Here is a 288358-nt window from a genome sequence, read left to right on the forward strand (position 1 = left end):
CGTTAGCGCATGCGCGGCCGTGGGGGCGGAGAGGCGCCTCTTCCGCTCGCGGAGCTTCCGTTGGCGCACACCGGCGCGCGGCTCTGGTTGTCATGGCAACGGGCCGTCTTGGTCGCGGGTGCGCCTGCCCGGCCCTGCGCGCCCTCGTCGTCGTCTCTAGAGCTGCTGAGGAAGAGGTCTTTCTGGCGGCTTCGGCGCCGGAGAGGTTTGTGTTTTACGTGGAAGACCTCTCCGAAGGGACTCGGACTCGTAGCCTTTAAAAGACCACACCAGGGGAGCTTGAGCCTGGTGGGATTAGCAGTATTCGCTTGGGTTATAAACCGTGACTTTCTCTAATTAAAGTAAGTAAACTTCCACTCAACGTGCAGTTATAAACACTAAGTGAGATGTGTGATGGGTCACCCTTTTGTCCTAAAGTCAGGAATAAATCACAGGACTTGGTTAACCCTATTATCTTGCCTCTGTTGAACTTAAACAAATAGCCAGTTATTACTCCAGCAAAAATGTGTTCCTTCAGAATCAGCAAAGAATTGCAACAGGGCGTCTGCAACATGGTACGCCAGCTGCCATTCCCCCAGCAGCAAGGGAGAAAAAAACTCTTTTACAGAGGGGAAGAGGAAGTTGGCAGGGCTGTTGTAAACAGAGTGGCAGGAGGAATTGAGAGTTCATGTGTAGTGGCTTTCAATGGCTGAGCTTCTCGCCGGTGGGGAGGCTCTGCTATCAATGTTGGGTGTGAGAGCTCCCCCTCTTGGCTTCCCAACTCCAATTTAATGAGGGTTTTGTTTGTTAATTTGACATTTTCCCATTTTGATCAAGATCTTTCTGTAAAAGCATTGGTGATCGAGGATCAGGTTTTTCTGGTTTCAGCAACATTTTGCCTTCCATGCCAGGAAGGGCTTTTCCCCCATGTCATATCTGAGGGAAAGTGCACAGATTGGAAACCTGTTGAGGCCACACTTGAGTAACAGGAAGAATAGAAGGGAGAACTTTCAGATGTTTGTCTTTTCTAAAGTCCGTATACTTTCAAGATCACAGGCACTGGAGGTCATCTGAAGCATTATGTCATCATCAAAGGTTTGGCAGACAAACTTCCAGTGGGCCTGGTCTGGACATCTTGGGAAAGCTGTCTCATCAGATGTCATCTGCCTCAATTCCAAGAAGTCTTTATTTTAAGGTCACCAGGTGATGTGCAGGTCCAGTCAGGGTTTGGTGCTTTCTTTAGATGTGTCACATGAATCCAAGAGTCTATTCCCTTGTGGCACAAGGGTTAGTTAACAGTACCTAATGGCCTTTCCAGAAAGGTTGAAGAGAGCCCTTCTGGAGTCATCTTTTCCAACAGACAAAATCTCCAGATTGCAAGGTATGATGCTCAAGGTCGTCGTCTCCCTGGATCACACCGTGAAAAGATTGCTCTACCAAAACGTGGTTAATGTTAATAGAACAGTTAGGCCTTCACAATATTGGAGTGTTATCTCCTTTTATCAGCTGTGGGTCAAAAGAGGCAGGACACACTGGGTGTCCTGTGATGGTGTCAAAGAGTGAGAGTTTGTGAGTTCCAAAGCGGGTAGATCTGAAATTTAGAGGGATGAATGGCAATGCTTTTGGTCAAGGTATTTAGAAGGTTTCTACAAACTTTGCCAACTGAGTCTTAATAATACCATTAGTGTGTTCAACTAACTTAGAGGATTGAGGGTGGTAGGCACAAAGTGAGTGTTGTAAAACTGGCCAAACGGCACAGACTTGTTGAGGTACCTGACCAGTAAAGTGAGTTCCTCAATCACTGTGAAGCTTGAGTGGAATTCCTCAGGTAGGGCTAATTCTTTTTAAAAGGACTTTAGCCACAGAAAAGGCTGTGGCCTATCTGCAAGGAAAGGCTTCAGTCCAGTGAGAAAACATACAAACCACAACTAAACCATTTATATCTGCAAGACAGGGGAAGCTGTATGAAATCCATTTGCCAAACCTTGAATGGTCCATTAGGCAGTTTAAAATATCCAGGAACAGTATGAACAGGCTTCCCTAGGTTATATTTTGGACAAGTGGGACTTTTTACAGACTTGTTCATATTTCCCCACCAATATTGATTCATGAATCTTATCATTTTGTCAGTAGACCAATGGTTTGATACATGTACAGTGACAGTGGTTAGGAGTAGGAATTTTAGTCTCCAGTAGGCCTGGATTGTTATGTGATAGGAACCAGAGCTTTCTCTTTTAATAAAACCAACAATTGTTGAATTTCTAATTTTATTTTTCCTTTGCTGAGACCAATTGTTGGACTTCTTTAGTCAGTTTTTCGCAGTTGTTATTTGGGGAAATATCCCTTTGGACCATGACAGAGGTTTGGCTGCTGTTGGTTCCTTCAAGGGCTGCATTCTTGCAGAAATTTCAGCCAAGTAATTTCCTTTACCTTCCAGAGAGTCAAGTTGAGAATGTTCCAGGATCTTAATAATAGCTAAAGTGGCAAGTAAAAGTACAGCATCCAGGGGCTGGCCCCCGGCCGAGTGGTTAAATTTGCATGCTTCAGTGGCCCAGGGTTTCTCCGGTTCAGATCCTGGGCGCAGACATGGCATCACTCATCAGGCCATGCTGAGGCGGTGTCCCACATAGCACACAGAGGCACTCACAACTAGAATCTACAACTATGTGCTGCGGTCTTTGGGGAGAAAAAGGAAAAAAAAAATGCATAGCATCCAATAATTCCTGATTGCTTCCACAACATTCCAAAATTATGAGCTACTCTGAAAGCACATCTACTATCAGTATAACTATTGGCACTTTTGCCTTGTCTAAAGTACAGGCCCATGTAAGAGCATATAATTCAGACTGTTGGGCCAAAGTAGCCATAGGTAAAGGTGCTGCCTCAACAATATCAAAAGAAGTTGCAATAGTATACCCAGCACAATATTTGCCATTGTCAACTTTTAAATAAGAACCATCAGTATACCATGAGAAGTCGGTGTTACCCACAGGAGTTTCATGAGGAGTGAGGACTTGATCTGTCAGTGCTAAGCAGTTGTGAGGGACTTCATCAGTAATGGAGGGGAGAAAAGTAGCAGGGTTAAGGTTATTACAGTGTAAAAAGAATTATGTGGGGAGCAGTTAACAAAAGGATTTCATAGATGAGGCAGCTGGCTGAACTAGGTTGACTGTCTTCAAAATTCAGGAGGGCTTCTACTGCATGAGGTACAAAAATGAAGGGGATCCTACAACCGTTTTCTCAGTGGCCTTAACTAAAAGGGCAGTGGTGATAGTGGCTCTAAGGCAAGGGGGGGTATCCTCGTGCCACAGGATGACATTGCTGGCTGTAATATCCTATGTCTGAATGACTATATTAAATTCCTCAGCAAATCTGTGAGGATCTTTGGTTACTTTGGGAAAATCTTTGACTATGGCTCAAAGTTCAGCTTTAGTCCAGAGAATATAAGGAATTAAGGGTTTAGCCTCTGGATCTTCAGAAGGCTTAATTTTAAAGGGACAGGTTCTGATAGGTTTTAAGAAAATTCAGTTTTAAGAAAAGTAAGCTTAAGGAGTTCAAAAGTTCCCCATAACGGCCATTGATATTCTAATTTACTTTTGGTTAAGTCAGTCCATTTAGTGGAAAAAATGCACGTGAGAAATGACTGTGGTTTTTAAACTTAAAATCAGCCAGGGCCTCTGTAGGGGGAGGGCACTCTAAAAATATTCCAATAACTGAGATTCTATTTCTTAGAGGATTTCCTCTAGAGCTGAGGAATAATTCTCAAACACCTTAAACACTTTGTTGCTTAAACAGCTTGAACAGCTCAAATACCCTGCAGGCTTAATACCAGCCAGTCCCAACAGAGCAGTCCCAATTCAGTAAGATGGACCAAAGATCAAATCAATGCAGTGTCAAGGAACACCGTTAATCCCCAAGTACGGTTCAATCCCTAAGGGAATCAAACCAAAGCTAATCAATACTGTTCCAAGGGACAGTCTGCTCCCAAGAAAGTCAATCCAAAGGCTGATAACACAGTTCCAATGAACAATCCAAAAGTCGGATGGAAGGCTAACCACTTCCAAGTATGGGACTAGTCCAGTTCCAAAAGGAATCAGATCAAAGACTAGCACAGTTCAGAGGAATAGCCTGATTCACAGAATCAAGCCAAAGTTCTACCTGAGTGCTCACAGACAAATATGCCCTTAACCAGAAAAGGACAAAGAGTTGAAATAGATCTTGAATACAGCCTGGAGAGCCTCCAATAGGTTGGAAGTTTGGATCCAGGAGAAAAGACTTTACCCTCAAATCCGGGGCTGATGAGAAAAGCTGTGAGCTCAATGGGGTCTGTTGTTGGTACCACAGCGGTTTGCTCACCAGCCTTGGAGTTGTTGCGGGGGGTCTCCCCTGGATTCCCATGTGGGACACCAAAATGTTGACCTTAAACAAATAGGCAGTTATTTCTGCAGCAAAAATGGGTTTATTTGGGATCGACAAAGAGTCGCAATTGGGGGTCTGAAACCATGGTGAGCCACATGCAAGTCCCCCAGCAGCAAGGGAGGAAAAACTCTTTTACAGAGGGGAAGAGGAAGTTGGGAGGGCTATTGTAAACAGAGTCCACTGGAGGAATTGAGAGCTTGATTTGTAGTGACTTTTCATTGGCTGAGTTGAGACAATCTCTCATTGGCTGAGCTTCTTGACTGGCAGTTCAAGAAGAGGAAGTATTTCTTCTTCCTGTTGGGCTCTGCTATTGACGTATGGTGTGAGAGCTCTGCCTTTTGGCCTCCCAACTCCAATTTAGTGAGCTTTCTGAAAGTTTATTAACTTGACATCTCTAATTGAGCTAGTCTCACTTATTTTTCCTCCATTAACAGTCTTCACATTACTCTTTACCTTCTTTTTCAGTGTCCAAATTTCCCTTTTGCACATTGATTTAAGAAGCCTATTGTAATAAGCTGTAGCTCTTTATTTTACTCTTGGTAATCAAAATACCTCAACAAATTATGGCATTACTATAAAATAAGACACTATGCAGACGCTTTAAAACCACCAAGTGTTTAATGACCTGAGGAAATACTCCTGATGTAAAAAGTGACTAAGTCATAATACCAAGGTACTATAGGTATATGGTATAAAGCCCAACTGAAAAATAAATAGTGATAACTTCTGTTGACCAGATGGAGAATGTTTTTTCTCTACTTCTTTGGACTTTTCTGTATTTTCCAAAATTTATGCATAAGCATATATTTGTAAAAAATTTTTTTAATTATATACAATCCACATTATATTGGTGTCTTTGAAATCCAGACCAGAGAATAAGTCACATGTTCTGAAAACAAATACCCAAACTTTATTTTCTTTACGTCTTTATCTACAGTTATTCCATTTGGAAGGTAAACCAAGGAAAGGGAAACAAAAAGAGTATTTGGGTCTCATAATTTACAACTAAATATGTTTGTTAAGTGACTGCAAGTCTCAAGATGTGAACCAGTCACATATTTATCTGACAGATAACTGGCTTGCTTGGTTTTGCTCTTAAATGATATCTATTCCTCTCGGATTCTTAGCACTGGCAACATAGGTAAGTCTGTATTTGTTGTGATCTATATAAGTTTACTTTCAACCTCAGGCTCCAATGAAAAACATTCATCTATCACAGTTAATGGAGAGGGCATTGAGTTCCTTTATTTTGCTAAGTTCTATTGGTAGGTCAAAATGTATATAACAATATTGGGCATAATGCAAAAGTATAAAGCATAAGGCAAGTTTTTCTCCCCATTTCTACATATATCATCACACCCACCAGATGTGTTCCTTAAGAGATTCCAGCTTCTGTGTAAATGGTCAATTATCTTGCCTTCAGGTTTTTTTTTCCTAGTGATATAAATGATCTTGATGTATTTATCTGCCTCCTTTTTCTTTTCTCTTTTTTTTTTTTTATGGAAGATTAGCCCTGAGCTAACTACTGCCAGTCCTCCTCTTTTTTTCTGAGGAAGCCTGGACCTGAGCTAACATCCATGCCCATCTTCCTCTACTTTATACGTGGGATGCCCACCACAGCATGGCATGCCAAGTGGTGCCCTGTCCACACCCAAGATCTGAACCAGCGAACCCTGGGCCAGCAAGAAGCGGAATGTGCAAACTTAACTGCTGCACCACCAGGCCAGCCCTGCCTCCTTCTTCTTTAATTTTGTTTATTCATAGGAAAGATTGTTTAACTCCTTGTCTCTTTTCTTTATTAGAAATTCCATTTTAACCGAAATATAGACTTGTAGAACTGAAAGCTTCCTTAGATTATTATCTAAAACTTACATTTTCAGATGAGGGGTAAATGGATGAAATGACTTTTCCAGATCTCTTGATGATATTCTCCCAGTTCCTTTTCCTCTGCCATACTCTGCAATCAGAATATACTTCTTTGCCCAGCTAATTTTCTTCCACATCATTATCTTAGGGAACTCAGAATTTTATGAATTCCTTTCTCATACATTGTTTTATGATAGTCCTCACTAGGTGTATTTTCATTTAATTTGATCAAGTAGGATTTTTTAAAAGAAAATGTTCAGCATTTCTGGGGTGACAAACAATGTGCATTTTTAAACTGTGATTGCTAGGAGTGACGTGTGTGTGTGTGTGTGTATTAATACATTAGATAACATTTGCATTGTTCAAATGATTGTTCATTTGCTGATTCCTGGTAAAAGTAGAATTTATGTAGCTAGATGACAATAATTAACGCTGACTCCCATGTCAACATAGTAAGCATGCAATGAATGCATGAGCCCAAATACAAAAGTAAATCCAGAGGAGTAACATCAGCATCATGGCAGAGTGAACTGTTCTCCTAGGCCATCCCTGCTAAGATACAATGAAAAGGACCTTCATTAGCCCACAGAGGACATTCACACAACACAGTACACATCTGAGAGATCCATGCAGCCATGTATCTGAAGGTGGGGGTGCTGGATCTGTGGAAGGCAGTGGAAGGAGGTAAGTGGATCTCCTCCCCCTCCCCAAGTGGCAGCATCTAGGGCATGAGACTCACACAGCAGCTAGTGTGCAACTCTGAGAGGAGAACAGGGGAAAGGCAGCCCTCTGCTGGAACAATTTCAGTCTCGCAGTTGCTTCCCACCCCTCTGGAATGCTCAATACCAAGGCAACAAAACCACCACAGAGGCGTCCTCACCGAGCTGAGCAGCCAAGGTAGGGAACCAGGGAGTGCAGAGTGGGAGGATGGGTGGGAAAGAAGGTTCCCCCTCTGTCCCATCCTGCCGGATGCATCAGCTTAGCCAGTCAGCTAGGGAAGGGGATCCCCACCAGAGCACCTGCTCTATGTGTGGGAAGCAGCAGCAGTCAGATGCAGAGAGCCCTATTGGCATAACTTCCAACGGATGGATACAACTTCCAGGAATTGCGACAGACTCAGAAAACACAGCCCCTACCTCCCTCCCAGTGGTAGCAGGTGGAATCTGTGACCAGATGCTACCACTATGTGATAGCCAAGATCTACCCCATGAAACAGCATTAAGAAATATATTAGTACTCCAGACCAGAAGGAAAATGACAAGCATCCAGAAACCAATCCTGAAGTCACAGAAACTTACAATCTAAATGACAGAGTATTCAAAATAGTCATAAAGAAACTCAATGAGTTACAAGAAAACTCAGAAAGACAATTCAATTAATTCAGGAATAAAATTAATGAGCAGAGGGAATTCTTCACAAAAGAGATTGAAACTATTTTAAAAAAGAACCCCAACAAGAAATGTTGGAGATGAAGGACACAATGAGTGAGATTGAAAAAAATAATAATCTGGAATCCTTAAAAAAAATAGAGCTGATATTATGAAGAGCAGAATTAGTAATTTAGAGAACAGAAATATAGAATGCTTCAGGTAGAGGAGGAGAGAAAACTAAGACTGAAAAAAAATGAATAAATTCTCCAAGAAATATCCAACTCAATTAGTAAATGCAACATAAAGATTAGAGATATTCCAGAGGGAAAAGAGAGGAAGAAAGGAGCAGAGAGGTTGTTCAAAGAAATAGTAGCTGAGAACTTCCCAAACGTGGAGAAGGAGCTAGAATTACATGTAATTGAAGTTAATAGAACTCCTAATTACATCAATGTGAAAAGACCTCCAAGGCATATATTAGTAAAACTCACAAGTCAATGACAAAGAAAAAACATGAAAGTAGGCAAGACAGAAGAAAATAACCTACAAAGGAACCCCTATCAAGCTTTCAGTAGATTTCTCAGCAGAAAACTTAAGGCTAGGAGAGAGTGGATAGATTCAAAATTGTGAATTTTGAATGATATATTCAAAATTCTGAAAGACAAAAACATTCAGCCAAGAATACTCTATCCAGCAAAACTATCCTTTAGATAGAATAGAGAAATAAAAACTTCCAGATAAATAAAAGCTGAGGGAGTTCAAAGCCACAAGACTGCCTCCTACAAGAAATCCTCAGGAAGGTCCTCATACCTGAAAAGAAAAATAAAGGGTTTATGAAGTCTTAATCAAGGAGATGAATAGACAGACAAAATTAAAAAATTGCAGCTTTCTATCAGAACAGGTTAGCAAACAATTGTGACATTAAAGATAAAGGGAAGGAAAGCATCAAAAATAACTATAATCAGTTCATTTTAATCACAAACTCACAACACAAAACAGAGTAAGTTGTGACAACAATAACTTAGATGGTGAAGAGGATAGGGATGGAACATGCTTAGACTAAGGAAATAAGAGCTTATCAGAAAATGCACTATCTCATCTACAATATCTTTTATACAAACCTCATGGTAGCCACTAAAAAAATCAAAACAGAGACAAAAGGACAAATAAAGAGAAAACTGAGAAAACCATCATAGAGAAACACCAAACTGAACTGGCAGTCAGAAATACACAGGATGAGAAACAAGGGAAATACAGAACAACCAGAAAGCAAGTGATAAAATGGCAGTATTAAGCCCACATATATCAGTAAGTATTCTAAATGTAAACAGATCGAATTCTCCAATCAAAAGACACAGACTGGCAGCATAAATTAAAAAACAAGACCTAACAATATGCTGCCTCCAGGACACAGCTCTAAAGACAAACACAGGCTTAGAGTGAAGGGATGGAAGGTGAAACTCCAAGCTAATGGAAGAAAAAAAACGCAGGTGTTGCCATACTTATATCAAAGTAGAGTTCAAGATAAAAAGGCAATGAGAGACAAAGAGGAGCACTATATAATGATAAAAGGGACAGTCTACCAAGAGGACATAACACTTATAAATATTTATGCATCTAACACCACAGCACCAAGGTACATAAAGCAACTAATAATAGACCTAAAAGAGGAAATTAACAGCAACACAATAATGGTAGAGGACCTCAACACCCCACTTACATCAATGGATAGATCATCCAAACATCCAAACAGAAATTCAACAAGAAAATATTGGAATTAAATGAAAAACTAGACCAGATGGAATTAATAGATATGTATAGAACACTCCATCCAAAATCAGCAGAATATGCATTCTTCTCAAGTGCACATAGAACACTCTCAAAGATACACCATCTGTTGGGAAACAACACAAGCCTCAATAAATTTAAGAAGAGTGAAATCATATCAAACATCTTTTCTAACCACAAAGCTATGAAACTAGAAATCAACTACAAGAAAAAAGCTGGAAAAGAGACAAACATGTGGAGACTAAACAACATGCTACTGAACAACCAATGGATCAATGAAGAAATTAGAGGAGAAATCAAAAAATATCTGGAGACAAATGAAAAGACACCATACCAACTTATACGGGATGCAGCGAAAGTGATCCTAAGAGGGAAATTCATAGCAATACAGGCCCATCTTAACAAACAAGAAAATCTCAAATAAGTACTCTTAAACTACACCTAAGAAAACTATAAAAAGAAGAAGAAACAGAGCCCCAAATTAGCAGAAGGGGAAAATAATAAAAATTACATTAGAAATAAGTGAAATAGAAACCAAAAAAAAAAAAAAAAAGCCACTAGAAAGGATAGATGAAAAAGAGGTGGTTCTTGAGAAGATAAACAAAATTGATAAGCCCTTAACCAGACTCACTAAGAAAACAGAGAGAAGGCTTGAATAAATAAAATTAGAAATGAAAGAGGAGAAATTACAACAGATACCACAGAAATACAAAGAATTATAAGAGAATGCTATGAAAAACTATATGCCAACAAATTGGATTGCCTAGAAAAAATGGATAAATTCTTAGACTCATACAACCTCCCAAAACTGAATCAAGAAGAAATAGGGATCTGAGTAGACCAAACACAAGTAAAGAGATTGAAACAGTAATCAAAAACCTCCCAAAAAATAAAAGTCCAGGACCAGATGGCTTTTCTGGAGAATTCTACCAAACATTCCAAGAAGATTTAATACCTATCCTTCTCAAAGTATTCCAGAAAATTGAAGACTATGGCACACTTCCTAACTCATTCTATGAGGCCAACATCACCCTGACCCCCAAGCCAGACAAGGACAACACACAGAAGGAAAATCACAGGCCAATATCACTGATGAACATCAATGCAAAAATCCTCAACAAAATACTGGCAAACTGAATACAGCAATACATTAGAAGGATCACATACCATGATCAAGTGGGATTTATACTAGGGACACAAGGATGGTTCAAATCAATCAATGTGATACACCACATTAACAAAATGGGGAATGAAAACCACATGATCATCTCAATAGATGCAGAGAAAGTATTTGACAAGATCCAACATTCACTTATGATAAAAACTCTCAATAAAATGGGTATTGAAGGAAAGTACCCCAACATAATAAAGACCATATGTGACAAACCCACAGCCAACATCATTCTTAATGGAGAAAAACTGAAAGCCATCCCTCTGAGGACAGGACAAGAGTACCCACTCTCACCACTCATATTCAGCATACTACTGGAGGTTTTGGCCAGAGCAATTAGGCAAGAAAAAGAAATAAAAGGAATCCAAATAGGCAATGAAGAAGTGAAACTCACTGCAGATGACATTATTTTTTATATAAAAAACCCCCAAAAAGTCCATTGGAAAGTTATTAGAAATAATCAACAACTAAAGCAAAGTTGCAGGGTACAAAATCAACTTAGAAAAATCAGTTGCATTTCCATAATCTAATAACAGAAAGAGAACGAATACGATCCCATTTACAATCACAACAAAAAGAATAAAATTTCTAGGAATAAACTTAACCAAGAAGGTGAAAGATCTATACAATGAAAATCATAAGACATTGAAAGAAATTGATAATGACATAAAGAAATAATGATATTCCATGCACATGGATTGGAAGAATAAACATAATTAAAACGTGCATCCTATGTAAAGCAATCTACAGATTCAATGCAATCCCAATCAGAATCCCAATGACATTCTTCATGGAAATGGAACAAAGAATCCAGAATTTATATGGGGCAACACAAGACCCTGAATAGCTAAAGCAGTCCTGAGAGAAAAGAGCAAAGCTGGCAGCATCACAATCCCTGACTTCAAAATATACCACAAAGTTATAGTAATCAAGACAGCGTGGTACTGGCAAAAACACACACACACACACACACACACACACACACACACACACACACAGATCAATGGAACAGAATTGAAAGCCCAGATATAAAATCACACATCTACGGACAGTTAATCTTCAACAGAGGAGCTAAGAACATACAATGGAGAAAGGAAAGTCTCTTCAATAATTGGTTTTGGGAAAACTGGACAGCCACATGCAAAAGAATCAAAGTAGACCATTATCTTTTACCATATACAATAATTAACTCAAAATGGATCAAAGACTTGAAGGTAAAACCTGAAACCACAAAATTCCTAGAAGAAGATATAGAGAGTACTCTCTTTGACATGGGTCTTAGGAGGATCTTCTCAAATACCATGTCTACTCAGGCAAGAGGAACAAAGGAAAAAATAAACAAATGGGACTACATCAGACTAAAGAGCTTCTGCAAGGCAAAGGAAACCAGGAACAAAACAAAATGACAACCCACCAACTGGGAGAAAATATTTTCAAATCACATATCCAATAAGGGGTTAATTTCCAAAATATGTAAAGAACTCATACTACTCAACAACAAAAAAACCAAACAACCCAATCAAAAAATGGACAGAGGATATGAGCAGACATTTTTCCAAAGAAGATATACAGATGGCCAACAGGCACATGAAAAGATGTTCAACATCACTAATCATTAGGGGAATGCAAATCAAAACTACAATGAGATATCACCTTACACCTGTTAGAATGGCTATAATTACCAAGACTAAAAATAACAAATGTTGGAGAGGATGTGGAGAAAAGGGAACACTCATACCCTGCTGTAGGAATGCAAACTGGTGCAGCCACTATGGAAAACAGTATGCAGATTTCTCAAAAAATTAAAAATAGAAATACCATATGACCCAGCTATCTTACTACTTGATATTTATCCAAAGAACTTGAAATTAACAATTCAAAGAGACTTATGCACCCCTATGTTCATTGCAGCATTATTCACAATAGCCAAGAAGTGGAGGTAACCCAAGTGCCCAGTGACTGATGAATGGATAAAGAAGATGTGGTATATATATGTACAGTGGAATATTACTCAGCCATAAAAAATACAAAATCAGGGGCCAGCCCCATGACCAAGTGGTTGAGTTCACTTTAGCAGCCCAGGGTTTTGTGAGGTTGCATCCTGGGCATGGACCTAGGACTGCTCATGAGGCCATGCTGAGGTGGTGTCTCACGTGCCACAACCAGAAGGACCCACAAGTAAAACATACAACTATGACTGGGGGGCTTTGGGGATAAGAAGGAAATTTTTTTAAAGAAAAGTCTTTAAAATAAAAAAAAATTAAATTAAAAAGAGCAAAATTATCCCATTTGCAACAACATGGATAGGCCTTGAGGGTATGATCTTAAATAAAATAAGCCAGATGGATAAAGACAAATGCCACGTGATTTCACTCATATGTAGAAGATAAACACATAGACAAAGAGAATGTTTCGTGGTTACCAGAGGGAAAAGGCATTAAGGTGAGCATAAGGGTTAAAGGGGTACATGTCTATGGTAACTGACAAATAATAATATACACCTGAAATTTCACAATGTTATAAACTATTATGTCCTCAATAAAATAATAATTTAAAAACACAAGTAAATCCAAAATGGTGGAGCAGGTGCAAACCCAACCATCTGAAAGGTGTATATAAATAGCTTTTGGAGGGGAATTTTTGTAGGAAATTTTCATTTTTTAGTTCAATTGCTGTGTTCAAGCCAGTGATCTAGGTAACCAGAAACATTGAAGGAAAAAATATTGAATAACTATTAAGTAACTGAAAAAATTAAGAAGATGAAACTGAAACTGGTCTGTTTAGTGTTTCGCTAAAACGTGGCACAGATTTGCTTGGGAGACTTCTTTGAGTATTTGCCAGTGCCTTAGCTCTCTAGCTTCTAACCACATTCAAACCATTCCATTCACATGCATAGCTCAACAATGTTTAGGAAAGCTGAAGACAGCTGAGAAATGTGCCACAGTTTTTACTAGCATGAATGTCAGAGAAATTTCTTAGGGACTGGAAAGAGTTTGAATTGTTTTCAGTGACTGGATGGTATTTTTGCTTGTTTATGTTTGGAGGGAAAAAATCTTTTTTTCCTATTCAGTTAATCATGGCAGCTTACTTTTGAGAATTTTAATGGGACTAAATAATATTCACTTTTAAGTATTTGGGAAGATTTTCAGGAAAAGATTGATGTAGAATCTGTATAATAAATTTAATTTCTTATATTCATTGCATCAATAGCTGATGCAATAAATAAATGTATAAATAAATAAATATAGTGTATTTATTAAACTTTTTCAGTTAGGCATTTATGAAAATCCTTTTGTTCTCACTCTGAGAGATTGTCTGATTAGCCTGAAGTTATCGGTGTTGTGATGAAAGATTTTGCAAGTTCATGAATAATCTTAGTAATCAGAAATACAAGTCAAACAAGATATTTTAATGGTTACTCGCATTAGAGGAATGAGCAATGACACCAAAATTCCTTAGCAGACAGCCTAAGAACTTTGTTTTGGGAAGGAAATAAGGTTTCATTCTTATAATTCCACACTTTCTTTAAATGAAAGAGAAAGAGACCTCAGACTTCATGACTTCCACTGTATAAAATCTCTCAGTTGATTACATTCCATGGAGTGTATTTTTATGATAGGTGCCATAAATTATAGTGTGGGGGATCAGAATTTGCTACTCCCGAAAGTTGTCTCTTTGGCTTGATTATTCATAAGAACAAAAGACTGAGAAAGAAACTTTGACCTTCCCCCTAACTACCTAAAAGAACTTAAGATGGAAAGTCCTGTCCCAGGAAAGAGCTATCACCATAAGATAGCTATAGTATAATATAAACTAGATGTGGTAGACAGGAACCTATCAAGGGCCATCTAATCACAGTTCCCCCCCCCCCCCCATGTCCCATTGTCTCTGCGAGGCATGGTAAACATTCATTTACCAAACATTTGCTTTTTCATCTCTATGTAAACTGCCTTCCTCCCCTTTGAAGTCCCAAACTACTACCCCCAACATCCTTTTTTGTCTTTAGCTGAAGATGGTATTTAAGCAGGTAGCTTTGGCCATTTTGGTGAGTTACCTAGTTTTCTTGGGTCTCTTCTATGTATATGTGTTATTAAATTTGTTTGATTTTCTCCTGTTGTTCTGTCTCATGTCAATTTAATTCTTAGACCAGCCAGAAGGACCTAGAGGGTAGAGAAGTATTCTTCCTTCCCTACAAGGAGAACACTTTTTTTAGTCAATGGAACTAAATATTTATGACAACAAAGACCAAGACCTCCAAGGACTTCCCTCTGAGCTAGGAGATCAACATGCTGTTCCTCAATATCATTTTTATTGTCACAGAATCTTCTGTGAAGAATAATCTGCACTCACTGTCTTTGATTGCTAAACCAGTCACTCAGCAATCCACTGCTCCTCCACCTCAAACCCCACCTCCACTGAAACTGCCTTGCTGGCTCATTCCTACTCATCTTTCAAGATTCAAATCAGTAGCCAATTTGAAGAAGCTTTCTTTGTCCCTTGGACTGAGCTTAAAGCTGCTCTCTGAGCTCGAGGCAACTTATCCTGACCTCTAGACTTGCATTTACCATAATATTGAAAAATATCCTGTTTACATCTATCTTTCCTACTAGAGAAAAGCTTCTCAAGGTCAGAGACTGCTTTTATTCATTTCTATATCTCCAACACCTGACAAAGTGCCTAGGACATAAAAGATATTCAATAAATCTTGTTTAACTAATCTGACCTACTCTCAGTGAACTCACATTTTAGTGGGAGAGATAACTTGCCAACAAACAATTGAAATATAATGAGGTCGGTCCTATATAAGATGTGTGCACAAGACATTATAGGAGGTCTGAGGAGGCACCACACCTCATCCCCTCTATGATGTCAAGAGCTAAACCATGAGGAAATGGGTGTTAAAGTCTGAGTGTATGATACTGTGATTGTGGGGAATCAGAATTTGCCACCCCAAAATGTATCTCTTGGGCTTGATTATTTTTAAGAACAAAAGACTCAGAAAGAAACTTTGACCTTCCCCCTAACTGCTAGAAGAATTTAAGATAGAAGGCCTATCCCAGGAAGGAGCTATCACCACAGATAACTCCAGGTGTGGTAGACAGGAAGGCACCTAGCAAGGCCTATTTTATCAAAGTTCTCCTTCAGGTCCCATTGTCTATAGATGGCCCAGCAAACATTTGTTTACCAAACACTTGCTTTTCCATCTCCATGTTAATTGGCTGCCTCCCCTTTGCAGTCCCAAACCACCACCCTCAACATCCTCTTTTGTCTTTAGCTGAAAATGGTGTTTAAGGTGGTGGCCTTGGCCATTTTGGAGAACTCCCCAGTTTTTCTGGGTTTGTCTGGTGTATACATGTTATTAAACTTGTTTGATTTTCTCCTGTTATTTTGTCTGATGTCAATTTAATCCTTAGGCCGCCCAGAAGAACCTGCAGGATAGAGGGATAGTTCTTCCTCCAGCACGTGAGTTACAATAAGGAATACACACAGTCATCTCTCCATAGCCAGGGGTTCCACACCGTTGGATTCAACCAACACAGATCAAAAGGCCTGTGATGGCTGTGTCTGTACTGAACATGTACAGACTTTTTTTCTTGTCGTTATTCCCTAAACACCTCCGTATAACAACTATTTACATAGCATTCACATTGTGTTAGGTATTATAAGTAATCTAGAGATGATTTAAAGTATACAAGAGGATGTGCATAGGTATACACAAATACTGTGCCATTTTATATAAGGGACTTGAGTATCCATGAATTTTGGTATCAGAGGGGAGTCCTGGAACCAATCCCCCGAGAATACCAAGGGATGACTCTATTTGGTCTTGGTCTCCCTTTCCAGCACAGAGCTCCTAAAACCCTTGGAATTTCCTAAGTGATGAGAGCAGTAAGGGTGTCTTGTTATATTAATGAGGTGACATTTGGAAAACACCTAAGAATGGGGCCGGTTGCCAGTGGAGCCAACATGTGATTAGAGGGTTGGCACTTTCAGTCGCACCCCTCAACCTCTGAGAAGGGGAGAGGGGCTGGAGGTTGAAACAATCACCAATGACCAGTGATTTAGTCAGTCATGACTATGTAATGAAGCCTCCATAAAAACCCTAGAGGGGAGGGTTTGGAGAGTTTCCAGGTTGGTGAACACATGGAAAGTTTGGGAACGTGGTGCACTGGGAGAGAGCAGAGAAGCTCCATGCCCTTTCCCCATATCTTGCCTATGCATCTCTTCTATCTGCATGTTCCTGAGCTATATCCTTTCATAATAAACTGGTAATCTAGTAAGTAAAATGTTTCAATGAGGGGCTGGCCCCGTGGCCGAGTGGTTAAGTTCACGCGTAGTCCAGTGTTTCGTTGGTTCGAGTCCTGGGCGCGGACATGGCACTGCTCATCGAACCACGCTGAGGCAGCGTCCCACATGCCGCAACTAGAGGGACCCACAACGAAGAATATACAACTATGTACCGGGGGGCTTTAGGGAGAAAAAGGAAAAAAATAAAATCTTAAAAAAAAAATGTTTCAATGAGTTCTGTGAGCCATTCTAGCAATTAACCAAACCCAAGGAGCGGGTAGCGGGAACCTGATTTATAGCCAGTTGGTCAGAAGTACAGGTAACAACTTGGACTTGCAATTGGCATCTGAGGGGAAGGGCGGGCGAGAGGCAGTCCTGTAGGACTGAGCCCGCAAACTGTGGAGTCTGATGCTATCTCCAGGTAGTGTCAGAATTGAATTGAACTCTCTGACACTCTGCTGGTATCCAAGAATTGCTTGGTTGTATGGGTGAGGACTCCCCTCCCCACACATTGGAATTGGTCTCAGAACACCAAGAAAAGATTGATATTATAGTCTCCACCCAGGAAAGAATGGGATCAAAAATAAAGGAACAATGAGAAAGTTGAACCTTGTACTACACTTATTATTAATGATTTACAAGACCCTGGCTAATCATGTTCTTTTTCTCAAGCAAGATCTTAGATCGTTGCCCAGGAAACAGAGATCTTGTACCCTCCATTTCTCAGAGGTAATCCATTTGTTAGCTTATATAGTCCATTTGTCCCACAGCCTACTTGCACCAATGCTCTATGTAGGAAACAATGCTTGGCCTCTTTGTGAATCAAAAATGACTGAACACACTTCTCTTGTTGGGGTAGCATAGACCATCTGGTGGTCTGATATAATGAGGGCCTTTTGTCTTTGCAGAGAGCGTATCTTCCCTTCGAATCAGTGATTATTGAGAGTCTTGTCTTGTTTAATCCAGATATTCTGCATCTGAAACCTTCATTGGGCAGAGGTTTCCACAAGGGAAGAATCAATTAGAGGAAGATCTAGCACAGAATACCCCGGCTCAGCTAGTATTCCTAAAGGAGCAACCTTTGGGGTTAGGAGTCAATAATCAGGTGCCTACAAAATACCCTGCCATTTTGACTAAACATATGCCTTGCTCCCAAAGAGAAGAAAGAAGTGCCCACGGCGTGTGAGAAAGGCCAAAAATGAGAATGTGGTTATGGTCATGGAAAATGTCTGTGAAGACTGGGGGAAAGGAGATAAGACAGCTGGAAGGAGAATGGGAAAAGGCCTCTCCCTAGAAGGAATTATATTGCCCTTTGCTAACATTTATCCAGTACCTTGCAAGTCCTGCCTTTAAGAAGCTTACAGGCAAACTGGGGAAGACAGCTTTCTACACCGGTGCAGTCAATGTAAGGCAGAATGGGACAAATGGACTCCTGCAGGGAAAGAAAAGGATTTTCTCTTTAGAGATGCTTATCTCTGAAAGAAATGCTGGAAATAATGCCAGGAGAAGCTAAAGGAGGACTGATTATCTTTACAGACAAATTATCTGGGAGCTCCAGGGATCTTGGTTGCAACTGTTATCTGTGGATCAGGTCGCTATGTCTGGAACCACATAGTCAGTGAGGGCTGCCCCAGTTGAAGGGAGGCCTCAGTGCTTGACCTCTCTCATAGGTTCCTTGAGGTGTCATTAAATACAAATTTCAAAAGTAGATTTTAATGACATTCAAAAAAAACAAAGAAAAGAGTATGGCGCAATGTGCCCTGTCGCCAAGAAGCATGGGGCCAGGGAAGTTACTCCAATTTCTCTACACAAGGGAAAAGCCTGGTGCTCATTAAAGGGGGACTCCAGCCCAGGGCTCAAGGTGAACAAATCCATTTGAGCAAATATGGTGGAAATCCCGAGACCCCTTCCCCTTCGTGGGAAGTCATGAAATGAACAGACAATGACTTTTAGCCAGTGCTGTTAAACCAGGGGCACCAAAGGGGTCCACTTCTCCAAGAGAGGCCACAGAGCTGTGCTGTGGATGAGACATCTACAACTTTCCTGTGGATTCTTTGTTTAAATATCATCCTTGCCTGTTTTTTTGATATGTATATCTTTAAATAATAAACAGGAGAAACCCATTCCTTTGTCCCAAATAAGGCAAAGGTAAGTTAGGATTGGCTATGGCTATGACCACCATTATTGGTACAAGGCTAATAAATAGGAGGTCAGAGCACAGGCTCACTATCATCCTCATCCCACTTTGCTGAGACCATCACCCCACTGCCTCTGCAGGAGCCTGGCTGTGAACTGCTGGCAAACCTCGGGAGTGTTTGCCCTAGCGAGTAATCTGCTTCTAGATTGACAGCAGAAGGGAGTGGAGTGAGTGAGTGACAGTGCATTCGGTGAGGATCAAGGGGTGAGGAAAACCCTGTAACCAGTTTCCATCTTGATGTCTTGTGGTTTTCATCTTACTAAAGAATCAAACTATGATGTAACTCAGAGGAAAAGCATCTCTCATTTTGGCAGATCTGCTGTACCTCTTTTGCTTGTTCTCAGTGACAAACACTAACACCATATTTTTAAGAAAATATGAAATGCAGAAGTGAAAACTATTTTAAAGCAAACAATTTCAAATAAAAAGAAGGTTGGCTACTCATTTTAAATTATTTTAATTTTATGACTATTATGTTCCAACTCAAAGAAGAATATTGCACAATGCTTTTATATCACAATGGTTATTTTTCTCTGGTGAGATTTTCATAAACATAGTTGACTTTGGAAATAACACAGAGAATGTCTTAATTGGTTAAATAATTTCAATAACCTGTGAAGAACTGAAAGCAGGATATTACATTCGTATAAAAGACAAGTACACATCCATGAATTCACTTGGCTGTAGTGAAAATAATAAACTTCTCATGTACTTAATAAAACTTAAAGAAGGCAAAATTGAGAATGCTGTGAAAATAGAATGTAACTCCATAATTTTTCAGTGCACTTTTTTTGCTTTTGAAAATCCATTAAACCTGCAAGACTTTTAAGAATATCTGATCACAATGTAAGCCTCTTATATTGGAGAAGCTAACATCTGATGATTTAAAGCAAAATCTAGATTACATAAATACAAATCTGCACTGTTGAAATAACAAAATCTGTGAATGGTAAGGTAAAATTACCCAAATAACATAAACAAAAAGCAATCCCAGAAAATAAATGTATCATGTCGTGACACCTATAAACATTTCTGTTCAAATTTACGAATCTGCAGCATTCTCCTTAGGTAACACAGTTGTCATCATCAAGTTATGGAGTAAATGCTGAATATTTAAGAAAATAAAATACTAATGGGCACTAAGCAAAGTTAATTCCATGAAACTCAACAATTTTTGTTGTTGTTCCTCTTTACCCTCTAATCAGTATTTTTAGCAGAGGTGTAGCACTGGAGTCCAGGGGGGAATATATGTGTCAGGTGCCAGTTACATTTTTTTAAACTTCTATTTTGCATTTTGTTATTTTTAGAATTGTTGCTTCTCACATTCATGAACACAGCCTACTTTTGCTATGTTTTTTATTTCCAGGAAGAGTCAACCACAGCATAAAGAGAAAGCATGCAAACATATTTACATCATCTAACACCTCATTTACTCTTGCTCTGTCACTGATTTTTAGAAGCTGTGAATTATTTCAATTGTGTTGGTGTGTCTGTTAATGCTTAAGCTAGATATTCCACAACATGAATTTTTTTTTATAGTTTTCCTAAGATACAATTAATTCTTCACATTTTGTGAACATTCTAGGCATCTAATATCTGGAATATTTACTGTATCCGCTATGTTCACCAAACTCTAATATTTCATGAAATACTGGGGAAAAAAATCTGTGCAGAAGATACCCTCAAAAAACTCTCTAATCAAAAAGAAAAGAGTAAAATAATGGATTAGTTCAATTTTTGTGCCTTAAGCTGGAAACACTGATTATGATTATATTTCCAAAAACAAAATTATTCCATTCAAAACTAATTCTCCTTCATATTGATGATTGGAGAGTTACTTACAATAAAAGATATAGAAATACTATGAGCCTAGGATGGTGCGAAGATTGCATGTGGAGGCAAATTTTTCAACTGGAGTGGATATTGGGATATGACCATTTGTGATCTCGTTTGTTTATTCATTGGATAAGGATATGACTATTTGGTGTTTTCTATTTTCTGTTAATTTTTAATATCCTATTTTATTTTAAAACAATTTTCAATTAATTTTACTCATCTGTCACTCAGGTTCCATTTGAGTTTAAGCAGAGGACTTAATCAAAGCATAGGCAGAGAAAAGCTCAGCATCCATCCAAGTGATTCCTATTGAACCATCGTTCTCACTCCGCATTGCAAGGAACAAATTTCATTATAAATCCGGGAGAAATAAAAACTTTAGATCCAAATATACATAAATTACTTGCAATATGTTAAAGTCAAGAAGTCAAATCTCTTCATAGCCTTTTCACTATTAGTGTAATAAAATTCCCACAAGTTGAGAAGAAGTTATTTGCTTCAAGTGCTAATCTGTGATGTATCAGAATATTTTTGCCATCAGAAGTATAAACATTAGCAAATAGGGATCTTAACTGTGAATCAAAATATATAAGAATACTAAATAAACCCCTTTTCTAATTGAAAATGTCATTACTGTTCAGAAACACTTTCAGAAAACAAAACCAATAACAATTTGTTAAATCTTCACACATACACGCTCTAGTTTTCTTAATCAGTAATTGAAAGCCCTGCAGGTTATGTGATGTGTTCATAATCATTCAAGCTAGGACAAACCTACTGTAGCATTTCTTGTACTTAGAAAAATCAAAATAATTTTACATAAAATATAGTTATTTAATTTATAATACCTACTGAATATGATTTGCTAATTCCACAAGGTATACCTTAACACCTTCCAGAATTACATAGGGGAGGAAATGCAAAATTAATTTTTCTATTCTGAAATTCAGTGTGGACTCCCCTTTATGGGCATATAAACCTGGGTGCACCCTCTGGACTGGAGAAATGGGCCAAGAGTATTACATGTCCTCATAACATTCAGAAGCATTCCTTCTTTCATCTCAGTGAAGTTACATGAGCTTTATAAAGACCTTCTTGAAAACATGTCCACATTAACAAAGGCTTTGAAAAACTATGTTACGAGGGTTTCAGGTACACTTTTTCACTTAAAACTAAGTTCAACAGCAGCTCCAACATCGAGTTTTGAGTAATGCGTGTTGTGCTTTTGATCTCTAAAGAACGTATTCTCCAGCCTATATGTGATTATGAAAACCTGTCCAAATCCTATGAATCAAGAAAAAAAGAGTTATTTATCTGGAGACTTCTCTCACCATTTTTTTAAAAGACACTGATATTATCTAGGTCAGTTTTTATTTTCAGGCTTTCTTTTGGGTAGATTGTGAGAAATATCTTGATATCACAGTCCTTATGATAAGTCCTGTACATGTAAGTAAATAAGCAAACAGAAGTATAACTGAACTGCCAGTGGAAGCCGTTTTTATAGCCCTCACTGGTTAAACTCATACATTTCCTTTTATTAATTTGTTCCATATGAAAATCAGTTCATCCAGGGATTTGGGCACAGAAAACTACAAAGAGCAGCTTTAAAAACTGGCTTTAAGTATTTCAAATTAAACTCTTAAATCAGAGCATTATTTGCTAGTGTTGAACCATGATCAGAACCACGGCATTGTGTGAGCACTAATACAACTTCTTCCAGAACCTCTTGCTTCTGTTTACCTCTTCAGTTCACCCCGGGAAATATAGAGAATGTTGTACTTTCTTTTCTTCAGAAAGAACAAATTGATAAAAGAAAATAATTATAGGTTACTGGGTTGAATGCACCAATACCAATATTTTGAAGAACTGATAGTGTATTCTACAGATATATGTGCCTTAGACTATGAAAAAGGAGACACTTTAGGAAAAAAAATCACATTACAAAGTGTATTATAAAAATAAATTACATAGCATGTGCCCATGGACCTGAAAGCTTTCAAAAGGAGCAGAAATTACTTTTGACACAAAGATTGAGTTGCTCTTGCTACCTGTTTTCATATTATCAGCAACACCATTTTCAGCTTTTACATTATATCCTCAAAAAAAATTCACTGGAAGAAGAAAAATATTTCCAGTAGTGATCAGTAGCATAGAGGACCTTAGTGACGACGAAGGGTTGTAGAGATACTATCCGTTCAACAGGGATTCAGAGGAGGTGCACACGCAGTGTGTGCTTGGTTTACCATTTCATCTGGAGTTCATACGTAACTGGTGAATGATGATGCTTTCTATAAAGAGAAGAAAGATAACGGCATTTTCAATTAAACTGGAACTCAAATCAGTAGTTTATGTGAGGATCAATACCACATCATTTCACTAAAAGACCATGGACGTTAAACAACAAAACAAAAGCAGATACATGAGCCCAACAGCTTCTCCTGCAGTTCTTTACTATTCCTGATAACTTCTTTATATATATGGCATATGTGCTTTTCCCTCAAAATTCTTAAAGCCTTTTAGAAACTGTGATATTCTGACAATATTAGATCGATTTTACACAAGGAAAGATCTGAACACAAAGACAGTAAGTACTTTATGTAAGTCCCATAGTGGGAATCAAACTAATTCCTAGAAGGAACTCTTGTTTTTCCAGCCTCACTCTTTCTGTTCTGAACAATATTCACATACTTTTAATTTCTTTATGTGTGTGGATTTGAGTTTTAATAAGGAAATATTCATTTTTTATTCCTAAGAAGTCACTAAACACAGGTGACTCACTTTTGTCTCTGACTGCTTCTTTTTGCATAATTCTCTATGTGCTTTTAAATCTAGATTCATTCTTATAACAGTAAATAAATACATTGAGATAGTAATTGGAACAGTAGCAGCCATATTATGAGTGTGTAATATTTATATTTACTTGATCAATTTCACTTTTTATACTAACCTTTATGCCTTCGTGAACCTTTGCCATCATTTTTTTCATTCTATCGTTCAAGGACTATTTACTGAGGCCCCACTACGTGCCCCCATCACTGTGCTAGGCATGGAAATACATTAGTTAGCAAAATGGGACAGAGTCCTGCCATGACTGAGCTCATAAAGACCAGAGAAAAGAAACGAGTGAGCCTCAGTTTCTCCACCTGGAAGACATGTTACCTCCCTGTCAACATTTGGCAGTGTTCTAAGTATAGAAACTAATGTCAAGGTTTATCAAGAACATGAGGAAACTGCCATCTATTATTTTCACTTTAATTGCAAACACTTACTATTTACATTTTATTTTCACTTAGGTAACTAACATCTAAGTAAATGTTAATTAAAGCACATTATGTCATAGACTTATAGGTTCGCACTAATTATGTACAGTGGATGATCCTCTGTCAAAAAGAAAATGTTTTCTTAATTTGGTTTCATTAACTTTACTTCATGCTGACCACTAGGTGGAGATATTTCCATTCCTTCCCTCAACCTCTCAAATTGAATTTGGGGTAAAACAGATATGAAAGCAGAGTAAAATGAAATATATAAATTTTTTATATACTTAATAATATTTAGCTATCAAGGTCTTGTAAAGCTTTTAAGACATACATATGATTTTTCACTATCCCAGAAACCCTTAAAAATCGTTCTCGTTTCTTCCACTGGAAAATTGTAGCTTCAAATGCTTTCAACACCTAAAAATTAACATATCAAAATCTTCAGGCAAAAACTAAAAACACTAATTAAAATGTTAAGTAGTTAAAAATCAAGGTCTAAGAATTAAAATGTTATTTCTCATTCAACACTTTTTATAATTTCTGTAGTAGGTTTCAAGGAATGAAAAAGACTAGGTCTCAAATCTCCTTTGTAGAATTAAAGTATCTTCCCCATTTTCCTCCCTTAAGAAAGCATAGAAAACATAGAATTAAAAGAGTGGATCCAGAGTTGTTCTTATTGTGGATGTAAGCAGAATGCGGAGCCTTTGTTTCCTCCTGCAGAAGGAGGCTGTAGGAGATCAGCTGGGGGCTAACATTGTGTGTTGCTACAGTACCTGCTTCTCTCACCTCTAGGGTGCAGACCTCACATCCTGGAGTTGCCTTCTCTTAATCCTAGCGCTTGTAATCTCCATAATAATAGCAGCTTTTCAGAATTAGTAGTTGGTGAAAATACATATGGAAAAAGAGTCCATACATAGAAGAAACAACGTCTTGGACCATCATATTTTATTATTATATTTAAATTAACAAACTGATAATCCATGCATGGTATATATACTAACGCTATTAAGCAGATTATGACATTAAAAAGAATGTCTCAAGAATACTTGACAATGCCAAATAACAGAATTTATCTTATTTAATTCTACTTTATAAAAAAGGATGGTATTTAATATTTATGCACATAAACTTTATTTAAAAGAAGACAATTAAGCCCAAGTTATTTTGTTTTAAATACAGGGAGATATATTTCATCTTGTTTCTAGGGATAGTAAGACAAGATTTATATAATAGTGGCTCTATTAATTGAAACATATCTATACTTTCCCCAAATCTGTAAACTGACTCAGATGAGAATCGCCCAGCCAATATACAAAATTGTGAGAAATAAAAAATGTTGTTTTAAGCCATTAAATTTTGAGGTGACTCATTACATAGCAAAACTATCTGATACATGTGAAGTTCACGATTGCCAGCAAAAAAAAGAAAAACAGCTTTGGGAACTAATGCCATTATTTATGTTAAAAAGAAAAAAAAGGCCGTATTCCCAAGTCTCTTCATGTCTTTTTATGATTTAGTACAATATAATATTATGAATTTTATTGAAGTTACAAAGTCAGTGAGCAAATCTTATTCCATCCTCTACTCTGTCTTAATTTCATCTCAGAATAAAACCCAAATATAGGTCATTTGAGGCTTCTCAAATGACTTCAATAAAATCAAGGATAATTCTGCAATAATTTTTCTCTTTTTACAGATACTATTTTTTTGACATTAGTAATTTGTAGAGTATATAACAGGCAGATTGAGACCAAAGGCTGGCCGTAGTTAATTACCACCTCTGTCAGCAAACTCAAAATAGCAAAGCATTTAAATTTGGGGTCCTCTGAGGTGCAGACATTTAATAATATAATTTCTTTTTTTCTAATTGGAAGAAGAAAAAAAGCTTCTAAATCTTAATCAACATATACACATGGGGACACTGGATTTTTAAGTATTTTTGACATTAGTAGTTTACCAAAATGCGCTTACAGACATTTTCCTCTATGTCTTCCTCTCAAATGTTATCTTGATGTTTTTTCCTTAAGAAACTTCAGGTAACACATTAAATACATAGTTGTATTTATGATCCTATTGCGAAATGATGTGGTTTATGAATTCATTCTTTTATTCCACTAGCTATTAGATAACTTCCATGGAAAGAAAGTTCAACATATTATCGATTCCTAATTACACTTGACTTCTGACCTTACTAACTATCCATCCTCCTTGGGTGGTATCTCAAAACTCTTGGCCAGCCAGATGACTTGAGAGCCAAAGCTGTATACACAAGATGGGATTGAGGGAGAAATTGTGGGGAAGACTGTCTCTTGAGTGCTAGAACGGGACAACCTGCCAACAAATTGGAATTCTGATTCCTCCCCGGAGAACTCCTTGGCTTTAGAGGAGGAAAGATGTACTCCCTGGAAGTCAATGCCTTCCTCCCAAGCAATGCAAATGGTTATTCTCTGCCAAACTCTCTGCAAGGGAACGCTTGAGCTCTGAATTTTGAAAATCTACTCTAGTAGGTGAGACCAAATCACTTTAATAGGTAACCTCAAAGTTCACACACCAAAGACGAAAAATAGTAGAAGTTCAGTTTATAGCAGGACTTTGCATCAGCTAACGGGGCTGCTTCATCCACAGGAAACTGCACCAACTCACAGAAAACATTTCCTCCTGGATTTTGCATCAGTTTTGCTGCCTGATGGCCTGCTTCCCAGGTTCCACTGCTGCCTGCCTCCCAGGACCTCTTCCTCGGGGGTTCTTCCTCTCCACCAGCTACCAAACCCCAGCTTTGAACTTCCTGCCCGCAGGGTGATTGATCCACCTGCAAAAATGTCCTACATTCTGTGCACCTTTTAGAGTGGAAATGCCTGGATATTATTGACTTTTCATAAACTGCTGTTATTATCACATTCAGAAATTAATCAGAGTTCTCATAAAACATCTGTTTTAAATAGGAAGTCCAATAAACTTCCTCTGTTGACTTGGACTTGTATTCTTTCTTTTGGATTCAGCTCAGCTAATTAAAAATATTTCTGCTAATCAGTTCTGTCATTTGCTTGAGGAAACTTTTGAACCAAATGATACAAACTCTCTCGGGTGTTTCTCTACCACCTAATAGTTTATTTGCTTCCTTCCAAAACATTTCCCACTCCATCATCAGCCCAAATCATATCCTTACTCCCCAGGTTGCAGGAGTTACCAATAATCACAGTTTTGACTGGTAACTTCTCTTTCAGGCAAGCTAACCCTTATCTCTCACACAGATTACCGTTTCCCAGATGCAAGCAAACTGAAACTAGTTCTCCCACATATAACACTAATTGTGAATGAAAACTGAACGGTGGGAAATAGGTACGTATTGAGCCAAGCATGCTCAGGTTCTACCTGTGTGGACACAGATTCTAAATGCCGGGTTGAGCTAAGTCTAGGCTGGTCACAGAATAGCATGGAAAATAACATTATGTGTGAATATTGAGAAGGGCATTGTGCTTTTCAGGTAAAGACAATAGTATTCATCAAAGCACCGTTAAGAGAACTTTTACACATATAGTTTCTGTGTAGATATCTCAATATCTCAAAATCCTTTGGCAATATTATTTTGGCCCAGTGAGTGTGTGTGTTAATTTAGTCTATGTATGAATATGCACTTTGCTCATTTGAAGTAGTTTCATCATATGAAATAGCGAATAATGTACTGGGAGAAACTGAAGACTGACATATTGATCCAAATCAAAGATTAGAGATGTCTAATCTTAGGTTAGACATCGCTAAACCTCAGGGCTTTTCTTGTTTTGTTTTTGTTTTTCATTGTTAATCATAGAGATAATTATCTTCTTGACCTCTAAAGTTCAGCTCTAACCAGCACTTGACTTCCAATTCTGTCCATCACACATACATAATATTAGCATAAGTAGAGAAGCCAAAACTACTTTTGCTAGATAAGCAATTAATCATTAGTTCTTAGGAAAAGCGTTATGAGAGAATCTTTTAAGTTGCTTGCTAAACAATAGTGAAGCGTATCATATTATGACTATAAGGAGGAACACCAGAATCATAAAAGATTTTAGCTAAATGCTAAACCAAAAGCCAGGGTAAGGTGATCTGCCAAAGGGTACGTAACCTCACCCTGGTCTCCTGGTTTTCAGTTCTATCTCAGGTTTCTAGTTCATTGTTCAGCAATCCACCTTCTCTGGATGTTCACCTTGATATCAATCCTAAATCCAAATCCTGCTTATTGGCGATGTTGTTTGGTCCTTTATTTATTTATTTATTTTTTAAAGATTGGCACCTGAGCTAACAACTGTGGCCAATCTTTTTTTTTTTTTTTTTTTTCTGCTTTATCTCCCCAAATCCCCACCCCGGTACATGGTTGTATATCTTAGTTGCAGGTCCTTCTAGTTGTGGCATATGGGACGCCGCCTCAACATGGCCTCACAAGTGGTGCCATGTCTGCGCCCAAGATCCGGCCCCTGGGCTGCTGCAGCGGAGCACGCGAACTTAACCACTCGGCGACGGGGCTGGCCCCTGTTTGGTCCTTTAAACTGAGAGCCTCTCTGACCTGTTTTAGAGGGTCCTTCATGAACCTGAAGAGAATGACAAATCACCTGAAACTTTCTCTTTCCTGGAGTGCCCGCCATGCTTCTCTGGGGAATCAGAGAGGTTGAGGAAGGGGCCATTTGTAATTCATTCAAGAATGTTTATACTTCATAGAAAGCTCTAGGGCCCCCTCGTTCTCCATAAGTGTGATGGCTTCAGAGGCAAGAACTCCCCAGTCCAGGACTTCTAGCTGTTTTGCATCCATTACCTGCCATGGTGCCTTTGGAAGGAAATAGAAGTAACTTGCACTATCCAGAATGACAGTACCTGGATTTCCTCTAATTCCATCTAATTACCTCCATATTCTCACATATTTGTCAGTTCCTTCCACGTCATTCCCACAGGTTTGCATTGAAGACAAAGGGAGGAAGTAAGAACACCTTTCTTCCCCAACTTCCAGCCATCCTTCAACTGCTGGGGGTTTTTTCTCTACAGTAAGTGCCAAGTTTTTTACAGCAATGAACAGGCTTTACACCCCAGGTTAGATTCTGAAATCAGGGTTCATCTTCCCAGTGGATGCAAGGTTTTAAAAGAGATTTTGAACAGAGAAGGGCACAAGAACCAGAAAGAAAAGTACAGGAAAGGGCAATCCAGGGAGAAGGAGCAAGTTGAGCAAGTCAAGAAGAGGTGGGCTGGCCTGCTATGCAAGCCATTCTGTGGGCCTGGGGGCAAGAGTCCAGACATCGGAAAGGGAGGGATGCTCAGAGGAGTAGGGTAGAGAGCCAGGCCAGAGAAAGCCTCGAGTGCCAACCCAAGGAGTTGGCATTGTATTCTGTAGGTAACAAGGAACCTTTGGAGGGTTTTCAGATAGAGGAGTGGTATGATGACCTTGCATTTTGGAAAACAAAATGAAAAATGAATCAGAGAGTTTGAGGCTGGAGATTACGAGACCAGTTAGCAGAATTTCAGAGTAATGCAGATGAGGAGTAATTAAAACCTCAACTCAGGCAGCAGCAGGACATATGAAGATGTGAGTTCAGCTGCTAGAGGAGTTAGGGGTTAGAATATGCGAGATTTGATGGGTGAGGGAGAAGGAGGAGCCTAAAACAGCTACCAGGTTTCTAGCTTTGGTGACTGAGTGGGTCAGGATACCCCTGCTGAGGTGGGGAATAATAAGAGGAGGAGAGGACTGGGAAGAGGGAGGCAGGAGGTGTTGCGAATGGCTTTTAAACAAGGTAAGTTACAGACATACAGGACAGAGTTGGATGCACATTTGGAGATAGAGGTTTGGTAGTCATCAACATTTGGGGGATAAATTGAAGACATGGGAGTGCATAAAATAACCAGAACGAGCATGTAGTGTAGGAAGATGGCTTTTGATAGAGATGAGGGGAACTACAACCCTTAAGATGTATGCATAAAATAAGGAGCCAGCAAGGGAGATTGAGGTGATACAGAGAGGTCAGAGGAAAACCAAAGGACATTAGATGTCTTGGTCACGGAGGGAGAAGAGCATAACCTCAGACTATGTTGACCCTTACCAGAGACCTGAGATTTACTTTCTGAAAAAACTAAGTTCTGGACCTTGGTAGAAGAACGAACAGCATAGACTGAATGCAGGAGAATGAAAAAGTTTACACACTGAACTGTGGGATTCTCCATCTCACCTACCCTGGCCTGTTCCCTGGATGCAGGTAGCCTGCCTCAAGGAGCTTACTGGAGGATTTTTCTTCTCTGTAGAAACTACTGGAAGATGTACTTCAAAAGACAGACAGATAGGTAGATAGATAGGTAAACAGAAAGGCAGACAGACAGGTGGGTAAGCAAAAGAAGTAGAAGAAGATAGGAAATCCAGGAAACAGGATTGAACACAGGCAGCAGGACAACAGCTGAGCAGCAGCCTGGAGGCCAGCAATCCAGACTAAGTAGGGAAGCAGAAGGCTGGATCGGGAGGCCTCCAGGGAAAAATGAGAAACCGATGTGTCTCAGCATTTGGAAAATTACGAATAGGCGTTTGGCAGATCTATTGGAGCATTTGGAAAAAATAAAAATAGATACATAGAAAACCAAGCAGGTGAAAAATTAAAGTGATTATTCTGTTGAAGGGGGGAAAAGCGGTAACAGGCAGGAAACATAATCATAGTACACTACTTGGCTCAGCAAGGAACAATGTTTAAATGTACACTGTAAACATACAAATATATGAACATGCAAATACAGACTGCTGATTTATCAAAAACTGTGTTACGTAATCATACTGGTAAGTTGGGGAAAAGAGAAGAGGGGGCACAAGAAAGTACTAAATCTTCAACAATCGAAACAACAATGGGAAGACAGAAGATATCTAAAATTGATAAATAAAAAGTCAGAGTACAAGCATATTATTTAGCAAGATGGAAGAAAGTATCAGAATAGCTAAGAGTTAGAAATTATTTTCTCCAGGCAGCAAAACTGTATTTTCATTGTCTTTTAGCACTGGTTGATATTTTAACTATGAATACAAATTACTTTAACAAAATAAAAAGTAATTAAAGAATAAATCGGAAGCGTGGAAGTGGAAGCAGCAAAGGTTGAGTGTTCTTGTCATCGGCTTAACCGGGCAGGAAGGAGACAGGGCAGCAGCTATGGAGGATTGCACAGCTGAAGCAAGAACTGTGCTCAAATGGAAGAGGCCAGAGCACCCTCATGCCCTGTGTGGAGGTAACAGGGGAAAAGGAGAAGTTGAAAGAGCAGGAGATGAGGAGGTAACCACTGACGACTCCCTGGAGGAGGAGGTAGGAGGGAAACACTGAACTTCATCTGGGTTGGGGAAATTTTGGAATCCTATGCTCTGGTTTACTGGGGAACCCTCTCTGTGCCCATCTTGTTACTTCTTCCCTCTCTGCCTCCAGCCTCCCATATGAACATGCTCTTCTTATCTGATGTCCCTGGAGTGTTGCCAGTCAGGAAAGTTTTACTCTTTCCCCAGTATTCTGAATCTATGAGGGAATGAGAAATTCAAATATTTGTATATCTTACATTTTTGGACATGTTTTCATTTCCCTGAAATTATACTCTTCCCACACTACACATCAAAGCTATTTCTTGACTTCTTTCTTGAAGACATTCAAGTAAGCGATCCGGTAACACCCTACCTTAATGAATACACCAAAATTTCTAGAGAGCTCCATTGCCACCCATTAATCTGTCCTCACTGAAAATATAAGAAAAATGCCAGTAGAAACTAAATGACTTTGTTTAAGCAGGTGACTTAGACAGGAAGGTCATTTTCAAGAAATGCTAAATACCCTTAGGGCCGTGTCCCAAACGGGAACGTTTCTGGTGCTATGACTGCTAAACGGCCACCATTGTAGTGTGCTGCGATAGTCAACACAGGAAGATCATTCTCAGGTGGGGAGACCAAGGTGTCGCCTGTGGCGGCCGACTGTGCGCTGCACATGCCCAGGGGGCGCCATCACAGTGAAATCTGTGGAACGGCACCCCCGCCACTCCCCAGGGTGGGACCTGAGCAGCAGCTGTACACAGCAGCCCCGGTGAGACCCCTTTTATTTTCCTACACAACACTCTGTTCCAGGATAGGGAAAAGGCTCAGTTTTTAATCCCACTCATTCTTATAAAAGCACATGAAACTGCATCTTACAAACATTGTACTCACAACTGGAAGCTGGAGCTGGAGTGCATTTAACCCTCCACCTCCTATCCCCAGTGGATTTCATTTCTAATACGTGGTTTAAAAAAAAACTATCCAAGAAATGTAGAGTTGGTTCTAAAACTACAAAGAAAAGCCGCCATGGCGATTGCTCTTTATCTTTTCTGAAAAGGGAACATGTGTTGTTCTGACAAGTTTTCTGAGCAGTTGTGTTTTGCAGTGGCTCCGTTCCAAGATCCAGATGCATGAACATCCTGTACATGCACCATTAAGCCTTTCGGAGGCTCTCCCTGCAGACGGTACGGACTTCTAGGCAGAAACAACGTAAGCACGGGGTGAGCAGGTGAGAACGAGAACAGCGGCGGTGACAGGAGGACCATGGTACACATCGCTGCAGGACAGCCAGCAGAGCCAGAAGGAGCGCAGTGCTTCCGTCTTCTGACACCTTCATCTGCTCCATTACAGTATCTTTTGGTACAGTAACACTAAACCCTCACTGCCAAGGAGGCAATCGAGAAACAGTGAATATCCTTGTTTTTCAAAGGGATGGCTGTCCATGTTACAAAAGGGGAAAAAATTCCCTTTTAAAAAAATACAGGTCAGTATTCGAAATAGCACGATCTCCTGTTTAAACTTGTTCAAATTCATATTTCATAGTCTTTTTTTTCTTAGTGCCTTTCTCCTACCTTGAAATCCCATTTTTTTTATTGTTTGGTTTTTTTTAAAGATTGGCCCTGAGCTAACATCTGTTGCCAATCTTCTTTTTTTTCTTCTTTTTCTCCCCAAAGCCCCCCAGTACCTAGTTGTGTATTCTAGTTGTAGGTCCTTCTGGTTGTGCTCTGTGGGACACCACCTCAGCGTGGCCTGATGGGTGGTGCTAGATTCATGCCCAGGATCCGAACTGGCAAAACCCTGGGCTGCTGAAGCTGAGCGTGTGAACTCAACCATTCGGCCACAGGGCCAGCCCTGAAATCCCATTATTATGGTGCGTCTGCCGTGGTTGTTCAACAATTTTTCATACATATCTACTGAGAACTGATGGCCTGCAGGCACAGAGGTCTCCTTGAAGTGACGGAGTACAGGAGGCCACCCCCACGGCTGGAGTTGAAGCCCCAGCTCGGCAGGGACAGGAAGCTGGCACAGAGAGAGCTCAGAGAGGCCTCTTTACCATGAAGCAGATGATTCGCAGGCGAAAAACCAATCATATCTCTTTGTAAAAACTCTGCCTTTTCCCAAATATCAAGAGCAGTGACTATCAAATAATTTCGGTGCCCTCACAATTCAGAAGTGAAAAAAATAACCTGTACTTTTGTAGTTGTTCTATTTTTGGAAAGTTCACCCAATTGGCTGAAAAATTTCCACAAAGGTGCTGCCTCTGTGAGCCCTCAGATGCTAAGCTGCAGGTTATTGGCCCTGGGCTCACTGTGGTTGTGTGACTACGCAGCAGTGTCCACTTCAACACGTTAATCTTACAAAGACACCTGCCATTTTGCATTCACACACTGTTTCATGCTTATTAAAACATGCTTAAAATTAATGAAAATGATAAACACACAAGTAAAACTGACAGGAATAATAATAATTCACTTCTCCACACCACACACACAATCATGAACTGGTTCTATATTTGCAAGTAAAGTCCACATTTAACTGAGGGAAATATTTGAATTCAATTAAGCTATGCATGCTGTCATTTTTCTCTCTTGGCATTAAGGTCTCAGAACTTACTTTCCTCCATTTTCTATCCATCACAGCCTCTGTGGTGCTATAAGGGCCATCAGCAGCTCTGCTCAAGCTGCTCCCCAGGCTCAGTCAACTGCACACTGGCATGGGTACGAGTCTGGCAGGGACGGTGCCAAAGTCACTGTCTGTGGAATTCTGGGAATATTTTGGCGATGGCCAAAACCTCTACAGTACACACAGACACACACAAATAAGTAAAACTCTGTTTTTAGGATTCCATATTTCATTTCCATTTTATTTTACATTCAGATCACCTCCTGAAATTGTCTCAGGGGCTTTCATTTTTGCAACACTTTAGAGGTCCAGGCTCTGTGATAGCTCAGAGATTTTTTTTCCAGCACATGAAGCAAATTCAGGATTTGATAGAGGTAAATGAAAATTGCTAAACTATTTCCTATTTCATAATAGAATTTTTGAAAAAACAATTATTGTGGAACAAGGGCTATTAAATTTGATTTACAATTAGGAAATATGGGGGCTGGCTTTAGGATATGCTCCAGCCCCCATATCTTACTGACAAAGAAACTGGGGCTCTGATGGGTTAACTGATGGCTCCACTTTCTAGATGCAAAACTGGGACTAGAAGTCAGGCCCTGCCTCAGGCCCAGCAACCTCAGCAAAGCACACAGCAAACAGTAGTTTTGCTAGTTAGTTCTGTTCCCCAGCGTCCAAACAAATTCACAAAATAGGAAAGACACATGGCTGTTAGTTGATTATTTTATAAACAAAATATTTAAAACTTCAGTTAGTACATGTAAAGAGTTGGCACGAACAGACGAGGTTTCGTCTTCACGGCACCAGTAGCATCCGCACAACATACCCCCTCCGCCACTGCCCTCAGCCCTTCCCCCCTCCAAGAGAGGTAGCGCTGCCGGCTGCAGATTTCTTCAGCTCTATTTTCATAGACTGAGTCTCAGCTCGAGGCTCGAATTTGGTCAGATTTCCTGCTCCTGGGGCTGCCACTACTGGCTTTCCTGCTTTCATACCTTTTGACATAGGAATGCGGGTGGGTGTAGGCCGCTGGGATGACCCGTCTTGTCCTGACTGTAGAAGAGAAAATACAGAGAAACAGGGAGATCTGGGTGAGTTTCCCCTGGATAGCCATCAGTCTGAACAGCAGCAGGACGCTTGCCACACAGGAGCCCCCAGAGACAGCCCCTCTCCAGACAAAATTAGCGTCAGAAGCTTGGAGTCGGTGTCTAGTCCACTGTGACGCCTCCCTTTTCCCTCTCCTGAAACATCTGTGCCAAACTTCTCTCTTTTCTCAAGGCCCTAACCCACCTCCGCCACCCTGACTGAAGAGGACCTCAACTCCTGTTTCACAGAGAAAAGAGAGGCCGCCTGGCATCGACTCAGGCAACTTGACTCCTACCGTCCTCCAAACTACCTCCACTTTTCATCAGTTGAGGCCGCCCTCCGCTCTCCCTTCACCTCCTGACCATGCCAGATTCTCCTCACTTTTTATTGTTCCTGCTGATGACACCCTCCTTCCTGAAGCGCTCCTAAGACTCTTCTCCTGTGGTATCTTACCTGAGTCTCACCCGTTCACCTCCTGTCTCTGACGGCTCCTCTTCGGTCTCTCCATAGCTCCTCGTTCTAGCTTGCCTGCCCTCTAAATGTGGGTGTCACCATGCTCCATCCTCAGCCCTCTTTTAATTTTTGACATTCACCCTGAGAATCACCTCAGTTATCACTCATGTGTTGATGAGCCTTAGGACCTGGAGTCTTCAGTGCTCTCTGGTAATACAGATCTGTATTTCCAACGACTTGCTAGACATTTCCAGTGTCCCTCGGGCATCTCAAATATAACATGCCTCAGACATGACTTATCTTCTCCCCTGAACAGTAGTCCCCCTATGTTCCTCATTCTGTGCACCCATACAGCCTAGCCAGAAACTTCAGAGCCACCATCTATACCCAATTTGTCATGGAACCTACAATTCTATCTTCAATATATCTCTGTCCTCATTTTCACTACAATAGTTCAAGCCTACACTATCTCTGGCCTAGAGAATTGCAACAGCGTCCCTGTCCTTAGCCTCTGTACCCTCCAATTTATCTTTTGAACTGTTTTATAGACATTTCTTTCTAAAACATAATGTAATTTTTAAATCATTCATTACCCTTTCAATGGCTCCCTTTGTCTGTTTATGACATGAAATGTCAGTTTCATAATAAAACACGCGCGTCTCTTCACTACCTGGCCCTGGTTTGCCTCTCCATTTTGTCTCCACGCCCAGCTGCTGCAGCACAACGTGTCTGCTCACCATTCCCCCATGCCAGGCTCCTTCACACTGCCGGACCTTTGCACACGCTGTTCTCTCTACATACCCCTTCCCTTTCCCTTCTCGAAAACCTCTCCTTATCTATGAAAATCTCCTCTGTGAAACCTCTCTGATGGTTCCTTTGTACATACCTCTATCATAGATCCAAAAGTAGGTTCCACTCCTGCCCCCACTAAGCAGAGAACTTCCACTGGTCCTCTTTGTACTGGCACCTAACCCAGTACCTAAAGGGTAGCTAATAATAAGTGTTGATGAATAAATGCTCAAATGAACTAGCCTCATTATCCAGTTTCTAAGGTGTCCTAAAGGGTTTTTTTGTCCTTGATTTTATGGAATCTGATATACCTGAAATAAGGCGGCCATTGTTCAGGCCTCAGAAATCTTAGAGAGTTGTTCTGAAATCCTAATTCCTAGGGAGTTTAATCGGTAGTCCAAAATGTTGCTATAGAAGATCAAGAACGTTGTCTTGATCTGACCCTTAAATAGGAAATAAGATGTTCCAGCAGAAACTCTGCTCTGAGTTACAACTTACACCTCCACTGTCTTTTTAGAAAAATCATCAGAGAGAAGCAACCCTGCAAGACTAAGCTGGGCTCCGTGTTGCCTAAAAAGCAAGACTGAACCATTTGAGCAGGGTGAGCAGTTCTGAATGCTATTCGGCTCTGATAGAGCCACTAACAAAAAGCTTTACCGGCAAAGCAATTAGTAATTCACACTTTGAAGTCTGTCTTGAGTCTATGTTGATACACAGAGAATTAAAACAAATTATAGTGAAGATATGGGAAAATAAGCCACAGTTTCTATACTTAAATAATAAGCTTCCTGTCTTTCTTAAGAGTTTCCAAAATATGCTGTAGTATTTGTTCGGAGTCTAGGAATCATAAATTCTAGTCTATTAGTTTAAATTAATATCTAAATAGTGCATGCTCTTCTATAACCGCGCCGCGGAGCCTGCGGCACTCACCACTGACTGGGTTCCTCGGGTGGGTGCGGTGGTGGCCGGCGTGATGGTGATAGTGCTCGTCACTTTGCTCGCGCCAGGGCGGGACGAGAGATGGTTCCTGGGGGAGCGAAGGACGGTACCAGTGGAAACCTCCTTTTCAGCTGTCACGTTGACAGGTCGGACGGTAATAACTGGACTTGCTCCGTCAGCTGAAGTCCCAGGGGATCGTTTAAACTGCGAACCTAAGTGAATGTGAATTTTGTTGTCTTCCGTAGTTATGATATTGGCATTGGAGTTGTATTTCCGCACTGGAGTCGGAACAGTCTGTTTCTCTGGGGTGACTTTGAGGACAGTCCTTCCCATGGGCATGTCCTGGGCTTCGGGAGAGACAGCAATCTCAGCTGGAGCTGCTGATGTAGACACTGTCATTATCTGAATGGGGGATGTGGGCCTGTCGGCAAACGCGCCTCTTCCACTTTCTGGCGTCTTCTCTCTGGAAAACGTCGTAATTGTGACTGGGGACATGGCTCGTTCTGTGCCAAGAGTAGTGTCTCCACTTTTTGGTTTTTGAGACATAACATTTGGTGACGGAATAATGGTTATTCTTGGTTTCTGATTCCCTAAGGTAGGAATGACAGTGGTACTAGAAAAAAATTCTTCGGATGTCGGGCTCGTTATCTCCAAAGTCGCGGTACTGTTCTCGTGGTCTGGGGTCACTCGGATATGCAGGGGCTGGCCCTGCTTTGGCGAAAGAACCAGCTCTCCTGGGTGTCCTGGACTGGAGTTTGTTCGAGGCCCTTTCTCTTGAGACATCGGGGGCCCGTTTTCCCTTTTTCTCATCCATGGAATCCAAGACTTTCTCATAGTGAGCTCATTTGCTGCTGGAGGATACCTGTCTAGAACGGAGGATCGTTCCATAGGTTTCTTCAATCCCACCTGGCGAAGATTACTCATGATATGATTCTCTTCTTGAAAGGATTTCCGTATAAATACTGCTGGCGTTTCTTCCTCCGCCACCTCACTGCTGACAGCATCAGTCTGAACTCCAGTCGACGTCACAGGAATGTCCACCATTCTTCTTCCATTCACACTGGGTCGAAGAGCTCTGCTGTAACGCTTCGAAAGCTCCAACTCTTTGGTCAGATTGAGGACTTCCTGCCCCATGTTCTTGTTCTTATTTTCTTCTTCCATAAATCTTTGTTGAAGCACCGAATAATCCACTTGGAGCTGAGAAAGCTGATCTTCTTTGTTCATTAATTCATGAATCTTCTCTTTAAGAGCTTGCACTTCCGCTTTCAAGTCTCGACTTTTAGCTTCTTCCAACCTAAATCTGTGTCTCAGCTCAGCTTCCTGACTCACAGCCTCGCCCTTCTCTATTGCTTTATTCTTGGCAATTTGGTGCTTTATCTCCTCCAGTTGTTGAGAGAGGAAGTTAGCCTTATCCTGCTCAGTTCTAAATTTCTGCTCCAGCTGATCATACTCATCCTCTGTCTTCATCAAATCCCCTTCGACCACCTCCAACTGCTGGAGACGTTTCTTCAGTCTCTCAATTTCAAGGGTTAGTTCCTTAATCTTGTTATCTTCTGGGCAGATAAGCTCAGGTCCTTTTCGAGACCTTCCTCTGGTTATTTCTCTTTCGACTTCCCCTAGCCCATCAAGTCTCTTCTTTAATAAGTCAACACTGCAGCTTAATTCAGAGGATTTTTCTTCTTCACTTTTCAGCTTGCCTATTAACTCATCTCTCTCTTTTGTCAAATTGTATACCTTTTCCTCCATTTCGGATTTCAGTTTTAAAAGCTTCTTGCTTTCTTCAATTAATTTTTCAGTTACATCCATAACCTTTCCTTGTTCTACCTTAAAATTTTTATTGAGTCCATCCACTTTTCTCTCTTCTTGCTTTATTTTTTCCATCATATTTTTCCTTTCATCAACCAGCATCACGGTAAATGACTTCAACTTTGTAAGATCATCTTTTAGGCTTAATTCAGCTTTTTCCAATCTACTTTCAGAACATTCCAGTTCTTTAACTCGACTCTTGACCACCTCCAATTCATTTAGCAGGTCTTTGGTTAAGTTCTTTTCTTTCTCCAGATTTAAATGTAGCTGGGTGCATTCAGATTTACTCTTGCTAAATGCTTCTTCCAATTTTTCCAGTTCAGACATTCTCTTCTGTAACTTCTCAACTTCAAGTTTGAGCTCCCGACTGTGGTGTTCTTCTTCTTGCAGCTTCTTCCTCAGTTCCCTGCACTGGGACTCAGTTTTAGTGATCTCCTCATCTTTACCCTCCATTTCAAGCACGCGCTTGCGGAGATTTTCCACTTCTGCCATGAGGCTGGAGTTGCCGCATTCCCCTTTGGCAATTTTCTCTCTTAATTCCTGAAGTTCTTCCTCTGCCTTTTGAAGATTTTTGTTGGTCTCTTCCAGCTCCTCGATTCTCTGAGTTAAGCCGACCAGCTTGAGTCTGAGCTGCCTATTGTGAGACTCTTGGTTAGCCAGCTTCGCGTTCATCTCTTCATGCTCCTGGGAAAACCTCGAAGCCTTGTGTTCAAAGTCCGCTTCTAACCGGAGCAGCCTCTGCCTGTCTTCCTTGGATTTGGAAGTAACGGCCTTGAGCTTCTCTTCTTCTTCCCTCAGTTTCTGGGTAAGATCCTGGACTTTCTGGCTTTGCAGACCAAGTTGCTCAATATGCATTTGCCTTTCATCCACCAGCATGAGTGCAAAGGACTTGAGTTTCACAAGCTCATCTCTTAGTTTATTGAGCCGCTTGGCATTTTCCTTTTCTTTACGGGCTTGGTAAGCCTTTTCTTGTTCAAGGAGTTTTTTCAACCTAGAAAACAAAATATATTAAAATATTATGATTTATTCTTATATATTATACTTTATATGTTATATATTGTATTTATATGTATTTTATTCATTATTACAAATATTAAAAGATTAATCAGCAAATAGGTTTGTCTTAGATATTAAATAAAAAATGAAATCCTATTACAATAAATCCCTTGTCAGTTGCTACAATATCAAAGTGTAACAAATAGCCATTAACAAAACTAATCCGAGTCAGGATCCTGGTTACTCTTACGGAGGGATATGCCTAGAAGGTGTAACGAGGGCTTTTGAGGTACTAGTTTCTGTGTCATGACTCATGTGCTGATTACACAGGATTGTTCAGCTTATGACATTTCACTAAGCTGAAAACTTATGATACAAGTACATTTATGCATAGGTATATAATACTTCAGTAACATAACCATTGAATAAAACTTAGGTTGTGCAATAATGATGACTATTTACAAAGTGTTTTCTGTATTCTAGGCACTAGTACTTATTTGATCCTTATGGCAATCCTATAAGACATGTACTGCTCCTATCATCCTCATGAGGCGAATAAGACACTGCACCTGCCACAGGTCACACAGTCAGGAAGTAGCAAGGCCAGGATTCAAACCCAGGCAGTAGGGCTCCAGAATCCTTGCTCCTGGCCTCTGCATCAAATGACTTCGAAAGAGAAATTTACCTTAAATGAAAGGGAAGGCTCAGAAAAGAAGGACCTTCAGGTTTTCTCATTTTGTATGCAACTATCACCTGAAGGGGACAAGGCAAGACAAGCTTTCTGATAGAAATCTGATCTACATAAACTGATTTTAGTTAACACCAGAAATGGCACAGGATTTTGTCTGTTTTCTGATTTAAACAATTTTTTAAATAGAGAACTAGGTAGGGAGGAGATCTGAATTACTATCAATACAAAAATGTGGCAGCCACAGGAATGACGATGCATCACATGTATAAAATGCATCTTCTCTATTGTGTTTACGTATCGCTTTAAAAAATAGGAATATAAATCTGCTAGAGTAACTGTTTACCATCCTTGTGTTGGTCAGTTACTTTGCCCCAATTTTTTTTTTTAAAGATTGGCACCTGAGCTAACATCTGCTACCAATCTTCTCCCTCTCTTTTTTTCTTCTTCTTCTCCTCAAAGCCCCCCAGTACTTAGCTGTATATTCTAGTTGTGAGTGCCTCTGGTTGTGCTATGTGGGACGCCGCCTCAGTGTGGCCTGATGAGCGGTGCCGTGTCCGCGCCCAGGATCCGAACCAGCAAAACCCTGGGCTGCTGAAGCAGAGCATGCAAACTTAACTACTCGGCCATCAGGCCAGCCCCAACTCCAATTTTTAATAGTTATTTTCAATAACCCATAAAAACAAAGTTAAAATAATAATCTTTACCATATGTAGTGTAAGAATGCATTTTAGTAATTTAAATTTATAGAAGTAAGTTATAAACAACCACTAACATGTATTAAGTATATTTTTCTTTCACTATATTTTGCACCTTATTTATTCTGAATGATTTATTTTATATGTATGACTAGATTAATTGTTAACCAAGTAAACAGAAGTTAATAGCCTCAGAGTGCACTGCGCAAGAAATGATTGGACATACACATAGAAGCTATTTATAATCAAATCCAGTGTCAGATAATTACTAGAGAAATGGCTCTGATGATATCATTAAGATTTTTAAAATAGAATTTATTTTTATAAAAATACCCTGTGTGTAAGCATCTATTAACTAAATACATGACTTCTAAACCCCATTTTGACTTTATTCCTAAAATGGGAGAGAAAGATTATTTTCAAATCCTACGGACTCACATGAGCAATACTGTAATGGCTTCACTAAATTGGTTCTCCCATGGATAAAAGGGCATTTATATCGATCTTCTTCTTTTTTGACTTGGAGTCAAAACAACTGAAAAATGTCACAGAACTATAGAGAAGGAGAGACTTAGGGGGATATTTTCAAATTCCTTGACCTTAACTAGACTGTCAGAGACCAATTCATTGAAAACATCACTGCTTTCAACTCTAAGCTTAAAATGTTAAAACTTCTAAAGATATTTGTTTAAGCATCCTGCGCCTCTCTGCTGTTAGAGGCACAGGTTGGAGCAACCAACACGTAGACTCTGGGGTCAGCCGCAGCTGAACTGAATTCTGGCTCAGCCATTTTCCAGCTGTGTGACCTCTGGCCAGATAGTCAATCTATCTGACCCTCAGTGTTCTCAGCTGTAAAGGAAGGAGCGAGGGACATTAACACTTCCCTCACAGGAGTGTTCTGAAGACTGAGACAGCAGAAGTAAAGTGACCGACACACAGACTCAATACATTGATGTAATAAAACACAAAAAGAAATATAAGAACTAGACAGTGTACTCTTCCTTCCATCTGAAAAGCCTGTCCAATGCTTTTTGTGTTTAATCCTAAGTATTTTTATGTCATTATCCTGTCTTTGACAGTAAAACTGAGGCACTGATGTTTCAGCCTGAGAAAAATGGGCAGCTTTCTAATCAGTAGGAGAGCCTGTGAGCTACAGCATGGCCATGGCAGGAACGTGGCTTCCAGGAGACCACACTTTTCAGGTCCTCCTAGCTGTGATTTCTCTTTTTCTAGCCCCGTTAAACTCTCTCCTTCCCTCGTCTATCACATCTTAAACCATCTTCATCTTTTAGTTAAAGTGGACCTAACAGCCATACATGGCCCATTCTCTGTGTGCTCCCCAAATCCAGTTTCCCAGTTGGAGTAGCTGAGGTTAGAGCCAGGACCAAGTGAAGTTGCGGTACTCAGTAGGGACAGCCTGCCAGTAGTCTTCCGTGCAAACAGACCTGCGTTCAAATGTCTACAGGCACTGGGGATGGGAAGGATGGGACGAACGGTGAAGACTTTGCAAAAGGTAACTGGCATGGGCTTTGTGACTGCTCACTCACTGGGAGGAAGGAAGAGAGAGAGAGAAAATTACTTCAATGCTTTGGGTCTGAATAATTGCAAATAGTAATAATACCTTTAACAGGAATAGGAAAAACAGGTGAGAAAGGATATTGGTAGAAAATTGAAGCAACAGCGAGACAGTCAAGTTGAAAAGTATACCAGGTAATAGTTAACAATGCTGTATTACATACTTAAAAATTTTTAGAAGGGTAAATCTCAAGTTAAGTGTTCTTTCCATAATAAAATTAATTAATTAATTTAAAGGTATACCGATAATTAGAAATGTAGTGCTTTGGAGAAAAGTCCTATACATTTTGCAGCTCATATATATTTTAACCCATTACCCTAATGCCCCCCATTGTCTTTACTCCAGTCCAAGCTCTGAGCATCTTCTGCTGATAATTCTGCAACAGCCTCCTACCTGGGCTCCTCACCATCTCAGCTCTCCACTTGTTAGCTGTATGATCTTGCACATGTTATAGAATCCATCTGTACACGTTTCCTCACTTATAAATTTGCCGTCAAAATAGTACCTGACTCATAGGGTTTGTGTGAGGTGCCTATCAGATAATATCCGGAAAGCACTTACAACAGTGCCTGGCCCAAAGTGTAGCTTTAGCTGTCTTTATATTATTATTATTATTACTTCTTACTCTCACCCAAGTTCAAATGTAATCACATCCCTCCCTGACGTTCCACGGCTTCCTGCTGCTCTTAGAGTAGAGAGTGAAATCCATAACATGGCCCAGCATGATTTGATCCTTGACCACCTTGGCAGGTTATCTAAGCTCCTAACATTCCTTGAATATGCTGGGCCCTCTGCATAGTATTTCCTCCCTGCTCCTCCTTTCACTCTGACACACAGACATGAACATACCTGGCTGACTGTTTATCCTTCAAGTCTCTCTTAAATGTCACTTCCTTCAGGAAGCCTTCCCTGACCAACCTGATTACATTAGATCTTCTTATAGACTCCCATAATACCCTGAGTCTTCCTTTATAATGCTTATCAACTTATAATTTTTTTAAAGATTGGCACCTGAGCTAACAACTGTTGCCAATCTTTTTTTTTTTTTTCCTGCTTTTTCTCCCCAAATTCCCCCAGTACATAGTCGCATATTTTAGTTGTGGGTCCTTCTAGGTGTGGCATGTGGGACACCGCCTCAGCATGGCCTGACGAGCATGCCATGTCCGCACCCAGGATCCAATCCGGCAAAACCCTGGGCCGCCGAAGTGCAGCGCGCGAACTTAACCACTCAGCCACGGGGCTGGCCCTCAACTTATCATTTTTTGATGTCTGCCCACCTCTTTTAATGCAAGTTCCATGAGGGTAGGTGCCATATCTGTCTTGTTCACCCCCCAGCACAATGCTTAACAGGAAGTGCTTGACAGGAAGTGCTGAGGAAATATTGACTGAATGGATAAACAAAAGAAAGAACAAATAAATAAGCTTAAGCTAGGAATATAGCTCAAGTCACTACGGAGATGTGTGAACTAGAGTCCCGCATAATCCTGAGCTGAGTAAATTTCTGTTGAGTGTATATTGTGGTTGTTACTAGGCCAGTAATTTGACATTAATAGTGGCTATTAGAGGGGCTGGCCCTGTGGCCGAGTGGTTAAGTTCGCGCGCTCCGCTGCAGGCGGCCCAGTGTTTCGTTGGTTCGAATCCTGGGCGCGGATATGGCACCTCTCATCAAGCCACGCTGAGGCGGCGTCCCACATGCCACAACTAGAGGGATCCACAACGAAGAATGTGCAACTATGTACCGGGGGGCTTTGGGGAGAAAAAGGAAAAAAATAAAATCTTTAAAAAAAAAAAAATAGTGGCTATTAGACAACAAGTGTCTCTGATCTAGTGAGCGATGGCCTCTCTCAAGGAATGTGGTCATTCTAGGAGTCATTCTCCCAGAGAAGAGGTACGTCTCTCAAGTGGGAAGCCTCAAATGAGAGAGGGAGTCCTCTCTACGTGGACTGGCAAGATACCGCTTCCTATGAGTCTATTTTTAATCCTGGAGCATGAGCCACCTCTAGATAACCTATAAATGCTCACGGGAATATTAGAACCCTAAACAATATTTTGTAGACCAGGCTGAATTAAAGGCTTTCGTGTCTCTCTCATAGGTTTTAGTGTTCTTTTTGTTTGCTTATTTTAGTTCTTTTTTAAAAAATCGCTATAAACTCCCCTACAGAGAAAGGCTTTTCCTCAAGAGAAAGGCTTTTATCCACAGTTGGGCCAGAACTCTAATGCTGGAGCAGCACACCTCTGGGGCCTAGTGGGAGGGACAGTGGTAATTGACGTGACGGAAGTCCCAGGAGGAAGGAAGTCATGGGACGTCCCGGAGCTATTTTGTAAGCCATCCCTCTCTACATGGAAACGCTTCCAAGTGCTAGACCCTGGGTGATCCTTGGATTGCTATTTCAGAAAGGGTGGTGATACTTCCTTAGACACGGAAGTAAGTGTGATCTCCAAAGGAGAAATTATGTAGAGAGAGAAAAAGGAAAGAATGGGAAAAAAGACTTTGGGAAATTCCCCAAAATAAGGGGAAAAAGAATGAGGAGCTATTGAAGGCCTGTCAAAAGAGACAAGAGGAGGGAGAGAGATGAAGAGAGACCCATGGAGCGACCCGGGAGGGCCAAAGGAGAAGGCGCTGGGCTCCATTATCTACCTCCCAGTCACTAGCGTTCTACTTACAGGTGGTGTTTTTAATGCGCCCATAGCTAGAAATGCTCATTTTTACATTAAACAAGCATTCAGAAGCATTATCATGTAACTACTCACAAAACATAATGACTTTAACATATTGTCTCTTTTTCAAACAACTTCCTTTTGTGCTTTCCTTTTTGTGCTTCAAACAAATAATTTGCTCTGCCGTCCATGAAATGAGCTATTTAAGGAGCAGAATAAGAGGGTTTTGCTGTTGCTTGTGCCGACCGATCTTATTACCACCTCTTCACTCTCCTTCCTGCCCATCTTGCCGTTCTTCAACCACACCCTGATTCTAAACACATTAGCATAAAAGGAAACAACCCAGAAGACCAAGACTAAGAAGACGAATTAGTACCCTGATTCTCAGCAGCAGTTACAGGCAGAGCCCTAAGTATCCTGAAATCAACTTTATTCTTGGCAAGTTCTTACTTTTCTGTAAGCACTTTATCTTGTTTAGAGGACAAAAGGAAGACAAGTATATGATCTAATAGATTTTTCAGAATACTCTTACTTTTCTTAATAACTGTTCTTAAATGTATTCACTTCTCTTTTCATACTGATTAAAACTATATGTTTTTAACTTACAAATTTGTCATTTATAAACATGCTCAGAAATTCAATTATTTTCAACTAGATGACTTTGAAAGTGTAGGTTCAAAAGTCCTTGTTGTTTATAGTGTGTCCATCTGTCAAGACTCATCAAATTGTGTAATTACAAGTGGTGAATTTTATCATATGTAAATTATAGCTCAATAAAAATATAGTGAGAAAAGTAATATAAAAAGCCCTGGAAAGTGTTCCAAGATGTCAGGCAAAGGAAGAAAAGTTGTAAACAAATATTATAAGAGAGTGACTTAAAGTATGATAGAAAACATAAAATAGGTTATTAATCTTAAGGCAGAAAAAGGTGAAAGCAGAAGTCAGAAAAAAAGAGGGCTAACATTTTCAGGTGGAGTTGGAGGCTGGCTCGTTCTGGGGAGATAATATTTCACGTACTACAAAACCTCTAGTCCCAATATCAAGAGGCCTTGTAAAAGCCCACCCCAAACTCCAAGTTTTGCTAATACCTAATTTTTTAAAAAATGAAGGATAGAAAAATGGTCTTTGATGATAGAACATCTTACTTACCAACTACCTCTTACATCCTAGATGGGGCATTAAGGACTTGATTATTCTGTTATCTTCATAACATCCCTTTGAGCAAGGCCTGAATCAAGGGAACAGGACTAAGAAGGGGCAGGTTGGGATTTTGAACCAGATCTGTTTCACCACGATGAGCTTTTAACAACAAATAGATATTGCTTCAACCGCTCAAATTTGCAAGGCTCTGTGTTTGTTTAGGTTAACTTCGTCTTGCTTGATTTGGCCTATCCTTCTGGAATTGTCAAGATCCTCCTTGGACTCTGTTTTGTCACCCAGTATATCAGCTTATATCTAGCATTGTGTCAATGGCAAAATGACCCCAACGTTAATAAAAAGACAGGTCAATGCACAGAGCCCTTCAAACACTCAAGATCTCCCTCCTGCTGACATCAATCTATTCAGTAGCACGGACCTTGTCATTCAATTAGCTAAGAGCCCACTGGGCTGTTATTCGCTATCTCTTCTGAGCTCCCAGTCCTCCCTTACGGACCTGTTCCAACCACATCCTTCTTGTGTCTGTCAACTACAACCAAATTCTTCCAGATGCTTGAGCCCCAGATCTAGAGTCAGCCTTGCGTCCCCTCTTTCTCTTACATCCCCACATTCAATTGTTCAGCAAATCTTGTTAAGTCTACCTTCAAAATATATCCCAACTCCAGTTACTTCTCACGTCCTCCATGGTTCTCACCCTGCCCAAGCCACCGTCATCTTTTATCTGGATTATTGCAATAGCCACCCAATCTGACTCCCAGCTTCCACTCGTTCACCCTTAGTCTGTTCTCTGCCCAGAAGCCAGAAGCCCTTCTGCTCCAAGCCCTCCAAGAGCTTCCTCTTTGAATCTGAGTAGAGCCCAATCATCACAGTGGCCGGAAAGGCTCTACAGTATGATGCCTTCCCCTTACCTCTCTGACTTCATCTCTGAGAAGTCTCTCCCATCCTTCATATAATCTAGTATGACTACCTGATTTCCTTCAGATCTTTTCACAGACATCCCCTTCTCAGGGAGGCCTTCTTTGCCCACCCTCTTTGATCTTGTGCCTTTCATGGTAGAACTTCCATTTCCTTTTCCTGCTTTCTTTTTCTCCACGGCACTTATTATCATCCGATACACTATACATTTTACTTACTCTTTTTTTTAATTGACTGTCTCTCTTCTCTAAAATGTAAGCACTTCGAAAGGAGGAGCTCTGTATATTTTATTCACTGCTGTGGCCCTAGCACCCAGACCATAGCCCATGGTGAGCTCTTGCCCTGTTTGTTGAAGGCTGTCACAAAAGGTCTTCTCAGAAGCCTTGCTGAAATTCAAGTGCACTTGGCCAAATTCCTCACCTTTTTTGTGCCTCAGCTTCCTCATATTTCAAATGGAGGAAATGAAACCGTTTCCTCATGGGGCTGTTGTGAACTGAGTGAAATGACCCAGAAAGGTGCTCAGACAGCGACCAGCCCGCGGACACACACAGGCAGTGCCAGCCGTCAGTACTGTCAGAGGCACCCAGCAGCGCACCTCTTCTTGTTTACTCACTAAACAGTCATTTACTATTTACACCATGTGTGTTTACAGCACACAGTGTGTGTTACAAGCGTGTTTACAGCACACTTTCCGTGTGCTGGGCCCTCTGCTAGGCATATAGAGAAAAAAAAAAATGGACACAGGTCTTACCCCTAAGGCATTTGCTCTCTAAAGAAGAGGACAATTAAACCAACCATGATAGAAAGACCTGCACAGGGAGCATATAACTCTGTGGTGGCACAAAGGAAGGCAGCTAAGTCACACCAGGAGGAGGAAGCCAGGGAGGCTTCCAGGAGGAGGGGACTCCTAACCTGAGTCTGAAGGGCTAAGTAGGAGGTAGGGAAGTGGAGAATGCAAGGAAAAGACCCTCTAGACTGGGGGTAGTATACTGTTGTCTGGGACCAAATCGAGATCCAGGCCAGCACTTGTACAGCCCTCAAGCTAAAAGTGGTGCTTACAGTTCCTTTTTTTGGTGAGGAAGATTGGCCCTGGGCTAACATCTGTTGCCAACCTTCCTCTTTTTGCTTGAGGAAGATTGTCCCTGAGCTAACACCTGGGCCAGTCTTCCTCTATTCTATCTAGGACACCACCACAGCGGGGCTTGATGAGCGGTGCTAAGTCCACGCGGGATCCTGTGATCCCCAGGCACCAAAGCAGAGTGTTCAAACTTAACGCTTCGCCACCAGCCCGGCCTGCTGACGCTTACATTCTTAAGGGTTGTAAAACATAACAAAGGAGAGCACACAGCAGCCTGGAGGCGGCCCTCAAAGCTCAGACGGGAGCTGGCAGGAGCCGCGGAGAAAGCAGAGAGCTGCAGAGACCAGCTTTTCAGGGCGCGGCATGCGGCCCGACTGGAGGGAAGGGCAGCGGGGCAGGGGGGAGAGCGCGGCCCGGGAGGCCCAGCGAGCACGGCAGCCCGTGGGCTGAGAGGACGGATGTAAACTTCGGGCTGGGAATGTGAGGAAACGCAGCAGCTGTGGAGGGGGCGGGGCAATGCGGCGGGGAGCCAGATCAGTCAGGAAGCTACAGAAGTGGGAGGTGAGAAACGAAGTGCAGTGTGAGCCCAGATCGTGTCACTGGATGAGGAGAGAGGGGCGCACGTGGCGATCTGGGAGACAGAAGTGGCCGCGTTTGCCGCCAGAGGCCGCGAGGATGGAGAGGAAGTTGGGCCTGGCTCGCCAGCTTCTGCGGGGGTGTTGCTTTGCTGTCGGTGCTTACCACATACAGGGTGATCTAAAGGGAGACACGGACTTGGAGGGGAAGACCGTGACGCTCCAAAAAGACACATTGACCTTGAGGTTCCTGAGAACTTCCAAGTGAAATGCTGAGTGGTAGGCCTGGAGTTCGGGAAATACAGGCAGGGGGCCTCCAGCGGCTGGTGCGACCTACAGCCATGAGAGGACGAGAGGAGGAGGTAGACACCAGGAGAAAAAGCAGTAAGGACAGAAAAAAGACACTGAGATGAGAAAGGAACTTCATGAGGGAGCCTAAGCAGGGATGGCCGGGGTCGGGGGGAATCTCGGCAACATTCCTGGGACTCGCGGACGCGAGAGAGCAGAGAAGCGCAAGGAACGGGCCCAGTGCATAGTGCAAATACTTGGAGAGATCAGATGAGAGAACATGAAAATGTGCACCATTTTTATTCAGATTCAAATTTAAAACTTTTTCATTGGATATGTCAATATGGACATCATCAGTACTTCATCTGACCAGTTTTAATAGAGTTAGGAAACAGAATACAGATTACAGTTTAGCTGAAGAAAAACCAAGAGAAAAAAATGGAGACAAGTGTCTGACACTAATTATCTGAGATCTTGATTCTCAAAGGAAGGAGAAACAGGGAAGCAGACATAGGAAACAGGTAGGGCAGCATCAACATTTTAACCTTTTAAAAATATATGTATTTTTTATATAAATATAAGAGAGATTAGCATATTCCCACTTAACTTTAAAGCTCTTGTTTTTGTTTATAGAAATATTCCAGTTAATAAATAAATGATAGAATGCCACTATTAATGAATAAAGAAGTACTTATAAAATACCACCATTTTGCAATCCCCAGTGTAATAATGAGCTTATCAATGTGTCCCACAAGAGACAGCCAGACACTGTGTACATATGTGCATACTTCCACCCAAGAAATATTCTTAGCAAGAAAATTAAACCTGAATCAGAGCAAACTCCTGTAACTAATTGCTAGTTTACAGGAAAGATACAGGCAGGAAACATACTAAATGACGTTGTGATCATCAGAAAAATCCAAAATGTAGGGGACTAAGCAGGATAAAAAACCAGTTTCTTCAATAAATAAATTTCAAAAAAAAAAATTGGAGGAGGGGAAATTATAAAGACATATCAACCATCTGTGATCTATTTGGATTCTTACCCAGACTTGTGTGTGTGTGTGTGTGTGTGAGGAAGATTGGCCCTAAGCTAACGTCTGTTGCCAATCTTTCTCTTTTGCCTGAGCAAAATTGTTGCTGAGCTAACATCTGTGTCCATCTTCCTCTGTTTTATGTGGGACACTGCCACAGAGTGGCTTGGTGAGCGGTGTGTAGGTCAGCACCCGGGACCCGCGAACCCCCGGCCGCTGAAGCAGAGTGTGCAAACTTAACCACTACACCACCAGGCTGGTCCCCCGAACTATTTTTAAAAATGAGACAATTGGAAAAATTCTGTTGCTAAGGAATTATTATTAAATGTTAGATGTGATAAAGAATTTTGGTAAGATTTTTAAAAGAATCCTCATCTTTTAGAAATAAACATTGAAATATTTGTGAATGAAATATGTCTGGAATTTACATAAAAATAATCCGTGGGAGTGGGGATGTATGAAACCAGACTAGACGTGAGTGGATAAATTGTTAAAGCTAAGTGATAGGTATAGGGGGTTCATTATACTATTCTCTTTATTTCTGTAAATGTCTGAAATTCTCCATAATAAAGTTTTTAACCCCCTTTGTAATGTTTAGCTTCCCTCCCCACCCCCACCCCCAGCTCCTTTGGTGTCTGGACATATTTTCACTTTCCTTACAGCGCCCTGTTAAATCTCCTATGTGCCCGTGACTGTGGGTGATTCTTTCATTCCTTTCCATGTTTATAAAATTAAGCTTGTTTGAGACTTTTACTTTTTCTTCCTCATTGGGATCCATTTGATGCTTAGTCAAACTTATGCTAAAAAAAAGCATCCTCACTCTGTTCTGTTCCACAGATGTTTGCTAATTTATCTTTCCTTTTAGAGTATAAGGACACATTTTTTTGTGGGGAGAAAGGGGAGGTGAGAGATTTTTTTAACCTTATCATAGTTATTCGTCCTTGAGATAAACACCTTCCCTGGAACAGGTGTCAGTTTGTGCTCCTAAAGACTTGGGCCACACCTACGATAGCCACTGTCACTTCCCTTCCTTGGAAAGAAACCACGTAAGATTTCACAGGTTCTTTCCTCCGATTTTCTTGACACTCCCTCTTCTTCAATCATTTCTCCAAATTCATCAGCATTAGCCCCAGAGCAGCAATTCTCTCTTTGCTTTCTTCAGATGTTGTTACTTGTCACCATCTTAGTCCATCAGACCTCCTTTTGAAGCATCAGTGTCACCCCTTAAAAGTCACCTAGGTTTGTTTCTCAGCCAGGCCATGCTAATTTCCCTTCTCACTATTTCCTTTCCCTTTCACCATGTTTATTCTTCAACTCTCCCTGCATGTATGCCACTCTGTCTTTCAAGAGAAAAGGCAGCAAGGGCTTGATTGGAATTAAAGAGGAATGACCCTCAAAAGAGCCAAGCATGCACGTGGCTAGAAGTCTTTAATCACACACCTTTTTTCCCAACCAGAACGTGGTACAGAGCTGAGCAGCACAGCAACACGCTAGGACGCGGTTTCACCAAATGACTCAGGAAGAGGTGTTACTTTTTAATGAGTCACCTCAGTTTCTCAGGATGGTTACTATTATAATAATTATCCAGGATTAATCTAATGTCCCCCATACACTCTGGAGGGCTGGAGCCGGGGTGAGGTCAATGAGGCTGGGTCCTGCAACTGCAGAGTCGGATCCTGTCCTAATTTGACATTTTGATATTTTTGTTCATCCTGGATGTTTTTGCATTAATTTTGGTATTTTAAAATGCAGTAAAATATTGCGTATCTCGATGAATGAGTTTTTTGGCATTCCTTTAAATTGTATGCCCAAGGCGAGAGCCCCATGTGCCTCACCTTCATCCCAGCCCTGAGCGTTGAGTGCTGCAGAATCGTTTATATATATGTATAAAGAAATGGTGGATCCTTCATAATAGGACACAAAGTTTTGAGCTTTGTTTTTTGTTTTGCATTTCTTAGTAGTGGGGAAGAGTTTACAAAGCCCTTGTGCACTTCTTCTTTTCCCCTCTTGTGAAGACCAGCAGTACTGTGGAGCCTCTGATCTCAAACTTTTTGACCCTGGCCCCGTGTAGTGGGCCAGAGGCCTACTTCACCTATCCTCACAACACAAAAGAACCTGGTGCTAAAAAACTGACAGAGAAGAAAGTAAAATCAGTAAACTCATTGCTAGCATCTTTTCTGAACGTCGCAAGAGAAGATCCTGAAGTTATACACATGATTTTATATTATAAAATTATTTCCTATAAATTAAAAAATAATCTAGTAATCTTACTACATTTACTTTGATAGTATACTCCAAGTAATTCAAATAGCACATACACACCCTCCAGGCAGATTATCACAAATGATCATCTCATTTTACTCTCCATCAGATTTTGAGAGGAATAGTACGATTCTGCCCTAGAATGGGCACAGTGATGACGTGCCTTGAAGTCTAGTTGTTGAAAATTGTAAACCAAGGAAATGCAGTATGGACCCTCTATGGGTTACCTCAACAACCTATGACAAACTAAGCTGATGAGGATGTGTAACCTTTAAAAGGCATAGGTGACAGCAACTGAAAACTAGGACAAGCTTATGACTGATAAATTACTCTTCATGAAGATTATGGGGTTTCCTACTACCAGGTGACCACATGCTGAGTAAGTGTTTGACAACATTTGGTGGCAGCCAGACCACGCTGTAAAATACTGATTTAGTCTTTAAGAAAATCTACTAACATGCTAATTTAAATTTACAAATGTTATATTTTAAAATAAATCACTTAGTATAATTGCTAGTAAATAGCTCTTAGTCGTAGTAGTAATTAAGGTCTAGGGGATTGTTTGTCATTTGCTTATAAAAACCATAGAAATGACTGTTTTTTTCTGACAATTCGCTGCCTATGAGGAGACCCATATTTGAGAATCGCTGTTTGAGAAGCTCTCTGATCACACACTCTAGTATGAAGCTCCGCGACTCACACAGGGATGTAACCACGATTCATTAATTTACTCAGTAATTCAGCAAAGATGGGCTGAACGCCCTACCATTGTCGGATAGCGTATTAGGTGCTCAGAATAAAAATAAATTGCACTGCTATGTAAAAAGTGCCATTTATGCTTTAAATATAGGCTGCTGAGGGACACCCAGGGATGGGGATGTGACTGCAGGAAGTAGTTGCTCAAGGCTTTTGCAACTGTTGTTCCCAATACTGTTCTCCTGCTATCAGGGCTGCAGCCCACATGGCCCTTTGGGATAACTAGATAAGGGTCCTCCTCCTCTCTAGGGAGGCAGTCCCGTGCTGGGGTGCCTGGCTTGATAGGATGAATGAGAACTGGACTTCAGCCCCCATTCTTTCATTGGGTAGGTGCTCCTGTAAACTGCAACCTGAACGACCATACGCAATAGCCCTATGAGCTCTTCTTTCTCGTCCTTCAGGTTTCAGTTGACATGTCCCCTCCCCAGAGAGGCAGTCTCTGACCAAATTATTGAAAATGGTTTGTTCACCCGCTCTCTATCATATCACCCTATTTATTTCTTTCACTATCTGAAATCATCTGGTTCATTTATTAGTTTACTTAGATGTTGTCTGTCTTCCCACCTCTCCACAGAGCAAAAGCTCCATTAGAGCAGGGTCCAAAAGCTGAACACCAGCCCCTAACACAGTGCCGGACACATAGCAGGTGTCCAATCAATGTTTGTTCAATGAATGAACAAACGAGGGTTATCCAGAAGAAGCAGGGGGAAATGATGCACCACGTAAAGGGGAAAAAGCATGCAAATGCAAGAAAACAGAGCCTCATTCAGAACAGCACAGAGTCAATGTCAGAGAGCACAGTCAGAGGTGGGAAAGTGTCAAGAGATAAGACTCCAATGGAAGGTAGAGGTCAGATCATCAAGCAGTTTGTATGTCATCCTAAGGAGACGGGCTCCATCGTGAGCATTATACAGAGTTCTTGAAGGACTCTAAGAACAGTGATAATATCAAATAAGGATATTAGAACATTCTGAAGACAATGTGGCTGGCTGTACGGATTACAGAGGGGGAAACTAGAGGCATGGAGACCAGTTATGAAAGTGTTGGAATTTTCCAAGCCAAAAAAAGGACTAGACTAAGATCACAACTGTAATACAAAAAAAGGAGATTATAAGAATACTTAGGATGTAGAATTGTCTGGTTTTGGTGACTGATTGAATGTGAAGATTAACGTAGAAAGAATTATAAAGGATTATTCCTACATTTTGACACGGGTGACTACATGAATGATGTTGCCACTCGTTGACCATACTGGCAGCCCCATCAGCATCACAATCTAGCCAACTGGTCTAAGTGGTACCATGTCGAATCTTAGGGAGATGGTTACGATCGCCCAAATTTTCCTCAAGGCTCTACTGACTTGAGCAGAGGGCCAAACTATCTTTTTTAAAAACTCAACTCAGTTGAGCCAGCATGGGAAAGATAAATTTCTAGGTCTTCTCTAGAATATCACTTTTTGAAATGTTCTCTTTAGATCTCAATTTTAGTCATCTTTGAAAAATAAGTATAGTTTTATAAACCTGTGAGGGAAGCAAATCAGGACTCAGAAGCTCTTGGTGGGAAGTGTTTTTGAATGAGAACATCAACTCAATTTATGAAATAAATGTTATATGCAGCTGTAGAAAAAAAGTGTTATTAAGTTAGTAAATTACCAAGCTATTAATTTGTATATTGTATCATTTAATAACAAAATTCTATACTTCTAATTATTATCCTTTGCATTACATGTTTTCCATTTACCTCTCCTGTTCCACTCTCCACATTCTCAATCCTGCTATGTGCTCGGGAGGCTGACATTTAGGCATTGTATTAACAAGCTCTTTCTAGTTTCCATCTGTTTTGGTTTAGTCAGTAGGAGGCAGTGACAGGAGATTGGAGAATGGGGTATTAATTCCCTCCTGAGTCTTGGATATTTGGCTTCATTCTCCTACTAAGGGCCACAGTCCCTGTTAGACAGCTTTCTCCTATAGATACAGTTACTCTTGAGGGTTCTGGTAACTACTCCCTCCTCCAAGTTAATGGGTAGTAAGAAGTACACACTCCTGCACTCCCCCATCCCCCAAATTCCTAGCCCTAGGGAACTGCAGTTTCCCTTACTAGCCTCCCTACACTCTACCCACACTTGTATAACCTTGTCAAATTACCCCATTGGAGTCACCTGGGTTTTTGCTATAACCCTGAACAGATCATACAACATGTAAATTTCAGGGCTCAGGATTACCTCCCTTCTCTACACCCAACACGCACTTTATATGCATCATAATTTCTCCTGATACAGATTTGGAGGTTGGGATAATAGGACAAATCCAAGAAGAGAGAAGACACAGATAGTAGTGGTTGAGAGAGGGTCAGTGAAGAGTTGAGGAAAAAGAAAGAATAACACGTTTACAGACACATAGACATATTGTAATGCTGGGGAGCAGGAACAAGAACAACAGTGAAGGTGAAGACAGAAGAGGGGAGGCAGAGTGGTGCTCCTGCTCTCCCTCAGACTAGACACGGAGGGGCCCGTCTGTCCCCACTCAAGGCCAAGCAGTAGGGAAGGGCCTTGCCTTGGACCCAACAACAGGCCCGAAGCCTGGCTTTCTATCTGTTTCATTCTGTACTGTAGGTTCTTTAGAGCTGGAAAATTTCTGGATGATAAAGGAGAAAGACCACAAATAATGAAAGATGATTGGGAATATTCAGGAGGAAAAAAAATGACTAGCCGCTGATAGAAGACCAAATATGAAAATATATGTAGTAATTTGTATAGAAAACTAATCTCTATGAAACTCAATCATGCCAATAATGTTCATTGTCAGAAAATATCTGTATATCTTTTTGATACTTGTCATCTCAAAGCCAATCATCAGCACTCAGGGTAGTAGCTCAGAGTGTGTGCTCTAGAGCCAGACCATATGGTTGGAGCCTGGCTCTGCCCCCACTCACTTGGACAAGTTTCTTAATTTCTCTCTTCCTCAGTTTCCTCCTCTATAAGAGGGAAGTGATAGTATCTATTCACAGGGTTGCTGTCAGAGTCACATGAATTATTACTGGAAAGGGCTAAGTACTCAGTAAATGGTAGATACTATTAGTAATAATGCTAAACTGGAACTTACTGCCAATTTGTATCTTTCTCCTCCAATGAGAATGAATTCTTCAAAGCCAATGGAGAGGGAGGTGCATCTACTGGTGCAATGGAAAACATAATTTCATTCTTGAGACTTGAAAATGTTGTTGTTTATCTCATGGGCATGAATGAGTAATTCTACCCACAATAATATGTCTTCATTTGTGTTTTCATATTCCTAAATTGTTCAAAGTACTTTTCAAACACCCTCAGAATGATCAGAGGAAATATTTTTAAAACAGTGAAAAGAAGATCTTCTTCTTCTTCTTCTCTTTTTTTTTTTTTTTGATGTTGTTTATAAAGAATCAGCCAGGTGGATAAATTTACTTAACAATTTTCATAAGGAACAGAAAAAGTCATGAACCATAGAAGTTTGCCACCTAAATGTGTGGCCCTGGGCTCTTTCTTCCAAGTAGCCCCTCATCTTCCCTCACTCTGACCCAAAGAGACCTTTCCTCACCCATTCCCAAAGAACGTGTCACCCAGTTCATCACACCTGATTATCGGACTCTCCAGTTAGGTAACATCTGCGCGCCATCACCAAAACTCTCTCCCTCAGAAAATAAGCTAACTGGAGGGAGCTTACCTAGGGAAGTGAGAGAGTGGGAGGATATTTTGAGGCATGTGGGTTTTTAGGTCCCTGCAACCGCAGTGTGAGGGTGTCCTCCCAGCGCTTAAGGAGAGAGACCTCTCCTCCATGGGCTGTCCTCGTCGTCACAGAACGTGAGGGGAGGAGCTGGGAGCATGAACCAGATTCCTAAGACTATTCAAACGAGGTGAGGACAGTCCACAAAGGTACAAATCTACCTCATTCTACTCCATATATGCACTTATAGAGCGCTGGGCAAAAGCCAGGTTTTAATCTTATACATTATGGCTTTAAGCTTATACAATCTGGGAGCTTCCCATATAAAAACATTTCCTTTTGTAAAGCCTTTCATTAAGATACTATTAAGCTAATTCATCTCTTGGGTAAATCTATTTTCATAAATAAGATTTGTTTAAAATAATATAGACAGGAAATAAGTAGCAAATTAAATTAAATACATAAATCACTGGTATTAGTGCATTCCCATGCATTTATTTACTCAGAAAAATAACCCTTTCCCTCCTGGAAATGGCAATAGAATTTTATTGCCATTGCATCTAAAGGTCTTAAAAATAACTTTTAAATGTAAGCATACATGAAATTTCACTAAATTTCACTATCTAATAATGATTTTATCCAGTTTTGGAACTGGAACTTTAAAGCTAATGCAAAAAATAAAAAGTCAAAACAATAAACAAAATTCCAAAACCCTAGATTCAATTTTGCATGGATCCTGACTATTAGTCTAGAGAAGTGTGAGCGCCCTTCTGCTGCGCAGAGGATGTGTCGTTCGACACGGAAACAGTTCGCCTGGCCCGGTGGAGGTGAGGACCCAGCAGGTCAGCACAGGGCGCCCAAGGTTTTCATCCCAGCTGAGCTGAAGATTGTCGTTGCTTTAAACACACAGACAAAACGTCATGAACAGTCAGTGTGATAAAGAATTAAATCTACACAAATGAAAACCGTACCGTCTGCCCTTACGCTAGAATTTCTATTAAACAGGTCATGTGCTGCAATCACACTGTAAAAGCCTGGCTTGGGCCAAGCGCAGTTGTCTCGTGAAACACTGACTACCCTCCAGCCCTACTGAGCGCTAATGCGAGCTGTTTATTTTGATATACTCTGCTGGACTCAGACAATGTTTCTTTGGCATTTTGAAAAATTACTAAAGTTGAACTTTTTACACAATTGTTTAACATAGTCCTTTAATCCCATTCCCACTTTGAAATCAAACCTCCTATCTGCTATATTATTCTTATTATCACTGCCACACTGACTGTTTCAGAACAAACAGCTCTCTGGATCACTGTGCATTCTAATTCATTACCAACTTTTACAAGGCTTCTCTACGTGTGCAAAGAAAGAGCTGCAGAAAATCCAGATAACAACAACAAAAAACTTTGAAAATAATATTTTTACCTCAAATTAGTTTTTTGCTCATCAAGAAATCCTAAGTTAGGAGATGCATTTACAATACATGGAAGGGCTGTCTGTTAAAAGCCTTCAGAGCACATGAGAAAGACTGACAGCAGCAAGATGGGAGACTTCCCGTCTTATACAAACTCCCCAAGTTTCTGCAGGACAAGACTATTTTCCCTCCACAGAAAAACAGGAGCACGCCTCATACCACAACAAAGTGCATCTCCACCAGTTCCTGTCAAGGATTCTGAAGTATGAAGAAAAGTCACAATAAGCTGGGCATTTTCAAGGGTTCTCACCGTGCACACTCAGTAAAACCTGTAGCCGAAAGCTGAAAGGTTGTGAGCTCTGTCAGCCCTTGTCAGATTGGTCGAGGCTCTACAAATGTCCAAACCCAGCTTCCAAGATGCTCTTTGCAACAACACTTAGAAATGAGTTTACTGCCAACTCGGCCTGTTAACAAATGAAATGCCCCTGGACTACAGCAACAATGTTGCTTAAATCAAAACAGATCTTGACTTCCTTACCTTAATACTAGGAAGCATGGGAGCTTTTGGTTTTGTTTTTGTTTTTTCTAAGGGAGTACTGGTTTGCTCAACAGCAGCAGGCCCTGCTCAGCCCCTCCTCCATAGGGAATTAACCGTCCCACTCCAGCCCTGCCATCAGAACAGTGAAAGGTGAATGTTGTGCAGAACAGCTTGGGACCACGAACGATGATGTCATTCCTCCCTTAGACCTTTATTATTGTGCAGATTTACTTTGTCTGTGGAAAGGGGTGGAGCTGCCCAGGACTGGGGGAGAAAGCACCTCTTAAGAAGCAAAGCAAGTGAAACGGAATTATGTTCTGGCACTGGGGAGGGGAAAGCTGGGGAGGAAGAATGAGATAAAGAAAAGATATGCATAAAATGCCGCATGGGCCTCACGCCTGATTTTTCAAACTAGCTGAGCTCTATACAGTTCTATCTCACATGCGCTGGCGTTAACCAGGGACCCCCTAGAGACTCATCTCTGAGTCGACCCACAGGAGGGACTCACGTTTCAACCAAAGTGCAGGTTAGTTTATGTTATCTACACGAACACACCACAGTGCGGGCTATAAAATGCCAACTACCCTTTAGTTTAAGGATTATTGTGCCTTAAAAGTTTTTTTTTTTTACCTAAATTTATTTCTTTCCTGAAAGTGTTTTGAAATGGCAAAAAAGTGCTGTCCACACAAAGCGGTGAATGCACTCAGCCAAATTTCAAGGAGCATCTGTATCATCATTCATACAAATGTTCTCAAAATCTGCCACTTTCAAACTAGTTTTCTCTCTTTTCTCTTTCTTTTCCTTGTTTCCTTCCTTCTTCCTTTCTTGAATGGGTCTGTGAGTGAGTGAGTGATAATTCAATCAAAAAAGCCAGTAGGTAATTTAAAAGTTTCAGCATAATTTTTTCTAACCCATATACCTAGAATATGTATATCATTTATGTTAAGAAATTCCATTTTAATTACAGAATAAAAGCATAATATCAGATAAATTAGTCAAATTAACTTTAAAGTTAACAGAATCAAATGTTCGGAGAGTATTTTTAAGTCTTGAGATATCTTTCATGTTATATAAATACAAGGCACTATGTTATGACATAGAAAAGAATGTGAAGGAAAAATAAGTTAAAGATAATTGCTTTCCTACATCCGTAACGTTCACTCAGGCCTTCTGCTTTAAGAACACGTCTGTCTTTTTTAATGCTTGAACTTAGTTGCAGTTCTGCATAAATGTGTTTGATTATTGAGTTATTGTGGTAGAAGTTACGTAAAGCAGCATTCATGGTTGAGGTAAGATTACAGATACTGAACCAATTAGTTGTTGTTTTTGGTTCTTTGGAGGGGTTCTTTTTGCAGCTATTTTAATATGGACGGAAAAACTGAAATTCAAGAAAAAACTGCTGCTGCCACCTGCTGTGTGCGAGGCTGCACTGGTCTGGGGAAAAGGGACTTCTGGGCAATTAACAGACCCAAGATTGAATCTTGGCTTGGCACCTACTGGGTAGATAACCAAGAGGATGGCTTTTGTTGTTGTTTTTTTTTGTTGTTGTTTTGTTTTTTTCTGCTTTATTTCCCAAAACCCCTGGTACATAGTTGTATATCTTAGTTGCAGGTCCTTCCAGCTGTGGGATGTGGGACGCCGCCTCAACGTGGCCTGACGAGCGGTGCCATGTCCGCGCCCAGGAACCCTGGGCTGCCGCAGAGGAGCGCGCGAACTTAACCACTCAGCCACGGAGCCGGCCCCCAAGAGGACGTTTTATAACTCCTCTGGTCTCAATTTACTCAGCTGTATAATAAGGATATGGATTTTAACTTGCAGGGTTGTTAGAAGAAATTAAGTAGGATGAGTCAAGGCCACAGAATCTGACACATAGTGGACACACAATAAATAATATGTTTATGCACAGTTTACTCATTTTGACGATGGTAGGCACTTTTCAAAAATAGAGATTTGTGGTCTAATTTTGACACAGACAATATAAACCCATATTGAAAGGGAGAATCAAGGGGTCAGAACTGATCGTCTAGTTAAGTGGCGTCTTGCACTCAGTCTGCTGCTGGTGATTCAAGCAAAAGTTATAGTCTCAGGGAGCATTACATTCAAAATCACATCAAACCAATATCCAGACACTAATGATAATAGCAAGAGGAAATGGTTTATTACCTTTGAAAAATCTTTAAAACAAACACCATAAATGTCAATCACAGACATGTTTTTTCCTTCCTTGCTTAAAAAAAAAGACACATTCAAAATTAACTTAAAGTCCTGCTATTAAAACTCATTTAAAATAGCTGTATTTATCATAATTAATTAAGATTCATTGGCTAAATGACATACTTATTAGGAGCCTCTTGGAACCTAGAGGAGATGTTTAAATGGGTGATGGAGCCATCCTTAAAGTCACAGTAGCTATAATTATCCTGCTGTTAGATCCTGAAGGGCAAGGACCACATCTTTCTGTCTCCAGCAAGGATCTTGTATTCACTCATTCTTTTTTCTTAATTTCAGCTTTATTGAGGTATAATCAACCAAAAATTGTAAGATATTTAAAATGTACATGGTAGTGATTTGATATACATATACATTGTGACAGAATTCCCCCCTCTAGTTAATTAACACATTTATCACCTCACTTTTTTTTTTTTTTTTTTGGTGAGAACATTTAAGTTCTACTCTTTTAGCAAATTTCCATTATACAGTTCAGTGTTATCAACCATAGTCACCATGTTTCACATCAGCTTCTCAGACTTATTCGTCTTACAGCTGGAAGTTTGTACCCTTTTACCAACCTCTCCCTATTTACCTTACCCCCCACCCCCAGCCCCTGACAACCACTTTTCTACACTGTGTTTCTATAAGTTTGACATTTTTTTTTTTGGTGAGGAAGAATGACCCTGAGCTAATCTCTGTTGCCAATCTTCCTCTCTTTGCTTGAGGAAGATTTGCCCTGAGCTAACGCTTGTGCTAATCTTCCTCAATTTTTTGTGTGTGGGATGCTGCCACAGCATGGCTTGATGAGCGGTATGTATGTCCATGCCCAGAATCCAAACCTGTAAACCCCAGGCTGCGAAGTGGAGCACACAAACTTAACCAACACACCACCAGGCTGGCCCCATTGACTTATTTTTTTCCCACATATAAGTGATACCATGCAGTATTTGTCCTTCTCTGTCTGGCTTATCTCACTAAGCCTAATGCCTTCAAGGTCCATCCATGCTGCCCCAAATGGCAAGATTTCCTTCTTTCTCTTGGCTGAATAATATTCCATTGTATATATACACCACACCTTCTTTATTCATTCATCTGTTGGTGGACATTTAGGTTGTTTCCATATCTTGACTATTGTGGATAATGCTGCAATGAATGTAGGAGTGCAGATATCTCTTTGATATCCTGTTTTTATTTCCTTTGGGTATATACCCAGAAGTGAGATTGCTAAATGATATTGTAGTTCTATTTTTAACTTCTTGAGGAGCCTCCGTACTGTTTTCCATAGAGGCTGCACCAACTTCCATTCCCACCAGCAGTGCACAAGTGTTCCCTTTCCTCCACATCCTGGTCAACAGTTATTATCTCTTATATTTTTTATTATAACCAATCTAACAGGTGTGAGGTGACATCTCATGGTGGTTTTGATTTGCATTTCCCTGATGATTACTGTATTCACTCATTCTTAATTGGTTGCCCACCAAAGACCAGGCATTGTATTAGGCTTTAGGAATATGGTGTGAACAGGATAGACGAGGTCCATATACTGATGGAGCTCCCACTCCAGCTAGAAGTGCCCTGAGGAAAGAGCAGGGTGTTTTCAAGGGAGGTGACTGAGGGCAGGGTCCCTGCTCTATGAAGGCTTTCTCTAAGCTAGTGACATTTGAAGCTGAAGGATCAAAAGCAGCAGCCCTGCAAAGAGCAGGGGCAGGGGCCGCAGGGGCAAGCACTCTGCAGTGGGGATGAGTATGGGAGGTTCCAGGTCCAGAAAGAAGGCCAGTGTGACCAGAGCATGGAGAGCAGAGGAAGGAGCCATTCGAATGGCTGGAAGGGGTAATTGGTTAACATTTTGAAGTATCCTTATCAGGAGCATGTGCTCCGGAGGCAGCGCTGACAAGATACAAGGGCTTCAACGTGCACGAGAAGAGTTTCTAATTAGCATAAGGAACATCAGAAATTATTTTATTCATAAAATGAGTGATTCAAGACATGTGGCACCTCCATCCTTGTATACATGAGACACAAGAGCCTGGTGAGCCAGCAGCCTGGTGTCCTGAGGAGTGTGGCTCTAGACCCAGGCCTCCACTGGGTTCTTTGTCCCCCCAACACAGCAGAGGATTCCATCACCTGATTTAACCAGAAGATCAGCTGATCCTGCAGCTAGAATGTTGTTGCGTCTGCCTGATTGAACTTTGCACACCGGGAGCTTGTTGGCATGTCTAAAGGACAACGGGCCGAAACTTCACCAAGCTTACTAGTACTTCTTACTAATAGCTGTATGTGCAGCAAGATTCAGTTGGAGACTTGTTTTCATCGTGACATATCATTTGTCATGAGTTACCAATATTTTCCAATAAGATCTGACAATCAGAAAAAAACAAATTGACTTCTCCCAATTTGCCACGTCTTGGTAAGGCATTGGGTTTTATTTGAAGAATCTGATTATATGACTTAATACATAGAGAGCGTACTTGAGGGCAGGAAGGACAAGAATGGAAACAAGATGTCTAAAGGAAGCTGTTGTCGTAGCCCAGACAAGCAATGTGATGGTAGCTTGGTGAGACTTTATCTTGGGTGGCAAGGGTTCTGGAGGAAAATGTACAAATTCCAGATATAATTTGGAAGCAGAATCAATACAACTTTCTGGTGGTTACATTTAGAAGGTTGAGAGAGAGAAGGATTAAGGATGAATGCTAGCATTTTAGTTTGAGGGAGTAGACGGAAGTACTGTTAACTGAAATAGACACAACTGGGAGGAACAGATTTTCAGGAAGTAACCAAGGGTTCCCATTTTGGACATATTAGCTTGAGAAGCCTATTAAACATCCAAATAGGCTGGTCAAGTATGGACATTCACTCAATTATCATTTACTCAATGAATTAAACAACCATTTTCATTTAAAAAGGATTAGTAATTTTCCTTTCCATGAGTGACAAGAGAGGCTCTCCCTCTCAAACTTTTTGGCATGTATTCACTGAAATGTGTACTCCAATGTAATATAATGCACAGAGAAAGTATCATTGTGATTATTGGTCCCCAGGTCATGTCCTAAGTCCACTGTGGGTGGAGATCTTCTAAGATCGTAACTTCCTAGAGCCCTGGATCCTAGATACAGATTACCAGGCTCCCGTCATGCCTTAAGAAGCTAGTTGCCACTGAGCATCATGACCTGAATAAGCGGCTCTTAAAACCAAGTCTTCTCACAATTGCTCCTTATTCAAATTGACATGAAAAGAAGAGATAAAGAGGACATGTTTCCTGATCATTTCTGAGAAAGATCTAGCTTAGCAAATGGCAAGTGGGAAGTTGCTCGATGTGTGGGCAATCATTTGACTTGCCAATTCAACGTGCTTTCATCTCAGGAGACATTTTTTGCAGTAGAGGAGGTTGTGCTCCAGAACTCTGAGAAATGGATGCAGTAGGGGCTGGAGTGGGCAGGCGAGAGGAAGAAAGTCATAGGATACGCTAGAAGCCCTGCACTTGCATTCCTCAGCTGGGGCGAAAGAACATTCTTCCAGGATCTCTCCCTGGAGGTTTGGTAATGGTGTATTAAGTCTGGGCAGTAGTTCTGCACACAGTTATGCCTCCTTCCTTGGGAGAAACGTAATCCAAAACTTCTCAAATGTTACAGATTCCAGAAGTCAGAGAAATCTGTGAGCAATAGAAAGCTGAGCAAATCAGAAAGCAGTGGAGGGAGGGATGGTGGGCGTAGATAAGTGGGTAAAGTAAGAATATTTCCATGATTAGGACACAGGATTTGGTGACATTGTAATAAATGACAAAGACTAGGGAGACCAAAGCATTTTTTGCTTCTAAGAGCACACTGGATGTGGAGCAGTCATAGCCCACCACTTCCAGTTTCCTTCACATTTCAGATCAGACACATGTACTTCCTTAAGCATTTAAGAATAAAATAAATAAAAGTAATTCTCAGTGAATTCCCATAAGACATTGGGAGCAATGCAGAAAATATAGAGAAAATCCTTAAGGTATAGCATTTCTAAACTTAAGAGGAAGGAGTTAAGATTCAATGAAGTTGACTTCTAGTTTGTTTGCAGTTGAAGCTCACATTTAGCACCTGAATACTATTTGAATAGTTTCTTGGTTAAGAGTTCACATGCCAGAGCTGAATACGTTACGCACTGAGCATGAAAGACCAAACCTTTGATTTATCTTTTCTTTTTTTTTTTTTTAAAGATTGACACCTGAGCTAACATCTGTTGCCAATCTTTTTTTTTTCTTCTTCTCCCGAAAGCCCCCCAGTACATAGCTGTATATTCTAGTTGTAGGTCCTTCTGGTTGTGGCATGTGGGACACCGCCTCAGCATGCCCTGATGAGCAGCGCCATGTCCACACCCAGGATCCGAACCAGTGAAAGCCTGGGCCGCCAAAGCAGAGCGTGCGAACTTAACCACTCGGCCACGGGGCCGGCCCCTGATTAATCTTTTCTGTTCCAGCTTTTCACCAGCGTGAAGTACTTTCCAGACACAGGCATTCTTGGGAAAAAAGTGCACACTCAGTCAAGGAGCCAGAAAGGAGCAGACTCCAAACACTGAAAACACCACATTCCGCAGTTCCAGCTCCCTCTCTGGAGTCCAGGGTTTGTAATGCTAATCCGAGCATCTTCTTCCATCTTGGAAAAAAAGGAAAAATGTCACAGTAATGGAGTTATTCACTGTGGTGCTAAGAGACAACACATTTTCCAGCACTTTCCTTCTTAATTCTTTCTTGACATATGAATTTGTGCAAAAACATTTGCTTGGTATTTATTGTGGTGACAAACAGCTGGCAATTTAGGGCAGCATTCCCAAACTTTTTCATTCCAAAAGACTAATTTCACTTATTACTTTTCAATACCTGATTTTGTCCATGATGTTGGAAGAAACCATCAGCTCAATTAAAAACTCAATCCAACTACTTTGGAATTGGGGGACCAAAAATCCCCCCATTAGTTGTTGGAAATTTTCACTTTCTTTTTTTTGTTTTGAGGAAGATTAGCCCTGAGCTAACATCTGCTGCCAATCCTCCTCTTTTTGCTGAGGAAGCCTGGCCCTGAGCTAACATCCATGCCCATCTTCCTCTACTTTATATGTGGGATGCCTACCACAGCATGGTGTGCCAAGCTGTGCCATGTCTGCACCCGGGATCCGAACTGGCGAACCCCGGGCCGCCAAGAAACACAACGTGTACACTTAACGGCTGCGCCACCGGGCCGGCCCCCGAAATTTTCACTTTCAATGCAGTTGCTTTTGCAATCTGGATTCAGTTGTTTTATCTGGAACTGATCACTAATGCTTACAGTGATAAGTTAATATCACTAATGCTTAATAGATTAATTTAAAAAATCTATAGGAGACTTTGGTTTTGTATTTTCTGACATACAGAATGCCTGTCGGAATTGATCAGTTGCCTGGCATTCAAGTGCCCAGAGTACGGTTGATAGTATCAGTGTATTGGTAGATCAGGAAGAAGAAAAAAATATGAGTCACTACAAAGCACTAGTTACTCACTGTATTTTTGCCACTTGGGTAGACTCTGAAGCTGTAATTATTGACTCAAAATTTGCCTGTTAAAGTACCATAAAAGCTGGCCTGTTTGTTATTTGCTGATGATTTTCATTGTGTGTTTCTTAAAGCGCCCCATCTGCTCTAGTTCCTCAGGCTCTCTGATTAACGGTGAAAATAGGCATAAATTTTTATTTGCATACAAATGTGATATCAATCATAATCACTTTTTTATCCAAAAATTATAAGGCAAATCTGCACTAGACTTTCTAAATAACTGGATTTGTATCTGGACTCCACTCAAGAGCCCACAATCCCTTCCGTGAAGAATGCATGCCTTCCATCAGCCCTCAGTGTGGTGCACGGTGCACTGTGAGGGCCAACTCATCAGACTGGCGTCTGTCCACGAGGAACGCAGTTTGTTTCCTGTGGCTGTTGGGAAAGACAATAATTACTCCCTAGGTTATTCTAACAAGTCAGTCCAAGTTGGGTTTGCTCTTTTATTCTTTTCAAGATATAAAATATGTTATGTCACTTCTTTTTAATTTATTAATTCTTTGAATATACAAAGTTATAGAAATACAGCAATTTATGACCTCAGCAGTTACTATAGCAGTTTTTGTTCCAAAGGATGCCTATAGTTAGCACATATTTTATTTCTCATAAATTTTATGTGGCTAAAAATCATAATATTGCTTTTTTTTCGTAGAAAGGAGGTCATCGTTTTCCAGCTATATATTTCATAGTTATATTTTACTCTTCAAATATAATTTTTTTATCTCATAGGAGTTTCCAGTTCTTTGAAAACCTAAAAAGTAAATGCTAAATCTCCCTTCAACATAAACCACAACTGTTATATTGATGGTTCTCGTGAAATGGTAGAAACAAGATCAGGCCAGAGGGAAACGACCCTGACTAAAATATGGTCAGTCGTCCCCCATGTTTAAAATAAATTACCTGTAGTATATATAAAAATGAGTAGAATAATGGCCATCAGTAAGGCTCCCAATTTTTCCCAAAGGATTTGGAATGCCGTCTTTAAATTTCCATAGCTACTATAATCTATTTCCAGAACTTCCACCAGCTCTATTGATCTGTCTATTCATTTACCAATACCACACTGTTTTACTTATTGTAGCTTTAAAATGAGTTTTTGTTTCTCAAAGAAAACTTTTCTATTACTGTTTGTTTTTAAAATTTGACTATTCTTGCTTTTTCATATTTGACTATGAAAAAATTCATATTTTTATATAAACTTTAGAATCGCTTCATTTAGTTCTCACACTTAAAAAAAAAAATCCTGATGGTATTTTTATGAGGATCACATTAAACTCGTGAGTTAATATAAGGAGATGACATCTTTATGATGCGGAGTTCTCCAGTTCGAGAATATGGTAAGCCTTTCCATTGGTCTCAGTCTTTTTCATATCTCTAAGTAGCATTTAAAATTTCTCTTTATGTAGATCTTTCACATGCTTAAGTTTATTCCTAGATAGTTTATATTTAATATAGTTTATATTATTTTGTCATTTGGAAACAGGAAAACTACTGATTTTTGGATATTGAGTCTATGTAGTTTTGTACTTTGCCAACTCACTTTATTGAATTCTCTAACTGTTTGCAGTAAGTTTTCTGTTTTCCTGAGTCTACCTACAAAGTCTGGTCTAATCTAGATACAAAAACAACAACTCCAAAACAATAGAGGAGTTTACTTTTCCAATACATTGCACTCTTCTCAAAGTCTTAGTTTGATAAAACATAAATTGTGATTCAGTGAAGCTTGCATTGTTCTCCTCTTAGTGTTTGATACACAGGTGAGCAGAAGACACAGTCACTTTTAGGTATTACATGCCATGCCTTGTCGAAGGGGCTTTCTATTCATTATCTCACAAACATAAAGGACTCTGTGAGATCGGTACTGTTATCCCTGCTCTATAGACAAAGAAACCAAGAATGAGAGGGGTTAGAGCACCCCTCTCTACAGCTACAGACCAGTAAGTGGGAGTCAGGATTTGAATTCAGAGCTACCTGGCTCCAAAGGAAATGCAGGAGACTGAGTAAACAGCTGCCTCCTGGTTACAGATTTTGACGGTCTGGCACCATGGAGCTAGAGTAACCCAGGGGACAACATGACCACAGTTGAAGAGGTTACACTTAGCTCAGATGATCCTCTGAAGGTCACAAAACACTTATAAGCACACCATCAGTACTCTGGAACCAGCCGCAATACCACATTATTTCTCCTTTGCACACGTATGGATTATTTTACTAGTGAAGGAGGTACTAATTGCAAGCCTCAAATTCATGTGTGCAAGAAATACAATTATCTTCACTTTTCTGTATCTCATCATTTCTATTATGGGCTCCCTTTCCACTTTATCTTAGTTAATTCTGGGTAAGCTCAGTCCAGTCAGGTTTCCCTTGGTAAATTTAAAGACTCCTCAGTCAAGACAGGGTCTCCTGAGTTAAGTCTGGGGCGGCAGGACCCATTTCTGGAGTTGGGACCAAATTCTGGTCCCGTCAGGGAGGTCATCTGGTAACCATCCTTTCACACTGACATCCTCCCAGATGCCTACTGTGGTCTCTAGTGGCAGGTGTCAATCTCCTCAGGTTGCTGATCCAAGTAGGTCACAGTTCCCTCCCCACATCCAGCCGTGCCTCAGCTATTCCCATGGCCTTTCAGGGACACGGGCAAAGACTAAATATTTTTCTAGAATTACAAGCTACTGAAGCTGTATCAAGCTCTCTCCAACTGGACATATCAGACACCAATTTTTACTCTATTTCTCCCAAATTATTAGATGGAGAAGCACAGGTTTGCCATGCCCTTTGCTGTGAACTGAACTGTGTCCCCCAAATTCACATGTTGAAGCACTGACCCCTAGTGTGACTATATTCAGAGATCCAGCTTTTAGGAGGTGATAAAGGTTAAATGAAGTCATCGGGGAGAGAGCTGATCTGATAAGATTGGAGACCTTAGAAGAAAAGGCCTTAGAAGAGGATGTGTCTCTCTCCATGTGCCAGCACAGAGGAAAGGCCATGTGAGCACACAGCAAGAAGGGAGCTGTCTACCAGCCAGGAAGACAGGCCTCACCAAACCCAACCATTCTGGCAGCCTGACCTCAGACTTCCAGCCTCCAGAACTGTGAGGAAATAGAGTTGTGTTGTTTAAGCCACTGTATTTTGTTATGACAGCCCAAGCGACTAAGCCATCCTTGGACTCTACCTAATAATGTCTTCACTCTCGAATTCTCCACACCACATCTCCCGAGGGTTTATGTTACTCTCCATCTTCCCTCTCCCCACTTCCCACCCCCTGCCCCATAAAGCTGAGAACAGAGCCTCTTCTTTTGCACTGCCTCCTCCCACAACATAGACCTCTCTTGCTTTCTTGCTTCTCTCTCAGAGAAGCATCTCATCTAAACAGGAAAAAAGATGGTGATAAAAATTGGATCCACTTGATTACACGTTCTTTTTAAAGCTATATCTAGATCCTTGCTTCTGAAATCCAAAAGATAAGACCTTTGATTAATCAGAACATTTTGTTGATCAGGTAACCTATTTTCCTAGGCATGGCTGTTATATTACTAAGACTCTGAAAAGTCTTAGATGAGAGACTGCTAACTCAATGAGCTTGAGAATGAAGATGCTATGAAGCTTGGGGAAATGATCACATCCACCCAACACCCAGCATTTTTGTACAGGTGGGATCTGGTGACCTGAATCTCAAGGGCATTTTTAATGGGCTTGTTCATATTTAATGCAGGGAGTGCCTAGTGAAGGATGAGTGACATGCTCCTAGTAGATACGTTAATATCCTGGGTCTTTTAAGAGGATTAACTCCTCTTCTAACTGCAAACTTCCAACCCTGGGAAGCTACCTTTTTGAGTCACTGATTGCCTGGTCCCTGGTTGTAAGACGTAGCATGACTTCCTTTACACTGTGCTCACCTACCCCATCCTGGAACCCAAACACCCAGGCTGTCACTAGGGGTAACCCTGCATCGCCTCTGCCTCCTGCCTTTCAATCACGTTTTCTAGTAGGAAGTGGGATTTGCATATTGCAAGGGTAAGAGGAACTGGAAGGCGGAGTTTGATCCCAGGGCTCTTTCAGAAAATCAACTGTAAAACATATTCTTTCTGTGACTGAGTCTCTGAATTCTAATTCCTCTCCTTTCTTAAAAACTATCTATTCCCAGCAATTTTCTTGGCCGGTAGGACACTGACAGTAGGTGGCATATCTTGTGACCAAGTTAAGGTCTGTGAATTCAAATCCTGAATTTGCAACAGAATGGATGTGCAGTCCAAGAAGTCACTGGCCAACTTTCCAAGTCGTCTTGTCTTCCTCCACACAGTGGGGAAATGAAGTGTTCATTTTAATCAGAAGGTAAGAACTTGGAAATAGAAACGGTTATTATTATTCTTTTTTTTTTACTGTAAACTCAAACATTGATTCTTCCAATTAACTGTTGGTAGTGACCTTGGTGGAAGGAACTTAACCTGTCTGCTTCCCCATCTGCCAAATAGGGATAGTAATTACGCATCATACAGTTTTATAAGAATCAAACAGGTTGCACATGTGTCCAGCACCCTGGGGAAGTTAATAACAGCTAACTCTGCTATTGAACGGCGTCTAGCAGAGTGCTAAGCCCAGAGAAGAGTCTCCATTGTTTCCCGCTGCTGTGTTCCACCGATTGATGACTTTCTGCTTGATAAAACTTGATCATTTACACATCATCAGCAATCTTTTCTGCAAAGTGCTTTATTGAGAAAAGTCCATTTTATTGCCATACTTTAGAGATAAGGCATCTAAATCGAAAAAGCTTCAGGATATTATGCCAGGGAACCAGATGTGAATCTTTTTCTGTAAAGTGGGCCAAGAATATTTCCCAGGTTCCCAGGGCAGCAGAGCCTGCTCTGACTGGTCATTCCCCGACATAGGCAAGTGTAATATCACAGCCTGACCCACCGGCCGGCGGGCCCATTGCCTTCACACTGACCTAGACAAACACCACCAAAACGGGGCTCCAGGGCGTCCCTCCATCCAAGCTCTGCTCCCGCATTCTCTGCTTCATGAGTTAGAGATTGCTCTTGAGATGCTGACTTGTATTTAAAAAAAAAAAGAACTTACACTTGGACGGCTTGCTGCAATATTACATGATGATGTAATTATTTATGTAGTCCCAGCTGAGCCTATAGAATCCAAAAGCTTTAAAATCTCTATCTACGGTTATAGGTTTAGACAGCACTCCCCTCCATCAGTAACACACACACCAGCCCCTCAAATATTTAAGTTCCAGAACACTTTTTGATGTAACTGTGTTCTCTCTATTTTGACATTCTTGAAGCTTAAGATTAAAATCACAAGTCTTGTAGTTCAGACAGGGAATAAAGTATAAACTCCAAAGGTGATCTCATGTGCTCAGAATTATGCCTTTAAAGGTCAAGTTGACTTAAAATATGAACCAAACAGAATATAGCATTTAGAAAGGGAGCTTTTTTTACTCAGTCTTGATTAATGCAACGAGAAATATTTTCATCTTTATTATTAACAATGCGGGTTAAGCCAATGCATTTTTTCATGATATTTCCTCTTTTTCATTTGGGAGTATGACTGTAAAAATAAATATGTGGTAAATGATAATAATAAATTATGATCACAGTCTGTCGACTTAGAATAAAGGAGGCCTCAGACAATATATTACCCATTTCAGGTACTTAATTTGTGGAGTTTTTATTCAAGATGAATTTAATAACTCCAGAAAGATGAAAAATAATTTCTGCTTCTCTTTTTCACACTTGCAGGTTCTGGGTCAGTGGCCATAAGGAAGAGGTAGCTTGGAGGAGGGCCTTATTTAGCCCCCCATTACCATCATCAGCCTCCCAACCGTAACTACCCCAACCAGAATGCAACCCAAGTAGAACACTGTGTGCTGTTCAAACAGGTCCCCACGCGGCTCCTCCCAACAGAGGCTGTCTCCAAGCTTCTGCTATCTTGACAGCGTAGAGACACCACTGGTTCTAATGTCTCTGTGTTCATATCCTCACGATAAACATCTTTCTGCCTTTTAAGATTTTGTGTCAGTTTGGACATAAGAGCATGGAGGTGGGGAGCCCACACACACAGAAAGCAGACATGAAACAAGCCGTTTTGCACAAGGGCCTCGTTTGCACAGAAGCGCTAGACCAGTGGTCGGCACCGTGATCTTAGTTGAGCTAAGCAATTTTTCCGGGCCTCAATTTCTCAACCTGCAGAACGAGGGACTTGAAAGGGCTGACCTCAGGAGTCCTCAGCAATGCTCAGAGCCTCGGGTTACTGCTTCATCAGACATCTCAATCTGGATTGCTTGTCAACACCTGCTACTGATCCTTTATCCCGGACCTCTTTTTGTCATCTTTCACTGCTTTTCCGGAGGTCGTGAGAAACCCTTCCAGAGCAGGATAATTACAGACAATGGAGCCTAGGGGCCACCGCCGTCAGGAGGGTCCTTTGGCTGTGCAGCGCTCCATCACTGCACCACACGACCGGCACGCCGCCTGGGTGGAGACCGCCTGCAAAGCCGCACCCTCGGGCAGACGCTGGGCGAGGAGCAGCAGCACCCACTCAGGCTTATCTCAAGGCTCACGACCTTCCTTCCTTTCCTCCTGCTCGCAGTGGAAACAAAGGGAAACGTTTCCGGAGGAATGTTCTCGGCTCCTTTTCCCCCTCACAAAAGAGACCAGTCCGGAGAAGGGGAAGGGAGTGGACAACAAAGAAGCCCACAGGGGCCGGGCACCGCCCGCACGAGGGCTCCGGAGGCGCGCGGAGTGCTGCGGTGGGACGGCGGGGGGACGGCCACGCCCGGGGCAGCACCCTGCCGGCCCCCAGGGGGACAGCTAATCAGGACCGCTTCCTTCGAAAGAGGATTTAGGGCGAAGCAGATGCCGCAGGGACGCCTCCAAAGGGCAGCAGGGAGTCCAGGCCTGACCTTTGAGAAAATCCTAAAGGCTTCACTGCCGCGGGAAGTGGGCGAGCGAGGCACGTGCACACCTCAGCCGGCGGAGAAACTGAGCGCCGCTGACCTCGGGCGCCGGGCCGCGGGGCGGGGAATTTCGCCCGACGCCTCCGTGCGCGTGTGCCCAGGTGCCTGCGCACTGTGGGCACTCAGGGCACCGCCCTGGGAAGAAACGCCGACTGCAAAAATAGAAAGCACTGAAGTGTAACCTATTCAGTCAAAAACACAATTTCAGGGACCGGCCTCGTGGACGAGTGGTTAAGTTCACGCGCCGCTGCGTCGGCCCAGGGTTCGGATCCTGGGCCCAGACGTGGCACCGCTCGTCAGGCCACGTTGAGGCTGCGTCCCATATGCCATGACTAGAAGGACCTGCAACTAAGATACACAGCTATGTACCAGGGGGGTTTGGGGAGATAAAGCAGAAAATAAAAAAAAATACTATTTCAAAACCTTAAAGTGGATTAATATTTTAAGTAAGAGTCAAGGGTCTTTTAGTGAATTCTTATCTAAAACATGAAAGTTTGGTAAGATAGCCCAGTGGTGCTGATCAAACTATCAAAAGCATCTTAAGATAATTTTTTTAAAATTTTACTTTGATCTTAAAAACCTACAGAGTACTTTGCTCAGGAGAAATGGTTTATGTAGTTGTTTTAGTAAAATTAAACAACTCCAAAAAGGGGGCAGGGATTGGACTCGTTCACCTAGAGGGAATCAACGTGAAGTCAGTCAACAAACACGTCTGGGACAGGCTCACTGTATAATGAGTATAAAATTACTTCGGGAACTGTAAAGCTCTCCATCAGGCGTTACTATTTCAGTTACTCTCACAGAACACAAAAATTAGGAAAACAAGAAAGAAAAGGACACAGCCTGCCTAAGTACCGTCTCTCCGTCCGCACACTTCGTTCAAAACAGCAAGTCTGTAAGGGAAGGTGGTGCTCAGGCATTTAGTTCCGGTGGGAAGTTGTCAAAAGAAGATATATTTGGTCTGGTTCTAAATAAAATAATCTGTAAAGTGATCTTGAAATGATTAATTCACACGTGTTCTTTAAAATTACTTGATTTTAGAGCTTTTACAAAGGCAATATCAGACAAGTTGCTGCTCTTTTTCCTGACCACATTCCAACAGGGCACCTACCCGGAGGGCTGCGGAGACGTGCGCAATTTATAGACAGTGGAACTTGGTTTGCAATATCTGTTCTTGAGTTTGGAAAGTTCACAGAGATTGAGGAGGTGGATTTTAACATCACTTTGGTTACCCCAAAAATGTCAAATTAGATCATCTGTTTGTTCAGACATGCAGCTGATAGGCCTTAGCTTACAGGAGCAGAAGACAGGCTTAAAGAAGCTGTCAGTTGACAGCGTTATGCAGACCACTCCAACCATCGTTCTCTTTTCCGTTTCTCCTTCCCCAAAGGATGTGCCAAGTCCAATAATAAGTAAACGTTACCAATAATTTTTAAAAACTTAACACAAACCTGTTCTGTTTCATGCTTTTATTTACTGTCTTATTGTGACAGCTTCTTCTTGTAAGTGAACTAATCCGGGAAAACTAGATCCCTTTTTGGTAACTAAACAGATAATGAAGCTGGGATTAGTAAAGCTGTTCCTAAGTGGCTCTTAATTTGCAAGCCCTAAACACGGAAGCAGACACACTTGGTAACTCAAAGCGTCAGATTCAATGTCATTGGTTTCAAAGATTGTGGAATTCACAGACACAAGCAAGCAGCTGAGGGAAGGAAAGGAGAGAATAAGCTAAAAAGAAGACGTTGAAAAACTTGGGTAGTCTAGAAGAGCAATTACAAAGCTTTTCAGTTTGGAGTCCCTGCTTCAAATGTGGCAATCTCTGGTCTGGGAAAACCCCCCACAAGGATGGATATCAAGGCTCAACATGGTGAGTTTGTGTTTTGATTTTTACATTTTTTAAGAGTTACGCAACCCTTAGAAAGTTAAGAAGGTAGTCCTAGTCATTAAGTAATTAACGAAAACCAAATATTAAGATTTTCTACAGTGGCGTTAAGAATGAATAGGATTCATTTTACATGGTTAAGTTTAATAATTTGTATTCCTGAATAAGTGGATTTCAACCTCAAAGAGAATTAGTAGATTATTCCCAATAGAAGGCAATCAGGAGAGAGGCTTTTCAAATGTAGGTGCTTCATTGATCAAGTTCAAACATAAGCTCCCTGGGTTTGTTTCCAGTTTTGTGGTTTCATAGCTTTCAACACCCTAGCGGGAAAGTGGGATCCTACTTGTATGCACCCCCAACATATTCGCGTTCATAACTCCAGGTAAAAGTCTGTCTCACTCTTTACAAACCATTCAGAAATGCGAATTAGACCCTGGGCACTGGTCCGTGGTGTCCCTGGACTGACTGCAGGGACAGAGGGAAGAGGGCTGCGGCCTCCACGGGCCGGTGGCACACGCGTTACCTCTCCCGCTCCTGCTCCAGCAGGCTGGTGAAGTCGTCGCTCTTGTTCATGTAGTCGGTGTGCTTGTGCTTCTCGTTCTCCAGCTCGTACACCGTGCGCCTGTGACACTTCTCCGCCAGCAGGAGCTGCTCCAGCATGCGCCGGTAGGTTTCTTTCTGTTTTTCCTCAAGTCTGTCCAGCTGAGTAAGCAAACATGGGGAAGTCCTTAATATTTTATTTCATTTGCGTGTGACTCTAAATAATTGGTTTTCATTGATCTAGTGATTTTTTACCTGACGGGGAGAACCTTCGAGTCTGGTATTCTCCACCATTTTCCCCATTCCGTCGTTTTCTCTAGGCCCTGGTTTATAAACCAGCCGTAATAAGGCGGCAGTAAATTGTGGCCTTCTGGCTTTTTTCTGTGAACATACACATGGTTCCTAAACTTTCAGAACAAACTCTTTCACTGGTTTAATGGGATGGCACAAAGCTCTATGCTCAAAACAGGAAGAGGATACCATCCCTGCTGATTCAAAGAAATTAAGAGCTCAGCTTGTACATGTGCCAGCTCCTCCCCTGGGAGGTAATTATCGTCATCACAATCTTTTTTTTAAGGCTTCCGGTTATGTACATTTCAAGGAAAGGTATATGAAGGACACACAGTCCTCTTTTTTTGAAAGATGCTAAATATAGGGAGAATTTCAGAACTTGTAGAAAGCACATCTCTCGGGCTAACAGAGACCTTACCACATCTCATTCCCGGGCACAAACCGGGCAGTTTGTGCCTCTGTGTCTGCCTGGCTCTCAGATCTTTAGGGGCTCATGCATTGATCACTCTTTCAGTCCCAAGGGTGCAGCACGGTGAGCAGAACTAAGTAAGTGTTCAGTGAACGATGTTACCTCGGCCCGAACCTTACAGTATCAAAGGTCTCTATCCTCCTCTCCTCTTCAAACGGCAGTTCAGAGTTCCTCAACCTCAGCACTACTGACATTTTAGGCCAGATAATAATTTATTTTGGGGGGGCTGTCCTGTGCATTGGTGGATGCTTAGCAGCATCCCTGGCCTCTGCCTCCTAGATGCCAGTAGTACTACCTCCAGTTGTAACAAAACTGTCCCCAGATGTTGCCAAATGTCCCCTGGAGGGAAAAATCACTGAGCCCCCTCTCCCAGTTGAGAGCCGCTGCCCTAGTTGAAACAGATCTATTTAAAATCCGTTCTAGGCCTACCACCAGCTCCCTACCATCCAGTAGGGGGCTCCACAGGTGTCAGCATCAGAGCTGCCCCCCGGGCTTTCCCATGGTTGCCCCTCAGTCATAAGGAGGATGCGAGGTTCCCTCTCCAATTGTGTGATACCTTCACTGTGAATGAATCCTTTCTGGGGCCCACAGTAACAGAGATACTGCCCCCCTAATCCTCAGTGTCTTCTGGCTGGATCTCCACTCACTTTGCCTAACAAGAGGTGACCCGACAGCTGGTGGAGAAGCCCAGATTAACTGGTGGCTGATAATACTTGAGACCATCAGGGACTGGCAAATTGTGCTTTTATGTGTTGTGATAAATTTCTGTAGTCTTCAAGGAATAGTCTATACAAGAGATTTTCTCATTGGAATATCTCCCTGTTACAAAATATTCTCCTGAAGAACTCACCCATCTTTCTACAAATGTGATTTTCACCATATATTCTGGATTGGTCAAGCACTGCTGAAACATCATATCATCATCAGAAATATAGGAGAAACTCTTTCCCTTTTTTAATCCTTCCCACTTTATCATAAAGTAGGGCCCTCCCTCCTCTTGAAAGTATTTGGAAGAGCAGCTTCTGCCTGTTTCTTCATACCCTCCTCGCTCCTTCCTGAGGAAGAGGGGTGACTTATTTGAAGGTTGTATTTGGGATAGAGAACGGGCACAAGCAGTAAGATGGTACAGCGTGTCCTGAAGGCCCAAACTCTCCCTCACGTGGTTTCTCCAAAGCCTAAGAAGGACAGTAATGGAAAGTCCCATGGTGGTGACTTATGTTTCTATACCAGTGATAAAGCTAGATGTTTGAAGTCACCTGCCAGACTCCTGAGTTATGTCTCCATCCATGCAAGGGACTCTGGAGGGGAAGTGGGGGCATTCTTAATTGGATGGCTGACTGAGGTATCCAGAGAGAGAGACATTGTAGGGGCATGTGGAGAAAAAACAGCCGATGTTGCTATTAAGTGTCCTGGGGCAGGCTTGGCTTTAGGATGTCGTGTCCCTGTGGGCCCTTGAGCTTGGCTATTCTCAGCAGCCACAGCTCTGAGGCAAGGCCTTGGAGTAGTTGCTGGGATCTCTGTGGGCAATGTCCACCTCACCTATACAGGCACCGCTTGACCTCAGCACTGATGACATAGTCAGGAGGACAGCCTTTTGTCTCTTACTGCATAAGAAGGATGCTAAGACATTGGTGTGTGCACTGTGTTTTTCACACAGGACTGCAGACTCAGACTTTAAACTACAGAGAGAGGAAATTCCTCTTTAGCAAGAAGGCAGTAGTATATGAAGATCTAGCTTTCCATTTTAAATTCCAGAAGTGAGTACACAGGTAGCAATAGATCAGCTGTGCCAGACCCTGTTTCTTGTTGTTTTCTTTGAAACTGCATCCAGCTCCCAGGAGAGAACTGAGCTGGGGTAACCTCTTGGATCTATGTGGCTTGGACAGAGACTCTGAAGACCACTTCCCATAACTACGGGCTCTGTAGATCCATTAATCATGTGGACTGTGTCCATGACCTTTGTTTTTCAGGATCCAAACTGTGGCTCCACCATAGAGGAATGGTAGCTTTTATTAATGAATAGTGAAATTGAACTGGGCACCTCGGCCTTTGGAAATACAGCTCCCACTTGGACAGAGGTGGAAGGAAAATTGAATGAGATCATCATAACAGCAAAGGCCAAAATTTACTGAGGAAAGAGTGTACCTGGAAGTCTTATTCTAGTGAATCAAGTTGGTGGAGAAGTTGTTCGAGGACTTGAGATGGGGAGAAATTTCAGGATGTTTTAGACAAAAGGATCATGGTTCAGGAAATAAATTTAGCTTGGTTATCAGCAGAGGGCTCACTGGAGAAGCATTAAGGAATTTAGGAAGAGAGAAATCTACGTAACATTTCAATTGAGATAAATTGACTGTGGAGCTGGGGATTTTCTTGTATTTTTAAAATGTATGAGTGTGAGGTTGGTATTATGATGATGGCATGCGCCCTAGTAAGTCTTTAGACTTTGAAAACAAGTGGAATGGAGGGACTTCAGGGTATATTACTTCAACTTTGAAAATGCTTAAGATTCAGACCCCTCTGGCCGAGCTAAGCAGAATGAGAATTTGGGAAGGAAAAAAAACTGAAACATTAATTTCTTTGGACTTTCACGTAAGAATTATGAACTTTGATAGCCCAGGCTTTAATTTACAAGGAAGTTCAGGGGGATTTAATATTTGCTGCTTAATTTCTCCCCAGATATTTGGCAAGGGGAGGGTCCACCACGCTGGGTTCACTGCTTAACCTCTCGGGGCTCTGGTGGACAACCTAGCCGGGCCCAATGTTCTGTGGAAATGAGAATGAGCAGTGACTTTTTGGGCTGAGGTGCAGCATGGCTTCTAGGAACAGGAGCCAGACTATCCACTAGCGGTTCCAGCAGGCTCATGGAACAGCGAGGTATTGGGATTCTTGCCTCACGAAGTGGGAAGCAGGACTCCTGCTCCTGGGTAACAAGAATTTGATTATTAAAAGACCAAAAATCACTAGATGGTGGAAGATAAATCTTTTCTCCTTCTAGCACTCTATTTCTATTTCACAAAGCAGGACTTCACCATTTTGCCAGTATTAGGAAGAGTAGCTTCTGTCTTTCTCTCTACCTCCTCACTCACTCCTCCCCAAGGGAGGGATAACTCTTCAGATTGTTGAGTTGAGGGGAGAAGGGAACCGGTAAGCATGGCCAGCTTAGCCAATTCCAAAAGGACAACCCACAGGGTGGGTGTTTTCTGCTCTGCTCCTCCATCCAGGCAGTGATTCTGGGTGAGTGTGCGTGCTCTGCAGACCTTCTTCTCCCTCGAGGGGTCATCCCAAGCTCTGACTTGGAGAAAAGAATGAGGAAACCCAAATGGTACCATTCATCCAAACTGAGCTCTCCAATCCAGGTGGTTATAGTAATAACACGTAACTGATATTTCGACCTCCATATGTCTTTTACTCCTAAAATCCCTCCAAGTTTGGAACTAATTAGGGGTGTTAGCAATTATCACCCTCAAATTCCAGAAAATACTAATGGCTAATATTTGTTGAGTACCTAGGAAGTACCAGACACTGTATTAGGAGTTTTACAGGCATTGCTTCATTTCACATTTCATTGCTTCAAACACAACTCTGAGATGTGCACTGTTGTTACTCCCACCTGGCAGATAAGGAAACTGAGGCATAAAGAGCTGAAGTGACTTGCCCAAAGCCACATGTAACCGTGGATCTCAGACATGAAAGTGGATCCAGCCTATTGACTGCATCCTATCATATAATCATCTCTTAACATTTTAGGAAAAGATGCGAACAGAGCTTCAGTTTATCCTCGTTGCAGAAATTAGGAAACTATGGGACTGTCAGTCTGTTGTGAATATTGTCTAAAGCAAACCTCGTCAGAGATGTCAAACTGAGCTACTGCAAAGGCTTGACCTAAGTTAAAAGTTAAATGATAATAAATTGTTCAGACTTTTAATTTCTGTGTTCTTTCATTTATGATACAGTCATGCACCGTCTAACAACGTTTTGGTCAACAACAGACTGCGTACACAACAGTGGTCCCCTAAGATTATGTCGACGAAAATAATCCATAACCAATCTATAAATGAAAATTTGTGTGAGTTTATTCTTAGCTAAAATGTGAGGACCATGGCCCAGGGCCTTTCTTCCCGAAGGAAGAAAGGGCACCAAAGAAGTGGGGTGCACAGGTGGTTATATACCCCCAAACAGGACGTTTCACATATAATTGAAATGTCCCTTTTACAATAGTTGCAAGACTGCTCTGTTGGCACAGCAATTGATGGAAACAACAGGTAGGTCTGCTGTCTTGGTGGACACAGCAGGGTGGCAGGTCTGTTGTCTCAAGCTGGGTGGTCACAGGTGAGCGCAGCAGTCCGTTCCTAGCCTAAGGAAAGATGCTTATCCTTAAGGAAATGCCAATGTAGCGGGAAGTTGCACCTTTATCTTAAGGCCATTTGTTCTTGCCATAGGAAATGTTTAAAGCAGATATACAGTGCGTGCTCAACAGCCACAGTCAGGCCCTTTTGGAAAAAACTAAGTCAGGCTGAATTAGGTTTATACCAAATGGCTTCCTCATATACTCCAATACATCCTATTGCTTGCCATTTCTATTTGTCAATCAGTACCATATAGACCAGGTGTGTAGTAGGCTGTGTATGGCTGTACCATTTAGGTTTGTGTAAGTACAGGAGGGGAGGAAGAAATTTTCCTCTACCCTTCTAGGTTCTTCTGGCTGGCCTAAGAATCAAATTGACCTAAGACACATTAACAGGAGAAAAACAAAAATTTAACAACATGTGTACATGAAAGAAACCAAGGAAAACTGAGAAACTCACCAAAATGGCTGAAGCCCTCACCTCAAAGACCATCCACAGCTAAAGACAAAAGAAGATGTTGGGGGTGGGGAGAGTCAGGGACTTCAAAGGGAAGGAAGGCAATTCACAGGGAGGAGAAAAGGAGCAAACGTTTGGAAAATAAGTGTTTGGCCACAGAAACAGAAGACACAGAGGGGAGCCCAGCAAACAGGCTTTTCTGGGTTGCTCCCTGTCCACCACCCGGTTCATGTGATGCTAAGCTGACAGCTGCTTCCTGAGACAGGTTCTTTTATCTGAATTCTTTTAGGCAGTTAAAGAGGAGTAACAAGGAAAACTTTCTGAGTCTTTTCTTCCTTAAAAAAACCTGCCTAAAATAATCCTCATGTTAAAGAGACACATTTTGAAGCGGCAAATTTTATTCCCCTTCAGCACACTCTATGATGTTTACACAATGATGAAACTGCCTAACAATGCACTTCTCAGAATGCATCCTCATCTTTAAGTGACACGTGACTGCATCTGTGAATTTTTTTACGTGAATTTTGAAGAGTCAATATGGCTAGATTCATCAACTGGTTCCCTAATTCAGCATCGAATTTCTACTACAATGTGTGTGTATTTTTTACATGTAGTATCATAGGTAATTAATAACAGTAGTCAATAGTTCCTAATACAATCTGACATAAAAATGACGAGATCTAGCCCTATTAGACCTCTTTTCTCCTTAAAGAATTGTCCTAAGCATTCTGTTGGAATTTTGCCTCAACCACTGTATTTTAGCTATTCACGTGAGACCATTTTAATTATGACAGAGTCTATAAGATACCAAAACACAGTGGTTATCTAACCATAAATATTAATCATAAAATCAATTTTTAATTTTAGGTTACCAATTTGATAATAATCCTGACTACTCAATGCTAAAACCGATAAGCACTTCGAATTTTTACACGTCATCTCTTAGAGAAGTAAAAGAATAACAGACTGCAAAAGCATGTAACTGTCATAATCCCAGGAGAAATACATTTCAGGCTGTAAGTAATATTTAAGGAAAAGCTTCTAGAATTCTTATCATTGAAATATATGCACTATAATTCATGAGTTATTTAATTACACTTTAATTCTATATTAGTGAATCATAAAAATTTTACCCTTAAAAAAATGTGAAAGCATGTAAAATGGAAGAATGCAAAGCTATCACTCTGATGTTCCCTTTTAGGGGGACTTCTTGGTGTCATAGTTTTACCTCTGAGATTGGTTTCTCATAGACATCTTCTCCTATGGACTTCTCCTGGGCTAGGATGGCATCTCGGTGCAGGACCCGCAGCACTTTCTCTGGCTCTGCAGACCCGTAATGAGCCTCCAGAACTTCAGGCTTGGTTTTCTCCGTCTTCAGCATGTGGATTACATCTTCCCTGGCCTGTGGCGGAAAGTGCAGCGAGGTCAGATGGTTGACAACATAAATTACATGCCAGGCTCACGAATCGACACAGAGCTTGTTGAATACATCCGCATCTCTTCAGGGCTATTGGCAAATTCACTGGGTGTTCTGTTCTTATTTTTTACCAAAAGCAGATTGGGAAGCAGACACTCTGCTTCAGGTTGCTAGGAAGCAGGCAAGCAGAAAAAGGGTTTGTGCTAATATTAACTACATAAAAATTGCTTTATCTAAGAGGTGATGATTCTGAGATGGGGTAGGACTGCTCCTGGGGTACTTACCCCGTTGCAGTGCACATAAGGTCAGTGACTCTAGTTTTTATTTAGGCTCTCAATGTAGCGTTCAAATCTGCTTTAAAATAAAACCCTGCCCTCCCTGTCCTCTTTATAACTCTATGTGTAATTAACAAAAACAGCCTTTATTTAGTGATTTCCTGTTTCCCACCAAGTGATTCATTCTGCACAGAAACACATGGTTGGAAACTCACATGGTGCTGGGTTGGGCATTTCAATCTAATGTATCCACACTGAAGGTGAAATTTAACCCCTTTAGTATACAGACTGCTGCTCAGATGAGTCAGGTTGGTGGGGTCACAGATGTTCTGTTGGTTTCTTAGCAAAACTTTAGCCTCTTGTTGAAGCCCTTCAGAAAACCACATAATTACAGGTTTTCTGTCTTATTGACTATGGTCCACATCACAATGCAAATTCATCCGGATGTATCTTCTACTGCTTAGTAGTGATGATCTTTCTAATTACAATGGAGCTGACATTTGCTAAATGTGCTCCCATCTGGTCACATACAGGTTTTTCCAGTAAAGGAGATGAGTATGAAGTATCCTGACTTCTTTCCAACTTGTACTAAAGAACAAACTGGTCGTCAAAAGAGTTTCAGTCTGCAACAATGTAATAGTTTTCCCCTGTGTTATGCAAACTGTGGGTTTGAAATTATAAATCTGGCTCATTATCATGGTATTCTAAACATGGGAGCCAACTAGTTAGCCCTGAGATAGAACCATTATAAAGTTTGTCTTTCTTGAGATTTCTCACTTTTATTGCTTTTTCATAGTCTCCAAATTAATCTAATTCAGATGGCTAAAAACTAACTTATTACAGAAACGTCAATGGACTGGAATTTGCAGATTTTTCCCATGTTGTCTCTGCCACATATATATGTGCTCATTTCAAGACAAAAATGGAAAATATTAATTTTGAAGAAGCTAGTGGTTTGGAATTAGTGAGAAAGTTAAAGTCAGAAAATAGTTTAATGGAAAGGCAGTGTGTCTCCAAGCAGGGTGAAAAGACAGTACAGATGCAGTGTCAGGCTAGCTCGTACTGTTGCTTTGTGCAAATTAGTAAAAGGAGCTCACTTCGTCCAGGAGATACAGCCGTGAGTCAGAGTGCAGATTGCCTAGCAAGCAAAGAGTGGGCTATAATTTCAGGCTCTACTTATCCCTTCTGCCAGGCACCTCTGTGCAAGGCATAACTCCATACCTGTGTATGGTGGCCCTGTACTGAAGGAGCCTAAGGTATGTCAATTGTTACTGGTCTTCAGGCAGGAAGCACTCCCTGTGTTCATTTACACAGGTGAATGTACATGGCCCCTTCTAAAATAATGCTTCTCAGATCTGACTGCATTGGCATCACCTGGGGACTTAGAAAAGCCCAGCGCCCACGCCATCCCAGACCAGTAACACCCAAGTCTTCAGGAGAAGGAAATTTTAAAACTCCCCGGGTGATTCCAGAGTTAAGAGTACTGTGCCACACTAATAGTCAAGAGGCCTAGCAACCACACTGAACGCAAACCCTTGGCATCAGCAGATCTAAACGTCCCCCTTTCAGTGCGTTTCCTGTCTCCCACGTCTTCATGCACACTTCCTCTTACTGCTCATAGAAGGGCATCATCACCTTACTCCGTCAGATCACTCTCCCAGATGAGGGCAACCTTCTGCTTCGGCCAAAGCTGAAGGAGAAAAAGTAGTTTTGAAAGAAGAAACACAGGGCTGCGAATGTAGTAACGTACGGAACAACAGGAAAGGAAATTTAGAATTGCAGTTGAAAGTGAAAAAATGGTGACAATGGAAGATTGGCGAGCTAGAAGTCTCCGTTAACAGGCTACTGTCTGTTTTCCATTTTTAAGTCAGATGAAGTAAAGTCAGTTTTCTAAAGTTCTCGTTTTAACGTGTGAATTCTAAAGACTTGGAGGGCAGATATAGAAAGTACTGTCTTTTGTGTAATAAACTGAGATGCTAAGTCATCACAAAATGTAAATATTTCAAATCGTCTGTTCCCTGCTCTCTAAAACAGAGTACAGTAGATCTTTAAGAAAAGAGTGGAATAAAAGCAGAACTCAAAATCTTCAGAAAGAAAATCATTACAGAGGCTTAGAAAATAGACTTGATCATATAGCACTTGGGTAGTGGAAAAAAAAAAAATTGAGAGACCAAAAAAAAAATGACTTCGAAGATAGACACTAAAATATTGGGTAGTGAGATTAAAGGCTGTTTTTGTTCTGTTCTATTTGCTTATATATATTTTCTAAATTTTCTACAGTGAATGTGTAATTCATTTTATAAAGAGAAACAAAGCTGTACTTTTATAAAGGAAGAAGAAATACTTCACCATTCCTATTTCACATAAATGAAATAAAGAAAAGCAATGGAACAAAAAGTTCTCTCTTTTTCATGTGCTCAGTGCTGAGGAAGCTGCCTTCATTCTGGCTACAGACAAGCCTGTGCTTAGTGTCTCTGGGGATTAACACAAACGAGGACAGCAAACCCAGACTACCCAAATGTTTATTCGATACTCTGTTTTTGACATTGTCTTGATTCCTTTTAGAATTATTTCAAACACAGCAGTGGAGCCTCACAGAGAGCAGTCGCTGAGCCGAGGAAGTGAACTGAAGATAGGGTGGGGTCGAGAGGACCGGTTTGCCACCCAGTGCTTTCTCCGTTTAGTCACATTCTGACATTCTGACGGGACAGCCGAAGGAATCCCAGCAGAACTGCTTCCATGTGGCATTTCCATAAATGGCATTCTGAAAAAACGTCTGTCCCTAATTGTAGATTAAGGGACAGAAAGAGGCTCTCGAATGAAAACCAAATCAAATAATCTGAGTGCATAAATTGCACTGCTAGTTAGCATAAGTTTATGTGATCTGAGCATAAAGGAAATGAAGTAAATCTTAAAGGTATCAGGCAAGTAAAAGTTTGAATTAAAACATGGACACAAGGGGCCGGCCCAGTGGCGCAGCGGTTAAGTGCACACGTTCCGCTTCTCAGTGGCCTGAGGTTTGCCAGTTCGGATCCCGGGTATGGACATGGCACTGCTTGGCATGCCATGCTGTGGTAGGCGTCCCACATATAAAGTAGAGAAAGATGGGCACGGATGTTAGCTCAGGGCCAGGCTTCCTCAGCAAAAAAACAAAAAGAGGAGGACTGGCAGTAGTTAGCTCAGGGCTAATCTTCCTCAAAAAAAAAAAAAAACAAAAAAAAAAAACCATGGAAACAAAATTCACAGCATGAAATAGTAGAGTGAGCCCAGCTTTGAAGAAACTCAGAATTTGTTTCCAGTCCCAGTTGTGCTGTGTGATTTGTACAAGTTGCTGACATTGTTTTGACCTAATTTTATTGTCTGAAATAGGATTATAATAGCTTTTTTAGACAATTGTTGTTGGGATGAAATCAGATAGAAATACCTCACATCCCTAGTATGGAACTTGGCACACAGTAGGTGCTGAGTCGACAGGGACAGTCCAGCATTAGATGCCTTTTTACTGCATGGGAAGAAAAGGCGTTTTGTAAGGTATAGTTTTCCCTAACAAAATATAACATTTAAGACTGATATAGTTTAACTTTCTAGGAATTTCACAACTCACCCTTAACATTCTTTCAAAAAGGAATTTTTAAACCCTTTCCAAAAGTTATTTAATCCCCCTGACTTAGTTTCCTTGTCTGTAAAGTGGGGACGCCAACCCCTCTACATGGCAGGGACTGTGCAAGGCCCCAACAAGATAATGTAAATAGCTTTTAAAACTGTAAATAGGTAGCTATTTCAGTTTCGGTTTAAAAATATGTAAGTATTGTTGGTATTTATCTTCTTGACCAAATCTTCCTAATTCTCTTAGAAGAAAACAGCTTCTTTTGTTCCAGCTGATGGGAAACGCCTATTTCTTCTCTCGCTAGGAGTGTGCTCATGCTGGAACCGTATGAATTGTGAGGGGCTACGCGTGCTACACACTTCGTTCTGAGTTTAATTACCCTAGACGCTAATTACCAACGAAAAGAGGTTACGGTGACATAACACTGTGCATTACGTATTTTGACCCACACTTTGATCATGAACTCACTAAAAGCTTTTTAATTGCTATAATAATAAGCGTGGAAGGAATATAAGTGTTGCCTTTCAATTGTCGTTATCTACAATCATTCTGTATAGTAAGTCCCTCACTAATATTGTGGTGTTTGTTTAATCAATGGGTTAAGCAAGATGACTATGTGATCGCAGTAAACTTTCCCACTACTTTAAACATATGATTCAGTTGATGTAAATAAGATCCTACATTTGGGGGATAAAAACGCTTTATATCTCCATTTTGAGAACCCAAGTTGGTTTTGTATAAAAGAAAGAAATTCAAAATGTAAGAAGTTCCTGTCCTTGAACATTACTATTTTCACACAAAAGTTTTACCAGAAGCGGTGGTTTAAGTCCTAGGAGGCTGGGGAGCTGCTACGTAGACCACTGCCTTTAAATGTAGGTGAAAGGACTCGGAGGAAGAATGCTTTGAAGAGGACTCTAGAAAGGTAGAGAAAGCGGATCAGAGGAGGAAGAGACAATAAAAATGTTCAATTTATTTAGTCCTGATGATGCAGGAGAGTAAATATGAGATTAGGATATAGAAACAGACACAGAGGGATCACATCCTTCTCGTCCATCCAACATGGTTCTTCTTTGCGCCAGAGGAGGCAGATGAGCCCAAGAACAGACATCTCCAGAGAACTGAAACTACTCCAGGTGGAGCAGGGGGGTTGTCTCAATCAACAGAAGGAGCTGTTTCAAAACATGTGGGGGCAGCAAAGAGCTGCGCTGCAAAGCCCGGGCCAACAGGTGAGTGTGTGATTCATGCTACAAAGTCACAGGAGGGTATCTGGGCTCTCCTGGAAGAGCAGGGAGCCGTGGGGACAGGATAAGAGACAGGACAGGTGGAGCCCACACAGGTGGCATAGTTCAAAAGAGGGCTGAATTCAAGCATTCATTCAATAAATATTTGTGCACATTTTCTTTGTGCAATGCATTACAGTCAGTATTGGAGGTAGAACTGCATTCTCAGAGATTAATCTTGAAGGATATAGACAAACAATTGAAAGCCATTTACAATATAACTTGATAAGCCTTAGGATGGAGGAGACACAGGGGGCTAAGAGCTTTATCTAGAAGAACGCTTGACTTGAATCTGAGCCAATGGAGGAAGCACCCTGGAGGAAGTGACCCTAAATCTCCCAATGAGGACTGGAGCCAGAGAAAGAGGGCAGGGCTTAGAGAGAAAGTGTTCTAGGCCAGAAGACAACCTCACCAAAGGCCAAGCAGATTTAGATGCGCGGGCTGGGGCAATATGAGGCTGGAGTGATAAACAATGGACAACTCAGGCAAAGCCTTGGAAACGAGGCGGTGAGTTTGCATTTTATCATGGAACAGCAAGAAGCCTTGGAATCTTTCAGCAGAAGGACAGTGACACAGATTTGTGTGTGGAAAGATCATTCATCTGCTGTGTTAAAAACATAGAAATTCTGAATCAGCAGGCTTGTTGGTGTAACCCAGGAATCGCTATTTAAAATACCTCTGCAGGTGATTCTAAAGTGCAGCCACACTTAGGAACCACGGCGTTAGGGCAGATCAACAGATTCAGCATTAAAAGCACTGAAATGGCTACTGTGTTAGCTCCCGGCTCCCGGCAGGGTTGTCTGATTCCCAGGGACTTGCTGGCCCTCAGGTTTCCCAGTGTTCTCAGTTCCAGTGACCCTTCTTCAGCAAGGAATCCTGGTCACTTCAGACCAGCAGCCTAAACCAGAAGGGTCCCTGGAAATTATTGGAAGTGATTGCCACTTCTGGGCAAATGAGTGTAACCAACTGTCCCAGTTTTTCTGGGACTAAGAAGAGCAGGGGCCTGTGAAGCTGAACTTTTGAAAATCATACTGGGGCAAGCACCAAGCACCCAGGAGACTGGATGTCCCAAAATGTCCAGGGAAGCCAGAGTGGACATACTATACTCAGGAACTGAATTTTATTGACAGCGTTTCCAAAATTTAGCTTTCTTTAAAGACAAAATGACATTATTGATGATTATGCCTGGTGACAATTTTAAATATTTTTTTAAACTTGTGGGATTTAAAAACATTTTTTTATTGAGTTAATGATAGGTTACAATCTTGTGACATTTCAGTTGTACATTATTGTCTGTCAGTCGTGTTGTAGGTGCACCACTTCACCCTTTGTGCCCACCCCCAATCCCCCTTTTTCCCCTGGTAGCCACTAATCTGTTCTTTGTGCACATGTTTAAATTCCTCATATGAGTGGAGTCATACAGAGATTGTCCTTCTCTATCTGGATTATTTTACTTAACATAATTCCCTCAAGGTCCATCCATGTTGTTGCAGATGGGATGATTTTGTTCTTTTTTATGGCTGAATAGTATTCCATTGTGTATATATACCACATTCTTCTTTATCCAATCACCTGTTGATGGGCATTTAGGTTGCTTCCACATCTTGATTATTGTAAATAATGCTGCAGTGAACATTGGGGTGCATGGGACTTTTGGAATTGCTGACTTCAAGATCTTTGGATAGATACCCAGTAGTGAGATAGCTGGGTCATATGGTAGCTCTATTTTTAATTTTTTGAGGAATCTCCATTCTGTTTTCCATAGTGGCTGCACCAGTTTGCATTCCGACCAGCAGTGTATGAGGGTTCCTTTTTCTCCACAACCTCTCCAACATTTGTTACTATTTGTTTTCATGATTTTTGTCATTCTAATGCATGTAAGGTGATATCTTAGTGTAGTTTTGATTTGGGTTTCTCTGATGCACAGCGATGATGAACATCTTTTCATATCCCTATTGGCCATCCATATATCTTCTTTGGAGAAATGTCTGTTCATGTCTCCTGCCCATTTTTTGATTGGGTTGTTTAATTTTTTGTTGTTGAGTTGTGTGAGTTCTTTATATATTATGGAGATTAAGCCTTTGTTGGATATATGACTTGCAAATATTTTTTCACAGTTAGTGGGTTGTTTTTTGTTTCAATCCTGTTTTCATTTGCCTTGAAGAAGCTCTTTAGTCCAATGAAGTACCATTTGTTTATTCTTTCCATTGTTTCCCTTCTCTGAGAAGACATGGTGTCCAAAAAGATCCTTTTAATACTGATGTCAAAGAGTGTACTGCCTACATTTTCTTCTAGAAGCCTTATGGTTTCAGGCCTCAGCTTTAGGTCTTTGATCCATTTTGAGTTTATTTTGGTGAATGGTGAGAAAGAATGGTCAATTTTTATTCTTTTACATGTGGCTTTCCAGTTTTCCCAGCACCATTTGTTGAAAAGACTTTCTTTTCTCCATTGTATGCCCTCAGCTCCTTTGTCGAAGATTAGCTGTTCATAGATGTGTGGTTTTATTTCTGGGCTTTCAATTCTGTTCCATTGATCCGTGCACCTGGTTTTGTATCAGTACCATGCTGTTTTGATGACTGTAGCTTTGTAGTATGTTTTGAAGTCAGGGATTGTGATGCCTCCCATTTTGTTCTTTTTTCTCAGGATTGCTTTAGCAATTCAGGGTCTTTTGTTGCCCCATATGAATTTTAGGATTCTTTGTTCTATTTCTGTAAAGAGTTTTCATTGGGATTCTGATTGGGATGGCGTTGAATCTGTAGATTGCTTTAGGTAGAATGGACATTTCAACTATGTTTATTCTTCCAATCCATGTACATGGAATGTCTTTCCATCTCTTTACATTATCATCCATTTGTTTCAGAAAAGCCTTGTAATTTTCATTGTATAAGTCTTTCACTTCCTTAGTTAAATTCACCCCGAGGTATTTTATTCTTTTTGTTGCAATTGTGAATGGTATTGTGTTCTCGAGTTCTTTTTCTGTTAGTTCGTTATTAGAGTATAGAAATGCTACTAACTTATGTAAATTGATTTTATACCCTGCAACTTTGCTGTAGTTGTTGATTACTTCTAAAATTTTCCAATGGATTCTTTGGGGTTTTCTATATATAAGATCATGTTGTCTGCAAACAGCGAGAGTTTCACTTCTTCCTTCCCTATTGGATTCCTTTTATTCCTTTTTCTTGCCTGATTGCTCTGGCCAGGACCTCCAGTACTATGTTACATAAGAGTAGTGATAGAGGGCATCCTTGTCTCATTCCTGTTTTCAGGGGGATGGTGCTCAGTTTTTGCCCATTGAGTATGATGTTGGCTATGGGTTTGTCGTATATGGCCTTTATTATGTTGAGGTAGTTTCCTTCTATCCCCATTTAGTTCAGAGTTTTTATCATAAATGGCTGTTGGATCTTGTCAAATGCTTTCTCTGCATCTATTGAGATGATCATGTGGTTTTTATTCCTCAGTTTGTTGATGTAGTGTATCACGTTGATTGATTTGTGGATGTTGAACCATCCCTGTGTCCCTGGTATGAATCCCACTTGATCATGATGTATGATTCTTTTGATGAATTGCTGAATTCTGGTTGCCAACATTTTGTTGAGAATTGTTGCATCTATGTTCATCAGTGATATTGGCCTGTAGTTCTCCTTTTTCGTGGTGTCCTTGTCAGGCTTTGGTATCAGCGTGATCTTGGCCTCATAGAATGTGTTAGGAAGTGTTCCATCTTCCCTAATGTTTTGGAATAGCTTGAAAAGGATAGGTATTAAATCCTCTCTGAAAGTTTGGAAGAATTCCCCAGGAAAGCCATCTGGTCCTGGGGTTTTATTCTTTGGGATGTTTTTGATTGCTGTTTCAATCTCTTTCCTTGTGATTGGTCTGTCCAAATTGTTGGCTTCTTCTTGACTAAGCTTTGGGAGATTGTAGGAGTTCAAGAATTTATCCATTTTCTCTAGGTTATCCATTTTGCTGGCATATAGTTTTTCATATTATTCTCTTATAATCTGTTGTATTTCTGTGGAGTCTGTTGTTATTTCTCCTCTTTCATTTCTGATTTTGTTTATTTGAGCTTTCTCTCTTTTTTTCTTTGTAAGTCTGGCTAGGGGTTTGTCAATTTTATTTATCTTCTCAAAGAACCAGCTCTCTGTTTCATTGATCCTTTCTACTGCCTTTTTTGTTTCAATAGCATTTATTTCTGCTCAGATTTTTATTATTTCTGTCCTTCTCCTGACTTTGGGCTTTGTTTGTTCTTCTTTCTCTACTTCAGTTAGGTGTAGTTTAAGATTGCTTATTTGGGATTTTTCTTGTTTGTTAAGATGTGGCTGTATTGTGATGAATTTTCCTCTTAATACAGCTTTTGCTGTATCCCATACGAATTGGTATGGCATGTAATCATTTTCATTTGTCTCCAGGTATTTTTTTATTTCTTCCTTAATTTCTTCAATGATCCATTGCTTGTTCAGTAGTGTGTTGTTTAGTCTCCACATCTTTGTGCCTTTCTCAGCTTTTTTCTTGTAATTAATTTCTAGCTTTATAGCATTATGATTGGAGAAGATGCTTGTTATTATTTCAATTTTCTTAAATTTGTAGAGGCTTGCCTTGTTTCCCAACATATGGTCTATCCTTGAGAATGTTCCACGTGCACTTGAGAAGAACATGTATTCTGCTGTTTTTGGATGGAGTGTTCCATATGTGTGTATTAAGTCCAGCTGTTTTAGCTTTTCGTTTAGCTCCACTGTTTCTTTGTTGATTTTCTGTCTGGATGATCTGTCCATTGATGAGAGTGGGGTGTTGAGGTCCCCTACTATTACTGTGTTATTTTTGATATCTTCCTTTAGGTTTGTTAATAGTTGCTATATGAACTTTGATGCTTCTGTGTTGGGTGCATAGATGTTTATAAGCGTTATTTCTTCTTGATGAAGTGTCCCTTTGATCATTATATATTGGCCCTCTATGACTCTCTTTACCTGCCTTATCTTGAAGTCTATTTTGTCTGAGATAAGTATTGTGACACCTGCTTTCTTTTGTTTGCTATTAGCTTGAAGTATTGTCCCCCACCCCTTCACTCTGAGCCTGTGTTTGTCCTTGGAGCTGAGGTGTGTTTCCTGGAGGCAACAAATTGTTGGCTCTTGTTCTTTAATCCATTTTGCCACTCTGTGTCTTTTTATTGGAGAGTTCAATCTGTTTACATTGAGGGTGAGTATTGATGCATGAGGGCTTCATGCTGTCATTCTGTTTCTCGTTTTCCAGTTTTCCTGTGTTTCCTTTGTTTCTTGTCCTGTGTTCTTGTCCTTGGCCTACCCATTGACTTCTGCAATTTCTTATGCTGGGTTTCTTATATTTTTCCTTATTTATGTTTTGTGTCTCTGTTCTGCTTTTTAGTTTAGTGGCTACCCTGAAGTTTGTATTCAGAATCTCGTGTATAACATAGTCCATTTTCTGGTTGTCTCTTACTTACTTAGCCTAGACTGTTTCAGTCCCTTTCCTCCTCCCCTCCTAAATTATTATTTTCATCTCTTATTCCAACTTGTGTTGTGAGTTTGTGGTTAGAGTAATAAGATTGTCTTTGCTTTGGTGATTTACTTCCCTTTATCCTAATGCTATAGTTGAATGTTTGCTATCATATTCCAATTATATCTGTTTGTCTCTCTACTCTGTGTTTTGTGACCCCTTTCTCCCTTTTTTTGTTTTTTCAGGTATGAGAGCCTTCTTGAGGATTTCTTGTAGTGGAGGTCTTGTGACTACAAAGTCCATTAGCTTTTGTTTGTCTGGAAAAGATTTAATTTTTCCCTCATATCTGAAGGATATTTTTGCTGGATAGAATATTCTTGGCTGAAGATTTTTATCCTTTAAAGTTTTCAATATGTCACTCCAATCTCTCCTAGCTTGTAAGCTTTCTGTAGAGAAATCCACTGAAAGAACTGATAGGGGTTCCTTTGTAGGTTATTTTCTTCTGCTTTGCTGCCCTGAGTATTCTTTCTTTGTCATTCCTTTTTGCCATTTTTACTACTATATGCCTTGCAGTAGGTCTTTTTATGTTGACAAATCTAGGAGATCTGAAAGCTTCCTCCCCACACATTTCTCTCTCAATCCCTAGATTTGGGAAGTTCTCTTCTATTATTTCGTTGAGCACACTTTCTACTCCATTTTCCTTTTCCACACCCTCAGGAATTCTGATAATTCTTAAGTTGCATTTTCTCTTTGAGTCAGCTATTTCTCTGAGATTTTCTTCAGTTTTTTAAATTCTTAGTTCTCTTTCTTCCTCTGTCTGGAGCCATTCAGCCTGTCTATCTTCCATTATGCTAATTTTCTCCTCTATTGTGTCTACACGGGCATTCAGGGAATCCATATTCTGTTTTATCTGATCCATTGTACTTTTCATCTCTAGTATTTCTGATTGATTCTTCTTTATAATTTCAGTCTCTTTTGTGAAGTAACTGCAGAACTCCTTGACTTGTTTGTCTATTTTTCCCTTTACCTCATTGAATACTTTGATGATAGCTATTTTGAACTCATCTTCACTTAGTTTACCTATTTCCAAGTCCTCAAGACATACTTCTGTGTCTTTATTGTTTTCCTTCTGGTCTGTAGCTTTTATAAATTGCTGGATGGTAGAGGAGCGGTTTTTGCGCATGATGGTAGTATTCAGTTGCAGTTACAGCCTGTCGCCACTAGATGGGGGTTGAGAGCCACACATTCTGAGCCCTCTGCCTTCAGCTGCAATGGTGGAGCACAGCGTGGGTTGGGGGAGGAGGGGCACTTTCTCTTGCACGCTGACCTGGATTTGAGTCAGCTCTCACTCTCTGGTCTCCTGGGGCCCTGGCTTGCTGGGGTTCCCCCATGCAAAAGCTTTCCTCTGTTAGAGGGTTTCCACTGCACGGCGGTGGGAGTCCTGGATGACCCCAGATGCACGGCCCCTCCCCTGCTCCCTCCTGCACCCACAGCAGTGATCCCAGTCTCTACGGGAGGGAGTGAAGATCTCTCCTACCCTGTTCTAGCTCCTCCAAGGGTGGCTCCAGCCTCTCTGCCTTCTGTCGCCTGGCTGCTGTGGGTCTCTGATGACTTCTGTTATTAGGATTTTTTTTGGTTGGAAAGCAGTTGCTCTTTTTGGTTGTAATTTGGAGGGGAGATAGTCCCGGGTGAGCTCACACCGCCATGTTGCTGGCATCACTCGGGATTTTTTAATCTTTAGGAAAAAGGCCATAAAGAGTATGAAAGAATGTTTAGTTCTTATGCCCATGTGACATAGCTTTTTCCACACTTCTAAAATGGGTATGTGTACAACTTTGGGAGGACAGGGTGGAATCAAAATGAGTCTTGGAGCCTCCAGTTAAACATGGAGCATCCTTCTGAAGCACTCAGATTACTTAAAGACTTGGGAGTAGGTGATAAATAGTTTAAAACTCTTTCAAAACACATTAATACAATTTAAAAATTCACTTGTATGTTTAGGACAAAACACAAGACTTAAGAAACATTTGCTTGGGACAGATTTTTAGACGATGCAACCACAATCCCCAGCATGGTGATCCACTCCTTTAGGTTGAGAGGGAGCATGTTCAGTGGGAAGTTTGAGAAGCCCGCCCTTACCTACTGACACTGCACACCTCAAACAAGGCACTCCCTGCCAAGAGCTGCTGACCTTAAATGGGGGATGCATTTTGAGGAAAGAGTAAATCTACTTCTATGCTTATGGAAGAATCAGAATGTCACAATTCCTGAAAACTATCACTTCTTTATATGATTTAGTTAACTACCTAAATATGGTCCTATTGCTTCAGTGAACCAAGGAGCCCTAGAAAAAAATGGTCCTGCAAGATCGATGCATCCCCATTCTGTGAATGCTTTCCCATTCTGGGAACTCAACTCAAGATCCTGTCTCTATTTAAATATGGTAATCTTTTAGTTTCCTTGTCTATTTCTTTCTTAGGTTGTGAGCTGCTTTGGGGACAGGGACTGTGTATAGAGTATCTACTAAGAGTGCCTGCCCACATTCTAGGCACTTGGTAAATATTTGTTGAAATAAATAAAAGTAAAATTAAGTGATGTGAAGTCAGAGAGGCATAAACTGAAACTAAAAATCTCAGAACTACTTAGCCTTGTTTAAAACATCTAAACAATTACATTTTGTCAATTTCTACTCCTTCATCTGACATTCTTGTCTACAATTTAGGAGTCACTTTGTTCTTCTTAAGTTTATTCCAAAAAGAAAATATGTAAACTGAATAAGGAAAAACAGTACATTCCACCAGAATGTTGCAACAGGAATTGGACTATCATTAAAACTCATACAAATTGAATCATGCTATTTACCCTAGCTAGGTAAATATGAATTTTATAAATGTAGTGGAAGAAAAAAAGCTATGTAACTTATAGTGTTATTAGCTATTACTATAGAAAATAAGCCTACTTTTTTCTCCTGAATTTTGGAAAGCAAAGTTAACATGATTAGTAATACAACAACATAAAGAAGAAGATTCAGACACGGTTAGTTTAAAGGGCCATTGGGGCTAAAAATGTGTCTTTTGGTTTCTCTGGAGAAATTTCCCTTCACAACCATAGGGCCAATAGTAGCCTAAAAGTCTCTATATAGCTTGTTCATTAAAGACCATTCCTGTCTAGCACTTCAGACTGAATATCATCCAAAAGAAATCTTTTAGTAAAATATCACAAGCAGGTGCTATTTTTTTCATGTTAAAACTCACTTTTATTATCTCCATGATAGTTTGAATTTTTAAAAGTAAAGTTCTCAAAATTTCAATGATGTTTTTGCATCACTGGAAATGTTTTTGCATTGATGGTTTTGCACCTTTTAGAATGGTCCACCCTAAAATTCATATGGAATTTTAAGGGACCCCAAATAGCCAAAATAATCCTGAAGAAGAACATAGTTGGAGTTCTCACACATTCTGATTTCAAAACTTACTGCAAAGCTACAGTAAACAAAACATTGTGGTACTGGCATGAAGACAGACATACAGACTAGTGGAATCAAATAGAGAGCACACAAATAAACTCTTGTGTATATCGTAAGTGATTTTCAACAAGGGTGCCATGACCCTTCAATGGGGAAAGCACAGTCTTTTCAACAATGATGTTAGGAAAACTGGATACCCACATGCAAAAGAATGAAGCTGGACCCTTACCTTACCCCAGATACAAAAATTAGCTCAAAATGAATCAAAGACCTAAATGCAAGAGCTAAAATTCTTAGAAGAAAACATAGAGAAAAAGTTCATGGCATTAGATTTGGCAGTGATTTCTTGGATACAACACCAAAAGCAAGGGCAACAAAAGGAAAAATAGACAAATTGAACTACATCAAAACTAAAAACATCTGTATAAGGGCAAGCCCAGTGGCACAGGGATTAAGTTTGCATGTTCCGCTTTGGTGGCCTGGGGTTTGCTGGTTTGGATCCCAGGTGCAGACCTGTGCACTGTTTGTCAAGCCATACTGTGGCAGGCATCCCACATATAAAGTAGAGGAAGATGGGCATGGATGTTAGCTCAGGGCCAGTCTTCCTCAGCAAAAAAGAGGAGGGTTGGTGGCAGATGTTAACTCAGAGCTAATCTTAATTTAAAAAAAAGTCTGTATATTGAAGAACACAATCAACAGAGTGAAAAGCAACCCACAGAATGGGAGAAAATACTTGCAAATCATATGTGATAAGAGATTAATATCCAGAATATATAAAGAACTCCTACAAGTCAACACAGAAAAAAAAACCCATGATTTAAAAGTGGGCAAAGCCAGAAATAAAAACACACATCTACAGACAGCTAATCTATGACAAAGGAGCTGAGAACATACAATGGAGAAAGGAAAGTCTCTTCAACAAATGGTGTTGGAGAAAACTGGACAGCCCCATGTAAAAGGATGAAAATAGACCATTCTCTTATGCCATTCACAAAAATAAACTTGAAATGGATCAAAGACTTAAAGGTAGGACATGAAACGATAAGACTTCTCGAAGAAAATATAGGCAGTACACTCTTTGACATCAGTCTTAAAAGGATCTTTTTGGACACCCTGTCTTCTCGGACAAGGGAAACAATAGAAAGAATAAACAAGTGGGACTTCATCAGACTAAAGAGCTCAACAAGGAAAGGGAAAATAGGATTGAAACGAAAAGACAACCCGCCAACTGGGAAAAAATATTTGCAAATCACATGTCCAACAAAGGGTTAATCTCCATAATATATAAAGAACTCACACAACTCAACACCAAAAAAAACAAACAGCCTGATCAAAACTCAAAAGCAAACAGACATTTTTCCAAGAAGATATACAGATGACCAATAGGCACATGAAAAGATGCTCATTATCACTGATCATCAGGGAAATGCAAATCAAGACTACACTAACATATCACCTTACACCTGTTACAATGACTAAAATAACCAAGACAAAAAATAACAAATGTTGGAGACGTTGTGGGGAAATGGAACTCTCATACACTGCTGGTTGGAATGCAAACTGGTGCAGTCACTATGGAAAACAGTATGGAGATTTCTCAAAAGTTATAAACAGAAATGCCATATGACCCAGCCATCCCACTACTGTGTATTTATCCAAAGAACTTGAAATCAGCAATTCAGAGACTCATGCACCCCTATGTTCACTGCAGCATTATTCACAATAGCCAAGACATGGAAGCAACCTAAGTGCCCATCGACTGATGACTGGATAAAGAAGATGTCTTATATGTATATTTCAGCCATTAAAAGAGGATAAAATCGTCCCATTCACAACAACATGGATGGACCTTGAGGGTATTATGTTAAGTGAAATTAGCTAGATAGAGAAAGACAAACTCTGTATGATTCCACTCACATGTGGAAATTAAACATGTAGACAAAGAGAACAGATTAGTGGTTACCAGGGGGAAGGGGGTGAGGGGTGGGCACAAAGATTGAAGGGGCCCACCTATAAAATGACTGACAAATAATAATGTACAACTGAAATTTCACAATGTTGTAAACTATCATAACTGAATAAAAAAAAAGTGGGCAAAGGACTTAGACATTTCTCTAAAGAAGATACACAAATGGCCAACAAGCAGATGAAAAGATGCTCAATATCACTAATCATTAGGGTAATGCAAATCAAAACCACAGTGAGATACGACTTCACACCCATTAGGATGGCTATGATAAAAAAAAGCAAAAAACAAAAACCAGAAAATAACAAGTATTGTCAGGGATATGGAGAAATTGGAATCTTTGTGCGCTGCTGGTGAAAACGTAAGATGATGCAGCCACTATGGAAAACAGTATGGCGGTTCCTCAAAAAATTAAAAATAGAACTACCATATGATTCACCTATCCCATTTCTGGGTAATACCCAAAAGAATTGAAAGCAGGGACACTCATGTTCATGGCACCATTATTCACAGTAGCCAAAAGATAGAAGCAACCCAAGTGTCCACTGACAGATGAATGGATAAACAAAATTTGGTATACTCATATAATGCAACATAATTCAGCCTTAAAAAGGGAGGAAATTCTGACACATGCTACAACGTGGATGAACCTTGAAGACACTATATTAAGAGAAATGAGCCTGTCACAAAAGGACAAATACTATATGATTTCACTTATATGGGGTACTTAGAATAGTCAAATTCATAGAGACAGAAGGAGAATGGTAGTTGTCAAGGGCAGCGGGGCAAGGAGGACCGAGAGTTAGTGCACAATGGGTACAGAGTTTCAGGTTTGGAAGATGAAAAAAGTTCTAGAGATGGATGGTGATGTCGTTGGACAAGGTCAATGCCAATGAACCATTCAAAAATGGCTAAAATGGTAAATTTTATGTTAAGTATATTTTACCACGATTTTTTAAAAAGTAAAAGTATCTTGTTCACCTCCCAAAAAAGTCAAATAAAAAAAGGAAAGAAAAATCATCCCCCATTCTTTATCTAGCAATAACCACTTTAAAAAAAAAAAAGTAAAATTCTATGTAATGAATTATAAAAGTCCAGTTACATTTTCCTTGAGATAAGTGAGCTGAATGCCACAGTCACCATGGATTTAAACCTAGTTTTATTACTTGTGTGGTGGTATTCTTTTCCCTTTTTCTACACAATGGGCTATTAATACTACAATAACTGTTATGTCCTGGGTTAGAAATTAGATCAGATCACGGGTGCCCCCACGCAGTGCTCTGACTCTGTGTTGCATAATTTCTTAAATTCCAAAATACCATAGGCTTTTTGTCGTGGGTTAATGAAGACCTTGGGCAGAGCCCTTACACTGCCCACCCCTAGACATATGAGGTCCTGCAGGGGGGCCGGCTTGCCGTGACCCAGAGGAGAAACTGAATTCTTTAGCACATGGGAGAAGCCACTGCTAAGGTGCAACTAGATGATTATTTCCCCACTATCATTGTTTAGCCAGCTCTGTAAATTTAATCCCCTCAACGCAAACCAGCTAGATAAGACCCAAGACAGATAAAGCATCTGTACCAGATCTGGCATCAGACAGCTCTGTACAGAACTTGCTGGTACAACTCTGCTTATTAGGTTAAATTTTCTTCACCTCCTTACTTTTTCCTGTGATTATCTCCTTTTCAGATCGTCTTTGGAAGTTAGTTTTCCAAGCTTGAGTGAAATCCTTCCATGTAATCCCGACTGGAGAATTGACTGGTCTCGCCACACAGCTATTTGCACGAGGAACCGAGGCTCTCCCTGGGAGAGGACTCACCCCAAGGGAGGAAGGGCATTATTTTGGTGGAAAGACAGTGGAGCGGGGTCAGAGGCCAAGGGTGAGTCTGAGTGCAGCCCAGTGTCTGTCACTTAGACCCCACTCCAGGTCACCCCCCTAGTTCCATGCCTAAGTCCCAGGGTGAGGGGCTGCCATAAAAGACCCAGATAAAAACTGGAGAAATTGGTAAATTAGAATTCAAAGCATCGCAGCTTCAGTAGTAAAAGGGGCAGTGGGGGAGGGGCAGCCCTCTCTACATGTGCATCGTGCTCTCAGGGTAGACATCAGCCTGAGCAGCTTCCAAGTAGACACCAACTGACATAAACAGAAGAGCAAGGCTTTGGGACGCACACAGCAGTGTTGGCCATGCTTCCAGCAGGCAGGCACAGGGCAGCCATCATTACCACAGTGGGCTGGAGGAGGAAAAAGGGCAAAATGGCAAATGCCAAAGGGCAGCCCAAAAGAGTGTGTGGAGCATGTGTGGGGCATCCTCTCAGGACTCTGGCACATTACAGGAGGAACCTAAGGGAGCCTGGCAGTCCACAGAGCAGGTGGCACAGAGGCAGGAGAGGGAAAAGACAGCGTAGTAAAGTTTCTTTGAGCTCGTTTTTATCCTCTGACTGGTGAGGGCTGGGAATTATGGGTAATACTTTTTCAACAGAGAAAATATTTCACACAAACAAGCTAGCACTACATTGTCTAGATGGAATTTACACATGAGGTTTATTTGAATGACATAACATTGAATTCCTTTGGATTTGCTGGGGGTTTTTTTTGATATATTCGTTTCAACCTCCGACCTAAGTGAATTCTACATTTATAACATACATTAGACCAACTTAAAACAGCTAGCATTTAATTTTTTGAACAAAAATGCAAGAAAATCTCAGCCATTATGAACCTACAGGGAAGCTCACACTGGATATTTACTTTTCTAAGTAATTGAGAATTCGTGCTTTAAACACTAGAGCTGCTCATTTTAAGGGGCTGGGAATAGGAACACCCTCAAATGTATCAGAAAGCTCCTGCTCTTAGAAAGAGTATAATACACACAAGTCCATGTCTTTTTTGAGAACTCAGGTGGTCATTCTAACTATCGATTGTTCTGATGTCCTGAAGATATATATTATGCGGTTACTAAACTGGCATGATTTTTGTCTTTCTCTTTAAGCAAGTTCCTGACATAAATTAGAGCTAGTTTTTTCACTTATTTTTCCTCTCCTCAAGAGAAGCAATGTGGTAGAAAGAGCATACGCTTAGGAATCTTGAGTTAGAAACGTACATCAGCACTACTGCTCATGTAAGCTTGAACAAGTGAGTCAGCCTTTCTGAGCTCGGTTTCTTCATCTGTAAAATGCACATGGCAGTAGCAGCCTCACAGGTTTTACCTGAGCTAATGTACAAAGGCACCTGGCAAATGTTAGTTACTTTGCACTTCAGGAATCAGACAAATGGTGGCTCTGCCATTTACTACAGCTATGTGACCTTGGGCCAGTTAGCTCTGAACCTCAGTTTCCCCAGCTTTATGAGAATAAAGTATAAAGTGACTAATATAGCGCCTAGAATACAGTAGATACCTAATAAAAAGCAATCTCCTCTTTTTTTTTCTCGGAAGAGTGAATTGGTGGATGTGGAACTGCTGGATCTACTGGGAAACATAACCAAAAGCCTTTCCACAAACTGACAACGAGTCCAAGGCTGAGGCAGCCTCCTTGTCCCCGTTGCTCTCAATATCCTGTGACTGCCCAAACCACTCATAACGACACCCGTGATTCCCACACCACAACCCTAACGGACACCGGGCCCCACAGGCGGGCTCGCGCTGTGATTCTGGGCCTCCTGCACTTTCTGTTGCTGGGATTTGAAGGAGCAGCTCACTCTACAATTCGAGAACTTGGACCACGCTGTTTCCTCTCGAGCCTGCAGTTCCTTCATCGCCACTGTCGGAAGATCCTACTGCAGCAGCAATGGGTCAGCATTTCCCTAAACTTCGCTTAGCATTCGATCTGAAATCTGGCGTCGCGAAGAAACAGTGTGAAACAGGGTTCTGCGCTAGCGCTTACGCTGAAAGCAGGCGTTGCCTATAACCGAAGGTGACCCCAAAGTCAAGCTCTCCACCTTGGGAAAAGGAAAGAAAAATAAGTACAAAAAGTAGAAATGATCATTTTTTTAAAAATTGCGTCTTTAATGTTTAACAAAATTCCTATAAGAGCTCCTACTTAGAATGTCCTTGTTTAAAGAAAGGAGGTCCCTGAAAAAGCCACAAAACGTCTCAGCTATTTGTGATTCGCCAGCTGCTTTTCATGGGCACTACTGGGGCTTCTGGTGCCATGTTTGGGTTTGAAAGGCCAGATCCACCCTTTCAAAGAGAAAATGTAGCAATTACATCTGCTCATAAAATTATCTTGCCTTTTCACTATATGGACCAGAGATGGGGCACATTCAAAAAGATTTTAAACAAGAAAATCTCACATGTATTGTAGGTAAGTGCTAGAGTTTAGCAGCTACGTGATGCTCTGCGATTTGAGAATGGGCATAACATTTGTAGAACGGTCATTTCTGATGCCTGATAGTTCCCTGATTACTGCACTCATCACTTTGTCATTGCGATTGCTCTTCTGGGTCCCAGCTCCTAGCACAGTCACTGAGACAAGTGGGTGCTCAAAAAACACGTTTTAGATGTATGAATAAAGTGCGTGTTAGTGTGTGTGTGTATTCTACTCATCCATCAACAACTTCTTGTGTTTCCCCTTTTCTATACATGTACATTTTCTCCTTTGAGGACAGAACAGCTTTTTAAAAATCTACCTTTTCCCTTTCACTGGAGAAAGTTTAGATTCCAAAAGACATTGGCTTATTACTTTCATTTATGCTCATGAAATCCCTGTCAAATCTTCACATGATTCAAGTTCCTTATTGTATATGAGGAAGAAATAGAAATGACTACAGTCAATAGAAACAATGAATCATCTACAGTTGATTTTCATTATCCATGGTAGCTATGTGACTTCCGCATGGGGGAAAGACTTTTTCTGAAATGACAAAGAAAAAGATTAGAGATTCTACACGTAAAAAAAAAAAATGCTAGCCAATTAAATGGAAGAAAAAGGAAATATTTGTAACAACCATGACAGATAGACTATCCTCAATTATAAAGAGTTCACATTTATCAGTGAAAAACACCCGAAGGCTCAATAGGAAAATGTATGAAAGGTACAAAAAGACAATTCGCTGTTATATAAAATGTTCATTAGGAAACTGTTCAACTTAACTAACAACTAAGGAAATGGAAATAAAAGCAATAATGGATGCTGTTGCTCACTCTTAAATCAGGACATGTTTGACAAATAGAAATGGCAAGCAATAGGATATATTGGAGTATGTGAGGAAGCCACTTGGTGTAAACCTAATTCAGCCTGACTTTGTTTTTCCAAAAGGGCCTGACATGGCCATCAAGCATGCATTGTACATCTGCTTTAAACAAGAACAAATGGCCTTAAGACAAAGGTGCAACTTCCCCCCACATTGGCATCTCCTTAAGGATAAGAATCTTTCCTTACGCTAGGAACTGATTGCTGCGCTCACCTGTGACCACCCAGCTTGAGACAACAGACCTGCCACCCTGCTGTGTCCACCGAGACAGCAGACCTACCTGCTGTTTCCATCAATCGCTGTGCTGACAGAGCAGTCTCACAACTATTGTAAAAGGGACATTTCAATCCTATGTGAAACATCCTGTTTGGGGGTATATAACCACTCTGTGCACCCCACTTCTTTGGTGCCCTTTCTTCTTTTGGGAAGAAAGGCCCCAGGCCATGATCCTCACATTTTAGCTCAGAATAAACTCTCCTAAATTTTCATTTATAGATTGGATATGGATTATGTTCGTTGACATTTCTTGGCGTAGTCGGCAGGATTTCAGAGAAACCCAGCGGAGACCACCTGGAATCTACACTGAACCAGCATTTGGTACCAATAAGGGCCCATTGAGCCCCCTGGATCACTGCATTCTTCAGGTGACCCTCGTGAGTTCTCCTTACTATAATAGTTATTATAAGTGAGAGTTTGATTAATGGGCATTCTTACAATTTTGTTGGGAGGACATATGGGTTCTGGAAAACAATTTGTCAACAGATGGACCCAAGAGACTTTAAAAATATTTACACCTTTTAATTGAGGAGTTTAACTAGAAGGACAAAGATTGGTGCACAAATATGTTCATGATGATACTATTTATAACAGTAAAAATTGTAAACAACCTAAATATTTAATAATAAGAAAATATTTGCATAAAATATAATACATCCATAGGATAAAATATTACAGACTTTAAAAATGATAGTTCAAGTGATGTTGAATGATGTGGGAAATGCTCATAACAAAAATTTGTATGTATACTGTGCTTCCAATTATGTAAAAGATATTTGTGGAGAAAAAAGCTCACCAAAATATTCATAACTATTCTTTCAGGTTGTTAGAATTATGGGTGATTAATATTTTTCTTCGTAACCTTTTAATATTTCTAAATCAGTGCTTCTCAAACTTTTTTCAGTTCTGTCCTGCTAAGAGGACTTTTTAGATTTTTTTTCCTAACTGCCCCCCTTATGAAATTTTAATACCACAGATACACTGTATATCTCTTCATGTATTGTGGTCTTCTCGAGGGCCACAAACCATTGGGACATAGAAAATTTTCTTACCCCGCTCTAAGAACCAATTTGCACCCTGTTTGGAATAGCAATGCTCTCATTGAGAATGCATGTTCTAAATGATCTGTACTGAACTGGTTTTACTTTGATAATCAGATAAAATATTTTTAAAAGAAAGTTCTAGAATTGGTATTTTCAACTTAGAGGAATAAATCTCTAACAGTAGAATTTCTGGTTCTCTGGTACCTGAAATTTTGAAACAATCATCTTTCTATCATACCTATAATTGCTTGTGTAAGTAAACATCTATCCCAACTAACATGTCTGGTTCTACATGTGTGATATGAAACGAACATGTTTTACAGGGAAGCAGAGAGTTGAATTTAATAACAACCAATACTTGCATTGTACCCTAGTGTGAACAAGATGCTTTTCAGGGGTGTTATTTAATTTATTTCTCTTAACTCCATTCTACAGATGAAAAAAAAATTTCAAAGAAATTAAATAGGTTGTCCAAGGTTATATGATTCATAAGAAACAGAGTTATCTGACTCCAAAATATTTATTATTTCCATTACAAGTTGCTGTGGGGGTCAGTAAGAATTTTCTGTGAAAATCTGATTATAAGCACAAAGCAAGGGAAGGCCCAGGGATGAAACTGGCTGAGTGCTGTTTCCTGTACTAAGAGTCATGCACAAATGGTGCTGCCGCCATCTGGTCCAGTTTCCCCACACGGCACAGCTTGATTGGCTAGCCGTGGTCTTGCCAACACTTTTTGAGCACTGTCATCTTTTTTATAACTTCCCTAAAAATGCCACACTTCTATCTCCAGGCCAGAGCACGTGAGGCAGTGACCCCAATCCTGTGAACTTACTTCTCTCACTCTCCAAGACCCCTTGCCAAGCCACCGCTGCTGGGAGACAGCCTAGAGCATGACTTCTTGCGATGCACTTTGAAGTAGATAAAATACGCACTCATGGACATCTGTCTGTTATTTCCTGTACTCGCAGCTTTGTTCTTCTTTATTGCCAGAGAATTCAATGGATGATGTCACTTTTCTCTGAAGAGAACAGGCCATCAGAGCTTTTCACTGACATAATTAATTATCTGTAGCTTGATTCTGGGCCAGAAAATTCTCAAGGCACAGCCCCCAAAGAATTAACTCTACTGTGCTTGCTATTCTTAAACTTTTAAAGAGACAGGGTACCATATCTTTTTTTCCTCAGACACTGATAATGGTATTTTTGTTCAATGATAGCAAGTAACAGAAAGTAAATTGGGGCACTATTCTAGGATTTCATGAGCAAGACCTTCAGTTCAATGGGCAGCAAACTGCAAAGGTCGCTACAGATCAAGTATACAAAGGAAAGCTTTTACAGCTTAGTCTGAAATGCTACAGGAATGCATCACAATTCCTGAAGAGACTCTTTAGGGGATCTTGTGAATCTGCAGCCAGAAAAATGAGATCTCAACCAAAGCTAAACATGTCAAATTATCCACAAGGTGAAAAGCTTTAGTTTACCAGTCACGAAAGCCTTAAACATCAACATATGTAAACTTTACAAGATATAAGAAATTACCAGAATGGTGACCATATGTTTTGAGAGTTTTCACCTATGTCTTCATATAGATCTAAAACAAGTTAAACAGTTCATCAGAAAATGTCACCCTCCTCTCCACTGGGTTTCAAGATTATGTAAATAAGTTATTATTTGTCTCTTTAAAACTGGGGCCCGGTGAGGAATGGTCAACACTACAAAGTCATAAAGTGGTGGAGGGGCTCTGATGGAATCAGCGTATTTGAGCTCACCTGTTCTTCACCGGGTAAGTGATAAGGTAAGAGCCAGGAAATGTCTCCACTTCTCCACTCTGGTGGAAACAGTAATATCCCATCTAACTCGAAAGATTAACTAAGACTGCAGATTGGAATGTGCATATAAATACTGCCCCCTCGTAAAAGGAATTGTTATGTACGGCCTCTTCTGCTGCCCTGCTTCTGCATAAACTAGTTTAAATTGTGCTCAGATCAATTTAGTTTGGCAATATATCTCTTTAGATCTATCGAAATTTATACTGCAATAAATGTTCATTATTTAAAAAGTCAACATTACAGAATCAACATTAAAGAAAAAGTGAAGGTGTATGTCACATTCCCCCAAATTCCACTCTCCAGGGCTAATTCTATTAATAATTTGAAGTGGATCTTTTCAGAATTTTATCTATAGATACTAAACACAGACGTCAAGACACACACGTTCTCTCCCTGTCTCTCTCTCCCCAATATTATTGATCACTTACTATATGCCAGGAAATGTGCAAAGTGCTTTGCAAACCACAATCTCACTTAAACCTCACAATAACCTTATCAGATAGGTACTATTATTATCAGCATTTTGTAGATGAGAGATCTGAGGCAGGCACAAAGACGTTCAGTGATTTGCCCAAAGTCACACAACTAATAATTGGTGGTGTCAGGATGAAAATCCAGGAAGTCAAACTCCAGAGCTGCGAATCTTAATAGTAGTATATGTTATGAGTTCTCCACATATACCTATCAATATAGAACCTCTCAAATCTGTACCACTTTATTTTTTTATTCAAATAGATTGGAAAGTTCAAGAAAAATGAAATTCTATTGATGCTAATACTCATTTCACCAGAATTAACAGTTATGTCTTGCGTATTTGTTTTTCAATAAGCTGATCAACTCTCCTCTATTTTCACATGTCCACCTCTCAATTGAGTCTTTTCAGTTTTCTCAATTTTTCTTACCTGAATCTGTAACCCAAAGTTTGGATCACACTCTAATACCGAAAAAAAAATCCAACAGAAAGGTAAAATAATTGTATCAGACCAGAATTCCATTGTGTTGAATTTGTCATTTGAAATAAAGATCTCTACTGCGATTATGCCTGTAGTAATTAAAATCTTTTTTTTTTTTTAAAGATTGGCACCTGAGCTAACAACTGTTGCCCATCTTTTTTTTTTTCTTTTTCTCCTCAAATCCCCCCAGTACATAGTTGTATATTTTAGTTGTGAGTCCTTCTAGTTGTAGCATGTGGGATGCCACCTCAGCGTGGCCTGGTGAGTGATGCCATGTCCATACCCAGGATTCGAACTGGCAAAACCCTGGGCCGCCAAAGCGGAGCATGCAAACTTAGCCACTCAGCCATGGGACTGGCCCCTAAATAAAATCTTTACCAAACATCTCTTTAATTTATCCTGTCCCCTTCTTTAGATGCAAGTTGAAGGGCCTGGCTACTGCTTCTCTCTCCACTGGCACCAGCACACACCATAGAGCAGTGAGTTATCTCCTTCCTTCTTCCCTCTCTCCTTTCTTCCTTCTATGTACTAATTTATTCGTTCATTCACTTAGCAGCCATGTGTAAAGCTGCTACTCTTCTAGTTGTTGTGATGGATCCCACATAAGTAAGACATAATCCCATCCTTGCATGACTTTCTAATCTAGTAGGAATGAGATTTGGAAAGGTAACCCCTTTAGCTCACTATTCATCAAGCCACCTTTTGGAAGGAAGGATGGGAGGAAAGGTCTGGAACTTGGGATAGCATAAGGAGTCATGAGGTATGATTAATTTTACTTCCAGTTTTTTGGCCAACTAGATGGCTCCAAGCCTTAGCAGGACATTTGATTCACAGAATCATAGGGGTTTAGAGTAGGAAAGACTTTTAACCCCTTAATTTACAGCTAAGGAAACAGGTTCAGAGAAGCCAGTGATTTTTCTCAAGAGGTACAACTAATTGGTTGTTGATTATATATTAGAAGCCAGGTCTCCTAATTCTCAGACCAGACCAGAGATCTCTGTTATACTAAATCACTAGTAAATACATGGCAACAATCTCAAGTAGGAATTAATCCATATGCTAGTTAATTAGTTTTTAAAATGGAAAATGAGCAATTTTTTTGGCCAGCTCTTTTTTTTTTTTTTTTTTTTTGCTGAGGAAGCTTAGCCCTGAGCTAACATTTGTTGCCAATCTTCCTCTTTTTTTGCTTGAGGAAGATTAGCCTTAAGTTAACATCCATGCCATTTTTCCTCCACTTTATATGTGGGTCACCACCACAGCATGGCTGATAAGTGGTGTAAGCTCATGACTGGAATCTGAACTCACAAACCTGGGCTGCCAAAGTGGAGCATGCTGAACTTAACCACCATGCCATGGGGCCAGCACCCTCAGATCAATTTTTTAAATAAGTATTTGAATGCCATTGGGCACACTTCAGGGAATCCTGGCATGCTATAAAATCAATGCTCTAAAATGGTAATTGACATTTCACTGAAATTTGTGTATTCAAATACATTATTTGTCCATTAGCAATAGGAATGTGATTACTGAGCTCAAATATTTGATTCAATATTTTTACCTTAATTTTCAGATGAGTGCATATGTAAAGTATTATCTATAGCATGCTTTCTTCCCATATGCAGTTCCTACAGTCAAACAAGTTTTTATAGTCTTCTTCAGGGAAGATGTCAGAAACACTTGATTTTCTTAAAAGCTTATCAAACAACTACTGCCAATAACCAATCATCATTCAAAGTGGGGAGCACTCTGGTCAAGAATGTTCCATACCGTGGTCTTATTATTTGCAGCCCATTAGGATTATTTTTTTCATGATAGCCTAAGCTTGAGCTAATTTATCTGACAGCATGACGTTGATGCTAAATTTTAAAAATCCCTGCCTTACTAGTATGTATAATGTTCCCAATGCATAAGCTTTTTCATAATAAATGACGAAGACCCACCTGCCAAGATTCATATTAATAGCTGTGAACTTTCAGGGAAAGAAATTTTTGATTATGATCGAGTCAATAAAATGGCTCATGGTCTCCCTAATTTATTTCAAAGTCCTGCTGCTTATTTGTAGTTATCAAGTTGCCAAACATTGTTGTTTCAGACAACTGATATGCATTGATCTCTACTAGGTTTTTGTGGTTAAGAACCTTATCTGAGCTGTCATCATCATGCTTAATCATCCACAAGCCAATGGTCAGATGAAAGCATGGTGAAGATGACTAAATAGAAGAGGCAGGTGGATGAGGTCAGACAACCAGTGTTGCCAGATTTCTCAGTGCTGAACGCATCATTTCACGCTCAACAGTGGCCAGTCTTAAATAATTTTATGGGACTATCCCTAGATTTCCTTCCAGTTTCTCTATAACCTTCAAGGCCAACAAGCATGTAGTCTGAATACCCTCTTCTGCAGCCACTCTTCACACATGCCTAATCCCAAGAGCTAACTTAGCAAGACACCATAGAGCTGCAGCAATATAGGCTCATGCTTTCCAGCTGAAGTTCTAGTGGCCATCTCATCAATGATGTCATATTTGCAGGAATCAATTCTGAAAGCTTATATCCCAAGATGACTTAACCACAGCAAACCATTTGAAACATCTCTTCCTGATGTGCCCGGCATTGCATTTTCTAGCCACAGCTCCCAAGGACTCACCAAAGCCATAGATAAAGAAAATAATCATGTACTTCTGATATTACAGCTGCTAAAGTGGAGGCACTTGGTTCTTTAGGGACCATGAGTAAAACCCAGAGAAAACTCATCCCTGGCATCTCCCAGACTCAAATCTGCATTCGGCCCTGCCATTATCTTTTCTCCTTCTTTATCTGACCTATCCCCATTTCCTGAAACTTTCACTGTGCTGTTTGACACTCACAGTCAACCACAGCCACTTCTTCTAAGTTCACAAACTCTTCTGAGAATGTTCCCTTTACCACTTGCTCTATGGCAGTGATTCTCAAATTTAGCTGCACATGGAATCATGTGATGCTTTAAAAAAATACTGATGTTTGCCTCCTACTTCCAGAGGTGGTTATTTAATTTATCTGGGGCGTGGCTCAGGCACTTGCAGCCAAGTTTGAGAACCACTTTCTCCAAGAGCCCTCAGAAGAAGAAACGGATAGGTTCTCTCCCACTCTCCTTGTACCAGTGGGCCTGGAGGTGGGGTAGATTTCCACCTTTCTCCCCATCACCGCTTCCAGACTGTTCTCTCTCCCCCTTTCCTAAAATGCCCTGGCTTTGAATCTCGTGACAATATCAGTTTGTATCTTTTCTGTTTATAGTCATGTGTCATTCACACCTCCTGGGTCATTCACTCCCCTTCCTTCCTTGAAGATTTTAGCTCCTGGATTGCCATTACTCTCTCTAACACTACTTCTGTTAAATTTCTTGGTGATTTCAATATTCCCTAAGATGATTTTTCTGATGCCCTGACCTTCCAGTTCCCTGAACTTGTCTCTTCTAATTATTCTGTCCTTCACGCTACTTCAGCCCTTCACTGCTACCGTCACACTCCAGTCCTTGTCGTTATTACCAAATACTGCAACCAACTACAAGTTCAGCCTTCCACCACCATCTTCTCTATTTCCAGCTCACTCCCTCTCGAACCCAAACTAACAACACTCGGATGGCAGCAGAAGCTACAATCCATTGATTTTGCCATATTTTCACTGGTCTTCACCCTCCCCCCACCATGTGCTCATTTTCCTTCTCCTTCAGCTTCCATGTCTATGCAGACACCCTCAATTTCATGCCCCTTCTCTCACTTGATTATACTCTTGGTCACCATGGCATTGGTTAAATCTAACTCTTGGTTAAATCCCAACTCTAATGCTTAAATCCCATAGGTAGGGAAAACACATCATGCTAACTGATCTCACTTTAAATTCATGATCACTAACCTTAACTGGGCTGCTAATGCTACCAAAACATCACACTATATTCCTCGACTCCACTCTCATATACTACCATTTTATAACTTCTCTCTTATCAAATCTTTCATACATCTTCCCTTTTGCTATCTTGCTCACCAAGAAAATGGAAACAATTATAGAAGAACTTCCACAGTCCCCCACCATTTCTATACACCTCCTGCACTTTGTCCATATACATAACCTTCTCTTCTGTTACTAGAAGTACACTGTTTGTGCTTCTAATGAATGCCCACTCCTCAACTTACCCATTAGATCCCATTCTCTCTTTACTACCTAAGACATTGCTCCAGCCTTTTGTCCATCACCAACATTTACCTCCCGTACTAGGTCATCCTCATCAGCATGCAAACATACTGTTATTCCTACCATCAGAACAGGACACTCTCTTGACTCCTACAGGTCCCATTTCATTTTTCTCATTTTCTGTACAACAAAACTCATTGAAAGAGTTGCCTATACTTACTGCCTCCAATATCCTCTCCTCCCAAATGGGTGGAACTCATTTGAGCCCACTCCAATCAGGTTTCTGCTCTTATCACGCCACTGAAACCTCTTTTATTAAAGAAAACTATCGCCTCCCTATGGCTAAATCCAATGGTTAATTCTCATTCTTCATTTTCCTTGACTCATCAGCAGCATCTGATACATCTGATCTTTCTTTCCACCTTGAAATCCTCTTCACTTTGACTCTAGAACATCTACTTTGCTAGTCTCCCTCCCATCTCTCTAGCGGCTCATTCTCATTCTCTTTTGTTAATTCCTCCTCATCTTTCCAACCTCTCAATGCTAGAATTCCTCAGGGCTCAGCCCTTGGACCTCTTAGCTTTTCCATCTAAATTAATTTTCTTCCTGGTTCCACCCAGTTTCATGGCATTAAATGCCATCTGCATACACCTGACTCCCAGATTGATAACTCCAGCCCAGACCTTTTCCCTGAACTCCATATTCAAATGCCTGCTGGATATTTCTCTGTACTTGTATATCTCACAGCATCTCAAACAAAACACGTGCAAACCTACATTTCTGGTCTCCACTTGTCTACTCTGCTCCACCTGTAGTCTTCTCCATCTCAGTAAATGGCAACCTCTGTTTTCCATTTGCTGGGTCAAGCAAACTTGGAGATGGCCTTAGCTAATCTCTTTCTAGCATAGCCACATTCAACCAACCGTCAAATACCATCAGCTCTCCTACAAAATTTGTACAGAATCTGGGCACTTTTCACCACCTTGGTCCAAGCCACTACCAGCTCTCATCTGGATTACACAAAGCCTCATAGTTGGGTCCCTGTTTCTGGTGATTCACATCAACTCAGAAGCAGGGAAGTAAAGAAAGAACTGCTCACAAAGGAAAAGGTCTCTGCACTTTCTCTACACACTTGACCACTGTCAATACAATAACACTAAAACTGGTTTAGAGTTCACAGAAATGGAATTAAAAAAGACACAATGACATTTAAAATTTTTAGATAGTTATTCTGCAAGTATATGGAGGTTCTGATTACCATGAACAGTGAAAAACGTCCAAAAGGAAACTAATATCTTTATTTAGAAAACGTTCTGGTTTTAAAATTCCTTTAAAAATCCTTTGAGTATAGGGGCCGGCCCTGTGGCCAAGTGCTTAAGTTCGCAAGCTCCGCTTTGGTGGCCCAGGGTTTCACCGGTTCAGATCCTGGGTGCGGACATGGCACTGCTCATCAAACCACGCTGAGGCAGTGTCCCACATGCCACAACTAGAAGGACCCACAACTAAGAAAATATACAACTATGTACCAGGGGGCTTTGGGGAGAAAAAGGAAAAATAAAAGTCTTAAAAAAAATCCTTTGAGTATACAGTCACCTCTTTTAAAAGTAAATAAGAATAGCTGGGAAAACTCAGAAAAAGTGTAATGAGAAAGGATTGACCTTTCCACATAAGAAAGCATACTATAGTGCTACCATAATTAAAACAGTGTGGTACTAGAGCATGAAATAGACAGAAAAATCTACGGACTAAAGTATGACAAAAATAGATTTAAATATTATATTATAGGATAAAAGTGACATTTCAAATCATAGGGAAAAATTGATTGTTCAGTTATTGGTTATTTACTTATTATCTCTCAGTTGTAAAACCATTTATCTTTATTCTAATCTGTGATGCTGAGTCTGGAACCCTGCAAATTGCATTTCCCAAACTCCTGTGCCTGCTGCTTCCTGTTGAGTTCTGCTAAAATGAGTCATTAGAAGGATATTAAAAAGGGGAAAGAAGAGAAAGGGAGTGCCTTTCTGTTTTGTCCTGTTTGTGACAGCAATAGCAGTTACTCCAGTTCCAGCTTCTTCAGACCTTCCAGAACTGGCCTCGTCAAGCTCCCTCAGAGGCACAGCAGGAGCTGGGCAGTGAGGTCTCCTCAGAGAACTCCCTCCTGAGCCCTGTGTCTAGTAACTCTCCCCATGCCCCTGTCACACCAGCTCTGGAGGTGGTAGCTGCTTCCTGCAGTTATTATCTCAGGTTACCCAGCATTCTCTCTTTATTCTTTCAGCTTTCTAACCTCTGTGTAACCAAATCCCTTTATTAACTCCTCTCTGTTTCAAATATCCAGAGTGGTTTCTGTTTTCCTGACTGATACAACACGCAGCTATAAAACAGTCAAAAGTGGCTCACCTTAAACAAAGATGAATTCCAGATGGAGAAAATGTTTGTGGGAAAACTGTGAAAAAAAAAGTACTAGAAGAAAACTTGAAGGAAATTTTTCATAATCTAAGAGTAAGAAGGCCTTTTTAAGTTTGATCCAAATCAGAAGCCATAGAAGAAAAGACTGATGTCTGACTAATAATAGTAATAATAAATTATGCATAGCAAGAAATACCAAAAGCAAAGTCAAAATAATAACAATGAGAAGGGAAAAATATTTGATTTACAGCTCACGTGACAAAGAACTAAGTTTTTTACTGTATGAAGAACCCTTATTAATCAAAAAAGACCAACAATCCAATAGAAAAATAGGCAAAGAATAGGAACAGACTAGTCACAGAAAAGGAAATACAAATATCTCTAAAAATATTTGAAAAGATGCTCAACCTCACTCATAAGAGAAATATAAATTAAAACTACAAGGAGATAGCCATTTCACCCATCAGATTGACAAAGGAATTAAAATATCAGATTGGCAAAACAATCGATAACATACTGTGTTGGAGAGTGTGAGAAAACAGACCTATGAAGGGCAGCTTAGCAAAATCTACTGCAAATTTATGTTCCCTTGACCCAGCAGTTCCAATGCTGGGAAGACAACCAAGAGAAATACTCTTACATGTGTAATAAGATGTATGTATAATGTCTTCAAGCAGTGCTGACTGTGATAGCAAAGGTCTGGGTACAGCTTAAATATCTATCAAAAAGGGACAGCACTAAGGTACACCCACCTACCATATACGCTGCAGCCATTAAAAACAATGTAAATCTCTGCATGTTCTAATAGGGAAAGATTTCCAAGGCATATTTGATGTCTGACAAAGACCAATTGCACAACAGTGTCTGTAATATGCTCCATTTGTTAAAAAACAAAAAGAATATATACATACTTGTATACATTATCCCTTTTCCTATCTTTTCAATCACATGTGTGAATTAACCATGCAAGATTTTAAATAAAATATTTTTAACATAAAATTTTAAAAACATATAAACTTTACCTTTAGAATTATATTTTTGGACTCGGGTTTACTACTGAATCAGAGCATGGCTCCCTTCATATACTTGTCCTGTTTTATAATTACAACATGATTCCTGAGCATATAATCACAATAAGACTCCACCTTGGAAAAGATACAGGAATGACACTCTCAGAATATAAAAATCTCTGAACACCTGGACAGAACGGAAGTCCTCTCCCATGAAGCCCTTGAAGAAACACGTGAGCAAGTTATAACAAGTAATGGAATAAGCTTTTAAGCATTAGCCTAATTGTAGGTGTGTGTACGGAGAACTACTTTCCCTGCTTAATGACCTTTACTTGATGTAGAAACAACATTAAAAATAAAGTAGAACAAAAATCAATGAATAGAATCAATGCACTGCTTCCATCGGCCAACCTTGAACGTGTGGAATATTAGTGCCTTTCTTTCAAATCATTTGCAGAATACATAATAAAAGAGAATAGTCTCAATAGGAAAAGGCTCCCAACACTATTTAAGACAGGAAACATTCAAGGGACTGCAGACAAGTCAGAGGCCGGGCCCACAGACTGGGGGGAGGCAGCGCAAGGTGAGGCCGGGCGGTGTGGAGGCCCATCCATGGCAGCCTCTCAGAGCAGAGCCTTGGAGCGTTTTCAGCTGAGCAAAGACTTGGTCAGTTTTGAATTTTAAAAAGCTCAATGTGGCTGAGATGTGGAGAGTTCCGGGTGACAAGATTGCAGGAAGGGCATACGGTTAGGAGGCTATTGCCATAAACCACGTGAACGGTGGTAGGGACGCCTGAGTGAGCGGTGACAGTGGAAAGCATGTCTCTCCAGCTAGTGAGGTCAGGGACTCTGCGGCTCCTTCTTCCCCTCCCATTCCCTCCACTCTCTAGCTGGCATTCCATAATTGCTTGTCAATTATTCTCTTGTCAGTTGGAGCAACTGCACGCGGTGGCAGATAAGCAATAAGAACCACCAGCTTGCTGATGCCCTCTGCCGTGGGTAGACGGCAGTGTGACTCAGGAGGAGATGGGATCTCACCATCAACCTCTGGTCTCACAGGCAAAGAAGGCGGAGCCTGTATCCTTTCCCACTTAGCAATTACAGCTCTGGAGGGAAAGAAAGGAGGAGCAGCCTATGCTTGACTCCTCAGTGACCTCAGCAGTGTCTCCAGTCAGGATGTGAGAGTCTCTTTTCAGGAGAGGTCTTTGCCCAGGCATTTTGGAGTCAGCATACCTGGCACTTCAGGCTGACATGTTGCGCCACAACCACCTATAAACAAGTCAGTCAGATAAAGCAAAGATAACAAGCACGGAGGGCTCCTGCTCTGCAGGCAATGCTGATATTATCTGCACTCAAATGACTGCCCTTTGTAAACTCAAAGCCGGGAATTTACATTCCATTAAAGAAACAAAGGCGTGCACATTTTGAGTGTATCAGAACACAGCTCCTCTCACTCATTGCTTGTTTTCAAGTTAAAAAAAAAAGTTTGCTAATTAAAAAAATTATATGCATATGAGTATGTGAATACATATGTAATACACAACACACACACATATATAACATATAGAAAATTTTTCCATTATCCAAGATGGCAAGAGCTATAACATGCCATCTCAGGACAGACGCATTTAAGGTTCAAAAACAGGAACACCGCTGTCCACTGGACACCCACTTTCATCTGGGCAAGTGTTGGCTTTGAGCCCAAGAGACCATTTCCTACATCTGTTTAGAAACATACAAACCCTTGGTTTCTCGCCTGTTTTCCTCATAATGTAGTTGTTCCCCGCAGAGCGGGGACTTGCAAATATGCTTTCATTAGTAAGACTCTAAAAAGGCAGGGGGAGAGCAGAGTCTGCTAAATTTGGGCACATTGTTTCTTGTTTCCTTTCAGGCCCTTGATCAGGAAACGTTTAACATGGCTGTAAGTATTGGTAGACACCAAGGGCTGCTGTTTGGAAAGGTCTACAGAAGGTCTTTCCTGCCAATGCAAACACAGACATTGTGGGAGCACAAGCCTGTGTCCACGGTTAGGATTACGTGTTAGCTGAAAAGACCCAAGTGACAAGCTCTTCTCAAATCAGAGTTTCTAGCCTTTCTTTCAATTATGCACTAATATCACAGTGAAATTATTTCAGCGCTTTTCATCAGTGCTCTGCTTTCTCTCAAATACAGAGGGTTTGGATAAAAATATTTCTCTGTTGATAGTCATGTGACGTGAGTCTCTGAGCCCTTGTGTTTTGATGCTGGTCTGTGACTGGCTGACATGATGCTTAAGAAGTCAGATTTCAAGTCCCACCTGTGCCAGCTAGCTTTGCCAAGAGAACTATTCCACACCTTGTGTGCACTTGTACCTGCATTTGGCAAACCTGAGGATGCCACAGGTCAGTCGAGGTTCAGAACAAACCTTCCAACATCACCAAGCAAGGTCTCCTGAGGATCGCTGGGGCTGAAACAAGGGGAGATCATGAGGAAGGAAGTGCCTTGAAAAAGGCCATTGTTTATCTACCAGGTCTTGGTCTGGTGACTTTCAGGAGTGTCACTGGAATTGCTCAGAAAAGAGAAGGGAATAAAAAAGAGGTTAGAGGCTGGCCCGGGAATTTGTAAACAATATCAAGTTGCTAGCAGTTGTAAGCAGTGTTGGGACAGTGACATCTCATTAATTTGGACACTGTCAATTTAAATTTACCATGGTCTAGATATGCAGTTCTGCATTTTACTGTTTAAAGTATTTAATAACAATAAAAAATGTTTTATACGAATTAATAGTATAAACCAGAAAAATGCACCTAACTTCAAGGGAAGATTTACCTTCCTTTTCAAGGCTTTCACTCACCAGTCCGACGACGGCATTGGCAGCAGTCGCGACTGGATCCATTACAAGTGATTTTTATTGTTCAGTTTGTTATCATCCTACCAAGAAGCATGAAAAAAGAGCAAGATGCGGGGAGGAGAGGAGGCAGTCTCCCAAAAGGAACCTAAACATCAATTCAAGTCATGATTTAGAGACCAAAATATTATCCCAAGTTGTGAATTTCAAAATTTATTGTTTTTTATGGAAAAAAGTTCTGCTGGCAAATAGTAGATGCTTCTTCTCCTTGTCTGGGGAATAGATTTCCCTTTCCCGTGAGTTTGCTCTTCCTTTAGGACTATGAAAACAGTAGCGGGATATGACTTTCCTGGCATACAATAGGCGCTGGCTTTGGGATCAGCCAGGCGTGGTACGCCTCACTAGGGCATCCCAGCGAAGCCTTGGTTCACTCCTCATCTAACTCTTTAGGGCCATGGTGATTATTAGGTAAAATAATGAAGATCTTGGCATACAGTAGGCAGCATAGGAAGGCCAAATGGGCAAAACAGACATTATTATTTTTTTTTATTTTGTTATTTCATTGTCATTTATTTGTCTTTTTAACTGTGTATCATGGAAAAGTTTTAAACGTACGCCAAAGTGAACAAACAAGTATAATGAACCACCTGTCTACCGCCTCACGCACATTTTTTGGAAGGAGAGGCTGGAGCATTTTGAAGGAAATTCCAGACATCCTATCATTTCACCCAGCAATAGAGAGATCATGATGACGGTGTTTTCAGAGCAGGGTACCATCTGGTCCCTGGGGGTGAGAGACAGTTCTGCCACTGATATTGGCCTAACACATCCAGTGAGAAAATACACAAAGTGATGCGGGAGTAAGTACTGTGACAGGTAGAAAAAAACCAGAATGTTGGCCATCACCTGCTGTTTCCTTGGAGCATCCTCACTCATAGTCACTTATGTATTAGTCACCGTGATGAAGCTTCCGCCAAAGCCAACCTCTGGTTTTAACATGCAACACTTTTAGAAAAAATTTAAATGGTAATCCACTTTAAAAAAAAAAGACCCTTTATATTATCCAATCAGAACTACAAAGTAATTTTCAAAAAGCATCTCTTAAGTGCCTCATAGACAGAGTCTGTCCTCTAGGAGTTTGTAATTTAAAATAATTCTTAAAAAGACAGACAAGGACAAGTAGAAATTTTGTTAAAAATAGTCAAAAAATACAGAAAATGGTAGAGATGAATTTACCTTTGTGAGGATATAGGCACCTGAATAGGGCAAAGGGAGAGAAGGGGCGTAGGCATGTAGTCAGGAGAAGAATAGAAAAAAGGGGTCCTAAATATTTCAAGTCCAGATTCCCTGGGAGCTAGAGACCTTGCTGACAATAATCCCATGTCTAAAGAACCCCAGGAACTTTGATCAGTCTAGCTCCTCTGTGTGGAAAGTTTCCAGGCCCCGAGAAGCTGATGATAAAGAGCCTGGGAGAGCTGGGAGGAGGAGGAGAGAAGGCGTCTTGGGGTCGGGGGAGGGATGGGTAAAGAGGGGTGTGAGGTAGTCTGGGCAGGCGGCAGGATCAGGTCAACAGGACTAATCTTGATAGAAAAGGATCCTCCACCTTAGTGAAGTGGGAAGGGGAGAAAGGGAAGGCAAGGAATGGAGATTTGGGGGATGAGGAAAAGCTGAGAAGACCTCGGTCTCCTAAGAAAAAGAGAAGATCAAAGCGTCTGTGGGGGATGAAGGGATGAGGGCAGCTGGGACTTATGAGAGAAGTCCGTCTCTCCACCTATAAACCTGTTTACGTGTCCCCTTCCGAAACACACACACACAAAACCTGCCCCTAGCCCCTCTGTCCCCTTAGATCCAGCCCCACCATCTTGGTCTATCCACAAACTTCTCAAAAGTGAAGTTTGGCCAAGCACTTCTAGACACCAGCAATCTGATGTCAACTCACCAATCCTTTGAAACTTCACCTTTTAAATGGCAGCTCAATAAACGGGCTGTTCTCGATTTTCCTCCTCCAGCTTTGCAGCAGCACTGAAACTACAAATGTCCTCTTCCCGAAATTCTCTCCTCCCTGCATCCATGACCCATCACGGTTCTGATCTGTCTTCCTTTCCTTTTAACCAGGTCCTCTCTTCCTCTTGGGCCAGTTCTTTTCTTTCTCCCACCTGTAACCACAGGTGTTCTCTTTGGACTTGACTTTCTCCTTTTACTCTCTATCTCTTGGCATCAACTACAGTCTCTTCCGATGAGTTCTGTGTTTGTTTCTTTGTGTCCATGCTGTTTATACAGCAGCCACAAGCCACATGTGGCTATTTAAATTTAAATTAGTTATCATTAAATAAAATTTAAAGTTCAGTTCTTCAGTCTTTTAGCCATATTTCAAATGCTCACAAGCCACATGTGGCTAGTGGCCACCACACAGGACAGCAGATATAGAACATTTCCTTCATAGAAAGTTCTTTTGGACACACAGGCCTAGATCTCACCTCTCCCCTGAGCTTCAGACCTGGCAGTGTTCTACCTGACATCTCTCCGGAAAGTCCTTCTAGAATCACTAATTCATCATGCCACAAGTTCTACTCCATTTAACATACATTTATCATAACAGTAATCTGTATAAACTCTAATTTTACTTAGAAATGGCTCCATGTGGTTACCCGAGGGGAAGGAGGGAGGGAGGAGAGCAAAAAGGGTGACAGGGCAGATGTGTATGGCGACAGATGGCAATTACTCTGGGTGGTGCACATGATGCAGTCTACACAGAAATCAAAATATAACAATGTACACCTGAAATTTACATAATGTGATAAACCAATGTTACCTCAAGAAAAAAACAAATATTTAGACTTCAAAAAAATGGCTCCATGTAACAAGAACATATGTATAAATAATTGAGAAATATTTACACAGGTAAGTTGGATCTTTAGATACAGTATTGTTTACTAAAGTAATAGAGACCATTTTCACTGAGAAAGGACCAGGCCACAGCCATTAAGGGGGGAACTCTCCATCTTTCACATAATACCCCCATGTAGTATTTTCTCATGTCCAGAGTTTCATAAAATAATAAAAAGATTTATTTTATGGGACATTTTCTTTATCAATATATATTTTTTACATTTCTTAATAAAACCAACCTTCTCCTCTGTAGTGCCAATGAGTATATTATTCTCACTTCTCTGCAGTGAGGCCAACCTTTGATTCTATTAAGAGCACTAAAACTATTTCGCCTGAACAATGAAAACCAGACACCAAAACTCTTTGCCAAAATACTGACGATACTACTGGACCCCTGAGATTCTGAAGCATCGTATTCAACAGAGAATCAGATCTGTCATGATTTTAATCAGAAAGTAACCTGTCTCTTTGCTGCCTCCTAAACTTAGCAAAGGCATACCATCCTCAGCAGGCTGACCATTTTGGTGGTGTGAGGTTTCACTGGGCAGCCTCACTTAGGATGACCTCAGCCCAAGATTCTAAAGATGGAGCATATTAAGCACAGGTGAGTCATCAATTTAAAAAGCCATACAGAGTAATTAAAAGCCTCATTCTTTAGAAGTACAGAGATTCCATGGGAGGCCTCAACATGTGACAAATGGAATGGGAAAAGAAAAGCCATCTCTAAAGAAAAATGTGATAAACGATACCCCTGTAGGATAAGCCTGTTGTGCTAGGTTGCACGCGGTAATTCCATCTGAACTGATTGTCACCATCCACAATGGATTTATGACATCTCTTGTTAAAGAGGACAGAAAAGTAGAATCATAGTATTATAGTAGGAATGTCATTGTAAATATTTGGGACCATTACTGTTAATTCAATAACATTATATATACTATGATACATATACTTTCTCTTTATAGTTCAAAGACTTTTGCAGACATTAAAAAACTAATCTTATGACTGCCTTATAGGGTATATAAATATTAGCACATTCCGAGATTAATTATCAGTTGCCAATAGACTAACAATGATGCGCTTAGCCCTTTTCTAGGTACAGAGAGGTGTATGAAAGAAGCAGAAGACATAACCCCTCCTCTCAGCTTGTTGCAGGCAACAGGTGTAAGTAAGTACCTAAAACACTTGGGAAATGTGTATGTATGGGATGCTATGGTTTACACTTATAGCAAAATAATGTAGGATTTCAGGATGGGTGAAAGACAGTGTTTTGGGAGGCAAGCAATTAGAAAAGACTTCACAGAGGAGGTATGCCTTCAGTGGTCTCTAAAAGAAATATTATGGTGGTTGGGGGAGAGATAAATGGGCGGAGCACAGAGGATTTTTAGAGCAGTGACAATACTCTGTGTGACGCTACAGTGGTAGATACATCTTATTATACATTTGTCCAAGCCCATAGAATGTATGACGCCAAGAGTGAACCCTAAGGTAAACTGCGGGCCTTGCATGATTATGATGTGTCAATGTAGATTCATCAGTGGTCACAAATGTCCCACTCTGGTGGGGGACACTGATAATGGGGAGGCTGTGCATGTGTAGGGGCAGAGGATATACGGGATATCTCTGTATCTTCCTCTCAATTTTGCTGTGATCCTAAAACTGCTCTAAAAAAAAGTAAAGTCTTTAATAAAAAAAAAGGAAAAAGAAATGTTGACTAGTGCATGAGGCAAGTATGGGTTAGAACAAGGACAAATACATGCTCTGAATTTTCCTAAGGAGTCCCAATTTCTGTCTTGTAAGTTCTCTTAAGGTGAAGGAAAAATAAAGAAACGTTAAAAAAACCACTGGGATTGTGATAGTGTTTGAGACTGCATGTGTGAGTGTATGTGTCAGAGTTGGGGAAGAATGTAGAGACTGTCTGATTGGATAGGAATGGTCACATTAGGGAACACTAAAGATGAGCTTTAATAGCTAAGGGGGAGCCTGTTAATAAACAGCTTTTGCAGACCAGTGTGAGCAATTTAGATTTAATCTGATAGGGTCTAGAGACCTCTTGTAAATTCCTAAGCAACAGCATGACATGATCAGAGAAACACTTCATAGAAAGGAGTCTGGCAGCAGTTATCTGCTGATCTTCTGGTCCACAACCTTCATATTTTTTAAGTGATTCAGACATGCTCTCCACTCCAAATCCTACCATCATCCCAGAAGGTTTCAATATTCATGTAGGAGATTTAGCCACTTTCCTAACTTTACCATTCCTTGACCTCATTAATTCCAATTGCCTTCGCTTCCACTCCCAGCACCACACCCAAGACCTTGCATTGGTTAAAACTCCACCACACAGAAAATTTAAGTGCAAATTGCCCAACTTCCAGTCTTTCAAGCCCTTTCATGCCCATCCTCCCATTGACCTGCTCATGCCTCCCAATATCTTTTCCTTGCTGGGCACTGTCTCACCAACACACTCCACTGTCCTTCACTTCATGCCTTCTGCTGCACCCACTCGGACAACTGCAGTCCTACATCCAGTGCTTTAAAATATATCTTCTCTTTTGGAACCCTCACACACTGCTGGTGGGAATGCAAACTGGTGCAGCCACTATGGAAAACAGTATGGAGATTCCTCAAAAAACTAAAAATAGAAATACCATATGACCCACCTGTCCCACTACTGGGTATCTACCCAAACAACTTGAAATCAACAATCCAAAGTAACACATGCACCCCTATGTTCATTGCAGCACTATGCACAATAGCCAAGACATGGAAACAATCCAAGTGCCCATGACTGATGGTTGAATAAAGAAGACGTGGTATATATACACAATGGAATACTACTCAGCCATAAAAAAACACAAAATCATCATTGTGAAATTTCAGTTGTTCAGTGCTTTTTGTCTGTCACCACACTACTAAGGTTGACTACCAACCTTTTGGACTCTTCACCACTTCCCCATAGGACTGGCATTCAAGACACATTGTTTTAGCCTTTTGCTTTTTAATAATCCTATGTTTCACTTAAAACCCAAAAATAGAGGAAAGCAACATGGTAATTTCAAAGGAGGAGGTCAATAAATTTCACAATGACGTAAACTATTATGAACTCAAATACAAAAAATCAAATATATATATCTCCCCTCTTACACTCAGGCTTCTAAATAGACTGGTGCCACCACAAACACATGGTCTCTGCTGGCTGAATCCTAGACTCCACTCATTAATGCTCCTATTTGTCCAAGGTCACCTTCCTGTAACATTCCCCTCAGCAACAGACGGCATGTACATAAATCATCCTTAAGACTACCACTTGGCCCAGGTCTTCTCATATTCAGCAGAACATAGCTTTGCCTCTTCTTTGCTGGGAAATCTGAGGCTTTTAGGGAGATCTCCATCACTGCCCACCCTCTGCTATAAATGTTCTCTTCATCCCCACCTATTCTTTCTCCTTCCCTCTGTCACAGAAGATGAAGGGTCTCCCTCCTTTTCAAGGGCAAACCCAAGGCCAGCCCCAAACCCTACAATTGATTCCCCCTCTCTTGCCTCCTCCAAAACTCTGATTCCTGAAAAATCCTTGCTGTTTCCTATATCCTTGACCTTGCTCCTTTCTGGCCGCATAACCCCTTAGCCCATAAACACACTAAAGTCTCTTTCATCATTAAAAACCCTCCCTTGACCTAAGTTTCCCTTCAGCTACTCTCCTGTCTTTCTCTTCCTTTCTTATCCTAAGTTCTCCAATAACATCTATATTGGCTAAGTGTAGTAGTCACAACAACCCCAGAAGGTAGGAGGTATAGCCATCATACAGATGGGAAGTAAACTGAGGCCCAGAGTCAACACTAATAGGGTTGACTACCAACCTTTTGGACTCTTCACCACTTCCCCATAGGACTGGCATTCAGGACACCCTGTTTTAGCCTTTTGCTTTTTAATAATCCCATGTTTCACTTAAAACCCAAAAGTAGAGGAAGGCAACATGGTAATTTCAAAGGAGGAGGTCAATAAATGTGTTCTAAGGACATACTCTGTGCCAGGCAAGTAATTTACTGCTATGCTGAAGAAAAGGGAAATTTGACTTCTTTGGCTGTGTCCAAAAGAACCAGAAAATCTGATTAACTCTTACAAAAAAAAAAAAAAAAGATTTTTAAATTCCTGGATTTTCAACAGAACATGTTACTCTATTTCTTTAACTTCCTTTCACTTCTCAACCCACTGAAAATAGGCTTAAACTCACTGAAACTGCTCTGGAAAATGTTCGCAATGATCTCCAGATTCACAAACCCAGGGAAAACCCTTCAATCGAACTTTCTGCTGATTTGACTGATGCAACTTCCTCTTCTTCTTGACAGTCTTGACTCCCTTGGCTTCCGCATCACTCCAGTCCCCTGGGATCCTCACACCCTCTGACTATTGTTTTTCAGATGTCGTATTTGTCATTTCCAAATGGAGGTGCAGTTTTACCTCCACCAAACAGTTCTCCACTGAAGCAAGACTATTCACTGATGAGTGTGACTCACACTTTCCCACCCTGTGTTTGAATCTTATCATGCCGGTCCCTATGCTCTTCTCCTCCTGTCCAAACCTATCAGTTCTTCAATGTCCAGTTCTTCAGTGAAGCTATCACTCATCTCCCGAGATTTTCATAATCTTTTCCTCCTTTGTACTCCTATACTTTGCATGGCAATTACCCTATAGAATATTCATTCCTGTACACCCTCATCTATTCCACCGGGTCATGAGCTCTTTCTTCATGACAGCTGTGATACGCAGTGCCTAAAACCATGCTTGGCGCACAGTAGAAGAGAAACAAGTAGTATTATTATTCATCTTTGCATTCTTCAGACCTCTAGCACAGCAGTGTTTCTTAAATATTGTAGGATCAATCAACTTAGAATTGGTTAATTAATGCCCTAAGAATGAATGAACTCTCTTGGTGAGAAAGAAGAGCAGACAGAGAGTTCACCCACAGTAGGTGGTGCAGAGGTAAAGAGAAACTAGTGAACAATATTAAAGAAGATGGCTAGGAACCTCAAAAGGACAGAATAGAGGAAAATTCTAACAACCCACAGGCATATTAACTATTTTGTAAATTATCTTGAAATACACCACTTTTTTCTGCCAGTCACTCAGGACAAAGATAGATTTCTCAATGTGTCCATGACTCTGTCTCTGACTTAGCCTGGAGAACATCAAAGCCAAATCGTACGGGGGTGCATTATCTAGTTACATTATGTGGTTTTCTCTAAGCCTCCTTACACACAGGGAGAAGAGAACTAACTCTAATGACAAAGGGGAAAATGATGAAACACAATTTGAGATTGGTTTTTCTAAACTGTATTCAAGTGGATACCTCAAGGGAATCTACTATAAAAAAAAATACCTACCTTTTTTTGCATCAAGAAAAACAATTAATTTGTATCCTGTTTTTGAGTCATTTTACAAGAATATCCTTCTGCCAAGTTTTCTGTATTATGGCTTTTTGATGTGAGTACCATTTCCTTTGAACTTTTGTCGTTTTTAGTACAGCCAAGTTGACTGGCTTCTTAAAGTGCTATTTTTGGACAAATACAAGGGGAAATTAATCACGGTGCCCAAATGATGGTCTGGGTGTACTATTTCATTATTTTCAGTTTAGTCTGGGAAATATGTAACCAGTTTTTCACCCAGAGAGTAAAAATGTTCCAATTTGTTAGAAAGTACTTGTTATTGGAAGCAGTCAGTGACAGAAGTGCAATAATGGAAACCATTCCAGCTCCTTCTATGCTGGCCAGTCACTGTGCTGAAACAGCAGGCCTGCATCTGCTGAGGTGTGGCTTGAAAAGTCTGGAAGATGCCCCTCTCCAAGACAAGGGACATGACATCACCAATTCTAGACAAGATTCCTTAGAATGCAAAAATCCCAGGGAAGGGCAACTCCATTTCTCAAATACGTCCATTAAAGGTGTATTTTAAGGGTTCACTGAATACCTGGACTGGCAAACACAACAGCAATTTGCAAATTTTTCAAAGAGCCAATGCTAACAATAAAGGTCATGCTATTTATAATGTTGGTTTGATCAATTCCCAAAGATCACACAACAGGTTTCAAAGGTGGCAAGCCACTGGTACCAGAAAACACACAGAACAGTCTATAGTGTCTAAAACTCTGGATATGGAGTTGGAGAGAATGACAGAGATCAAAAGGGAGTCAGAGAAAGAGAAAATTAACCTCAAAAGCTTGAGTGACCCCCCATCTCCTCCTCCCCAAGTCACTTCCAGGGTACTTCTCCTAAAGGCAGACTTGATCTCAGTCTTATCTCCCTAATATCATTAGAAGTCCTTTTCTCTGTGTGTCACCCTACTTCTTTTGACCAGTAGTTCCAGTCCCCCAAAATCTAAGCTGTCACACAACTCCAGGGCATAATCCTCCTAGAGTAGTGAGTACAAAGACCTCCAAATCTGTATAGCAACTAGCCTATGGCCACGTGGCACCCCTGCCTTCTCCCGTTTTCTCACTATCCAGATCACAGCGAACTTCAAGGCTCAGATCATATTCAACCTTCTTGATGTGAAAGAAATAGTACTCAATTTCTCTTACTTAAAAACTCTCATCTTATCACAAAATGGCTTTGGTCCCAGAGTTCACAATGGGAGTTTACTTGAAAGAAATTCTGAAGACAAAGAATAAATATAAAGATCCTGGAGCCCACCCTTGAACATCCCCAGAGAGTAAATGATAAAATGGGAGGGACATTGGACTGAGAGACAGTGTTGGGTATAGAGCAAATGTAACTAAATTGCCGTGCAACCTTGGGCAAGTCACAAAGTTTGTGTGAATATCAGTTTCACATTTGTAATATAAAGGAGGTAGATAAGCCACCTCAAAGATGCCTGTCTGAACAAAATATTGGCAAACCAAATACAGCAATACATTAAAAGGATCATACTCCATGATCAAGTGGGATTCATACTAGAGACACAGGGATGGTTCAACATCTGCAAATCAATCAATGTGATACACCACATCAACAAAATGAGGAATAAAAACCACATAATCATCTCAATAGATGCAGAGGAAGTATTTGACAAGATTCAGCATCGATTTATGATAAAACTCTCAAGAAAATGGGGATAGAAGGAAAGTATCTCAACATAATAAAGGCCATATATGACAAAGCCACAGCCAACATCATATGTAATGGTGAAAAACTAAAAGCCATCCCTGTGAAAACAGAAACAAGACAAGGGTGTCCACTCTCACCACTCCTATTCAACATAATACTGGACATTTTTACCATAGCAATTAGGCAAGAAAAAGAAATAAAAGGAACCCAACAATTTGGAAAGGAAGAAATGAAACTCTTGCTGTTTGCAGATGACACAATTCTGTATATAGGAAACTCTAAAGAATCCACCAGAAAACTATTAGAAAAAATCAACAACTACAGCAAAGTTGAAGGGTACAAAATCAAGCTAAAGAAATCAGTTGCATTTCTATACAACAAAGACAAACTAGCAGAAAGAGAAGTCAAGAATACAATCCTATTTATAATCGCAACAAAAAGAATAAAATATCTAGGAATAAATTCAACCAAGGAGGTGAAAGACCTATACACTGAAAACTATAAGACATTATTGAAAGAAATTGAAGAAGATATAAAGAAATGGAAAGACATTCCACGTTCATGGATTGGAAGAATAAATATAGTTAAATTGTCCATATTACCTAAAGCAATCTACAGATTCAATGCAATCCCAATCAGAATCCCAATAACATTCTTTACAGAAATAGAACAAAGAATCTTAAAATTTACATGGAACAACAAAAGACCTCAAATAGCCAAAGCAATCCTGAGAAAAAAAGAACAAAGCTGGAGACATCAAAATCCTTGACTTCAAAATATACTACAAAGTTATAGTAATCAAAACAGCATGGTACTGGCACAAAAACAGATGCATAGATCAATGGAACAGATTTAAAAGCCCAGAAATAAAACCACACATCTATGGCCAGTTAATCTTTGACAAAGGAGCCAAAAACATACAAGGAAGAAAAGAAAGTCTCTTCAATAAGTGGTGTGGGGAAAACTGGAGAGCCACATGCAAAAGAATGAAAGTAGACCATTATCTTGCACCATACACAAAAATTAATTCAAAATAGGTTAAAGACTTGAATGTAAGACCTGAACCCATAAAACTCCTAGAAGAAAATATAGGCAGCACACTCTTTGACATTCATCTTAGCAGCATGTTTTCAAATACCATGTCTACTCAAGCAAGGGAAATAAAAGAATAAAATAAGTGGGACTACATTAGATTAAAAAGCTTCTGCAAGGCAAAGGAATCCATGAACAAAATGAAAAGACAACCTACAGATGGGAGAAAATATTTGCAAATCATATATCTGACAAGGAGTTAATTTCCAAAATATATAAAGAACTCAGACAACTCAACAACAACAAAACAAACAAATCAATCAGAACACGGGCAGAGTATATGAACAGACATTTCTCCAAAGGCAATATACAGATGGCCAACAGGCATATGAAAAGATGTTCAATATCACTAATTATTAGGGAGATGCAAATCAAAACTACATTTAGATATCACCTTACACCTGTCAGAATGGCTATAATTACCAAGACGAAAAATAACAGATGTTGGAGAAAAGGGAACTCTCATACACTGCTGGTTGGAATGCAAATTGGTGCAGTCACTATGGAAAACAGTACGGAGATTTCTCAAAAAATTGAAAATAGAAATATCATACAATCCAGCTGTCCCACTACTGGGTATTTATCCAAAGATCTTGAAATTAACAATACAAAGAGATTTATGCACCCCTTTGTTCATTGCAGCATTATTCACAATAGCCAAGATGTGGAAGAAACTCAAGTGCCCTTCTAAGGATGAATGGATAGAGAAGATATGGTGTATATATATATACACGATGGAATACTACTCAGCCATAAAAAAAGATAAAATCGTCCCACTTGCAACAACATGGATGCACCTTGAGGGTATGATGTTAAGCGAAATAAGCCAGCCAGAGAAAGACAAATACTACATGATTTTGCTCATATATGGAAGATACACAAACATGCGGACCAAGAGAACAGATTAGTGGTTACCAGAGGGGATGGGGGCTGGGGGTGGGCGAGACGGGTAAAGGGGCACATTTATACGGTGAAGGACAAAAATTAGAGTACTGGGGGGCTGGCCCCGTGGCCGAGTGGTTAAGTTCGCGCGTTCTGCTGCAGGCGGCCCAGTGTTTCGTTGGTTCGAATCCTGGGCGCGGACATGGCACTGCTCATCAGACCACGCTGAGGCAGCGTCCCACCTACCACAACTAGAAGAAGCCACAACGAAGAATATACAACTATGTACCGGGGGGCTTTGGGGAGAAAAAGGAAATAATAAAATCTTTAAAAAAAAAAAAATTAGAGTACTGGTGGTGAGCACAGTACAGTCTATGCAGAAATTATAAATAATAATAATATACACCTGAAATTATACAGTGTTATAAACCTTTATGGTTTCAATAAAATAGCTGAAGAAAAAGCAATTTCAAAAAAAAGATGTCTGTCTGACCCAATCTTTTGTAGAACCGTAGAGCGCCACCTCTGGAGTAAGGCATCTGTGTCACATAGAGCCACTCCCACAAAGGGAGACCACCTTTGGAGGCCTGGGAGACAGCTCACTTAATGCTCGTCCACGTCAAGCTGAATGGCGTACAGGCCTCAGCTGGGCTACCTTATCTCACAAGGCATATTCCTGCCTCTCCTCTCAGCACTAGATCTTTAGACAGATTTTTCTTCCTCATCTCTAGCCTGGCAAACCTGGCACATTTTCACCAGCCCACGCACATTTGCTAATGCCAACTGATTCCCACTCTTACCTACAACACACTTACCTCTCATATGACAGTGCTAATAAAGGACAAGTGTCTGCTATAAAAACATATGTCTACAGCACTCTTTTTAAAAAATTTAATATTGCAAAATTTGCATTGATAAGTACATATACTTACAGGTATATGTATGTGCATACAAATACATGGGGATCAGTTATTTGCTTTGCAAATGAATTCACACGCAATTCATTAAAATACCAGGTCGTTAATTTCTCTTTTCCATCACTGCCTCACCCCCAAATATCTTACAGTTTTTAGTTAGTTAGTGCTCCTCAGGAATACATCCACTGTGTAAGGTGAGGTGTCCTGTATTCATAAAGCTTAATGGAAAGCAAAATGCATTTCTTTGGAGTCTTCTGGCTAATTTCTTTAATGTCCTGGGTGTGTGGGGCTTATATTTTCATGCTTAGGCTCTGGAACTCTATCCGGCAACACCATGAACATAAAAGTCACATGAACCGTTAATACCTTCCAGAATACACTATGATATAACAGCTGGCTACAGAAATTACAGTCTGGAAGAGCCATGGGCTTCACGCAAGCCACCATGGCTGGAAAGAAGTGATCTGATGACATTGCTGTGTGACGATCTCAAAGGCGACATTTAGACCTTCCACTCAGGTCAACAGCTGTTGGCTGGGGCAGCTTAAAAAGCAGGAGTAATATATTCTACCTCCCTGCACAATAAACATCAACAGACAAAAGATTAACCACATTTCTGTGAGTGGCAAAGCTAATTTTAGCAATGATGGCACTCTGGAAAATGTCATCTTTTGCTATGAAATGAAATGTGATTTTTCTCAGCCCGTAAATGGTAAGCTCAAAGGTTTGTTCGTTTTTTTAATTTGAGTTTCATGTGTTTTCTATTTCTCTTTACCCAAGCGTTTCCTTATATGTATGCACACAGACGAGAACAGCAACAGGTCAGGCTAGCCAACAAAAGTGTAGGGTCGGTTGCAAGTAATCTCTCTAATGCTAACAGCAGCAGTGAGCTAACAGAGGTTTCACCTCATGCAATTGTTAGTCTTCCCCTAGAAGCTTGTGCAAGCTGAGAACCTAATAAAAACAAAATGGAAAACAGCAACTCCACTTGTAAGTCGGCCGCTCCTCCAAAAAGAAAAGTTTTTCTTTTCCCACTTCCAGAAATACAACTGCCCAGGGCTCAGAAACTCAGAAGAATTCCAACTCTCTCCTGGATCCCTAAAAACATACACGTAATGGGGAACCTGGCTCATGGCAGCTTGAGAAGGTTGGTGATGGTGGCCAGTGGAAAAAGCACTAGACCGAGAATCAGGACGCCTAACGTGAGGTCTGAACAAATGCTTAGTCTTTCTGGGCCTCAGTTTCCTCATTATAAAATACAGATGATACCCACACTTTTATTGAGATTGAATGAGATAATATGCTTGAAAATGCTCTGTGAAAGTATTAGGTTCTTCACAATGCAATGCTGTGCTTATCTGTGTGCATCTCAACTCCTATGATATTGTTGAAAAGTAAAGCTGAAAGTTATGAAAAAACAAGAAAAGAGTAAGTCTGGTTTTAACAAAGCCTTCTTTCTCTTTCCCTCTCATTCTCTCTCCCTCGCTCTTTCCCTCTATCTCTATATCTCTCTTTTACTCCACCTTCTGCAAAAAACAAAAGTAACAATTGACCTTAACTCTGACGTTTAATAATCATGACTTTTCTGCGGTTTTCAGTCACGGCCAATGGCTAAATTAGATAACCTCATCGATTACTTACTGCTAGATACAGGGGCCTGTGCTAAATTATTACCAAAATCATATCATAAATTTTCTGCTCCTAGAGAAGCTTGAAGTTGGAATCAGCATCTATTCATTTTTTCATTCATTCAACAAATATTTATTCAGTGCAAACTTGTGCCAGGCACGATGGATTTAGAAAGGAATAAGAAAAACAGCCCCTTTCCGCATGGAGTTCCCAATCCAGTGAGGGAGACAGGTTCATAGTCTCTTATTTTATAGCCTTGAGACTAGAAACGCGATAGCTGAGAACATTCCACTCTACCTGCAGCTCCCCTTCCATGATGCTGAGCAGCTGGATGAGGTCTTCTTTGGATAACTCCAAGGATTTCTTGTTCTTCCGTTCGCTTTCTCCACATGGTTTTTGGTGTCGTTTGACAGTTCCTGAGGCCATGACATCCTCCTCCTTTCTGTTGGATTTGTTCTTCTCTTTCGCATCCTCTGAGAGGCTTTTACCAGCATCACTGATGATGGAGGGCTTGGGGCAGGAGATGTGCCCGTTGGATGAACTGTCGCCACCCTGGTTTCGGGATCTCATTCCCACCTACGACACAAGGAAAAGATAAGATGTTTTTGTCACCATTGAAATTATTTTTGTGTAAATAGTTAGAAACTTATAGAAACTTTATACTACCACCAATCAAGAAATAACAAAAGATCAGTCCCGGTTAGCTTCCTTATAGCTGTAATGAATGTGTCCTTGAAATCTTCAGGAAAAGGCTTTGATGGTCCTCAGGAAAAAGTGAAAATCTGATTCTAACCTAACAACATCTCAAACCAAATGATCGAGGTCAACATCAGCAGTGCGAAGTCCTACTGATGGCATGAATCTTTGATATGATGTGATAAGAATGGCACTTTATCTTTGTGGTCTTCCTCCCCCAAGACATTACCCAAGTCTAACAATGAGAAAAACATCAGACAGGTCCCAACTGAAAGAGAATCTACAAAATTCCTGACCAGTAATCTTTAAAACTATCAAGCTCATCAAAAACAAGGAAAATCTGAGAAAGTGTCACAGCCAAAAGGAGCCTGAGGAGACATAATGACTAAATGTAATAAGGTGTCCTGGAGGGGATCCTGGGGTAGAAAAAAGACGTCAGGGAAAAACCGAGGAAATACGAATAAAGCATGGACTTTAGTCAATAATAATGTATCAATATTGGTTCATTAATTATAACAAATGTACCATACTTATGTAAGAGGTTAATTACAGAGGAAACTGGGTGTGGGGTATATGGGAACCCCCAGTCTTATCTTTGCAATAATTCTGTTAATCTAAAGCTGTTGTAAAACTAAAAGTCTATTTTTTTTAAAGTGATTCTAAATTAAGTCTATCAGACAAATCAAACCTCAAACCCTGCCAGGAACCAGCTGGAAGTCAAGATGTGCAGACAAATCCCCATGGGGTGAGGGGGCTTGACAGGGAGAGAAGCACAAGGCAAAGCAAGGGGAAGGGGGCTGTGTCATTTTTAGTGATGTGGAATTCTACTCTTCCAGAGCATCTTCCTCAAAATTAGGGCTTTTGATGTCAGTCATTTACAGAAACAAGAAACAAGAATACGAAACAAGGAACTGGGGAAAACAGATCAATTTCAAAATCAAAATTTACAAATAAAGAAATAATAAAATAAAATAGTAAAAGAAAGAAGACAAAGCAGTCCCATGGGGAGCACAGTCGAGTCATTCCATGATGAATGCGTTACAGAGTCTCCGTCCATCTCCGTGCAAAAGAACACGACCAGCAGGTAGGTTACAAACACATCCGACTAAAGGGCTGGGCCTGCAAGTGCTGTAGAAAGAGCTACAATAGCCTGGGGGGCTGTGCTACAGAATGTGCCTAAACCCTTATAGTAGCTTAATGCGTGGGCTTATTTAAAACTCACTGCATAAACAGTCCTTTCCTTGAACAGCTAAGCAGCAAGAATTTCATTAGTCATGCCAGATAAAATACAGGGACTTTGTTTTCTGAAAGTAAATTTCCTTTATGAATGCAACCATACGTAAGAAACTAAGAAGGGGCCGGCCTGGTGGCACAGCGTTTAAGTTCTCCCACTGTGCTTTGACAGCCTGGGGCTCGCCAGTTGGGATCCTGGGCATGTCAAGCCATGCTGTGGCAGGTGTCCCACATACAAAATAGAGGAAGATGGGCACGGATGTTAGCTCAGGGCCAGTCTTCCTCAAAAAAAAAAGAAGAAGAAGAAACTAAGGAAAGCTTTCAAAACACTAGATTTATAATAGAAAGATGAATACAGTGTGATGTTCCTTTCATATAGTGAACATTCAATTCTTCCAACAAATCCTGAAATCTACATTCATACTCCTTTTGAAGTGAACTCTGATAACCAAAAGGACCCTTTTGTGTATGTGTGAACTTTCTATAGCACCCTAACTTTGAACAACATAAACCGGAAAAGTGCTCCTTAACACTGGCACCCTGTTTTCTGGTTCACTCAGTGATTCATTCTTGGATTTTAGACCATCTTTTTGTGCTTCTCTGGTGAACCAAGAATGGATGTCTCTTTGCAATAGTATCCAGAGCACATCAGAGCAGGCCTACTGTCTTTCATCACAGCCTGTTTGTGGGCAGAGCGGGCTGACTTATGCCTCAAGCCAAAAAAAAGGCAGGATGGATAGAAAGTTTCAGGTTTAACTCTTGACCTGTTACACATCACACCCGAGACATATGGGCTTCCGAGAGTGAGCAGTGACTCCCTGCGACTCCATACCACATGCGAATTCCTCTCATCTGAAACAATTTTCTCTACAAGATCTTAAGGCTCTTTGGGATGGTACATCAAATATTGATTTGACAACTTCAATTTAGATCGTGCGTTAATGGAAGTTCCAGACAATAGTTCCCAAAGCATAGGAAGAGAGGGGGTGATGTTTTAAACTCAAACACAGGCTGAATCACACACGGCGTTTGTATCTGACTGTATCACGTGTTTGTGTCTCATTTCCCTGTTTTCTATGCCTTTTATAGGAGCTATAGCATTAGGATATTCCTAAAACAGGACAAATGCATAACGACCTATATGTTACATGCATTTACTCAATCAACTATATGTGCAAACACACAGAAAGTGGAGTCTACTTAGTACCAACTCTTTATATTTAGTTCTTTTTAAAAATTTCAGTCTGATATTAACATTTTAAAACAACTTTTATTGTAGTATGAATAGCTTTTCAGAATTAACAGAATTAGATTAATTAATGAACATTGATTACAGGGTTAATTATGGAATTTATGACTTTAATTAATTACAGAAAAACTCCACACATTTTAGAATTATCTAATTATTTTATATCTCTAATCAGGCCAAACGATTGAGTTCCCTATTCTCTTCCACATTAATTCACTTTGGCTGATGGAAAATCTCCCGTGCCAGACCCATGATGGTAATTCTGTCTTAGCAAATGTTTTTCTTCTGTGACACTGAAATTTCCCATTAATTGCTTCTCCTCTGACATGTGCACATGGATTTGAGTCCTTTCTCAGTGATCCAAATAGTATCTACTATCTTTATCTCCACAACAAAGTCAATAGTCAGCACCTGTTCTATCTCAGGAATGCAGAAGTACTCAGAGATAGCAAACTCGTCAAGAAATATTTTAGGAAAGAATTAGACAACATGTACGAGGGAGAAAAACATAATTTCTCAACAGTGAAGCCAAGTCTGCCATCAGTGATGTCCACTTCAAGTCACTTTATCCTATTTTGTAGGGAGAAAATGTCCAGACAGTAATGGACTTCCACGTGTCACATTCAGTGACATTCAACACTTCCTTATTCTGACAGCTCTCACACACTGTTTCTGAAGCGCTACACAGTGTGACCAGCATTTCACATACAGCATCTCATTTAAATTAGTATTCGCATCAAGCCTATGAAGTAGATGCTCTTATTCTTACTTACAGGTGAGGCCACTGAGGTGCGGCCTCTCTTTAAAGAGATTAAATATCTTTTTCTGGATCACACAGATCCTCCTCATGAATAGAAGAGCTAGGATTTGAACCCAGGTCTGACTCCAAATACCTACTCACTGTGTACATGGCTTTCCTCTAAGTTGGAGGGGTGCGGGGGGTGGGGGAAACACTCTATAAGTCGAATGATCCACAAAAACTTCCAAATGCTTACTAAGATAGTTTTTTACTTCATACTACAGAGCTGGAGAAACCCATTCATGTCTTCCTCCATAGACACTCTTGAAAAACTCACACAGCAATTGAAATTAGGTTGCTAAGCAAAAATACTTTTTCCAAAATCATTAACCTGCTTCAGAACTTGTAAAGTGATGAATCATTTAAAAATCTTCCTGAGACGCAACCTAGCCAATTATTAAGGATATAGGTTATGAAAACAGGATACAAAATCTGAACAAGGACCATCACAGACTTATTGTGTTAAAAGGCCCGGAGCTGAACAATAGTAAATGTTTAATCAGAGTTGGCCAAATCCTGCACTTTGTGCTTAGAGGAGTGGCAGGCAGGTAACAGGAAAGGCTGCTGGTCGTCTGTAGGCTTCTCAATAGTTGACTATTATGGCTGCAAGTGTGGGACATGCAGATAACAAACTCCTTGAAAGAAGCCAAAAATGTCTTTGCTTCATCTCAGTGTTTAGCCTCTAAGCAAAGTTCTCCTCAACAAAAAGCTGTAAATAAACTGAACATTCACGTCAGATCTGAAACCTTTTTTTTGAATCTATGTTATTTGGGGTGCAGAATCTTTTTAATAAGCAAATTATCCTACCTTAGTTCTTGACATACACTTACTTTTCCTTTTGTAATAATTAGTCAGCAGTACTTTACATGGAATTTGCTGACTAGGGTGTGAAGAAAGGAAGGACCAAATGTTATTCCCAACCTGTGTCTTTTAGTTATGGTCACCTCTCCTCTTCATTTTTTCCCTGCATCTATTGGGCAATAACCAGAGCATAGTGTTAGGTGAAAGATATCCTAGGAATCAGAAAACGTTTATAAAGACTTCGAGTCATTTATGCTGAACTAACAAGTATTTCTAGAGTATTTGAACAAGCACAAAGAAAAGGACAGAGAAAGAAGTCGACATCAATGACACACCCATTCTAGCCCTGATCTTCATCAGCTCTGGCAAATCTTGGCCTTGAGTCTTCCCTCCCACCCTCACTGCTGATCTCGCCTCCTTCAGCCTTGTCTCTTCGTGTTACAATTCAACATGGATCGCAATACTGCATCCCTACCATCAACAAAAACTTCCTTTCCTGCATAAATTAGGTTTTGGCATCTTTCCTGTGCTTCTCAAATACCCCACCCCTGTCTGTTCCTGTTTTATTTTATCAACATACTTTTTCAAGAACTTACCTAGTGCATCGAGTGAGGTGTCACAATAATTTTATTTACATAATTTATATTTTTAAATTACTTTATAGAATTTTAAGGAAAAAGTATAGTACACGGTAAAAAAGGAAAGCACATAATTACAGAAAGCCCACTTTTTACATTGTAGCCTGGCAAAAGGCCTGCTCCCAGTGGGGCTTCAGAACACCAGCATGGAGCTGTCCTGATTCTCTCTCTCGGACATAAATGACAATACCCAAAGCAACCAAAACGCAAGGCAAAAGAAAACATCTGTTCCAGTTTTATGTGAATTTTAAGATGTACAAGAACAATCAACTCAACTGGTTTATTCTCTATCAATGCCAGATTATTCTCTCTGCATATCTTAATTACTCGGTCAAGTCTAGTTATAATTATCCCAACTCAGGAAATGTTCACACATTTCTCATGAGATTATCATTCATTCTAATGGCACAAACTGTTTACAAATGTTCCTAGGTTTGCCCTTAAATTTTCCTTACTGTTTTCTTTCATATTCTTCGTCCTATTTATGCAGCAAACCATGTTAAATGATTTTTCATTTCTCATTATCTACACTCATAAAATCCTCAAAATAACCAAGGTTTTTGTTTGTGTAAGGCATTTTCTAGATCTATCCAGACCAACTGAAAAGTCTTCTAATAATTTCACGTAATATTAGAATTCAAGAAAGGGGATTCTCCTGGAGTCACTGCAGTGATGTTGCAGTCAAAATTCAAGGAAAATATTATAGCTGTGGCAAAATAGAAAAATATTATTTTACCCTAGCCTAAAACTCTGGTGAAATGTTTTATGAAGTTCTGTTTAATATCGTTCAAGGAAGATAATGGCAGACTTAGAAAAAGTTTTCAGGAAAAAAACCCCAAAAAAATAACAAGAGAATAGATCAGGGAACTGCCATGAAATAAGAAATCTTTTTAAACTAGACACTGAGCCTGAATGAATTTGGGGGTTTTAAAACTTTGAATATAAAATTGGGTGACCTCTCTTACCAAAATTTTGATGAAAAGGGGTATCAGTTGACCTCTTTAAACTCATTTCCAGCATCCATGACAGGGTTTTGGGGTGTTTTTTTTCTTTTTTACTTCCTTCGCAGAAATAAAGCTACTGTCAATTATATAAAAGAGAAAGCATTTAACTATCTAGAAATATACTATTATATAAAGCAGTGATGACATAATGACGTAACATTTTTTTCTGGCATTTTCAACATTAGTGACTCATTCTTGAACCTCAAATACATTTTAAATATTTTTATATTTATAATACTTTATTCTTGTAATTCTGATGTTACTATTCTGCTAGACACAGTATACAATACATAGTCATCGATTACGTAAGAAGAGTAAGGCCCTCAAATTTACATGATTAAGACAACTCTTTAGATTTCTAGTAAATTTTACTTATATTCTTTCTGCTTGACCACTATAATTTTTTCAAACATTTTTATAGTACCTGTAGCCTCTGAAGAATATCACCATTTAGCTTAATTAAAGTTACTGAATACTTTTTTTATCATCTGACAGAAAGCAGCTCTCTGGGAAAGTACCAGCCTCCTGGCTAGCTGGGACGAGAATTCCTTCCTGCATTTCCTCACTCTTACAAAGGCCCAGCTCCAGAATTGTGTAAGAATCAGGCATTTCCCTTCCACTAACAAAAGACAGCTATCTGTAGCCAGAAAGACAAGAAAGACAAATATCTTAGAGTTTATCTCAGCAGTCTATATTTGATGCATTACTTTTAAATATTACCTCTATTCACAATAATTACAGCTGACATTTACTAAAGAGCTTATTATGTTCTGAGCATTCGGTTAAGCATCTGACATATACGGTATCACCTCATGAAATCCTGACCCCCATCTCTAAAGCAGGTACTATAACTATTCCCTCTTACGAAGTTAAGGAAAGTGAAGCTTAGAGAGATTTAGACATTTGCCCAGCATAATATGGCCAGTACGCGGGAAAGCCTGAACCAGGACGTGGGCCTGTGTGGATGCTCCGTGTGGAAGGGGAAATTGAATGGAAGCTTTGACCACCGTACGAGAACTGCTGCAGCACAGCCGAATTCGTCAGCCTTCCATGGGCTGAAATGAGCTGGTCACGGGGTAGAGCACCCACCAGCTGGCGTCAAGCTGCGATCATCAATACAGAGTCCTACTGCTCCAGGAGATTCTTTCTCTCGTTTCCCTTTGTGTGATACCTTATTCTTCTAAGACCACGTTCTCTTCCTCCATTGCCCCCTCAAACTGCCTTTCTACTTCTCATGGCTTGAGGTCTCCCAAGGAGCTGGACAGCAACTGCTCTCGAAGCTTTGACTTCTGACTTTTTGAATTGGAAAAGTCACTAAGACTCCAGAAACGTAACAATTGTTATATGGCTGGATATGAATTGAACTGATTTTTTAAATAAGGCAAACTAAGAAAAATTCTAGTTTGTGCAGTAGCTGATTATTCCAGTAAGCCTACTGTACAAAACTTTCTGTTAAAACAGTTTGTCTTTATGCAGCAAATATTCTATTACATTTTCAAGAAATGTGAGGCAAATCACAGTTGCTGGTCAATGTTAATGAGATGGACTAACCTCGTCGAGGAGAAAAACGAGCAGTGATCTGCATGCTATCACTGCTTCACGCTGACAAGGGACACAATGAAATGCTGCACAGCTCACCCCATCCACTTGCTGACATGACTGCACGTGCTCTAACTGCCGGCACGTATGTCGACTGTATTCAGGTGTCCTTTAAATGCCTTTTCTTTTAAATCTCTAGGCCACTTCTTAACATACAAGAACTTAAAATCAGTTGTAATATATGGAGTCATGGGTTGTGTCTGTTTTGAACTCCTCCTGACATCTGTCTTATCTAATTGTCTCTGAGCGTCCCTTGTCTTGGGTTAGATCAGAATATAGTAAGCCTAAATTGAAAACAGAAAACAGAGCAGGGCAGAGCTTTATAAACCAAGCAAGGAGTGAAGTAAAAATTATTCCTGTTGAAACACAGTCTATGAATGCAAATGAAGCTGCCTGATTGTCAAAGATGTTTGTCTGAAGTTAGACTCATCATTCTGATACTGTGTGAAGAGGCTGTGAATTCTATATCAATCAACCAATCTTCATAAACGCAGTTGCTATGTGAATGCAAAGGTTGGCGTTAACAGTAAAGAAGAGAACTTTGCAATTAGCTAATTAAGGTATATTAGGAATTTAATTTATCTACAGCGCCATGCTTCCACAGTGCAGAAGTTTCAGACTCAGTGTGTGCGCAGGAATTACGTAAGAAGTCACTACCTTTTGGAATAAGTTTTTCAAACACACAGTGGCCCTTAGGCATCTCTCTTCTCACCCTCCAGCTGTCCTACCTCAGCATGTCACCCAGCCCCACCGTGAACCTTAGCGTGTCCCATGACCTCACACCTCAACATCCCTAACATTTGTTTTCCTGACATGCTGAATCCTCCTGGAGACCTTTGCCCTTAACCCTGAGCAATCCCAAAAGGCGCGTCCCCACCCGCTAGCCCCAAGCTCACTTATTCTGTAATCCCGGGCAAGTCACTTAAACTCACAGTTTTTCCATCTGTAAAATGAGGACAATGATGCCTGTTCCATTCCCTGTGTGTATGTGAAATCACAATGCCTGTCTACCCTGTATGAATGTGAGAGTATTTACTGCAGGAGTAAGGCAGGAAGCACTCATCGGTGGCAGATTAACTGTTAGAGTCATCACCCACCTGCCAGCACCTCCATACAGGTACCAGTAGAGACAAAGATGCGTTGTTTTCAGCTGTGACTGTTTAGCACAGGGGTCAGCAAACTTTTTCTGTAAAGGGGTAATATTAGCTATTTTGGGCTTTGCAGGTCCTGTGGTCTCGATTGCTTCCTCTCAGCTCTGCTGTTGTAGCAGGAAAGCAGCCTTAAATAATATATAAACGACTGGCTGTGGCCAGAGTTGACCCCAGCACTTCATTTGCCAACCCTGATCTAGACAGTGTGACAAATGTTATGGATGGGTGCATTTATTTATTTATCTTTTTTTTAAAGATTGGCGCCTGAGCTAACATCAGTTGCCCATCTTCTTTTTTCTGCTTCCCCTTCTCCTTCCCCTTCTTTTTCTCCCCAAAGCCCTCCCAGGACATAGTTGTATATTTTTTAGTTGTGGGTCCTTCTAGTTGTGGCACATGAGACGCCGCCTCAGCATGGCCTGACGAACGGCGCCATGTCGGTGCCCAGGGTCCGAACCTACGAAACCCTGGGCCGCCGAAGCGTGAGAACTTAAACTTCCAGCCATGAGGCCACCCCAGAGGGATGCATTTAAACTGGAAGAAATGGAAAGGGTGTCTGCTGCTCCCCACTTCCTCCCCTAGTTTAGAGTAATTTGAAAAATGGCTGAAAATAAGAGAGAAGAAAAATATGAGGGAAAAGATAACGTAGTAGCTATGCCATCTGCTCACCTATCCTCTTCTCTTCCAGATAAGTTGAAGCAGGACATTTGAGAGTAGGAGTCCCACTGGCGTTAGTCATGCCATGGGATGTGCAGACAGACAATAGAGATTTAGCAGCATGCATCTATACAAAGGAGGTGATGAGGACCAACGTCCATTAACTCTATGGAGGAAATACAGGGGTGGCCAAGTGCCCAGTGACGGTGGAAGGTAGCTAGGAGAGATGGCCGGCATGCCATCTAATAGAAGCGTCACCATGGCACAGCTTCAAAGCAGACTACCCAAACCAGGATGCAATAGAAGGCGCAGCTACACTTCAGGGGGTCTGCAGCACCTGTGAGAGCTATGGTAGGGTTCCGAGACAGCAGGAGAGACAGGGCACTTCCCCAGAAAGAGCCTTGTCCACCACTTTCACCAGGAGCCAGGCTGGGAGATGACAAGAGAGAACGCAGGTAGGACCGGCTTCACAGGCACGTGATCTGTGTGGTTGCCAAGGGCCCCGCACTCAGTTTAATGCTCTGCTGTTGCTGTATTGAAATTCTTAATTATTTTTGAACTAGAGGCCCCACATTTCCATTATACGCTAGGCCCCCTAAATTATGTGGCCAGTCCTGACGACAACAGGGCAGTCAATCCGAACCAGATCCTGGAGGTGCTCCCATCCTGTTCCTTCCACCAGGCTAGTCACGTCAGCAAACTTGCCCTGCCACCCCCACAGATGAAGCACTGAGCTTGTGTGAAACCCAAAAAGTGGAGGGGCAGAGCTTGGGAGGGGGAAAGACTGAAATGGATCTCCGATTTGTTCCAGGATTGAGCTACGCATGTTGAGTTGAACTGGAAAACAAAATCACCAGGTAAAACTGAATTTCCTAGGAAACATCCGGGTTAACTCCTCTACCTCAGATGGGGATTGGAGGGGGCAGTATACGAAGGTAACTAAGGGGCAAAGTTGAAGGCAGTCTTAAAGAATTGAAGTATTAGAATTCTGTCCTCGAGGTTTACGGGGTGTCTGTAACAGTGTGATAGAAGTATAACACTGACCACAGTGTTATAAACCATAAACTACTACAGGACTTTCAGGCAATGTATGTAAAGGAGTTTTCCTTTAAATCGCAGCACTGTTGCTCCTGCTCTAACTTTGAAAAAAAAAAACAAAGTAATAAGACTCGGTGGGGCCCCCAGGCCACCAGCGCTCAGGCCCCCTCCACAGTGAAATTCTGCAGCACCTCTGACAGGAGGCTGATGAGGAAAGGGCACGGGGTCCAGTGCCCAAGGCTTGCCATTGCCGTTCTCTGCTCCTCCTTACTGCCCTCTTTTTTGGCACCTTTCCTGTTTTCCCATCTGTGTTCCTCACCTATGCCTTTCCTCAAAATTATAAAAATGAGATCCCTGCTATCTCATTCTGCTCTACAAGGGGCCTTCCCAGCCTGGACCTGCCTGAAGCATACCCCAAGCCCACACATGGCCTCACCCATCTGCTGAACTCTCAGTCCTCCAGAATCTCAGGATGGTGTTAAGAAATCAACCTGGCTAAACTTAAATCACGGAGTATCATGACCCTAACTCTGTGTTCCTCCATCTTTATTAACCCGAGGGAATCTTTGGTTGAAATTAACACAGAATTAGTCATTTTTTAGAGGCCGGGTTGAAGATAGGGTGGGGACAATATTTCTCTAATGCATACCACTAGGCTATTCTCCTACACAAAATAAGCCATGGCAGAGGGAAAGCAAGAAGAAATCTGGGAACAATTTTTTTCTCCTCTTCCCTCTCGACATGCTTAATTCCCAAATCCCCTTTACGGCACTAAGTGCCAGCATCCTGTTCTGTGTCTTGGTCCAATATTCCTTTTTTGGAGAGGCAAGCTGAACCCAGAGTTCACATAGCAGACATATCTTGGCTCCTAAATCCTCGTGTTGAGGGTAGGGCAGCAGGAAGGCCGGGGTTATACCAACCTGCCGGGGCTCTAGGAGCAGATGGCCGGCAGAGAGGCTCCTCCGAAAGCCCAGAGCAGCGGTTCTCAAACTTCAGAGAGCATCAGAACCACCTGGAGGTGATTAACACACAGATGGCTGGGTCCCACCCCAGAGCTCTGAGTCACGAGGTCTGGGGTGGAGCTTGAGAATTTGCATGACTAACACATTCCCAGGTGATGCTGATGCTGCTGGTCCCAGGACCTGACGACGAGAACCAAGTCTCTAGGACTAAGTAGGACCAAGAATATCTACCTATTTCAGCTGAAAACTCTCTTCCCTTCTCATAACTAAACTAGAAATACTTGACTTGTCTGGAAAAAATAATATCAATCGTGACTGTTTACATGACTGATTACATGCCTGAGTGCCATTCATCCTTCAGCCGGTCCCTGTTTTAGGATTTAGACTCATGGGTTACAAAATGATGCCCTAGACACCAAAACCTCTCTGCAGATATGGTTTTGTGTGTGTATGTGTGTGTGTGTTTGTGTTTGTGTAACAAGACTCTTCTTTTATCAGAAAATTAACAAAATAATCTAGATTTTCAGATTTTATTTGAAAAAACCGGACGATGCGGCACTACTGAGCCCACCTTCCCACATAGCTACGTGTAGCTGGAGTTGAGCCACGCTGGCTCATGTATAAGGAGCATGTACTCGCTAGTTCACCACCCACTCTTACCGCTCTCCGTTATCGCTTGAGCACCAAGACCCAACAGAGTCAATTGCCATGTATTTATTACTACATTTGCACTATGTCTTTCTTCTAGTAGCAAAATGCTTCTGTGTACATGAGGGGAAAACCAAAAGCTACACCAAGAGGTTTTCATGTTTCAGGAAAAAAAGGAGAGAATATTTAGCAATACCCCTACAGGTTTAATATGCCCTGCTGCCAGCTTCACCTCTTCACTACCTGCCAGCCTTCTGTACCCATTTGAGTTTGGGTCCAATCTGGACAAGCCTGATGGCAAGCAGACCCTGTGTGCAGGGTGGCCAAAGAAAGCTCCCGAGAAGGAATCATCAGAAAGGAAGAAGCTGCAGTGCGTCACAAGCTGGATCCAAGGACAATGGCCCTTCGCAAGGGGAGAGGGGATGTGCTCCTGGGGATGCCTCCACCAACAGGCAGCCAAGGCTGAGGCCTCCAGGGGGCTGCGTGAAGCGCGAAAATGGAAACAAAGAGGTGCAGTAGGAAAGGCTCTGTGAGGAACTGGGGCCTTGCTTTGAGAACGGGCCAGGCAGAAGGAAGGGGGCAGATGTCGGGAACTTCTGCAAGGTCACTGTTGGAACCAGCAGAGGGGGCAGAAGCATCAATAGATCTTCAAGCCAGCTCAGGGGCAGGACAGTGTCTGCAGGGCCTGATACGCCCCTCCTGGGGACCAGCTCTTAAATTAACCCAAGGAGGTGGAGGGGAGGTTCTGCAGTAGTTTAGGGAGAAACTAAGACGAGGAAATACTACACTGATCTCTTACTACTAACCCTGGCTTCCCTAGCTTGAAAACTAGGGGTTATATTTCATTCTACACACTTTTTTGTGCACCGCTATACCAAATAGCAAGTGCGCAAGAAACACGATGAGTGCAAGGACACACAAAATTAAAACATGTTCCCTCAAAAATGTCATAGTCCAAGACAGAGGTCTCTAAGTTTTTTGGACAGTTCAATCCATTATTTAAAAATGTAATCACTTATCCCAATATTTGTATATTTACTTATAAATTATCTGTGTTATGCTAATCTCCTAATGTATTAGGCATATTATAAATTATATCCTAAAGTAGGAAAAAACTAACTAAATAAATATTAATAAACATTTTAAATCAATATAATGGCAGTTCACTCCCCAGTGACTTCTCAAGTGACAACTGGCCTACAAAACAGACTTTTAGAGAGATTTAAGAAAACAAAAGGAAGCTTGGGAAACGCTTTAATAGCAGTCTTGGATCTGAGGATTAACTAGAGCTGATCCTGAATAACTCCTGAGGGCAGAAAAAATTGGAAACATGCAAGACAAATGGCTGTAGACTGGGACAGAAGGGCCAGCTTTGACGACTGCACATTTCTCAGATGGTGGTACTCCAGTGGGGCCCTGGAGGCTGAGTAAGCTCTTTCCAGGCAGAGGAAAGAGTATAAACAAAAGTACATAGCTGTTCAGTGGCCTGATGTGCGCTCAGGAGAAGTTCAAAATGGAGGACAAGTGCAGCAAAATACTAATTGTGTGTGTAACAAAACAAAATGGATTAATCAAGCAAGCTGCGTCTTGTCGTAAGACCACGCTCTGCATTTGCAGGCTCAGTCTTCAGTTTGTCCTTCACACAGCACTGTCACCCTTTCACATCACACACAAAAGGAAAATCGTGAACCTCGATGGTCGCCAAGGTGACTCAACAGTGGGAGCCAGGGCAGAGGAAGGTCAAAGAATGTTCTATAGCTACGCATCAACAAAGTACAAAACACAGGTTATTTTTAATTTTGGCTATATTCCTATAATTTTAATGTCTAAAAATTAAAATGTACATAAATAGTAAAGTCTGTTTTTCATGTAGCCATGAGAAAAAATACTTTCCCAGTAATTCAATACCACCTTCTCATTTTGTTGACCTTTCATTTTCATCAGCTGCCATTCAAGCCAACAAAAATGCTCAAAGTGAGTATTTTCCAAATTTGTAACCAGGGAGAGTGTCCTGTAAGCTCCTTCCCCTTGTTTTCTGTCCTCCTCTGTTCCTAGCATGCTAGCATGACTCACCATCCACAGAATGCAAACTGAGAATTGCTTTTCTCGGAGTGGTGATGTGTTTCCTTTCAGTCATCCGTATTCTCTCACCAAATGACGCTTGTGGCCAAGGACAAAGTTTTGCCAGGCAACCAACAAACCAGAGGTGGCATAGCCTGTGAACAAAGGGTTTTCCCCGACACCGGGCACAGCCAGCTGTCCTAGGCAGGGAAGGAGCCGGCATTAGCTGACTCCTGGGCCAACTGAGGTGAGGGGCCTAAACATGCCTCCACCCTCTCTACACTTCTGCTCTAAGGAAATATGCCCAATGACTAGTGGGAGCATAAGAAGAAATAGAAAACAGAAAAACCAAAAACATCAAAACCTCAGAAGACAAGAGAATTTTAAAAGAATCTCTCACAATACCCTATGCAGAAGATATTGACATACGTGAATTGTGTGAAAAAGAGTTTCTCTCCTAAAGAATTATAAAGAGCGGGATTTTGCTTGAACAAAAGTCCTACCCAGGACCACAGACTTAGAGGTTTTCTATTTCTTTACAGATTTCGTTTAAATCATAAACCAGTCACACCCTACATTGGGTAGGCTGTTTAGATTTTACCAAAACAGCTCCACTGTTCTCATTAAATAGTTTTGTCACTTACGTATTTATAAATACCATAACCTACATATGAATATATCATTGAAAATAAATTTTAGAATAAACCATTTTTTGTCGCTTTAAAATTTATTGCTCAAAACTAAATTTAAAGATAGAATTCAGAGGCCAGCCCCGTGGCCAAGTGGTTAAGTTTGCGCACTTCACTTCTGCGGCCCAGGGTTTTGCTGGTTCAGATCCTGGGCGCGGACGTGGCACTGCTTGTCAGGCCACTCTGAGACAGTGTCCCACATGCCACAACTAGAAGGACCTACAACTAGAATATACAACTATGTACTGGGGGACTTTGGGGAGAAAAAAAAAGAAGAAGAAGAAGATTGGCAACAGTTGTCAGCTCAGGTGCCAATCTTTAAAAAAAAAAAGATAGAATTCATGTTACTGTCACCAGTGAAATTATTTTCAGGATCCACTTTATTATTTTCATTCAATATATACTTATTAAGTGATTTCAAAGTGCCAGGCACTAGATAAAGAAAATAATTCTAGGTAATTTGTGTCATCATGGACCTCACAGTCTAGTAAAATTGTTCCAGGTGAAGAGACAAGCCATGGAGGAAGCTGGAGAAACAGATCTTTGGCCTATGCTAACTGATTGGCTGAATGAGTTATTTCCAGGTCAATTTTTAAAAATTTATTCTGTAAAATGAGTTGATATTCCTATCTCAAAACTAATTCCACAACAATGTCACTGAGCACCTTCTCTATGCAAGGTGGTGCAGGTTTCATCCACAATGGCTCAAAGAGAATGAATATTTAACGTGATCTCTTCAAAAAATGGAAAAAGTACTCTGTATTCTAGCACTTGATTTTTTTCAAAGCACAAAATCATATCACGTGCAATGGCAACTCGGAGGCCCCTACAACTTTGGTCACTTTCTTCAGAGGAGGATTTTGAGTCATTAGGGATTTCTTCCCTTTTTTTACCTTGGAATATGAATGAATGGGTAAGCCATTGTTAGGGGCGTAACCGATAGTTAAATCACATCTGACTGAATTCAGACTCTACATTTTTTTGCCTCTGCTGTTTCACAGGTTGAGGACTTAAAATCAGGTCCCCTGGAATACAGTAACCTGGAAGTAAAACTATGGCCTCTCCAACTCTGATCCCACCATGACTGGGGACCTGCAGCTTCTCCTCAAAGACTGTCACTCTACTCTTTCTAGAAATCCCCAAGGGATTGCTGACAGCTACCGGGAGACTTTCTGACATTTCCTTCCCTTTTGCTCTTGCTGCCAGTGGCCTCTCCTGTCATCAGTGAAGCTGCTAAGATGTTATCAAAGGCAACAAAGAAGAGATCTCAGGAGGGTGTAGAAGCCTCCCCAAGATGCAAGAGGAAGGTGCGACCCCAACACTCAGATACCAACCAAACCTCCCACACACTAAAAGCAATGGTGGGACCAGAATTCCTGATGCTCTTGAAGCCCTGAAGATCACAGAAGCCACAAGAGTCACAGAAGTCTCAAGGGATCACAGATTATCTTGAAGCTGCATTTGCTTAGAAAGCACACTTGTGTCACGTATTGATACTTAGTGGTGGAGCTTTAAAGGGTTGTTCATGGAGATTATAGGACAGATAAAGCCCTGCCCCCAAGCTATCATTTGATAAAGGTCCAGGTGGAGAATTCATCTCTTCCTAACTCATTTTGGATTGTCATCTTGTGCTCATAATATGTCAGAGGTTTGGTGAAGTTTTACTGGACACTGGCAGAAATCCTTTGGGTATGGGTTAAGAAGGACAAAGGGCAGTGACATGCTGGTAAGTCAGTTTTCCAGAGAGAAAAAATATATATATCCCTGATCATACAATTTTCAGATTACTATGGTGTTAATACCCCCAACATGGCCAATTTCAAGCTACCAACGTGGCGTCACGGAATGCAGAATTGAGAAGAGACAAACACAGTCAGCTCCTGCAAGCCAGGGCCAGTTGGCTTGAGCAAACCAGTTGAGAAAGAGCCAGGGATCCGCTGCAGCCTCCAGCCCTGCTCTCACCTTTCCACGCAGGCGGAATCAGATGGGAGAAATTCCCCTGCATTCCTACGGAAGATACTACGAAGGCGGCAGCAGGAAAGACAGATCTATCAAATAAACCTAGCGTCACTAGCTGCTTCCTTCATTTAACCCTCTGTCTGCCTGACAAGGATAAAGCACGTTCCAACCAGCCATGCCTCGGTCCACAGTATCGTGGTGTTTCAAAGCAGACAGGAAAGCAGGGAGAAGAAGGAAAAAATCAGAAAGAAAGAATTTATCTTCTTAAAGCATGTGACAATAAGCTACGGAGAAAAATATGTGAGTTTTTATGGATAAACTTAAAACAAATGGCCTCTGTAAGGAAAAGAAGCTGGATTTTGAACTGAAGTCCATGTTTTGTTCTTGTTTTCTTTTCTTTTATTAGAAATCAAGTTTAGTTCACAAGGACATTGGCTTTCTCGTCTTCCTCACACTCCTCATTTCAGCAATCCTCTGGGCCAGAGAGGCCTCATGGGAGAGCCCGGGTCTGTGATATTTCGGTAACAGTCACTGATATGTTGATACAGTCAGGGATCTCGCCGTGCTCACTATGAGCTAACCGCCTCAGTGCAGTCCAAAAAGATGATGTCAAAGATATATACAAACAAACTGCGCCCGTGAAGACTTCTAATGCATCTCGAATGGAACAGGCGGGGCAGCGCTCATCGGCCTCGAGCTTCATGATTCGCTGAAAACATAGTTGAGCTGGGGAAGAACTGCTGTCAAGAACCAAGAATTAGTCACAGCAATGTTGGCGAAGAGGCTCACTGGACATTCCACAGAAATTAACTGCTCGCTGGACAGGTCAAAGAAACTAACAGCTTGCTTTTTGCCTCAGTTTCTCCATCTAAGGCAAGAGACCACTAAATGTGATCTTTTTCACAGGGGTAAGCTGTGAGATTTCATGAATTAGTTTACTGAAGAGAAAGATTTTAGAGACAAGGCCCTGTGTATGATGGCAGTCTTCGCCATGTTGCGTTGTAGCAATTCCTGCATTATCTGTTACATTCTCTTACCGTGGCACAGGACAGTCCAAAGACAACCAGTTTGACTGTCATGAACTCAAGAATATGCTTCTTCCAGCTGTGCTTAGTTGAATGCCTGCCACTGGATTCTTTTGGACAGACAATATTAGTTAAAGAGGGTTAATGCTTCATCATAGGTTACATATAAATAGTGAAGCTATAAAAAATACAGTATTACGATTTTTGTCATTCACTGAGCTATGAGATAAATCCAACATCTGGACGTCACACTTTGAAGCAAGACTATTCACAGCACATGACGAACATATTCAGCCCAAGGACTTTGCTTTTCTCTTCTTACTCTCCTTATTCCACAGGGCTTTGATTAGAAAGCTTTAGATAAATTTAACCCAAGTAAGGAATAAAAACGAAACAGAAATTACACTTATTTTTGTCTGCATATTACAGCTTTGATGTACTTGCCATTTCTTTTATCCCACAAGGTCATAAACTGCTTGAGGGCAAAAGCTGTCTTATTCACTTGTACAAGCCCTGCAGCAGTTAGCACAGGGCCTACACAAAACGTACAAGCGTAATCTTTGTGTAATTGGATTAAGCTAAGGAGGAAAAGCCAGGGCTTGAGAAAATGGAATGGACACCAGCATATTCTACTTGCTCTTCTGGAAAGCGTGGCCCCATTCAAGCTCAAATAAATTGAAGAATGTGAAAATGTAGACTGACCTCTCAAAAGTCCTCAGAAATCGTAAGGACTTTCTAGAACATTGCTTCTACTCCTGAGCTCTTCGTTAAAAAGATGGAGGATTTGCAGGATTTCCCAAATATTACAGAGAAATCAGGAAAGCCAAAAAGCGACTGAAGGTTTCAGAAACTACATAAATTTTGAAACCCTCCAATAGAAAAGCTCTGCCCGAGTCAGGGTTACAAACAGGCTGCCGATCGACTTGATAGGCCAATATTCATTCTCCCCAAATAACCTCCAACGAAATGTCTGCAGAGGTCTGATTCTCCCCCTCAGCATATTAGCACAGAGGTCCTACATCGCAGCAATGCCCCCAGCTTGTTGAGAGGAGGAAATCTATGCTACCAGTAGAGCTCTGAGAAAAGGTTAAAGGGATAGGAAGCAAATATGGGCATGACTGGAGTGCACAAACTCACATTCTCTGTCTCTCAAAGCACAGAATAACAGCTACAATGTGCAAACATAGCAGAAGTCCTTCAGGTAAGCAGGAGGGAAGACACAGGACAATGAAAAGTAACAAGTAGAATATAGTCACCCCTTGGGATTAATTAAGCAGCTCAGATGGATTTAGATAAATAAACGGATGATCGATGTATAATAGGATACTAAAAAGAAGTTAGGAAATATTTACGTACAACACTAGCCTTTGACTAAAACGTTCTAGAGAGCAGCTGCTATACTCTTTCAAACAGGTCATTGGAGACCTGCTATGGTCTGAATGTTGATGTTCCCCCAAAATTTGTATGTTGAAATCCTAATGCCTAGTGTGATGGTGTTAGGAGGTGGGGCCTTTGGGAGGTGCTTAGGTCATAAAGATGGAGCCCTCATGAATGGGATAAGTGCTCTTATAAGAGACCCCACAGAGCTCCCTTGCCTCCTCCACCACGTGAGGACACAAGGAGAGGTTGGCAGTCTGTAACCCGGAAGAGAGCCCTCACCAGAACCCGACCATGCTGGCACCCTGATCTTGGACTTCCAGGCTCCAGAACTGTGAGAAATAAATTTCTATTGTTTAGAAGCTACCCAGTCAGTGTTTTAGCAGCCCAAACAGACTAAGACAGTACCCCTATTCAAAATAAGGTTCTGGGTTGGAGGAACCATGCATCTGAACTAGCGGACGGTCAGTTCCTAACACTGAAATACAAATTAGGCCATTGCTAAGTAGTAATTCTCAATTAAAGAGGGAAGATGTGTCAACAAATCCTTCCTATTATACTCAACACATCAGTCAACAAATATTCTTGAGAACCTATTGAATGCAAAGCACTGTATGTCACCTGAGTCAACAGGAAAATATATGCATTTGCATGACTATGTATTATTGCTATGATGGCTTTCTTTTCTTGCCAGTATGGAAGTCAATATCTTAGGAATTGAACTTGGTAAAAAAAAAAGTATAATAAATGCACTGAGTAGATGATATAAATAAGATAGAAATAACTTCTGGATTTTTTTTTTAACGAAATTCATTTTGAAATTATATTGTGGGTTCTTTTGGCAACTTTTTTGTAAATCTAAAGTCATTTCAAAATAATTAAAAAAATGCATTGTGGCAAACATGAAAATGAGATAAAAGCACTATGAGATATGAGCTGATCTTTTAAAATGGTTAACTCCCAGTTAATAAAACCCTAAGAACCTGAAAATTCAGGATTCCATCTTCCTTCCCCAGCCCTCACGCCAAGTCCAGCAGGTTTACTGCCAGGCCTGCGACAGTGCAGAAAGGACAGGAGAAGCGCGGATGAAGAGAGTTTCCACTGTGATTGGGCTTACTGAAGCTGTTTAACAACGTTTGTCTGTTAAAGCTGTGCAAGCAGTAACAGAAACGCTGAGCCTCCTCTACAAAGTGCAACGGCAGGCAAGATTGGCTCCTTGCAATCCAGAATCGCATGACTCCACGAGAGCACATCGGTGAGGGCCCACGGGGAAAACCCCCCACCGTGCTGTCCCTCTAGCCTTTGACTCCACTGACTTCTTTTAAGAAATGGGAGCCAGCCCAGTAGGGCAGTGGTTAAGTGCGCACGTTCTGCTTCAGTGGCCCTCGGGGTTCACCAGTTTGGATCTCAGGTCTGGACATGACACCACTTGGCATGCCATGCTGAGGTAGGCATCCCACATGTAAAGTAGAGGAAGATGGGCATGGATGTTAGCTCAGGGCCAGTCTTCCTCAGCAAAAAGAGGAGGATTGGCAGTAGTTAGCTCAGGGCTAATCTTCCTCAAAAAAAAAAAAAAAAGAAATGGGCATGATAGAAGAGTGAAACTTGTTCCCTTTTCCAACTCCATCTCTCTTACATTCCTTCCCGAAACGCTCATCCACAGGAATCCACATCGGCACGCATGCAGGATGCAGGATGCTTAGCCAGTGGTATCAGCGGAGTAGCCCCTCCCCAATTCCTTGACAACCAGTTGATGAATGGAGGACCAAGGAGTGCCCACGAGAGCCATCTTTTTACCATTAGAGTGGAAACAAAGAAGGGAGAAAATGTTAAAAGTTAAGCTAGAGAATGACTCTATAATTGCTATGGTCCATGAGGAAACTCTGAAAGTGAAAGTGGAAAGTTTCTTCACTGTTTGGGAAAATAATTCCCTAACTCATTTTTTCAGTTTTCAGATCAAACAAACAAATGAAGATTATTAGAAAATTTGGAGTTAGAATTCATTATGCTCCTGAAGCATCCACTAAACAAAAGTCAAAAATCAACCCACAGATTTTCTTTTTTCCTTAGAAATTTATTCTCCAAATTAAAGCTCTTTATAAAATCATTAAGCAGAAGCAGTCATCAGAAAGAAAAGCAAATATTTATAAATATTTATGCCGAAAGCATTAGCATTATAAGTATCAATCAATTTTCAATAGAACATATCAAGGAAGCAAACAATTTTTAAATAGTTTCCAAAAATCTATAGTCATTCTATCCCCTGTCACTCACTAGCTCATTTTCTCAGCTAGACACTTCAAGTTTTGGAAAAACTTAAATGTTTTGACATCTCATAATCTAACATGCTTTAAGAAAAAAATAGAAGGACTATGTATTGCATATTGCTTCCTAGCTATACCACTGACTGCTGAGTGACATTAGGCAGCTCACTTCGTCTCTCTCTGTCTTGTTTGGAAAATAATGGGATTGTACTTGATTAGAAGTTGTTAACAGGGTGGCCCTTTGGCCATATCCAGCCTTTGAACATACCTTGTTTGTTTAGCATGTTTTAAAAATTAGGAAATTTCACATTCATCCAGATTTCTGATTTCTCTTCAAAAAATGTAAGATTGGCACACTGGGCCTACATTCCCATGTGGCAACAGAGGCTGGAACGGAAACCAGCTGTCCCCTTGGCTGAGGCATGGACTCTTGATGTCACATTACCTACCTGTCTGCTTAGCTTCTAAGTTGTTGACGAAATAGATTACCTTTAAACTTTCTTTCGGCTCTTTCTCACATTTAGAGTGAGCCACTCAGCAAAAAGTCCGTTGAGCCTCTCTAAGCCTCAGCTTTGCTTGAATACAGGGATAATAATAACAACTGACCACCACTTGAGCTTTGGAGAGACAAGATGAACTGGCATGTGGTGACTGCTCAGCACAGCGCCATCTTGCCAAAAGTGCTTCATAAACGGTAGAGGTAAAAATGCAAATAATGGTGAACAGAGCAACTCAAACACAATTCTATGAAGATGGGTCCATTCAGATCAAAACTGACCTGCTGAATCTCCCCTTCCCAAAGCACCATCAGGCCCATCAAAAAGTTAACTATTTGCCTCTAGTTTTCAGAAACACTTTGTTCAGTTAATAATAAACAGATTGGGATTCCCAAATGAGACAAAGCCAATTAAAAGAAAACAGTGTTCTTTGAGCGTCTCTGGTTCTCATGGTCTCCATTTCTGGTAGAACCAGCTCTCAATAGTCGATCTGCAGAAGCTCGGATCCTACTTACTGCACTTGCAAGGTGCATAGTCTCCCACTTGTTATTACTGTTAAACACAAATAGCCAATTTAACAGAGAGCTTGTGCTGGACCGACTTCTCATTCATACAGCAGCCACAAATGAGCCCATATAGCACCCACAGGAATTTTGTCATCGGCGTCCCTGCCATTTCAAGCTGCTCTATAGTCACTCATATATCCTGTCACTCACTAGCTCGTCTCCTCAGCCGCACACTTCACATATTTGACTACTTTATTAATAACAATGGGGCTTTGATGGGCCTGTTCCAGTGTGTGACTGGCATAGGTTTGACCATATTTTCAAAGATTTGTTTATAAATTAAATTTGATTTATGTTACTGTGTGTGTATATTTGTAGAGAAAAAAATTTTGTAAGTTCTAGTCCAACAAAACTAGGTAACAAAATATAAGAAAAATAAAGTAACTTGTACCCCCCCTCAGAGTTTGTTGGGATTTTTCCCTGTAATCGTGTGTTATTCATATCGCCTCAGAACTGGAGACTGATGACAGAGAACCAGGCCAGCGCACAGGGCACTCCACTGGCTTTCAGTCCAGCATAAAGCTGAAGCCGAGGCAGTCAGGGATGAGCCCACCAGAGGGAAACTGTAGTAATCAGTGTAGTCTGGCTTCCCCCTCGGACCTGGATCCCCTCTCCTCCCACCTCTGCAACAACCACTCTCCCATGAGGGTCAGGCCCTCCAACTCTTACTCTGCAGAGTTCTCAGAAAAATATATTTAACACAACAATCTTCCGCTCGAGATTCTTCAGTCATTTGTTATGACCCAGAAGTAATTCTACAGTCCTACACGACCTAGACCCTATCAAGCTCTCTCCATTCTCTTCCCACCCTTCCCCTCAAAGAACCGAGCCCAACTAATCTCTGTTCCCTGAACATCGCCCTTTCTCTGGCCTCTGGACCTCTCTCCTTCTCCTCCCCACCGTTAGTCCCACTCTTCCTTCAAGTGTCAACTCAAGCATGACTTTCTCTTCTCTGGTTCCCTTAGGAAAACTTAGCTGATTCTTTCTTTAGTCTCCCCGAATGTTGTTCGCATGTAACTATGGCCACTACCACGTTCATTTGCCTGTGTGTGAGCTTCTTGAAAGCAGAAACCAAGTTTTTAAATATTTTTATTCCGAGCACATAATACAGTGCCTGGCATATTGTAGGCAACTGGATATTTGCTAAATATTGAATAAATGGACCGGCCAGGTTCCCATAGCCTATATATTTCTAGATTCCATTCTGCAAAATCATAAGACTATTCTTGTTACCATTACAACTAATTAACAGTATATTTTGCACATCTGTCTTCTTAATACATTTTGCTTTCTTCATTTATTCTTTTGGCACAGTCCATCTGTTTGTGCTTAATACATGTTAACAACAACAAACTATCTGATTCCATTAATATGATAAGTTCATTATTTTGCTGAATCTTACAAATATGAGCTTTCCGAGTCTCCATAGCATATTTGTTATGAAATTTAGAGGATGGTCATGCCGCAGAGTACTTTCAGAACTAATTTCAAAACGTATAATGAGACTGGTTAAATTATAAAGATAAAACTTAAATTAGGGGCCGGCCTGTGGCTGAGTGGTTAAGTTCCCACACTCTGCTTTGGCGGCGCAGGGTTTTGCTGGTTCAGATCCTGGGTGCAGACATGGCACTGCTCATCAAGCCATGCTGAGGTGGCATCCCACACGCCGCGACCAGAGGGACCTACAACTAGAATATACAACTATGTGCTGGGGGCTTTGGGGAGAAAAAGAAGGAAAAACAAAAAATTGGCAACAGATGTTGTCTCAGTTGCCAATTCTTAAAAAAAAAAAAATTAAGAGATTTTTACTTATTCAGTTTTTAAAACTCACAGCACTTTCACTTTCTGAAATTATTGGGGGTCTTATGAGAATAGGACCCCACCTTGTTTCATTCACCATTTAAATCTTGCTTTTCACACCTAAAAGCATGTACTCTGCTAACCATTATGGAGAAGTAGTGTTTGCAGCTGCATCATAAAATATAACGAATTCTTACACTTAATGAGCCAAAGCCTGAATTCTCTACAGTGACATAACTGTGTTTCTTATTAATTGAATGCTGTGGATGTAACCACTACCTATCTTGGTAAAAATCTCCCTCTTACGTGTTTAATCCAAAACGTAAATGAGCTAACCTACATTTATTTCACAGTCGCTCACAGAGAAAAGTGGCTGTACGGAATGGCATGCTGTCTGTGAATGGGGCTATGCACCTCAGTGGTTTCAAAGCCGTGGTGGCTTCTTTAGTGTAAACACTTAATTTACCTGGGTTCACACCCCTTGACTTTCACTTGGACAAACCTGAAAGCTCCAGGCAGCTAAAACGGCCAACTTTTGCATAATTTTCTACCCACAACCATCAATCTCTCCCTGGCAATAAAAGGAGACTAACCTTGGTTTGCCCTAGTGTCACCTGGGAAGATGATGAATCTCTCTGAATTTGAGCCAAGGATGACGTTCCCCAACAAAGTAGACCCAGTGCACAGCGTTCTACCAGTTGTGCAATTTGGAGAGCCGAATTCTCTACACACAATGTGGCACATTTCCTGGACTGGCTAATTGAGCCAGTTGCTTCGAAAAACCTGGTGCCAAGAGTCTGCCCAATGACTTAAAACACCTTCCCTTTTGGTTTTTCAATATTCAACGTTCATTTCCGTGGTTAACATTGGTGTCATATCAAATGAAGTCACCAAACCTCAGGGAGGAGACAACTTGCCTCCAAAAAAGTAGCATATTATTCTGAAGAGACGTTTAGTCAAAACTAAAAAAGAAATGATTGAAGCACAAAGGTGATATGAACACAGCTGGTCTACAAAATTGTGTGGTATTAAGAACTTATACATATTTTTAGCTAAAATGAGGTTTCAATGTAAGTAGGAAGATAAGAGAGAAAATAGTTATAAACATATAAAAATAGATTTTTAGATTTCTCTAAAGAATAATTTTTTTCCTGCAAGAAACACTGGTAATAAAACTTAAACTTATTTCCCTGAAAATCATTTGCAGTTTATCTTCTTCCTTTGTTTTTAATTGGCAGAAAGCATTTTCAGTGAAAACTACTGCTCACCATGCATGTTAGGTTGAGCCAAGAACTGGTTTTTCAAATCTCAGAAGAACCTTGGAGCAGGTCAATGTCAGCAGAGGGAAACTGTCGGAAGCCCCCAGGTTCTGTCAACTCTTTGAAGAGGAGAGGAGAGCAGTGTTTCCCATCACTGGGTGTATAGACGAGATTTGCTTTACCAAGTTGAGATTTTTTAAATAGTCATAGGACAGCATACAAGATGGAGGCTAGTTGTCTAGGGAATAAACAATGGTGAATTTTGAAAGCTAATAACGAGAACTAAAAAAAGCTGAAGTTACTTTTGTTTGGCAGGAGTATGGGCTTTTGGTCAAGGAAGCTTTGGAAAGATCTTTAGTTTTCAACCGTGGCTCAAGGTCTTTCAGCTAAACATCTAGGTGAGGTTACATGGACTAAACCTTCATCTTAAAAGCAAACTACATTTTAAAACATACACAGACCCAGATATTGGACACAAATGCAAATCAGGCTTCTTTTCCTATTCTTTGAAGATTGAGCCCTTGAGAAAATCAAACCAGGTGTCAGTTTAGAAGAAAGGGAATTTCCTCAGCATTCTTCATCAGCATTTTTCAAATAGAAAAAAATTAAAATAATTGTAATATCAAACTATTTACACGGAAAGTTGCTCTCTACAAATAGAGTAACGTCTTGCAAAACAAATGAGGAAAAATGGCTTTGTAATTTTACTTCCCAGATGGCATGCTGGACACTAAAAGAATTTGAAAATCTCTTTTATTTGAACTTTGAAATTAATTAAATTTACTTTACCATGAGCTAATAAATACACAGCATGAATTTTGTACACCTTCCTCCCAGATCACTAGTTGGTTGTGACATCCTTTGGCTGCTGAGGCTGAATATATTCCCAGAATCCTTAACACAACACCTGAACAACCTCTACTCATGGATCAGAATTCCTGGTCACAAGGATATGTGTTTGGTATTTCTGTTCTCAATTCTTCTAAAATGAAACATGATTAATTTGTTTGTGCTACTATTAAATAAATGAGATTATAAATAAATCCTTTTAAAAATAGATGCCTAGGTAGCCCAGCTAAACACAAATCTGATCAAACCTTAACAAGAGTAGCACAGTGGAGGAAATAGATTTCCCAAATAATGACGCTTATTTGACTACCGTGGCAAAAATTCTGAGACATGTTCCCAAAGCCACTCCTCAGAATGAATGCCTCCATCTTCAACTCCAGCTTACATCTTGCAAACTTTAAAGCTATGTGTGTTTATGACTCATTTGAAATATCACTGGAGTCTGGGATTTCACTCAGAGCAACATGATAAGCAGTTAGAACCTGTTACTCCAGGTTAAAATGCATATAATTCTGAGTACTAAGTTGATATATCTGGTTATTCTAAAAGACAATTCATTGCTGGGTTTATTAAATAACCATAAAATATTTATAGAACACCTCTTGAATTCAAGAAGTGGTTGATATAAGTGATGCAATCAATTTACACCACTTCGGAAGTAATGTAAGTCCAAATTCTAGTAGACTTTTTGTTCCATGTTTGGGCAGCAGGAGTAGGGTGAGCTGGCAGGGAGTGAGGGAACAACATATTCGAGGACAATTAAAGAAAAATAAGCCATTGACTTGCCATGATGTTTAGGTTGGGGTATTACTTTGAAATGTTGCTCTTGCATAAACATTATAAATAAAATTTAAAGGCAAATTACAAAATGGAAACACTATTTGCAAGTACTATGTACAAAAATATCATTAACATACTGATCGATCATTAATATAATAATCAAAATATCAATAACTAATAATATATAAAAGCTTTTATAAATCAATGCAAAACACTAATATACAAAAAAATAAGCAAAGGGCATCAATAGGTGATTGACAAAGAAGATAAATGAATTTCCACTCTAACATAAAAATAGATTAACTTCATACATATAAAAAGGTGCATTTGAAAATTAGTAAAATTTACAGCAAAACAAAAATAAAATATTATTAACAGAGATAGAATTAGAAAACTAAATGCTGGCAAGGGTATGGTGAGATGAGTACCCTTGAACATGACTGACGACACTGTGAATTGATATGAGGTAGTACAAAAACAAATTTCTCATTTTTTTCTACAAAGTAATTTGACAAATTGTATAAAAAGCCTTAAAAATAGTCATTCATTCAGATCCAATAATCTCAACTTCTGAGACTTGATTCTTAAAACATAGAGATGCAACCAGAAATTTATTGACAAGGATTTTTATCAAAGTTTTAGTAATAGTGTTAGGTTCCAAATTCCAAAACGTTGAAAACAACTTTGATGACCAGTAGCGTGGGAATTATTAAATAAATTATACTTTATCTGTTGGGATATTACACATATAATAAGAACTAGATTTAAAACTGTATCTTCAGTCTAATGCTAATTTTGTTAATACAGTCATGTGCTACTCAGCGACATTTCAGTCAATTTCAATAGACAATGGTGGTCCCATAAGAGCGGTACTATATAACTAGGTGTGTAGTAGGCTGGACCATCTAGGTTTGGGTAAGTAGACTTATGATGTTCACACATTGACAAAATCGCCTAATAACACATTTCTCAGAATGTATCCCCGTCGCTAAGTGATGCATGACTATATAGTATGTAAATTATTCAAAAAGACAAATCTTAGAAAATACGTCAAACTATTCAGCAGTTATTTACGGGTGGAGAAATTGTGTATGATTTTTTTTTTTGGAGGAAGATTAGCCCTGAACTAACATCTGCTACCAATCCTCCTCTTTTTGCTGGGGAAGCCTGGCCCTGAGCTAACATCCATGCCCATCTTCTTCTACTTTATATGTGGGACGCCTGCCACAGCATGGCTTACCAAGCGGTGCCATGTCCGCACCTGGGATCCAAACCTGGGCTGCCGAAGCAGGAAGTGCAAACGGGCCGGCCTCTGATTTTTTTCTTTACACTTATTTTTTCCCAAGTAGTACAGAGTGAATATATATTACTTTTGCTTAAAAATTTATTTTTAAAAAAGTAAGGTATGACACCATTCAATATGAAGATGTCACATTATTATGAGAGAAAGGGACAGATAGAAGACTGAAAAAACTGACAAAGAATGTTGATAAGTGAAACTCTGGTCCCCAGTGGTGGATGTAATGTACTATAAAATGTGCACAGTAATTCCCAGCAAGGCATGTGCAGATGACACAGCAGTCTTCGCACCATGCTCAAGCCAAGACTAGTACACGCACCAGCTGGCCGTCTTGGATTACTCTGGAGAATTTCGGGGCTGTCTCTTTTTCTTCTGTCCTTCCCCTTCTGCCTTACTTTCTTAAGTCCTCTTCTTACTTGAAGGCCTTTCTCCTCCATGAAGTCTCTCCCCACCTCAACGCCCTGCAACCTCTATCCCACTAGAAACCTAGAGTATGTGTTGCCCATATCTCTCATTTGGTACTTAAATTATATTTTTCTGTCTTTTGGGTTTTTTTATTATTGTTATTATTGAGGTAACATCGGTTTATAACATTATATAGATTTCAGGTGTATATCATTATAATTTGACTTCTGAATACGTTACATTGTGTTCACCACCAAAAGTCTAGTTTCCATCCACCATGGTACACATGATCCCCTTTACCATTTTTGCCTGCCCCTCCTCCCCCATCTTCCTCTCTAGTAACCACTAATCTGTTCTCTGTATCTGTTTGTTTGTTTGTGTTTGTTGTTGTTTATCTTCCACATATGAATGAGATCATATGGTATTTGTCTTTCTCCTCCTGACTTATTTCACTTAGCATCATACCCTTAAGGTGCATCCACATTGTCGCAAATGACAAGATTTCAGTCATATGCTGGTTCTATCCTTAATTTTCTGAGGAGTCTCCCTACTGTTTTCCATAGTGGCTGCACTAGTTTGCACTCCCACCAGCAGTGTATGAGGATTCCCTTCTCTCCACATCCTCTCCAACATTATTATTTCTTGTCTTGTTAATTATAGCCATTCCGATGGATGTGAGGTGACATCTCCTTGTAGTTTTGATTTGCATTTCCCAAATAATCAGTGATGTTGAGCACCTTTTCATGTGCCTTTTGGCCATTTGTATATCTTCTTTGGCAAAATGTCTGTTCAGATCCTCTGCCCATTTTTTAATTGGGTTGTTTGTTTTTTCCTGTTGATTTGGGTTCTTTTTTTACATTGAGATTTTGATTCTCCAGCTGGATTTTTATACTCCACCAGGGAAGGGATATTATTGAAAATTCTTTTGTAGTCCTATCCAGTCATTCAAGAAATGTCTATTGAGCACATAGTATGTGCTAGATACTATTTGAGCTGCTAGGGATTTGTAGGTGAAATTTTTAAAAGAGAGAAAAAATCCCTGCCCTCAAGAGCTCCCAATCTAGTGAGGAAGCCTAGCACTTGGTGCCATGTCATATGTGATGCAAATCCACAATAAATTATGACAATGATGGTGACAGTAATGAAGACAGAAACGATGACAGAGAATGATGCATTCGCTTTCTACTGCTGCCATGACAAATTACCATAAATTTCACAGCCTAAAACAACATTTATTTATTAGCTCACAGCTTCTGTGGGTCAGAAATCTGGGGACAGTGCATTCAGTTGGGTCTTCTGTTTAGAGTCTCACAAGGATAAAACCAAAGCGTTGGCAGGGCCACATTCCTTACTGGAGGCTCTGGGAAGGAATCTGCTTCCAAACTTATTCAGGTTGCTGGCAGAATTCACTTCCTTGAAGTTGTAGGACTTGGGTCCCTGTTCCTTTGCCAAGTGCCAGCTGGGAGGCCCTTACCTCCTGGAGGCCTGTCTTTGATTCTTGCACATGGCTCCCCACATCTCTGTACCAGCGACAGTGCATTGAATCCTTCTCACACTTGAAATCTCTCTGACTTCTTTTGTCGCATCTCTCTTGCCTCCAGCTGGGGAAAATTCTATGCTTTTAAAGATGCATAGGGTTAGGTTAGTTCCAACTGAATGATCCAGGATAATCTCCCCATCTTAAGATCCATAACCTTAATTACATGTGCAAAGTCTCTTTTGCCATGTAACATAATGTATTCATGGGAGCCAGGGATTAAGGTGTGGACATCTTTGGGTGGCCATTCTGCCTACCACAAATAGGAATAACAAAAAACAACTGTCTCAAATACTCCAGGATGAAATTATGGATTCAACTCAAGAAATTTAATTGGATTCCATAAAGCCCAGTGTTCTTTCTTCTTATGAGAAACATTTTTACCATAGGCCTGATTTCCTGATGACCAACTCTAGAACACTTTCACGATCTTTTGCTTGTCAATGTCTTTAATTAGCAGAAACCATTTTTAGCCATAGTTGTCTCCTAATTACCCAAGTTCCATTTTCATTGGTTCAACTAATTTATTCTCATCTTTGTCCTAACATCAGTCAGATGTTGAGAAACCCAAAGAACAAGAGAGGTTTGTTTTGGGGGTTGGGGAAGAGAAAGCTGAGCTCCGTATTACCTCATAACCCCCTAAATTATGCAACTTCTCCACAAGCCGAGATCAGATCCTGCAGCAAACAGAAAGAGCACCCGGGAGGTGGGAGCACTAGCAAGAAAGCTGTCTGGCCTCTTTTGGAATGGAAAGAACCGAGTGGTCAAGGACTATTCCTGTGGTACCATAAACAGACTTTCAAGAGATTGTGGAGGGGACAATGCCAAATTCATACGACAGACAGCTCTTTTAATGCCTGTACAGTGCCACTTATTCATCTGAGGAGGCAAAAGGAAATGCTTTCAACCCTGATCCCAGACACAGAAAGGAGCCCAGGTTTACGCCCCTCCTGCCAAGGACAGAGGGCCACTCAACTGTGTCTTTGCCCATGAGGTGAACCAGCTGCCCAGGCCTGTGAATGACATCACATCTTGAGGGATGAAGAAAATAAAATTGGGGGAGGTTTTTTTTTTCTTAGCATGAAATATATTCAAAGCCCATTTCCACTGCAGTATCCAAGCACCAGTGGTAGTTAGGAAGAAAAATAAAGAAAAAAAATTTTTATGTAGTTGATGTTAAATTTTAGGGGCGCAATCAAATCAGAAAAGGTAGGCAAAGTTGCTTTCTAAGCGTGAAGCAAAAAGATTTTTTGAATAATTGCTCTTACTACTCTCAATTCCAACTCCTTTATCTCACCAATGAGAAAAGTGACTCCAGAACAGCCTGACTCTCTCCAGACCGTGTCATTCCCTTGCTCGAAAAACGTTCAAGAGCTGCGCATTGCCCACCAGGAGAAGTTCAGATCTCTCAGACTTTCATTCAAGGCCTTTCTGAGCTTGATACTGATCACCTTTCAAATCAAATCACCAATTAATTACTGAACAGCTACTAAAGGCAAACAGTTTTAGGTGCTGTGGGCATAGGCAGGACACAAAATATGTTCCATTTCTTAAAATACGTTCTGTGTCCCACAGGAACAATAACTCTAATTAAATTTATCTGCCTCCTATCCTCCAAACTTACCCTTGATTTTTCACTTTGGCATCTTTGCTCTTGCCATCTCACTCACCTACAACGCTCTCCACCACAACTCTCTGTTTTTTTCAACATCTTACCCATCCTCCCAGGCCCAACTCAAATACGATCTCTTTTGAGAAGTCTCCCCACACACTACTAGCCCAGTGGTTCTCAAGCCAGGCTATTTTCCTCCCCTGGATTTTGGAAGATTCCCTCCCCAGGGGACATTTGGCAATGTCTGAAGACATTCTTGATTATCACAATAGGTAGGGGATGCTATTGGCTTCTATGAGTAAAGGCCAGAGATGCCACCAAACATCCTACAAGGCACAGGACAGCCTCCCACAATAAAGACTTCTCCAACCCAAAATGTCAACAATGCTGATGACGAGTTCTGTACTGGAAGAAAGTGGAACCTCCTCCTCTGAACTCTTGCAACATCGAACGTGTGAACAATCTTTCATCATTTAGCATATGTTTTCTCTTCCTTTTGCTATTTTTTCTGTCTGCGTGTAGTACTTTCCCAAATGATTTGGAAGTTTGTAAAAGAGAGGAAGAATTTTATGCTGTTTAGTGTCTTCAGTGTTTGATTCCATGTCTTTAATAAGCACTGAGAAACTCCATCGATATCAGTGATAACATATTCCTCTATTCTTCAGTACCAGTGAGCCCTCCAGGCTCACAATTATCACTGCCACATTTCACCAGATCCAACATCCTCAAGATTCCCTCATTATACTATATCTTCAAACCCCCTGCTTTCATGAAGATAGGAAGTCCCAACAACAAAAAAAATGCCAGAGGCCTAAACTGATCAGATGAGTCTGGCACAAGTGGAAAAAGCAGTGTGACGGGTTCGGCACAACCTAATGACATGTACCTGAATCTCTGTTTCACCGATCACCCATTTCCCCCAGGCACACTTCCTTACAGCTCTGTTGTCCCTCTCTGACTTCTCAGGAGCTTAGAGGAGAAAGAGGGAGTTAGGGACCCTGGTAATCCCTCCACTTTGAGTCATGGCTGACACGGGGTAAAATATCCTAAAAGCAGGACAGAGTTTAAAACTCTAAACACCCTCAGCCCTGAAACCATTATCTTTCATCCTACTCCCATATGGAATCCAAAAGAAGTTCAACAAGGTTATAACTTCCCACATAGTGTCTGCTTCTACCCTGGTGCTTTTAAAAAATATCTAATTCTTTCACACATAACACTTCTCTCATTCTCTCTCTCTCTCCTATTTTGACAATGCCCTCGGCAAATGCTTGGTCTTCCCAGAGGGAAATCAGCAGTGGATACAGGATGCTCAGTTAAATCTGAGTTTCGGATAAAGAACAAAGAAGGTTTTTTTCATGACCACTTCAGATAAAATGATTTATTTAATCCTCATAACTTTAAAAGGTAGGTATGGCAACTGAGGCTTAGAGAAGTGAAACAGGGCACCCCGGACCCAAAGCTAGGAAGAGGTGGGTTTGAACCCAGGTCTGACCGCAGAGCCCAGTGGCTTGAACATTCTGATATTTACCAAGTCAGAACATCCTCTTCAACAGGATCAAAATAGATTTTCAATACAAATATGTCCAAGGCAATATTTCAGACGTACTCATATTTTAAAATTATTCATTTTTTATCTGGTATTCAAATTTAACTGAACATCCTATATTTTATCTGGCAACCTATCTCCAGGGGACATTTGGCAACGTCTAGAGACATTTTCAGGTGTCAAAACTAGGGAGGATGCCACTGCATGGGCAAAGGCCAGGAGTGCTGCTAAACATCGCACCACGCACAGGACAGTCCACAGGAGAGAAACATCCAGCCCAAAGTGTCAGTAGTACTAAAGCTGGGAAATCCTGATCTAGAATCACCTTCGAGAACATCCAGAGTGCCCTCTTCCTGTAATCAGAGAGGACCAGAAGGCCCGGAGGAGTTAAAACAGCCTGGGAGGCAAATCCAGAAAACTAGTTCCACTTCTGTGTGGCCCGGAAACGTTACCTACTGAAGCAGATACACTTAAGCTCTCCGAGACTCTCCTCCTCCAGAGTCCTCCACTGGAGAGCACCACTCAAGCCCCTGGGGGCCTCTGGCAGGAGGAATCGGAGGGATAGGGCTTGCGATGAAATTTTTGTTCAAATATTTTTCCAAATCTTTTTCCCCAAACTTAATTTTATTTATGGGGAAGGAAGGGAAGAGTGAAAACTCTGGCTTGGAATGAGTGCCGATTATGTCTACTCTCCTGTACTCCTGCTTTTCCTTTGACCTACAAAGATACATTGTTTGAGTCTTTAGGAGAGCTTAACTTTCCTTATTCAGGATCTCTCTGGTCCTGGATGTGGGAAAACTGCTTAAATAGAAACCAACCCAAAGAAGTTATTAAGTATTACAAAAGAAAAATGAAGGCATTGAGGAACCTACTAGAGATTATTTGGGGCTGGGCCAAATGTTAGAGGCCTGTGAAATAACACGAAGTGGTGTACTGAAAATGTATTCATACGTCAGTTCTTGCCACATAAGGTTTGCTTGCAGGCCCCAAAGCAAGCACCATGGCTCATCGAAGTAAAGAGCGAGCCAAGATAATCTAATGACCTAAGAATCCAATGACACTAGCCACTGTCTCTGATCCTGCTTGGTTTTAACAGACCAATTTTTATGCTTCTCTTCTGTGAGTGTCTGCAATGATTCCCTGCCACTGCTTACTGAAAATTTTTCTTAACTTTTGAGTTGAGGCTTTTTCAGTGCAGTTTTTAAAATATTCATTCAGCGTGTTATTAATTATTAGTATGAATTCTTGGCAGCACTGGACTAAAGAGGAATAATTGCTTTAACCACCTCATCTAGCTGAGGAAATACTCATCCTACTGAAAGAGTTTTTACATGAAACATAAAGATGAATCTAGGAATGTCCTGCTGCAGATTTGGGAAAGAGTTTTTCTCCGGAGCCCCTCATTCATTCACTGCAAAACTTTCAGGAGAAACATGACTGTGCCATTGCGTTGCCCTTTTCAGACGTGTTACAACCAACCTCTGAACCAACTGCTTTTTAAAATCTCCTTGGAACATCCACTCTGTCATTGTTGTTTATATTAACATCCACATTCCCTTATGAACACATAATTTCCAGCTGCTTTTTTGATCCACTGATTTAACAGCGGTTAAATTGTCGAATAGTTCCTGCCACTTGATATTTAGTGTACCCGCACACTTTTGCATTCCTGAGAGAATTCGAAGATAATTTTCAGAATCCTCAAGGCACTTATGTATTTCCTGGAAGCCAGCTTTCCCAAATATTTACATTAATCATTCAAGTAAGTTAAGTCATTCCAATCAAATGTTATTTTGAGAAAGGAAATGCTACTGACTCCTGGCTCTCATTTTCGTCTTATTTGGGAAAGCACTCAGGCCCCACTGCAACCAGGAGAGGTGACAGCGATCCTATGACTAGGAATCCCCAGTGCCTCTGGACCTAAAGACAATAAGAAACTCCCCCCGCCCAGTAAGTCTGAGCACGTCGAAGGATTCTTTGCTTAGAACCACAAGTGTTTGTTGCAGTCTCCACAATTCCACAACTCCACAACTACAACCTTCTTCAGGAAGCGGCAGGCACTATCCCGCCCAACAGAACCATCAAGACGTCCTTGCTAAGCCTCAGCAAATATGTGAAGATGTAAACGACAGGGAGACACTCCCCCCAGAATTCAACACCCTTTGGACAAAGTGACCTTTCTGTCATTCTAAAGGCACTCAGCTTTTATACACTTTTTTTGATGACTTCAGATTATTTTATGTACATTTATATATTTAAGAAAAGAAACAATGTTATTTTGAGGGAAGTCCATCATGTCCTGAAGCAAATAGCTGAATTTTGTCTAGAAGTAATGTTAGATATTAAATCATTCCAATGGCTGAGAATTTATCAATAAATTATTTTACAAAGTAAATACCTTATAATTTCAGCTATCTGAGAGGGAAATAATTATCAGAATTATTGATAATGATTTTCCCTTTTTTTAAAAAAACCTTCTTCATTTCTGTGTGTGTGTGTGTGAGAGAGAGAGAGAGAGAGAGGAAGGTTGGCCCTGAGCTAACATCTGTTGCCAATCTTCCTCTTTTATTTTTTTTCCTCCCCAAAGCCCCAGTACATAGTTGTAGACCCTAGTTGTATGTCCTTCTAGTTCTTCTATGTGAGATGCCACCACATCACGGCTTGATGAGAGGTGTGTAGGTCTGCACCCAGGATCCAAACTGTCAAACCGTGGGCCACCGAAGAGGAGCACATGAACCTAACCACTCAGCCATGGGGCCAGCCCCTGATAATGATTTTCATTTTCCACTAAGGCTTGATTTAATAGCCAGGCAAAAAGTTCCCCATTGGAAATGAGAATTCATCTCCTATTTCTGAGATGCCATTGTGAGCCCCATAAAATAACTATGTACTTTTACACATCTCGTCTCAGAAGATAACCAAGGCAATATGGCCCAAAGATGCTATAAAAGACTGAACTTTTCTGAGTGTCAAAAAAAATCTGTTGAATTAGAATGCTTGCTAGCTTTTTTTTTCTTTCCAGCTTTGGTGGACAGGATTTGTTTATAAGAGAGATAACACATGCTGATAAATATAGAACTGGTCCAAACAAGCTGATCTATGAAAAAATATTTAGTACTTTCAAATTTTTCTGTGACCAAGATGTTGGGTACATAGCGCATGTGGGTTACTTGTAATAACCCCTGAAGAACCTCCCTTTCTGAGTTTTAACTTTGTTACAGTTATCCCATCAAATCTAAATCAACTTTCTCTTACTCTTTAAATCTGGGCTATAGAGAACCTCAGCCACAAAAAATTATAATAATAACAATAGCTAACGCATGCAGCCCTGCTGTGTGCTAGGCATTGCTCTAAGACAAATCATCTTGTGCAATCATTAGAACTACCTTATGAAGTGGTAGCGTTATCGTTCCCATTACACAGATGAGGAATCAGAGGCACAGAGATGCTAAGCAACTTGTGCAACACTGCTCTGCTAGAATTTCAGCCCAGGCCATGGGGTTCCAGAGTCCATTCTTTTACTGCCTCTCCTGACACTGTAGAAGAGTATTTACTGACTTGAACATAGAATTTTTCCTTTGCTTAAAATTATGTTTACATATATATTTTTAATGGGATCATATGGTTTTTCTACTCGACATATTATGAATATTCACCCAAGCCTTCATAGAACAAAGAGATAAAGTCAGTGTATTGTTCTCAAAGCACAGAACCAAGTGAGAAGTTCGCGCTGGTTGTGATAATTTCCCTCAGGAAACGTGCAGTTTGAGACAGACGCTGTAGTGGGAGGATCATCCCTGGACTAGAATTTGATCCCGGATCAGAGGGACATAGGTAATTATATAATTTCTCTCGACAACTTTTATTCTCTGACTTTCAAAATAAGGGTGTTAAATTAGGCAGTGTCCACATTCTATACACTAGGGTGGCTGGTCACACACACTGGAAAACGAACACTCAAGAATTCTTACTAAGACCACTTTAACAAGTGTCAAGTGTTTGCATCTGACACACGTGCTCAGGGGAGGAGAGCACAGGGTATGAGTGATCAGGTGAGGCAACAGACGGCAGCTACAAGAACTTTCTCAAAGGCACCTACGAAACTTTCAAGTGAGGATAGGGCTTGTGCAAATGCATGGCCAGCCCAGACGCAATCGGGACATAGGCGAGTGGTTAGCAGTGCCCTTTCCCGGCAGTGCGTCTTGACTCCTCTGCCCACACCTTCAGTCTCTTTGTTGATGCCCCAGATTTGATACAACGCTACCTATCGCTTCTCTTTCTCCCTCTACCAACTGTGAAGACCCTATGAACCTGCCCTTTCTGAGGGTCAGAGGTGATTCTTTGAATGTTGAACCACTGAGCAGAACGATGCCAGTTGTAGTGCTGATGTGAGGTTCTGAGGCCCCCTGCAGCACTAAGTTTGAACCGTTTGGTTTCTGAACTGTGAGAGGCCCAGAAAATCCCATGGGTGGGTCTACACAGCTGCAAATGTGGGGTCACCAGCCAAACGGAAGCAACTGGCTCAGTCAGAACAGATAATAGCTGTCAACAATCAGTTTGCCCATGCTGACGTGTACCAACTTAATATAAATCCTGTTGATATCAAAAATAATTGAAAATAAGATTAGGTCTTTATTGATTAAGTCTTACGTACGTACACGACATGCGTGTACATATGTCTATACACATATCGACAGATAGATGTAGACGTAGCTAGCTATGCACAACACTGCTCCAAAGAAATCTCCTTCCTCCCTCACACTAAACTCTAGAAACTTCTCTCTCAAACTCAAGCCAAGCCACTTACTCAGGCTGTTTCCACTCTCCTGTCATCCCAGGTCTCTCTGCAGTCTAGACACGGGTCAGTTCCATACATACTGCCACCATCACTTTACTCATTCCAGCTTTCTAGGCGCTTTCTAGCATCTCCTCGTCACCACCTCCATCAGGACCACAGTGGCCCAAGAGCCATTTAGGCGGGAATAGTAGGGCCCAGGGGGTTGGGGGCGAGGGTTAAAGACAGTGGCTACTTAGACATTTATTTGTTTTTCATTGTCACGTGACTTCGTCTGTAGATGAGAGCTTGCAGCGGCAACAGAATGAAAAAATGAGCACGTGGTATGTGAGAAACGTCAAGTTGAAACATTTGGCTCTTGATAGGGAGTAAACAAATGAGATTGATGAGGAAAGGACACACCTGTGAGCACAGGGCCTTAAGGCTGAAGTGTCTGCATTTACTACAGCGTCCTGGGGCACGTGCATGGCTTAGAATTGTTACTCTCAGTGCACAGTTCAGGCTCACTGCTGTGCCCTCTGCATGCTCCATACCTCCTTTCCCTAAGTTACAATCTCATGGAAAGAAGAAATTTCATTGAGTCAAGGTAACCACTTCTTGGCACTTCACATCCATGATGCAGAATAAGTGACTAATAATTACATTATCTTGTTCTATTATAACCTAACTGGTTACAGTATGTGTGTGTGTTGGAGGGGGAGTGAGAGGTGGCCTGAAGAGAAAGAAAATGAACTAGCTAATTGTGCTCAAGTGTAAACATAGCTAAATATCTTCTTTTTTACATAAATAATTTAGTTTTGGATTACTCAATTAAGAAAGCAAATCAGCTGAAAACAAACACACTGAACTAGAGTTCCCTGTGTTAACTCCATGATTCTCCTGAAACTTCCAAAACTTAAACAGTTTTCTGGGTATCACAAAACAAGGATCTTTGCACATGTGGGCCACGAGAATATATCTGACATGGCAAACAGCCAAAGATGAGTCTCGACAAAGGAGAAATATCAGCAAAAGTATTGTGGAAGCAACATAGTTAAACCTGGAGTAAGCTATCTAGCGTTTCTTATCTTTGTTTATTCATGCTAATTCCTTTAGATTTCTTGACCTTAACTCAGAGTTGGTGAACTTTTTCCATATTGCTGTATATGCTCATCCAGAGATGTTTACACAGTGGTCATATTTCTGAAAGAAGGTGCTAATTGAGTTGTTCACATAAGGTCTGGTGACTAATTATTTAACAGGGGTTAAAAGCAAGGTAGCGAAAGGAAGGGGCAGCTGAAAACATTGCTCTGCTTCTGTGGCTTTTTTTAAAAATCCTTGTTTTATGAATTGAAACCACAGAAAACTATCATGATGTCTAAATATTTAAAAGGAAATATTACGCTTCACAGAGGTCATTCTGGCACAGAATGTTGGAGTGTTCCATGTCTGCCCTTAAGAATACAAGAATCAGACCCCTGATGTCATCCTTTAAAGATTATAGAGCTCACAATTTTTAACTTGGTTTTGCTTTTATTTTCCATTCTTTTTTATGGCACTAACAGTGATTTATCACATTATATAAATTTCAGGTACACATCATTATATATTTTGATTTCTGTATAGATTACAACATATTCACCACCCAAAGACAAATTGCAATCCATCACCACACGTGTGCCTAATCACCCCTTTTGCCTTCCCCAACCCCGCTTCCCCTCTGGTAACCACCAAACCAATCTCTGTTTCTTTGTGTTTGTTTGTCGTTGTTTTTATCTTCTATTTATAAGTGATTTTATATGGTATTTAACTTTCTGCCTCTGACTTATTTCACTCAGCATAATGCCCTCAAGGACCATCCATGTTGTCACAAATGGCCAGATTTCATCATCTCTTGTGCCTGAGTAGTATTCCCTTGTGTACATATACCACATCTTCTTTATCCATTCGTCCCTTGGTGGGCACCTAGGTTGCTTCCAAGTCTTGGCTATTGTGAATTCACGTTCTCTGGATAAATACCCAAGAGTGGAATAGCTGGATCATATCATAGATCTATTTTTAATTTTCTGAGGAATCTCCGTACTGCTTTCCATAGTGGTTGCACCAGTTTGCACTCCCACCAGCAGTGTATGAAGGTTCCCTTCCCTCCACATCCTCTCCAACACGTTGTTTCCTGTCTTGTTAATTACAGCCATTCTGATGGGAGTGAGGTGATATCTCATTGTAGTTTTGATTAGCATTTCCCTGATAGTTAGTGACATTGAACATCTTTTCCTGTGCCTGTTGGCCATCTGTATATCTTCTTTGTAAAACATGTCTGTTCAGATCTTTCCTCCACTTTTTAATTGGGTTATTGGTTTTTTTGTTGTTGAGATATATGAATTCTTTATATATTTGGGATATTAACCCCTTATCAGATATACAGTTTGCAAATATCTTCTCCCAGTTGTTAGGTTGTGTTTTCACTTGTCAAGAGTTTCCTTTGCTGTGCAGAAGCTTTTTAGTTTGATGTAGTCCCATTTGTTTATTTTTTCTATTGTTTCCCTTGCTGGCTCAGACATGGTACTTGAAAATATGCTGCTAAGATCCATGTCAAAGAGCGTACTGCCTGTGTTTTCTTCTAGAAGTTTAATGATTTCTGGGGCCGGACCCGGGGCCAAGTGGTTAAGTTTGCATGCCCCGTTTAGGCGGCCCAAGGTTTCAAAGGTTCTAATCCTGGGCGCGGACATGGCACTGCTCATCAAGCTACACTGAGGTAGCATCCCACATGCCACAACTAGAAGGACTCACAACTAAAAATACACAACTATGTAGCAGGGAGCTTTGGGGAGAAAAAGGCAAAATAAAAAAAGTCTAAAAAAAGAAAAAAAGGAAGTTTAATGGTTTCAAGTCTTACATTCAAGTCTTTAACCCATTTTGAGTTAATTTTTGTGTGTGGTGTAAGATAGTTGTCTACTTTCATTCTTTTGCATTCTTTTGCATGTTCCTGTCCAGTTTTCCCAGCCATTTATTGAAGAGACTTTCCTTTCTCCATTGTGTGTTCTTGGCTCCCTTGTCGAATATTAGCTGTCCATAAATGTGTGGGTTTACTTCTGGGCTCTCAATTCTGTTCCATTGATCTGTGTGTCTGGTTTTGTGCCAGCACCATGCTGTTTTGGTTACTATGGCTTTGTAGTATATTTTGAAATCAGGGAGTGTGATATCTCCAGCTTTGTTCTTTTTTCTCAGGATTCCTTTGGCTATTCAGGATCTTTTGCTTTTCCATGCAAATTTTAGTATTCTTTGTTCTATTTCTGTGAAAATTGTTGTTGGAACTTTGCATTGAATCTGTAGATTGCTTTAGGAGATATGGACATTTTAACTATGTTAATTCTTCCAATCCAAGAGCATGGAATATCTTTCCATTTCTTTGTGTCCTCTTTAATTTCTTTCTTTTTTTTTTTTTTTTAAAGATTTTATTTTTTCCTTTTTCTCCCCAAAGCCCCCTGGTACATAGTTGTGTATTCTTCGTTGTGGGTTCCTCTAGTTGTGGCATGTGGGACGCTGCCTCAGCATGGTCTGACGAGCAGTGCCATGTCCGCGCCCAGGATTCGAACCGACGAAACACTGGGCCGCCTGCAGCGGAGCGCGCGAACTTAACCACTCGGCCACGGGGCCAGCCCCCTCTTTAATTTCTTTCAACGATGTTTTATAGCTTTCCATGTACAGAACTTTCACCTCTTCAGTTAAGTTTATTTCTAGATATTTTATTCTTTCTGTTGCACTTGTAAATGGGATTATATTCTTAATTTCTCTTTCTGCTACTTTGTTGTTAGTGTATAGAAATGCAATTGATTTTTATATGTTGATTTTGTATCCTGCAACTTTACCGTATTCATTTATGATTTCTAAAAGTTTTTTAGTGGATTCTTTAGGGTTTTCTATATACACAATCATGTCGTCCATAAATAGTGACAGTTTCACTTCTTCCTTTCCAATTTGGATCCTTTTTATTTCTTTTTCTCCCCTGATTGCTCTGGCTAACTTCCAATACGATGTTAAATAAGAATGGGGAAAATGGGTGTCCTTGTCCGGTTCCTGTTCTTAGAGGGATAGCTTTCAGTTTTTCTCCATTGAGAATGATATTAGCAATGGGTTTGTCATTTATAGCCTTCATTTTGTTGACGTACTTTCCTTCTATAACCATTTTATTCAGAGTTTTTTTCATAAGTGAATGCTGTATCTTGTCAAATGCTTTCTCTGCATCTGTGGAGATGATCATGTGATTTTTATTCTTCATTTTGTTAATGTGGTGTATCATGTTGATTGATTTGCAGATGTTGAACCATCCTTGTGTCCCTGGAATAAATCCTGCTTGATCGTGGTGTATGATCTTTTTAATGTATTGTTGTATTTGAATTGCTAGTATTTTGTTTGAGGATTTTTGAATCTCTGTTCATCAGTGATATTGGCCTGTAATTTTCTTTTTTTGTCTTGTCCTTGTCTGGTTTTGGTATCAGGATAATGTTGGCTTCGTAGAATGAGTTAGGAAGCTTCCCCTCCTCTTCTATTTTTTGGAAGAGTTTGAGGAGGATAGGTATTAAGTCTTCTTAGAATGTTATTAGAATTCACCAGAGAAGCTGTCTGGTCTTGAACTTTTATTTTTTGGGAAGTTTTTGATTACTGTTTTGATCTCCTTTCTGGTGATTGATCTGTTCAGATTCTCTATTTCTTCTTGATCCTGTTTTGAAAGGTTGCATGATTCTAAGAATTTATCCATTTCTTCTAGATTATCCAATTTGTGGCATATAGCTTTTCATAGAATTCTCTTATAATCTTTTGTATTCCTGAGGTGTCTGTTATAATTTCTCCTCTTTCATTTCTGATTTTATTTATTTGAGCCTTCTTTCTTTTTTCTTGGTGAGTCTAGCTAAAGGTTTTGGAATTTTGTTTATCTTTTCAAAGAACGAGCTCTTGGTTTCATTGATTTTTTTTTTTTTTAGTCTCTATTTCATTTATTTCTGCTCTGATTTTTATTATTTCCTTCCTTCTACTGATTTTGGGCTTTGTTTGATCTTCTTTTTCCAGTTCCTTTAGGTACACTGTTAGATTGTTTATTTGGGATTTTTCTTGTTTGTTGAGGTAGGCCCACATTGCTATAAACTTCCCTCTTAGAACTGCTTTTGCTGTATCCCATAGATTTTGGCATGCCATATTTTAATTTCATTTGTCTCTAGGTATTTTTTTATTTCTCCTTTGATTTCTTCATTGATTCAATCATTGTTCAGTAGCGTTTTGTTTAATCTCCACATTTTTGTGGCTTTTCTGGTTTTCTCCCTGTAGTTGATTTCTAGTTTCATACCTTTGTGGTCAGAAAAGATGCTTGGTATTATTTCAATCTTTGGAAATTTATTGAGACTTGTTTTGTGGCCTCCTATGTGAGCAATCCTGGAGAATGTTCCATGTGCATTTGAAAAGAATGTGTCTTCTGTGGTTTTTGGATGGAATATTCCTTATATATCTACTAAGTCAATCTGGTCTAATGTGTCATTTAAGGCCAATGTTTCCTTATTGATCTTCTGTTTGGAGATCTATCCATTGGTGTAAGAGGAGTATTAAAGTCCCCTACTATTATTGTGTTACTGTCTATTTCTCCTTTCATGTCTGTTAATAATTGCTTTATATATTTTGGTGCTCCTATGTTGGGTGCATAGATATTTACAAGTATTATATCCTCGTGCTGGATTGTTCCCCTTTATTATTATGTTGTGCCCTTCTTTGCCTCTTATTGAAGTTTTTCTTTTAAAGTCTATTTTGTCTGATGTGTGTTGCTACCCTAGCTTTCTTTTCCTTGCCATTTGCATGGAGTATCTTTTTCTATCCCTTCACTTTCAATTTGTGAGTGTCTTTAGGTCTGATGTGTGTCTCTTGCATGCAGCATATATATGGGCCTTGTTTTTTTTTATCCAATTGGCCACCCTATGCCTTTTGATTGGAGCATTTAGTCCATTGACATTTAAATTAGCTATTGATACATATGTACTTATTCCCATTTTGTTACATTTTTTCTGGACATTTTAGTAGTTCTTCTCTGTTCCTTTCTTCTTCTCTTGCTCTCTTCCCTTGTGATTTGATAGCTTTCTTTTGTATTATGTTTCTGTTCCTTTCTCTTAATTATTTGTGTATTTATTATGGGTTTCTGGTTTGTGATTACCATGAAGTTCATATATGATAATCTACATCTATATAGCAATCTATATTGAGTTGTTGGTCTCTTTAGTTTGATCTCTTTCTAAAAGCTCTACTCTCTCTACTCTTTTCTTCCTCTCCTCCCACATTTTGTTTTTGATATCATACCCAACCTCTTATTTTTTGTGCGTGTATCCACTACCCTTTTATCATTCAAATAGGTAATTTTAGTACTTTTGGTTTTTGACCTTCATATTATCTTCATAAATCATTGATCTGCTACCTTTACTGTATTTTTCCTTTTACCAGTGATTTTATTGCTTTTTTAAAAAATAATTTTCTTATTCCTATTTGTGGTCTTCTCTTTCCCACTTGAATAAGTCCCTTTGGCATTTCCTGTAAAACTGGTTTCTTGGTGATAAACTCCTTTAATTTTTGCTTGTCTGAGAAACTCTCTATCTTTCCTTCCATTCTGAATGATAACCTTGCTGGGTAGAGTATTTTTGGCTGTAGGTTTTTTCCTTCCAGCACTTTAAATATCTGGTGCCACTCCCTTCTATCCTGTGAGGTTTCTGCTGAGAAGTCAGCTGATAGCCTTATTGGGTTTCCTTTCTATGTTACTTGTTGCCTTTCTCTTGTGGCTTTTAGGATTCTCTCTTTACCTTTAATTTTGGACTTTTTTTTTTTTAGATTGGCACCTGAGCTAACAACTGTTGCCAATCTTTTTTTTTTCTGCTGCTTTTTCTCCCCAAATCCCCCAAGTACATAGTTGTATATTATTTTAGTTGTGGGTCCTTCTAGTTGTGGTATGTGGGATGCTGCCTCAACATGGCCTAATGAGCAGTGCCATGTCCATGCGCAGGATCCAAACTGATGAAACCCTGGGCCGCCAAAGCAAAGCTCATGAACTTAACCACTCAGCCACAGGGCCAGCCCAAAATTTTGGACATTTTAATTATAATGTGTCTTGGTGTGGGCCTCTTTGGGTTTATCTTGTTTGGTTCTCTCTGTGCTTTCTGTACTTGGATGTCTGTTTCCTTCCTTGGGTTAGGAAAGTTTTCAGGTATTATTTCATCAAATAAATTCTCTGCCCCTTTGTCTCTCCCTTTTCTCCTCTGGGACACCTATAATACGAAGTTAGTGCACTTGATGTTGTCCCAGAGTTCACTTAGGCTGTCCTCATTCCATTTAATTGTTTTTTCTTTTATCTGTTCAGCTTAGGTGATTTCCTCTAGTCTTTCGTCCAGCTTTCTGATCCATTCTTCTGTAGCATAGACTTTGCTATTGAGTCCCTCTAGTGAATTTTTCATTTCCAGTATTGTATTCTTCATTTCTGAGTGTTTTTTTTTATGTTTTCCACTTCTTTGTTAATGTTCTCACTGTGTTCATCCATTCTTCTCCCAAAATCAGTGAGCATCTTTATGACTTTTTGCTTGAACTTTTTGTCAGGTAGATTGTTTATTTCTGTTTCATTTAGTTCTTTTACTGTTTGTCCTGTTCCCTTGCTTGGAACATATTCCTTTACCTCCTCACTTTTCCTCTTTCTCTGTGCTTATATCTAGGTGTTAAGTGGGTCAGCTACATCTCCTGATCTTGGAGAGATGGCCTTATGTAGGAGACATCTTTTGATGCCCAGCAGTGTGCTTCCCTCTTGACACCAGTTCACGTGTTCCAGATGTGACTCCTGTGTGGGCTACGTGTGTCCTGTTGTGGTGGCAGGGTTGTTCTTGCTGCAGGTGCCCAGGGAGTCTAGGCTGTCTCCCTGGCCATCTGGCTATAATGCTTAGCTGTGTGTGGCTGCTATGGATCCTTCAGTCAGTTTGTCAGGTTTAGGGAGCCCCAGCACAGTTGCCTACAAGGTCTAATAGAACACTCCTGTTGCAGTTGTTCTGTTAAGTGAATAGGCCCCCAGTGTGGCTGGCTATGAGGCTCAGGGGCTTACAATTGCTGTAGGCCTCAGGCCTGCAAGGCTGTTGTCAGCTCCCTCAGGATTGCAGCTGAGTGGGGCTGGCCCCAGGCAAGAGAGTACCCAATTTGTCTCAGGCTTTTGAAGGCAGGGCCAATCCCCTCTGTAGCTGTTTGAGAAGCACAGGTCTTCTGCCACTGATAACCTCATGGCCCACAGGGCCACATCCACTGTCAACACAGTCCTGGACCATGCACACTTCCTGACCCCCTGGAGTAGACCCAGTTGCCCCACTTCAGAGGCCCTCACAGATTCCATCAACACCCACACTCTCTGCCCACTCCTCAAGCATACCTTACACCACAGAGTTGGACCCACTCACGTACCTGCAAAGGATCCAGGAACCTAGTTTATTCAGGCCAAAATGTTGTCTGTGGGCTTGTTGGGTGGGGCTAGTCCCTAGGTGGGCTGCCTGCCCTGGCTGAACTGGATTAAATCCATGTGCTAGTGGGTGGGGCAGGCCCTGGGCTAACAGGCTATGGGGAGAACTCCAATGGCCTCTGCCAGTGTCTGTGTCAGCACGCCTGTACTAGGTCATAGTAATGGCTGCTGCCAATGTCTCAGTCCCTGGAGAGGTCTCACCTCTCACCAAGTTGCACTGATAGCCTATCAGATGAATCTCTTTTCACCAAAGGAATGTGCACCTTCCCTCTGGTGTTTTTATGTTTCTTCCCAAAATGGGTGAATTTGTGCACAGGCCCTTTAAGAGCTGGCTTTTTTCGCTTATGTCCAATAGGTTTTCTAGAGGTAATCCCCATTGTATTTAATAGCCAGCAAAGCCAGATATTACGAGACTCATCTCAGCTGTGCTGAGTCCAAAGGATTTTTATAGCGTCAATACTCCCCAGCTCAGGACCACTCCTCCAGGGAAGGCTGCATACCTTACGGTTGCTCCTGGCTGGCCAGCCATGAAGCTCTGCAGCTTGCAAAGGGGCTTTTCTCTCTCCAGACAGGAATTTTTGCCTCAGTCACGACTGTCCCTTGTTGCAGGGGTTCTTTTTTATACAGTTTTCAGTTCTCTCTCAGGGGTAATTTTTCCAAAAATAGATGTAACTTAGTTGTGTTCATGGGAGGAAGTGAGTTCAGAGTCAGCCTATGCCACCATCTTGACACCTGCTCTCTGATTAACTTGTTTTTACGGAACCCAGGCCTGATGCTCTAATACTTATGTTTAATTATTTCCTTGTTTTAAATTAACAGCAAGATTTTCTTTTCTGTGACTTAAAAAGAAATTTTTTTGCTACAGTGATAAATTTATTTAAAGTACAGGAATTTGGGTTTGACTGCTAAAAATATTATGAGGCTGGGAGTGAAAAAAATACCAGCATAAGTCCTAACATGGCATTGATATTAACAAAATATGCTAAAGTCTTTTCTGCAAAAATCACAGAAAACCCTTGCACACTAAACATCCATGTCTGCAGGAAATCATTTCCTTTTTTAAAGCCAAAATTTAAGGCCTGAACATTTTGTGAATGTTTGCAAAGCAAAATTTAGGGACAGGTCTTCTCAAAGCTCATGTTAAGAACAAAATGATGACATTTTTATCCCATCTCACTTGCCAGCCAATTCACACTTTCTGATGTACAAAAACTTGCAGTTCATTAACAGAGAATATATTTGCTTACCTATCAATAGCACTATTTCCATCCCAAACAGTTCTCCCAAATCTGTACTTGCATATCTAGCAGCCTACTCGACTTCTTTAACAGACATCCTAAATTCAACAAGTCCAAAACCCAATTCCTGGTCTTTCCCTTCTCTTTCTTATTTTTTAATCTTTTTTTTTTTTTTTTTGAGGAAGATGAGCCGTGAGCTAACTACTGCCAATCCTCCTCTTTTTGCTGAGGAAGACTGGCCCTGAGCTAACATCCATGCCCATCTTCCTCTACTTTATATGTGGGACGCCTGCCACAGCATGGCTTTTGACAAGCGGTGCCATGTCCGCACCTGGGATCTGAACTGGCGAACCCTGGGCCGCCGAGAAGCAGAACGTGTGAACTTAAGCACTGCACCACCGGGCCGGCCCCCCTGGTCTTTCCCTTTAACTGCTCCTCCTCAACCTTCCTTATCTCTGTTAACAGCAGCTCCATTCTTCTAGTTGCTAAGCTAAAAGCTTTGGAGTTACACCTGATTACTCTTTCTCCACCATCCACATCCAACCCATCCAGAAATCTTCTGGTTGCACTTACAAGATATATCAGTATCTGACCACTTGATATATCACCACTACCACCCTAGACCTAGCCACCATCACCTTCCACCCAGATATTTCAACAGCTCCAAGTGGTCTTCTTGCTTCTGTCTTTGTCTCCCTACAATGTCTTCTTAACACAGAAGCTAGACTGAGCCTTTTAAAGCTTAAGTCAGATCGTGTTCCTTCTCTGCTCCAAACTCTCTTGGAGTAAAAGTCAAAATTCTTACAATGGCCTACAAGATCCTACTTAATCTATCCATCTGTTACCTCTCAGACCTCTTCTCGAACTACCCTCCTTGCTTGTTCCACTCCAGCCACACATCTTGCTACTCTTCCAACATGACACTCCTGCCCCTGACTCAGGCCTGTGTCCTGGCTCTGCCTGTGCCCAGGCTTTCTGCCTGGAATGCTCTTTGCCCAGATATTCACATGGGTTCCTCTCCACCTCTTTCAAGTCTTTACTTAAATGTCACCTTCTCAGTGAGTGTGCCCTGACCATTCTATTTTTAAAATTATAATCCTCATAGAAATTATGCTTATTATTTATAATATCCCCCCACCTCTGGTAGATAAGATCCACAGGGGAAGTGATCTTTGTCTGTTTAGTTTACTCATCTACCCCAAGTACATGAAGCAGTACCTTGCACAAGTAGGCACTTGATAAATATTTCCTGAATTAACGAATGGATGAATGAATGCAGTACTTTATCAAATAGGGGGAATTCACTGCTGGTCTTCATACATGCATCCATTCATACAACAGATTTATCAGTTACTAAGTACCTATTCTGTACTCAATTTGTATCCATACTCCATTTTCCCATCTGATAAGCTGACAATTAAAATCTGGGAGCACATTCAATAGATGAAACTATTGGCATGGAAAGGACCTAAATTAAGAGATTATCTAGGTCAATACTGTCCAGTAGAGCTTCCGCCATGGCTGAAACGGTCTATATCTGTCCAACAAAGCTTTCCACCATGGGCAAAACAGTCTATATCTGTCCCATCTGGTATGTAAGCCACTAGTCAAATCGAGTATTGAGCCCTTGAAATACAACTAGCATAATTGAATAGCTGAATTTTTATTTCATTTTATGTTAATTAATTTAAATGTAAATAGCCACATGTGGCCCGTGGGTACTCTATCAGACAGCATAGGTCTAGTTCGACCCTCTGCCTCTACCTAGGACTTTCTCTATGATACTCAAGGCAAGTTGTTCACTATATAACTTTTTTTCCTCATAAAAGATGATTAACAGCTAGTTACCACCTCTCCTTAACTATCCTTTCTGTGGTTCATGAATATGTCTTCTTTCACAATTACTGTTATTTTGTCAGCTAAGGTAAAGCATTTATATTATATCAACCAATTTATAAAATATGAAACCTTCAGAATTTATCTTCTAAATCCAATAACACATTTAACCTACTTCACTTGCAGAAGGTAATTTCTCTTACTTTTTAAACTTTATTTTAGTTTTATTGATGTATAACAAACTGTGCATATTTCAAGTGAATAATTTGATGAGGATTGACATCAGTATACACTCATGGAACCATAATGGAACATAATGTAATTGAAAGCTCAAATGACCGGAGCCACTGCTGACCCATAGGACACCATCATGTAAATTGGGAAAAAGGGCACCTCTCACCCAGCTGAAACTTTCCTCTGCCAAGATACACAGAGTAGTGAAAAACAGTGAGCTCAATTTCAGCTCTCACCTACCTCCTCAGCTGGTGCCTTTATACAGTGAACAACATACACAACTATAAATAGCAGCCCTGAAAACTGTTCTGTTAAACTCACTTTTAAAAGACCCTCCCAAGGTTTTGAAGATTACACTCTGGTTTCCATTTCAAGGTGGTAGAGTAGAAATCAATTGTACCTTCCTTTTCCCACTGCAAACCCTTAACATTTTTTAAAGGATTTTTTTAAATTTGTGTAACTGGAAAACAATATCAACTTTTGGAGGACCATAAATCTGGAGAAAACAATGGAAGACAGAAAGCAGACGGGATTAGAATGAAGATTTAAAACCACAGCTCAAAACAAGAATAGGAGAATGCTGCCAAAAATGTTAGGAATGGATACCAAAGACAAGAGGGAAGCTGGGGACAACAGTGTGACTCTCAGAGGACAGCAGCAGGAACTGTGCACATCCCACTACCAACCTAAGCCACACTTTGAGCCAAAGAGCAGCAACAGGAGTTGATGCCTCCAGCTGGAAACAATGGGTATGGGAGCTTAGGTCAAAGAAACAAAGCATCTTGAATGCCCTGGATGGCTGGAGATACCCAAGGAAAATGAGACATCCCCTTACCCACCAGAAGTTATCCTCTGAGGCACCCTGCCCAGTGGCAGCCCCATCCCTCCCACATGCTCCTGAAAGCCAACTGAAATACAAGTTCCAGCAGCAAATCCTGCCCCATCTCTAAGCAGCTGCAGGAACACAGAGAACAGACAGCCTAACAAGGAGCCTCAGCTACAAGAACACACTCAGGAATCACTAAGCATTGAAAGAAGGCCAATACAATCAAAAAGAGATAACACAGAGCTCTTTGTTTCAAAAGAGTCAAGAACTCACGCCTGGGAACCCAAATTAATGAAGTCAGAATAGGACTTTAGAATAAGTATAATTCATATCCATAGAGATATTTGAGAGTATATTAAATCCATAGAAAATGATCAGTTAGAAAGTGTGAATATTAGAATTTTGATCATTGAAGTAGAATACTCAATAAGTGGTTCAAATAACAGAATGGACAAATTGCTGAACTGGAATATTGAGCCCAAACAATTCTTCCAAAATGCAATAAAAGTGACAAAGTAGAAAATAAAAGTTAGGAAGCATGTAAAATAGACCCGGACATCAATTACCCATCTAACTGCAGTTATTAAAAGAGACATCAGGCGTAATGAAGGAAGGTAATATATACATTAGTCACAATTTAAGTACTAACCAAGTGCTGGTAAGATAAATTTTTGAAATCCATATCTAGATATTATATTAACATTTCAGAAGACCAAGAATAAAGGAAAAACATCCTAAAATCTTTGGGAAAGAAAAACAATGGTCTACAGAGAATTTCCTCAACAACATGTGAATGAAATAAAAGGAGCAAGGAAAAAATGTTACACTCTCAATTTCACACTCAACCAAGCTATCATTCAAGTATGATGCTGAAACACGAAGGAACCAGTAAGTCTGCTATCTGCAGTAACTCTGAAATAATTATGCCATTCAAAATAAAATAACTATAATAATGTGGAAGCAATGGTGAACAAAGAAATCTATTAAATTACATTACTAATCCTAGTTAGGTGTTGATTTTTTTAAAACAACAATGATAATAATTTTAAAAATAACAACATAGAAGTAAAAGTTCAAATAATGTCAACAAGGGAGGGAACGGTAATGAAAGAGAATGCTTCAAGTCAAATTGAAGCACAGAGATTGTGTTTTGTTCAATGAATATAGAGACACTGACTGACTCTGGATATTAACAAAAAATATACTTCCTTTCATGTGTCAAAAATTGCATAGTAAACTATTTATAATTTTTACATCATCAGAAAAAAATGTAGAAGAAAATTAAATCAATCCAACAAAGGCAGAAAAAATTTGAAACAGTACTCAAATATATAACCCCCCCACCAAAATTACCAGGCCCATAAAATTGTATACACAACCCTACACCCTTTTGTTGTAGGCAACCTTACCAACCCTTTAAAAAATAGATTCATATTTTAAACAAACAAAAACAGATAAATATGAGAAGCTACTGAGCCATTTAAGAATATGTCATAAGCTTTCTAAAAATTCAAAACAAGACTGCATAGAGAAAGTAAACAATAAGCCAATCTCACAAACATGGATGCAAAAATGCTCAATAAAATACTAAAAATGTAAATTCACCAATCTATTAAAAGAATAATGCATTATAATCAGGCAAAGTTTATTCCAGGAATGCAAAGATAGATTTTTTCTAATAGTGACCAACCAATGTAATTCACTAACTTAAGTCATATGATTTAGAAAAAAAATCATTTCAATGATGCCCCAAAGAGTCAACTGTGGAAATATTTATATGGTTGTGTGTATGTGTGAAAGCTAAGAATAAAAAAACTTCCATAATTTGATAAAAGGTATCTACCCCCAAAATGCAGCGAACATGATACTTATTAGAAACATTGTCTTTGAGACCAGGAACAGGGGTCAGCCCTGTGGCTGAGTGGTTAAGTTTGCGCGCTCCCCTTCAGTGGCCTGGGGTTTTGCCAGTTCGGATCCTGGGCGCGGACATGGCTCCACTCATCAGGCCATGCTGAGGCGGCATCCAACATGCCACAACTAGAAGGGCCCACAACTAAAATATACAACTATGTACTGGGGGGCTTTGGGGAGAAGAAGAAGAAAAAAAATACCAGGGACAAGACAGGAATGTCACTGCTACTATTCATTATTAGACTGGACGTCCTAGCCAATGGAATTAAACAAGTGGAACCATATTAATTGGCATGAATATTGGAAAGTAAGAGATAAATTACTATTAATTACAGAGGAGATGATAATCTACCTAGAAAATTAAAGATGATCAAATGAAAAACTACTATAACTAAGCAGGGAGTTCAGTAAGTTGGAAAGATGCAAAATCAACATAAAAATCAACTTTCTTATACATTGGCATCTTTGGTTTTTAAAATATAATTGGGGGAAAAATCATACTTCCAATAGCAACAGAAATTAAATTATAAAGTCCTTAGGAATAAAATTAATAGAAATAAAGAAAGCTTCTATGGAAAAAAATTACAAAATTTAACTGAAGGAAACACAAGATGGCCTGAATAAGGGAAGAAATATACCACATGCACAGATGAAAACCTCAATATTTTTTAAATCTAAATTCTTTTTCAAATTAATATATAATTTCAATACAATCGTATTCAAAATACAAATACAATTTTTATGAATTTCTAAAATTTACATAGATGATTGGATGAACGATTGTAACTAAAGTCGTTTTTTAAAAAAGAAATACAAAGAGAAGGAACTGCCCTAAAAGATATTGAACATATTATAACTCTATGTTAATTAGGACTATGAGATATTAATGCAAGAAGACACAAGTAGGGGCCGGCTCCGTGGCCCAGTGGTTAAGTTTGCATGCTCCGCTTTGGAGGCCTAGGGTTTCGCCGGTTCCGATCCTGGGCACGGACATGGCACGGCTCATTAGGCCATGTTGAGGTGGCGTCCCACATGCCACAACTAGAAGGACCCACAACTAAAATATACAACTATGTACTTGAGGGATTTGGGGAGAAAAGGCAGAAAAAAAAAAGAAGATTGGCAACAGTTGTTAGCTCAGGTGCCAATCTTTAAAAAACAAAAAGAAGAAGACACAGGTAGTTTAAAGAAACAAAGTCGACAAGCAGATCTGCATACAAATACGAATTTTATAGAGCGTAGTCGTTAGGATCACACTCTAAATCCAGACCCCTGGGTTTGATTTCTTGTTCCACCACTTCCTGACTATGTGTCATTGGGCAAGTTACTTGATATTTCTGTGCCTCAGTTTCTTGGTCTGTAAAATAGGGAATAATCATAGAATCAACCTAATATTTTTATTAAAAGGATAAATATGCTTTGTGTATATGCGTGTGATATATATCACACCCATATATATGAAACATGATAAAAGCAGAATTTCAAACCATTGAGAAAAAATGGTAGAGTATTTCAAATCAATGAGAAGACTAGCTAACCATTGAAAAAAACTGTTAGATCTTTATCTTATACCACTCACAAGATTGTAATCAAGACTTAAATTTTTTAAATGATAAGAAATTATTAGAAGAAAATGTAGTCAAATACATATAACCCTAGAGTCAGGAAAGCTATCTGAAATAATACACAAAAAAGCAAAAGTCATAAAAGAAAATATAATGGATTTGACTACATCAAAATTTAAAAGACTTGAATAACCAAAGCACTTTAAAAGTTAAGACAAGCAACATAAACAATAACAAAGGATTAGAATTTAAAAAGTATTTAAAGAAAGAGAAAAGAAAGATCTAATTGAAAAATGGGCCAAGGATATACACTGGTAATTCACAGAAGAAATAAGGAAAATGGTCAAGAAATAAGGAAACTGGTGCTCAACCTCACTTTAATGGAGAAAATGCAAATTCAATGAGTATGTTCACACACAGCCACTTAAAAGGTCCTTTTGCATAAGCCATCACCCCAAAGTTCTATGGTTAATTTCTACCCTAGAGAGACACTTAAACCCAAAGATGCAAGTACAAGGATCTTCATTGCAATGTTATTTGTAACAGTGAAAAATTCCAAGCAAATACTCATAAAAACAGGAACGGCTGAACAACTGATTGTGCACTCTTTCTTGGGAAGACCATGCTGGAATTTTCTAAGTGAAGTGGACCTATATGCAGTGACATGAAAAACTGTCTGAGCCATATTGTTAAGCGAAATAATGGATACCTCCTTTAAGTTAAAATATGTACACACATAAATATCTTTTCCATCCCCATGGAGAAAAGTCTGGAAGCATATACATTACATTGTTAATAATGACTATTTCTAGAGAGAAAACTAAGATGGGGACATTGGAGAGAGGAATAATCAAAGGGTACTTTAGTTTGATCTGTTAAGTTCTAATTTTTTAATAAGGAGAAGCTATTACTAAGGTAATTTTAAGTTGTCTTTAACGTAAAAATTATTTTTATATGTGTCATAAATGTGGAAGATAAATTACTTTAAACTAGTGAAGTCAATAAAACAACAGACTTTATGAAATCTAGGCTGTTTCTTCCTTTCCTTCACAGCACTAGAGAATCAATGCATGTCACACCGTATACTTTATCCTCTGTTCTTAAAAAATGGAAGGAAATCTTGGATGGGGCTGGATTTTTTGCGGCTGTTTTTTGGATGACGTTTGAATTTCCCACCCAGAATGCTGTGACATAAGTACTCTTTAATTTCTAACATTATAACATTTGAATGTTAAATTAACAGAATAGTCTTTCTGAAGTCTTAGTTCAACATCCATTGGGAGAAAAATTCTGTAATTTAAGAATTATCCATTTTTTAGAATTTTGATTCTCACATTGACTGTTGGGTGACAGGGTGTTACAAGACAAATTGAATTTGGCTTTTAGTATGAAATATAAAACCGTGAAGGCCAAACACATAAACGTTTATTTCTTGATAACCACAAATGCCCTATGATTAAGACAGAACCTGATAATTTAAGGAAAATTAACTTGTCTAAAGTGAGAACAGAGAATAATTCATGAATGTACTAATTTTTCTTTCTCCTCCCCCATTAGTCTACATTGGTCTTTAGCTATGACATGTACAAACCAGTGGGAAAACATTAACTATGGTTAATGGACTGAATGGATTTATTTAAGAAGAAATATTTAAAGAACTAAAAGCATCAAATTATCTTCACGACACATACATCGGTTAGAGAGACGTAATATGAAGTATGTCATAAATCTTACTTGTTCGAAAAACCCCATCTCAAGCCCCGTAGAGATTGAAAGATACAGCACATTTCCAAATCTCAAGGTCCCTTAGCCATATTTTTACCTTTCTTTTCAATATTTTCCTGCCTTTCTAATTAAGTTCTACACTCTAAGGGAGACCGTGAGCACAGGAGAGCACAGCCCTTTTCAGTCAGCATGGTCTGGATGCGAAATCAGGCCTGGCTGCTTTCAAACTGAGGAAACTTGAGAAAAATCATGTGTTCTTGTTGCTTAACTTTACAGCAGATCCCCAAGGAAGCATTATTTCTGAATTTGCTTTGCTACCCACAACATGCCTATTTATGAAACACTGACATTGCAGGTCCTTAGAAATATGTGTCAAATAAATGAACAATGAAAGCAAAATCCAAAAGAAAATGATGAAATATTCAATGGAATTTTAAGAAAAAGAAACTTCTTTATCAGTAATGGAAAAGGAATAAGTAAAACATTTATTTTTAAAATTAAAATGGAAGCACTGAGTTCATTATATTACATTTAAATGAAAATAATGGATCCTCTCTTGAAAGCCATTTCCATTTATAATAAAAGCCAAATATGATATAGGTAGAAATTGAATCATACGTGCTTTTCCTGCCTTAATACAACAGCTTCTCAGAGAAATTTTAATCACCACAAGGGGTTCCAGATGTGAAAGTGATTTAATTTTGGAAAGATCTCAATAAGGACAAGCAAAGGATTTATGGTCCTTTCACTGCCTTTAGGTAAGTCAAGAACACAGGAAGAGCTTGAAGACCGCTTGCACTGCGGGGCACCAGAAGCCATCCCAGCAACTGCGGCCGACGCCTGCTCCCCGGCCCCTCTAAAGGTGCCCAGCTCTACTGGGGTCATTTAAAACGCTTCCATTTGCCATTTTTAGAGGTGTTTTATACCCTCTTGCCATCACTTCCTTTTCTTAGAAGTATAAACTTAAATTAGAAAGGTAGAGAAATATTGGAACAGTTGTCGAGAAAAGAAAAGTAAAAGTCCAGCCTAAAGACTGAATTTGGCAACGTGCTGTTTCTTCCAATCTTTATGTTTTGGAGTCTTAGATTAGTACCTACCTGTGTACAGGTATGATGGGTGACAATTCTGGCATGTTTCTGAGCTTGCTGTATGTTGAGGTGAATGGAAGGTCAGTTTTCCAGGTACAGCACTGGCCAACAGACCCAAGCCCCACGCCTGCCTGAGATATACTTCTGCAGTCACTATATTTGTAACAATAGTGGTTTGTATTTAAGATCGCACAACGCTACAGGGCAAGTAAAAAAATACCATCTTGAAGAATATAGCTGTTCTAAGTTCATTCAGTACTCACTCAGAGCTGGTCTCATCTTTTTAAAAACAACAGTGTGTTCTTAAGACATTTTCATAACAATTTCATTACTTATTAAAGAAGAATTTCATTTGATTTATTTACTGAACATTTGGAATAATTAAAAATTTTTACATTTACATCTTGGTTTTCACCTCAAAAAAATATTTATTGTTGAAACACTACAGGCACCGCTAAGAAGTTTACCAATTTGGTACTGGAAGAATTGCTCTGTTTGTAGTTAGTTTTAATAAAGTGTCTTTTTCTCACTAAGCCCAAAATAAAATTTTTTTCTTGGAAAAATACGTTAGTGCTCCTCTGAGTAGCTGGCCATGACAACAACTAAATCTTATATGACCTCTATATTTGTGAAAGTTTGTAGAAATGTCTCATTATTTCTACAGTCAACAAAAAATAAAACACGAGTATCCTGAACTTGATGAAAGGTAAAAACTGCTTTTGAAAAAACCATAATATGTTGTAATTAATCAAACTTACCAAGAGAAAAATTTGGCTCATTGCTATGATAACTTTGGAGTGTTGGCATATATCTGGAGCCCTTCATTCTGAAATTGTTGAGGGGCACTTGGCCACATTTTTGTTCACAAAATGAAAAAACTATAGAGGAAAAAAGCACTCCTCAACGTAGGACAGTGCAAGTCAGAGCATTGCCCATATGACACTCGTCTACATGCCATGAGCCTACCTTTCTATTGACAGAATGGGTAGAACTTCCTTTGGCTTCATGACAACATTAAGGCAAATGCCTAACATATAAAATGCTAGAAGAATTGGTATATGTTAGTGAATTTCTTTTCTGCACTTTCTGGAGGTAAGCTTGGTGGGAATCTGTCATATTCTAAAATACTCAGATTTTAGCCACTTCCAGCATAAGCAGTTGAATTGAATCCCCTATTTATTGAGCATCCATTGTACAGAGTTCGGCCATATGTCAAGGTCGCAGGGATCACAGAAGAGGTACGTCTCTCCCTTCAAGAGCCCCAGTTAGATAGGAGTACAAAACAACAAAGTGAAATGAGCAAACAAACAAGAAGGCATAAAATCAAGTGCTGAATGGAAAATAATTCCTTGCCAGATGTATAGACCAAACAGTAAGTGCCCTTAAGGAATGAAGAGAACAGGGAATCAGAAAGTCCCATTTATTACAGAGGAAAATGTGAGGTGTCTGTTTTTGTCTTTGTCTTTTTTTAATAGACTTAGAAAGATGAACAACATTTAAAGAGATACGAGCACCAAAGAAGTTAGTTGGTTTGTTTTCAAGGTGCTCACCAAGACTGGTGCCTGCTAGTAAAATAGCACCTTAAGCCACGCAAGTCTCATGTCCTGCCAGGGGACCACTGAGAAACACTTCAGAACTGAGCAGATTTAGTATTAAAGAAAATAACATTGTTAGAATGTGACAGAATATTCTGGTTATATTTAAAGGAAGATAGAACTCAGTTGAAAGAAAAGAAATTGCCTAAACTATTCTTTTTCTGTCTCATGAGGATTTGAACACCAAGAGAGTTCAGACCAGCGGGAGAGAAGACCTAAACCAGGAGTTCTCAGCCAGGGGTGATTCCGCCCCTCAGGGGATATTTGGCAATGTTGAAAGACACTTTTGGTTGTCACAGCTTGGAATGGGAGATACTACTGGTATCTGGCGGGTAGGGGCCAAGGGTGTGTAAGGATAAACATCCTACAATGCGCAGGACAGGCCCTCACAACAAGTAATTATCCCGCACCAAACATCAGTTGTGTTAAGGTTGAAACGCTGAGCTAGAGCACCGTGGCAGTCACTGGGGAGACCTCCCATCAGGCAGCGAAGCAGGCTGGATTAAGATAAAAAATGATGTTACAGTTACAAAGGATGGAGTCATATGGAAATCCAATTTTAGATTACAGCCTTCCTGTGTCAATAACATTTTAATTCTGGTCTCTATGAAGACATTTTCGGTTATTAAAAACAAATGCTTACCAAAGGGACATAAGCTAAGTCTAATGATGAGGAGCCATCAGACAGACTGCAAATGATGCGACAGGCTGCAAACACATGAGTCCAGGAATCTTCCGCAGTGTCCAGGAAGGGCTAGAGGAATGTTCCGGACTTAAATAAACGAAAGAGCCACAACTAAACACAATGTGATTCGGAAATAAATTCTCTTGCCCCAGGACATTGTCTTGCCCCAGGGCGTTGCTGGGATGGCTGGGAAATCTGGATGGCTGCTGAGGATTAGATGATAGTAATGTAGGAATGTAAAGTTCCTAATCTTGAAGCTTGTGTCCTAGCTATGGCGGTGAACACCCTCGTTTGCAGGAAATGCACACCAAAGAGCTGGGGACGAAGGAACATCAGATTGGAACCAACTCTCCAAGGGCTCAGGGAAAAGCCTTTGTGCCATACTTCCTACCTTTCTGCAAGTTTGTGATTGTTTCAAATTTAAAAAATCAAATCAAATGCATTTTGGGGAAAGCAAAATGTCCATGCATACGGTAGCCAAGAACTGTTTTATTTAAAAATATAGAGACATTATAGTTTTACTTGGGACAAGATAAGACAACCCCTACCAGATCTCTAGGGTAACCCCGGAAGTCTTTTAGGAAAGAAAGTAGCTTCCTAACATACACAGAGAGACAGACAATGTTGGCATTATGCCCTCCAGGGAATAGCTTATTAGACTTTGAGTTTAAATGGAATATTCCTTATTTATTTGGCCATGTGAACTAATCCATTAAGTCATTTTAAAATAACGTCAACTTTTTTTCTTATTAAATATGATGCATACTTGTTGTAGAAGTTTAAAATCACACATTTATCTTTCCAAACACAGATGACCATTGTTAATGTTTGGAATATAGTCTTCGAATTTTTTCAGTAGAATCTTAAAGTAGATATTTTTTATAATGTATTTATTTTTATTTAATATTTTATTAAATAGCCATTTACTCTTTCATATTTGATGTCTGCAGAGATTGTCATTATGTGGATGTACCGAGAGCAACTCATATTCCACCTTTTCTTGATTAATAATGCCCTGTTATTACACATATATGTTTGTTTCCAACTTTTCACTACAACAGAAGTGCTGCACTCATGTGGCTGTAATTCATTAAAAGTCTTCAGTTAAACACCCACTCTGTGTTTAATGCCGTCGCCACTACTCCAGGTGATTATCATATGATAACTAGCCATATGCCAGACCCAGCAGTCTCACGCCTTCAGGAACAGTCAGTGTGCGCAGAGGGAAAAAAGTGAGATCTCTCCCTGTAACTTGTTTGTCCCACTGAGATGCTAGTTCCTTTTTTCTTCCAGGCAGCGTTTCCGCAGAAGGTCTGCAGTTGACCTGGGGGCAGTGGGTGAACTGTTTTTTAGGTTCCCCAGAGGAGGCACAAGGCTTCCTCCTTCCATGAGACTATCGCACTCATTAAAGAAGATATCGGACAAAATTTAATTGATCTCTATTTTAAAGTGAGTGTAATTTAAAATTTCCCCTAAAATGTATCTTAAGTATAAATCAAGTTATTTGAATTATAAATCACACACAGTGGGAGCTGGCCAACACAAGTCATAGAAAAGGGTGAAGATTTGATGTCACTAACAGCAGTTAGCTTTCCACAGGGAAAACTATATTTTATAACCTGAACCAGTCATGAGGGGAATCAGGCGTAAAACAATGGATGGCTCAGAGCTCACTCAATTCCTCTCCTCACATCAGCTTACAGTCCTTGTTGTATTTATGGTGGCTGGGCATCGCCCACCATCCCACAGTTCTATACAGAGGACAACCCAGCACGTGTTAACAATATATTGTTATATTACTACACATTAGATCACACATATTACATATAATATATAATATTAATATATTATTGAAACAAAAATCTTTTCTGAGGTTTAACAAGTTAAAATGGCTTTGAATATATGGTTTATTTTTTTGACTTTGATAATATCTTTGTGGGTAATTTTTTTTTTATTTTATAGTGAATTCTGTATGCAAATCAAAGCTATCAAGTAGTAGAAAATCCATGAGGGAAAATGTTATTTCATGGGCTTGCACCCTGTATTCTAAAACCTAGATATCTGAGTTTCAAATAAGCCCAAATTTTAGGTGACAAGAAGTCAGACCATGTCTTAAGGAAGAATTCAAAAAATAGCATGATTATACCTTTAAAATGGGAATAAAAACAGTTATTATTATATCAAGCATATAAAGCATCTAGCATAGTTTCTGGTATGTTGGAAGCACTCAATAAAAGTAACTATGATTCTTATTATTCTGTCATTTATTTTCTTTCTGAAACCAATAGATATAATAGTTATATTAAAATTAATATTCATTTATTAATGCTTGTCATATTCACATGACAGTTTATAGATCAGGTCTTATTGGCGTCATTGTTTCTAATTTGTCATCCAGCTTAATTGGGCCGTAAGTAGAAAAATACACAGACAATTGCTTCTGTGGTTAAGTGTAGATCACACACACCACAGGAAGTGATGTGCAACCTTCAGTCTGGTGTGAACTAAGTAAACAAATCAATCAATCACTATTCGTGAGAAAACTAAGTCGGGTAAATGAAAGTCATTACACAACTTCATTATATAGAATCCTTCCCAGAATATTCTAGAAAATGGTGTCCAATCCATTCCATATACATATTTTAAGTCTGCATTTATAACTCTCCTTTTAAATAAAGCCCTGATGAAAAGTTTCTGGAATGCAGCTGAGGATTTTACATAATCAAGATTCTGACTTTTTCCTGGTATACTGAACATCCTTTACAATCCTTGTACTCAAACCGCGTCCTTCTAGTCTCGTAGTGTAATAGACACCATTCCCCCTTAAAGCCTCAAGTTCCAGAGTAGAAAAGTAAACATTCAAAACTGAGAAGAGAGTCAAGTCAGACCATCTTCCTCTTTCCAAGCGTATGGTTTAACGACCACATTGAATGGTAATTTGTACTTCAAATTGCTCTGTTGCACAACAATCTAGAAGAAATGGCAGGTCGCTCCTCCAAGGTGGCTATTTCTCAGAGAGTGATTGGGGTTAACAGTTTTGATTGGAAATTGATAATAAATCTTGAAGTTGAAGATTAATTATTGGTAACAAATTATCCTTTGTGAATAACAACTTTCTCTGTAACATTAATAAAAGTGTCTTGATCTGTGTAGCTTTCATGTATATTAATGTTGAAGGATGCTCTGCGACTGGCTGAAGCAGAGAAATAACAGAAAGAAGGTTCAGAAAAGGAGGAAAAGAGGAGAGAATAAGGAATAAGCCCAGCAAAGCATGGAAAGTGGATTAGAAGCCTGACGGAGAAGGCCCTCATGGGAGGGAAGGGACAAAAACGCACATATCAAGGCCTGAACCCAGATGGAAAGGGAAGACGGGGAAACAATTCCCGGCATCACAGCATGAGTAGGTAAGGGAGACGACACAGCACAATATGAAGCAAGGACCTGAGGCTATCCTCCTTGCCTTGGCTGTTAAAGAACAGAGGACTACAAGGGGACAATGTGATGGACTCATTGAATACTGCACTGTTACATTACTTGGCCTAGCAATCACCAAATAGAAGTTGGAAATAAAGCACAGTGGTGCTATGATTCACACTTACATTCAATTAACAGATTTATATATAATGTTTGGGCTCATTCCTCTTTATCTGTGGGTTTGAGAGAGGAAAAGGCACTCATTCGCTTGTGCTCAGTATATGAAAAAGGACACCTGGAAGGAAAACAAAGTGGTAAACCACCACTTCTCACCCCAGCACATTCTTTGCTGGACTAACAGCAAAAGACGATCTAGATGCCAGCTTGGTTTAAAATACCTAGCGCCCACCTTCACGCTGGCTAACCTTTCAGGAGTGGCTTCCACCAAAAAAAAGCCTTCCCCAGGAAAAACCACAAGGTGTTAGCACACAAGGTCTTAGGTGGGATTTCACTCACTTCACTGCTCCCCGCCCATTCACAAAACTTCCCTGCTCTCACACCAGTGAGAAGTAGGTGGGCATCATACACACCATGCACCACCCTCCCAAGACCCCTCACAGGACACACGCACACCACGCACAACTCAAAACCCAGCCTCCCTCCATCCCCTGGAATAACAGACAGAATTGATGAGTAGTGAGTTGCCAGTGTTCTGAAAAGCCCAGCGTCTGGAGGTGCCAGGGGCATGACGAGACAGAGAGATCATCAGCTCTTATGCAACAGGTATACTGGGAAATAACCCAAGTCAAGTAGTGTTCTGGATTCCAGAAAAGTATGCAGCACAATGCTCTGGCTTGTCTGTGAACTCATATATCTGCATTCATAAGCTATGTGACCTTGAGAAAGTCAAACTTTCTGGGTCTCAGGTTCATCTCTTATAAAAAGGGACTGGAGTCAATCATCTCTTAGCACCTATCACTATCTATGTTATGGTGAAACAATTTTTTTCAGAGTAATTCATGAATTTAGCAGATTGCCCCAAACTTGAACCTTAGTACCGCTTTCCAGGATTAGTTTAACTCTATAAGCCCCATGAGCATGAGCAGTTTTATAAAGAGAAGTCAAAGGCAAGGAGTTCCATGCTCCAGTGCCCATTTTATCTACCTACCCCCTGGTCTCTCACCCTCATGATCCAGTCAGAGCTGTGTCCATTTAGGTTATTAGTTTATGTTTTGATAAAAACATCACTCAGGAAATACATTGCCATCAAGATGTACCCGGCACTTCAAAGATTAGGCAGAATGGACCATGCAGCCTTCTTTCAACAACTCTGATGGAACAAGTCCCTCCTAGGAAATCCTATCAGGCTACTGAGGAAGAACGATGTGGGCTTTTTTTAAAAAAATATGAGCTCTAGGTCTGCCAAACTTCTGGAAGTCAATAGACAATATTTGAGAACAATAAGAGGAAGAGAAAACAATTCATTCTCAAAAGTATCACATGTTTTGACTCTCCTATTTCTCAAAATGGAAATGGCCTTATTTTTCTTCTGAATATAAAGATTTTCACCGCATTTTGTCGAATTGCTTTTCGGGAAGCTTGTCCTAGCTGATTTCCCAACAGCGGTATATACTGCCCATTTCCTCACCCTCAGCAACCTGGGTAATTGGATTCTTTTGAGTCTTTGTGTATGTGTTAGTTGAAATAATACTGTCTTCTTTTAATTTGAACTTTTAATTATCAGTGAAGTTAGTTTTTCACATTTGTTACAAATTGCTTATGTCATTTGTCCATTTTTCTTTTGCTGTGTCTCTTTGTTTTACTCACTTAAAAGAGTTTTTTATATTAAGGATATTTGTCCTTGATTATTTTTGTCACAAACATTTCTGTCTAGATTACTGTTTGCATTTCAACTTTGTTCATGAGGTGGGTTTTCTTCTGTGTAAAGGTTTTCCTTCAGCTTGTATGGAGTCAAATATTTTAATCTTTTCTTTTACTGCTTTCTTGTCTTGCTTAGGGAGATCTTACCCACTTCACCTATATATATTTTTTTGAGTATTTCATTATCATTTTTGTGCACTTAAATTTCTGAGGCATCTAGAATGTGTTTTGGTATAAGGTGTAACATATAGATTTAATTTCATTTTTTTCCAGTTTTTTCAACCCCATTGATTGAAAAATCCAAATTTTCTCTTCTGTTTTGAAGTGTCTGTCCTTCCTAACACTAAATTCTTATATGTAGGTGTCTATTTTGCTGGGCTTTCTACTATTTTCCTTTGATCTCCTCATCTGATGTGAACTGATTCTGACACCACTACCAAAGTGTTATAATGAGTGCAGTTTCAAAATTCATTTAAATATGTGGTATGGCAATGTTCCCAACTTGTACTTTAAAAATTTTCTGGCAATTCACACAGGTTTCTTGCTCCAGCAGCAGTTAGGCACTTGAAATATTGAATATATGTAAGTATTTTTCAAAGTGTACAAGCCTGTAAAAGTCTTAAAACAAGTAATTTTATAAAAATATTCATCACTCCCTTTTAGAGTAGTCACTGTTTTGAAAGAATACTCAGAAGGGGAGTGGTGGTGAGGGTCAGGAATTTTCCAGGCCATAAGATGCATATTTGGCTGGCAAGTTATGGCCAATACAAGTTTAAGTATGATGAAAATATATGTATACAGTGCATTCTCTTCATCACATTATTCTTAAAAACATTAAAATTATCACGTAAGCAGAAAGAGTGCAACTTACAAGGTTCCTACCATTTGTAAAGCTATGTGGACTTGTTGCAACAAATCAGATATTTGAGCCCTACAATCGCATCATTTCTGCTGCGTTCCCTTAAAGCTTGTTTGTCAGGCCCTATCTCGCGTTCAGCCTCTCAAGTCCCCCTTTCCCACAGCAAGAGTCACTTTATCTCCTCCACGATTTCTGAACCAAACACTGACCACCCAAAACCAGGAGAGTGCTCACACCGTATCATTTACTCGCTAGTCACATGCGCTGAAATTGCCATTGGTCTTCCCTGGAACCCTTGTTGTAGGATAGAGGTAATATATTATTCACCATTGCATCTCAATCCCTAACTCAGTGCCTGACACATGTGAATCTTAAGAAATATTTAGTGAATGGATGACCCTGAAGACTAAACGTGAAGCAGGAGGGACACAAAGAGCTCCAGCCCAGTACTCTTGGGTTTAGCATCTTAGCCATTTTGACACTGCGTTACAATTTTGGGATCTCACTCACAGTCTCTAGGACTGCTCCTTCTCCAGAACTATCCTGTCCTTAACCCCTCCCTCCCTGCTCTCCTCCCTGCTCCTGCTGGTAGGCTTGACCAAGAGCTGACTCCCTGCCTGTGTCAACACGGCCATGCTCCACCGCCTGCTGGGACACCCTATAACATCACATTAGACCCTCCGATGTCAGCTGTTAACTTGGACCACTCTGTCATCTAATGCATAACATCTGGATCCTGTGTTCCACCTGCTCCCAGTGCAGCCCAGCCCAGCCCCTCTGCCAGCATCAGCCTTGCCTGATTGAGCCCAAGGCATGTTCTTCAAGATAAGCAGACTGAGTGGAACTCACTCTACAATTAGTCCCTTTCACATGGCCCAAATCCTTTCAAATTCTCACACAATAGTAGTCATAGTAGTGTTGAAGTCCAACTCCTATGAAAGTGTCAGGGAACGGAAATTGAAATAATATAATGCAGATATAAATCAAGTTTTAGGGTTATAAACATACACTAATACTATGTGGAAAAACAAGAAATCTGTTTTTTTCTCTAATCTCTCTCTTGAAAGGACAAAATTCTTCACTTTCTGAGAAACCACATGTCACTTTCATCTGGTTTTCCCCCTTGTCCTCTTCTCCGTTGAGCTCAGCGTTTCACATGTTCGTTTTGGTGAGATTCCATCACAATACATCACCAGGAACACATGTGTTCCACTGGGACTTTATTCCCTGGAAGATGTGGATGGTGATGTAAATAACAGCATCATTGGAATCTGGAGGAAGTGATGCAAGGAAGAGAGCTATGGTGAAATAAGGCAATTAAGCAACTATAATCAATATTTCCCTTTGGGGTACTGTGCACGGTATTGATGCCGATAGGGACCTTCAGTGGTATTCATCAGCTGGAGCTGTCAACAGAAACATTAATTAAACGGCAGCTGTTGCTTTACCACTTGTAGGGGAGTGGAGCAACCCTAACTCCAAAATAGATTTCCAAGGATGAAAGAACTTTCAGCTAATAAACCACAATAAGAGCCTGGTTGTGTTTTTTTTCATGAGTTTTGCGGCTCATGAGTGAAAAGATGAGTGGCAAATATTTGCAATTAGACCTGTGTCAACAGTTGTGTCTCATACCACCATATTCAAAGTAAGAGTAGCAGTCTGTTACTCGGGATTCGTATATATCATTGTTGATCATAGCTACACAGTCCAGCTTCCACTCATTTAGTTATGCATTGGTTGCTCTCTGACACTCTAATGAACATTTAAAATGTTTGTTGATTTTTAATTTGTATTGTTATAAAAGCAATATGTGACCATTAGGTTTTCAAGAATACTGAAAAGCAGAGAAATAATCACCCATGGTCACTGATTGTTATTCCTCTGTTTATCAAAAAAAAAAATTATGTTCAGTTGAATCAGTGGAAACTGGTTAGTAATGTTTACTTCCTCAATTCCATGCCGTTTAATGGAATCAATGTAACAAACACTTATTGAGCACTTGTTTTGTGCACCGTGATTCTGAAAACAGTCCCAAGTCATACCTGAATCTATTTATCACATTAACTTTACATGAAAATATTTATCGTAGAATAATTATGATAATTTTTCACTTTTTGTTTAGTTTCTATTTCTTGGAAAAAATCTGTGCTACAGTATTTGCCATGGGTGATTTTCATCTTAGTAAAGTTCATTTAACCAGACAATGCATATAGATTTTCCTCTAAGTTTGAAAAAGCCTGCTCTGTAGAATTTCCAATTTACAGAATCAATCAGAAAATTAATTCTATACATGCTACCTAAAAATGTACACTTTAAAAGGTCTTCAGAGCACACTGCCCCGCCGGCCAGTCAGTTCCATGGGACAGACCACCTTGTTTCCAACGCACCTGCTGCTAAAGGAGAAGCAAAGTGATTAATCTCTTCCTGTTGTTGCTGATGTCACGAGAAGTTAGAGGGTGGTATGAAAGTCTAGGCAGGGGAATCCCAGGGCAAACAGTGAACCGAGCCAAATTCATAGGGCTTGGGGAAAGTCAGGATCTGAATAGAAGAGAAGAGTTTGCGGGTAGCATTTCCATGGAAAGGTAAAAAAAAATACGTTCCCAAAAGTAAGGCAGAAAATATTATACTGGTTCACAAGGGAAAGGAAAGATAAAACATAAGTAAGTCACTAGGGAAAATGGAGCACCCCGGAGCGGTCTCTAAGAGCATGGGTTGCCTCCAATTGGCCCACCTACTGGGAAAGCAGAGAAGAAGGCAAGAACCCAACCTCAGGTCAAGCAGAAAACCTTGTTAGTGGGAACTCAGAGGACCGAGGCCAGCTGCCACAAGACCCTAGATGCTGGAACAGGGAGGCAGCTGCCATCCAACGCCTTGTATCCTCAGAGTTGGCTCCAGAATAGCAAAGTGATTAAGAGCACAAGCTGAGGAGGCCAATTGCCCAGACTCGTATCCCAGACCTGCCACCTGCTTCTGGCAGGGTCTTGGACAATTCCCTCAGCCCTCATATCTGTAAACGGTAGTGCGTATGGATTTCTGCCTCATGAGCTGGTTAGTGTCTGACACGTAGAAAGTACTCACTAACATCAGCTACTTCGTTCTTACGATCATGTGATAGAAAAAGCAATCGACTAGGACTCAGAGGACTTTGTAACTTCTGCCAAGTGACTTCTCTTCCCTCATGCTAGTACTGCCTTCTTTAAAATGATGAGACTGTACTGGTTCTCAACTCTCGATACACATTAAAATCATACAAAATCTTCCAAAACAGACCACTACTTGGGCATCCACTCAGGCAGAACTCTGGAGCACAGTCCTGCTAGCTGCACATTTAAAGCACTCAGGCGATTCTGATGTAAAGGGAGTGTTGAGAACCACAAGACTAGATGATCTCAGAGCTCCAGGGGAGCGCAGAGTCTAGAGGTTTCCGCCGTCTCCGGTTTCCTGCCGGGTATGGATGGTTCCAGCACCAATGCTGCATATGCTGTATAATCATCAACAGTGTAAGACTCAGAGCCCCATTCTTGCTCAAAATCATACCAGGTACAGAAGTGCCAGGAGAACTGGGAGCTCTCACAGAATGTCTTAGATAATTCTTGAATGAATATGATAAATTGTTAATATCTTCCATTTAAGAGGCATTAGCTAAAGATTAACGTGGAAATTATCGCTCAGGTTTGTTGCCAAGAGAAATTTAGAATAACTAAATGAGAAAAAAAGTACTTCCAGAAACCAACCAGCCAAGCCCTTTGTCTCCACAAAATATAACATTAATTCTTTCCCTCCTTTGACACTGTTACCCCCTTTTCACATAAAGACAGGAGAGGACAGAAGGTAAATCCTGAGTTTATTTGTTGTAAGGAAATCAGGAGAGATCATGTGAATGAAGCAGAGAATCTTGATACAATGTAACACGTCTACCTTTATTTTTTTTTTTTTCCTTTGGATTGGATTAAATAGATCTGTGCCACAGAGCAAAACGTATGTCTGTTTCAGGAAGATGCTAGCCTGTCAAGCCAGTAGTATAAATCCTGTGCATGGACCAGTAATGAGCATGTGTTTGTGTGTGTGTTGGAGTGTGCTCATATAGCTGTGAAAGATACTGTTTTCAGTCATAGAATAGAATTGCTCAGGGGGTAGAGAGTCAATCTGTGATGTGTTCACTTCACATGAAAAGTTCCCCTTCCTGGGATATTCAGTCCCACATCTGGGATATCTGATAGACTGGAAAAGTATTTATGGGCACTGGCATAAGAAAAAGCAATGTGTTCTCTGCTCCTTCAAAATTGTATTCGAACTGCTCTCGTTTACTTCAGACAACCCAAAGGTTCAATGCCATGCATGTACACTGGAACTCAAAAGGTACAACTGTATCCGGATAGTCAGACATTCAGCATCATTAAAGGTAACTCTTGGTTAATAAAGATAAAAGAACTAAATAAAATATACAATAAAATGTCTCATGTCATTGCCGCACAGTAGCAAACCGCTGGCTGAAAAGTATTAGGTAATTTTCCTTAAACTATAGCAAGCTCTCTGTTTTTTTCTGAAGGAACAACATGCTACTAGATTGATAACTTACTACCTAAACAAAGTTTTGGGGAGCCAATAAGAGCCCTTATATGGAATGAGACTTTCTGTCCCCTTCCTCACAGCCTCCTCCAACCAATGTGCACACGTCACCTACGGCTTCTTCAAGGAATATTGCTACCAACAGCTGCAGTAAATATTTTGTAGCACTCCCTCTTGAACCCCCTTAACAACCCCAATGCTTAGGATGAAGGCAGAGATCTGCGGAGCATTTCAAATGTTACAATAGAAGGTAAAGTTCTGCGTTGTCAACAGGAGCAAGAGACCAAAACCCCTATGGTATCAAAGTATCTGGCTACAATAGTAGCCACAACAGCTCATAAAAGCAAGCACTCTATGCATCCTCTCCCAGGGAATCAACTCAGCAACGTAGAAACCAAGAACCACACTGCCCGGTCAGTAACTGTGGAAGAACGGTGTCTGCGCTCTAGCGTCTCAGGCCTAGCTCTTCCTGGGTTGCCCAGTTCCACTGGCCACGGAAGCTTCTGGTTCTACTTCGGGACCCTGGAGAAGAGCCCCAGTTGGCGTTTGACTCTGAATCTCTTAATTCTCTGCTCTTTGTGAATCTTTTCCGACTGCAGGGGCAGCTGACCCCCTGCAGTGTCGTGTTCTACAACTTTCACTAAAACACCGAACACCTCACAGTCACCTAGGTGAGGGCCTTCCTTGAACAGCTGCCTGCATTTCGAGAAAGTGGTGAAAACATGAGCTAAATAAGGTCAAATTGCCTGGATTTGCATTTCAAATCTACCACTGGGCAAGTTACTTCCCATCTGTAAGCCTCATTTTTCTAATCTGTAAAATGGTAAAAATGGTGCCTTGTAGGATTGTTATGAGAAGTAAATAAAATCATCCATGTAAAGTGCTTGGCACAATGCCTGGCACAGAATAATCTCCAGTCTATGCTAGCTATTATTATCATCATTTATGGGTACCAAATAATTATATATAGCTACATAATATATATGTTATGTAGATAAATATAATTATATATAGCTACTATTATCGTTATATTATCTATTATATCATTACATAAGAATTGGGATTCAGATGTCCCGGTCATTGGTCGGAACACCTGGTATGCCGGGTAATGATTTGTGGAATGAACGGAATACAGAAGGTGAGGATATGTTCCCAAAGTTGAGGGGCCCCTGAGGAGTGAATTCTACCACTGCAGCTGGCTTCCTCAAGGGCCAGAACAGCAGGCTGTGACCAAAGTAGTTGGTTTGGTGGTGTCCAACCCAAAGAATGGTATCTATCAAGACAGTATGTGAAAGTTAAGCTGTGTGTAAGGTCCCTCCCTCGTCCAAACGCCAGGCTGCTCTTCTAGCACGTGTCACTCACTAAACAGTTAACAAAACACAAAGAGCCTCGAACACCACCAGTGTCACATTTCAAGACTTATAGAATAATTAGGAAACATCTGAGCTGGCAAAACTCTTCCTGGCTCACCCTGGCAAGCAGACCATCTTTGTTTTCTATTAGTGTGTGTTGTTGTCACAGTAACTGCCAGGCTCCAAATACAGGCCCAGGGTGTCATTTCCTCATGGACTTAGGCCGCCACACCGAAATAGCATTATGAACTCGGCAATGCCTCTTCCTTTCCTGCTGTGCTGTGGTCCTCAGTCAAAGAAGCAGGCCTTAAAATGAGTTACTTAAAACATAAGTATATTAAAGAGATATAAAGAAAAATAAGGTCCATTTATCCCTATTATTGTATCGCCTATGACTCATGTGTGTGTGTGGGAAAACCTTATTTTTGCAAAGATCTTTTAGATAAACAAGGCAAGTTGGCAGTAACTTGATTGCCTTGGTGATGTCAGCAGCCTACTGTTTTCAATCAAATTGTCCTTTGGCTTTAAATCTTTAGCAAATCATTTTTTAAAGAATGTATTTGGCCAACCCTGATATGTCCATTTCATGGCTTTCTTACACCTTTTCCTTACAAAGATAAGCAACAGATAATTCATTTCTTCAAAGTAACTTGGGAAGATTGCAGTTACGTTTACTGCAAAAGCAAAAAAAGACTGTTTTCAAGTGTAGGCATATAAGGTCCTTGTCCAGTGAAGCAACAGTCATCATTTTCATCTGTATTTTCGTGAAGGAGATAGAGGCGACAGCGTTTAAGCAAGAAAGCAAAAACAGAAAAATCCCTGACCCTAAGGGCTCCATTAAAGTCAGATTACATGAGATAAATTCTGCATTCACTTTAAAAATTCTTTTTCAGTCTGTCTTTCACAGACCTCAGAAACACATAAATCACCCAACATTATGCACATTGACACCATTTCCCAAAAAGGAAAAGCAACACCTACTTTCCTTTGACTTTTCAGCGCTGCCGTGGCTTGAACTGGGCTCTTAGGGTCTGGAGTGCTGGTTTACGAGGGGTTTCTTCAGCTCTCTGCTGGGAGTTTCTCAAATTCTGCAATCTGCTGGGGTAACAGCCAGCTATAGCTGCTCAGTTCACGTTTGACTTTTCTTATTCAAAGTTCTTCCACAATTTGCTGCCTGGCCTTTGAAATTAAACTGTCTGAGCTACTGCCACAGGGAAAGCTGTGTTCTGCCTGCAGCTTCTTCCCCCCTCTGATTAGCTGAGAGGAGGACTGACCATTTAAGGACAAAGAACATAATCCAATATATTTTCCTGAGGTTCCTATATTTTGGCCTAGAACCTTTATAATGTATTCTGTAAAGCCAGGAAAAGGTTTTTCCTTATTTTCTTTCCTTCCTTTCCTCTTTCTTTCTTTCTGCAACAAGGTTTTCATCTGAGAATGACAATGCTAAAACTCAGTTTGCCTTATCTTTTAGAAACTCATCCTTTCAATTGGGAAAAATAAAGCAAAATGGACAAGTTTAAACCATCACCACCCTGCAAAAAGTTTTTGTGACACTAATGCTACTAAGAAACTGCCCCGTTTACAAGGGTGCTTCATAAACGTATTTGTTAAATTAAATATACAGAGTAGTAAGCGCCCCATAATATCCACACACATCTTTACAATATAACACTTTCTTTTTGTTTGCCTTGGGATATACTTTCTTGTCATGTTTAAGAAGAATGAATAGGATTAAGGGCAATGAATAGCAAGAATTCATTTCCATTTGGTAAGGTTGAAGCTAGCATGAGATGACCTTTTTTGGTCTTTTCATTTTTATCTGTTACTAGGTTAGTAAAACAAAACAAAACATCTAAGGGAAGAAATAAAGAATGATGAATTTAATAACGTATCCCTCCATGGAGGAGGAAGTCTCCGTTGCCATCCATTACCCGGTGTCGTCGTCTATAAGAGACACCCAGCACTGTGTGTAAACACACTTCATCTCCCAGTGCAAATATAGAAAGCGTAGAACAGTCTATGCTGCGGGGGATTTCTTAGCCTTTTTAGTAATGATTCTGTAAGACAGCAGACTGCTGAGTGATAAGGGAGGGTTTGAAACATAAATTCCTCACTAAATTATTGGCTGGCGTTCAAACTCTGTCTTCTCAGCGTACCCGGCAGCAAAGCATGCCCCAAACAGGATGCCAAACTGAAACAGTGCATTTTTCTGCCTTTCCTATGATCTATGAACCTGAGTTCACAGGCTATCCGTATGTAAGAATTTTGTGTGCAGCACATTAAAAATAAACAGATAATTACACTTAAGGTGTGGTAATAAAGAATAACAGCTTATATTTATTGAAAAGTCTACCAGGCAACTGTAAGTTTTATTAACTCATTTAATCTTTGAAACAACTCTAGGAGGAAGATAATATTATTATCCTCATTTTACAGATGAGGAAACTGAGGCACAGAGAATCATTTGCCCAGGGTCACAGTGGACTGGAATCCAGGCCATCTGGCTGCCTAAGCTAGAGCCTTTCCTGCCTCCTCCATGCTGAGGAATATGTCCTTGTTTCATGTCTTCAACTCAGATTTAAGGAAACAAAATGTATTTTATTAGCTTACCTTTTATTCTGTTGCTACATACATTAAAAATAATTAATGTACAAACAAATTTATACTGCAGGCTTTTAGAGGCCATTTTTCTAACAAGTTGTTACCAGTCTTTTCTTCTTGAACTTTTCTGCTAAAATAGAGCTCAACCTAAGCTGCTCCGACACGCCCCGTGACGCTGCTTTTCTAAACCCCACGTGCTTAAAGAAATAAGATGAGACAGATGAGTGAAGATGTGGATGAAACAAGCTCTGTAAAACCCTCTTTCTTAGGTCACCTCTTTTATGAAAAAATGCTCATCTTCCAAAAAAGAAAAACATAATTAGCATTAGTTGAGAATATGTATTTTACTACAAAGTTTCACTTCTAAAGAATAAGTAAAAATTATAACCAAAGGGGAACCATTGTTAAACGAATATATTAAATATTTCACAAATTTAATTGGGAAAATCCCATAGTGCTTCTTGCTGAACACCCGTTTGGAAGAGTAATTTCAACCTCCTTGGCCATCTTAAAACATAAAGAAAACGCTTTTCTTTAGAGAAACAGAAAAAATTGCTTCCAAATCCTGATTCCTGCTTCCCCTCACACTGTAGGTCTACAGATTTTGTGAGTGATTAAAAATAAAACTAAGTGTTTCTTTTTTTAAAATATTTGGGAGAAAAGAAAAATAAAGGATCCTAACATGATATTTAAATATTTTAATGTTCAAGGCCAGATTCAAATCCACAGTGGCCCACAAATAGAAAGAGCCATGATTTAAACGAATAGTACCAAAGGCAACCAGGAGGAGACTCTGACACCAAAAGACGATGCCAGTCTGTGCGTTACACTGTCTATAGGTCAAGGTGCGTACTGAGGACATGCATGTATATAGGCAGCCTTTACACAGTCCCTTTTCCACTTCCTTCTCGAGAGGGACATCATCTCCACAATCAGGTACATGAGCATAGATAGTTACAGTTACTTGCAATTTTTCTGTGCATGGTAAAACTGTGAAGACTTCCCCTGAGAAATTTTTGAGATAAAAAGCTATTAACCACACTTAACAGCTGCTTTTCTTGATTTTATACTTATCTATATTTTCTTACATACTTGTTATCAGAAATCTAGAGCCAAGGGCCAGCCCCGTGGCCGAGTGGTTAAGTTCACACACTCTGCTTCAGCAGCCCAGGACTTGCTGCTTCAGATCCTGGGTGCAGACCTACACACCACTCATCAAGCCATGCTGTGGCATCACCCCACATAGAAGAACGAGAAGGACTTATAATTAGCATACACAACTATGCACTGGAGCTTTGGGGAATGAAAAAAAGAGGAAGATTGACAACAGATGTTAGCTCAGGGCCAATCTTAAAAAAACAAAAAGAAAAGAAAGAAATTCTAGAGCCAAAACTGTTAATAGAACATCTACAATGTGCATGGGGTTGAAAAGCTCCAAAGTCAAGTGATTCTTAAGACCATGCTTTTCAGCTGATCACCTTCATAAAATTGTTCTGAACTGGAAGAAGCAAACCCTGCTCCGAAGTACCCTATTCTAACGGAGCACCAAACTGTCGAAACTAAGAAGGAATCACTTCTCAAAGGTATGGTCCAGGAAATCATTGCGAAAGTGGCAGAACTGTTCTGGGTTTTAAAGAGCGGAAGGGGGAGGAAAGGCGTTCCAGGCAGGGGAATGGAACTGGCAGAGGTGGACCACTAAAATATGCACCGTGCATGTGTTTGGAGAATGGCCCAAAATCTGAAGTATCTGAAGCAGAGGGACACTTGTTGAGCAGTGGGAGCTGAGACTGGAAAAGTTAAGTACGTGCCAGATGATAGAAGGTTTTCAAAGTACTCAGGGTAGCTGTTTGGCAGCAACCAGGAGTCCAGGAAGATAACTGAAGAGTAGAGAGAGCAGCATAGCAATGCTTTAGGAAAGTTCACCCCATGCTTATGGGCAAGATGGTTTGGATGGCAATGAGGGGTGGGAAGGGAGCAGCATTGTTACAGTCCAGACTGAAGTAAAGGGCACAGGCCTTGGTGTGGTGGGAGATACGGCAATGGAACCTAACAACTCTTCCGGTGAAGGAGAAAGGGAAGACTCCAAAATAACATGGAAACGCAAACTTGAGTGAACGAGAGAACAGAATCTGCGTGGTTTGTGGAGCGTTTGATTGTTTGTACACTGGAGGAAAGCACACGGTCTAACCTGAGCTATTTTTGATTCTCAAGGGTAAACTTAATATCTATGAAGACAGTGATACTCACAAATCAATTCATCAGGAAACACAGCTCTCGCTCAGGGCCAGATGCTATAGTCAGTTATCTATACACTGTTCCACTGACTCCAAAAGAAATCACATGCCTAGAACTAATAGTTGGCTTTGGCCTTACGCATACGTTTATAAGCCAACAATGCGACCCTTCCTAAGATAAAAACAAGAAAAATGTAAAGCATTTAGTTCTGACTTTTCAAACTCTTTCAAGACAAAGATACTTCATCTCCACTAAGGCACCAGGAGGTTCCTTCTGTGATACCAAGGTTTCCAGAGTGCATTTTGCACTGTTTCTTGTATACATTCATTATATACGATTAGCTTAACTTACTTACAAAACATAATACATACTGAAATGTATGTACTATTTCATTTTCCTTAACATACAATATATAAGCATTAATTAGTTTTTCTTAAAATAAGAACATTCACTGAAAGGGTTGATACATTCCTATCTGTCAATAAACAATTTATTCAAAACTGGCCTTGGGTAAATTTTTTCCTTAGGCTGACAAAATAGACTCAAAATTCCTTTTAAAACGTGCATCTGTATCTTCTTTGATATTACCCTTAGATTAGAATATTCATTCGAATGATCATGTTCATTTACAGGAACAAACTTCCTATGCAATCCAACTCAACCTCAGACACCAGGTGTCAATACCAACCACCTCACCAACATACAGCGATAACGTTTGTCAGATTCACCGTGAAATTCGACACTCTAGGCAATTCTGATACAATTGTACGGTAACTCATGGAAGGGGAAACAATATACTAACTGATGAAAGGGGGATTTCCCTCACACTATGGTAACATACTCATACACTTACATTAAACATTAAATGCAACTCAAGAAAGGATTTTTTCTAATAAATTCAATTTTAGTTTTAAAAATCAGAATCTGTTTTATCTATACACAAGCAATTATTCAATTTATTTAAAAAAAAACACAAAATAACATTCCCCTGAATAGTTCATACTCAGTAACCACAAAAGTGGTGATTTACTACCAAGCATACTTTGTGCCTAGTTAGAAGCATTCGGGGTGATATGCACCAAGGTCAGAACCAGCACAAGGTGTACCCGTGTAATTAGAGAATCAGGCAGAAGGAGAAGCGATTGCAGCAGGAAGTCACAAGCACAAACACCAAGCAGGACTTCCCTCTCACTGACCACACAAGCTGCTCAGCTAGTTTCAATACATGAAAGTTATTTTGCTTCTAGGAAAATATCCCTTCCATTGGCTGGCCACCCTAATCGTGGAAGGAGCTGTGAAGTTGTCCTTTGTCATGTTTCTGTTACCTGCCAAAGAATGATAACTTGGCAGAAATATTTTGACAGCTATTAAAGCATCATAACAATCTTTGTGTTTAAAAAAGAATACATATACTTCTGAGAAAGAGATCATGTTTCTGATTCTCTAAAAATAATCCACAATGATTATCATAATTTCTAACTGTGTTATCACATAATGCAACAGTAAAGAAGCCAAGGAAACAGACAACACAATCAGAGAGAACTCTCTTCTCGTGGAAGCAGAAATTTCTGAAGAGAATAAGTAGCTGTTTATTTGGCTCTTACCTGGCAGCAGCTCCTTTAGGCAAGGGTATGTCCTTTATGGAGGTAGCTTATCCTTTGAAGAACCCAGTGGCTTGTCCCACAGCCCAAGAGAGACTGGAGTCCTGGAAAACTAGCCAGCCCAAAAGAATACAGAGGAAAAAGCTTTTCCCACTTTCTTTCCTAGGACTAGCCAATAGCTGAAGTCATGCAGGAAACGGAGTAGAGAGAAGGGGAAAGCAGCTTCTTCTCCCCGAAATCCTGATCAGCAGAAATTGGAGGCTGTCGTATGCCTCCCACCCAGACTTTTGTTTAAAAGTTTTTTCAACTGTTGCTAGGTGTTGTTGGGTTCTGAGATTAGGTTTCTGTCTTCTGCCCCCTTCACAACACTGTCAGAGCAATGACTTTGTTGAGGAGCCGAGCTCGCGTGTGCTATATTTAACCAGTGTTCTCAGCAAGTCAAGCCTGTCAACAGCTGAGAAGTTTGGAGTCGGTTTCACTCGGTTCCTCGGCAGCTGGTTATCAGTGGATATAGCTCTGCTCACTCTGTAAAAGATTGCGGGAAACCGGCAGACCCTTTTAAGAACTGCTCATTACACAAAGGTAATTATTACTTGAGGCTCTTAAATTCAGATTGTGATTTGGGACTTAGGTTTCAAAATCTGAAAAGAAACAGCAGCAGTTGTCCTGAACAGAGCAATTTACCAATGCAGTATTCTTCTCAATTAAGCTTTCTCGGATAAATAAATTTTCTTAAATAAAAAAGGCTTTTAAAAGTATATCACAACTGTTGGGAAAATTCACAGCGGGAGATCATTTCCCGACAGTTTTTTATGTTAACGTCACATTTATAGCTCGATGACGGACCCAGTCATATCAGACTTGACCAGTTTATATACCTGACTGTTACTAAAATAAGGTTACCATAAAGGACTGTCTGTAACACCATGCTTTTGAAAAGAGTCAGGTTAAGAAGGAAAATCTTAGCATTCTTACTCAGGTCATTCATTCAAAGTGAGAAATGGAGAACACTCCAGGAAAGTCAGGACTGGAGACGCCTCTGGTTGTTGACAGCCTTGCCTCGTCGTTAACCCTCCAGTCTCCAAAACTAGGGGAGGGCACTTTCACCCTAAACTCCAACAGGAAAAATGTCTCTAGATATTTGATTTGCTTTATTCTATATCATAAAATAGTATGAATCTGCTAAAGTTAAGACTCATAAAAAAAAAATTGTGTTTAACTAGTTCTTGGGACTGTCTTACTAACTACATATGTGAAATTAACAGTAAGAGGAACTGAGAGGTGAAGTAGGAAGGGAGACACACACATTATTGGTTAACACAGTAGAAAATTGCCCTGACAAAAATCTCGCCAATATCATTATAAAGGTTGCCCCCACTTCCTAAGATCAACTCACCAGTTTTAAGATACCCTTTTTTGACATGCAAACTGAAGTCAGAGCAAGGAGACACGTAAAGGCACGAGTTTGTAAGCATTCTATACGTGCAGGAAGTGGCTTATGTGCAGGATAGCCTTAACTGCTCTCTGGAAAGGCTACCACTCTTCACAAGGGGTGTATGTATGTGTGCGTGTCCTTCCTTTTAAAGAAATGACCCTCACCTCCAAGGTTAGCTGACCCCCACACCTCAATCTGTCAGAAAAACATCTCAGTTCTTCCCATCCCAGCCTCCATGCTAACAGTATTCATCCTCTCCTCTTAATTTATTTACAAGTGTTCGCATATGAAATTGCATTTTTTCAGATTCTTAGTCTTCCTGGGTCTGCGCCAACCTTGATTTAAAAAAAAAAGGACTTCTTTTAAGATGAAAGGGTTCTTATGTGAAATTAACTGACTCTTCTAGAACACTAATGGACCTTTCAGAAACAATCTATTCACAGTCCCTAAACAGCGGGTTTTGAGAAGAGGTGGAAGTGTGTGACTGGGCTATGAGATAGTTCAGAATCACCAAGAGAACTTTTTAAAAAATCACAAAGGGGTGGGGTATGGGGAGATTATTGTCTGAAAAATGCACACACCCCACACACATATCCCACATGCAACAGCCCCAGGTTGAAAATAGCTTCACTAGAGAGGACTCCAGGAATGTATCATTTCACCCCTACTCAGAGCTGGCTTCATAGACATCTCTGATCCAAAATGAAGCAGAGAAGCTTGGAGCCAAAGCCAAGATAACTGAGGGGAGATAACCCGCTTTGCCTTTATGGGCCTAGATAATTCCATTGAGAGGGTGATAGCTATTTCTTCCCTAACTGTCCAGACAATTAAAGTTTTCAATGTTGTTTTGTTTTGTTTAATGAAAACCTAGTTCCCCCACCACTGTTTTCTTTAACCCTTGCATTAGCTGTTCCTTGTTGCTATTTGTTTATTTTAAGCAATGTGGTAACAAGCAACAGGATACAGAGTATTTCATATAATTAGGTACTGTTGCTACCTTCGAATTATGTTCTTTAATTATCTTAGGCATCTGTGCTTGTCTGACAATACTCCGTAATGATCAGTCTGCCTCTGTCTCTCTGCCTTTGTCTCTCCGTCTCTATCTCTCTCTCTCTCACACACACACACATTCTCTCTCTCTCTAAAGTGAATTTATTTTTGAAGGCTTCCCCGCCCCCTCACCCCGGGGGAATGATTATTCAGACAAGAGCACTTCCTACATAATCCACAGAGGAAGTAGTGCCATTAAGAACTATTAGAAATTTATGTTTTGTATACAGTCAACAAGGAACTGATTTTTCAACACGTATTGTTAATATATTACTGTTCAGCTGCATCCTTTTCCCACAGTCTTAAGTGTGAGTATTCTGAGAACCTCTGATAAACTTACCAGTAAAGCTGAATTTCCCAACTTCAAGGATGAGTCATGATGAAACTTTTCAATAAGAAGACAGATTAACACTATCAGTGAGAAAAAAGCAAGTGAATTCAGCAAGAGAGTTGGCACATTATCTCTATATCCATTTCTGAAACCAAAGTTTACCATATTGTTCACATTTCAACAGGCATAGTGATTTTTTTAAAGTCAAGAAAATAAGTTATTTAATATACCAGTGAAGAGAAAAATAGACATTTGATTCCAAATGATGTTCGGGGCAGGGGCCGGGGTTGGGGGTGGGGGTGTATGCAGGGAGTTGACAGCCTGGTCCCAAGACGGATGTAAGCTCCCAGGTGGCAGAGAGTGCTTCCTGTTTGTTCCTTACTGAATACTCAGGCAGCAGAGAAGGGTCAATAATTAGGAACGATTGAAGGAGCAAATGAACATAGAAAAGACTAAAGAAAAGATGAAGAAAACTTTAGAGCATATTCTCTGTAAACTTACAGAAAATGCTTCCAGGCTCTCTGGACAGAGTTGGCTGCATATTAAAAGTTATAGAAAGAAATTCTTAGATTGGGAATTAATTATTTTGAATTTTGTTAAAATTTCAAAGGAAAGTAGTAGATTTCAAGATAATAATAAAAATACCTATGCAAGACTTAGTATACGCCAGGCAGAGTTCTCAGGGCCTGACGTACACTAACCCACTTAATTCTTACAATAAGCCAGTGAGGTAGGCGTTATTATCATCACCCATTTAACAGGCAAGAAAACTGAAGCACAGCAATCTTAAACTAACTTGACCTGGGTCACACGCTAGTAGGCAGCAGAACAAGAATTTGAACTAGGGAATTTGGTTCCAAGAATTTTTGTTCTTAACCGCTTAACTGCATCGTACATTTAATAGTCACGGTAGCCTGTTCTTAGCAATCACTGAGGGTCAAAACTTATAGACTTTGCTATACCTGAATATACATGCTTCTGGCGCCCCCCCCCCAAAAAAAATGCACTTAAAATTCCACGGCTTTGAGGCAGACAAAAAAAAGTGGCATAATTTCCTGATCAGCATAGTAAAAGAAAAACTCATTGGAATTGAAGTCCTGTTGAACACCAGAGAAGAGAAAATTGGTCTGAAAAGAAGATAATTGCTTTGAGGAAAAAAAGTGTATTTTTAAGCAAAGGATATGAGTTACTCGGTATTCCCTCTAAAACAAACAGTGCGTGATGTTTTAGATGAAAGAGTTCACTGCTTAATGAAATTCTAAAATTACATTCTAAAAATATAGTTTTGGTCTATGAGTTGATAAGCAATTTAAAAATGTTCATGAGCTATGCATTCACAATCAAAACTCCTCAAAGATGTAAGCAGCAACGAGAAAAAACAAAAAACAATTGGGGGCGGAGGGGATCATTATATATTAACCAGCTCTTGGGTATAAAATGATATTGTGTTAACTTAGAGAGTCAGGTTTTAGAATTTAAAAATACCTGCATTTCCTATTAATCTAGCTGTGCTTCTATTTAGGTTTTACAAAACTTTTTAAAAAATAGTGCTCACACTTTGTAATATCTACACATATTCATAATAAAATAACTAATTTGTCCTGTTTACAAATAAGACACTTTGTCACACCTACATTTATTTATAAAATATTCAATTAAATTATTTATTTTCCCAACAGCTTCAGAGAAAAGAGAGCCAAGACTAGGTTTTCAAAAACTTATAGGATAATAATATTTTTGCATTTACTTGAGAAAAGTAAGCATGTACATGCATGTGTCAGACATTAAAATTCCCACTTCCTTGTGTATGTGCTTGAAAGCAGGTTAACAGAACTTGAAAGTTCCTACAGGACCCTGCTGAGCTTGAGGACGACAGCGCCCTGCGTTTCCATCGGGTCAGATTACAGTCTCTTGAGTGTTTTCCTCCTTCTTTTCCTATTCCAGAGTCATGCCTAATCCTGCTCAGTACTCTAATTCCTAGTTGCAATGGATGACTTTTAACAAGTGTTTAAAAGGGGATGAGACAGCTACTATCCAAGAAATAAACAGAGAATTGGAAAACCAGTGACTGGGCACAGAGCCATACAGGATAATGCACTTTTCTCCACAAAGCTTATGGGTTTGTGTATACACACTATATAGATAATTACAGTTAACTCTGCAAAATGGGCTGCCTTGAAAGCACAGTGGTTAAGATCTCTGATTCTGGAGTCAGGCAAAGCTAATTTGAATTCAGACTCCTTTACTTATTACCTGTGTGAACTTAGCAAATTACTTTATTTCACCTAAGCCTCCTTCACCTCAAAGATTAGTCAAAGAACTTAGGACTATTCATAGTAGCCAAACACTGGAAACTGTCTCTGAGTGCTTTCTACGGTTGAATGGGCACACTGAGGTACAGTTAGACAATGTCATGCTCCTCAGCAATGACAGTGAACCATCTACAGCTACCTGTGACAATGCGGATAAATCTCTCAAACAAGAAATGTTAAACGAAAGAAGCCAGACCCACAACAGTACACTGTATGCTTCCAGACATAAGATGCTCAAAACCAGACAAATCTAATCGATGGTTCTGGAAGTCAGGAGAGCAGTTACTGCTGGGAGGTGGGCACGTGGCTGGAAATGGGCACGAGCGAGGCTTCTGTGGCGCTGGCGATGCTCTGTTTCCTGCTAGTTATACCACTGTGTTCAATTTGAAAAACTTCATCAGCTGTACTCTTATGATTTATGTATTTTTATGTCTTTATAATTTAGTAAAAAGTTAAAAAATTAAAAATAATTTTAAATATATAATGCTTCAGAATCCTTACCTTCTGAAATACTTACAAATGCAATAAGATGATATCTGGGATTTACTTGGAAACAATCCACTGCAAGGAGAGGAAGAGAAGTGGGTGGCGGGATAATGAAACAGGGTTGGCCGTGAGCAGACAGTTCCTGAGGCCGGGTAATGGGTAATCGTTAGGCCACTCCCTCTACGTTCAGACAGGCTTTTAGTTTTCTACAATAATGTATCTTCAAAATAGTGCTTACTATCTGGCACATAAGTAGACGCTCAATAAATATTAGTTATTAATTTAAATACTAATATTATTATGACTGTCATCTTAAAATATCTATAGGAACTGAACTCTTTGGATCCAACTGAGTCTTTACATGGAAGTCACGTAGAATTTCATTGACGTCATGAGGTAATTAAGAAAACAATTAGATTTATAATATTAACACAGACTATTAGCAACTGAGATCAAAAGTTCAACAAGAAAAAAAGTGAGGAAACTAGAAAGGCCTGCCTGAGGCAAATTAGTCCTAAAACCACAGGGGAAACAGCCTGCATTCATGCTTTCATCACCGTATTGTTCTACCCATCTGATAATGAAAGGAGGAAATATCGGGAAAGCAAGACGTTTGGGTGGTAAAGCTGGGCGCCAGCAGAGGTGGTTAGTAACACGAAGGTAAAACACTCAGGGCGAGAAAAGCTCAGAAATATGTAAATCCGTATTCATTTGACAGCCGAGCAGGCCATCATAGCCTTCATGTTTGCATTCTTTGCTTCTTTTATCTGAAAATGAGATAATAATCCACCTCATGGGAGAGCTGGAACAAGTAACCAGGGAAGGAAAGTGTTTTGAAAGGATGAAATATCTAAAAACCTTGTACCTCCAAGATTCCTTCTGATCACCTACCCTACGAGGTGAGTAACCAGGCGATGAAATCAGGAAAGAAGTTCTTCAAAAGGCCTAGTGCTAAATAAATATAATATAGTATAATGAACGTAGGAATTGGAATCATTAGGTAGAGGGAGAAAATAAAAAAGTAAATGAGAATTACAAAGCAGTAATTTTTTTTTAACAAATTGACCTCTATAAGGTAATTACAAATTCCTTGTTGACCCTTTAGCCATTAAAAATAACAATACAGAAGAATATTAAATTATTTCATGAATTGGAAAGAAATTTAGTGAAAGTTAAGTGAAAACAGCAGGTAATAAAGCTAATAAATTATTGTATTATCTCATCAGGTGATAGATGTATAAAGATAAATAGAAAGAGATATCCCCTCCCATACCACGCATATAAATTTCTACAGAAACACATAAATGCACACATATATGTGTATATTTATACCTAAAATACATAAATCATAATAATTACAACCGTTGGCTTCCCCTACGTTTTTAAAATTTTTTAATTGACATTTTGTTTTCACAGTAGGAAAATAAGATTATTTAAAATCCTTTTTCACGGGAGTGGTTTTCCAATATTTTGCTGGGGTGGAGACTTGAAAAGCTGTGCTTGGAATGACTTGCCTTTCTTCTTACTATTCAGGATGTCAATGAATTTGCCTCAAGATACTGTAATAATTAAACAAATGAACACAGCTGAATTTTGTCTGGGGTGGGTATGGCATTCAGTTTCATTAGTTGAATTCCTTTTAATATTTGCTCACAGGAAAAAGAAAAAGGTTGTCTTTTTATGATTCTTCAAAATGAGCTATAGTTGCTTTGATTTCCATGCTTTTTCTACTCTTTTATCCTTACAAATGTTTTAATTCTTTATAACGTTACATCACTGCAATTGCGTCTGTAAATTTCTGCTGTGACATTTTCCCTCTCAGCCACAGACTGTGTTTGGGTTCTGCCTAGAAATTCTGCTGGAGCCAGGAGAAAGCCTTGTCACCTTCAGGGCTTACCTGAGGGAAGGTCCAGCCATTGTCCTGCTGCGGACTTTAAGCGATAGGGGACAGAGAAACACTTTGCACTTCTCCAGCAATATCTGAAACATGACATCACTATCTGAATATGGCTTATGGTAGAAAGGGCCTTGGGAAAAAGGAGACTTTGCTGACGTCAACTAGTGAGACAATTTTTAAAAATAATTTAATCCCTCTCAGCCTAGTTCCTCAATTGTCAAGTGGAGATAGTGGCATTTAATCTACACACCCCACCACCACTCTGCACCCTCCACCACCACCACCACACTGCTGGTCCCAGTACATAAGACAAGGGGAAGCAGCGCCCCAGAGTGGGAACGGAGGGTGAGAGGGAAGAGGAGGCATGGCGCTGCTGGCCTCGCCACCGTCCATTTTCATTATCTAAAGTTATTTTCATTGCCTAAAATTATTTTATTTACCTAAAATGTGTTACTTGTTATAAGCTTTGTTTCTAACACAGACACCTTTTTTACAAAACATAACTTATTGCTTAGGTTTTTATAGATAATTCTAAACTATTAAAAACACTATAGAATATATAAAAATAGGAAAGCAGACATTTTTTTTCAAAAGTTACTGATTAAATTAGTTGTAGCCTTGCTAAAGGAAAAAAAATGTTAAACTCCAAGACCAAATTTTGCTCCTTTATGCCAAGAAATAGTATTTTAATCTTCTGTGTGTGCGCGTGCTTAGAAGTTCCGTCATCTGTAAAGCAGGTGCATTCGAATGTAAATCTGCTCGACAGCATTTGTCAGAAAATGAGTACATGCATTGTGGAAGCAATGGACTTAAGCCACACACCAAAACTATAAACCTCCAGATGTTTTCAGATTATAAATAAGTAGAGGAGAATGAGAGGACAGGCTCTGAGGAGAGAGTTGACAGCTAGTGGTGACAGGAGCATAGCTCATCCCAGTGCTAGTTCAGACCTGCAAACAAGAAGCTGGTCCAACACTACACCAGTTTCCTCAGGAAAACGTGAATCCTATGTGTGCCTTTGTGGGATTCCATCAGAATTTGCTGTAGAATTTATGTAATAAACAAATGAGGAGCCCTTGCTCTGTGTAAGGCACCGTAAAGCCATGGGTCTCAATTGAGAGCATTTTTGGCCCCCAGGGGACACTGGGACATTGGCAATGTCTACAGACAGTTTTAGTCATCACAACTGAGGATTGCTACTGGAATCCAGTGGGTAGAAGCCAGGGACACAGCTAAATATCCTACAGTGCACAGGACGGCTGCCCAGAACAAAGAATTATCCAGCCAAAGTGTCAACAGTGCTGAGGCTGAAAACCCCTGCACACACTGGAAGACTAAAAACCAACACTACAGGGGCCGGCCCCATGCGCAGCGGTTAAGTTCACACGTTCCGCTTTGGCAGCCTGGGGTTCGCTGGTTCGGATCCCGGGTACGGACTTACATACTGCTTGTCAAGCCATGCTGTGGGAGGCATCCCACATATAAAGTAGAGGAAGATGGGCATGGATGTTAGCTCAGGGCCAGTCTTCCTCAGCAAAAAGAGGAGGATTGGCAGCAGATGTTAGCTCAGGACTAATCTTCCTCAAAAACAAAATAAAAACTAACACTATAGACAAAACTGCTCGCAAGAACCTCATAAGCAGATACACAGAAAAAAGGGCAAAGCAAGAAGAGATAGGAAATATACAGAGGAAAAATTAGTTATAGCTTCAGGCATCAGGGAAAACTTCGAAAAATAATACGGTAAATATCCGTCTTAACGTTCCTGAAATAACTAAATTTAAAGGTGCTACTTTTTATAATTCTTTTTTATATGAATAAATATAGATTAAACACCAAATACTTATAGAAAACATCCTCTATTTCTGAAACCATGTTAAATTTCCTGGGAAGACAAAGCTGAGTAAAACAGAGTCACTGTTCTCTGGAACTCAGAGCAGTTATATCCCCAATTCCACATTTACATTGTCGAGATTCATTCCTTTGAATATGTCATGAGCACCAACTATGTACCAAATGCTGTGTATGGCACAGGACTCAAACAGGCAAGTCTCCTGCCCTTGTAGTGCACACTGTCCCTTGGGGAAGAGAGACAAAAATCAAACCAACAAATATGTGATTTCAATGTGAACTTCCGTTTCCAAAAAGATTGGACTATAGTCAAAAATCTTGAAAATCTCCTCACCACGAAACCTCTAGAAATGCTAGCTAAAATATCACAAACATTCTTTTTGAAACCTAGCTGAGCATGCAAGAGACTATAGGAAACCTCTCAGGGCCTAAAACAAAGAGGGAACTGAAACCCAGAGCAGCGAGTGTGGCCTGACAGTGCGGTCTGCGGGCTCCGGGGGGGCTTAGCCTCAGGAACCAATAGGTTTTAATGGCCCAGTAGGAATATGATATGAAGCCTCAGCTCCCAGAGGTTAGGTTCTGGAACTCAGACCCCTGAACAAAACTAGGACCCTTGGACTTAGGGAAAAAAACACCAAAAAAACAACAAATCACAGGCATAGGAAAATAAGAAGAAAGTTTATCCACCTTGGCCTAACTCTGGATGAGGGAAAAAATAGCCAACGCTGAGAATTCATCACCACGCACCAGGTTTCAATAGGTTTAATAAACAAATGTACGCCACTCCAGTTGTGTGAGAATCCCAATCTAAGATGTGAATATAAGACCCAGAGATTGGTAATCCCCAAAGAATACCCAACAGAAACAAATGTTTATCCACACATTCCCTCTCTTGTAACCATGTCTCTTCATGGCTTGTCATGAAGCATTAGCCAGCATCATCCCGCTCCAGTTGCCTTGCTTCCAATCCTTGCTCCTTTCTCTTAGCCTCACTGCCCTGGGATTCCACCTAGCAAGTAAAGCTCAGTCCATAATCCTTGTCTCAGGTTCTGCTTTTCAGGTAACCTGAGCTAAGTTAGGGGCTCTTGGAAGAGAAGTTCTATCTGAGGAGCTGCAGTTCTAAACCAAGACCTGCAGAAAAGAAGGCTATGCTAACTACAGAGGAGAGGAGTGATCAGAAGGAGCGAAGAGCATGGCCAAGGGCTCTGATGTGGAACAGAGCGCAGAACCTCAAGAAACATAAAGAAGGTAAAGGCAGAGCATGGGAAAGTGGAGTTTGGAAGCTATGTAAGAGCCCACACATGCAGAAGAGGCCTCAGACCCGGATCTGGTCCACAGCTCTATGCAGGTTTGCTTCAATTAGTTGCCAAAAGTTGAAAATAAAGTGATATCACATCATAATTTCTGGACTTTCAAAAAATTCAAAAAATATGTCAGCAGTGGGCCTGCATTCTTACACGGCAACCGTCAGCTAGAGCTACCCCATTGAGATAAGGCCTGTGACCGCATGTCCACCACTGTCCCAGCCCAGCCTGTTTCACTCATTTCTGTTGCTGATTGGACCTCTGTGGGAGTCTGAATTTATCCCTCTTAACTTAGGACTTGATAGGTTACGGGTTTTTTAGGTTGGATTTTATTTGAAGACGAGGATAGCCCTTGCAGTATTTTAAGCAAGGGAATGCTGTGATCTGACTTCTATATACTCCATTCACTACCTAAAGAAAACCTAGATTGGGAAGGACCAAGAATGGAGAAGAGGTTGCAAACGAGGAGACCATTACAGGGCCCTGAGTGAAAGGCTGCTGTGGCTGGAATAGAGTGGCAGCCATGGAAATAGAGAGCAGTAACTGGGTTTAAAGTGTGTTTTGGAAGCAGAAAGTACAATATTTGCTGATAGATTCAATATTGAATGTGAGGGAGAATTAAAAATGACTTGTATTATATAATGAAGGACTTGAGGCTTCTATTGTCAACAGCTGAAGGGACCACATTTATTGATAATCCTTGGCACATGGAGAAGTTAATATGAGCGTGAGGGGTCCAGAAAGGAACGCTAATGCCCTTAAGGAGCTTGAATCCTATCGGTAGAGATAGGAGTGGTGCAAATATACATGCTTATAAGTTATCCAACTTATAAAATAGACAATTCTGTCAAGATTAATAATGACAGACAACATTCATTGCAGGATACTATATACCCAGTATATGCACCCTATTTAATTCTCACAGTACCACCTAGAGTTAAGCATTATTATCTACCCCATTTTACACACGAAAAAATAAAAACTTAGAGAAGTTAAGTGACTAGTGCAAGACCATATTGCTGGTAACTGGTGGAGCTGGGATCTGGGCCCAGACACGGACTCCACTGGCCGTTTGTTTAATCAGTACACTGGACTGCTTTTATACACATTGAGTGAGTCACAAATTCACCTGCTTCCTGAAACTTAGACATGCAAAGAAAAATAGAACTCCTTTAACTTGACAGAAATTGCTCTGAGCTTCCTCACAAACTTCCATCAGCTGGTTAGAGAGGAGGGAATTAATTAAACTTTCCTCAAGACTGTTTAATAGTTAGCTCCAGCCAGTAATTGAAACAGCCTCTTTAGGTAATGTTCTGACCAGTCTAGAAAAGAAATGCAGATTTCTCAGCCTTCCACCATATCCATGAGTACCAGCACACACATGTGTACGCTTACACACCTCTGCTCTCCAAGATGGTATCCGGATGTGTGGACAGAGAACCTTTGGAGGTCCTCAGTCTTAGGCGTGACGTCCAGGCCCACCTGGTTGCTGCTTGCCCTGCTGGCATTCATGACTAAACTGTTTTGTTGGACTCATCCTTGATCTGGTCTCCTAGCCGACTAAAAACTTGGTAGCATTCCCTGGTTAATGGAGCTCCAGCTCAGCTCTCAGCAGTGCTGTAGAGTTCCCCACAGCTGTGACATTTCCTACATCCAGCCATCTGGCCCAACAGGACACATCCTGCCTCTGCTTCAGAAACACTCCCATCTCAGTAGGCTTCATGGCTAGGCTGACAAGAAAATTTATCACCCAAATCGAGACACTTGCGAGAGTGACAGGTGTACTATAATGATACTGGAAGAACTTGGGTGAAGTAGGACATAGGGCAGGCCCAGTGGCTCTCAACTTAGCTGATTTGCAAGTCTCTCTTTCAGAAATTTTGAAAATTCCTGGGTCTTATTCTTGCTATATGGGATGGGGGAGAGGTTCAGGGAAACTAAACTTTAAGAGTTCTGCCTAGCCACATTGCACAGTCAAGTTCGGTCTGTTGTGGTTGAGCCCCAGATGAGTCTAGGTTAGCCCAAAATGCCATCTCTTTCAGATCCTAAATGGAAAGAGATTTTCTAGACTTTCCCTTTGGTAAATAAAATCAAAGCAACAGGAGACTGGAGGAAAAAACAAAAAACCTCACAACGCCACAAGTTTTGCTTTTCAACTCTATGGTCTTGTTAACGAGGTCGAATGCGTGCCCTCTTATTCTGGACCTCTAAGCCTCAAGACTCTGACGCAGAACACTGCGAACGAAAAATGATTTAAGGGAGAAGGTGGAAATAAAACGCTTTGGTTTAATACTTGCAAAATAAAAGAACTAACATACAGAAGGCTGTTCATTCTCAGCCATGTTTTGCATATAGTGAGAGAAGTATTTAATGTCATTCAAAATTAAGATTTTTAACACAGACTTGGCAAAGTGAATAAACAAATGTCTTTTAAGATTCTCTGCCAGAATCACTAGATCTTCAGAGGTCAACATTCAGCCGATTTTAGATCTAAGACCCTGTTCTGAATATTCTATTGTTCTGTACTTTTATCTTTGAATGGCCAAAAAGTATCATATATCAGGTTTCCACTTAGGGCTGTGCTTACTTATTGAAGTGTCTCAAACCTAAACTGCAAGTCTTAATGTTTTAGAGCGGCATTAAATGGTTTTCCTGTATTGAGAAGGGATTATCGAGAGGCCCCCAAAGCTTGTGATGTTTCACAAGGGCATTCTAATGGGTTCTCAGTTCTGTTTATTCTATTTAGTGCCAGACAGTGGCAACAATTGTTCCTCATGTATATTGTGACTTAGGCTGATTTTGAATATGTTAACTAAAAAAATTTCTTTCTACCAACGTGCAAGTTTGCAAACATAAGCAGATAAGGACACAAATGCTGAGTAATCAGGACCAAACACAAAGAGGCCAAGTGGAGTTTTCTAGAAAAGGTTTATAATGCCTTTGTGATTAATAAACCTAAGGAAAACATCTGAAGCTTCTCTGAAATGTTAAGAATGAACTATCGGAGAACAACTGTGCTTCAAAGAGTAGCAAAGTATGTGAGGCAGGGTCTCACTGCAGGCAAACGGAATCCTACACCCCAAGAAATTCTTTAGAAAGGAGTAGAATGTTGAGTTCCACAAATTTTGAAGAATTTCTTTCAACTCATCAACTCAAGCTACTCCCTCCAGACGCTAAGTCCCTGGATTTCCAAGGTAACTTCTTGGGAATTTGTGTTGCAGGACTGAATAGTCCCAGAAATCCACTTCCATGTTGCATATCCAGGTTAGACTGGATTTAACAAAGGAAACTGGATAGTTCTGTAAAATATCTTTAGATGCTTCATATGAATGACAAGAGGCATAAGAAGCCAAGTAACAGAAGAGACATTCTGCTTTACAAATTCTGTCATCATCAGTACACACTCATTTTGTACCAAAAGTGAGTAAGCCATGTTCCTTGGAATAAAAAGTCATAAATTTGTCCTTCGCTTCAAGAAATTTCATCTAGTTGATGTGATAGATATATAATTAGAATACACACAATGACACAAAATAGGATTAGGATAAGGAATTATAAATATTCTTCTTGAATGCAAGAGTTTGTGAAAAAGAGAAACTCTTTTTGGAAGGGTCAGGGTAAATCAAAGATGCAAATAGATGAATATTAGACAAACAGTACACTGCATACCTTCAGTGGAGATTAGCCAGTTCTCAAATACTCACGATTATAAGGGCAGAAATTGTGTAGGTGATCGAAATAAATCTATGCTATCCTTAAGTTTGATGTAGTCAAATTTCAAAAATCCCACACTTTCAAACATCACACATCAATTCCTCTAAACCACAAGGTCTAAATCAGAGTTTTATCAATCACTTGACTAAAACTTATGTCAAGCTGTTACAACATGGTACAGTGTGCAAGCTGTCGCTGCTAGGAGAAAGAGCCTAGTGACCATTAGAATGGCAAGTAGGGGGTCTCTCACTGAACCATGTTTGCGGGAACCGGCCTATGACTTTAGAAGCACTCTCCAGCAGTCCCCCACATCTCATATCTGACAAAAAGTCACATATTCGGGGGCTGGCCCCGTGGCCGAGTGGTTAAGTTCGCGCGCTCCGCTGCAGGCGGCCCAGTGTTTCGTTGGTTCGAATCCTGGGTGCGGACATGGCACTGCTCATGAAACCACGCTGAGGCAGCGTCCCACATGCCACAACTAGAAGGACCCACAACGAAGAATATACAACTATGTACTGGGGGGCTTTGGGGAGAAAAAGGAAAAAATAAAATCTTTAAAAAAAAAAAAAGTCACATATTTGTCCTCTCTAGCAACCGAAGGCCCCACCCCACTTCCACTCCTCTCTTGAGCTCCCAACAGCCCCACCCAGAAGCCAAGGTCAAGAATCTGCTTTTCCCATGGTGCCCCTATGCAACCTCCCTTCTACTCCCACCCTCCAGCTCCATCTCCTTCTCTATCCAAAGGAGCAAATAGTAGACAGAGAGCCTTGCTGCGGGCCACGTGTGCACCAGATAGCTGTATGGTGGTTGATGGCAAAAGACCTCTTTCTCTATCCCTGCTCTAGGAACCTGCTCAGACTTGACATTGAGATTCAAATAGTACTGACTGCGCAGCCATCTGCTCAGGTCAGTAAAGAAAAGCAGCAGACCCAAGGGACGGTGGACCATCCCTCTGCAAGGAACCGACAGCAGAGGCCCCCAACCCTGGGCCCTAGCACTTTTGAAGATCCCTACCTACCATCTGGGCTGCTTAGATTCAGGAAAAGCAGCATTTTCTTAAAATATAGTTAGAGATCGTATATTATTTCTCACATCTCTGAGAACAGAATCCCTCGTGTAATATATCGGCATGCTGTGGACTTACAGACATTCTACTTTCTCAAATTGTTATTATGAAGGTACGATGTATGGAACTGTGGGACTCTCTGTAGTGACCTTCACTCATTCCCACTTCAATTTTTTTCAATGAAGCGGTAGAAGTCATTCAATCGGAGGTAGAAGAGAGGCAAAAAAAAAAAAAAAAAGATTAGTTAAGCCTCAGTTGAATATACATTACCGAAAAATCAAGACATTCAAGTAAACAAATGTGCAAAAATATGAGGGAGCAGGAATGGTTCTAGGTAAGTACACAGTTGGGTGAAGAGAGACGAGGTGAAATCTGAGCCCTTGTCATTAGTAGTAAATCGCCCTGTGATGGGATTTCAGTGGATGATATCAGACAGGCTGACAGGTTCAGACCCTGTCCTCTTTCTGTGATGAGTGAGATTGACAAGAAGCTAAATCAAGCCCAAAATAAATACTATACTACAAAGATATGGCAGTGTTGGTTGTCCTCAAAACCCATTCTCCCGTTTCCCATAATAATTGAGTTACCTGATTACCAGTTACCTGATTACCCAGCCAGCCAGTATTTCCCAAACTCCCTTGCGGTTTGGCCTTGTGACTAAGTTCCCTCCACATGAGCAGGAATGTTGCGTGCCGCATCTGGCTGTGAACCTAAGACAATGGTCACACATTCCTCTCCACTCCTTTCCCCTTCCCACTGGCTGAAACCTAAACACGGCACATTCTAGTTTGATTATGTAAACAGAGACATTACCCTTGTAGACCATGGAGCAACAAGATAGAAGGAACCTGAATCCCTGAATCTGAGTCCCACAGATCCATCCCACTGAACTCTGGACTGTTACATGAAAAGAAACATCTCATTCTTCCAACCACTGTATTTTGGGGTCTCTCTTTTATAGCAGCTTAGCCTTACACTGACTCATCCAGAAGTGACAGTATGTTATAGGATTCAATAACAATGTCTTGTAATATGAGGTCAATTTAATTTTTTATTTTAGTAGCTATCTTTTATTGGATCCTGCGCTAACATGGTCCTAGTGTAGAAGACATGCTGGTGCCCATTTCACATTCCTTGGACTTTTCACTGTGCTCTGGTGAAATTCCAGCTGCCAGGATCTGCACCTCCACGCCTCAGTGCTCTTCCTCCAGCTCTGGAGGTGGAAACCAAAGTGCTAAGGAACTCTCATCCTTCTAGCAGCCCTCAAACGGGGACCTCCCAGGAGCCGGTATCTTAGTCCCCCAGCTCCCTCGCCCTTTGCTGGAACAATTCTAAGGCATGGCTATGTATGTTCTCCCAGAGTTTCGCTACAGAATCAAGTTCCAGGTACCCATCAGGGTGGCTGGCTTACCCGTGTTCTCTTTACTGACTGCCTCCCTGTCACTCGATCTCTTCCTCCACTTCCCTACCATATTCTCTGAACTTCCCAAATAAACTAATTTCACTCAAATCCATGCCTTGGGGTCTGCTTCTGGGAGAACCCAAATTAAGATAGCCAATTACTTGATATTCACCATCTCAGCCAAAACAGTTCTCCAACGTAGCCCTGTTATTAGATAGTATTATGCTATTTTTATAGATGAAGAAATACAATTTCTGAGAGGTAAGTAACTTGACCAAGGTCAGTGTCAGAACTATAATTAAAACCCAGGACTATCTCACCCAGAAGTTTCTGTAACTTCTAAAATGCTAGACTCCACTAGAAGTGGAAGTTTTCCAGTTTTTTGTCGCCGCAACTTCTAGAAGATGATGACGTGGGAAGTTTTATGATTGGAGGATAGAATTTAGGGAACTTAGACAAAAAATAGGTTCTACATCAGCCTATAATCTTCTGTGTTAAAACACTTCTGGTAACACTTTTTATTAACCAGACAGTTTTAGCTGTTTAGGGAAAAAAAGGCAGTTTTTAGGTTACTTGCTAACAAATTTATTTAACACTTTTTAAATTAGTCAAATTCTGACTAGAGCTAATTCTGTTGAATAAATCTGCTTCTTAAGGTGGTCTACATGTATCCTTTCTGATAGCAACCTAGCTCTATTCACTGCCCTGCCAAGACCGGCATGGGGAAGAGGACAGCATCAGTGAGTACACCTCAAGGGACAAAGAATTCATAGGGCTTAGGGCTCAATAATTTTTATATTTGAACAAAGAATTCAATCTCTCTACCTATGGAATTAATAGAATTTTGGCTTTAGAATTTCAGAAGCCTGGGACCGGCCCGTGGCCAAGTGGTTAAGTTCGTGCACTCCGTTGCGGAGGCCCAGGGTTCAGATCCTGGGCGCGGACATGGCACCGCTCGTCAGGCCACGTTGAGGCAACATCCCACATCCCACAACTGGAAGGACCCACAACTAAGATATACAACTATGTACACGGGGGTTTGGGGAGATAAAGCAGAAAAAAAAAAAAAAAGAAGATTGGCAACAGTTGTTAGCTCAGGTGCCAATCATTAAAAAAAAAAAAAAAGGATTTCAGAAGCCAGTCAACAAATAAAATTTAAAGATATTTTATGAGACAAAGTGACCTTTCCTATGCTTTTCCTAATGCAAGTACTCATCAGACTAATTCTATATAAAGCAGGCATACAGGGAGGATAGTCAAAATTGGAGGAAACAGTTTCTTTACCTTGAGTTGGATTAGCAATTTAATCCACGTATTCTTTTAGATTTTAAATTAATAGTCTGCCAGGAAAAGTGCTACAAAGTTGTCACACACAGGCAATACACCAGGTTAACATAATGTTGTAAATAGCGTGGAAGTATCACAGGATCTTAGAGAACAAAGCTGTCAGTTCATTCTTCCCCGTCGATGGACATAATCTCAACACTACGTTCCTGAAGGGATGTGCAGCATCACTTACATTTGGTCTGGGCAATGGCATTCCTCTCCTGGTCTTAGCTGAGCTCTGCGGCACGGGCTCAAGCTTCAGTCAGTGGAGGTACGCAAAGCCTGTGGTCACGCCTGCTCCGGCTGAAGCTAGTGTCAATACGGACGGGCACGGAGGAGAGTACTAAAAGCCTAAAAACACTGATTATCTTCAGAAAATGTAATGAGTCAGTTCCTACCTTCTTGATGTCAGATTTTTATAGAGAACATTACATCACATAAAGTCTGAAAAAGAATGGAAGCCAGAGTAAATAGAGCCGTGCCCCAAAGAGTCTTCAGTCTCTCAGCAGACACAGCTTAGCCGGTGTAGTCACAGTCAGACGATTTTTATCCAGACCGTGGTAACAAAACAGAAGTGTGTACATTGGAACATAGTTGTCTAACTTATAAACGTATACAAAATTTTATGTATACATGTAAATAAAAGGACTTTGTCTGCCTCCAGAAATGTACGTGCTTTTCATTTGTCCAATGACTCACACATGAGATTTTATAAAGTTTAACTAAATAATGAAATGTACAATATATACCAAATGTATTTCACCTTAAAAACATTTTTATTTTAAAAAACTCAATACTTATTCAACATTCTACAGCATATCTTCATTTAAGTTCTGAAGACTTAAATATTATTTCATTGAGAATATGGTACTTCCTGACTGAGTTTCAAAACAAAGTTAAACATTAGGAGCTCCAATGACACTAAGTATTTATAGATAAAATAACGTGATCTCTTGGGTTTGCTTTAAAATACTTCAGATGTTTCAGAAAAATAAAGATTGGGGGTATAGATGAAATAATTCAGAATGTCGGTAATTGTTGAAGTTGGAAGATGAGTATAAATGGGCTCATTATATTATTCTCTTCTTTTGTATATGTTTTAAATTTCCATTGATAAAAACGAAGAACAAGAAAGATATTAACTGAATAAAAATCATGCAGTCTCTATTTAAAAGAGAAAGGAGTAGTAACACTGAGATGCATCAACTTATATCAATAAAGGTGATACAATTTTGATTTTATGCTTTAAAATGACCATGTTAGGTACTTTCTGTGATAGTATTAATTTAGCATGGATGTAAAAGATTTTAATTATATATAGAAACTGCAAATATTTAATATGTTCAAATGTTATCTTAAAGTATTTATAAAAAGTTAACTTTGGAAATGAAAATGTGATCTTTTTAGACAAGGTGAATAGTCTCATATTCATCATTTTCCATCTTTTTAGAGGGGACTGGCACAGCTGGACAGCCTCTGGGGTGAAGAGCAGACCTCTCCAGAGACATTGCAGGCAGAGGTTCATCTTGACAGCTCAGTAACCCTGTCTGCAGCTCCTCTTTGCACAGGAGAAGCTCTGGACATTTTTCTGACAGAAGAATTTTAGGCACTATTTATTTATTTATTCTTTTTTTTTTAAGATTGGCACCTGAGCTAACATCTGTTGCCAATCTTCTTTTTCTTCTTCTTCTTCTTCTTCTCCCCAAAGCCCCCCAGTACATAGTTGTATATTTTACTTGTGGGTCCTTCTGGTTGTGCTATGTGGGACGCCGCCTCAGCGTGGCCTGATGAGCAGTGCCATGTCAGTGCCCAGGATCCGAACTGGCAAAAACCTGGGCAGCTGCAGCGGAGCGCTCGAACTCAGACTACTCGGCCACGGGGCTGGCCCCTAGGCACTATTTACTGATATATATTTTCAAGCACCTGGTCAATAATATGTAACATAATTACTAAATCATATCTCTTTTTGTTTTGCAGTGAGCAAGAGAAATGAAACTGTATTCATGGCAGATAAGTAATAAAATTTTATCTTAGTTTAGATGGATTTAATAATGCTATTTGCCGCTCTGTATTAGATTTCATCTACATATGAGGGGAAAAGTTCTTAAAATTAAGTACATTTGTTTTTCAAAAGAATCAGTTGCTTCACCATCACACACCAACCTGAACTCAGGCGATTGTGCTTACATGGATGAGGGGTGCTTGAGAGCCACCTGGCGGCTCCCCTCCTCCATGCAGCATGGTTTTTCTCTGATCCTCAGGCAGGAGCAAACCCCTGGGGCGCCAAATGCTGAATTAAAATAAGACTTTATTTACCAGACAGAGAGATCATCTACTCAAAGACCGTAGAATCCTGAACCTCATAACATAACAAGGTCTCTATTTTGAAATATATAAACGGCTCTGTTCTATTATGGCCAAATACTCTTTAATAATACAAAAATTGAATGGCAAAAAATTAGCAGTATATGTTATTTTTAAATAACCTATCATTTTTTAACATCTTAGTTTAAGAGCATGAGTCATTAAGGAATTATGAATCAGAAAACCAGGGGTCACATGTTTAGTGTGATCTTCGGGCAAGTGAAGAGAATTATCCTTGTTTCGAGTGGAAGAAAATAATTTTGAAATACTTTTTTGTCTCCTCCCCCAGTCAGTAAGAAAGTTGTTAAGTCAAGGAAACAAGAAAGAAAAAGTCAATATTCAATGCAGTTTTGGTTTGTTTAGTGACTTACCAAATGGGTCCCCAGGGTAGCAGCAGATAAAGTTTACATATATCAGTCCATTGGGAAAACAGTAGAAGGAGCCAGCCAATTTTTCCGCATGCATCAGTCACACCTCAGCTGCTGTTGCCCAATTCTGTGTCTTCTTCCTCGCAAAGTCATATTCGTCCTCTTCGTCCTAGTTCAAATCCTGTATGTTCCATGACTCCAAATACTCCCAGCCTGAGAGGCTCTTTCCATCTTCTACACACCTTCACGCTTTGTGACGTCCACCTTGTAACTCACAGGTGTGGTCACATCTGCCTCTAAGTCAGCGGTTCTCCTTGACTGCAATTAGAATCACACTGAGAGTTTTTAAAAAATGAAGGGATCCAAACCCAGAGAACCTGATTTAATGGGTCCAGAATGGGGTAACATGGATCAATAAATTTTAAAAGCTCTCCAGGTGATTCTAATTTGAGCCAGGTTACAAACTTTGGGGTAGATTGTCAGCTCCTGAAAGGTGGGGACTGTGTCTTCTTCTTCAACTCTGAGGAAGCAAGTTGTATTGGACACACTAAGGGCTGGCAAAGATGAAGCAACTCCAAAATCTACATGTTTGTTAAGAAATAAGGCAAGAACCGGTCCAATTGCAGCTTCTTATAAATAGATTCACAGGCTCTGCTAACAGTATGCCACTACCCCATTGCCCAGAAGACTAACGAGGGTGCAAACAGCTCCTTTTCTACTCAGTTCAATGCAATTCAATAAAAGTATTCAGCATGCAGGTGTTTTTTAAATAAAAAACTGCATTGTAACATATCCATATATATACAGAACAACATATGCATAAAGTCATGAATTACAAGATTATTTATAATAGGAAAATATTGGAAATAATCAATGCTGATTTATAGAGGACTGGTTGAATAAATTATGGAATGGAGTACCATGCAAACACAAAAAAGAAGAGAATAAGAGAGATCTCTATGAATTAATATGGAGTAATTTCCGGGATATATGTTAAGTAAACACATCAAAGTTTTAAAAATCTATTCTATCATCCTACTGTGTAAGAAAGAAAAGGAAATATATGTTTGTTTTGCCAAAAAGAAGAAAAGAAATACAAACAACAAAAAAGTGAAAATGTTTACCTATAGAGGATGGGTGGGAATGCAATAGAAATAAGGATGGAGTGACGCTTCTGTGAGCATAGCATCTTACATAGTTTTAACCTTTGAACCACGTAAATGTTTTCATATAATCAAAAATTAAATTAAATGACTGTAAAAAAATTAAATTGAACACAAACAAACAAATGAACCCAATGGTATCAAATTATAACATAATCAAACAGAAAAAAGAATTAATTCAAGCAACTTTTGAACCCATTACAATACATCCTTAGTGGGATATATTCCAAAGACAAAAAGAAAGGAAATCTGAAACTTTACTCAGTATTGAATTGTTAGAAGTGATATTGTGTTGAAACTCTGAAATTATTTTATGCATATTGTAGGACACAGTAAGTAAGTTAACATATTATAGTTACTAGGAACCAAGATTTTCACTGTAAAAAATTGTTATACATGTATATATAATAAGCATATATATTAAACAACAAGAATAAACCCTGAAATATTAAATTTGAATTGTATTATTTTTAAAACTAAATTAGAAAAAAGCAATCTCTAACCCATGAAAATACAATTATGTTCAATTGGTGCTACAACCACACAGAAAAGAACTTTTCCAAGTAGTTTTAAAATATAAAATGTGATTGTACATCTCTAGAGAGATAAACCTTAAGGATGAAAAGAACTACCAAAAAACCTTCTGTACCTCTTTCCGGTAACCATATTGTGGAGAACGGTGTTATTGTGAGATCATGTACGCAGTGCAGAAGGAAGCAAATCAGTGATCGTGTGATGTGCTGTTTCTTTTTCCTGGTGTCATTGAGAACCAGAATTCTTAGCAAGGGAGAAGAGAAAAAAATGTAAGACAGAAGTGGTTCGTAAGAAGCCTGTAGTCCTAGTTTTGAATTGGATGTTTTAGTATAACTCCGGATGTAATTCCTCTTTAAAAGGAATTTCTGGTTCTCTCCACTGAAAAGGCCTAAAAACAACGATTATCCCATTGGCAATGAGTATCCCTAAAGCCTAGATTGTGCTCATTTAAATACTATTTCACAGTAAAAGAAACCAAGACTCTTGGAGAAGTGGCTGGTTCCAGGTCTCAGGCAGAGAAAATACAAGGTAAGCCTAGAACATCTTACCCCACAAGGCAAGGAAGTGCTCAAAGACGAGTGACATTATGTCTTAATTCGAGAAGGCTTCCCCTAGCTCAATCTGGGATAACCTGAGCATCAAAGGCGACTGAAAACAGTAAAGGATTATGACATATCAAATCAAAAATAGAGTCCATACTGATACTTAAAAAAAAGAGAGAGAGAAGAAAGAGACAGGAGAGGAAAAACTGTTTTTGATACAAGAATGACAGCTAAAACTGTAAAAGAATGAAAGAGTTGTTTTAAGCTAACCTTTCTCCCTTCCCCAATGCAATGACTGATTTAGGCAAGAATCATTGATGGATAGTGGAACCATTGGTTAAAGGCTGATGGGAACAGTATATTCGCATGGTCTCTAAATAGCCCATGAAATGCTTACTAATTTTAAAGAGGGCAATATTCCTTCAAAATGGAGCCATCTGGCAGTCTGCCCGTGACTAAGTGGTCATACTTGGCACCACCAATAATGAGACAAACTGACTGACAGCTTCCTGACATCATGCAATAAGCACACACCAACTATGAACCTGCATTGCCAGAATGTTTAATCTAAATCTAATCATAAGACAAATTCAGAATGTGAGACATTCTAAAAGACAATTAGTCTGTATTCTTCAAAAATAGCAATGTCATGAAAAACCACACAAGGTGGAGGGGATATTGGAGGTTGAAGAGACGGACACAGCAACAAAATATAATGTATGAACCTTGATCATATCTTAAATCAAAACACAAAACAGCTATAAAAATTATTCTGCGCACAGTTGGGGAAATTCCAATATGAGCTGTCAGTGAGATGGTATTATGAAAGTACTGTTTTCTAGATGTGATAACGGTAGGAGATTGTCCTTATTCTTGGGAAACGCATGCAGACTGTCGTGATGACGTCAACTTATTTGTAAATGGCTTGGGAAAAAAGGGTGTGTATATGTACATATATATACAAATCATCCATAGACAAAATATATTTATGACATATATTTATATACATATGTTATATATACAATTTAGAGACAGATGGGTGTTCATTGTACTTGTCTTTCAAATTCCTGTAGGTTTTAAATTTTTCAAAATAAAAAGTTGGAAGAAAAAAGAACCATATTTTTTGCTAAGAATGTTACAAAACAAAGATTATATAAGGCAAAAAAAAAAGCTCATAAGTAACATGGCTTTCAAAAGATGGAGACATTCTCTATTGTGGAGATCAGGAAAGCCTTCATGGAAGGAATTGCAGTTTTAAATGTAAAGGTTTTGAGTTAGGAAGGACCTTAGAAATCATCTAACTCAACTCCCTCATTTTGTAGATGAGAAAATTGAGTCTGAGGGGCCAAGCGGCTTGTCCAAATTCAACAAAGGTTTAGTGCAAAGCTGTGAGATCTACAGCCCAGCATCCGGAATGGCTTCCATTAATCCATCTATTGAGCAACTCCTACACCAAGCTGCCCTACATCCCGGTTGAGAGGGACTAAGAAGGACACACTAAATAAGGAAATGTATTCGAAGCTCAATCATTTCAAGTTTCAAAATAAAATTTAAAATCAATTTGGCAAAGAAGAAGGTAGAAGAATTGCTGGCTTTGAAGATAGAGGAAGGGGTTCAGGAGCCAAAATATGTGGGCAGCCTCTGGAAGCTGAGAACACCCTCAGCTGACAGCCACCTAGCAAACGGGGACGACTTCAGTCCACAACTGCAAGGAACGGGATTCTGCCAACAACGTCAAGGTGCAAGGACACGGCAAGGACGTGGCTTCTCCCCGAGAGCCTCCAGAAAGGAATGCAGCCCCGTCGACATGCTGACTTGAGCCTGTGAGCCCCACACCAGATGTCTGATCTACGTAACTGTGAGATAATAAATTTGTATTGTTTTAAAAAAATTGATTGGGCAAAAATAGGAACCAGGGATTTATTGGCTCATATAACTGAAAGACCAGGGGTAGAGACTACAAACAGGTTTCATCCTCCACCGAGACAAAACTCAAAGTATATGTACTATTTCTCTTCCTACTTTGGCTCCACCTCTGTCTGTCTATTTACGGACAGACATTTCCTTCATGTCACAGAGGATGGATACAGCCACAGAAAACTCCAGAACGACATCTTCTCAGTTCAGCAACCTCAGAGGAAACAGAGGACTTCCTCTCAGTGTCCATTAATAATATCCCATGGAAGATTAATGATTGCCTCAGATTGGATCGGGTAAAAAAATCTCTGACCTGAAGGACAGAGTACTATTTTTGGCCAGATCTGGGTCACACGCAGCCCCACAGCCCACTGGTAAGCCGACAGATAACTGACAGCCCACCACTGCTCCTGCGCACTCCACCCCCTAGCCACACGGAGCGAGAGGGGGCAGATTCCGTGAGCTGAAGGGTGAAAAGGAATGCTGGGAGAACAAAACAAGAGGTAATCTCTCCAATAAATGAACAACGGGAACAAATTATAAAGATAAAAATGCATGTGAACTGTTGAGAGAACGGCAAAGGTCAATCCAGAGGGGTTCTGGGGAAGAATGAAGGAAATGTCCTTGGAGCCACATTGTGGAAGCGAGTGAGTGAAATGACAGGCTGGAGAACGTGGTACTTAATTAGGTAGAAAGCGCAGAGCCGCTGGCTTTTTTTAAAAAACCCACAATGGCATGATTTAATCTGGGATGTGGGAAGATTATCAGTCATCAGTGTTTAATAATGTTTCTCAAAGTGTAGTCCTTGGCCCACTAATATCAGAAATCACCTGGGTACGTTGTTAAAAATGCAAAATCCTGGGTCCCACCCAAATTTACCAAATAAGAATCTCTGAAGGTGGGTCACGGGTGGCTGCATTTTAAATAAGCATTGTAGGTGTTATTTCTACATTCTAAAAGCTGAGAACAAACAGGGTAGGATTTTAATAGGAAAAAAGTGTTTAACAGTAAGCCTGAATGATTCATTTCCAAAATGTTTTAGTGAAATGGAATTCTCCCCCTTAGTCCTCATGCATTTTGTCTATCCCTAACTAGCTGTGTGATGGGGCAATAATTTAGCAGCTCTGAACCAGTTACCCAGGCTAAAAAAAGTAAAATTTGGACTAGTTAATCTCCTTTTAAACATTATGATATCATGGTTTTTACATCCTGCCTTGACATATTTCTACACCAGTGTGCAGTAAAGGGTAATTCAGCAGGCCTAGGCTGCTCAAACTCTGCACATGATGAAGAAAAGACGCCCTGGATGGCTCCTAGGAGGTAACTTCTGAGTCCTGGGCATTTCCTGCAGATAAGAGTGTTTTGTATGCCTCAGGCCTTGGGCCATGCTGGTGGATTTGGCCTACGGTGGGCTGGACACTGAGTAGCTAACGAAGGTCAGTCATGTGGGCACCCACATGCCTATGTGACTGATGCCCAGTAAAAATCCTGGATATCAAGGCTCACGAGAGCTTAGCTGGTTCACTACTTTACACATGTTGCTGCATATCATTGCTGGGAGCATTGAGGGCATCACCATACAGCTCCATTGCGAGGCAACACCTGGAAGCTCGTGCCTGATTTTTCCTAGACTCTGGCCATGTACATTTTCCCAATGCTGATTTTAATCTGCATCCTTTCACTGTAATAAACCATAACCATGAATATAACAGCTCTTCTGAGTTCTATGAGTCCTTCCAGCAAATCGTCAACCCTGGTGATTGACACAATCAGCATTTCAACATTATAATACTTTCCATGTGGTTTTCAATTCAATTAAGCTTAAATATTGTTTGAATAGGAGATTTTGTATTAATTTTTCCTTTTGCTGCCCTTTGACTCAATATCTAGCAGAGGTTTATCCTAAAGAAACAATAAGAAATAAGAAAAGCACTATATGAATTAAAACGTTTATTACAGTGTAGTAGAAAATTGAAAACAATCTAAATATTTTAAACAATATAAGTATGGTTTAATAAATGATACTGTTTCGACTTAGTGGAATAGTTATTAAAATGTTTGATTAAAGAACACAACTGTTCCCAGATTGTGTATGCGTGTAGACAAAAACTAAAAGAGAACATGGACAAATAAGAGATAATTTGTTGTAGTGTTTGGATATTTTTTTAATGTTTATTATTGTTGTGATAAAGTTGTTTTTACAATAAATAAATACTTTTAAGAGCCAAATTATAAATTTAATTCGCTGGTTTATGGTACTAATTCAATATTTTGAATATGACCTACTGAAAATCAAGACCATCAATTAACTAAAATAGACGTTCTAGGTTCCATGTGGAATCCAAGCCCTGTCCACACAGGACTAGGAAATCGGAGAACGGAGCCGTGTGGAGACGTCAGGCAGTGCAAGGACACTGGGCTTTGGGGTCAAAGCCGCTTAGCTGAGTGCCAGCTTCTCTCGCCCCTCCTGTGAGGCTGTGAACAGTTCCCTTCACCTTGCAGAGCCCGAGCCTCCTCACATGGGAAATGAGGATAATAACAGCTGCTCTCTGGAGTTATTGTCTAACTCTGCGAACGTGCCGGCATGAGGAAAAGCTAAGTAAAGTTCAGTCTCTTCTCCCTCCCTCAATTCCGCTCTCAAAGGTTGTAGATGTTAATCTCTATATTTTTTTAAAGTGCTTTTCATTCTGTGATACCTAGTTTCAATATCATATTAATTATGAAGTAATGTAGTCTCATGGCATAAATATGGCCCAATAGATCTGAAAAGAAATCTTAGTTTTTAGGTGATTGGTTTAATGGATAAATACATACATTACATTTTTTTCACTTGGCTAAGTCATAAATTTAATTTTGAAAATCAAATAATCTCATTCAAACTTATGGTACTAATTTTTAAATCCAAAATAGAGCAACATTAGCGTGTAAAGATTTATCAGAGGTCATTAACGAACCAGAAATAACAACAAAGGTAGAAAAATAATGGAATAAAATAACAGGTGGAAATTCTTACCACAGCCACTGTCACTGCTTTCCAAAAGCTTCTGGGCATTGTATTTTTCTAAGGAGTTCAAAGACGCAAAATTTAAAAATCTTTTCTCTATTTTTAAGTGCACAATACAAAATTGCATACAAATTGTCTTTCCTCGGTTAGCTCAAAAGCAAAATAAAATGATAGTGCACAAATATTTTCACCCAGTTTGCAATAGCTCTTTGGGAATCCAGCCTGTCTGATATGTTACTTGATTATGTTTTTGTGTGGGAAGTACTCTCCCTACCAAAGCATGGCCTTTGTTTGGTCAAACAGGACAGTCAGAGGAAAACAAGCAAGACAATTTTCATTTTCTTACTAGTAGGAGTCAAGCCTGCATTGAGGAAATATTTGTCACGCTCGCCACATTTTTGTCATGCTCTTGTCTCACAGATCCAGTGTCCAACTCTGAAGAAAGAAGAATGGCTGCTGTGTCTAATGCTGGAGAAGCACTCTCTGCCGCCTGCCTGCCCTCCTACAGGGTAGCCAGGCTAATCTTTCTTTCTTTCTTTCTTTCTTTTTTTTTAATTGAGATTATGATAGTTTCCAACCTTGTGAATTTCAGTTGTACATTATATTGTCTGTCAGTGGTGTTGTAGGTGCACCCCTTCACCCTTTGCGCCCACCCCCACCCCCCCTTTCCCCTGGTAACCTCTAATCTGTTCTCTTTGTCCACGTGTTTAACTTCTGCATATGAGTGGAGTCACAGCGAGGTTGTCTTTCTCTATCTGCAGGCCAATCTTTCTAAAACGTTACTTCTCACATCTGAATCCTGCTCAAAATTTCCTCAGGTCTCTCTTTTGTCTCTCGCCTGACGTCCAGGCTCTCCAGCCTGCTGCCAATGATTCCTCCCACCAAAAGCACCCCAGGAACAGGGGCAGACTAGTCCACCTCTGCACCTTTCTTCATCCTGCTACAGCTGCTTAGACACACTTTTATCCAAATCCTAATCATCTTTCAAGACTCAGCTCAAATGCTCTCTCACTCGTAAGAGAGAGGCTTATGGCTCACGCAGTAACTCTCTTGGAATGCCCATAGCAGCTTTTGCCTGAACTTTTCTTTTGACATTCAATAAAATTCTGCCTTGTACCCCTACCAGGTCTCTTTTATGATCCATCTTCTACTCCAGTTGTTGGAAAATAGTAACTGTATACCATGGAAGCAAAAATTATTATTGTATCTGTGATAGATTGCATAATTGTTTGCAATTGTTCACTCCCTCCTCTGTGAATAAAATATCTTTCCCACCCCCATTGATTTTGGGCTTGCACATTCTGACTTGCTTTGACCAATGGAATATTTGCTACACATCACTTCAGAACAAAAGCTTTAAGAAGGATTACAAGATTCCAGAAGTCTCCTAGTTCCTGTGCCCTCTGCCACAACAAAAGCAGGTTGTACATAAGGCTTTCCTTTACTTTAGGTCTCAAAATAAGGAGATATATGTGGGAGACTCAGCCAACAGTCTGGAGCAGAATCATAACATCCAACCAGTAGCTGACAATATGAACCTGAACAAGAAATAAATATTTTTGATATTGTAAACCACTGAGAATTTGAGATTGTTTGTCATGTAGTGAAAGCTGACTGATGTGACACCTCATATTTTGTAGCACTATGTCCTGTGTCCACAATATCTCATTTAACTGACACAATAGTCCTGTGTGTTACATACTTCATTCTCCCCATTTTACAAATGAGAAAACAAAGATAAGAGAGGTAAAGTGATTAATCCAAAACACGTATACTGTAAGATTTCAGAATCAGACTCATTTGGCTTTGAAGTTAGATTCTGCCACTTATTGAATATCGTTTCATAGGCTTGATACAATCTCACTAAAACTCAGTCATATGTAAAACAGACAATACTTGAGTTCTTCTCACAGTGTACTTCTAAGGCTGTTGGGAGGATTAAATTAAGTCATGTGTGTAAATGACCAAATGATTTAATGAATGGGTCGTAATTTATATCACTCCTAAATCAGGCCCTGAGATGATAAAGCACTTGGCATGGGTATTTAGGAAGCATGTCTTAGAGAGCAGGGAAAGTGACACAGAGAATGAGGAAAGTCAATAAAATGATCAAGTTATGATCTGGGAAAACAGGCTCAATCCCACCAAGACACCATGTGGAATATGTTTCAGATGGCCAAGTAAGATCCTATTAGGCCCAACCCCTATATATATATCTACTACAAACTCCAGACAAAAAAACAAACAAGCAAAAATGGGAATGTAAACAAAACAAGTGAACAAGCAGATTCTGTAAAAATCAAAACCGAAGAAGGATGAGAAGAGCACGAGTTTGCCATCATTACAGACGGCAACCTGAGGGCAGGCTGAAGTTAGCACTGCACAGTTGCCTAAAACTCTAACAGAAAACAGTCTATCTGGCCTGAAGAATCGGAGGATAGAATTTAGAGCAATCACAGAGCCTGGAAAGTTGGGAGGATGGGATCTGAGAAAGAAGCGAGCCAGAAAGGGAGAGCCCTGAATTCTGTTTATAACTCTGCCCACATCTCTGAACCTTACATGAATGGGGCAGACTCTCATACCTCAGCTGAGGACAAAAGGAACGAGCAGAGATTTGAGCTGCTGCTAAGAGAAAGTGTTTACAGTTTGAATTTGGCCAAGTTAATTTCCCACTTAAAATAAATTAACACTCTTTGGAGAAATATAAGAATCTAGAGTCTTCACTACATAACATTCTACAATGTCCAGGATATAATCCAAAATTGCTCTACTTATGAAGAACCAGAAAAAACATGATCCATTTTTCAAGACACAAGACCCTGAACCAAGACCAGCCCCAAAATGATCTAGATATTAAAATTGGCAAACATGAATGTTAAAGCAGATTTTATGATTCTGCTCACTGAAATAAAAGCAAATATGCTTGTATTAAGGAAAATGTAAAGAATCTCAGCAGAAAAATAGAAACCATAAAAAAAGAACTAAAAGGAAGTTCTGGAAAAAACTAGTTCTTGAAAAAATGAAATTTTGAAAGTAAAATCTCACTGAATGGGCTTAACAACAAATTGGATATGAAAGAAGAAAGAAGTAAACTTGAAGATAGATCAATAGAAATTATTCAATCTTAAGGACACATATCTTTAAAGATTTTTTTCTTTAATTATCAGAGTCTTGGGAACCTGTAGGACAATGACAGAAGTCTAACGTACAGGTGTCAGAGTCCCACAAGGAAAGTATAGTGAGAAAGGGGAGGAAATGATACTTGAAAGGCAATGGCAAAAAATGTCCAAATTTGGTGAAAGACATAAATTTACAGATTCAAGATGCTCAGAAGGAGAAACACAAAGAAAATTATACCTGGACACATCATATTCAAACTGCTAAAAAACAACAATAAAGAGAAGATCTTGAAAGCAGCCAGAGAAAAATGATACATATAGAGGGACAGCTGTGTGACTATGCACTGACTTCTCGCAGAAACCATGGAGATCAGAAGACAGTGAAACAATATCTTTAAAGTGCTGAAAGAAAAAAATAAACTGTCAATCAAATTCTATAGCCAGTGAAAATGTCTTTCAAGTATAAAGGCAAAATAAAGACATTTTCATGCAATAGAAAACTACAAGAAATGCCAAAAAACAAAACAAAACAAAAAACTTCTTTAGGCTGAAAAAAAGTGAAGCCAAATGTAAACTCAAATCTGCAGGAAGAAATAAAGAACTTTAGAAATGGCTACCATGGGTAAATATAAAAACTATATTTGTCTGGTGGGGTTTGTGATATATGTAGATATAATGCATATGACATCTATAGCATAAAGGATGGAAGAGGGGGTAGTTAATTGATCTACAAAGTTGCATGGTTTCTACATTTTTGTGTCAAGCAGTTACCAAAAAAAATATAATGCAAAGAGATCTAGCTAAAAAGCCAATAGATAAATAAAATAGAATTCTTTAAATATTCAAACAATCAAAAAGGAGGCAAACAAGGAAGAAGAGAGAAATAATAAATGCAGAATGCAAACAGAAAATAAATAATAAAACGGTAACTCCAAGTTCAACCTCATCAATAGTTACACTAAATGTTGATGGACTAAATACTCCAATTAAAAGACAGAGATTGTTAGAATGAATAAAACAAAAAGGCCTGACAAATGCTGTTTATAAGAGATGCACTTTAAATGTAGAGGCACAGGTTGAAAGGAACTGGAAGGAAAAGATATACCATGCAAATAATAACCATAAGAAGGCTAGAGTGGCTATATTAATATCAGACAAAATAGACTTCAAAAATCATCCCGCCAGAGAATGAGGAAGGTAGAGTTGTCCCTGCCTTCAATGGAACAAAGCATCTATGGCGCAGAGAAAGCCCTCAAGCAGCAAAACACTGATCAACGTAAGTGCCAAAAGCTGTCTGCTGCTCTGGATGAATTTAGTTGAGCTGGGGGCATATGGGAAAGCTACCAATGGCATTTACTACAGAGTGAATGAATCAATGGATTAATTAAGATTAATCTTAGCAAAAAAAGATAAACAGAAAGCTCTTTTTCCACAAACACCTAGAAATGCTAGACACATGTGACAAACACATTTTCAAATGCATAGCTGAGCTCCCAAAAAAGGTTTCAGAAACTGAAGATCTGAGTGGCAATGAGGTGACCTGCTGCCACAGCTACAGGAAAGGGAGCACACTTTGCAGGGAGCCAAGATTGATTTGTAAAACTCAGCGGCTTCTTGACCCATTGAGTGACAAAAGAGTTCAGGTCCTATAACTGCCCATCTGCACTATGGCCCCTTTCTACTAAGAGAGACATTCTTAGCCTCTCCTTCATTCTCAAAGACTCTGTCCAACTGGAAAGAGATTGTGTGCCTGTCATATTTCTTTCCGTTGTAAACAACAGAAAACCGGCTTGAGGATGGGGAATGATGAGTGGAGAAGGAGGGAATTCTTGGCTATGTAAATGAGACCTAATCCCTTTTTGGATTCGACACTCAAATAATGTCATTATGTCCTGTTCTCGCTCCATCTCTCAACTCTTCTTTCCTCTATGTTGGCTTTCCTCACAGAGAGTCATTCCACATGGTAGCAAAATGGCACTCAGCATCTCCAGGCTTACCTCTTTATTGCTCTTTGTCCAGCAAATAAGAAATCTTCCCTTTTACTGTAGTTAAAAAAAGTCCTGGACCTGACTCTGCTCAGTCCAAATGGGATGTCCTGCCCATTCCTAAATCAGTCACCTGGGGAATGCAATATTCCAATTTTCCAGTAAATCATATTCCCACTCCTGGAACACAGGGTGGAATAAATACCACTTAAGCTATTGTAGCAGACTATTTAGTACCCTACAACATAGCTCCTTGTCCCACTTCTCATTTCAGCTACAGCTGCGATAGAAAGTCTGTGCATGCTGAACCCATCCCACCTCAAGCACCTGCCCTACGTTTCTCTACTTTTCTGCCTAAAGACATTCCAAAGCTAGGGGAGTTTGCTCAAGCCACACAGAGGCACAGTTCAGAAGCATAGGGGGATAAATTTCTGTGGTGGCAACATTCAACCAAGTAAAGATAAGGATAGCAGATATTTCCCCAGCCTCCCAGCCTTCAGAGGAGTGATACCTATGAACATTTTAAGGAGTCCTCCAAGGATCCTCAAAGAGATTGAGCCCCAGTTGCCCAGTGATAGCCAGCTTGATAACTCACTCTTTTTTTTTTTTTTTTTTTTGGATTTTGTCACTTCTTATTTTATTTTTATTTATTTATTTATTTTTTGGAGATTTCCTGACCTTTATTCCAGCGTTTTCTTTGTTTGTTTGTTTGTTTATTGAGTTATTGATAGGTTACAATCTTGTGAAATTTCAGTTGTATATTAATGTTTGTCAGTCATGTTGTAGGTGCACCACTTCACCCTTTGTGCCCACCCCCCACCCCACCTCTCCCCTGGCATCCACTAAACTGTTCTTAGTCCATAATTTTAAATTCCTCATATGAGTGGAGTCATACACAGATTATCCTTCTCTCGCTGGCTTATTTCACTTAACATAATTCTCTCAAGGTCCATCCATGTTATTGCAAATGGAATGATTTTGTTCTGTTTTACAGCTGAGTAGTATTCCATTGTATATACGTACCACATCTTCTTTATCCATTCGTCTGTTGATGGACACTTAGGTTGCTTCCACATCTTGGCTATTGTAAACAGTGCTCCAATAAACATTGGGGTGCATAGGACTTTTGGGATTGCTGACTTCAAGCTCTTTGGATAAATACCCAGTAGTGGGATGGCTGGATTGTATGGTAGTTCTGTTTTTAATTTTTTGAGGAATCTCCATACTGTTTTCCATAGTGGCTGCACCAGTTTGCATTCCCACCAGCAGTGTATGAGGGTTCCTTTTTCTCCGCAACCTCTCCAACATTTGTTGCTATTAGTTTTAGATATTTTTGTCATTCTAACGGGTGTAAGGTGATATCTTAATGTAGTTTTGATTTGCATTTCCCTGATGATCAGCGATGATGAGCATCTTTTCATGTGCCTATTGGCCATCAGTATATCTTCTTTGGAGAAATGTCTGTTCATGTCTCCAGCCCATTTTTTGATTGGGTTGTTTGATGTTTTGTGGTTGAGTTGCGAGAGTTCTTTATATATTAAGGATATTAAGCCCTTGTCAGATATATGACTTGCAAATATTTTTTCCCAGTTAGTGGGTGGTTTTTTTGTTTCAATCCTGTTTTCATTTGCCTTGAAGAAGCTCTTTAGTCCAATGAAGGACCATTTGTTTATTCTTTCTATTGTTTCCCTTGTCTGAGAAGACATGGTGTCCAAAAAGATCCTTTTAATACTTATGTCAAAGAGTGTACTGCCTACATTTTCTTCTAGAAGCCTTATGGTTTCAGGTCTCAGCTTTAGGTCTTTGATCCATTTTGAGTTTATTTTGGTGAATGGTGAAAAAGAATGGTCAATTTTCATTCTTTTACATGTGGCTTTCCAGTTTTCCCAGCACCATTTGTTGAAAAGACTTTCTTTTCTCCATTGTATGCCCTCAGTTCCTTTGTCAAAGATAAGCTGTCCATAGATGTGTGGTTTTATTTCTGGGCTTTCAATTCTGTTCCATGGATCTGTGCACCTGTTTTTGTACCAGTACCATGCTGTTTTGGTTACTGTAGCTTTGTAGTATGTTTTGAAGTCAGGGATTGTGATGCCTCCTGTTTTGTTCTTTTTTCTCAGGATTGCTTTAGCAATTCGGGGTCTTTTGTTGCCCCATATGAATTTTAGGATTCTTTGTTCTAATTCTGTAAAGAATGTCGTTGGGATTCTGATTGGGATGGTGTTGAATCTGTAGATTGCTTTAGGTAGAATGGACACTTCAACTTGCTTATTCTTCCAATCCATGTGCATGGAATGTCTTTCCATCTCCTTATGTTGTCATCCAATTCTCTCAGAAAGGCCTTGTAATTTTCATTATATAGGTCCTTCACTTCCTTAGTTATATTTACCCCAAGGTATTTTATTCTTTTTGTTGCGATTGTGAATGGTATTGTATTCTTGAGTTCTTTTTCTGTTGGTTCATTACTGGAGTATAGAAATGCTACTGATTTATGCAAATTGATTTTATACCCTGCAACTTTGCTGTAGTTGTTGATTACTTCTAACAGTTTTCCAGTGGATTCTTTGGGGTTTTCTATATATAAGATCATGTCGTCTGCAAACAGCGAGAGTTTCACTTCTTCCCTCCCTATTTGGATTCCTTTTATTCCTTTTTCTTGCCTGATTGCTCTGGCCAGGACCTCCAGTACTATGTTAAATAAGAGTGGTGATAGAGGGCATCCTTGTCTCGTTCCTGTTTTCAGGGGGATGGTGCTCAGTTTTTGCCCATTGAGTATGATGTTGGCTATGGGTTTGTCGTATATGGCCTTTATTATGTTGAGGTAGTTTCCGTCTATGCCCATTTTGTTCAGAGTTTTTATCATAAATGGCTGTTGGATCTTGTCAAATGCCTTCTCTGCATCTATTGAGATGATCATGTGGTTTTTATTCCTCAGTTTGTTGATGTGGTGTATCACGTTGATTGATTTGCGGATGTTGAACCATCCCTGTGTCCCTGGTATGAATCCCACCTGATCCTGATGTATGATTCTTTTGATGAATTGCTGAATTCTGGTTGCCAAGATTTTGTTTAGAATTTTTGCATCTATGTTCATCAGTGATATTGGCCTGTAGTTCTCTTTTTTCGTGGTGTCCTTGTCAGATTTTGGTATCAGCGTGATGTTGGCCTCATAGAATGTGTTAGGAAGTGTTCCATCTTCCCTAATTTTTTGGAATAGCTTGAAAAGGATAGGTATTAAATCCTCTCTGAAAGTTTGGTAGAATTCCCCAGGAAAGCCATCTGGTCCTGGGGTTTTATTCTTTGGGATGTTTTTGATTGCTGTTTCAATCTCTTTCCTTGTGATTGGTCTGTTCCAATTTTTCTGCCTCTTCTTGAGTGAGATTTGGGAGATTGTAGGAGTCCAAGAATTTATCCATTTCCTCTAGGTTATCCATTCTGTTGGCATATAGTTTTTTGTAGTATTCTCTTATAATCTGTTGTATTTCTGCAGAGTCTGTTGTTATTTCTCCTCGCTCATTTCCGCTTTGGTTTATTTGAGCTTTCTCCCTTTTTTTCTTTGTAAGTCTGGCTAGTGGTTTGTCAATTTTATTTATCTTCTCAAAAAACCAGCTCTTTGTCTCATTGATCCTTTCTACTGCCTTTTTCGTTTCAATAGTATTTATTTCTGCTCTGATTTTTATTATTTCTTTCCTTCTGCTGACTTTGGGCTTCATTTGTTCTTTTTTCTCTAGTTCAGTTAGGTGTGCTTTAAGGTTGCTTATTTGGGATTTTTCTTGTTTGTTAAGATGTGCCTGTATTACGATGAATTTTCCTCTTAATACAGCTTTTGCTGTATCCCATATGAGTTGGTATGGCATACTATCATTTTCATTTGTTTCCAGGTATTTTTTTATTTCTTCTTTAATTTCTTCAATGATCCATTGCTTGTTCAGTAGTGTGTTGTTTAGTCTCCACATCTTTGTGCCTTTCTCAGCTTTTTTCTTGTGATTAATTTCTAGCCTTATAGCACTATGATCTGAGAAGATGCTTGTTATTATTTCAATTTTTTTTTAATTTGTAGAGGCTTGCCTTGTTTCCCAACATATGGTCTATCCTAGAGAATGTTCCATGTGCACTTGAGAAGAATGTGTATTCAGCTCTTTCAGGGTGACGTGATCTATATATGTCTATTAAGTCCAATTGTTTTAGTTTTTCATTTAGCTGCACTATTTCCTTGTTGATTTTCTGTCTGGATGATCTGTCCATTGATGTGAGTGGGGTGTTGAGGTCCCCTACTATTATTGTGTTGTTTTTAACATCTTCCTTTAGGTCTGTTAATAGTTGCTTTATGAATCTTGGTGCTCCTGTGTTGGGTGCACAGATATTTATAAGCGTTATTTCTTCTTGATGAAGTGTCCCTTTGATCATTATATATTGTCCCTCTGTGTCTCTCTTTACCTGTCTTATTTTGAAATCCACTTGGTCTGATACGAGAATTGCAACACCTGCCTTTTTTTCCTTGCTATTTGCTTGAAGTATTGTCCTCCACCCCTTCACCCTGAGTCTGTGTTTGTCCTTGGGGCTGAGGTGTGTTTCCTGGAGGCAACAAATTGTTGGATTGTGTTCTTTAATCCATTTTGCCACTCTGTGTCTTTTTATTGGAGAGTTCAATCCGTTCACATTGAGAGTGATTATTGATGCATGTGGACTTAGTGCTGTTAATCTGTTGCTTATTATCTTGTTTTCCTGTGTTTCTTTTCCTGTTTGCTTTCAACTACCCATTTAATACTGCAATTTCTTATACTGGGTTTCTTAGATTTTTCTTTATTTATGATTTGTGACTCTGTTCTGTACTTTATTTTAGTGTCTACCTTGAAGTTTGTATTTAGAATCTCGTGTATAATATAGTCTATTCTCTGGTGGTCTCTTACTTACTTGACCAATACTGATTTAGACCCTTTGCTCTTCCCCTCCTAAATAATTATTTTCATTCTTTATTCCAACTCGTCTTATTAATTGGTAGTTAGAGTGCTAAGATCGTCCTTGTTTTGGTAGTTTCCTTACCTTTACTCTAATGCTATAATTGAATATTTGCTATCCTGTTCTGGTTCTATCCATCGGTCTCCCTAGTCTGTGGATTGTGTCCCCTTTCTCCCTTTTTCCTTTGTTCAGGTATGAGAGCCTTCTTGAGGATTTCTTGTAATGGAGGGCTTTTAGTTACAAATTCCCTTAACTTTTGTTTGTCTGGAAAAGATTTAATTTCTCCCTCATATCTGAAGGAAATTCTTGCTGGATAGAGTATTCTTGGCTGAAGATTTTTATCCTTTAAAGCTTTGAATATGTCACTCCATTCTCTCCTAGCTTGCAGGGTTTCTGTAGAGAAATCCGCTGACAGTCTGATGGGGGCTCCTTTATAGGTTATTCTCTTTTTTTTCTTACTTCCCTGAGTATTCTTTCCTTATCTTTCCTTTTTGCCAGTTTTACTACTATGTGCCGTGGGGTAGCTCTTTTTACATTGACAAATCTAGGAGATCTAAAACCCTCCTCTACACACATTTTCTCCGTCGATCCCTAGATTTGGGAAGTTCTCTTCAATAATTTCATTAAGCACACTTTCTGCTCCATTTTCCTTTTCCATATTCTCGGGAATTCCTATGATCCTTATGTTCTTACTCCTGATTGAATCCATTATCTCTCAGAGATTTTCCTCATTTTTTTTAATTCTTAGTTCTCTTTCTTCCTCTGTCTGGCGCCATTCAGCCTGTCTATCTTTGATTATGCTAATTTTCTCCTCTATGTTGTCTACACGGGCATTCAGGGAATCCGTATTCTGTTTTATCTGGTCCATTGTGTTTTTCATCTCAAGTAATTCTGTTTGATTCTTCTTTATGATTTCAATCTCTTTTGTGAAGTAACTCCAGAACTCGGCTTGTTTCTCTATCTTTCTCTCTACCTCATTGAGTTTTTTGATTATAGCTGCTCTGAATTCATTATCACTTAGTTTACCTAATTCCAAGTCCTCAGGACTTAATTCTGTGTTTTTATTGTTTTCCTTCTGGTCTGGGGCTTTTATAAATTGCTGGATGGTAGAGGAGCGGTTTTTTCTCGTGGTGGTAGAATTCAGTTGCAGTTACAGCCTGTCGCCACTAGATGGGGGTCGAGAGCGGCATGTTAGCTCTCCGCCTTGGGGCAAGATGGCTGCGCCCACTGGCTTTGCAGGGGGGAGGGGCTGTTACTCACACGCGCCGGTCTGGGTTCAGATCAGTTCTGTTCTCTGGTCTCCCAAGGCCCTTGATTTATGGGGTCCCCGCTGATGGAAGCTTTCCCCCCGTCAGCGAGTCTCCACTGAATCAGCAGCAGGAGTCCTAGATGACCCCCGGTCGCGCGGCCCCTCCCCTGCTCCTTCCCAACCTGCGCCGCAGCAATCGCAGACTCTAGGGGAGGGAGTGATGGTCTCTCCTACCGTTCCAGCGCCTCCGAGGCTGTAAGTAGGGTTTATGATCTCCGCCTTCTTGGTATTGTAGGTCTCTAACGAGCTGGCATTATGTTTATTCTCTGAAATTCAGTTCTTCCAATCTTTTGCTGTATTTTGGAGGGGAGAGAATCCCAGGTCAGCTCACCCCGCCATTTTGCTCTGCCCCAAAATCATGTTTTAATGAATATGGGTTCTATTTTTTTTTTGGTATTTAAAAATTGTTTAAAAAATTTTCATTATACTTTTTTGGTGATGTATTATACAGTGGTTATAAATTCAAAATGAAAACAATATCTCTTCCCCTTCTGTGTCCCAGTTCCTGAGTCCTCTTCTCAGAGGCAATCATTCTTGTCAGTTTCTCATGTATCCTTCCAGTTATATACATCTAATAAAGTAAAGATGTTGACAAGTCATTTCTCACTCCTTAGCACTCTGTACCTACTGTTCTGTACCTTAATTTTTACTTAATATGTCTTGGAAGTTACTTTATGTCAGATACACAGCTCTCTTCCCTGTTTCCTTTCTTCCTTTCTCTCCTTCCTTCCTTCCTTTCTTCCTTCCATTCACTCTATAATTTATTCATTTAGCAGCTATGTGCAAGGTATTCTGCTGAGTGTTGTGTTGAATCCACGTTTTTCCAGCTGCGTAACATTGCATTATATAATGCACCATCATCTATTAATTAGCCCCTATTGGTGGGCATTTGAATTATTTTTAACGTCTTAGTAGTATTAACAATACTGTTGTGATTAATCTTGGACAGCCATTTGCAAGTAAATAAATATATCCGGGGGATAAATTCCAACAGTGCAATTGCTGGGCCAGAGTGTGGGTACATTTATAACTGTGACAGATGCTGTTACGTTGCCTTCCACAGAGGTTGTGCCAATCTAAATTCCCAGCAGTAGTGTATCACGCTCGGCAAACAAAGGGTGCCGATTGTTCTATATTTGCCAATTTGATAGTGAAAAATGAACTCAGTTGTCTTGCTGTTACTTGACTAGTTTTTCAGCAGTAAAGGAACCATTTGTATTGATGTATTCATCTTTGCATTCCTGGAGTGGTTAACTTGATCGTGGGTATTTTTCTTTCAATGTGCTGTTGGATTCTCTTTGCTAATAGTATGTTTAGCATTTTTGAATTGATATTTATAAATAATAGTGGCCTGTAGTTTTCTTTTTCATGAAATCTTTGTTAACATTTCCTTGTGAATTCATCAGGGCTTGTTTTTTGACTTTTGATTTTTTTTTTTTTGAGTTCTCTTTAATAGTATTTTTTCCTATGATTATTGGTGTGTTTAGATTTTCTACTTTTTCTGAAATCTGTTTTAGTAAATTTTACTGTCTTAAAAAATTATCCATTGTTGACAAAAATAATCCATAACCAATCTATAAATGAAAATTTGCGTGAGTTTATTCTGAGCTTAAATTTTAGGATTATAACCCGGGAGAGTCTTTCCACAAAGGAACAGAGCACTCCAAAGAAGTGGGCATATACAGGGTGGTTATATACCCTCAAAGAGTATGTTTCACATATGATTGAAATGTCCCTTTTACAATAGTCACGAGGCTGCTCTGTCAGCACAGCGATTGATGGAAATAGCAGATAGGTCTGCTGTCTCAGTGAACACCGCGGGGTGGCAGATGTGTTGCCTCGGTCTGGGGGGTCACAGATGAGTGCTGCAATCAGTTCCCAGCCTAAAGAATGATGCTTAATCTTTAAGGAGATGCCAACATTGGGAGGCAGAGAGAAGTTGCACCTTTATCTCAAGGGCCTTTTGCTCTTGCCAGAGGGAATCTCTAAAGCAGATATACAATGCATGCTCAACGGCCTCAGTCAGGCCCTTTTGGAAAGACAAGGTCAGGCTGAATTAGGCTTATACCAAATGGCTTCCTCATATATTCCAATATATCCTATTACTTGCCATTCTTATTTGTCACCATTTTATCCAGTTTTTAAAATGTATTTAATATGAACAAATTAGTCTCAAGATTATTGTAATTTCTTTTCTATCTATGATTATTTTCCTCATTACATTTTCTGTATTTGTGCTGTCTTCCATTTCCTTTTTTTTCTTAGTTAAATTGGCTAATGGTTTATGGTCTATTTTGTATCATTAGCTCTTTCCAGAGCTCCCCTGTCTTTGCTTTGTAGCCTTGCTTAATAGAAGCAATTATTTCATTGTGTTTTAAAATTTGTGGCAAAATGCATTATCATAATTTTCATATGCCCCATGGCATTATTTTCTGGTAAATGCTCCTCATCTGCCCTATTTTTACTGTTCATTTTTCTCACCATCCCCCTTTGTGATATAGTATCACATGAATGAATTCTGTTCTGGTTCCTTTTTGATTTTTCATCTGTGAAACAAGTGAATTTGTCTAGATCCAGATTTTGCTGGAGGCCTACTTGGGGAAAGCCTCAGGGCCATATTCCAGGATTGAAAAAGTTGTCCTTAGAAGCCGAGTCCTCCTTGCCCTCCTCTCTCCTCTCCTGTCCCCTCCCCTTCCTTCACTGTTTCCCTCCCTCCCTTCTCTTCTGTCTTCCTGCTTTCCTTCCTTCCTCCCTTCCTTCCAGTCTCACTGACACAGGAGCTGACTCCTTCCTACAAATATCATTTGTCTGTATTATTTATCATTTAACTCTTTTTTTTTCCCCCTGCTTTTTGGAACAAAAGGAATGATCTTGTTACTAGTCTGTGCATGCTGTGTCTCCTGTTTTTGACAAGTGATTTCAATTTTCTGCCTTAGCATGTGCCTGTGCTGGTTAATTATATGTGTCAAATTGACTGGGCCATGAGCTGCCCAGATATTTGATCAAATATTATTCTGGGTGTTTCTGTGAGGGTGTTTTTGGATGAGATTAACATTTAAATTGGTAGACTGAAGTAGATTGCCTTCCTAATGTGGGTGGGCCTCACTCAATCAGTGGGAGGCCTGAATAGAATAAAAAGACTGACCCCACCCCTAGTAAGAGGGACTTCTTCCTGCCTGACTGCCTTCTTTCAAATGGAAACATCATAGGTCTGGAGTCGACAGGCCTTCGGGCAGGAACTACACCATCACCTCTCCTGGTTCTCAGGTCTTTAGACTTAGACTGAAATTAAAGCAATGGCTATTTGGGTCTCTAGATTGCTGCCTCACCCAGCAGATCTTAGGACTTGCCCACCTCCACAATCATGTGAGTCAATTCCTTATGAGAAATCTCTTTATGTATAAGTATATGCAAAATAATAACATACATTATATATATGTGTATGTATAATATAGACATAATATTCTACTGGTTCTGTTTCTCTGGAGAATTCTGACTAATACAGTGAACTTTACCTATGCAAAATGGACATTGCCGGTTATTTCTGAGATATGCAGAAACAGACATCCTCTTTCTGTTTACTTTGGACTTTTATTTTATCTGGTTTTGGCCTCACCTCCAAATAAATTGCGGTTTGAATAGCAGCTGTCTCTAGTCTCATCGAAGAGGAATTGTGCATTTCTTTTCTTGTTATCCTGGTGTTTTTAAGTGACTTCTGGGAGGAGAAGAGGGGATTGCCTACTTTATTCTTTGTTCTTTAAACCAGAGGTTTAGATCCTGTTAAACTAAAACTGTTATTACTCTGCTTCTCACTTCTTAGGCTGGTTGACCCTGGTTCCATAATGGAGGAAGAAAAATTTGGAGTTCGTGGGGCCGTTTGGAAAGAAAGAAATGAGAAATAGGATGGAGATGAAAGTAACGGCTTGAGTCTGGGCCTGAGAAGAACCAAACAACTGGTGAGAAATTACTAGCATAATCTTAAAAGGACTTTTAAGAGCAGTAATGTCGCCTGCACTATTTGAATTTTTGTTTATACTATGGAAATCCTTCTGAGACACATGTCGTCTCTCAACCCTCAGCAAATTCTACTGGAATCATGAAAAATTTGATGTTTGCCCTCTATCTCTCTTTTTTTGGGGGGGAGGGTGTGTTTTGAATTTGAGTAAAGGGCCGAGTTTTGTGCCTGAGTCTTCTTGGTGCAAAACAGAAATAGATTGTGCGGAAAGAGACATCACAGCGGAGGTGACAATGAACAAAACGCCCCCTAGTAGATATGTAGAAGAATCGAGGAAGGTTAGGAACATACGTAGACTGTGGAACAGCGGTTCTAGCTGATCATGTCCGGATGTGAAGGGTTTGAGGGACCTGAGGAGATGTTTGTGTGTGTGTTTAAAGACACCACACTTGGCATAGAGACTTGTGTCACTGAAAGTTTTCATACAGTATAAGAGCATCTTAAAAACAGGATACTTTGGGTAGCTGAACAAGGCTCAGATTTTACGTTCAACTTCTCTCTTCTTCCTAGCACCCCTTATCTTTCAATCATCAAAAGCAGTATTTTTGGAGATTATTTAATAATGAAGAAAATATTTACAAAGTATTAGGGAAAAAGCAAGGTAAAAATGTGCATTTATTATAATCTGTGCAAAAATTCTATTTGACCAGAAAAATAGACAAAGGAAATATCTTTTGGTGGTGGTAATTTAGATGATTTCTTTCTTAAAACTTTCTGTGTATTCTCCATTTAAAGATTACTTACAAAATTTGATTTATATTTTTTCTTAAATACAATGATTATGGTGCACACAAGCATAAGCTGTGGAGAGCTGGCTGCCAGGAATCTAACCCTCTTCCTTACTTCATCTCTACTCTACACCAGACTAGTCTTTTTCTTTTTTTTGCCAATTTCACTTTAATAAACATGTACTTCTGAGAGATAAACTTGCATATTTTGCCTATATGTTAATTTAATTAACTAGGGAAAATGTTCAAGTTAAATATTTGTAAAATTTTATTTTTATTTATTTATAGTTTTAGTTTTTGATCATGAAGGTTTTTCTCCTAGCTTTATTAAGATACAATTGAGACATAACATTGTGTAAGTTTAAGGTGTACAATGTGATGATTTGATACATGTATATATTGTGAAATGATTACAATATTTGTAAAATTTGAATTTCAAATGAGTTTTTTTCTGTGTAAGTTTACACAAATATTGTCAAAGAATCAAAGATTGATCAAAGAATCAAGATTGATAGCCTTTTACATCCTACTAAAGTACAGCCACTCCATTGGTGACAAACAAAATCTGACCCATAGTACAAAATTACATTGTGTAACAGTGGTACCCAAATGTTTGAAAGAATAACATTTGAGTCACTCAGGAGCACACTGGATGGGAAGGTAATATTTGAGCTTATCCAGTGTCTAAGCTAAGATTATTTTAGTGGAAAATGACAAATTCACTAAGGCAAGATTTCGCAAGGAGGGCAAATTTGTTATAAGGATATAGAGATGTCTCTCGAGACTCAAGAGCAGAGCACAGTTCAGGCCATCTTCCGATGTTGAATCAAGTGTTGGAAAACAAACAGGACTCCAGACAGCTTGTTCCTCAAAACACGATCCTTCTGTTTCTCTGGAGATGCATGGGCTCCCTCTCACCCCTGCCTCTCTCTGTACTTGTGTTTCACTTTTCTCTGCAGGCACGCTTTTTCCATTTCTCTGTGCACATGACCACCTCACCGCACAACAATTTACGTCCTCGGCTCAAGTGGACATCTCAGACTAATGATAGATTAAAATGTCAAATCCAAAGTCTTAGAAGAAAAGATCTGATGGGCCCAGCCTGAGTGTCCAGCCCTGGGTCAATCATGCATGGCCAGTGAGTAGGGTCACAGATTGCTAATATAGTTGCTAGAGGTCTCTATCTGAGGAAGGAGCAATTGTTAGAGAAAACACTCAGAAGGTCTTGATCTCTTGCTTTTGACGGCCTTCCCTGTATCTGCTAAAAACGTCCATCATAGCACCTGTTAACACTTGTTTCATTTGGTCTTTGTTTCCGTTCTTCACTCCTGTATCTTGAGGACAAGGACAGCTTGCTTAGTGTCCCTATCAAATAGCAGACATGAAGTTAGGCAATAAAAAGAGTTAACATGTATTTAGCACTTATTGTATGCTAGGCATGAAAATTTTCTTTTTCTTTTAACTTATTTAATTCTCACAGCAACCCTATGTAAGAAGCAATGCTAATGTTCTTTTAAAAAAATGGTTAGATGGAGGAGGGTATTGGCAGTTAGTCTTACTAACATAACGCTGACTATATAAGTTTTTTGGTCTACCAAATACCCTGTAACCAAACCAGCTACAGTATTTTTTAGTCAAAGAGCTTATACCTTTTTTTACCACTTGGTGTCAGAGTTGTACTATTTGAATATATCAGTGCATCTGGGAAAATCTTTAGGGGTTCACCTGTGTGTTTTAAGCTTTTTGCTGAACTTTTTGCTAAGCTTTTTGTTTTAAGAATTTCTTAGAACATGACTGTTCTGTGTGGAGTCACTGAGAAGAGAAAATGTTCCCTTCGTCTTCCTCTGGTATTTTTAGATTAAACTGCTTTTGTTGCCACATTGGAAGGGAAGGCCACTGCTGGAGAAAAATGAAAGTAATGAGAATGGATTTTGTCTGGTGGAGAGGCAATTGATTTCCCTCCCTCCCCGAGGCGCATGTTATGTCTATTAACAAGCTTACGTCAGCGTTTTCAGAGGTTTGCGTACGTCTGCTCTTTAGATGCTCCTTTGAGCCATTTGCAGTATCTTACTGGGTCCCTCATTAATCAATGAGTCAAATCTTTGATATGTGTTAATTTTATATTTGTATGGTAGCCATAATTTTACCTTTTAAAGAAAGATCCTTCACGGTTTGGTGGTCATCCAGCGAGATGCTCAATGGCACGGCCAGTGAGCTGCCTGGTGGACAGTGGCCTCGTGGGTCACGGAAGCCCAGGCGTGTCTTTTCTTGGATCCCGGAATAATCCCAGGTGACAGCAGAACTTTAATTTGGCCGACTCTGCATTCTCTAGTTCTTCCCTTTCTGTTGATTTTGTGCTTTGTTTTTGTTTGGGTTCGTGCCTGACAGATAAGTATTCCCTATTGGTGGCAGCAATGATTGAGAAATTGGTTTTATGCAATTTGGTGATCTCTGTAATTGAATGATAGAGATTTATTTTCTACTGGGTGAAAGATGACAGGAAATTTGCTTAGTTAGCCTCTTTTTGTGTGTCTGAGGTCAAATCAGTTAAGAATTTTATATCACTGCAAAGGAGAACAACTCCTTGGTGTCTGTACTGCTGAGTTTCTGTGTATCTATGTTTATTCTTAACCTGCAGCTGAAGCTACAGAACGGAAGCTGTGAGTTTTGTATATGTCTATGCTTATGTGTCTGTGTGTCTACGTGTTTGTAATTCAGAAAGCCCTTTCCTCCCATTTTGTGAGCATTAGAAGTTTCCTTATCTTTGGAGAGTATTATTAAATTAGATTATACAGTCTCTTAAAGAAGCTCTGTCCTGATTGACTTATAGAGTTAAATAGTGCTTACGTAAACAAAATGCTCCTAAAATTCCCGTAAAATAAGGATGCTAACTTCTAATATTTTGAATGTGCTAAACTTAAAAAATTCTTCTTAGAGAAATTGCTAATTTAGGAACATTTTAAGAGTCCCAGTTCACATAATTAAGAAAACTCTTTGTCAAATGAAATTAGCATACTTTTAATTAAAAATGACAACTATGTCTTTTCTTGATTTATCAGTATTAATAATACAATCAAGTATATATTTTATTTTACTTTGGTTTGTTTTTCCTAAACTTATATGTTTTCTAATTGAATAAGCTAACATTACTTCTCCGTAATGTTTGAAATTATAAAAAAAAAATTTATGTGCAATAAAATTGAATCATTATTTTGAAAGAAATTTTGTATATATACTAGTTAAGGTTTTGTAGTGTGCCAATTTAAACGTAATTTCCAAGATCTTTGGGTAGCTTAAAATCTTGAATACTAACTTAGACTAATTTGTGTGTAACCACTGGCTACCTAAATAACTTCTAAGAGGTACCTCTGAAATTTTGATTACTACACATTATATTAAGTTTATATGCTTTTGCTTATTTTTAATATGCTATGGAGAGCCTATATTTTGGGTCATGTTAATTGATGTGCTAATGTTTGCTACTCTAAGATGCAAGGGGATGTGTGTAACTGTAGAAAGTTGTGTTGTATATGCTTGTGAGCCTTGTCAGTCTGCTAAAATGCTCTTTCACACTGTCCAGTTTTCAATTATCTACTGTCCTCCAATTTTCCATATGAAACAGAAATTGACAGCTTTGGTTAAAAGTTATAATTAATGTGAGTGGTTGAAACTACACTATGAACGTTGGTGACAGAGAAATATAAATGTTTATGTGCTTTGTTTGTCAAGGAAGAATAGAATAGCTTTATCTTAACACAGGGATTGTCAAACCCCTTTGTCTCAGAATATTTTTACATTCTTAAAACCTTTTTATTTTTAAGATTTTATTTTCCCTTTTTCTCCCCAAAGCCCCCCAGTACATAGTTGTGTATTTTTAGTTGTGGGTCCTTCTAGTTGTGGCATGTGGGACGCCGCCTCAGCATGGCTTGACGAGTGGTGCCATGCCCGCACCCAGGATCCAAACCAGAAAAACCCTGGGCTGCCAAATCAGAGCGCATGAACTTACCCACTCGGCCACAGGGCCAGCTTTTTAAAACTTTTAACAACAATGAATGAGCTTCTATCTAAGTAGGTTGTATTTATCAGCATTTACCATATTAGAAATTAAAAGCAAGAAATCTTCAAAGTATTTGATTTTTTCTTAAAATGACAATGATGAACTGATTACATGCTAACCTAAATAACATATTTAATGAAAACTAACTATATTTTTTAAAAAATTAGTGAGAAGAGTTGCTTTGTTTTAAATGTTTGTAATCTCTTTGATATCTGGTCAACAGGACACAGCTTGATCTGTGTGTCTCCTTGGGCGTTCGATCTGTGATAGACCTCATGCTTTGTGTAGCTTCTGGAAAGCTTCATTGCACAGCATACGAAGACAACAGTGAAAAAGGCAATCCTAAAGTGCAAGTTTGTTCTAGGATATGAAACTTCGAAAGTGAATTTTATTTGACTTATAACACCTGTTTATAGCAGTTTAGTTTGAAAAGAAGGTATGAAGTGGGTTAAAATTTTGGCATAGTTCACTCAGTTTTGATGGGCTTGCTTCCTTGGTTTACGGACTGATGCCTTTGCCAAAGGGCAATGTGAAAGGTTGGTCTTTATCTTCTGTGTAATCTGTCTAGGTAGCAGAGATTCTGTGTTCTATCAGAATAATTTTCTGCATTTTATATTGATTCTATTGTGCTTGATTATTTACGTGAAAAAAAGGAACAAAAGTTCCTCATTTATGAAAGCATTAAGGTTCTTTACAATTGTGTTTTTCTATATTTATTTTTAAGTGTTTCATTATCATATTCATTAGACAGGTAACCAAGTATTGCTTCTGAGGTCCCCTGCTCTCTCCCGCACTGTGAGCCAATCTTAAGTGCCCAAATCTCTTCTGACAGCTCTCAATTTTGCCTTTCCAAGAATGTACCCTGAGTTTAGAAAAATAAAATTATCAAGATATCTTTTACACTTAAAACTATCTTTGAGATTTCCCAGATGGCCCTGGAAAATCACAAAGATTTGTTCTTTCACCTACGTTATAAAGAAGGAGATGTTAGAAATTAGGTTTGTGTCAGGTGTGTGGGAAGAGCTTTCAATCAGAAGAAGCATGTAGCCTTCTCTAGGTTAGGTCTGTATAGGTGAAGGAATACTAATAAAAAAACATTTCAGAAACTATGTTTACTAAGTCCCTGGTAATTTGTCAATGCCCTTGCTGTCCATAATATGTTTTTACTCTCAATATTCAGCAGAATAAGAATTACATAGGGTGAATGAACTGATACGAAATTTCGTTGTTAAATGAAACAATGAAATATCATTGTTTTAACGTTCTACTTACTGGACATAGGATGAAACCCTTTATCTTTCTTCTTAAGCTATCTCTAACCCACAACTTATTAGATTCTGCTTTTGTAAATGAAATGAAATATTTTTAGATGATATCTGGACATGGACAATGATATTGTGGACAACGTCCTTGAATAAAAAACTCTTATTGAGAACTAAAACTATAAAACTCATAAGAAGAAAACATAGGTATAAATCTTTATGACTTTGGATTAGGCAGTAGTTTCTTAGATGTAATACCAAAAGCATAAGCAACAAAAGATAAAGTAGACAAATTGGAGTTCATCAAAATTAAAAATGGTTTTGCTTCCAAGGACTCAAGAAAATGAAAAGACAACTCATGGAATGGGAGAGACTATTTGTAAATCGTACATCTAATAAAGGTATAATACCAAAAATATACAAAAAATTCTTACAAGTCAACAATAAAAAGACAAATACCCGGAATGATGTCAGCATCATGGTGGAGTGAACTTGCCCAGGACTTTCTCCCCTCCAACATACAACAAAAAGGAGCAACCATATTCCAAACAGCATATTTCTAACAGCAGAAAAATCCTTGAAGGGTCATGGTGGCTACATGACAGAAGGCAGAGAGGCTGGAGCCCCCCTTGGAGGAGCCGGAACTGGGTAAAAGAGAACTTCGTTCCCTCCCCTAAAGACTGGGGTTTGTGCTGCGGGAGGCTCAATGAGGGAAGGAGTGGGGGAGGGGCCGTGCATCTGCAGGATCACCCAGGACTCCCTGGGCCCCTTGCAGCCTAGAAGGAGGCCCTCTAATGGGGTGAAAACTTTCGCATGGGGTGACCTCATCAAACCAAGACCCTAGGAGACCAGATAGCGTAAGCTGATCAGGAAACCCAGGACAGCACCCAGGAGAAAGTGCTCCTCCCCCAACCCGTGATGCAGCATCACAGCTGAAGGCAGAGGACTCAGAATATGCAGCTCTCAACCCCCAGCCAGTGGTAATAGGCTGTAACTGCAACCAAATAATATCAGAATGAGAAAGACCCAACCTTCCAACATCAGTCACCTCATCAAATCTCTAGACCAGAGAGAAATGACAAGCACCCAGAACTCAGTCCTGAGGACACAGAAATATGTAAGCGAAATGACAATGGATTCAAAACAACTATCATCAAAAAACTCAATGAGGTAAAAGAGAATATATAGAAACAATTCAACAAGTTCAAGAGCTACTTCACAAAAGACATTGAAACTTTAAAGAAGAATCAATAATATTAGAGATGAAAGACACAATGGAAGAGATAAAACAAAATACAGATTCCATGAATGCTCATGTGGACACCATAGAGGAGCCTATCAGCATAATCGAAGATAGACGTGTGGAAATGCTCCAGACAGAGGAGGAGAGAGAACTAAGACTAAAAAGAAATGAAAAAAGTCTCTGAGAAATATCCAACTAAATCAGGAAATGCAACATAAGAATTATAGATATTCAAGAAGAGGAAGAGAAGGAGAATGGAGCAGAAAGCATGTTCAAAGAAATAATAGCAGAGAACTTCCCAAATCTAGGGAATGAGAGGGAAATATATGTGGAGGAAGCTTCCATAGCTCCTAGATTTGTCAATGTAAAAAGACCTACTGCAAGGTGTATAGTAGTAAAACTGGTAAAAATGAATGACAAAGAAAGAATACTCAGGGCAAGAAGGCAGAAGAAAATAACCTACAAAGGAACCCCTAGCTGAATTTCAGAAGATTTCTCTGCATAAACCTTATAAACTAGGAGAGAATGGAATGACATATTCAAAACTTTAAAAGATAAAAATCTTCAGCCAAGAATATTCTATCCAGAAAAATATCCCTCAGATATGAGGGAGAAATTAAATCTTTCCCAGACAAACAAAAGCTGAGAGACTTCATAGCCACGAGATCCCTCCTACAAGAAATCCTCAAGAAGGCCTTCATACCTGAAAAAAGAAAAAAAGGGGAGAAAGGGGTCACAAAACACAGAGTAAGGAGACCAATAGATAGAATCAGAATAGGATAGCAAATATTCAACTATAGCATTAGGCTAAAGAGAAGGAAAACACCAAAAACAAAGACAATCCTGTCACTTTAACCACAAACTCACAACACAAGTTGGAGTAAGATAGGAGAATAATAACTTAGGAGGGGAGGAGGAAAGGGACTGAATCAGTTTAGACTAAGGAAATCAGAGGTCGTCAGAAAATAGACTACATTATACACAAGATTCTGAATACAAACTTCAGGGTAGCCACTAAACTAAAAAGCAAAGCAGAGACACAAAAAATAAATAAGAAAAAAACAAAGAAACACATCATGAAAAACTGCATAATTCAATTGGTAGACCAAAACACACAGGGCAAGAAACAAAGGAAATACAGGAAAACCAGAAAATGAGTGGTATAATGACAGGATTAAGCCCTCATACATCAATAACCACCCTCACTGTAAATGGATTGAACTCTCCAATAAAAAGACACAGAGTGGCAAGATGAATTAAAGAACAAGATCCAACAATTTGTTGCCTCCAAAGAATACATCTCAGCTACAATAACAAACACTGGCTCAGAGTGAAGGGGCGGAAGATGATACTCAAAGCTAATGGCAAACAAAAGAAAGCAGGTGTTGCAATACTTATATCAGACAAAGTAGATTACAAGGTAAGGCAGGTAAAAAGAGACAAAGAGGGGCAGTATATAATGATCAAAGGGACACTCCATCAAGAAGAAATAACACTTATCTATGCACACAACACAGGAGCACGAAGGTACATAAAGCAACTATTACCAAATCTAAAAGAAGATATTAAAAATAACACAATAATAGTAGGGGACCTCGACTCCACTCACATCAATGGATAGATCATCCAGACAGAAAATCAACAAGGAAAGAGTGGAATTATATGAAAAGCTAAAACAATTGGGCTTAATAGACATATATAGAACATTCCATCCAAAAACAGCAGAATACACATTCTTCTCAAGTGCACTCGGAACCTTCTCAAGCATAGACCATATGTTGGGAATCATGGCAAGCCTCTATAAATTTTAAAAAATTGAAATAATAACAAGCATATTCTCTGATCATAATGCTATAAAGCTAGAAATTAATTACAAGAAAAAAGCTGAGAAAGGGACAAAGATGTGGAGACTAAACAATATGTTATTGAACAAGCAATGGATCATTGAAGAAATTAAAGAAGAAATAAAAAAATCTGGAGACAAATGAAAATGATAACATGCCATACCAACTCACATGGGATGCAGCAAAAGCTGTATTAAGAGGGAAATTCATCACAATACAGGCACACCTTAACAAACAAGAAAAATCCCAAATAAGTAATCTCAAATTACACCTAAGTGAATTAGAAAAAGAAGAACAAACACAGCCCAAAGTCAGCAGAAGGAGAGAAATAATAAAAATCAGAGCAGAAATAAATGCTATTGAAACAAAAAAGGCAGTAGAAAGGATCAATGAAACAAAGAGCTGGATCTTTGAGAAGATAAGTAAAATTGACAAACCCCTAGCCAGACTTACAAAGAAAAAAGAGTAAAGCTCAAATAAACAATCAGAAATGAAAGAGGAGAAATAACAACAGACTCCACAGAAATACAATGGATTATAAAAGAATACTACAAAAAAACTATGTGCCAACAAAATGGATAACCTAGAGGAAATGGATAAATTCTTAGACTCTTACAACCTCCTGAAGCTGAGTCAAGAAGAAACAGACAATCTGAACAGACCAATCACAAGGAAAGAGATTGAAACAACAATTGAAAGTATCCCAAAGAATAAAACCCCAGGACCAGATGGCTTTCCTGGGGAGTTTTACCAAACTTTCAGAGAGGATTTAATACCTATCCTTTTCAAGCTATTCCAAAAAATTAGGGAGCGTGGAACACTTCCTAACACATTCTAAGAGGACAACATCACTCTGATACCGAAACCTGACAAGGACAGCACAAAAAAGGAGAACTGCAGGCCAATATCACTGATGAACACAGGTGCAAAAATTCTGAACAAAATTTTGACAACCCAAATTCAGCAATACATCAAAAGAATCATACATCACAATCAAGTTGGATTCATACCAGGGACACAGGGATGGTTCAACATCCATAAATTAATCAACGTGATACACCACAACAACAAATTGAGGAATAAAAATCACACAATCATCTCAATAGATGCAGAGAAAGCATTTGACAAGATCCAACAGCCATTTATGATAAAAACTCTTAAGAAAATGAGAATAGAAGGAAATTACCTCAACACAATAAAGGCCATATATGACAAACCCACAGCCAACATTCTACTCAATGGCCAAAACTGAGCACCATCCCCCTGATTACGAGCACAAGACAAGTATGCCCACTATCACCACTCTTATTCAACATAGTACTGGAGGTTTTGGTCAGAGCAATTAGGCAAGAGAAAGGAATAAAAGGAATCCAAATAGGGAGTGAAGAAGTGAAACTCTTGCTGTTTGCCAATGACATCATCTCATAAATAGAAAACCCAAAAAAATCCATCAGAAGACTAATAGAAATAATTAACAAATACAGTAAAGTTGCAGGGTACAGAGTCAGTTTACAAAAATCAGTTGCTTTTCTGTACTTCAATAATGAACTTACAAAAAGATAACTCAAGAATATAATTCCATTTGCAATAGCAACTAAAAAAGTAAAGTACCTAAGAATAAATTTAACCAAGGAGGTGAAGTATTTATACAATTAAAACTATAAGACATTACTGAGAGAAATTGATAATGACTTAAAGAGATAGAAAGAGATTCCTTGCTCATGGATTGTCAGAATAAACATAGTTGAAATATCCATACTTCCCTAAGCAATCTGCAGATTCAATGCAATCCCTGTCAGAATCCCAATGACATTCTTCATGGAAATAGACCAAGGAATACTAAAATTCAGAAGGGGTAACCAAAGATCCTGAATTGCTAAGGCAATCTTGAGAAAAAAGAACAAAGCTGGAGGTATCACAATCCCTGACTTCAAAATGTGCTACAAAGACATAGTGACCAAAAGGGCATGGTAGTGGTACAAAAACAGGCACACAGATCAAGGGAACAGAACTGAAAGCCCAAAAATAAAACCACACAGCTATGGACAGCTAATCTTTAACAAAGGAGCTAAGAACATGCAATGGAGAAAAGACAGTCTCTTCAATAAATGGTGTTGGGAAAACTGGATAGCCACATGCAAAAGAATGAAGGTAGACCACTATCTCACACTATACACAAAAATAAACTGAAAATGGATCAAAGACTTGAAGATATGTCCTGAAACTATAAAACTCCTGGAAAATAATATTAGTAGTACACTCTTTGACATGGAACCAAAAAGGATCTTTTCGAATATGTCCTCTTGCACAAGGGAAACAAAAGAAAAAATAAACAAGTGGGAATTCATCAGACTACAGAGCTTCTGCAATGCAAAAGAAACTAGGATCAGAACAAAGAGACAACCCACCAACTGGGAGGAAATATGTGCAAATCATACATCTGACAAGGGGTTAATCTCCATAATATATAAGGAACTCACACAACTGGACAATAAGAAAGCAAACAACCCGATCAAAAAATGGGCAGAGGAGATGAACAGACATTTTTCCAAAGAAGATATACAGATGGCCAATAAACACATGAAAAGATGTTCAACATCACTAATTATTGGGGAAATGCAAATCAAAACTACACTAAGATACCACCTTACACCTATTAAAATGTCTATAATCACTAAGACCAAAAATAACAAATGTTGGAGAGGGTGTGGAGAGAAGGGGACCCTCACACACTGCTGGTGGGAATGCAGACTGGTGCAACCACTATGGAAAACAGTATGGAAATTCCTCAAAAAACTAAAAATAGAACTACCATATGACCCAGCTATCCCAATATTGGGTATCTACCCAAACAACTTGAAATCAGCAATCCAAAGTAACATGTGTACCCCTATGTTCATTGCAGCACTATTCACAATAGCCAAGACATGGAAGCAACCCAAGTGCGCATTGACTGATAATTTGATAAAGAAAATGTGGTATATTTATACAATGGAATACTACTCAGCCAGAAAAAAAGACAAATTCATCCCATTTGCAGTAACATGGAAGGACCTAGAGGGAATTATGCTAAGTGAAATAAGCCAGTATGAGAAAGACAAACACCAAATGATTTCACTCATATGTGGAATATAAACTAGTACTCAGACAAAGAAAACAGTTCAGTGGCTGCCAGGGGAAGGGGTGTGAGGGAAGCACAGGGGGTGAAGGGGAGCACTTATGTGGTGACAGTCAACAAATAATGTATAACTGAAATCTCACATTGATGTAAACTATTATGAACTCAATTTAAAAAAAGACAAATAACCCAATTAACAGTAGGCAAAGGATCTCAATAGGCATTTCTCCAAAGGTGATGTACAAATGGCCGATAAGCACATGAAAAGATGCTCAACATCATTAGTCATCAGGGAAATGCAAATCAAACTCACAATGAGATACCACTTCACACTCACTGGATATAATAAAAAAGACACGCGATGACAAGTGTTGGGCAGGATACCGAGGAATTGGAATCAGCATACATTGCTTGTGGGACTTTAAAATGGTGGATCATTGGAAAAGTTTTGAAGGTCCTCAAAAAGCTAAACATAGAGTTATCACATAACCCAGCAATTCTACCCCAAGATGTATACCGAAGAGAGATGAAAACATCTGTACACACAAAAACTTGGGTGTGAATGTCCATAGCAGTGTTATTCATAATGGTTAAGAAGTGGGAACAACCCCAATGTCCATTATCTGATGAATGGATAAACAAACCATGGTATGTCCATATGATGGTATATTATTTAGTCACACATACACAAATGAAATCAGGTTCATACTACAACATAGATGAACCTGGAAAATATTATGGTAAGTGGAAAATGTCAGACTCAACAGGCCACATATTGTAGGATTTAATTTATATAAAACATCCAGAATAGGCAAATCCTTAAAACAGAAGTACACTAGTTGTTGCCGGGGGCTGGGGATAGGGGACATGGAGACAGACTGCTAATAGGTATGGGGTTTCTTTTTGGAGTGATGAAAGTATTCTGGAATTAGGCAGTAGTGATGGCTGCATAACTTTGTGAATGCCCAAAGATGCTGAATCATACACTTTTAAAAAGTGAATTTTGTAGTATATGAATTATATCCAAAAAAAGTTTAGAAATGCAATAACAACTTCACTGAGTTTTCTTACATTTCATGGCAAAATATTATTTGCATATGTTCAATAAGAATCCGACTTCTGGGGCCAGCCCCATGGCTGAGTGGTTGAGTTTGCGCACTCCGCTTTGGCTGCCCAGGGTGTCGCCAGTTCAAATCCTGGGCATGGATATGGCACCGCTCATCAAGCCATGCTGAGGCGGCATCCCACATGCCACAACTGGAAGGACCCACAACAAAAAATACACAACTATGTGCTGGGGAGCTTTGGGGAGAAAAACAAAAATAAAATCCTTAAAAAAAAAGAATTAAAAAAAAGAATCTACTTTTTCCTTACTAGAATATAATTAGACAAATTGATTGAGCAAACAAAGCCCTAGCTAGAGTGTCGATTTTATTTAGTTAGTTTTATTGCAGTCATAATAGTTTATAACATTGTGAAATTTCAGTTGTACATTATTATTTGTCAGCCACCATATAAATGTGTCCCCTTACCCCTTGTGTTCACTCCCCAACCCCCTTCCCCTCTGGTAACCAATAATCTCTTCTCTTTGTCCATGTGGGTTTTTTTTTTTAATTTGAGTTCATAATAGTTTACATCATTGTGAAATTTCAGTTGTACATTATTTCTTGTCTGTCACCACATAAGTGCTCCCCTTCACCCCCTCTACCCACCCCCAAGCCCCTTCCCCTGTAACCACTGAACTGTTTTCTTTGTCCATGTGCTTGTCTATATTCCATATGAGTGAAATCATCTGGTGTTTGGCTTATTTCACTTAGCATAATTCCCTCCAGGTCCATCCACATTGTTGCAAATAGGATGAATTTGTCTTTTTTTCTGGCTGAGTAGTATTCCATTGTATATATATACCACGTCTTCTTTATCCAGTCATCAGTCATGGGCACTTGGATTGTTTCCATGTCTTCGTTGTTGTGAATAATGCTGCAATGAACATAGGGGTGCATATGTTACTTTGGATTGCTGATTTCAAGTTGTTTGGGTAGATACCCAGAAGTGGGATAGCTGGGCCATATGGTAGTTCTATTTTTAGTTTTTTGAGGAATCTCCATACTGTTTTCCATAGTGGTTGCATCAGTTTGCATTCCCACCAGCAGTGTGTGAGGGTCCCCTTCTCTCCACACCCTCTCCAACATTTGTTATTTTTAGTCTCGTGGATTATAGCCATTTTGACAGGCATAAGGTGGTATCTTTGCGTAGTTTTGATTTGCGTTTGCCTGATGATTTGTGATGTTGAACATCTTTTCATGTGTTTATTGGCCATCCATATATCTTCTTTGGAAAACTGTTCATATCCTGTGACCATTTTTTGATCAGGTTGTTTGCTTTTTTATTGTTCACTTATGTGAGTTCCTTATATATTATGGAGATTAACCCCTTGTCAGATATATGATTTGAAAATATTTTCTCCCAATTGGTGGGTTGTCTCTTTGTTTTGATCCTAGTTTCTTTTGCACTGCAGAAGCTCTGTAGTCTGATGAATTCCCACTTGTTTGTTTTTTCTTTTGTTTCCCTTGTCTGAGAAGACATGGTATTCGAAAAGATCCTTTTTAGTTTGATGTCAAAAAGTGTTTTATGTATATTATCTTCCAGAAGTTTTATAGTTTCAGGACATATCTTCAAGTCTTTGATCCATTTTGAGTTTATTTTTGTGTATGGCATGAGATAATGGTCTACCTTCTTTCTTTTGCATGTGACTGTCCAGTTTTCCTAAACCGTTTATTGAAGAGACTGTCTGTTCTCCATTGCACGTCCTTGGCACCTTTGTCGACGATTAGCTGTCCATATATGTGTTTCTCTGATATCCGTTATTTCTCCTCTTTCATTTCTAATTTTATTTATCAGAGCTTCCTCTCTTTTTTTCTTTGTAAGCCTGGTTAGGGGTTTGTCAATTTTATTTATCTTCTCAAAGAACCGGCTCTTTGTTTCGTTGATCCTTTCTACTGCCTTTTTTGTTTCAATAGCATTTATTTCTGCTCTGATTTTTATTATTTCTCTCCTTCTGCTGACTTTGGGCTGTGTTTGTTCTTCTTTTTCTACTTCAATTAGGTGTAGTTTGAGATTGCTTATTTGGGATTTTTCTTTTTTGTTAAGGTGAGCCTGTATTGTGATGAATTTCCCTCTTAATACAGCTTTTGCTGCATCCCATAAGAGTTGGTACAGCATGTTTTCATTTTCATTTGTTTCCAGATTTTTTTATTTCTTCTTTAATTTCTTCAATGATCCATTGCTTGTTCAATAACATATTGTTTAGTCTCCACCTCTTTACCCTTTTCTCAGCTTTTTTCTTTTAATTAATTTCTATTTTTATAGCATTGAGATCAGAAAAGATGCTTGTTATTATTTCAATCTTCCTAAATTTATTGAGGTTTGCCTTGTTTCCCAAAATACAGCCTATTTCTGAGAATGTTTTGTGCACACCTGAGAAGAATGTGTATTCTGCTATTTTTGGATGGCATGTACTATATGTGTCTATTAAGTCCATCTGGTCTAGCTTTTCACTTAATTCCACTGTTTCCTTGTTGGTTTTCTGTCTGGATGATCTGTACATTGATGTGAGTGGAATGTTGAGGTCCCCTACTATTATTGTGTTATTTTTAATATCTTCTTTTAGGTTTGGTAATAGTTCCTTTATGTACTTTGGTGCTCCTGTGTTGGGTGCATAGATATTTATAAGCATTATTTCTTCTTGATGGAGTGTCCCTGTGATCATTATATACTGCCTCTCTTTATCTCTCTTTATGTGTTTTACCTTGAAGTCTACTTTGTCTGATGTAAGTATTGCAACACCTGTTTTCTTCTGTTTGCCATTACCTTGGAGTATTGTCTTCCATCCCTTCACTCTGAGCCTGTGTTTGTCATTGAAGCTGAGATGTGTTTCCTGGAGGCAGCATATTGTTGGCTTTTTTTTCTTTAATCCATCTCTCCACTCTGTGTCTTTTTACTGGAGAATTCAATTCATTTACATTTAGGGTGATTATCAATATATGAGAGCTTAATGCTGCCATTTTATCACTCGTTTTCCAGTTCTTAATTTCCTTTGTTTCTCATTCTGTGTATTTTGGTGTACTGATTGAGCTATGTAGTTTTTTATGTTGATTGAGCTATGTAGTTTTTTATGTTGTGTTTCTTTGTTTTCTCCTTATTTATTATTTGTGTCTCTGTTCTGCTTTTTTGTTTAGTGGTTACTATGAGGTTTATATTCAAAATCTCGTGTATAAGATAGTCCATTTTCTGATGGCCTCTTATTTCCTTAGACTAAACTTAGACTAAAGATTCAGTCCCTTTCCTCTCCCCCTCCTAAGTTGTTTTTCTCACATCTTATTCCATCTTGTGTTGTGAGTTTGTGATTAAAATGACAAGATTATCTTTGTTTTTTGTATTTTCCTTCCCTTTGTCTTTAATGCTATACTTGAGTATTTGCTATCCTGCTCTGATTCTGTCTACCAATTTAACTCCTTGCTCTGTGCTTTGTAACCTCTTTCTCCCTTTTTTTCAGGTACGAGGACCTTCTTGAGGATTTCTTGTTGGGGGTGTCTCATGGCTACGAACTCCTTTAGCTTATGTTGTCTGGGAAAGTTGTTATTTCTCCATCATTTCTGAAGGATATTTTCACTGGACAGAGTATTCTTGGCTGAAAGTTTTAATCTTTCAAAGATTTGAATATGTCATTCCAGTCTCTCCTAGCCTATAAGTTTTCTGCAGAGAAATGTGCTGAAAGCCTGATGGTGTTTCTTTGTGGGTTGTTTTCTCCTGCCTTGCTACCCTTAGTATTCTTTCTTTGTCACTCAGTTTTGCCAGCTTCACTACTATATGCCTTGCAGTAGGTTACATTGTCCTGTTTAGATCTGGCAGCCTCTTCCATACGGATTTCCTTCCCTGGGTTTGGGAAGTTCTCTGCTATTATTTCTTTGAACAAGCTTTCTACTCCATTCTCCTTCTCTTCTCCTTCTTGAATACCTATAATTCTTATGTTTCATTTTCTAATTGAGTCAAATACTTCTCAGAGACTTTCTTCATTTCTTTTTAGTCTCAGTTCTCTCTCCTCCTCTATCTGGAGCATTTCAACATGTCTATCTTTGATCATGCTGATGCGCTCATCTATAGTATCCACTTGAGCATTCATGGAATCCATATTTTGTTTTATTTCTTCCATTTTGTCATTGGTCTCTAGTATTTCTGATTGATTCTTCTTTGTAGTTTCAATCTCTTTTGTGAAGTAGCTCCTAAACTTGTTGACTTGTTTCTCTACATTCTGTTCTACCTCATTGAATTTTTTGATGATAGCTGTTTTGAATTCTTTGTCATTTAGATTACATATTTCTGCATTCTCAGGACTGATTTCTGGGTACTTGTAATTTTCACCCTGGTCTGGAGATCAAATATAATGTTTGATATTGCTAAAGGGAGTGGCTCTGTTTTTTTGCAACCTGATGTTATTTTGTCACAGTTACCACCCATCTCCACTGGGTGGGGGTCAAAAGCCATGTATTCTGACCCCTCTGCCTTCAGCCAAAATCCCAGGGGCTGTAGCCATGCTGAGCGGGTGGGGGAAGGGGTGATTTCTCCTGTGGCCTCTTGGGGTTTTCTCCCTCTGCTCTCACTATCTGCTCTCCTGGGGTGTTGGCTTGATAAGGTCATCCCCTGCAAAAGCTTTTGCCCTGGTAAATGGCTTCCCTCTAGGCTGCAAGGGCTCTGGCAAGCCCTGATATTCCCTCAAATGACCATTCCCTCCCCCACTCCTTCCCTTTCAGAGGCCTCCCTCAGTCCAGATAACAGTCTTTGGATGAAGGAGCCAAGGTTTCTCTTACCCTGTTCCACCTCCTCTGAGGGGAGCTCCAGCCTCTCCACCCTCCATCCTGTGGCTGTGTGGGTCTCTCAGACATTTTTGTGTTGTATTTGGATGTCCTCTGTTGGAATATGAGTATCCTCTTCCTTGTATATTAGAGGGGAAAGATTACCAGAAAAATCACTCCGCCATGACACTCAATACATGACGTCACTCAATACCTTCCAAATTTTAATGTAAATTCCTTTTTACCCTAGAATTACATACCCAACCAAACTTCCAAACAAGTATGAGGATAAAACAAATACATTTTTAGGCCTTTATTTCAAAAAACATATCTCCCATTCACTCCTTGTATTAGTTTTCTATTGCTGCGTCATAAATTCCCCTAAAGCTTTGCAGTTTAAAGCAACAAACATTTACTATCTCCCAATTTCTGTGAGTCAGCAATGCAGGGGTGGCTTAGCTGGGGGTTCTAGCTGAGAGTCTCTCAGGATTGCAAGTCACACTGTCAGTCAGGGATGTAGTTCTCTCAAGGCTCCACAAGGTCTGAAGAATGTGCTTTCAAGAATACTCATGTGGTTGTTGGCAGGTCTCAGGTGCTCGCTGGCTGTTGGTAGGAGAGCTCAGTTCCTCAGTATGTGGGCCCCTCCATATGGCTGCTCAAAACAAGGCAGCTTACTTCCCACCAAACAAGCAATCTGAGACACACAGGACATTCTCCAAGCCAGAAGCTATAATTTTTTATAACCTAATCTGAGAAATGGGATACCGTCACTTCTCCCAAATACTGTTGGGAGAGGACTGCACAAGGATGCAAATACCAGGGAGTGGGGATCATTGAGGGCCATTTTGGAGGCTGACTACTACACCCTTTCCTGATAAGCTCCTGGAGGATGTATTTCCCCAAATAAGGAAATAAACCAGAACGAGTAAGATGTGGGATCCAGGGGAAAAAAGAAATGGAATCCTTAAGGAAAAAATGAGGTGAAAACCCCAGGTTGACAGCTGAGTCCAAGACCAGGAACAACCAGTAGAGATTGGAACAGGAAGGTGGAGGTCTCAGGAGGGCTGTCTCTAAGAACATGAACTAATAAATTTAGTGGAGATGGGGTGGGGGTGTTCCTGAACACACTGTGCTAAGAATTAGTAGCAAAATTTGTGGGTACATTTGTGGGAAGTATATTTTTAAATCAACAATCAAAAGCAGTTCTTAACTCTAAGTTAAACACTTAAACTAAAAAAGAAAGGAAGTATAATCCTGGTGTAGCACATGAATAAAGTTATAGTAATTTAAACACTCGATATTGAGCTAACAAAAATTACCATATAACTGAAAATGGTGGGAAGATTTAAAAAAGGGGAAATATCTGTCTGTGTGAGGGTGTATTTGGATAAAGGAGCTCATCCTCATCTTTTATAGTTACAAGTAAATAGAAAATATCAATTTAAATATTAATTAAAAAGAAGTATGATTTTTAGGTATATAGAGACAAATATCAGAAAAAAAGAGCTAACAGATTTGAAAGTACTTGCCTTTAGAGAGAAGAATCCTGAGTGAAACTGGTGGACAGTGGATGACTATTTCCTTTCACCTTAAAGAACTATTTGAGTTTTTAAAACTACCATATACATCTATAACTTAGATTTTTAAAATAATCATATTTTTATTTGCTGAATATAATTTTAAATTCAATTCAACTTTAAATTCAGCACTAAGTTAGAGAGACATCCATTTTTTTCTGTTTACCCACAGTAAAATAAGCTTATTAGATTATATAAATAAATATTCTTAAAACAAAGCTATGCATATTATAAAATATGGTAAGAAATGGGAAATTAGTTTTATAAACTGAACTATATTGTTTATGGCAGTGTCTAAAATGTCATATTAATATATAGCATACACTATCTTTAAAACTGATAATTTTCCAAAATGAGATTACAAAACAAGCAAAAGTGGGTGTTATCATAGTTGCTCATATTGAAATATAGGCAAAAAAATCAAACAAAGACCTTACATTCTTCTCTTTCCTTTCTCTTCTCCTTCCTTCCCTTCCTATTTCCTTCCTTTCCTCTTCTTTTCCCTTCTCAATCTTTCCCCTTCCCTTCCCTTCTCCGTACAGGGTGATGGGGAAGTGAAGGGGATATTGTGCAGAGGCATATCAACTGCCAGCATCCAAGGAGGCAGAGTGCAAAGCAGGAGGGGGAAGCCATGAGCAGGCTCATCAGTGGTGTGTACACTGACACCCAAAGACACAGGATGGGGTGGGGAAGGGCGGGGGCATGGAGATGGTGGGTGAAGGAGACACTGAGATTGGGAGATTGATAGAATGAGAAAATAAGTAAATCAATTGAGAAAATCAGCAATTACATTAAAAATAAGGAGAGCCAGCTTTCTCACTGTTAGAGAAGGTACCTACATACATGGAAAAGGCGAAGAACAGAAAGAATCTTGACATGTTGAGTTGGAATTGGAGGTAGCAGTATAAAGGCATGGTTTTAAGATTTTTTCCAATGGAGCTACATTCAGACTATTCCTTCCTCAGTGGGAAATGAGCCCCTTGGCACTTATGATAGTAGCTATAAAGACCTTAATTACAGTAGAAAAGGTGTAAAAAAATTTTTCTTCTTGTTTTCTCTTAAAGATCACAGACCAAAATCAAAGACTAAAAGAATACCTTAAGTAAAAATTTAATTTAAAAGGAGAAAAGAAAACAAAAAGATAAAATGTGTTTATTTACATTAGAATTGTCCAGGGGATGTAAAACTGAATGCAAATATAACTGACTTGAGTGTATATGTAATGCACATGTAATAATTCAGTATATATGCAATATGTTATAAAATATACTTCATTGTACTTGTCATGCTGGTAAATGCATAGGAAAAAGAGCCTGCAGATTGAGTGCAAGAAAAAACCTCCAGTGGAAGTTGAAAACAACATTCTGGCTGGCAGTAAAACTACACAGCTGTTGCCATTTGAGAAATAAAAAGGAAAAATATTTTAAAAGCCTAGTGATTTTTTTAGGAGATTCTCAAAAAGACTCCATTTTCTTAAAAACATTTTTTTGTGGACTTGAAAACTCATGTTCTCCATTTTCCCCATAGATTTAATAACTTCAGTCGATATTCCAATGGGATTTTTATTTCAGAACTTGAAAAAACACAACACTGAAAATCATAGATTATGATTAAATGAGACTAGAAAACAATGAGGGGGGAAAATAGCTTTACCAATAATTCAAATATAGTCTAGAATAACAATAATCTTAAGAGTACAATAGTAACATTGGAATAAAATACCATTAATGGAATACAGTGGAAAGCACAGAAATAGACCTTGTAATAGGATTCAGTATAAGATAAAAGAAGAATTACAAGTCAATAAAAGGAGAAAAATATTAAAGAAATAATGGCAATTTGGGAATATTGAAAAAAAGTCAATTTAGGGGCTGGCCCCGCAGCCGAGTGGTTAAGTTCGTGCGCTCCACTTCAGTGGCCGAGGGTTTCACCAGTTCAGATCCTGGGTGCTGACATGGCACTGCTCACCAAGCCATGCTGAGGTGGCATCCCACACGCCACAACTAGAAGGACCCACAACTAAAATATACAACTATGTACCTGGGGGCATTGGGGAGAAAAAGGAAAAATAAAATCTTTTCTAAAAAAGTCAATTTAAATTGTATATTCCCATGTAGAATTCAAGTAGATTGAATATTGAACCTTAAGAAATCGAAACCAAAGGAGAAAAGAAAGGAAAGTAAACACTTGTCAAACATCCTGGAAACACGTTAAATACATAAAGAACATAATATTGATAATATAAAAATGTTATATATATGTACCTAGAAAATTAACTAAGAGAGCAAAGAAAGTAACAAACTGGAGAAAGAATCTGAACAGCAAAGATGACCCCAAAAGAGGGCTATTTCTGGGGTTGGCCCAGTGGGGCAGTAGTTAAGTTTGCACACTCCGCTTTAGCAGCCCAGGGTTTACAGGTTCAGATCCTGGGCAGGGACCTACACACTGCTCATGCAGCCATGCTGTGGGGGTGTCCCACATACAAAATAGAGGAAGACTGGCACATATGTGAGCTCAGGGACAATCTTCCTCACCAAAAAAAAAAAAGAGGGCTATTTCCTTACTTTACAAAAGTTCATACAAATCAATAAGAAAACTGGAAATATCAACCAGTAATTCTAAAGTGAAGAAATAGAACTCTGATAAGGGCCAGGCTGGTGGCACAGCAGTTAAATGCACACCTTCCACTTTGGTGGCCCAGGGTTCGCCGGTTCAGATCACGGATATGGACATAGCATCACTTGGCATGCCCTGCTGTGGTAGGCATCCCATGTATAAAGTGGAGGAGTATGGGCATGGATGTTAGCTCAGGGCCAGTCTTCCTCAACAAAAAGAGGAGGACTGGCAGTAGTTAGCTCAGGGCTAATCTTCCTCAAAAAAAATTAAATTTAATTTTAAAAAAGTTTAAAAAAACCTCCAATAAGGAGTTAGAAGAGCGTCTTCACAACTAGTCAAAGAAATGCAGTAATTTAAAATGCTTTTTGAAGTGAACCAAGGTAATATTTGCGAAAACCCTTAAATTGGAAGGCCCAGTGCACATGCCTTGCTATACTCATGCTCTTGTAGAGTTCTCTCCTCCATTGACTGTGGCCTCAGCGTTTGACTTGCTTTGGGCAATGAGACATTAGCAATGAGACATTATGCAAGCAGGGCCTTGATAAGGACTTGAATATTGGAACATGTCTTCTTGGAACATTCCCTCTTGGAAGTCTGCCATCCTGGAAAGAAAACTGAGGTGAACTATCGAATGATTAGAGGGTGTACGGAGACCCTGGAGGATGAGAGATCATCTTGGACGTTTCATCCCCTGCTGAGTTCCCAGCTAAAGGAAGCCACATGAAGGATCTCAGCTATACCATGTAGAACAGAACCTCCCAATAAACCCATGGAATTATGAGAAATAAGAAATCATCATTGCTTTAAGTCACTAAGTTTGGGGGTAGTTTGTTACAGAGCAGTGGATAACTGATATCATATTTTTTTCCATATCACAGAAACAAAAATTAATGAAAAGATGCCATAAAGCAAACTAAAATCTCCTGCACAGCAAAGGAAACCAGCAACAAAATGAAAAGGCAACCAACCAAATGGAAGAAAATATTTGCAAATCATATATCAGATAAGGGATTACTATTCAAAATGTATAGAGAACTCATACAGGAGTGACGTCAACATCATGGTGGAGTGAACTCTTCCCTTAGTCTCTCCCCACAAGGTACAATGAAAAGGACATTCAAGTGATGTCTGAGAGATCAACACAGCCATACATCTGAAGGTAGGGGTGCGGACACCCTTAAGAGGAAGTGGGAGGAGGTAAGGGGATTGTCTTTCCCTTCCATACAACAGCAACCTAGGGACAGGACCTCACAGCAGCCGGTGCATGACCCTGAGAGGAGAAGGGAGAGAAGGCCACCCTCCACAGGAATGCTTTGGCTCTTGGAGTTACCTCCCAGCCTGTGGGAACACCCCACAATGAGGCGGCTAAGCAATTGCAGAGGAATCTTCATTAAGCCAAGCAGACAGTGAGTGCAGAGCCAGGGTGCACAGGATCACACACACAAAAGAAAGTGCCCCTTACCTGACAAGGACAACACAAAGAAGGAAAACTACAGGCCAATATCACTGATGAACATAGATGAAAAAATCCTCAACAAAATTTTGGCAAACCAAATAGAGCAATACATCAAAAAGATTATACACCATGATCAAGTGGGATTTATACCAGGGACACAGGGATGGCTCAACATCCACAAGTCAATCAACGTGATTCACTACATTAACAAAATGAGAAACAAAAACCACATGATCATCTCAATAGATGCAGAGAAAGCATTTGACAAGATCCAAAATCCATTTGTGATAAAAACCCTCAATAAAATATGTATAGAAGGAAAGTACCTCAACATAATAAAGGCCATATATGACAAACCCACAGCCAACATCATACTCATTGGGCAAAAACTGAAACCCATCCCTCTCAGAACAGGAACAAGACAAGGGTGCCCACTTTCACCACTCTTATTCAACATAGTATTGGAGGTTTTGGCCAGAGCAATTCGGCAGGAAAAAGAAATAAAAGGAATCCAAATAGGCAATGAAGAAGTAAAACTCTCGCTGTTTGCAGACGACATGATCTTATATATAGAAAACCCAAGAGAATCCATAGAAAAACTATTAGAAACAACCAACAGCTACAGCAAAGTTGCAGGGTATAAAATCAACATACATAAATCAGTAGAATTTCTATATGCTAACAATGAACTAACAGAAAAAGATCTCAAAAACTCAATCCCATTCACGATCACAACAAAAAGAATAAAACACCTTGGGATAAATTTAACCAAGGAAGTGAAAGATCTATACAACGAAAACTACAAGACCTTCTTGAAAGAAATCAACAACGACATAAAGAGATGGAAAGACATTCCATGCACATGGATTGGAAGAATAAACATAGTTGAAATGTCCATACTACCTAAAGCAATCTACAGATTCAACGCTATCCCAATCAGAATTCCAATGTCATTCTCTACAGAAATTGAACAAAGAATCCTAAAATTCATATGGGGCAACAAAAGACCCCGAATTGCTAAAGCAATCCTGAGAAAAAAGAACAAAACAGGACTTCAAAGCATACTACAAAGCTACAGTAATCAAAACAGCATGGTACTGGTACAAAAACAGATGCACAGATCACTGGAACAGAATTGAAAGCCCAGAAATAAAACCACACATCTATGGACAGCTAATCTTCGACAAAGGAGCTGAGGGCATACAATGGAGGAAAGAAAGTCTTTTCAACAAATGGTGCTGGGAAAACTGGACAGCCACATGTAAAAGCATGAAAATCAACCATTCTTTTTCACCATTTACTAAAATAAACTCAAAATGGATCAAAGACCTAAAGATTAGGCCTGAAACAATAAGTCTTCTAGAAGAGAATATCGGCAGTACACTCTTTGACATCAGCTTCAAAAGAATCTTTTCGGACACCATAACCCCTCACATGAGGGAAACAATAGAAAGAATAACAAATGGGACTTCATCAGACTAAAGAGCTTCTTCAAGGCAAGGGAAAACAGGATTGAAACAAAAAAACAGCCCACTATTTGGGAAAAAATATTCACAAGTTATTTATCTGACAAAGGGTTAATCTCCATAATATACAAAGAACTCACACAGCTCAACAATCAAAAATCAAACAACCCAATTACAAAATGGGCAGGGGACATGAACAGACATTTCTCCAAAGAAGATATACGGATGGCCAATAGACGCATGAAAGGATGCTCATCATCACTAATCATCAGGGAAATGCAAATCAAAACTACACTAAGATATCACCTTACACCTGTTAGAATGGCAAAAATATCCAAAACCAAGAGTGACAAATGTTGGAGAGGCTGTGGAGAAAAGGGAACCCTCATACACTGTTGGTGGGAATGCAAACTGGTGCAGCCACTATGGAAAACAGTATGGAGATTCCTCAAAAAGTTAAGAATAGAAATACCTTATGACCCAGCCATCCCACTACTGGGTACCTATCCTAAGAACCTGAAATCAGCAATTCCAAAAGTTCCATGCACCCCTATGTTCATCGCAGCATTATTCACAATAGCCAACTCATGGAACCAACCTAAGTGCCCAGGAACTGATGATTGGATAAAGAAGGTGTGGTATATATACACAATGGAATACTACTCAGCCATAAAAAAGGGCAAAGTCGTCCCATTCACAACAACATGGATAGACCTTGAGGGTATTACGTTGAGTGAAACAAGCCAGACAGAGAAAGATGAACTCTGTACGACTCCACTCATAGGTGGTAGTTAACATATGGACAAAGAGAACTGATCAGTGGTTGCCAGGGGAAAGGGGGGTGGGGGAGGGCACTAGGGGTGAAGTGGTGTACCTACAATATGACTAATAATGATGTACAGCTGTAATTTCACAAGGATGTTAACTTTCATAACCTTAATAAAAAAAGAAAAAAGAGAAAGAAAGTGCCGCTTGCCCCTCACCTGGCACACCAGCTCAGACAGACAAACTGAGCAGGCGATCCCCGCCAGAGCACCTGCACATGCATTTGTAAAGCAGCAGCAGTGAATGGGCAAACACAGGCAGGTGCTATCAGCATAGCAGCCAGAGATTGTGGCAGGCTCCATATACACAGCTCTTGCTCCCCACCCTGCACTGGCAGCAGGTGGAATCTGCAACCAGATACTACCACTATGTGAAAGCACAAATCTACTTCATCAAATAGCATGAAGAGGTATATTAAATCTCTGGACCAGAAGACAAGCATCCAGAAATCAATCTTGAAGGCACAGAAATTTACAATCTAAGTGACAGAGAGTTCAAAATAGCTATCATTAAAAAACTCAAAGAGTTACAAGAAAACTCAGAAAGACAGTTCAATGAAATCAGGAATAGAATTAATGAACAGAGATAATTCTTCACAAAAGAGATTGAAATTATAGAGAAAAACCAATCAGAAACGTTGGAGATGAGAAACACAATGAATGAGGTAAAGAAAAATCTGTAGTCCTTAAATAGCAGAGTTGATATTATGGAGGACAGAATTAGCAATTTAGAGGAGAGAAATATAGAAATGCTTCAGATGGAGGAGAGAGAACTAAGACTAAACAGAAATGAAGAAATTCTCTGAGAAATATCCAACTCAATTAGGAAAAGTAACATAAGGATTATGGATATTCAGGAGGGAGAAGGTAAGGAAAAAGAAGCAGAGAACTTGTTCAAAGACATAATAGCTGAGAACTTCCCAAACCTGGGGAAGAAGCTGGAATTACAAGTAAAATAAGCTAATAGAACTCCTAATTACATCAATGTAAAAAGACCTTCTCCAAGGAATATATTAGTAAAACTGGCAAAAGTCAATTACAAAGAAAAAATATTAAGGGCAACAAGGCACAAGAAAATAACCTACAAAGAAACCCTTACCAGGCTTTCAGTAAATTTCTCAGCAGAAAACTTACAGGTGAGGGGAGAATGGAATGATATATTCAAAATTTTGAAAGACAAAAACTTTCAGCCAAGAATACTCTATCCAGCAAAAATATCCTTCAGATATGATGGAGAAATAAAATCTTTCCCAGATAAAGAAGTCATACAATAGCAAAAAAAAAAAACCCAAACAACCCAATTTAAAACTGGGCAAATGGTCGTAATAGAGATTTTTCCAAAGAAGACATACAGATGACAAATAGAAACCTAAAAGAGTGCTCAACATCACTAATCATCAGGGAAATGCAAATCAAAATCACAATGAGATATCACCTTTTACCTGTTAGAATGGCTATTATCAAAAAGACAGGAAATAAATGTCAGTGACAATGTGAAGGAAAGGGAACATTTAAGCACTGTTGGTGGGAATGTAAATTGGTGCAGCCACTACAGAAAATACTATGGAGGTTCTTCAAAAAATTTTTACAATAGAACTATCATATGATCCAGCAATCCCACTTCTGGCTATTTATCCAAAGGAAATGAAAACATATGTCAAAGAGATATTTGCATCCCCATGTTCATTTCAGTATTATTTACAATAGCCACGATGTGGAAACAACCTAAGTGTCCACTGATGGATAAATGGATAAAGAAAATGTGACACATATATGTATAATGAAATACTCAACCACAAAAAAGAAGGAAATTCTGCCATTTGCAATAACATGGATGGACATTGACAGCATTATGCTAAATGAAATAAGTAAGATAGAGAAAGACAAAGACATGTGATCTCACTTACATGCAGTGTATAGAAAAAAAATGAACTCATAGATACAGAGAACAGATTGGTGGTTGCCAGAGGTGCAGCACTGGGGGTAAGTGAAATATGTGAAGGGGGTCAAAAGGTGTAAACTTCCAGTTACAAAATAAGTACGTCCTGGGGATGTAATGTACAGCATGGTGACTATAGTTAATCATACCATATTGTTTACTCAAAAGTTGCTCAGAGAGTAGATCTTAAAAGTTCTCATCACAAGAAAAAAAATTTTTTGTAAGTACATATGGTGATGGTTGTTAACTAGACTTATTGTGTTGGTCATTTTGAAATGTAGATATATGTCAAATCATTATGTTGTACACCTGAAACTAATATAATGTTGTATATCAATTATATCTCAATTTAAAAAGATGATAATATAACAATAGTGTACCTTTTTTCCCATAGAATTTTCTTGCCTATGATTACCTATTTTGAGCCTGACTCTTCAAACAATATAAGTACAGTGTAGTTTAAAAGATGGCAAATATGTGTAATTAGTATTCTAAATGTATTTTTAATAAAAAGATGCTGAGCCAGTCCTCATAGCCTAGTAGGTAAAGTTCAGCACTCTCACTGCTTTGGCAGCCCGGGTTCGTTTCCTTGCTGCGGAACCACACCACTCATCTTTCAGTTGCCATGCTGTGGTCGTGGCTCACGCAGAAGAACTAGAACGAGTTACAACTAGGATATACAACCATGCACTGTGGCTTTGGAGAGAAAAAAATAAAATAAGAAAACAATTAAAAGGATACCAAATTCTAGTGGGAGAATAAATTGGTACAGTATAACACAGGAAGTAATTTGGCAATGTTTCAACAACTTTTAAGAGGTTCATTAAACCCACTGAACTCAGTAATTTCACTTCTGGGAATCTATTCAGGGGAAAAAACACTCAAATACAAGGAAGATATATTTACAAGAATGCTCAATGCATTATTATATATTGAGAAAGAATCTACATCCACATCTCTTTACTGTTCAGCCATCTTCACTGACATCCCTTTATTATTCCACTGCCTTCATCAACACGACTTTACTGCTCTACGAAATTCTTGGAAGATAAAAGTTTGAAGTACCTTTATTGTTCATCCTGCAAACACATTTAAAGAAACATCAAACTGCTCAACTCTTCCATAGATAACACAAAACAACTGTTTTCTCTTCCAGTCTCCAAAACCTTAGCCTTAAAATCTTTGCTTTGCCTGTCCTCCCCTCAATCCTAAACTATTAGGTGATTCTCACTCTGTCTTAGTCAAGCCCTCTTATTGAAAGATCTGTCTTAAATCAGACCCCCAAAAGCCTTATAAATATCCCAACTTTGCCCTCATCCTTCTGAGATGCTACTAAGATTCAGTCAAGGTAATCATCTCTTCTACAGGTAAGCAATAAATTCAGCTTTGCCTTAGCATCACGTTATGTTTGTGGTCCTTTAGGGGAGTCAGCATTTGACAATATGAATGTAAAAGACTGGAAATAATATTTGTACTAAACGTATAATTAAAGGAAAGTTACTAAATAAGATGTACATTATTTCAAAGAAATAGAGAAATATAGAATAAGTAGAAAATGCTTAGGTTACAAATTAAGTTAAATAGGACAAAATTGTATTTATAATATGGTTCCAACTATGGGTTCTATAAAAGCATGTTAGGAAAGAAAGGAAGGGAGAGTGAGAGAGAAAGAGGAAGGAAGGAAAAGAGAGAGAGAGCAAGAGAACAGCTCAGGGTTTGCCTTTGAGTGTTGAAATAGGAATGGATTTTTCTTTTTTGGCTTTTCTTATTTTCAAATTTTCTTTAATGAAAAAAATTTTAATAGTAAAAAAGATTTTGAAAAATTAAATAATATTATCTAAAAATATAAATAGGATTTAAGGACCTTTCTCAGCTTTGTATGCACAGGGTACAATGGCTATGATGGTACATGAATGGGAGGGACACAATTCATGCAGTGCTCTCTCTGTACGCCACTGAAGCACACCAAGACCCTCAACAATCAAAATTAAAAGATACTGGTCAGAGGACTACTGATGAAGAGAGACCCTAACTGGAACTGCAGAAAATGACAGACTATTTAGGTCAGGCAGGTACACTTCTTTGAATATAAATAACCATCACATTACGTGTTCTAAAATCAAGATGGTTTCCATAACCCCTTAAATGATGGAGGCTTTCTTATTGTCTTGTTGATATGACAAGATTAAAATTATTAATACAGGGGATGCACAGTTTCCTTCCTTCCCTCCCCCCAACTGCTCCCACAAAGCTTTCGGGTGGTCCAAGTAAGAGTCTTCCTTAGGTCCATGCGTGGAAAAGAAAGGCCTAAGGAGAACTAAGTCCTCAGAGGACTGCGTGCTTCCAGGAGCACGTGGTTTGGCAATTTAGCAGCTGGGGGGAAAGTGGCAATTGAGAGACTGAGAACATTCTTTTAGGGTAAGGAGTGAGAGATTCCTGGGATTTCAAAGTACTAGAGATAGGAGTGGACAGGGGATTTTAATGAGTTTCCATGAGCTAAATAATTGGACCACCTTAAACGGCAGAGAGACATGAATCTAGATTGGAATTTCATCTGCAGCTGTGCTTTAAACGTAACCCACTCTCACGCTGAAACACACGGGCCTCCTTTCGCTTCGTTATTGTTATAAACATACCTTAAACTCTGAATTAGTAAAGGAGCATCAGTGATTTTTTTAAGTATGCATAGCAAAAATAGAAAACAGAAGTGAAAAGCCAGACTGGATTTTTATCTAGAATGACTGAAGGAAAGCGAAACTCTGTACATGGTAGATAAGAGTGCAGTGGCTGGAAGGGTGAGTTTAATAGTATAGAAGGGCTCCTTGATCTGGATCTACCACAGCTTGGATGAAAAATCTCTCCAACCACCAAACTCCCTTTACTCTGCTTTCATACACGCCAAACAACATTATTTGGTTTCTTGGTTACTTCAGTACCAGCAAATGAGTGCTGGATAAGACAAAAGTAACCAAGCTGATGGAAACATGATCTTTTAAAAATTAACGATGTGATCTTCCAGCACACACACACACACACACACACACACACACACATACACTGGCCTGTTATGTACTTGGGTAGAGTAAACCAGTTATTATGAGAGCTGTGATTACGAAAGTTCTGGAAACTCTACAGAAGACAGACCACGCCTGGCCTGTGGTAATTTACCAGAATTTAGCGCTGGTCAGCGTGGGCTGAACATCGCTACAGATATATTAAAACAAAATATGACAAAGGAAAAAACCTCTGATGCATTCATGATCGTTAAGAAACTACTGGGTATTGATTTAAAATTCATAGAAGAATGGTGGAATGTTAGTAATAATAACAAATCCCATTAACATGTTAGCAAATAGTAAGGTTATTTTTTTGAAGAAATTTCATATGTTGGGTGAGGTAATCTGGTGTCTACCAACCAGAGCACATTCTTCATCCTTTGAAAGCTGATATCTATTTGTCTAATCAGCCACGAATACTTGGGAGAATAATCACATTAATATTGACCACATTAATCACATTAGTAATAAAAAAATACATCAGTATTAGTAATAATAATCCCAACAGCCTTGAGTCTGAAGAATATTTGGTGTTTACACAAGTAGATGTGTATTCTGAGTCATCCCGTCACAATTCCATCATGGACTCAACCGTACGAAGGCTCTAACTTCAAGCCATCTAAATGGGCTTGGTTTCAAAATTCCAAAAGATCTCGTCATGCTACTGTGCCATCTCTAATACTCTGGCATGGATATAGGAAAGTTTTATAAGGGATTGCAGCATTTTTCTGTATATAAAACTCATGAGTAATACATATTAAGTAAAAAGTATGGCTGGATTTTTGTTAAGACAAAGATTGAATTATAATAAATATAACATAAACATGTAGATACAAATACACATACAGGAAAGCAGGCAGGGAGGCCGGTGAGGACTTGCAGGCAGTGGAGAGTTGTAGCACGATCTAGGATTCTTCTGAGCTTGTTTCATGGACACACCACGTATTTAAAATAATTTTTCAGCAAGGAGTTTAATTTTGGTGACTAAAGTTTAAAATAACATTAAAAAAGTTTAGAAATATCTGAAAAATATAAGAATACTTAATGAGTTGTTTTGGTCATGCTGAGTAGCAGAGGAAATTTGATGTCAGCGGCTGCATATTAAATGTTACAACCTCATCTTTATTAACAGCAAGATTACCTAAAAATAAAGTGTGTATTTAGATTCCTCTGGTGTTTTGATGCTAGAATGTTTGGCTCATCAAGTCAGATGAACAGCTATTTACTATATATCTTCTATGTTCAAAATGCTGTAGTGTGGGAGACATAAAGAAATCTTTAAAAATATTTCCTGTACTTAAGGAGCTTACAATTTAGTTGACTCCAAATTGTAGCTACTTGATGTCAGCCAATCATATCTGCTTTGTTTTTATTATCCTTTCAGAATAAAAGCTAGATTTTTAATAAAATGTAATGTCATCATTCTTAATATCAACTGTGTTTCTGGTTAATAGTTGAGATGGTGGCATTCAAAAATGTTAAAGATAAGTATTCTTAGAGAG

At 39.8% G+C, this 288358-nt stretch overlaps 1 protein-coding gene and 1 long non-coding RNA gene across 6 annotated transcripts; one reads left to right on the plus strand and one right to left on the minus strand.

Moving 5' to 3' along the window:
- Window positions 1–19516: 19516 nt before the first annotated feature.
- On the minus strand, window positions 19517–213382 carry FILIP1 (filamin A interacting protein 1). Of its 5 annotated transcripts, none has more exons than XM_014868640.3 (7): window positions 212372–213382; window positions 134158–134436; window positions 83427–83600; window positions 76620–76798; window positions 37337–40142; window positions 35074–35131; window positions 19517–23199 (listed from the first exon to the last, which is right to left on the minus strand). In XM_014868640.3, exons 2-7 carry the CDS (start codon window positions 134428–134430, stop codon window positions 23159–23161), a joined length of 3531 nt encoding a protein of 1176 aa, XP_014724126.1. In that variant the 5' UTR covers window positions 134431–134436; window positions 212372–213382; the 3' UTR covers window positions 19517–23158. The 5 variants fall into 5 exon arrangements, with proteins under 5 accessions (XP_014724126.1, XP_014724125.1, XP_070352514.1 ...); XM_014868639.3 differs by having other exon boundaries at window positions 20381–23199; window positions 34908–35131; XM_070496413.1 differs by lacking the exon at window positions 19517–23199 and adding an exon at window positions 140242–140356 and having other exon boundaries at window positions 32288–35131; window positions 212372–212520.
- Window positions 213383–237776: 24394 nt separating this feature from the next.
- On the plus strand, window positions 237777–241716 carry LOC139041797 (uncharacterized). Its single transcript, XR_011497741.1, has 4 exons — window positions 237777–237933; window positions 239933–240034; window positions 240855–240943; window positions 241196–241716. It is a non-coding gene; the product is annotated as an uncharacterized lncRNA (long non-coding RNA).
- The last annotated feature ends 46642 nt before the right edge of the window (window positions 241717–288358 follow it).

The sequence above is a fragment of the Equus asinus genome, chromosome 24 (assembly GCF_041296235.1).
Source record: "Equus asinus isolate D_3611 breed Donkey chromosome 24, EquAss-T2T_v2, whole genome shotgun sequence".
In the NCBI taxonomy this organism is placed as follows: Eukaryota; Metazoa; Chordata; class Mammalia; order Perissodactyla; family Equidae; genus Equus; species Equus asinus.

Coding starts and splice junctions, on each gene's coding strand:
- FILIP1 (XM_014868639.3), bottom strand. CDS start 134,430: ATGAGATCCCGAAACCAGGGTGGCGACAGTTCATCCAACGGGCACATC. Junction 76,799..83,426: donor ATGAGAAACCAATCTCAGAG/GTAAAACTATGA, acceptor TTGCTTACTCAG/CTGGACAGACTTGAGGAAAA. Junction 35,132..37,336: donor CCCGAGGAACCCAGTCAGTG/GTGAGTGCCGCA, acceptor TCTCTTCTACAG/TCAGGACAAGACGGGTCATC.